Below are 288,358 nucleotides of genomic sequence, written 5' to 3'. Positions count from 1 at the left end.
GCTTTGCTTCTTTTGATATATTTCATATCGCAGCTTACTATTATTCTGGTTGAGAATGTCGAAGCCATTAAATAGTCATAGTTAAAAATAGATTGCCTCTCTAATCAGTTACTTATAGCAGGAATAGGATCCATCAGGAACGAGATAATCCAGGCCCTCTCTTGCCAATAAAATATGTTAGGAAGGTAAGCAATTTTACTGTTAAATACTAAGTTACCGGGGTTTTTATTTAAAATATTCTTGAACGTTGCTTGAAATATCTTGTTGCAACTTCATTGAATATTAGAGAGGGCGCTGTCACTAAAACAACTCAAATAATTAAAACAATATAATCATGGATTCACCGAAAAGAAACAGTCTTCATACGAAGCGCATGAGGAATCAGGATGAGCTTGATGTTAGCTGTACCAGAGACCGAAAATATGAAATGTATAAAAACAGTGAATAATTTCTTGAATATAAACGTAACATAATTTAATATAATTGTTTCAGAGGAAACCGTTAGTCTGGAAATTATTCATTAAAAGCTTCGAGACATCCAAGAAATGCAGAACATCTCTTAATTCATTGTTGGATAATATCGGATTTAAACGCTGTAAAAGATAACCTTGTGGGAGGTTTATAGAACTTCCAGATATTACGTTTAAAATAATACAATTTTTAAATTCATATAATTAAATAAAGGAAGACTTATCATTTAAATTTTTGTATACACATGAGATATGGATATTTCAGAATGGGATAATTGGTCACCATGGCAAGGTTATAATAACAACAGCTTTAAGACAATAAAAGTTGATGGAAAAGATTGAAAAGAAGAACAATTGATTAGGTTTTGATAGTTATACATTTTATTAATAATTCATTACAGATATATAGTTTCCCATGATGGAAATAGGAATGATTTCATTCCTGGGCCAGTGTTAAAGTTACCATGGAGAGATGAGCTATAACATAGTTAACTAACTAAAAGAAAATGACTACAATAGTTATTCAGGTCGAGAGGTACATCTAGGTAAGAACTGTTTGGATATGTGGAAAGAAGCATTACCCACAATAATACATTCAGTTTGAATAAATTCAATTACACACGCTGAAGTAGAAGTTGACAAATTGTGGAATTGTGTTTAATCTAGTAAATCTATTATTATTCATTTCAAATCGTATTAAGAGAAGCAAATTAAGAAGAACTAAAGATAGCACTATGATGTGCAGAGCTCGAGAAAATGGATACGTGTGCTCGTATTACGTTCTAAAATTACTGGAACCTTTTACAACGAAAACCGTTTAAGTATTTATAACACTTCTTTCTTGATGAAAAAAAGCGGTCGCTGATTAATTTCCGTATTGCTTGACTTACAAACCGTATAAAAAATGATTGGATATTAGACGGTGGCGAAAAGAAACGTAAAAACGGTTTTTAAAAACCGAAATTTACGCCCCAATGAGCGAAATTATAAAAATGTCGACGTTAAACCGTATAGATGCGGTAATTTACAATGCACCTTCAAAAGTGACGGCTCTCGATTCGTAGCGTATTTTGTAGCGATTCGAATTGGTGCACTCAAATCGAACCGATCGTATAGATTGCAACCTGATATTGCTGAATAATTTACGCCCGTTGAATTATTGTGTTGTGCATTTGTTTTAAAATATCGATATTCCGTTTTTTTGCAACTATTTCGAATACTGATTTTGTAAAGTGTCTTTTGTTCTATATTGTAGTTGTATTAGTGGTAAATATTAGGATTATAAATTAATTTTAGATGATTTACAATAGATTATGTTACAGTGTATTAAATAGTATCGAATACATTTGTAACCAACTTCATGTTGAAGCTTCACTGACATCATTGAACTCTTGACGCCTCACTGGCATCATATTTAAGTATGTGTCATTTCGTCGAAGTGTGAACAAAAAAAATCAGTGCGCTGATAACGACTTTATGCCAAGTGAATCGCATTTTCCAGAAATTTACCAGTTGCAGCGGAGACTTGCCCTGGAGTGACAAGATGAACCGGGACTGGCTCTGGGCTTACCAATACACTAAATCGAGACCGCCTCACAGTTGACCCCTGTGGATCTCTTTTGCTACTACTTTAAATTTGGGGATATGGCACCCGCAGATCGGGCAGCCGTTATTGGGCACGAGGACCCGGCGACTCTATTGATTCGCGAACTTGAGTTAACACACGACTGGATAATGTCGTATGGGGTAAAAGTTATGACTGCAGCGACGGATGATGTCGTTTCAGTCCGGAAAAGAGGGAGGAGAGCGGTGACACGGTGCTAAGCTCCCAGCATGTCGACCAGCTTGCGAACAGGTGCGTTTTCAGAAGAACTTAACCTAAGTTATGTGGAATGATTGAGATATGAAGTGCTTGATTTCTGGAGTGTCAGATTTGATGGAGATGGGAAGTCTGCTAGAAGGGCAGATCATAGAAGATAGCAGGTTTGCTATCCCCGAAACTTTCTGGATTTGGAAATGCCAACCGAGCCGTCGGTCGAAGTGGAAACCCAGGTACGTAACGTTATACAGCCATGGAATTGTTGAAGTGTCGATCTTAAGTTACGAGACGCGCAGTGCGTAACACTTCTTATGGAAAATGATGGTTTTCAAGGGGTTGATTTGCTAAAAGGTTGGTTTGAAAAGCTGGTTGACTTGAAAAAAAAATTGAAATACTTGGACTTGGTGAGAGCGGTTAGGTCTTCTGAGAGGTCCAGAAAGACTGCTCCAACCTTTTTACGTTGATCAAGAGCGTGATGGATGTGTGTTTTTTACCTCAGTGTGAAGAAAAAGGCGGTCCAATTTCATGCAATTATTTCTAAAGTTTTGGCAAACATATTCAATTAATCTTAACATGTGAGTATTGGCTTCAACGTCTAATAAGAGGTGATTATGACAATCAAAACAAAGAGCTTTCTGGAAAGCATAAAAAAGTAAGAGCGTGGATTTAAAGGTGTTACTCCATGAAAATATAGATCCCATTTCTCTTCAAATATGTTGGAAAACTTTGGATGTATTAACTGCGAAGAAAACTGATCCGAAGTTTGTAAACGTTTACAAGCACTCTGCTTCTTCTATGACAGCCTTTGAAATGTGGGCAGCTGAATTTAATAGCGGTCGCACCTTTCTCGAAGAAGATTCACGCCATTATGGCTAAAAGCCAGTGCTGCATCGAATCATCTTGGAAAAAAGTTGAATACCGATCAATAGTAATTGTGCTTATATTTATTGAAGCAACTCTGTATCGATTCAATAGGATCCATGCATACGATATGAGCTTCACAACTGCACGCCAGAAACGAAAAACCAATGATCACGAGCGTTCCAGACATTTGAACGCTGATAAATAATTTCAATTACAATTAAAATCTCAGGAAAGCTTGGAAAATGTTCTGAAAATTCTAAGAAAATGCTCCGCAAATTTTTGTTCATTGAAATATTTTTATTTGCCGAAGACGCAGTCTATATATATATATATATATATATATATATATATATATATATATATATATATATATATATATAGTATATCTATGCCTAAGGATGTTGAAAAAGTGCAAGGGGTAATTAACAAAATATACTTTTAATCGCTCCAAGTATGTACATGACAATTTTGATGATGATTTCTAATTATATCACGGGGCGGATTCCCAGTCAGAATCAGTTCTATTGGTTTATCGCTTATAACACAGTTATAAATCCTATTTGGAGCTATGGGGTTGCAATAAAGCATCCACCCGACTAGTAATCCAATGATGCCAAAACAACCATCGACTATTTACTAATGGTTTTCATAACCAACGAAGAACTACAAGATTATTTCCAAATAAATTGAGTTCACGAAATTATTCAACATTACATCTTAAAATATAGTAAATCTTACTAAAAGAGATGTAGAAGGAATATGAGATCAGACCATTGAAGCGAAACAAAACACATAAACCTTGAATGGTGTATAAGCCCCTACTCTACTTTACCTTAGGTAGTATAGTTCCAATCTAAGTTGATGCAGTACAACAGAAGAATATCAATAAATTAATTTTAAAAATTAATATAATACTAAGCATATCTAATATCAGATGTAATAAAAATAACATATTTCAACAATTTTATAGCAGACACATGTAGAATTTATCTAAAGTATCGATTTGAAAGATCTTAAACTTACAGATATCAGACTGGTCCTCTCGTCGCAGTAATAGTGCTATTTTTAAAAATTAATATTGCACGAGAAAAATGAATGTCCTCTTTTATGTATCATTATTTTAAATAAGATTTGTTGGAAAAACTTCGTACCATAGTATATATGTAAGTAACAACATTTAGGATCAAAAAAAGTCTGACGGTTTAATTAATCTTAATATAATGCCATTATTTGGAGACTACACTTTCATATTACACGATTAGTGAAAATAAAAAACAAATAATAATTTGAATGCCGGAAGTCATGGTCAATGTTGCATTGCATCCTCTTATTAATGCATTATTTTTAGGCTAATTTGATATTAAACCATCACTACTGAGTTATAATCATATTAATTATATACATTTATTATATGTTAATTTAAATCTGCTAATAGCAGTTACCGTTGCAAACAATAGCTTATGATTCTTGAGTTTAATCCTTCAGAAATTTGTTTAAAAAAAACTACAGAAAATTTTAATATTGTTCTTATATTTAGGTAAATACTAATAGATTACAGCTACTGTATTATTTAATATAAGTGTATTATTTTCTTTCTACGTAACATACATACATTCTAATAGTTTGAAGTTTTGCTTTAAAAAAAGTAGTTACGCACGTCATCAATATGTGCCTATCCTATAAAAACTTGTAAATTCGTGTTACAGTTAGACAATATCTTCCTTGTCATGTTATTCTGTTTAAAAAGACATAAAAATCTTTTTGACAATTTCGAACATGTAACCCAATGCCCGCAAGACTCGCTCGTTTGTAAAATGTCTTCAAAATTCTTCCAAATGTTATAAGTACGGGTTATAAACCAGCAAACCTTGTTTTAACGCTATAAGATTAAATTTACCAAAAAGAAACCGTCTTTATACCAAACGGATTACGAATCAAGATCAGCTTAATGTTAACTGTGTTAGAGATCAAATATAGGAAATGTATAAAAACAGTACGTTGGTTTTCTATGTAAACATAATTTAATTCAATGGTTTTGGGGAAAATTGTTAGTTTGAAGTATCCAAAAACTTTTAAAAAATAATACATTTTTTAAAAACATAACAAAATCAAGGAAGAATAATTATACCAATTTGTGTATTTAGATAAAACGTAGATATTTCAGAATAGTACATTGAGTCACTCATGGCAAAACGATAATAAATATAATGTAAAGACAACAAAAGTTGATGGAAAAGGTAAACGTTGGAATAACTATAGATTAGGTTTTATTACTCATAACTATTATTGCAGACATATAGTTTTTCATGCTGGATACAGGAATAGTTTTATTCCTGGTGCAGAATTAGTGTTTTCCTCTAAGTCCAAGTGTGACTACCATGGAGAAATGAACCATAACTTCTTTTTGCAAGTGGTTTGAACATCTGCTTTTATAGAACTTCAAGCAACCGAACTTCAAGGATACCCAAGCCAGAGCGGTCCGGATTTATGAAAGCTCGATCAGACACTTTGATGAAGAAATTGACAAATGGAGGAATATTGATTAAGTTATTTATAGATTGGAAGTAAACAGCTTAGTTATTAACTTAATTAGTTATTCTTAAAGTTGCAGTGACTGAATAAAACTTTATGAATGTTGGTTTAGGTCTCAATGCTAACAATTACCAATACAGGGTGATGAAAGGCTACTGCCTTAACTGTAGTATATTGGGTTATAAAGTGTGGAAGCTTTATGTGCATGTGTATTATTGGTCAGAATCTACATGAACGTTTGGTAAAAATATATGAGGGGAGAATGCGTTGGTTCACTGCTGTTTTGAATAGACTATACCTCCTTTTAAGTCACTCTAGATAGAAATGTTAGGTTAGTCCGCAAGCACTAATATAGCATTAATAGGTTAATATTTTTTACTCATCAATAAGAAGAAAAGGGCACAAGAAAATATCCTCCTCTTTTGAGAGGAAGTTAGGGATATTGGAGCTCCATAATTTTAAAGTAATAATGTTTTGTGAAAACGATTATTTTTAACAGAACAAATCTTAAATATTCAGTACCATGTCCGATCCATAATATTGCTGAATAAAATATAACGATTGATACATTTTATTTTGTATTTGTGGTTAACAGTGGTAGAAATGTTTTTTTTTTTCATTTATATTATCCCAACAATAGAAATTTACCACTTCCATTACGGAAACCACCATACCAAATCGCAGTTTTAAAAGAGATATCACATCTACACCAGGAGAACATCGAGGACAATTTCGGCACAGCGATCAATGCATCATTACCATCGTTGCCAAATCAAAACAAACGAAAAAACAATAGCCAAATCGGTTGCCTTAGCAACCTGACCGAATATCTCGCCCGTACTTTCACCCGACCGACTCATTATTGCCCGCTGTTTAAACGGTGGATGCCGAAAGAGTTTTTTTTCTTCGTTTTACGATAGATACAGCACGTGCCGAGAAAGGACTAGTTCATTTTTAATGGCTTCGAGTCTTGCGTAAGAGCGCTTGAAGACCGTTCTTGGCTGTGGGCACCGAAAATAATTTATGAAAATTAATGATCAATTAGTGTTCGGTTTTGGATTTAAACACCATTCAAACCCGAAAATTAATATCCCGTGGTAATTTGACTGTTTCGCTATCTTGTTCGCCAAGTGACATGCATCATTAGTGATAACAAGCAGCGATATGTACAAATTGTTGAGGTATGTGCCGTACGAAAATAATCTGCTTGAAATTATAGATATTACAAAATACCGGTCGTTATTTCAAAATGTAACTTTTGCCTATTTCCTGTAAAACCAGTTAATATATAATAAATTCATTAATTTAAATTTACGACTATTTTATCAATAAGTTTTAAAACATTTCATATGTTTTCATGCATTCAGATCGAAGATACTTATTGTTAAATATACAAACTATGAATGTCAATAACAATTAAATTTAATGTTTTTGACGTTTAGTCTACATACAAAAAGTTAAGTATATTTGGCGCTTATCATGGAACTCTCAAAACTAAACTTTCTTCATTTATTACCTATGTACATTTATAGCGGTGATAAATTGGTGATTTTGGTGTCAATGGCTTTTTTTTCTTATTCAAGAATGGCCGGTGTTTCGGGCGACAAAGACCCTAGGTCACGGGCTGAGAGTTGACGTTCCTCATAAACCATGGGGCATTGAGAAACGCGCGGACTTTTTTGGATTGGAACACTTGGAGTAGTTCAAGTTTTCTCTCAGAGACGTACCTCTACCCCGCCTGTGTTCTGTAGAGGAATGTACTAGCATTTTATATAGAATCGCTTTCTGGGGGATTGGGAGTTTATTTTTTCTGCAGAGGCGTGGGAAGGGAAGACTGTACACGCCATTGCCTTTGCAGATAGCGTGTTGGATTTGAGCTGACCATTGGAACCCTCGTTCGAACTGGAGACCGAGGTATGATACCTTCTGGAGCCAGGGAATAGGGACTTTATTGATTTGGTAGCGATAAGCGGGGAACTCCCTCTTGCAGTGGAACAACGGTTTATCTGCGGCCGCCAGAATTTTTACCACGCAATCGTCTGGTTCAGTTGGACTTGAAGTTTTTCGCGGATGACGTCGGGACTGTAATAGGTGTTAAAGAAAGTTGTAGCATCTGCATAAAATGTGTCAATTTCAATGATTGACAATGCTTCTAAGACAAAGAATTTTAAGACTCATTGGAAATTAAACTTATTGAAGACTCGGAGGAAAGCAAATCTACAATTTAAACCGCAAAAAATTATTGGTTAGTCCAGAGATCCATCCACATTCACAACAAACTGGTATATTTATGACCAAAAAGCCGTACTAAAAATGTGATGGAATCAGCAATATGTAGACTATTACAAGCAGCTGAAACCGAATAAAACTGTTAGTGCAGATGGTCACTGACGTCAAAATAGAAAACAGTCTCCAAGTAATCTTGCATGAAAATACTCAGCCATGCGTTGTAAGATTTGAGAAGGATATATTGACGTAGCTCGAATTCTAAGTGTCTTCTCAATAACTTAATATAAACAATTTGCAAAAAAAAACAGTGCTTTTCATATAGTATTGGCAATTTTTGGTTTTTTTTATTAAAAAACTACCCCATATCATCCGCGACCACCTTAGCCCTATATGTCTCTATCGGATTTCTGGCCTTTCTCTATATTAATCCCTCTGTGAACTCATGATTTGCTGTTAATTCCAAATATTTCCTTAATATTATATACCAACGTTAATATAAATGTACAACTTAATAAATATCTGAGCATAGTTAATAATTGTACAGGTGTCGCTACTACTATATCTTCTATACTTTAAATTTACACCTATTTGTTTCTAAGAGAAGTAACGATAAGCCTTCCTTCCCTGTTTCATTTAAAAATTGCTAATTATCGAAAACCTACTACTATTTATTAAAGAAAACTATAAGGTGGGACACAAGTCCCCCTACCAGTTTTCATTAGTTCAGTTTCGCTTTAACCATTGTGTGTTGTTGACTTCCAAATTTTACTATGGATAAACTAAATCTATATAACTAAACTATAGATAACTAAAATATAGGCCACAAGAACGAGCAGAAATAGAGAAAATATTTATTAAAAATAATCGTTCCATTATTGGCACTCTATACTTGCAAAAGTGTCTAACAACAGGAAGGTAGTTTATTCGGACTAATATATACTGTCTAATGGTAAACAACAACTATTATATCCTTTATAAAATTACTAAAATTAGTAAAATGTAATTTAAATATTCGCATGTGTCGCAAACGAAATCAAGCTAAACCAAGGTTAAAACATTTACTGAAGAGCCTACTTTTAGAGCTATTTCATTCTAAAAAGCTAACACACACAGCCACTGCTAGATGTTCCATCGAATTTATACTTAGGTCTCTATTCGTATAAAAGTCAACACAGTCCAGTGCCAAGGGCAAAATAATTAAGACTTAAGAAAGGGATTTTGAATAAAAAGCGCCTCAGGCTTTAACGAATAACCCTGTATATCACTATAATATTTCAGTTAGTAATCTGATCTTCATTAATCTCAATTTTATATAATATATAGCCATTATTAATCAATTTAGAAAACTGAAGGTTAAAAGGAAAGTTAAGATGGCATGGTAATTCATTGGTATTTCTGTTATTACATAGTTCTTACATTATATTATGCTATATTTATTATATATATTTCTATATTTTTTTGTATTAAAATAGTAAATCCAGTTTTTGCTTTCGTCAGGTGTCACTATATTGCTTGAAATATGGTAGATTATAGAAAACGGTAAAAAATATTTTGATTAATATAATCCTATATTGTATGAATATTTTGCAACAACAGGTCAATTGAAAAATCCTCCGCCTGACATAGAGATGGCGCTACTAGTATTAAATCTGTAGGAATATTCGTCAAGTCGGTCGGTCGAAATGTGTGGCTGTCGATGCGATTGTTTGTCTGAACACTAACTACAATTTCTGGAAGGAATTTGCACGAGAACTAAAACCACTGGTTGAAGAAATACTTGTTTATTTAAGATTGAATGATACATGTGGTCGACGAGAGAATGGATGGGATATGAGGATAAGGTAAAGGAAGTACGATAGTGCTGTGGAAGTCGTACTGTTACAAGGGGGTAGAGAAAAGAAAAGAAATGAGGTTTTTTTGTGGCCTAGAACCACATGATACCACTACACCGGCGTTGCCAACCTTTGAACTTGGTGTAGGTGAATGCGTGGTGGCCTAAAGGGTCGAAGCGGTCGCCACAAATCCACTTGTTTTTTAGTTAACCCTAACCTTCAAAAAATGCGTGTATAAAATTGATAGATGTCAGGCCATTAGTTTGTGAGTTATAGCATTTTGAGTGAAGTAACTTTTGTTGTGAAAAAAATGAATAAAAAGGATTTTTCCATGTTTATTAAAATATTGTTTTTTTAAGAGAAAAATACAGTTGAAGCTAACATTTGACTTAACAACGACGAGTTAATGATTCCTGTTTGAATATGATCAAGCGCAATAAACCCGAGTTTTTGCATCGATATGTGACAATGGATAAAACGTGGCTTCATCATTTCACTCTCCGAAAGTCCAATCCGAGTGGAATGCACACGACGAACCCGCTGCAAACCGTGGGAAAACGCAACAGTTGGCTGGCAAGGCTATGGCGTCTGTATTTTGGGATAAGCATGGAATCATTTTCATTAACTACCTTGAAAGAGGAAGCCTCATCAATAGTGACTATCACATAACGTTATTGGACCGTTTGAAAGGCGAAATTGCCGAAAAACGGTCACATTTAAAAAAAAGTGCTGCTTCACCAAGACACCGTGTCACATGTCTTGAATTGGGCTTCGAATGGCTTCCTCATCCACCGTATTCTCCAGATCTGGCCCCCCGCGACTCTTTTCTCTTCTCATATCTCAAAAGAATGCTAGCTGGGTAGAAATTTTCGTCGAATGAAGAGCTGATTGCCGAAGCTGAGGCCTGTTTTGAATCAAAGAACAAATCGTAGTATAAAAATAGCATCGAAAAGTTGGAGGGTCGCTATAATCAGTGTATCACCCTTGAAGGTAATTATGTAGAATAAAAAAAACCTAATTTTGCCAAAAAAATGTGTTTTACTATGGTAGGCCGGGGACTTTTCAATTGACTTGTTAAATACCATTTGAAAGTGAAACAAATTATCAAATACGATCCTACTCTATTTCAGCCTTATTAGCTTTCTTTCGTTTTCCCAATAAATATATATAGTGTAAAGGAAGAAGGAGATTCCGACTGGACTAAAATGAAATAAATATATAAATAATACAATACAGAATAATTTCTGAATATTAATAATATATAATCACCAATAAATGCACTAACATTTTTGTTGATTTCTCTGTAAACTTGTTGATCCATGTTAACTTTAACAATATAACAATACTTAATTCAGAATAGGAAGTCTGATATCAAAACTGAAACGAAATAAAATGACCTACTAATTAAATAACATGTCTGTCATTTCAGGCTTGCTTCCGTTGATATTGATAAAGTATTAATCTACATCGCTGTTCTAGGTCTAGTTCCATTTAAATAGTCGCCATTTAAATAAAGAATAATTTTTTAATATAACAGAAAGGCGGGTATAGGAAATATGTGCAACACATTTTTTTTATTACGTTATTTTTTACACAGATTTCATATTTTGTTTTATAGGCCAAGGTGACAATAAAAAAAGATCGAAAAACGAGAAGGGATTATTGAAAATACGCAAAATGAGCAAATTAATGATTTGGTATAGTATAAATATTATTGAGGAATCAAAAAGTATGTTTGTGAATCTCTATGTAAAAAAAAAACAAAAATTAATGTAAAATAACTGTTAATAAACTTAACCTAACTCTTAAATTTTAAGATATGAGATGCATAGTTTTTTAAATAAAATAACAGTAGTCCACCGACTTCAAAAATGGAGGAGGTTCTGTGTTCGACTGTATATTTTTTAATGTATGTTCGCCGATTTCACGGTTAGTCTTAGTTAGTTTCTCGGCACCGATTTTCAAAATTCTTTTTTTATTCGAAAGAGTACACTTCCGAGATGGTCTCATTGGGACCAAGGCAGAATCTGATGGGAGCATGGGGGAAAATCGAGGGAAAAGCTAAAATTTCAAAGGTTCGTACAAAGTTCTCACATATTTTTTTATCTAAAATAATCAGATATTTGGGTATAATGTTATTGCTGAAGTAGTATGACTGTTGTTCACTGCAAAAACCATTATTTGCTATTAACCACTAACCATGTCACATGAGTCGATACCGAGCCCAAACAATATAATTTTGTGACATATACACACAAATAAATTACGCAAAAAATTAATCTAGTTTGTCGCTAGTACCGACTTCAAAGTGATCAGTTGGTACTAGTTAAAATAATATTGTAAATAGATAAATAGGTTTAAGTAGATATTAAGCTAAATTCTGTGTATATAGTAGAATATAAGAATCGTGTAGTAGATAGGTTAGATAAGGTTATTGTTTATTTTTATTTTGTTGTTACGACGATTATAATGAGCATATTTTATTCTAAGACTTTTTGTGTTAAAAATCTGTTTGATTATTTTTTACCTTTTAGTTAGTTCCTAATTTATTTTTTGAAGTCGGTTCAATTTTTTTGTTAAATTTATATTATTGAGTTATACAGTATATACAGGCACTAAGGATGGAACGCTCAAAACTACATTTCCTATATTCATTACCTTTGTTGTTTGATTTGAAAGAATTTGTTGCCAAAATTCACCAAACACTCTTAGAGGCTTATGATGGTGCTGCTCCTTCATAACAAAATTGTGGGTATTAGTTTCAACGATTAAATGTGATGATATTGATGTAAATGACAAATAATGATCTGGAGAATAACAAAGTTCGAAAACAATACATTGTAAAACGTATTTGACGAAAACTGAGCTGAGCTTTTAGCGCACGATTATATGCAAAATTGAATTTATAGGAACTAGGAAAGGTCTTCTTGAAGAATCAGAAGAAGAAAAAACTATCACTACAGAAGGTACCGTTGTTCTACACAGTGTTATACTACATAGTGTTGTGACTGTTTTGTTTTAATAATACTAACATTGTTAGAACTCTTATGGTTTTTAAGTAGCAGACATTCTATAAAATCCTTCCTTTATGTATACAGTAGAACAAATGGTCATCTTGATTGATTTAGTGGAAATAATTATCAAATTAAACAATCATACAGATGGTGTATATCTTGCTTTTACGAAACGTTTGATCTGTTTTAATAGTATGATTAGGAAAATAGGGGAACATTTGGAGATCTGAGAATATTTAGTGATGAAGAACCGGAGGAACCACACAATTAAAACTAATTTCAAGAAACCTGCTAATGACTCATCATATTGCTGAGCAGTGGGTAGATGCTGGCTTGGTTGGCGCAGTGGCAAAGAGGACGGTCCTCCTACTGTTACAATAGTCTCGGGTTCGAATGCTGCTGGGGCATGGACGTAAATTTAGTTTTCTGATTTTTTATAATTTTATTATTGTCCAAAAGGCAAGAATCTGAAATCCAGCAAGGAAAATCAACCCAGTCATGCCAGTCATCAGACTGGGACGGTGTGTCTTCTGGGATTATCACGAATTGGTAGATTTTCATCCCACGTAAAGCAGTAGGTCCAGCCCAGATAAACTTTAGTTTGAAAAAAAGTTGGTCTACTAAAAAAGTGGGCAAATGCGTTATCAAAAACGGAATAAATTATGATGGAATAATTTAAAGACAAAAATTTTTATTATATCAACTATGATTAATTCAGTTTTTATTATTCAACGTATTATTCAAGTCTATTTAATTATTAGTGTAACTTTCATTAATACATTTAATTATATTTTTATATGGGAAATTTCATTAATTAAACAACGAACAAAAATTGATATATACAGGCAATTTCTGGTAAAAACTCCATAATGGGGGAATTTTATCGGCGAGAGGAAGCTTGATATCAAAACAAAAACGAGAGAACTGTTAATAAGAGGATGCAATGCAACATTACACACCAGCCGTTTTTTGCTGGTCGTTTAAATGAAAGTTTAGTTTCCAAATAATAGGATTTATATTGAGATTAATTGCAAGATAGAGTTTTGATTTCCTTCAAGCCCTAATTATCGTTAATTATGAAATAATAAGAGTAATTGTTCAGGTGTTCGAGCGTCTTAATGTGGATAGCAATTTGTTTGATAAATAACAAATAAAGTTTCGTATATTAATTTATTTATTTCATATTTAATTCGATACATTTAACAGTTCTATTTGTATAATGTTTAGATCAAAATTGATGAGTTGGGGCTGATCTTCTTCAGGATATGAACACATTACAAAAATAGAGCGTGTTGAGCTAATATTTGCTTTTATAAATCAGCTGCAATTCTTCGCATTATGGATTCGTAGAATGTCTGAATAGTCTTTCATGAGTTGTTGTTATTGTTGTTATTGCTGCATCTTCTAATTGCTTCAATGATGTTGTAGATATAATTCTACAATATGTTCTTCTCATCGGGGTACTCTCACCATTTCTTTCGCAGCTTAGCTTTGGCTTCCGTTATAAAAGGTTCCACAATCACAAGCCTTCCGTGTATATTAACTTTGTAGAGATCCTGCCATACAGTCTTTGTCGAGACAATATTATTCAAGTTAATGTTAGCTTCTGCTGTCACTTCTGACGTGGTAATTTTTGTTGATGGCCACAATCATTTTTAATATTCGTCGGTTTCTGCCATTTAACGTTGAATTTCGCCCACTGTTCATCTTCACGTATGACATTTTGGCATGTAAACTGTAAAGCGGTGTTATAAACATGAAACAAGATCTAATATCAGACTCGTGCTGTATCCATACATTGTATTTTAAAAGTAACCCAAAGGAATGCACTCTGATTGAAGAGAGTTTTATAAAGCAATTAATGGTTCGTAGTTAAAATCAATCAAAAATCAAATTTCAATCAATTTAATTCATTCAACCAACAATATATAGGCTGTACCTCCAAAGTTAAACAAACGGAAGGAAGATGCTCTTATTACAGAGACCATTATTTGAATGAATTCACAAGGTGTGGTAGAGAAAAAATTAAGAAAAGTACGTTAACTAGACAACAAGAAGAGCAGAGTTTTTCGGTTTCTGCCAGTTAACCTTGAATTTCGCCCACTGTTCATCTTCACGTATGATATTTTAACGCGTTTTATGTATATAATTAACAAGACTTGGCATGTAAACTGTAAAGCGGTGTTATAAACATGGAAAAAGATCTAATATGAGTTTCGTGCCACCATACACGGTATTTTAAAAGTAACCCAGAGGAATGTACTCTGATTGAAGAGAGTTTTATAAAGCAATAAATAATTCGGAGTTAAAATCAATCAAAAATCAAATTTCAATCAATTTAATTCATTCAAGCAACAATATATAGGCTGGACCTCCAATGTTAAACAAGCGGAAGAAAGATGCTCTTATTACAGAGACCATTATTTGAATGAATTCACAAGGTGTGGTAGAGAAAAAATTAAGAAAAGTACGTTAACTAGACAACAAGAAGAGCAGAGTTTTTCGGTTTCTGCCAGTTAACCTTGAATTTCGCCCACTGTTCATCTTCACGTATGATATTTTAACGCGTTTTATGTATATAATTAACAAGACTTGGCATGTAAACTGTAAAGCGGTGTTATAAACATGGAAAAAGATCTAATATGAGTTTCGTGCCACCATACACGGTATTTTAAAAGTAACCCAGAGGAATGTACTCTGATTGAAGAGAGTTTTATAAAGCAATAAATAATTCGGAGTTAAAATCAATCAAAAATCAAATTTCAATCAATTTAATTCATTCAAGCAACAATATATAGGCTGGACCTCCAATGTTAAACAAGCGGAAGAAAGATGCTCTTATTACAGAGACCATTATTTGAATGAATTCACAAGGTGTGGTAGAGAAAAAATTAAGAAAAGTACTTTAACTAGACAACAAGAAGAGCAGAGTTTGGTGTTATGGGAAAAAAGAAACACGGTTTACTCTTAGAAGATACAATTGTATGAAGGACTGAAGAGTCAATGTTTGAGGTGGAATATGACAATAAAGAGAAGGGTTGTATTTAATGTACTTATGATTTTAGAGTAAATGATGTGGCTTGGTGAATGGAAGTAAAACGAAGTGACACAGTGGTGTTTACGTTATGTGACCGTTATATATTGAAGTAATATAAAAATGTAAAAATACAAATGATAAAACGGATGGCAGCGGTATTACCTGGTGACGAGACTTGGGCAGTCGATGGTGGCACGTCTAAACCAAACGATGCAATAAATGAATGGAAATACCCTTCAATAACATCCCAAATAAACGTCTCGAATTGCCAGCTATTCGTTATCTGGTGGTAGTTGGCATGGCTGGCACCCCGCCCGTGTTCAACATCTGGGATTATATTTCTACGTATTTTGTAGACCGTTATTCCACTATGTAAAATTCGACATGCCTCAAGGTCGCTACACGACATTATGTATATAATCACTTTGGATTTGAATTTGTCTTTTTCTTCTAGAAAAGGCCATTTTGTTGAGAAATGTCTATATTTTAGCTAAATATCTAGCTAAAACTAGCCAAGAACTAATCATATAAAAATCGGTATCAAAATGAAAAAATATTTATTTTCAAATAAAATATGAACCCTCCAGATCAATCCAGGAACAAACTTGTTAGTGTTTACTTCTGCATATCTAGCGATAAAAGAGATAAAACACCAAGCAACATCTTGAGTCTTATATTTCCAGTTCCATGAAAAATTTAACATTTTAAATTTCTTTAGGTTCTATCCTATAGTTTATTAAGTAAAATCACCAAAGCATATTGACAAAATTTATGGCGTCAGCACATTGCCGTATCGAATTTGATTTTTGATTAATTTTATCTCTGAGATAATAAAATGCTAATATATATAAAATATTTATATAATATATATAAAATATATAAATATATATATAAATATATACATCTGACAACAGGGTCTATCGGTACCAATAAAAATCGAATTTTATAAACTGATTGGTTTACATATTCCGATGCAGTATTCTATTTCTTTTAACTAGGAGACATTCTGAGGAGAAAAAATCCAAAATCCCGATTTTAAACAAATTTTACAATTTCACAAACTGCATTTGGCTGTATATTCGACGTCATCTATAATGTATATTGGCTAACATGAACATTTTGAAGCCAAGTACTAGTTAATACCGCGCTAAAACATCCTACTTTGTTAAGATATGTAGACGACAGTCTTACCACTTCGACGCTTAACCAGTCCTTGCCTCCACAATATCCAAACATTCATATGTCATCATGGCAACCGAAATGACTCCAAGATTTCTTTCTTATACCTCCTGGTTCGACTAAACTCATGTCCATAAATTATTATTGACAGTTGAATATTCATGCTACAACAGTAGACCAAATGTAACATGAACAGAATATTTAACATGTAACAAATGCCTACATTCAAGAGCCTACGAAGTCAAGGGAAAAAAGAAGAAAACATTAAATTATTTCAAGACCTGTGTCTCTAATAAGAAAATATTTTGAAATAAAATCCTTATATTCAAATCACTTCATTAACAGATCATTTAAAATGGCGTTTCCCCTTTTTAACATCAATTGAGAATAATCTACCTTCATAGTCTCTTAAAACATTAAACACCAATATAACGTCCCTTGAAATCAATTTAGAAATATAGCAATTTGCTAGTGTAGAAGAAAGTAAATGTGGTGACTAATATTTAAAAACGTTATCTAAAATTGTAATAAAGCAATAAATAACCTACAACGTGGTAGCAAAGGTTCCAAATCACCAATTTTTGTTATTAAGAAATATGAACAAATTAATAATTCCACACCAACATAAATTCGAATATTTATTACTACCTTGTATCAATTTGAAATCAATTTATTAAGATTTTGCGCCATAATTTATTTACTTCTACCTATCGAAATTAAAATGTAATCTAATAATCCGAGAGACCAATTAATTCCTGAGCATTCATTGATCATTTGTAAATTAATAATACCGCTGAAATATCTAATAATTACCAAATTAAAAATGAAAAATAACCGACATTATTAACCTTATTTGTCATAGGGATCATTGGAAATTAATTTTGGAATATATCGCTACCATTAATTATTGGGATATCAGCCAGCAATCGCACTGACACACAATTAAGTATAAGGATTGGCGATTGTGATCGTTCCACACAATTTGGTAGCTGGAACTGTCGTCATGTATCTCACATTGTAAATGGTTTTGTTGTTTTAACATAGTCAAACATGTTCTGTAACTTGAATAATGTTAAAAGTTCCCGCTAACTGAATCATTGCTAGTTATCTAATTACACAGGTCTATAAAAAAGTCCTAAGAGCCATTAAGGTGGTGTGACGTAATCTCTCTGTTTTAGCTGTGCTGAAAATTAATTCCTCGTTGCTAAAGGACAACACGCTCCTTGAAAATTTCAGTAACTACGTCGAACAATTCCTTTAAAATAAAAAAAAATCACTAAAAATATATTTAATTTAGACACGAATAACGATATATATATATATATATATATATATATATATATATATATATATATATATATATATATTTTATCAGTCTAAGATACATTCACCAGCACATACCTTTTCTGTTTTCCTGTAATTGTTCTTTGTACAGCTTAAATCGTTCACTCTGCTCTTAATCATTTAACACATTTCCGCCATTTTTTTAGGAAGTATTCGAGTTATAAATGAAGAAAATGTACTTTTGCAATCTTAGAGATTACTTCATCAATCCCAACTTTATTTGCAGAAGAAATAAAAGATCTTTATAGGGAGGCACCAATGTTTCTTAAGTGACGTCCTTGTCACCAACCATACGCTCCCTTGGTGGCTCAACTCATTTTGGTGTAGTGATTTGCTCGGTCTCTGATCTGCATAATGCTGCTACTGTAAAATGAAGGGGTTGTCCGAATATCATCTTCAACCATTTCAAACTTGTTGTAGATTTCTTTTCTTAAAACTGGAATAAGCAACAGGAAAGGAACCGCAGTTTTAAAGCAAAGTTGTTCCAAGGCTACTTTTTGATGAATTTACGGAAAAACGCCATTTTTTCACATCGTACTATTTTGACGTTCTGAATTTCTTATTTATTTTAATTTACTCTTTTGGACATTTAATATACCATTGTATTGTGTTTTAGTTTTTTTTCCGAATATCGAAATACATAGAATCGGTTGCAAATACTCAAACAGATCTTTTGTTGCATTTCTGAGTTAATTTATATGATTAAAATAAAGTCTTAAGCTATATATTACTTGAGGTTAATCAAAAAAGGATATTTTTTGAAGTGATATAGTTCAGAAACGAATTTTTGTTTAAACGGTTATGTTAAGGGACTAATTTAAAAATTTTAACTTATCGGTTTATATTAAAATTTGTGGAGATTAACCCTTTAATAATAAGCCCTTATAAGGTTTTTCCAAAATTTAAATAACTTTCAGATTATCAAGATGTCACAAATTATAAATTATATAGAATAAATAGTATAAGTGCTTCAGGAATATATCAGTTTATAATCTCTCTTAAAGTTAAGTCGTTCAGTGAAAAAGCCATTCAGTTTGCTTTTTAAGCACTAACTGTAGTGTATAAGACCTCGTAGAAATATTATAGAAAACTGCTTCTATGGTGTAATGGTTAAAGCGTTTAGCTACCAAACGGTGGTAACGTGTTCGATTCCCTGCGGTTCTTGTTATTGTCTAATTAGAACATTTGTCAAATTACCTAGGCCAGGTAGCGGACCCCGGGGCGTGAAGCGCTCCTTATTTTCAATCATTGTTTCTTTATCCCTATTTTTCCTCATACGGGCTGTAGCTTTACTAGGCCTACCCATTATATCATCTATAAATTTAATCTAAATCTATAATATCTATCTATAAATATCTAATATTAAAAAGAGAAAAATAAAATATTTTTAACAAAAATCTAGTTAGAGCTATTTATCTATTTACAATATTAGGTATTAAGCTAAACTGTGTATATAGAATAGAATATAAAATACGTGTAGTAGATAGGTTAAATAAAGTTTTTGGTTATTTTTATTTAATTATTACAACGATTATTATGTACATATTTTATATTAAAAAAGTCACTTTTGTGTTAAAAATCTAAGTTTGATTCTTTTTGAATTTTAAGTGAGTTCTTTATTTGTTTCTTTAAGTCGGTTCAATTTTTTTGTTAAAAATAATTTATGCATGCAATTTTTTTTACCGATTTTTCGCAATAAATCTTTCATAAATGATTGATAAAACTTTGATATTTTAATAATCTTGCGAAATTTTAATTGAGCTGTCGATTTTATATAACCTAGTTACTATAATCCCGAAATATAAAAGACAACCCTCACCAAAAATAAATCTTTATATTAACTTCCACAGTAAATAAAATCTCAGCATGCATAATTTTGGTTTTATTCTTAAACCACCCTGTATGGCAATGTAATATATAACCGAAACCCAAATAAATGACCAGTGAAGAATTCCTCTATTGTAGTTACGCAAATTAAGTTCGTTGCGCAACCTCCGAATTTCTACCGGCTACCCAAATTCCGAGTCAGGAATCACTTTTCGTAGATCTCTCGTAACTCGAAAAAAAAACAATTTTCGGATGACCTTAGGCGTTAAGGCGTATGATACGAATTCGATTTTAGGCAAAAGAAAAAGTTGCATGTGTAATTTGTAATCGATTAGTTACGCAATTTAGTTTTGAGAGAGGAAAAAATGCTCGCTCCGGATTCCCCCTTTGGAGGTAGCTCGCTGTAGCGAAGAGGAAACGAGAACCAATGTGTATGTGGTTCGGATATTAATGTCAGATAACGATTCGGATAATAACGTTACACGAGATTTGTCACGAGCGTTTTGTACGTACGAATTTTTATATAGAAAGTTATAAAGATGTTGGGTATTGAAATTAGATTAAATTGAAAACTCTACTCGCTACTGAGGTCTTATTAGGCTTCTAATGCATTAATGTGCTTGGTATTTATTTATCACTAGCGACCCGCCCCGGCTTCGCACGGGTGCAATGCTGATACTAAATTAAATACACTACAGAAATAATATGAACGTTGTATATAAAAACATAGCGGCCCGCTCCGACTTTGCACGGGCATAAAATATATATGCCTATGTCACTCAATGAAAACATGATTAAAATCGATCCAGTATTTTTGGTTCATTCATTACTGCCCTTGGCCTGCACGCATTAAATTTGGAGTAAAACAATTCCTCTTCCCCTATACTTACTATGAAGATTTCCTGCTATCTTTGGAATATCTAAATTCATACAATTTTTATTACATTACACATTTTTAAACGCAAATTTTAAATTTGTAATATCTCCGAAAATATTTGTTTAATTTACATGCTGTAAGGAACCATATTGATCTATATTAATTGCACACTGTATTTAAGGTACTTAATTCGATAAGGATTAATGCCGTATTGCTTAAAATAGCTTCGTAAATAAGCCATTTTCTCACGTAAAAAGTAAACAATAAAAATGGTTAATGTGGGTTATCCCTAAAAGATAAACATATACCATCGCGGACTTTTTTGTAGACCTTTTTATGGTGTACAATACTGTAGTACATTAATTTGATCTAACTCGTAGGGTTAGGCAGCGTTTTTGCTAATTGCTAAATAAGCCTAAAAAAATAGGTTAATTTACGACATCACGTTAGAAACCTCTAAAATTAGCAATGTTGCCTTAGTATATTATGCATGTATTATACATATAAACCTTCCTCTTGAATCACTCTATCTATTGAAAAAAACCTCATCAAAATCCGTTGCGTAGTTTTCAAGATTTAAACGCACATAGGGATATAGGGATAGAAAAGGCGACTTTGTTTTATACTATGTAGTGATAAATAAAAATACTTTAAGCACATATGCGTTACTCCGAAACATTTTGATAAGCTTATCGATCCCGTCAGAGTATATAAAAAATTAAAAGTGAGATCAGGCGCATTTAAAACCAAACAAAACACTTGAGATAAGGAGAGTACAGACGCCAAGTGCCAAACGGTATACATTAACATTCCAACCCCTCGAAAGACTTTCGATGGTGTAAATAAGCATATATTTATCAAGAAGCGTATTGACCTAGGAAACTCTGGGGAAGGTGAATTTAAGTGAATTTATGGGAGCAAATATTTTATTGAGACAAGACTAGAGAGACAGGCAATATCGTCATTGAATAGGCCTTTCGCTCCTTAAAAACATTACTAATCAGGTTGTAAATAGCGTTGGGAACTATCAACTGAAGACAGTCGAACCAGTCGATAGTCGCAAAAGAGTCGAAACAGTCGATAGCCAAAAAACTAGCACCTGAAAATAATAATTACTATTTTCAGTCAAATGCACGGTTCGACTTTATTGTTCAATTCGTGATGTCAGACGAAGATATACGAACCTTTTCCTGTATAAATTGTGAGAGAGGAAAGGACGGAGCTAACTGCTTCGAGCAGTTAATTTTATATGTGCTTATATTTTCCAACGGTAGTATAAGCGAGACGGAGATATCCATATTCCTTCACGTACTAACTTTAAAAAAGAAAAGGAAAAAAATAATTGCTGAATACTATTAGCATGCAATTAATAATTTCATGTTCAACGAAGGAGAATTACTTTTATATTTAAATGTTCTGTGGACCTTTAAAAAGAATGGAATTTGTCTATGAAATGTAATAATACTCCACAAATATTTTATCGTATTCTAATATTTTAATTGCTATTTTCAAATAATATACTATAATAAATATAGACAATGCAATAAAACTTAAACAAAACCTAATCTAAAGATGTACAATAACCACAAATACTAAATAAAATTTAAACGTATACCTATTCATAGAAAAAATACTAATTCATGACATAAATAAAATGATCGTATAATAACTAGTAGAGCTTTTTTAAATAAATTAAATGCTTTATTTATTATTGAACGAAAATATTTTTAACAAAAATCGAGAGAGTAATCCACATATTACCTATTATTGCCATAAAATCAAAAGTATTTTACTATTTATCATTCACAATTTTAATCTTTTTACACTATTATATTAACAATCTTGAAAAATATCGTTCCAAAATGCTGCTGTATTAATATATAATATTGTTATTTACAAGCAAACTACAAAAAAACTATATATACTATATATAAATCTATGTAAGCCTAAATTGGGTACAGTTTTGTCTAGGTCGCGGCTAGGACAACATAGCCAGAACGTTAAAAATCAGTCGAATGAAACTAGTGGAACCAAAAAGGTACGATTGGAATAATCGATAGTAAATCGTAACAAAATCAGTCGGACCAAAACTACTGACTGAAAAGGGTCGACTAAAACAGTCACTGGTATAAAGTAGTAAAACCAAAAATAGCAGCTAAAACTGTCGATAGTAAAAAATAGTCAATTACTAAACAGTCGATAGTCGATTTCAGTCGATAGTTCTAACACTAGTTGTAAGGTACCTAAGGAAGGATTAATAGGGATTACAACGCGATGCATCCATCTAATTAGACACAGTCTTCACATAGTATTTACCCAAATCTTCACTAGCCTTCAAGAACATTTGAATACCTAGTCAAGAGAGCGGACTTAATATTTATATCCGTCCAATCTTTGTAATTTAAGTTTTGTTGTAAGTTGTTGTAGTTCCTCTTTTATAATCTGGAGGAAACAAATGCGCAACACTGCATATGGGAAATATTCTGTAAATTCTTTAATTTTTTCTTGTTACTTGATCACAAAATTAACCAATACTCTGATGAACAACAACACTGTGTAATATTTTGGATTCACATCTAACTTTATTCGTGTCCACAGATTTACTATATCTATGTGTATACTAATAACGTCTTTATTAAATATTATCCCTATCAATTAATTTTAACGTATTTACAATAGATGGTTATACTGCACATTAAACCTTATTATATATATTTGTAACCATCTTCATCTAAACAAACTGCATTTGAAATGTTTAAATTTCTACTCACTAAATCATATTTGCACGCAGTACTACTTTAATACAAATCATCTAATAGTGCATAAACTTTCAATGTATCTCCATCGATTTCAATGTGTCAATACAATTAAAACTGGTAATTTTGACACCGAAGTCAAAGAGCGTTCTGGACAAACAATTGGAAGATGAGGATTTGAAGGAATTACTCCTTTATGATTCATGTATAGCGAAAGATGAATATGAAGAATTGTTGGGATACCATTTCCAACGAAAGCTTATCAAGAGACTTTGAAAGTCGTTGTTACTTCAATGGCAATATCGGAAAAGTTTTTTGCATCGTATTGTTACTAGTAAAGAAAAGTGGATCCATTACAATAATCCAAAGCTAAAAAAATAATGGGCAGAGGCAGGGTAGGGCAAGCTAATGATCTGTATTTGGTAATATTACTTTTTCTGTTTTGGCATATAAATAAAAGGAAATGTATTGGAAATGTCACATAGTTTGTAAGTATATGCCAGGATCCACAGGGCCTTTCGAATATACAGTGTTGCTATGTACAACATGATATTATGTTCTTCTAACGTGTTACTTTTTTGCTGCCTATAAAATTTCTAATATATTAGTATTTGGAAAGTGTTTTAGGCGTGGTGGTAGATTTAGGTGTTATTACATGTGTTAGTCGACTTTTCATTGCTTTTAGAGTGTCTACTGACGTCAACAAAATAAATTGAAGGATACATAGTTGTAAAAGAGACCACCAACAACAAAAATCTTCAGCTGCACGTTCCAAGAGCTGTGAAGGATATAGAGTTGCAGCAATAATGGTAGATTGTGCCACACCCAGCATACTCATCAACCATAGCGCCTTCTCATTAGAACTAATTCAGATTAGAGTATCGCCAAGTTGCTAGAAATATGGAAAAAAGTTGTATTCTTGTTGTAAAAAGTGCATTTTTGAAGTAAAAAAGGTACCAAAGAAAATTCAAGCACTTGAAATTGTATTCTTTTGTTAGAGGAAACTACCCGCTGGAGTACCTATATATCCCACATGATCCGGCAACACCGGGGGTTTTCTGGGAGGATTTCTAAGTTTGCTGCTCGCCAAATGGTAGTATTAATGCCGAAAATCGTGGCTCGGAGCATAATTGGAAAAAAGGACACTCTAAAATATAACATTTAGATGGCTTGACACATAGATGGAGCTACTAAAATTATATCCATATGTTTTTTAGTTAGCCCTAGCCCTCAAAGATGCGTGTATAAATTTTACAGCAGTCGGATTATTAGTTTGTAAATTATAGCATTTTGAGTGAAGCAATTTTTGTTATTGTGAAAAAAATTGATAAAAAGGAATTTTGGGAGTTTATAAAATATTGCTTTTTAAAGGGAAAAAATACAGTTGAAGCAAAAACTTGGCTTGATGCTAAGTTTCCGGACACTGCCCCAGGAAAATCAACCATCAAAGATTGGTATGCTATGTTTAGAGGTGCTGAAATGAGCACCGAAGACGGTGAACGCAGTAGACGCCCAAAAGAGGTTATTATCGACCAAAACAATAAAAAAATCCACTAAATGATTTTGAATGGCAGTGAATTGAAACTGAATGAAATAGCAGACATTCTAAAGATACCAATTGAACGCGTACATCATATTATTCACGAATATTTGGGTATGAAAAAGCTCCGTGCAAAGTGGATGCCGCGCGAGCTCACTTTTGACCAAAAACAACGACGAGTTGATAATTCGGAGCAGTGTTTGAAGATGATCAAGCGTAATACCCGAGTTGTTGCGGCGATATTTGACAACGGATGAAACATGGCTCCTTCATTTCACTCCGAATTCCAATCGACAGTCATCCGAGTGGACTGCACGCGATGAAATCACGGTCGCTATAATCAGTGTATCACCCTTGAAGGAAATTATGTTGAATAAAAAAAATTGCCAAAAAAATGTGTTTTAAAACGGTAGGCCGGAGACTTTTCAATTGACCTGTTTTTATAAATATTAATTATTGCCCATGAACGGACTTGGTTTGATTGCGTATCGTAACTTCAGCTTAAGAACTTCTATATTTTTTTCAATAGATTATTAATATGCTACTAGAGAAACAGCAACAAATATTAGTTAGCGATGGATTCCTCAGTATTGTTATATATGTTACGTTAATATTCCACGCTGAAATGTGATTGCTTTCAATGTTATTGTTTCTAAGACATTTTGTAAAATAGACTATTTATTTTTAAAACTGCAAAAGAGAACAAGGATCTAATATATTTTCTCCGTATATTAAAATTTAATTACGATAACCATTGCTATAATTTTCTTCGTTGTTCACCGTGTCTACATTATATATTATTATAACATTTAATTCTATTTATTTGCATTACGTTGTATATTACCGTAATTAAACCTCTCCGTTTAATCCCATAATCAAATGGTAACTATTTCATTAATAATTATTAAAATGTTGTTTTATCTATAGCCTCACCTTAGTTAAATGCAGAATGCAATTATGAATAAACATATTCCAGCAGATTAACCTTAGTATAAAAGACTGATTTCACTTGCTATTATTAGACGTTTTATAGAATATCGATTAAAAAAATCAAGACAAAAATAGTAAATTTTCTTAATTGATGTGCATACATTAATGTCGACGTACTTGTCCTTCGATACAACGCTGATGACATCATTTTTTTTTGTCACATTATATAAATATTCAACGTTTTTTTGATAACTAATTATTTCTGTTTATTCTAGTTCATCTATGGGTGAGCTTGTCTGGAGCGATGTCGTTTAATTAATTGGAATTTCGAAGAAACTGTCACGATTCACGTCCTGGTAAGCGGTGGTAGACAAATGACCGGCTGAAATGATTCCGTTCGGCTTCGGGCTATCGAAATTCTTTAAAATAATTGGGCTGTAACACGAGGTTGCGAGATATTTTGATATCAGATGTCAATGTGATTTTTTAATAGCTTCTCCTTTGGCGAATATGAATTGTAGGAAGAAGGAGGCGGGGTGAAAAAATGGTTTCGCAAATTTTGCGGATTACGCTTGGTATTTTTATAACTCTTTTTTTAACGAATAATGAAAGTGTTTAGATTTATCGTATATTCCGTTCAGTAAACGCACGTTCATTTATTTTGGCTTTGACATGAGAAAATACTAATGTAAATAAAATAATTAAACAAAAATAATTATATAAAATATAATTTGTTTGATAGTTATAGTACATCTAATGAATATCTTATTAACGTAATTGAACTACAGTTAATCAAGGACTGACAATAGTTTGTAGAGTACATTTGTTTCGTTATATTTTCATTGAATCCTTTTCACACACCACCTATGAAGTACAGATCAAGACGCATTCTTTATGTAGTGGTATCCCATTGAGTTAATTAGCACTTGTATATCAAAGTAATGTATAATCTATTAAAAACGGCAGTGAGTTAAACTGCAATTAGTTATACAATTATAACAGTTTATAGTATAGGGTTGTGTTCTAATATATCTACATTAATTTTCTTCCGTACTACCTATGATCTAGAATTCCAGACGCTTCTTTAATTTAGTCGTATCCTCTTGAAGCCTAATTCACTTTCCTGACAATTATATATCAAAGTAATATGTTTAACTTTCATCAAAGAGCATATTTACCTGTTAAGCTTAGTTCTTATTTGCTTCGGTACAGTTTATCCTTGTAAAATCATTTTAATATCACTCTATTTCTCCTTGGTTTATTCTCTTAATACATGTATACATCTTTCTTGATGAGACTAGATTTAACCACTGCATTCTCATTCATCGTAGTCATCTTATGCATACAAATCTTTTACACTATAAAATACGGTTTTCTACAGTTATATTATATTAATAATATACTCATGTTTAGTTGCTTCTACTCTGATCACTCTGTGTTGATCACTTTCACTATCAGAATGACTACTGACTTTTGATGTGTCGCACGCTTTTTCACGATTCCACCATTAGTCAATTTCTTCTTCTATCTGTATAAGTGGATCTTTTTCAGGCTTGTTTTTAAAAGAATGTAAATTACATAGAAGAGAACCATTTCATTTATGCTTATAGAGCCAACACTAATTCAGCTCCAGCAATCCATACCTGTTTCCGACATGAACAATAATTTGCAATAAATCGTCAAAAATATTATGGCTAATAAAATCTAATAAAAAGTTATTCAAATTTTTAGCGTGTCTATCAACTCTTGTCCTTTTATTAAGATTTTTCCAAAAGTGACTCATTTTGAAATATATACTTCTAGTCTGGATACATAAATTGAAATAATAAATCATCCTTAATTTTATTATAAGCTTTTAATCTTTGTATTTTTTCAAAAACAGTGTTTTAAAGGGTGTTTTAATGGGTTATCATTATACCATTTAAATTCTATGTAAAGAATACTATGAATGTACTATGTACTAAGAATATATAAAGGAATGCTTTACGTTCCCAAAGTTCTCTCTCACTGTTTTTATACATTTCATAAATTTTAGCTCGAATAAAGCTAGCATCAGGAGCATTCAATCTCTTTTTAACTAGAGTAGTGCTAACTTCTAAAATAAGAAAGAAAAATCCGCTCTGAATTTTACGATTTTATTAACATTTATTTTTTAGTGGCTAAACAAATACAAAATAATTTTGTTTTAATCGGTCAAAAACGGTAATCTAGAGTAAATAGATACTATAAAGTCGTCCGGTATTCCAAGTAATGTAGAGTCTATATCTAAGGTACAGGGGATAAAAACTTAAAATATTAGCACCATCCTATACAGTATATCTGTACATGTAGGCAACACTGCTCTCGTGTAAATAATATAACGTGTGTTTATTGCTCAATTTACATGTCAAGTCTTGCAGGTTATATTTCAGTGTATTGTAAGATTTATTTTGCAACGGTTAAAACAAGCTATCAGTGAAATTTATTATGTCTCAGGTGTTTTTTCAGGTTTTACAAGCAAAAGTAATGACAACATGCTAAAACGAACCTCATTGGCGAAGAGAAATAGTTGGGAAGCCTAAAATGCCAGAAATTGACAGAACATTAAACCGAATTGTGGCCAGATAACGCAGGTTTATCCCAAAAGTGACACCAGAACTTCAAAATCTCTTGAGTAATACTATTTCGAATAAAACGGTACGGCGAGAGCTCCACAAAGCTAAAATTCAAGGAAGTGCTGCGATTTCCAAATCCTTCATAAGAGAAGGCGCGAAAGTATTGGTTCAGTAAACATAACATATCCTGGGCATTTCATGACTGAAAAAAAGCGGTATTCACTGATGAATCATCACTTACATTATTTCTATAAATGGTCGAGTTTATGTATGGAGAACCTGAAAAGAGGCCTATGATCCGGACTGCCAGCTTCTCATGCCATTCATGGATGAAGTTACGCTATAAATTGGGCGCAATATTAAGATGGTCGACAAATTCAAATCATCTGCGAATTAATATCTCGACGATATTTCATAACTAGTTCCTTTATGATGATGAAGTTCTTTCTACGACTAGTATATTGCTCCAAAGCACTATCATTTAAAATACAACAGGATGTACTCTGTTACATGGTGTTCATATTCTTTTATCTATCTACTATATAACATCTTTGGGAAATCCCGACATATTTATCCTGCACCCATCTTTCTTAATTTTAATATGTATTTTCCTTTCTTTCCATTGTGTACCTTCATTTAAATAATATTACACTAAACCAAACCCGCAGAACAAGTGTAGTCTTACAGGCCTATTTCGCTATTACTTGCGATATCAAAATGTTGTGAGAAATTGCTCTTAAAACGTATTAAAATATTTATAAAAATACCAGATTTCCAGTTTGGATTTCGAAATCACCGCTCGACAATCGACCAAGTGGACACTGTAACAGCGGCTGTTGAAAATGCATTAAAAGAAAAGGTATACTGCCCTGCAATATTTCTAGACGTCACATAAGCTTTTAACCAATTTGGTATTAATATACAAAAAGGGCAAATTGCTACCGCGGAATTACCGTCTATAGCTGGAATCATATATTTTCGAAAGAAAATTTAGAATCTCTCATAAAGGGTATTCTCAATACTTAAATCTATTTCAGCAGGAGTTCCACAGGGTAGTGTCTTGCGACCACTCCTATATCTGCTCTATACTGTTGATATCTCAATAACAAAATGAACAGTATTTGGAACATTTTCCGACGACAGAGTTATTATGGCAAAACTATCTCTGTCTAATGTTTTAGAAAAACTACAAGTGGCGGTCAACTAGATCTACAAATGGACTAGAGATTGTAAATACAGCTTAATGGCTCCACATGTGTCCATATTCATTTTGCAATGCGTCGAAATGACAAAAACCTAATTATATCACTTGGTATATATCTTGTTAGTAGGTTAACCTGGAAACATCATGTGACACAAAAAGCAGAGCAGATTAGACTCATTGTCAATCAACTGTACGCGATAGTCGAAAGATACTTTCAACTTGATCTGAAATCAGATTGGAAATATTGGTTTATTGATTAATCATAAAGCCAATTTCGACCTATGGGGTGCAAATATGGGGTTGCACTTAGGGATAATAATCAGCTAATAATCTAACGTACCCAAAACAAAGTTCTACGATTTATTACCAATGCTTATCACATCGTAGCCGGCGAAGAACTTCAAGATGACCTTAAAATCAATTGGATACACCAAGTGATCCAAGATTTTGTCTTAAAACGTGAAATAAGGTTGCAAATTCACAGAAACGTTGAAACAATACAGCCACTGGACTACAGGCAGGAAATCAGAGGTTTGAAGCAAACCATACCACACGAAGTTGTTCAGTATTTAAGTGTTTATTATTAACTTTAGCTTAAGTAGGTTAGTTTTATTTTAATTTGGTAAATATATACCGATGTACTAATCCCCTATTAGCCTTGCTTATATATTAATGCAAGTATAACAGAAGAGTAGTAATAAATTAATTTGTAAATTAAGATTATACTAACTATATCTAATGTAAGATGTAATGAATCCAATAAAGTCGATATTTCTCATCGCATGTAAATGGGGTATGTAAGAATAAAACAAACAACAAGAATAACGAAGACTCAGACTGAAATGTTAAGAATTCCATTATTACCCTCTGTCTATAGTGAATAACTCAAGATTACTAAATAGCAAACTCTTATTCTATGCAGGAAAATATTAAAACTATCGAATTTTATAGTTAGTTTAGGTTATTTCACAGTTGTTGACATTGATACATGCAACTATGCTAATATAATAACTATAAGAACTGTTTATAAGAAGTAATAATTAGTACAGCGAATAAACCAAATAATATTTACGTGAAACTTAATAAGCATATATCTGTTATGTAATATCCATTATTTTAACAACTTAACAAATTCCTTATATACATCATTAACACTAATAAGTAGTAATTTTACTATGTGCCTCATATTCTACATACGTACCTTGTCACACTACCATTCTAGTACATTTCAAATCATTTATCGGCTCGAAACTTATTCCATATCTCTTCCGAGACATTTCAATTAATTGTTAATTATTTTGTAATTCTGCAACATCGATGGTTATATACTCCTTAATGGGTGCAGCATTTTCTGCGTTCACGTCTGACCAATTCTGCTTATAAGGAACATTACTACGTCGGGTTAGTTAACACTTCATTGCTTCCAGTGTTCAATTTTAGAAGATTCTTCCGCGTTGTTACCCGGAGGACCTGTATACGGACCTGGTTGACCCCTTAAATAGGATGTGGTTGACCTTAGACCATTTCTCGAAAGCCGTAATCATATTTGATCAAACGATATATTACGTATTACAGTTACGAGTCCTGATATCAGGATCTAACAAAGACCAAGAGATAAATGGAAGATTTATTTTTGGATTTAAAATTTTTTAAAGCTGTAGCGTAAATGTGACTTGTCTTTTATATTTCGGGATTTGATGTATCGTAAAAGTATGATGTATTTAGAATATATATGTTATTTTTAACCGACTTCGAAATAGGAGGAGGCTGTATATTCGACTGTATATATTTTTTAAATGTATGTTCGCCGATTTCTCCGTCAATTATGGACCGGCATTCAAATTTTTTTTATTTCAAGCACAAGCGTATACTATGGAGTAATTTGCACTGCCGAAGTGGTCCCGTTGAAACCAAATGAGAATTTGAAAGGAGGAAAGGAGGGAAAATCGAGTGAAAACCTCAAATTTCACGTTTTTTCAAAATCTGTTAACAGTTCTTTCATTAATACTAACAATGCTTTATTCAATTATTTTTTCTTGTTCCAGAATGACCAGCTAAAACCAAACCAGCTAAAACCAAATGATCCTTTGCTGATGTCGCTTCGGGTTCGGGATAATGAAGTGTTTCGGTCGCCCTAGGTTACGACTGGGATTGGCATAGTTGATTATCTATCGATGTTTGTCGATGGGTAGGAATTTTATCAACATTTTGTCGTGTTCTGAGGTGCCTAGGAAGAACCTTGCACTGACGGGATGCCTGATTCGAGATTGGATTGGATTACAACACTTGGATTAGTGCAATTTGTCTCTTACGTACTTCTATCACAGCTGTGCTTCCGGACAGGCAGACTGGACATTGTATACAGAGTCGCCTTCTGTGAAATTGGGAGTTTACTATTTTGCAAAGTAGTAGGAAGAGTAGACACGGATAGTACACGCCATTGCCTTTGCAGATAGTGTGCTGGATTTGGGCTAACCATTGGAACCTGCGGTCTAACTGGAGATAGAGTTATGATACCTTCTGGAGCCAGAGGATAGGGACTTTATTGTTTTGCAGGTGGAACAGTATAGCCTGAGTTTTACTCGGGTTTATCTGCAGCCGCCAGAATCAATACCTACCGCACAATTCTTGGTTTAGTTGGACTTGAAGTATGTTGCGAATATCGTCGGGACTGTAACAGGAGGTAAAAAAGCCCTTTCATCTGCATAAAATGCTGTGTGAGAATGTTTGTGAAGTGGGAAATCAGCCATGTAAATGTTGAAGAAAGCAGGGGCTAGTGGAGCACCCTGCGGGAAACCTGTGGAGACCTATTTTCGAGAGAAGCGTGCGTCACCAATCCTCACTTGAAAAAATCTACCGTTCAAGTATGAATCTATCAGGGAGATTAGGTCATTCGGTAGACCAAGCTATTTCGCTTTGAATGTTAGACCGTTGTGCCACTCTTGATCGAAATCTTTGGAAACATCTAAAAAGATGGCTCCAGTTTTTCGAGTTTTTCTTAATTCTTGTATATTTTTGCTGCAACGCGAGTAGCTTGATGAAGGTTTGAGTATTTGGCATGGAAACTGAATTGTTTGTTCGGAATTACGTGGTGTGCATCTATGAAACTGTTTAGAGCGTGTAATATCGCTTTTTCAGCAAGTTTGGAAAGTGAACTAATCATGCTGATCGGCCTATAATCAGATTAATTGGACTTGGCTTTCTTTTTTGGAATAACGGCAACAAGCGCATGCTTGCAATTCCTTGGGAAATACTTTAACTTCAGGATAAAGTCGATGAGGTCCGCAAGCTCTGATAGTTGCTTACTAGTGCGGTTTTTCAGATGGCTTACTGTTATACCATCTGAGACTGGAGCTTTTTAGAAGATAGACGTTTTATCGAGAGCTGAAAGTCTCTGGGAGAGATCATGCTCTTCAAAAGATGCACTGATTGGAAGTTTTTCCTCTTCAGAGAGGGGATAGTGTCATTTATGATATACAACGTGTGTTAAGGTGGGCCAAGAGATGGATTGCATTTCATTTGATTCTCGAATATATTGGCGAGAAACTTTTTCCGGGTTTAATAAGGCGATGTCCGTGACGGAATCGTCCATTATCTTTTGCATCTGGAGGGGCAAGAGCTCTTCTTGTTAGTCGGAACTTGTACCTGTTTAGTTAGTTTATTTCTTTAGGGAGGTTAAGTTTTAGGGAGGTTTAAGGTTCAGAGCTGCTGTTTGGATATCTAGAGTGAGCTTTGAGACTTCTTCTTCTAGATCATCTGGATAATTTATACCTGGGATAGGTCGTGTTCATTGAAGCTCGCTTCTTTCTTTTTCAAATGCTGTTTTTCGTTGTTAATGCACGGTGTTTTATCGCTGAAACGCCTCCCGCGGCTTCTTGGTAGTGGTGGACAAGGCTGGTCCAAGAAACTCTGTTCTGTAGCCCGATTCTCTCAGAATATCGGAATGGGAAATATTCTTCCAGTTAGGAACTTCTCACGCCGTGCAAACACGTGCGCTTCGTACTCTCAAGGAATTTTCTAAAACTTCACGATTTCCGACGTTCTTGATATTTATGGTTATAGTTACGATACGGAGTCCTCTACCTGGTCTACCTCTGACGCGTCTCGTCTAGCACTGCTATTAAAACCCCCATGATCCGAAACACTCGACAACAAGCCGATGGATTCCTTATTGTTGGGTACGTGTGTTCTCTTTACTAAACTTAAATTTACACAAGTGCTCCAAATATAAATAATTAAAATTGCGTCGCAACAATTGCTCTGATAGCAATTATTTTACAGCGCAACCAGGTTTGGAACCGTCAATACGTCGACCAGGTCCAATGAAAATAGCGCCTAAAATATTTGTGTATACATTTTCTGTCACTTATCTGACGGCTATTCCTTATTGCTTGATATGCGCGTATTTCTGTTAATTGGAATCTATTTATTTTTAACTCATATGTCAAAAATATTCTCGGTTTAAGGTTTTTTTCTCCGTATAAGCTTTAATCGTGCCACATTCAAGCAACCAGATGCTCCCGTATTCGTCAAAGAAGGAAAATAATTTTTTTTAGCTAAATCGATTAATACGCGTGCGTAGAAATTCATACAAATTGTTCGTATTTTTATGTTCGATATCTTGGTTTAAGCATGAAGTTCCTTATAAAATGCAAGATACATAAAAGCTACCAATTGACAAGCCAATCTTTCTCTATCGTTCCGAGACTTGAAAATTGTTTCAGTCTTTGTCATCTTCAAATTGAATGCTTGATTATAATTATGAATATTTCTCTTAGTGTAAGAAATGAAGTTCTTCCTTTAAGATGGGGCAATCAGTGTAAAGTTGATAAACAAGTTCGAAGAGTGTGTGTGTGTGTGAGAGAGAGAGAGAGAGAGAGAGAGAGAGAGAGAGATAGTGAGGGAGGGAGGGGAGCGAGAGTTGAGACCGAGGTAAGAATTGTTTATAGTACCTGAGATGTCAACAACGGCGTATTGGTTGAGAACTAGATATTGTTGAATTGTCCTATAAGTCCACTAGTTGCGAATCTAGTACGTAACATGAGTTATGTCATCTAATTTCCGAAATATTTACTATCAAATATCAAATATTTAAATGTCTGACATACAACGTATCAAAACGCATCGTCCAAAAACTTCAAAAATTCACATTGTTAGACACGTTTAGAAACAGAAATTAATATCAACAAGCAACATATAGGTTAGCAAAACATCTAAACATTTATGTTTTTATTCATTAATTATCATTTGTAATTACGCCCGGCTATGATTTCGAAACGCCAGAAAACGATTTAAAAATTAATATACATAGATAATTAAATAATCTCACTCTGTATATTAATATATTCAGAGATGTCAATTCGATTTCAGTTAGTAAGATATTAGATTTTGATCGGCCGAGCTGATATACTTTTACTTTCAATATTCAATCGACATACGAATCGATTTTGCGGAATAATTAAATCTAGCCTCATTAGATAATTATGTAGGTTCGAAAATTAAAACACCGGCCAGAAGAAGCAATCCGGCGGCGCGCCATCTCGATGCCGTGTGGCAACATCACGAACATATGGCGTAAAACGCGTAGAAGGCGATGATATAATTATTCGGGTGTGGTCCCGATGAAAACAAACAATTTATTTCTACTGTCACTGCCAATATGTGCGGTGGCAGTCTATTCGTTTGATATGCAGTCTGAGACCAAGTGGACAAATTAAAATCCGTATCGATATTGCGATATTGTCGGTGTTGATTTGTAAAATTCATCTCTTCGAAATAGCAATTATTTTTTGATAACCCGATGTTGTTTCAACTAAAATTTTTAATCTAAAATAAATATTAGTACCCGTTTTAATTTGATCTGATATTAGTTGGGCGAATATAACATGGGTGGTGTAATGCGGTAAGACATTAATTATCTTTCATTTTTAAACATTAGTCCAACATAATTAATAGTGGAATTATTATTATTTGTATAATATAGGGTGTGAAAATATATTTTGTAAGATCGCTTGCTCTACCATCTTCCTTAAATCTGACCTCCACTTGGATTCATCTTCCCGTCCTATACCATCTTATTCCTAACTACTCCACTAGTACCTCTCATAAAACTGCTGATCTTTCCAGGGCTGGAATTGGCTTGTTGCATCCCCTCCTTGGCTACTATCCCAATTTTTCCCCTTGGATCTTCACTAACCCCTTCATAAACATATCTTTATGTCAATTTGTACCAAAGAGAACATTGTTCTTACCTTATTCGTTCCAAGTTATGTGAACTTCTCCATCCTTATCCTGGCCGCAAACACATATACCAATGGCTCCAAATCTCGCAGAGGGCTTGATAGTGCATTTGTGGTGGGCAACAGGACATTCTTTTTCAACCTCCCTGAACAGGGTTCGGTATTGACCTCTGAACTCCTTGCGGTATTAATAGCTTTATCCGACATCACAACACAATCATTTAAAGAATGGCTAATCCTGATCAACTCCCCAAATGCTCTCGTTGTTTCCTGAAATAGAAATTCAACCATCCCCTGGTTACTGACTCATTGTCAATCATTCGCAGCCTCTGTCTGAATGGGTTCAGGACAAATTTCCTGTGAATCCCTTCTCACCGTTCGTTTATTGTTTCATAAATAACGAGGTACAACATCGTTAGGTCCAGGAAGCCAACCACAATAGGCTCTTTGAGGTTAAAGCTGATATTTTCTTCTCTTTTCGCGTTCCTTCCCTTCTGATTGGGCCACTGCCACCATCTCAAGCCCGCCTGCTCACCGTGAATTTTGTTGACGTGTCCTTATTTTAGTCTACCACATACTAAATGACTTTTCACGGCTCATCTAGATTAGAATTAAGTACTAACAGGAGAAAATACAGACAGACTGCACGGATTTCTACGAGAAATAGATTTCCTCCATAAAATCTATGCTAAGTTTGTTGTTTCTGACCCATTAACCATTATCACTTCGGTATGGGTGCTAATGTGTGCTCTCTTGGTAGAACCTCTTCTTCGACTGTCCCAATCCTCTGTATTTTATCACCGTACTATTGTTTATTCAATTATTATTCCAATTTATTCCTTTCAAGGTGCTATGTTAGATCACTACATGGGTTCTGATATTTTGTCTCGTTAAAACATTTTGTGAGAAAAATCGATTCTATCTATATGATAATCGGTTTAGACAACATTTTGCCTCCCTTTTTGAGAAAAACGTAAGCACCGAGATACTTAAAATTAGGCACCGTTACAGCATATATGGGGGAAGAATTCTAGGCCTAAAATGTTTGTGTAATATGCCCTATATATAAGTAAATTCCATTAAAATGAAATACTCGCAAATCAAACAAGCAACCAAGAGTAGCCCTCAGATCGGTGACACATAATATATAAAGAAATATTTCAGGATCTATTTCAGAGATATTGTACTAGTTGTGGTTATTCTCATGTTGTGGAAATTATTAAAGAGTAATAGTAGTTATGATTTAACGATTAAGAAAATATGATAATACGTAATTACATTTTATATTATATATAAATTCAGCTGTAAAATAATGCAAAAATTTCGTCCTGGTCGTCTGTTCTCGGTTTACAAGGTATTCAGATTTCTGCAAGCAGCTTCTTCAGAGACATAATATAAGTATCAAGCAATCTATTTTTAATTTTTAGAATACAAATTTATTTAATATCTGATGCTAGACTCGGAATTGCAAAGAAAAATTGTTCTTTTAGAACTGGTATTCATTGATAAGGTTCTGGAGACATAGGACATTATTGTGTTAGAAGTAACTAAAAAATTTTATTGGTATTGACTTCTAATCAATTCCAAGTTTCAGTAGTAAATCCATTTCGTAACAAAGCGGTAAAAAATAATCTCAGGTAATAAATACATTTATTAATTAATTTGTGCATCAAGAGTTAAAATGAATTTTTTAATTTATCATTTATTGGTGAGCCTTTACTCCTCATATAAGACACAAGGCAAAGTAGAAAGCATTTGATTAACGAAATTCATAGGAGACAAATTCAAGATGAACTATCTGTAAAGGTAAGATTCCAGAATATTACACAAAACGATAAAATGAGTTTGAAATAAATAAAATTTTTAACAGGAAAAAATATGACAACTATGTTTTAAAGGTTGAATAGTGGTAAAAATACGTAAAGAATGATACAACTTTATCTAAAAATGTAGGTAAAGAAATAATACTTTTATCAAATAAGCCAATTTTTTTATTAATTTTTTTTCCATATACATTTTAGATAAAAAACATGTATAAAATATTAAAATTATTTTGATATATAAATAAATTAATGAAAATATGTAGTTAAAGTGAGACTATGAAACTAGATGGAATATATGGGACAAAAAGAAAAAATTATGAATTATTAAGAGTAATTTGGTAAATGTTTTAAACCGATGATATATATTAAGATGTCTAACGATTAATGCAATAAAATTGTAAAACTATATGACAGTTTATTATTTGAACATTTTATTAATTCCATTCGAAGTAATTTAATAGTTACGTTAGATAATTTGAGTTTTTTATACTGATACTTTGAATACATTCTCGTCACACGATTTATATCCTAGTCTTGCTATTTATTATTTCGGTATTATACAAATACACAGAGCCTGGCTAGTATTATTATTATCAAAACCCTAATCACAATATATATCCTCAGCTGCTATGTGTTCTAGCGCCATTAATCTGAAACATCCATGAGAGATTAATAAACAAACTTAAGTACTTATGAGTAATTAATTTAGATACTTATAATGCCAGTAGTTGCTTAACTTTTATTTTATAATTAGAAGATTAAAGAACTCATTAATTTCTAATCACTGATTAGCATATTCTAGTGCACTAATATCCTTTACCTTGTGACTTTTTACTTTTGTTTTCGGATGGAATAATGGTGCTTATTAAAATTGAAATGCTTGGAAATTCACGGTAACAATTAACATACAGAAGTTTGTTATTTGACGTTAATGACAATTTGCATGCAGTATACCCACAACTCGATAAATTTTGCAAATTAATTTGGAATTTTGATAAAACAATTGACGCAGAATCTAGTCGCTAACATACTAAAAACGTGTGTTTTCAGGGTGATTTGTATCATAGCCTATATAAGCATATCCGCCTTCGGGCATAAAATGTCTTCATCGTAGTTCCATAATCAGAAAAAACAAATTAAGACCTATTAATGGTATTTCATGTCTATGGATTCTAGTTTGATATATCTAGCAGTATAGTTTGTTAGATATATCACACCTAGTTTACTTTTCATTTCAACGCTTGTGTCCTTCCGTTTTAACAGAAGTTGTCCACAACAATGTTAATATTCGAAAACTGCCACCAATATATTTACTCAACCGATGATATATATTAACATTTCTATCAGTGTTCCAATAACTCGATTTCATTAAAAAAAGGCGTTTGTTAAAAAGGATTGGAAAAATTAGCGAACTTCAAGTATCAATTATTCTGTATCAAAGTCATAATATATTTAGTTTTATTTTACTTCTTTATTTTAAAACGTCTTATTTATAAATGATTTGGTGAGCTAGTTTCAACTACCCAAAAATTGTGGTGGAAAGATGAAAGTTTATACGAACTCTGAAATAAAGATTGAAATGGAACTAAATCATCACGACGATGAAAATATATTGAAATTCGTAAGTTGAGCTAAGCGTTAAATACAAATCTTCGCTGTAGAAGGACATAAATGTCACTGAACAAAAAGTTACGAAATACAAAACTTATTTGCACACTTTCGAGTATAAGTAAAAAAACAAAATGCCGACTAAATTATCAAATGGTCCGTGTTATATATTAGGTGCTTGCATAATATATTTTGTATAGTAATTAAATCTGAATTCTTAACTTCTGTTATCCATTAAATCCATTAAATAACTTTAGAAATGAATGGTGATGCTGCTCCGTCATATCACAATTATCGACCTTGGTTTCGAGGATTGATAAGTGCAAATTTTCATATTAATTATATTAAACGGCCATTAGGAGCGAATAAGTTTCTTTTCTAATTTATTTAACCTATCTGTTACACGTATTTTACAATCTACTATATACACACCATTTGGCTTAATACCTACCCCAATATATTTATTTATTATATTATTTTAACTACTACCAACTGATCAGTTAAATAAGTATTTTGTTTACTTTTATTTAGTTATTACAACGATTATTATATACATATTCCATTTTAAAACTTTTTTTTGTGTTAAAAATCCTAATAATTTAATTATTTTTTACATTTTAGTGAGTTCCTTATTTATTTTTTGCAGTCAGTTAAATGTTTTTGTTAAATATATATTTTACTATATTTTAATAGCATTTTTAACATAGTGTATACTAATAATATGTGTATAATACTTTAGTCATATTAGATTCCAAACCAGAAACTTCATAACGCTATGATTTATCGTTAGTTAATTTTACAATTGTTATGAAACAATACTTTACATGGGCGATGTCTTTGGCTAATTAAGAATTCTCCAAACGTTCGACCGTGCTCTTAGAAAAAAAAACATTCGAATGATATACAAAACGCAACAAGTCCCGATCGGGTCGAACCTCCACCCAATCATTACGAGATGATCGATTGGACGTAAGTTATTTGACATTTCTTGGCCAGTACGGCCAAGCGAGAGTGATTTATATGGAGCAGCAAAGGTTGCTGCAATGATTTTATTTGAATTGTGTTCTTGTGCTCAGTATATTTAGCCAGTGTATTCGATGCCACGGGCAACACTTTAAATGTGAGCTATTGCTATGATTGTTCATCGTTAAAGGGCACAAGGTTGTTTAAAAATCGCCTTTAGATCGCTTAGGTTCTCATTTCCTAACCGTTACGTAAATTGCCATCAAATAATTATTTCATATTCCTGAATATTGATATCTATCTTATTGGTTTAGAGTTACCTAGCAATTTATCGACGGAAAAAATCGGAAAATAGAAATGTACAAGGTTTAGTAACAACGAATGTCAGAATAATAACAATTTTATGTTTCGCTGAAGCTGTATTATGATATTGATAAAAAATTAAGGAATATTTCTAAAATATTTTATGTTTTCCACAGGAGATGGACAAAATCATATTAATATTTAATATATAACAAGCCAATTGAAAAGTCCCCGGCCTACCATAGTAAAACACATTTTTTTTTGGTAAAGTTAGTTTTTCGGCAATTTCGTAGCGGTAGTGAATGACGATCCAATACCGCTATGTAATAGTCGCTTTTGATGGTTCTTCCTTTTTTAAGGTAGTAAAAATTTACGATATATAACTGCTGTTAAAATGTACTAAAAACTATAGCAATGCTACTTGATAATTACTTCTTAATTACTACTCGATAATCGACCAAATGTACTGAGTAACAGAGGTTGTTATTATCAAAAGAAATACTATACAGCAATATTCCTACACGTCTCACAAGCTTTTGTTCGTGTAAGAATGATCGTGATGGCATTTAGAATTAATCTACAAAATGAGAAAATCACACCGCTGATGTCACAACAAGCAAAGAAACAGTACCTCTGCCTAAAGCTATAAAATACGTATAAGTAGTAGCCAACAAGATCTACAAATGGACTAGAGACTGAAAAATTCAGCTTACTGGTTCCAAATGTGGCCATGTTAACTTGAACTACAATCTAAAAGAGATTGATTTGTCAGTCATTCGTGAAGCCAATTTGGACCTATGGAATGCAAATATGGAGTTGCACTAATACATCAAACCAACTAATAATCCAATGCACCCAAGACAACAACAAACTGCACGATGATCTTGAAATCAAATGGATATACGAAGTGATCCAAGATTTCGCACTAAAATATGAAAGGAGGATGTTAAATCATAGTAACGTGGAAACAATATAGCTATGGAACAACACGCAGGAAATCAGAAGATCTTAACCGAACTAAGCCTCACGAATTTGTTTAGTATCGTTGTCCATCGAGTCCTTCCAAACACGCCCGTTGAAGAAAACAATATAAACAATAACCCATTGGATCATACAATATTCTTCCAATTTTCAAGTTTATTCTTTTTCCACAGCTTAGTGTTTGCTTCCCCTAAAAAGTTTTTTGCAGCCCTTCCATGAATATTAACTTTGTTGAACTCCTACCGTGTATGAGCTAAGTGAAACTTAATTTTGACAATCGAAAAATGAGGATCATAATGGTTGATCTGAACTGCGATCTTCTGAAGCTTCCAAAAGGGCTTCAGTTACAGAAATATTTAGAAATAACCCTATATATAGATCAGCGATCTTTGGTTAATGAACGATAAATAATTATTATTTACTTGCGCTGCGCGATACTTGATCTGAAGCTCTAAAACTGTAATTTTGAGCAAATCGTTATGATACCTCAAGTTTTACTTAAACAACCAACTCCAAATTTAACAGAAACTTTGTTATCTTTATATTTGTTACCTTTATATATGCTATCTTTATATATGATATTCTAATATTTATAAATGCCATCTTTATATAAATTCTTTTTATATATTGAGCACCTAAAATGTAGACATTGGGATATCAATGCCCCATTTATCCTGCTAATTCCATATTAAGATTAGACTAACATTGGATATATAGTTGGCTAACATGGCACGCGAATAAAGTGCAGTTTCAGTTGCAGGTACGAATTCCACCACGCCGTAATCGTAAATGTATGGTTCTGGTAGTTCATAAGCAATAGTAACTAGTCTGAGTTGGACCAGATGCCTTCTGACTAATGTGGTTTCTGACCAGTCAATAGGATTAACACCGAGGAATGTGATTTGGAGCCAGCGTTAAACTGTAGGTATGGTAGTCTAGATATACATTAATAGGTAAAGAGGAAACTCTAAATATTATAAAAAAGAACTATACTATAATTTATGTAATAGTATAATTATAATATGTATAATAGTTATATTATATAACTATATATCACTTTAGAGTAATTTTATCTTGTTTTAATACATACTGATACAATATGCTTGTTAATAATTCCAACAAACTAATATATATAAAAAATTAAAATAAATATATGTGAAAAAATATGTGCTGTAAAACGTAACTGTCAAAAAATAAATTAAAAAATTTCTAATCCAATAAATGACTAATTAGAACCAAAAAAGTGGATGTAAAAAATTAAATCAAAAAATCTGAAATATAAAAACGTTTAGGTAATTAATTTTCAAAAAACTGTATAGTATATCCGTTAGAAATCTTATACTATACATATGATTAAGTTTAACAAGGAAATATCATTATTGTTAAAAATAATGTAGTATTTATAATGTGGTAGTTGTTTTTTATTCTATTAATGTAGTAAATACAGTGAGACCGATTATATAGAAAGAAACTATCTAATTACTAACAATTTGTAGACGGACAATTAGAATAAATAAAAAATAAGGACATATAGGAATATATATTCAGGAAGGATATTGTCTTAGAAAATTAGTGAAAAATACAATTGAAGTGCAAGTTCAAATAGCATATGCTATAACTGCAATATTCTTAAGTAAAATGTAATACTTCTAAGTATCACACTCGTGATTTAAGATGATGATGATGAATAGAGTATTCAAATTCTCAACAAACACATACTCAAATTGTAAACAACTCTATATATTAACAATATTGAATAACTGCAAAATAAAACCAAATAAAGAGAAATGAGTGAAAAAGTTAGATCATATATTAAAAATTTATATGAAGAGCTACCGGAGAGACTAATTGAAATTGTGCAAAAAGATGAGGATGTACCCAATACTCAAATAAAAAATTTAAAATATAATAGCTCTTTCTTTACAATGTAGTAATGAAAAATGTGTAGTGTGCTAAATCGTTGTCGCGGAGTGTAAATATAAGATCTGTATTGTGGACTTTTGTTGTAATTTTGCAGCAATCTTTTCTCGAACAACTTTTTGTAACTGCAGGTTCAATTTAAGGGCGTGGATGTTTGTATTCTTTTACTTTAAGTAATAATAACGGTTGGTAGTAGAAAGGCTCACAAAATGCTAGGTCGAACTACAAATATCCAGTAAAATACTGAAAATTAACGCCTATAAAGCTATAAGATATGTTTGTATACCATTTTGGACATTTCAAAAACATTATTTTCATTAAGAGGGTTTATTTAAAAAGCTCAAATGTCTTTCGAATATTTAGTCTAATTATTAAAGCACACAAATTTAATATATTTAAGAGTCTCTTTTTTGCAAACAAGGATTTATCTGGACTGGAATTACTGTTTAACATGTACATCATGTTTAACATGTTATCATGGATCTTTAAAGTGTTTAAAGAATATAGATATTTTCTTGAGCCAATATATCAATTATTTTAAATCTTTCTTGAAGATATCGATTGTTGTTTCAAAAAATCTATATTTTTTGCTGTTTTAAAAAAATTATAAGAATTTTTATTATAAATTTTAATATATAATAAAAATTATATAATTATCCATATATCGGTATGTAAGTTCATCGCACTCGCATTCTTTTGATTTCTGCGCATGAACAATGAAAGGATAGATACAAAAAAGTTACTTGTACAAAAATTTTTATAAAATAATGTATATATTGTATTTACCGCTGGATTTCTTTGTTTAATGTTTAAAATGATGTTAATCTTCTCCTTTCAAGAATATTAATAGATATTGGAAAATATCATCACACCGATGATGATTGACTCGGATCATGCTAGTATCACTGCGTTGCAATTGCAACTACATTAACAATTACAACATTGTATCTTCCTAAGTGCTCTCCATATGATACTCTGGTTGACTTAATTAAAAACATAAGAACAAATTTGATGGTACGTCTGGCCCTGAATCTTGATGTTGATTCAAAATTATGACCATCCTCATTCTGAACTATTCCAAATGATGTTATATGGAAGCAACAACTCAATATTATTGTACACTGTACTACTGCGAATTAGCACACATTATAACATACATAAAACGACATAATTTTCAATGACATCAAATAGGTATCAACATATGCCAAAATTTAATGATTACAAGAGCAGAAAATAAAATGATTCTTGTTGTGTTTGAAGTATAGTAGCAAAAATTATAGTAACTGGTAACAATTAGACATTTTTTAAACACAATGTATTTTTATAATGACTTAAATTTAATTTTATAGGTGAGATGTAGCTAGAATTGTAGAATGATGCTATGAAATAATTAAATATGCTAACAAAAGTAGACTCTGGATGAAATACACTAAATAAAAAACTATCAAGCCTTATGATTTAATAACATGAAAAATATAATGCATTATTATATAAGAGTATATGTAAATAAATTATTGTTTTGTAAAAATAATGGTGTATTGACTAAGATTTTTCAGCTTAAAAGTAGGATAATGCATTCATTTTAGGCTAGTAAATGTACAGTATGTTAAATGCATTCAATTCCTTAATGGGGTTTGTGGATTAAGAATAGTAGCGATTATAGTTGATCACACTTGAAGATTTTTAGAAGATTTTCACTGCTTACATAAATAGTTGTGACTTTTTGGTTTGGTTTTACTTATATTGGCTGGGTTTGATCTAAATGGTTTTTGTCTTTTTTATGGTAATGGTTATTTATATGGTTCTTAGAGGTTTTATTAATTAATTTAAATATGGTGTTTTTATGAAAAAAGAAAGGCATATAGAAATTATTTTATTATTTCATGTTACTCAATAATTTTTTAAATAAAACATGTTATTTCAAAAAATGTTCAATATTTATTTGCCTCGTTATATGTAGTTTCGACATTAAATAATTTGTTTATCAAATTTTTGTATATTTATTTATAAAAAATAATGATGCGTAATATGATGTTTTAATAAAAATAAAATGGCTGGACATATATTAATCATATTTTTACTATTTCGGTTTATTCAATACTTTCTTAAATAAAATATGTTATTTCCAAAATTTTACCATTTTTATTTACCTCCTGAACCTATTCACCTGCTTATATACATATTTTCAATGTTAAATCTAATAATCACGATACAAAAAATGTAAGTAAATAAAGCTGTATGTACGCATGCGCCAAACTCGGATTATTGTCTATTTTAAAATTAATTGGAGATCAATGTGCGCATGCGCCAAATCCGGAGATGTTGTGGAGTAATTTTCTCTAATTGTGTCTATGGGCCATGCTCGAATCCACATAAATACATACACAAAAAATGTTTACCTAAATCGGTTTCGGAGTAGTTCAATTTCATTAACACGAAATTTAATACAAAGTGTGATAATGAGTGCTATAATAATGGTTCTTCGAGCAGAATTTTAGAAGACAGAAAAACGACTATACTAATGTTTAGTATAACTATGAACTTGATATAACAAATATTACAAAAAATAACCCTTTTCCATAAGCACATAACATAAATTATTCCTGTTAAAACTGATATTTAGCCATTTTCGGAACCGATCTGTGTTCCTGGTGTGCGCGATGTTCCCGTGTACCGCCCCCACGCGCGTCCCGACGACGAATCGACGCCAATGGCCCGCCGCCATGATTCGCGCCCGCCTCTAAAACAAATGAAAGTCGGCGGCCGCTATCGGCGTTTCGTTTGTTTGTGGAAGCGACGCCGTTCGCTTGTTGTTCGGACGTTTGATGGGCGAATGTTTTCATTAGATGTTCCGCTGCGCAGGAGGTGCGAGTGAAGATGGGTCTTCTTTGCCGGTCGATCGATGAAGCGCGCCGTACTTTACCGGCTAGATTGGCTCGACGGGAGGGATCAAATCGTAGAGAGAGGTGTCTCCTTAAAATGCTAATTAGCCAGCATGTAATGGCTTTTTTTTTTCATGCTTCGGACGATTCCGTTTGTTCGGCTTCCGCTCGTGTCCGATTATATTGGTCGGGTGGAGATGACTGATGTAGTAATTTTATGTAATGACAACCGACACAAGAACAATTTACTATATAGTAAACTAAATTAAAATTAGTGTTCTAAAACTTTTTTTCTTAAACTTATTTTATTCAAAGTCCATCACTAGTCGTTATTTTTTGCCTCCTTTCATCTCTAAAAAAAACTGTGTATCTTTTAAGATATTATCTATTTCCATTTTCTGTGTTACCATTTTAATATTTCCAAATATGTCTTTGCCAGTTTTGCGACATATGGTCGAGCATTGTCGTGCTGAAGAATAACATTGCTGTGTCCTTGTTTGAGTTCCGGCCGTTTATCGTGTTGAGCTCGGCACCAATTCATCAATTGTAGTCGATGGCTAGCCCCGTTGATGGCTTCATCGAGTAGTACCTACAAATCCTTATATCCAATTTTTTTGGCTCTCCAGAATGTTTTCGCCCGTAGATGAAATGGCGCATACTGAAAAGTGGTGCTTCAACATGAAGTTGATTTCAAATATACTCGATGCTATTTAAATATAATAAAGTAATATTATAAAATTATTAGATGAATTTTAAATGAGAACAAAGTAACTTTTGCTACTGTCTTAAATTAACATTATTTTACGATAATCAAAATTTTGATACTTGAGAATAATGCCGAATAACACATTAGATTTGTTTTGTTAATAATTAAATTTTTTGTATAAGTCACAAAATTATATTATTATTTTTGCATTGTTTAGGCTCGGTACCGATTTCAAATTCGTCAATTGGTAGTAGTTAAAATAATATTGTAAATGGATAAATAGGTTTAGGTAGGTATTAAGCTAAATCACTACATAGTATAAAACAAAGTCGCCTTTTCTGTCCCTATATCCCTATGTGCGCTTAAATCTTTAAAACTACGCAACGGATTTTGATGCGGTTTTTTTCAATAGATAGAGTGATTCAAGAGGAAGGTTTATATGTATAATACATGCATAATATACTAAGGCAACATTGCTAATTTTAGAGGTTTCTAACGTGATGTCGTAAATTAACCTATTTTTTTAGGCTTATTTAGCAATTAGCAAAAACGCTGCCTAACCCTACGAGTTAGATCAAATTAATGTACTACAGTATTGTACACCATAAAAAGGTCTACAAAAAAGTCCGCGATGGTATATGTTTATCTTTTAGGGATAACCCACATTAACCATTTTTATTGTTTACTTTTTACGTGAGAAAATGGCTTATTTACGAAGCCATTTTAAGCAATACGGCATTAATCCTTATCGAATTAAGTACCTTAAATACAGTGTGCAATTAATATAGATCAATATGGTTCCTTACAGCATGTAAATTAAACAAATATTTTCGGAGATATTACAAATTTAAAATTTGCGTTTAAAAATGTGTAATGTAATAAAAATTGTATGAATTTAGATATTCCAAAGATAGCAGGAAATCTTCATAGTAGTATAGGGGAAGAGGAATTGTTTTACTCCAAATTTAATGCGTGCAGGCCAAGGGCAGTAATGAATGAACCAAAAATACTGGATCGATTTTAATCATGTTTTCATTGAGTGACATAGGCATATATATTTTATGCCCGTGCAAAGTCGGAGCGGGCCGCTATGTTTTTATATACAACGTTCATATTTTTTCTGTAGTGTATTTAATTTAGTATCAGCATTGCACCCGTGCGAAGCCGGGGCGGGTCGCTAGTTATGTATATAATAGAATATAAAATACGTTAATAAATAGGTTAAATAAAGTTTTTGCTTATATTTATTTAGTTATTACAACGATTATTATGCATATATTTTAATTACATTTTTTTTGTATTAGAAATCTTAGTTTGAATATCATTAAATTTTTAGTGAGTTCCTTAATTATTTTTGAAGTCAAATATTTTGCAATGGGTAGGGCAAGTATGCACCTATTATACTGTATACAAGTATGCCCGTATGATGAAAATTAGGGATAAAGAAACAATAATTGAAAATAAGGAGCGCGTCAGACTGCTACCTAGCCTAGATGATTTGGTAAATGTTCCAACTAAACTAGGAGAATGAAAAATTATTTTCCGTGCCGGGAATCGAACTAGCGACCTCCGATTAATAGCTAAACGCTTTAACAATTACACCATAGGGGCAATTGTCTCTGACATTTCTACGATATGTTATATGATATAATTAATGCTACAAAGCAAACTGAATGGCTTTTGAAGTGAACGACTTCCAATTTTCCATCACATCAGCTCAGCAATATACCATTATACACCACTTTGTACTTTGATATATTTCCGTCGCTTTCCACTATTTCCAATAAAAAAAGAATTGAATATTTGTCCATAATTGAGAGATAAATGAGCGAACAACGCGACTTCATTAACCGAGCCATCTAATTTACCCTAATATATATATATATATATATATATATATATATATATATATATATAATATTACCCTACCTAATACAAAATACATAAAACGGATGGCAGCGGTGTTACTTGGAGGCAAGGCTTGGGCAGTCGATGGTGGCAAGTCTAAATCAAACGCCGATCGGTTACTGAATGAATCGAAATACCCTTCAATAACATTCCAGATAAACCTCTCGAGGCTGCCAGCTATTCGTTATCGGGTTCTACTTGGCGCTGCTGACACCGCGCCCGTGTTCAACATCTGGGATTATATTTCTGGGTATTTTGTAGACCGTTATTCCACTATGCAAAATTCGACATGCCACAAGGTCGCTACAATATATATATATATATATATATATATATATATATATATATATATATATATATATATATATATATATATAGATGTAGGACGTAGGTGCTTCTCCTATTTCGAAATCGGTGAAAAAAATATTAAAAGATTCAGGTTTGGCTTCTTTTTCAGAATTATAAAAGAAAATATTATATACAGATCAGAACAAATAGTCACTTGGAACAACCATTGGATATGATTGGATACCATTTCAATTTAATTTTATTTGCATACTCAAAGTTTCTTGAGAAGTACATTTAGCTAAGGATATTGTTTCTCTTTGAAAACAGCTCTTCACAATGCGATTAACTGTATCAATATTTTACGACAATTATCGAAAGTTAAAAAACTTAACTGAATATAAAATCAAACATGAATAGCTACAAAATTATTATGTTCCTCACTTTGTTAATTTACTTTGATTGTTCACTAAGTAATTTAAATAATATAAATAAAGGTGTGAACTGAAGGATGTGAAAATCAACGCTTGCTTTGGGTTTCTTTCTTTTCATACCATCTACGTGCTCTAAATCAACATCTACTAATATCTATATATTTTACATATTTTAAACATGTGCAACATAGTGAATAGTGTTAGTACCCAGTCGTTTCTTATTCCAATTAACTGTATATGCTTGCATATCATATTTTTTCACTAGGACAAATGACACTTATATTGATATATAAAGATTTAACATACCCTAGCAAATAGTGTTAGATAACTCATTATATTTTATATTCTCAGTCATTATGTGAGATATATATGAGATACAAAATATAATAGACATAGCAAATTATAAACGTAACCAGGTGCAGATTATATGATTGCTCACGCGCATAAGAGTTAGTCAATATTCATGTATATGTACTATATACATGAATATTTTACCATTCACAATTTTCTTAAAAAGTCACTAAACGAATTTTAAATACAATTGAATTAACAACTTAGACCTATTGTGAAATTAGCAGATACAATTAGTAACACTAAAATCAGGAATATTTATTTTTGCCGTATTTATTGTAATTAAATCGGTAAAAAAATAAACATAACTATTTAACAATGGTATATGAATGACAATGCAAATAAATCCAGTATACTTCCTCCTAAGTGTTTATCCCGTTTGATAACGGTTGTTGCTACAGGCGATTGCATTCACTATTTGTTAAGTTCAACGAAGCAACTATGACTAAGTTGATGGTGTTACCGTAAAAACATTCCGAGATCTGTAACATTGTTGCTTAGATGCACTCCAAATTAATAGTGGTAAGTTATTTTTTATTTGTAATAAACATATTTTATATTAAATTTATACAGTCACTATGTAAATATATAACTATCCACTCATCTATTGGCTCATATGCTAATTAGTTTTCATTCATTTCATATTTTAATAGAAAAAAAGCGAACATGTCTGTCCAATTTATTGGTTCAGAATAATTTTTTTGGTTGAGTTTTGAAATATTGATACTATTCATTCAAAATAATAATGAAAATCGCTCTAACAAGTATATGAGATATATTATAACAGGTTAATTGAAAAGTCCCCGGCCTGACACATAGATGGTGCTGTTAGAATTTCATCCATATATTTTTTAGTTTTCACTAACCATCAGTAGATGCGTGTATAAATTTGACAGCTGTCGGACCAAAAGTTTGTAAATTATAGCATTTTGAGTGAGGCAACTTTTGCTATTGTGAAAAAAATGGATAAAAAGGAATTTCGCGTGTTGATAAAATATACCTTTTGAAGGAAAAAATACGTTGAAATGAGTGGTGAAGTGAGCACCGAAGACGGTGAACGCATTGGACGCCCAAAAGAGGTTCTTACCAAACACCCACAAAATGACTTTGAATGACCGTAAATTGGAATTGAATAAAATAGCAGACACTCTAAAGATATCAATTGAACATGTACATCATATCATTGACGAATACTTGGGTATGAGAAAGCTTTGTGCAAAGTGCCGCCCGAGCTGACTTTTGATCAAAAACAACGACGAGTTGATGATTCGGAGCAGTGCTTGATGATGATCAAGCAAAATAAACTCGAGTTTTTACATCGATATGTGACAATGGATGAAACATGGCTCCATCATTTCACTCCGAAGTACAATCGACGTTATCGGATTGGACTGCACACGATGAACCCGCTCCAAAGCGTGGGTAAACGCAACAGTCGGCTGGCAAGGTTATTGCGTTTGTATTTCGGGATGCGCATGGAATAATTTTCATTGGCTACAAAAGGAAGGACCAACAACAGCGACTACTAAATAGCGTTATTGGACCGTTTAAGTGACGAAATCTCTGAAAAACAGCCGCATTTGAAGGAAAAGAAAGTGCTGCTTCAGCAAGACAATGCACTGTGTCACAAGTCAGGGAAAACGATAGCAAAAATCCATGAATTGGGCCGTAGTCTCCAGATCTGGCCCCCAGCGACTATTTCCTGTTCTCAAATCTCAAAAGAATGCTCACTGGGAAGAAATTTTCGTCGAATGAAGAGGTGATCGCCGAAATTGAGGCCTATTATGCAAGCAATGGACAAATCGTACTACTTAAATGGTATCGAAAAGTTGAAGGGTTGCTATAATCAGGCTATTACCCTTGAAGGGAATTATATTAATGAATAAAATGAATTATGATTAAAAATCTAATTTTGCCAAAAAAATATATCTATGGTAGACCGGGGACTTTTCAATTGACCGGTTATGAAGAGGTTTGAAATATTAACATTAGTGTTTATTTATCATTAACATGGTTTTTCTGGTCGCTGAGAAAGGATATACGAAAAAATTTACACCTAATATTGACATACCATATGAAACCACAAATCTTTAAATTCCAAATGCAGAGCTAAGATAAGGTGGAACTTTAAGCACAGTCGGTTTATCAATATCAATCAAGAAAAGTCAAATAGACAAAACAGAATTACATAAAGGATATAAAAATATGGAAAAATAAAAATATGGGGAGTTTTTGCAGATAATGTATATTAACAACTGATAACATCAAAAATCTAGAGGAAATTTTTAAACAAATGGAATATAATACTAAAATAATATGAAATGACAATAAATAAAATTAAAACGATAGTAATAATGATTAGAGAGCCAGAAGTAATAAATTTTAACCTTAAACGTGTAAAAATAGTAAATGTTTGAGTATAGAAATCGAAAGCAGTGGAGGCCAAAAGATGGAAATAAATATCAGAATTTCAAATACGATGGGTTTGTACTTCGCTATAAATAGCAATTTCATTAATGAAAAACTAAAATCAAACAAAACTAGAGGAAATATAAAAAGCAATTTGTAGACCAATTCTAATTTTCGCTGGTGAGTATTGCAAAGAGAATTTAAAAACTTCAAAAGATTCAGAGGACTCGCAAATATGGATTGAATGAGGAATAAAAAAATAGGAAAATACTAATAAAAAAAATATAATAAAATTAGAAAATACTAAAATATGATGCAATTGAAGGAACACTGATCAGAGATAGAAAAACATAGAAGAGAGTTGCTTGATGAGCTAGGTGTCATATAATGCAGCATTACGGCCTTGGCTATCGCGTCCATGTGAAAAGACCATCTGTCATAAGACTACGTAAATGATGGTCTTGGTCTGTTTTCTAACAGATAAAACATTCAGTGTCGTTTTGTATTGCCGTTCAACAAGCCGCCTCCTATTTCTCTGAATAAGACAATTTTTATATTAAATGAATAGTCTCATTACGTTTTGACATAATTATCAGTGATAATAGGATATGATAACAAATGTTTCACTAACAAATAAACATAAAATTTTGATAAATTGATTGGTTTTAAAATCCGATTTCTTTGAATAAGACAATTTTTATATTAAATGAATGGTCTCATTACGTTTTGACATAATTATCAGTGATAGTAGGATATGATAACAAATGTTTCACTAACAAATAAACATAAAATTTTGGTAAATTGATTAAAATGGTTTTAAAATCCTGGCTAATTGGTCAGTCTTATTATTGAAATTATAAAAATTCTAAACAATTTCCATAAGATTTTGAAATTATATTTATTAGTAAAAATACCATGCTTGTTTTTTTGTTGGTCTAATTGTCTGGTATGTAACTAATTAATCTTAAAACACTAATTTACAACCTCGACGAGAGAGTCCAATGTATCAGAGCGTTGTATAATTCCAATTAAATTTCCTTCTAATCCCATGGCAAAAAAATGTGAACTTTACGCATATGTCCGTCTATTTATATATTGGTTAAAAATGTCCAAAGGCTATACACACAACGGCGGCACACCCTGCTGGCATCTAATCAAAAACAAAACGTTTTTATTGAAATCGACGTAATTTATTCGGATGTGTTCGGGTTCGCGGCTGATCGAGACGAAATTTCCGATAGCTCAATGCCAGAACGACACCGGCCAGCCGACATCGACGCAGCAGCAGGAGGAGGAGGAGGAGGAGGAAGAAAAAAACGCGGCTTGGCCAAGATTCCGTATCTATTGCGGCGTCCGTGACAGCGGCAGCCGCCGCGGCACATGGACTTTCTATACGGGGTGATTTTTTTTCCTCTGCCCCGCGTTGCAAAACAATAGTCAGCCTTCACAGCCCGTTGAAATGGTAGCAGGCAACGCTGCAACAACTCGGCCGAATTAAAAAAAAGCGTAACTACTCGTATTATTGCGTAGGCAGCGGGCCACGCCCGATGTAGAAAGCAAAAGCAAAATCAGGGTGAACCGAGACTAGATGGTTCGATTGTCGACAGCCAGCTAAAGGCCAGCTTTTCTATTGTTGACGACTTTCCATTTAATACACAGCACTACTGTTGCATCTCTGACCGTTAAATAAGTTTTTTGTGTTACTTCTTATATTATAACAGGTCAATTGGAAAATAACCGGTCTGACACATAGATGGCGCTACTAGAATTAAATCCAAATTTTTTTTGTTAGCCCTAACCCTCAAAAGATGCGTGTATAAATTTGACAGCTGTTAGATCAAATAGTTTGGGAATTATAGCATTCTGAGTGAAGCAACTTTTCATATTGTGAAAAAAATGGATAAAAAAGAGTTTCGCGTGTTGATAAAATATTACTTTTTGAAGGGAAAAAATACAGTTGAAGCAAAAACTTGGCTTGATAGCGAGTTTTCGGACAAGGCTCCGGGACAATCAACCATCAAGGATTGGTATGCTAAGTTTGGACGTGGTGACATGAGCACCGAAGACAGTGAACGGAGTAGGCGCCCAAAAGAGGTTGTTAGTGACGAAAACATTTAAAAAATTCATAAAATAATTTTGAATGACCGTAAATTGAAATTGAATGAAATTGCAGGCACTCTAAAGATATTAACTGAACGTGTACATCATATCATTCACGAATATTAGGGTATGAGAAAGTTCTGTGCAAAGTTCACTTTTAACCAAAACAACGACGAGTTGATGATTCGGAGCAGTGTTTGAAGTAATGAACCCGAGTTTTTGCTTCGATATGTGACAATGGATGAAACATGGCTCAATAATTTCACTCCGAAATCCAATCGACAGTCATCCGAGTAGACTTCACACGATCACGCATAGGTAAACGCAACAATCGGCTGGCAAGGTTATGGCGTTTGTATTTTGGGATGCGCATGGAATAATTTTCATTAACCACCTTAGAAAAGGTAGGACCATCAACAGCGACTATTTCATAGCGTTATTGGACCATTTGAATTACAAAATCGCCGAAAAATTTGTAGTAAAACAAACAATGCACCGTGTCATCAATCCATGAATTGGGCTTCAAATTGCGTCCTCATCGACTGTATTTTCGAGATCTGGTCCCCAGCGACTATTACCTGTTCTCAGATCCCAAAAGAATGCTCGCTGGGAAGAAATTTTCGTCGAATAACCAGGTTATCGCCGAAACTGAGGCATATTTTGAAGCAAAAGTCCAATCGTACTACAAAAATGGGATCGAAAAGTTCACTATAATTAGTGTGTCGCCAATGAAGGGATATGTTGAATAAAAAAGACTAATTTTGCGAAGAAAATGTGTTTTACCGTGATAGGCCGTGGACTTTTCAATTAACCTGTTATACGCTTAGTACTACATTAATTTACAAATTAAACCATTACTACTGTTCTGTTGTACTTCCATCAACAATAGACTTGAACTAAAAATGACGATTCTAATTTCCTACACATCTCCTAGATGTTTTGCTTCCACGTTACTGTCATTTAATACACTTATTTCATGTTTTACAGCCAAATATTCAAACAATTCGTATTTCCATTTCATTTTGAGTTCATCGTGCAGTTTTTCATTGGCTACATAGAGATAATTGGAAACTTATTTGCGCCCCATAAATCCCACTAGGCTCTATAATTGATGATTGTTTAATTTATGCATAACGTGGAAAGTTTTTGTTACTTAGTTGCAACGCAAAACTTATTCGGACATATTTCAAGCTATTAAGCTGTAGTTTCCTGTCTTTGGTACACTTGTAGATGTTGTTGATTGTCACTTTTGTTTTTCTTTCACTGGAACGTCGGAAAATCTTCGTAATATTATTTCTTTCATTGTTGGGATATCAGCAGACTGGAGAAGATTTAGGGGTGATCCCAAGACACTGCGGTGAGCAACTGCTCCCTGCAAATGCTCCTACATTCGAAACTAAATGTTCTTTAAACAGCATTCGTTACCATCAATAAACATTAGTTCTTTGTTCTTCGGTAACAATTTTCTGATCTTGTTGGTTATGCTTCTAGGCCGTCATAGCAGTGAAGATTTTCTTTTTTGAAGCACCTTTTCAGCAACTGCTGTTAGTGTGTGCTGTATCTGTTTATCATTTCGTAAATAATAAAAAGCATCACGAAGATGACTAATACAGTTCTAATTATCTTTGGAAACTACAAAAGTCAGTCAACATATTTATAGATTTCTATAAACTCTACGCTTGCGATATTATAGTTCATATTTTAAAGATAAACGCAGAATTTCTGAATAAAGTTTCGTATACATACAATCCAATCCAATCTGAAATTTGAGAAGAAATAACATTTTTGGTATACCTAACGACTACTGTAAACATTATTTGCACCATAAATTGCAACAAGAGGTGTTAAGGAAACTTCCTTAAGTTCAATGGAGACAAGAAACCAAATATATTTCCTTTTATATTTTAAACATAGACATTGTCCATGAAAATTACAACCTTGTTACCTGTTTTGTGTAATTGTTATACGTATTTGCAGTTAATAAAAATGGAACATATTATTATTAAACAACGGCTATGTAAATAAATTAACATGGAATCAACGCATGTTTTAATATATTTAATATTGCGAATAGTTTGAAAAAAATATTGAAATATTAACTAATGTTCTTTTCAATTTCAATAAATTGTCTTCTGGCATATAATTGAGACAAATATATAATACTCAGTCATTCCACCTTGCCATTGGCAGCATTTGAGTTCGTATTTAGTAAAATGGCACATATTTCAAAGCTTACCAATAGTCACTGAATTCATTTAATTTATTTTGGTAAGACCAAGTAATGTATGACAACTTTTTAAAATACGATTTTTCATGTAAATGTTTCCTGGTAGGTTTTCTTGAGCTTCCTTGATTTTATGGTGGTTGGTTCTCTATCAATAAACATTTCTCTGAGTAAACATCTCAAAATAAATTACATTGGTCTCAATTTTTAACAACAATTTAATGAATCCAATTTTAGAACTGCTCTAAGCCGATCTAGAACTTCAACAATAAAATATTTATTTTGAATTCAGTTACTAAGTTATGACTGTATAATGAACTTAAGTTTTGAAAGCCCAATTTTTTATCACGAATAGATTAAATATGTAATTTAGGCAAATAATAAAAGTTGAATTTCAATACCGCTTATACCTTTTTGAAACTACCCTTATTGCTGAAACAATTTTACTTTTTTTGCAAACATTTTACAAAATGATTAATATATGTTTCTAGTAGTTGTCGACTAACCTAAAATTTATACAACTTAAATCTAGGTATATACCTAGGAGGGCCCATCGATCCTATCTTAGACTGCGGTATAATAATGTCTATGTATTAACACTGCAGTTATTGACATGAGAATGGAGTCAGAAGTCATGTCTTTTTTCAGTTATCTTGATTTTCTGAGTTACAGCGGTATATGAGGGTCTCGTTGTAAGTAATAAGTCCTTAAGACTTATAGAAGATAAGAATATCCCCATAATTGAATCCGTATATCCAAAGGTTTCAATGCTTGTTTGTATATGCAATTAATTTTGCACTGTTTACTGTGATTTTCTTTCAATTAGCCAACACATTTCTCTATAATTTATTTCAAATTCTTTCATTTCCTTTCTTTTTGCGTGTTTTTCATCAAGATTCATTCTGAGATACTAAGCGTTACTGTTATATGGAATGATAGTATTATTTATTGATATTGGTGATTCTGCAGTTTGATTTTACCTGAATTGCACATGCACAGATTTTCTTTGGTAAATTTGTATTTTCCAAGTTTGTGTCTAATTATTTATATGTTACTTACCTGATGTTACTTACCTTTTGTTGCTTCGCTCTGCTCTCCGACATCAAGAATCGCAGTGTCGTCAGAAAATGTAGATACCGTGATATTTTCCATTTGTGTTATAAAGCACATATGTAGAATAGGTAAAGAATTAGACCCGCTGCATTTCCATGTGGTATATCGCTGAAGCAATTAACCACCATAAATAGCGGCTATTGATCAGACTGGTTATCGGTTTTGCTTTTTCAGATTTTGAATTCTAGCCTGATACACAAAAATATTCAAAATAGTTCAAATTCGTGTGAAGTTTTACTTTTATATATTATTATTACTAAAGCTTTTTTCATTTAATATTAACTTAATTTATTTTAACCGTTAAATATGATTAGCTAAGACTATTATGATATAGACATTATTTTTGACCCTATTCAGAAATAATATAATGATTAATTAAAGTTTAATTTTATTAATAATTTTGTGTTATATTCTACCTACAACGTGATATATAATAGAGAGTTAACAGATGCAAAAAAATCTCTCTCTATTGTTTCGTAGGATCCGAGTCGAATTTCAACAGAAACCTTCAAATATCCGTATTGCATTAACTTACAGTTAACCGCCGGCAATAAAGAGTGGACTTTAGTGATTTGATGCTAGTCGCTGATGTAACCAGAGCAGATAGCAGGATTTTGTTACGCACAGATCTGGCGATTGTCGTTTGTTTTCATGTCGATTGTTTTACAAGAGACAGTGAGAGGGAGTCCACTCGGGTGGAATATGGACTGTGGCATGGCGAAAAAAGAACAGGCGTTTGCGAAATTATTTTTAGGCTTCGATTCAAATATGCGCGCCCAGTGGAGCGATCGATCAAAAATACAGCGAAATTAACGACAGCAAAATTTGATGTATGTGTAAGGGTTTAAAGAAAGGTTTTTTAGACTAAAAATTTGAAAAAATCGATTTTTAAAATAATTTTAGCGATCAACTTAATGAAATTTCATCAAGGATATTCAGCACTCCCGAAACTTAAAATGAAAATGAGAGCTTGGCCAGAAGTAATCAGGAGTAAGCTACATTATTTGCAACCCACCTTATCCTGCGCTACAAAAGTTCTTGGTTTTGACCTTATATCCGGGAAAATATTAAAACAATTTTCAAGAAAAGTGGCTAATATATTATGTATTGCTTATATATATATATATATATATATATATATATATATATATATATATATATATATATATATATATATATATATATATATATATATATATATATATATATATATATATTATTTGGAAAACTTCAATAGATAGCTCTATATCATGAAACAATCACTTCAACAATCACAGGAAAATTAAATTTGCTTTGTAATGTTTTTAGATGTTTGTGAATCTATCGATAAAGTTTGGCATGAGGGTTTATGAATATAAAAAGGATAATAAGGGTTTAAAGTATTGAATTTGAAATGCTTCTGCCTGTCCAATACATAGTCAGTATATATCTATATTATATATCTATATGATATATATATATATATATATATATATATATATATATATATATATATATATATATCAGTCATATATAACCCCAGCACACTCAGAATCAAACAAGAAAAAATATACTCTGTTTCGAGAAAAATACAAGCTGGTACACCAAAAGAAAAGTGTACCGGAACCATTCAATCACCATACATTCATAGAAAATTTATTGCCATATTTCATTGTGACACTGCAACCCTAGACAATGGAGATGGCAACACTGAATCAACTGAAAAATTTCAGACCGCTATTACCAATATACAATGCTGGATACAAATGGCGCCTTAAAATAAATCAGTGTATATAGTTATCAGTAATAAAGGTATCAAGCACAAGCCAGTATATATAAAGCAGCAAGTAGTCTCGTATAAAAATATAACCAAGTATCTTGAAATAACCCTTTGTGTTAAACACACCTGGAAGACAAATGAGAGAAAATGTAAAGAACTCAAGCTCAGGGAAATGTCGATAACATTATCAAGGACTATACCCAAAGACATCAACAGATGCTCTATCAGCACATCTATTTTAAGGTTCTGTAATGGTGATGGCTTAGATGATGATGATGGCTTAGTCTGAAGATTAAAGAGAGTAAAGCTATTTGATCTAGTTCAATGAAGTTATAAGTAAAAGTCAGTTTACATTAAAAGTAGTGACTTAGATGTTATCTATTATAGAATAAGTACATTGTAATTATAGTTCTGTGGCAAGTTAAGTTGCAACAGCTTTGTTAATGTTAATTTACTTGTTTGATACAATAAATAAAAAAAATAATTTTTATTTTCAAAGATTCATTAATATGACCTTAGGAATATTTTTTAAAATGTTACTATTATTATAGATTTAAATTATTTTAGATTTATTTATTTTATTGAATAATGATGATCCTTCTAGGAATAACAATTGATCCAGTGTTTCAAAGGAGGGCAAAACCATTTGTTCAATGAAAGAAATTCGAGATATTGCTTTTTCGAAGTAGAATGTATGTAGGTATAAAATAATATTCCAAGACTTATATTTCGCGTAACTTTAAACATGTTTTCCTCAAAACTACTTTATTCATCACAGTGACATAATGTGACAAGTTCTAGTAAACAGATTTACTTGATATTTGGTTTGAGTCTGTTTTGTATATTCTTCTATCGTATCAAACTAATACAATTGTTACTATTCAAAAAAATCTCTCGTTTTTGAACAGTCGTAATATCATTTCAGAACCTCTGAGAATGAGGCATTTTCTGTTTCTATTTCACATCAGTAGGTTGCAATGATGTCCCCATTTTTTTGGATTTGGCAAGTTTTTATATTATTAATTTTTAATTTAATTGTATGTAATTTAATTATATTTAATTTTAGTTTAATTTGCAATGTATTTATATTAATGAATATCTAGCAAACCTCAAAAAAATAACTAGAAATCTTGCCTCTAGACTAACATACACCCTTAATATATAGATATATCGTAAAAGAGGGCATTTTTGTAGATATATAAATACACTTCTCATTTACAATTGTAACGCCTTTTAATTAATATTGGTATTAGCATATGTATTTTTCCTTAATGTAGCCTAAGTATTATGAGTTGGTTATTTATGTCGTATAAATAAATATAAATTTTGTGTTATATAACATAAAGTCTAGTATTTTGTCATCTGTTTTTTATCATAATTAAGTAGTAATTTAATGAATATGTTTATTCAATGGCTTTTTTATTACCAGCTTGTAGGACAATAACTTTTGATATTTCCAGTTTTGTTCCATTGGGCTTTCATATCCTTTAATATCTGTCAATTTAATATTACAAGAAATAAATCGCTGAAAAGAGAAAAATGTTTTTCAAAATAAAAACAATGTGCTAAATTGCCGTTGGGACGTGAAAATTGTATTTGTTATTTGCTAAATGTCAATGCTGTTTTGATAGTTTGATATATTTATTTATCTGATTATGTATAGGAAATAGACGAAATAATATAAACACAATGCAATATAGAATATGTTGTTGCATGTTGATAATACTGTAATAAGCAGTCTTGCTTTGAGAAGCATCAGAATACCATAACATATTATCCAGCGTTACCAAATCGCCAGAGCAAAGAATGTGTGTGTGTGTTTTAGTACAAGAGCGTAAGTATTATGTATTAGTCAGGTATAAGTATTATTTTATTCATGCCCTAGTCATATAGATTAAACCTAAATTAGAACATGCTGTTTAACCATCATTCAGATAATTTTGTTAAATATATATCTAATTGGTAATGACCAGTTTCTCAGTTTATTTTATACACAGAATGTGTAGAAAGCTGATTATTAATTATCAAATATTATTATTAATAAAATGAGAATATTGTGATATAGTCATCAGTATCGATAATATCAGTTCTAGAAAATTTTGATCTAAGGAATCTCACAATCCAGCTGGTTGAAAGATAACGACTATTGCAATGGCAAAAATCTATTAATATTAGCCTGAAGCATGTATAAATTTATTAAGCCAAGTTCTTTATCACTAGAAAAGAGTTAATATATTCTTCAGTAATCAGTTCATTATAAAAACAATTTGTTTATAATCTATTTTTATTGCTTTAGTATATATTATGTCAGAATAATAATTCAAGGATACTTCAAACAATTGTTTCCCTTCAAACATATGGATAATAAAAGGAAGTAGGTAAAAAAAAGGAGAAACTTAAGTATGAACGTGGAAATTTTATTTGCTATGGAAGGCAACTCGAAGATTTAATATACTAATTGATTACTAGAGTGTTATTATACTCGACGCAACGATGAAAAAGCTGAATTATTCGTACAACATTTAGCTAACCTACTCCAGCCAAATAACATAAAATCTACGATGGATACATCATCTGTTCATCAGCCGAAAATTGCTAAAAAGCTGTTTTCTCTAATGGAAGTTGCTTAGGAAAATGACAACAGCCTCAATCTTAAAAAGGACAAGGAAAAGCTTTTAATGTTTGAAGTTGAAGCATATTCCAGGATATTTTAAGGTGGTACAAATAATTATAGTTAAACAAGCTGACCTACCAACAAAACTAGTCATATATTGCAATTATTGGACGAGCTGCTTTTAAAAGGTGTTTAAGCAATAATAAAAATTCGATAAAACGCGTAAATTAACAGCAGTTATTGGCGTTTGAAGGAAAGAAATACTGCACTATAATATTCCTAGACGTCTCACAACCCTTTGACAGGGTATGGCATTTAGAACTCCAAAAAGTAAACAAATTGTTACCAAGGTACTGTTTTCAATACTAATGAGAATAGACCCCAAATAGACTGTGAGGCTAACGGCTTATTAATAAATAAATAAATAAACTAACAAAATGTTTTCAACACTGGATTCGTATCTTTTCCATATTTTCGAAAATTGAGTGTTTGGCATAAAGGGACATTCTCTACATTTAAAACTATTTCGGCTGTAGGATGCAAATATGGTTTTGCAATAAAACATCAAATAAATTAGTAATCTAAAACGCTGCCAATCCAAATGCTGAGTAACGCTTCCAAAATAATGTTTTTCGATAAATTACCAATGCTTATCGCTGCTTAACCATCAAACAACTGCATGATTATCTGGAATTTATTTAAGAAATTATACAAGATTTCGCCTTAAAACCTAAAATAAAGTTATTAAATAACAGCAATTGCTGGACAACAAGGAGGAAGTCAGAAGATTGAAGCCGACTATTATATCAAGATATCAACTGAAGTATAACCAATGTTTGGTGATATCTTAATTGATTTAATAGAAGATAATGTGGTTGTTAGTAGATGACCATGACAAAATTGACCTAGATTACTTTAAACGATTTAAAATATAGGTAAAGCAGAACGGTAGAACTGAACAAATTTTTAGAATATCGACACAACAAAAGGCTATTGAATAACAGTAAATTATATCCCGCCCATATATTAATGCTTGCAATTGCCAACTACCACATCTTACGCAATAAATAATAAAGTACATTGTTATACTTCACGTTTTGATATCAATCCTCGGCATTTTTTCTCTCTGCTCAACAAGCTCGATGTTTTTCCTCCGACTCATATACAAATAAATCATTTCATAATGCACTGGACCGCTCCTCTGTGTCCATACGACAGGAAGTCTTCTATTGATCGATGTTTACTCTTTAGTTTGTTATACCGGGACGTATCTGTTTGTTAAATTCAAAGTGGGAGCTGAAAACATAACGAAAATTGTAATATTAAATTTCAAAAATATTTTATGGATGAGGTTATATGATTTGGTCTTTTTAAGAATAAAACAAGTCAATTGAAAAATCCCCGGCCTACCATAGTTAAACACATTTTTTTGGCAAAATTAGTTTTTCTTACTAAACATAATTCCCTTCAAAGGTGGTTCAATGATTATAACGACCCTCCAACATTTCGATATCATTTTTCTAAAAAGATTTCTCCTTTGCTTCAAAGTACGCCTCTTAATTCGACGAAAATTTCTTCCCAGCGAGCATTCTTTTGAGATCTGGAACCAGGACATAGTCGCTGAGGGCGAGATCTGGAGAATACGGTGGATGAAGAAGCAATTCGAAGCCCAATTCATTGATTTTGGCATCGTTTTTACTGACTTGTGACACGGTGCATTGTCATGGTGAAGCAGAACTTTCTTTTTCTTCAAATGCGGCCGTTTTCATCGATTTCGTCCTTCAAATAGACCAATAACGCTACGTAATAGTCGCTGTTGATGATCCTTCCTTTTTCAAGGTAGTCAATGAAAATTATTCCATGCGCATCCCAAAATACAGACCCCATCACGTTGCCAGCCGACTGTTGCGTTTTCCCACGCTTTCGAGCGGATTCATCGTATGCAGTCCAGTCGGATGATTGTCAATTCGATTTTGGAGTGAAATGATGGAGACATATTTCATCCGTCATCACGTATCGATGCAAAAACTTGGGTTTATTACGATTGATCATCTTCAAACACTGCTCTGAATCATCAACTCGTCGTTGTTTTTGGTCAAAAGTGACCTCGCTCGGCATCAACTTTGCACAGAGCTATCTCATACCCAAATATTCGTAAATGGTTCATTCAATTTCAATTTACGGTAATTCGAAATCATATAACAACCTCTTTTGGGCGTTCGCCGTCTTCGGTGCTCATTTCGCTACGTGTTAACTTAGCATACCAATCCCTGATGGTTGATTTTCCGAAACACTGTCGAAAAATCAAGCCAGGTTTATACTTCAACTGTATTTTATCGCTTTAAAAAGCAACATTTTATCAACACGCGAAATTTCTTTTTATCCGTTTCTTTCACAATAACAAAAGTTGCTTCACTCAAAATGTTATAATTGACAAACTAATGATCCGACAGCTGTCAAATTTATACACGCATCTTTTAAGGGTTAGGGCTAACTAAAAAAATATGGACATAATTCTATTAGCGCCATCTATGTGTCAGGCCGGGAAGTTTTCAATTTACTTTTTATTTAATATTTTTGTGGTATATTAATAAAGTACTATCGGAGGTTGTGAGTTGACCTTATTAGTTAACTGATATGTCATTAATTTTAACTTCGGAAATGTGCTGCCCTGCAAGCGTCTGCCCCATAAATGCAAAATGATGGTAGTCGAATAGAGCCAAGTCTGGGTAGTACTGTCGGTGCTATTAAACCTCACCTCTAAGTGATTCCAATATTCCTGCTTCTGATTTTGCCATATGAAACGGCGTGTTGTGCTGCAAAATTACCTAATGATGTCTTTCAATGTTTGGTGACAGTTTTTCGATTAACACACCGATCAAGTTAATCACTAGTTTAATATAATCTTTATCTTCATTTCTAAACAATTTTTAACAAAGGACACTAACCTTGTCCCACTAAAGACAGAGCAAGGCTACTATTAAGTAGCCCCGAATATTCGTATGACTTCTTTGGCGATTTATCGATTTCCTTATTACCTGCCATTCAGTTCATGTGGGATACATTCATTAAATATTTCCTATCGCAATTTAATACTTCACATATTGCTACTTGACTCACACTATCACTTCAATTTTCAATTCCGAAACTTCAAACGTTTTCGGACTAACAGGAGGTCCTTCGACCCGAACATTGAAATCAATTGTTATTATGGAAATCATGATTCACATATTCGTTTGGTTTAAGCATGCTTACCATAAGATTTTACCAGTAAACGATGATTTTGAGTTGATGAAACAAGAAGAGCAAAGCGTGTGTCCAGTATACGTTTTCAGGCACAAAATTTGATATGTTCAGCAATGATAGATCTATAATTCTGTTATTTTGGCGGAATGTAACTTGTGTAGTTTTGAGATTACTGTCAAAAAAATGAAATTAAATAAAATTTTATGTAATGCAATAATTGTGCACAATATAATAGTGCAATTGTCGAAATACGTAGTAAAAATATAGTAGTCATTTTGCAAAATCATAAGATCTAATAATTTCGAATCTAATTTATATTACATTGGAGAAAGGAATTTCCACATGAATTCCTTCCTCTAAGCCAAATTTTCAATAAGGATTATTATTTCAGTGTTTATTATTGAACTGATGTTGTTAATATATTCACTAGTGTTAGATCATTATTATTTCATATTTATAAAAGATATAATTTAACGATAATAATATTGACACTGCGGCAATTCTCGACATATTCATCAAAAATTTAACTCTATAGTCACTATATAGACCTGATATATTACCATCTAATTTCTCCTTATTTCTGAAAATCATTAAGTCTACTTCGAGAATACTGTTTAGAAACAATTGACGGAAATAAAATCAAATCATAGAAAATATATAATACAAATTGGACACTGCTAAACTAACCCTAAGTGCTAAAATACCTAATACCATTACTTAATCTATTATTATTAATACCATAGAGGATAAATATTGCAGTACAGTGGTTTCTCAACAATAGTTTTTATTTATTAACACTAAACATTCTTTTATTACCCTTCGTGATTCCACAATCTGCCCTATTGGCAATAAGTACTTCTTATGTCTATATTATATATACATGGCATGTAGAAAATCACTTTATTAAGCAATCTTCTTTATAAAATATTCTGTTAATTAATTAGTCTTATTCGAAAGCTTATTCTAAAGTCTACATATATCCAGTAATGAGATCAGGTGGTGTTAAACGTTTTAGTCCACGCACTTCACTATCACGTCGCATATTTAGCTGATTAGCGAATACATTGGGATGCACTAACATTCTCTCGAAGTACTTCACACAAACATCGAGTATCGAACAACAAGAATATCGAGTTGTATCACTTTATTTGAAATATAGTACGGAGCATCAATAGTGGCACGCAACACCTTATTTTTGAACCGTTGAATGATGGATATATCAGATTTGCTAGCGGTATCCCATAGTTAGAGTCCATATGCCCAAATGGGCTTGAGTATTGACTCATTTGCGCCCGATGAGCCAATACATTTAATATAATTTGAGTCCAAGTTGTTTCCGTTTAGAGAGTATGTGCTTCTTCCAACACTAAACATATGGTAGATTTTTTAAATTAATTTTGATTAACATATTTACTACTCGAACTAGATACATATATGGAATAATCCACCTGTCCTTACTTAGTCTCTATAGCAATGTTGTGTCTTTTAATTAACCCTGTTTTGTCTTTCTGTTAAATATATTTCCCTATATTAAAAGACTCGACTGTCTCTTTGCGATTCCCTTGATCTCCTGAGTGGCGGTCGGTACCTGGAGCTATTGGTTTAAGCAATAATTCCTACAGTATCTGGGTGCATCTATATAACTCTTAAAATTTTTTGCATTTTTAAGATTGCCTGTATATTATTTTTCCCCAAATTGGTTTACGTAGGTGCATATAAGTTTTAGTATTTGCTTGTAGGGCACTTAATTATAATGACGCATAACTGAGGTTTTCTTCGAATTTAATAGTAGATTTCTACTCTTAAGAAGTAAATCTTGCATTGAGAAGCAATGGTGGGAAACAATTAATAATTCAAAAATCACAATATAAGAAGGGTTAGGTATGTATATTTAGTTCAAAGTCCTTAGGTTTTGCCTTTCATAAGTTCACATGAATTATAACAAACATTTGTCTAGGCTTTGTAGATATTGAGCGATCATTTTAAGTTTCGATATATTGTATTGAAGGCGATTGAACATAAAAATATGGAATTAGTAGCTTGGATATACAAGAACTTATGAGGAAAGATATCTTTATTAAAATGAGGACCTGAAACCTCAACATTTCTCCAACACGAGCGTATCGTTTAGTTATTATTACTCGTTATACAAAGTCTACAATGACAAAGGACCAATCTGGTAATTTGGAAATTCTAGCTCACCCATGATAAACAATATTTCATGATAAATCGAGATTAGTTCCACCGTATGCACAATCTCGATGAAATCAATAGTTATACAGGAAAGAAACGCTCTGACAGTTTATTGTTTGTTTTTTGGTGCTTTTCATTTTTCAATCCTACATAATTTTTCTAGAAGAAAATTGAATTTTCCAGTCAAAATGTGTCAAGCGCAAAACGTCTTTAATAAATACTAAACATACATATTAATAACAATCAGTATTACAAATATTAGTAAACAATCAAAAAATATAATTTTTATTATCAGAATGTCCCCGTAATAAGTCAGGTTACTGTTTTTTTTCAAAGAATTTCCATGCCACTCTATTCAAACAAAGTGTCCGGGACCGCAAATAGAGTAGTGGTTCTGTCTAGGATTTAATTATCGGACACAATGATTGATTAGTTACTTAAGGATATTTGCTGCTTAGATTCCTATCAAATGTAGATAAATTGATAGGCATATTGAATAAAGGATTTCTTCATGGTTATCATTGTCTGTTTTAATTTTAATGGGTTCCAATCACAAGTAATATAATTCGATCATAAATTAACCCAATTTTTTGCAAACCAAAAAATTAGGGCGTCTACAGGGCGGATTAAATATCGTCGATATTGATTATTTGCATACCAATTATATATTAGAAATTATATAGCTTATATACCAATGAGTGATATAGGTTTAAAACCAATTTTGCAATTGGTACTATAGTTTATTTGTTATAATAAATAATATTATAGTATAAAGTTAACTAAATATAAAGAACAATTACTAAATAATTTATATAATAAAATATAAAGTCACAATTGGTATATGTCATTCACTTTTGCTAAATATCCATCCATTATCTAAAATTAATATAGCCACTCATCTTAGAACGTATCTCTAACTGAACAATTTCTTCTTCATAGAAAAGCAGTTAGATTGCATATTTAGATAACTTTATTGATTTGTATAAGACACGACATGTTGCAGTCACTCTTGGAATGTATGAACTTATAGCCATTAGTTTTAGGGTTTAGGGTTTTAGTCAATCAATTTCGCATCATTGTGATCAAATACAAAAATTTTGGATCGTTTTACATAGTACTTGCAAAATACCATCGAGTGATATAAAATATATGTTAAAACAATACCAAGAAGGTGCTTCATAATATACATTAAAATATTAAATTTTAACTATCAATTCGTTTAATATAAAAGATTCTAGATTTAAAAAAAAACTAGATATTTTGAAGTTTAACTAATAAAATCATACAAAAAAACCATCAAAAGGTTACAAATATGATTATGGTTTTAGAATATTAAAGATTTGGAATTTAGAAAGAATTTTGTAGTCCAAAGTGAGCAGCCACCAAGGGTGGATTACAATAGTACAGTTTCTCATCCGTAGACTATAGCAATTTGGAGCACCAAAAACTTGGGAAATCAGTCCATATATATTTATATATTAAAATCATTTGTTCGTATTATACTTACTGTATTATGAATTAAGTATTACCATTCAAAATCTAATTAGCGATGTTTCGTAAAAGAAAATAAACCCATAAATTATACCTAAACACTTATATCGGCTACTTTTAACGATATACTTCAAATACATGAGTTTATTACCAAATAATTCATTACGTATGCATAAAAGTCGTCCATTTCTATTTCTGTCCAGCTAATTGTATATAAGAAACACTCTCATATAATATATTGCAACACAATTAAACGGGGATAATTAAAATTGAACTAATATATAAAATAATTGATTCCTATAACTTCCTTTGTGGAAGGCGTTTTTCGATCTTCTGTTGTTCAATTCATAGGAAATCATTTAATATAATCTGATATGCTTATCACATATGTGAATAATGTTTAAAATATGTTATTTATTACCTTCCGACAGTCTATGTAATTTCGAAAAAATTAATTTCAATAGTTGATTAAAAAAATGAACCACACTTTTCTAATATTATTTAGTTGTTATGTTGTTTGTTGTGTTAAATCTGATCTTTTGAACATTTGTTTGCCATAAACCATTTTTAATGAGGAATAAAAGTATCAGTAGTAGCTAAAATTTTGTTTAGAAATAATTCAGTTAAGAAATTTCACATAATTTAAAATCGTTATCAAATTATTAAGAACCAAGGTATGTTTATGATATTATGGAACAGATTTTTACATTTTATAGTCACTTGTGATATAAACTGAATTCAAACTAAAGGGAAAGATATCATGGGAAGGGAAAATTACCTCAAGTGAAAATAGAAAAGTATTCGCTAAAATATTCAAAATATTAGTTATAATTGCTACAAGTTATAAACTGGCAAACGTTATTTAAGCGCTCTGATTATTTTAATAAATTTTAAATCGCTACGTGATTTATCACATTACTTTGTTTGAAAAGGCCGAAATAATAGATAGCCAATGTCGTATACTGATTGCGTCTTTAATAAGTAATTTTGAAAACGGACGAAATAATGGAGGAGCTCTTTTGCCCGTAAATTCCGTTGTTAAAGGTAAATATTGATGATATTAAATATTATAAGTTACTGCCATTTTATTGAAAATGTTTTTAGCGTGTTTCTACTTCGCCGAATATTAGTGTGGGTACTTTGAGTAACATCGGTTACAAAATGAAGAACAATATGTTAGATTTAAAGAAGAAAGTCCGTCTGCATACGAAGTGGGTGACGAATCTTGACCATCTTGATATTGGTTCTCTTTGAGATGAAATATACGAATTGTATAAGAAGTCTGAGTACACAAACTACTTTATCGATGTAAATATAATTAAATAAAATTATTTCAGAGGAAATTGTTAGTCTGAAAGCGCATACATAAAAGAATTGAGAGTTGTTAAAAACGTTGAGGGCCGTAAAACATCCTTTCATACACTTTTACGGGGCATAGTCTTTAAATGGTGTAAAGATAAACCTCGAAGAAAACAGAACTTCCAGAAAATCAAGGATGACAAATTACTTGACCTATTCTATCTTGATGAAACATGGATATTTCAAAATTATTCATTGGGGCACTTTTGGCAAGACAGTAACAAAAAAGTGTAAACCCAACAAAAATTTATGGAAAACGGTTGGTCATATTATTGATTAATAATTAATTGCCGATATACTGTTATTCATACAGGAAATAAGAATGGTTTTATTACTGGTGAAGAATTAGTATTTTCCTTCAAGTCCAAAGGTGACCACTATGGAGAAATGAACCATAACATGTTTTTGTTACGGTTTGAAAGTCAACTCTTAAAGAACCTGGATGAGTCATCAGTTATTATTATGGACAATGCACCATATCATAGCACACTGGTGGAAAAAATCCCAACAATCAACCAACAGCATCAACAAAGGTTGATTACAATCAAGGGATGGCTTTCAAAACATGAATTTTAGTTTTGATTATGTTAAAAACTGAATTATTTGAAATTGTTACTAGGTAAACATAAATGAAATGTTTCATTACGTTTTTTTGCAATTAAATTTTTTGTGAAATAAACCTTAAAAAATATATACAATAAATCATTTGGCTGAACAATATGGTCACATAGTATTATAACTTCCTTCATATGAGTGGTAGCAAATAATTATTATAATAGACATGCTGCTCGAGAAACATATTCCAGCAAGAACTATTCGGATATGTGGAAGGAAACATTTTCGACCATAATACATTCGGTTTGGATAAACTCGACAAGACATACAGAGGATTAAATTGATGAATGGTGGAATCGTGATCATATTTTAGACAGATTGACTTGGACAGTGACTCGGAATGTGATAGTGGCTAAAAGAAACTTTCAGGATATGTGATAGTTCTGTGCAAAGCTGTAAATTCCTGAGAGAGAATGATCAGAGTGAATAAAACTAAAGGTATGCACATAATTAATAGAATATAACTATAGAAAATGGTATTGCAAGGTGCTAAATATTTATGTGTATATGTTAGATATGATTGAAATTATTCAGAAATATACATGAGCAATTAGGTGAGAATGTATGAGGAAAGATAATTCAACTCTCGTATAGATATGAACTTGCCTGTCGATTTTATTCTTCAAGAAATTCAACTAAAGATTCAATATTAATGTCACAGTTCAGTGTGAAATACTTAAGATGTCTGGAGCTATTAACGGCATGCTATTGAATACAGTCGACAAGTGAAAATCAGTTTTAAGAATATCCATAGGAAAACATTAAAAATGAATTGTGTAAATTGTGTAAAAATTAAATATTCTTTTCTGGTAACAGAAAAATGAGGAAAACTGAAGACTAACGATATATAATGCTTTGAATTGTATATAAAGTCCCGTTATTCCACAATAAATGTCAGTTTTTTGATAAAATCCGATTATTCCTTTTAGATCTGAACTACGCCAAGTACATCGGGCAAATAAACGGTAATCCTCCTCATTAATTCAGTTCAAAAGTGTGGAAAACGTTAGCTTAAGATGCAGATCTGTCTTGCGCCCGACACCAGGGTTACTGAGGTTACTCCTCGCGCGTTTTTACTGTTAAACGAATCACGCCCATTTGGCCACGGATTCCGTGAGTTACTGCATATTACCGGCTATTTTTTACGGTGGCCGTCGAGAAAAGCGCCCGCTGAGCGAATCCGCAGCCACTCCCTACCGTTGACTGATTCCCTATACGGCGCAGGAAAGCAAAATGGCAATAGCTAACTTCGGAATCGGAAAGTGTACCAGAACGTATGCGGATTGCAATCTTGAATTAGTAATAAGTGGTAAGGCTTCGAACGGGTCGGATTCAACATGCATTTTTCTATGTCCATTTCGGGTCGGTAATCGATTGCTGAAATGAATCGATAGAATTTTCTGCAATTAATGTCAGTATGACACAATTGGGTATACGCCTTTCTTCATTTCCCTTGGGCGTTATATATATATATATATATATATATATATATATATATACATATATACATATATATATATATATACATATATACATATATATATATATATATATATATTATACCTTACATATATATACCATATATATCACTTCTCACCCAGTAAACAGCACGGAGTAGAGATGACAACGAAGATGGTTTCCCCTTTATCTCAAAGAATAAGCCTTCTCTCACTCCCTCTATAGTTTTCGGCTATTTTTAGTGTTTATACGTTGGGCGTAGTAGCTAAACATTTTTGCTATCTCAGTGTAACTCTCATATAAAATATATTCTCAAGTAACTTTATTATTTATTTATTAATAACTAATATTATTGAATATAATTTATAATTATTAAGTAATAAAATTAATAAGTTTGAGTGTAATTTACACGACCAGTTAGCTCAGTTATTTACATAACCTCTAAAATACTCAACAGGTGTCACAAGTTCCCGGAAACAGCGGCTATTGAGTTGTAAGTATAAATTATTCTTGCTTATTTATAACGAAAATATTGTTGGGAATGGTGAAAAATGAATTCGGGGAAAGTTAAATTTTTTTTGTTAGATTTGGGAATTATTTTTGTGTTTAGTTACAAGAGCTCTAACTTCTACAGAATTTTTTTTCACTACTTCTAACAATCCGTATTTTCGATATAATTAAGAAAAATTTTTTTTTTTGCTTTCGCGAAACTTTCTCATATTTACATGTATATTTAATGTAATCAAAGATAAAATAAATTATTAATAAAATAATTTTCATTATTAAATAATTCAATCAGTTCTGTTTGTGTGTTTTGTATTGCACAGTGAACAATGCCAACAAAAGAGGTTAATTTGAGCCGTGATACAAATAAATCTAGAAGCATTCGAAATGGAACAGCCCAAAGAACAAATAGAACAAATAGTGGGTTTCTTTTGCCAGAAACATGTTGATTTACTATACTGTCTTCTAATAAAACATCAGGGTGCTTTGTCTGAAAAAGAGGATACGATATTATATACAGTTTGTTCAATAAAATAGTAAAATCACATCACCTAAGTTGATGAAAACGTTAAAACGTTGCAATGTTGTCGAAATAACTCTGCGCTCTAGTCCATTTTGGCTCTGACAACAAAATTCTAATTTAAATAAAGTAATGAAACAAAACTCTTATCAAATATCATTTATTTTATACATTTAATGCATATGTTGTCGAAGGACAAAAAACTAAAATTAAATATATAGTTATATAATAATTTGTAAGTAAGGCTTACATTTTATTATATTTACATTTTAATAATTTTCACACCAGCTACGAAATAGAAGCGCCCTTTTATATAGTGATATATCCTGTAAGCTTCTATCTTATTAACAATTTTATATCCAAGTATATATTGTACTTTCATTAAAGAGTTTATTTACATTTATGATTAGTTCTGGTTTCCTTTGGTACGGTGTCTCCTTCCAAAGTCAATTTGATATCACTCCTTAATTTGTTCTGTTACTACCTGTCTACATCTGAACAATTACATTACCTATGCATACAAATATTTCACACTCTACAATTAGATTTCCTACAATAATTGAATATTAATTATATACCGGCCTTTAGTTGTTTCCACTCTCATCACCTTGTCTTCGAAATTGTCAGCAATGAACCATAAACCCATATTCAAAAAATTTTATTCAAGTGAATAACTAAGTAGTTAAGTACCAATCAATGTAATATTTGTTCACAACAACATTATTTGTCAATTTCTTCTTTAAGGTGCATGATCGAGCTCGCCTAACCCGAAGGTGCTATTAACCATTCTTATTTCCATCATAAAGAACAATATTATAAAGAATTATTAATAAATATTATATCTTCTAAAACAGACTCAACTGTTATTCCAACGCTTACTTTTCTCTATTAACTTTTATTGTAATATTATTTTTATTATCATCTTGCCATGAGTGATTCAATGTCCCATTCTGAAATAACCTTGCCTTATCTAAATACATAAATTGTAATAATAAGTCTTCCTTGATTTTATTATATGCCTTTAAAAATTATATTCTTTTAAATGTCTGGAAGTTCAATTAGATATCTCCATAAGTTACACCATTTAGATCCTATGTTACTCAACAGCTTTCATAAATTTCATATATTTGGTCTCTAATAGAGCTAACATCAAGCTGATTTGGATTCATCACATGCTTCGTATGAGGACGGATTTTTTTGGGGGAATCCAAAATCTTGGGATATTTAGTGACCGTGTCCATATTAATATTCAGTGCAGTACAGGTAAAATTACACTATCAATAAAAACCGCAACTACTTAATAGTTAACAGTAAAAATACAGTAAAATGAATCTTAAACGAATTTCCAGATGGTTTATAACAGCTCAGAGTTTCAGTCGTGAACTTTTGGAAGCTGGAGTCAACTGAATTTGGGAAACCATTCCATAAGACACTGACGTTACTTATACTGAAACTAACTAATATTATTTTTTGAGCATTTCTTAGTGTTAATTAATCCTAATGTCTCCTGAGGCATAAGACTTTTTTCATAAATTATATTTGTTTGGTCAGTATACAAGTACAAATGAGACAATACTACCTCAACATATTCCATAACTTCTAGACAATGCAGCTAATATATCATCGACATTCTAAATACTTTCTTGTTTCCTTTTTCCGAAAATAATACTGGACAAATGTGATCAACTAGTTCCTTTTAATCGTAGTATTGTTTCAATATTATATTCCTTAGAGCCAAACCTACAATAGAAGGATTCTAGAATCCATCGTTTTGAATAATAAAATACACTATCATGCTAAAAAGGTATAATAATGTCTTATAATATCGGCTTTTTGTAGTATATGCTTTCTTAAGTTAGATGTTGAATAAAATTTATCTAGAATACGACCTAGATTCCTAGAGATTCTCATCATTTCGCTCTGAACCAACCTTTTGCTGTTTTGTTTGAAACAAATATGTGAACTTCGAACAGAACTGGCGAAGAACGTAATAGAGGGGAAACCAAACAATTGAAGAATAGAATCCTAATATATGACGTACATGTTAATATGTATTCTTATATATAAAGTTAACAATATATTATTTGTACTTATCTATATGTCATTATACGTCATATCTAATACGCAGCGTACATATTTAATTGATATTCGTATGTCAAATATGATTCTGTGCTGAAGGCGTCCAATTACCATGTAGTAGACGACAAGCGGAGATGCCGGAACTAATAATAGTTGTTAAAATATGACACACGTTGTCATGAAAATAATGCATCTGTTCTGAGGTGTAATGTGCGGTTTTTCTGATTTCTCAATTACTTTGTTGCAAGTGGCTTTAATCCTGTTCATAATCTGTTTTGTTACGTAATTACGCTCTGTAGTTGAGAGAATTAACTGCGAATTAGTGCGATTTCGATAAATTAATCTTCAACAATGTTTGAATTTCTCCATAATTCTCTCTATTACCAGCTTTTACGGACAGTTTGTTCAAATAACAAGATACTGTTACCGATATATAATTATATTTACATAAGGAAATAGTTAATAATGTGTAACAATTCACTTATTTCGAAATGACCTAAAAAAAAACGGAGAATAATAAGCTGAAATGTTAAATTAAGGTTTCAAAAAGCAATCATTATTTTTAAAGCATCAACAGATATAAAAATAGTGCTTTAATATAAATTAAACTACGACAATTATAAATATAAACGTAGACTACTATGTCTAATAGATCTTAAACCAAAATTAGATATAAAATTAAAATGGAAGAAGTTAATAAACAAAGTTAAAAAAAAAGGCAGTACAATTTAAAAATGAGAAAAAACACTTCACTTTTTAGTGATGAACAAAATCCTGCAATAACAGCAATTTTAATAGTTTGGATGAATCAAGAATATATTAAGAAGATAACTTAATGTATCCAAATTCAGCTAAAGGTTACACATTTATGTGACTGTTACTATCACCAATATCAATATTAATAAAATATATGTTTGCATCAAAAATTCAAAAGCTTTATGTGAAAGAAATTCCTATTATTTCATATTCCTATAAATTTATGTTTTTTCATTTAAAAGAATTTTTTTGTCAATATGCCATTGTTTTATTTTCAGTAAATACATAAATCTAATACTATATTTTCTATTATTCTTATGGACCAATTGATAGAAAGGAGACTTCAAAGTACTTAAATATTTTCTTTAATATTTACGCGTATGAAGACAAATTATTCGAATAATTGACATTTGGAACACGAAAACAGAATGTACTAAAATAATCTTTATAATATGTTGCTATATAATTTTCAAAAAATAAAGTATCACAATATTTTCAATATATTAAATACTGAAGAATTATTATAAGAATCAGTCAGCATTTCTGATATATGCAAAAATATGTTATATTTAGCTCGGTAGCTTAGTGGTCAAGGATCTAGAATAACGTAATAAAGGAACTACGATAGTTATAACAGTTTTCTTCTTCTTTTCACGCTAATAAAATATAAGTAGTTATGAAAAGAATTTGCATCTGAAAATAATCGCATAACTCATATAGAATTATGAAGCTTTTTGGTCAATTCATACTTCTTTTCCCTTTAATTTGTATATCCTGCAATTGTTAATGGGATCTGTTCACGTTTTTGTAATCAAATATGTGATAATATAGGACACGAGAAGAATAATTATTGATACTGATCATTTTCGTGTGACTGAAACAATACATTTCCCGACAGATGTATCAAAATAGTTCAGTCAATCCCAGCGGCGCTTTCTCTTATTTGCGTAATTGATTAAGGTACCCACCGAGAAAAAAAATAGAAACTTTCATCCATCCTAATTCGAATGATTCGTACTCTATTAAAACCCGGTAGTATCTCAGTAGAATAAATTGAAATCAAATCTAATCTACGCAAAAAAAAATTCCTTCGGTTTTAATTAAACTCTAATACTCTCCTCGCTCCAATATTGTATGTAGTTATACATAACATTGATTTACTTTTCAAAATATTGAGTTTAATTCAGTATATAAAGTTGCACACAAAATATATTTAAATCTCGTCAATCTCCTTAAAAGGCTACCTGCTTATGTGGCTGTTGTTATCACTAAACTATAGTTGATATTTGACATTTTTAAGAGGTTTACGTAAAAAAAAACCCAGATGTTTTTCAAATATATATCAAAAAAATTAAAAACATATATTTTTTTTGGTAAGATCTTTATTAGATATGCTTAGTAAAACTTTATTTATAAATTAGTTTATTACTACATTTCATTTGTACTTGAACTAATTTACATGCAAGACGAATGCGAGATAAATACATCACTAACTTAAGCTATAGATTACACTAAAGACATATACACTTTATATAAGATCGTATGGTTTGGTTCGCTTCAATCTTCGGATTTCCTGCACATTGTCCAGTAGTTGTATTGCTTCCACGTTAGTATGATTTAGTAATCTTCTTTCCTATTTTAATGCGAAATCTTGGACAACTTCGCAAATCCATTTGATTTCTAGGTCATCGTGCAGTTCTTCGTTGGTTACGTAGCGATAGGCATTGGTAATTAATTGAAAAATTTTGTTTTGGCAACGTTGGATGACTAGTTGATTTGAATTTTTAAGCGAAACTCCATATTAGCACCCCATAGGTCCAGATTGGCTTTTCAGGTCGCGACTATTTCCAGTTCTCAGATTTCCAAATAATGCTCGCTGGAAAGAAATGTTCGTCGAATGAAGAGGTAATGAGACCTAATTTGAAGCGAAGCACAAATCGTACTACCAAAATGTTATCGAAAAGCTAGAGGTTCGCTATAGTCAGTGTATCACCCTTGAATGGAATTATATTGAATAAAAAAAATAATTTTGCCAAAAAAAATCGGTTTTACTATGGTAGGCCGGGATTTTCAATTGACCTGTTAATATTACGTAGTAGGATGGAATTGTTGTTAATCTATGAGTGCGGTACTAATTCCTAGACCTTACACGATAATTACGAGGATAAAAATATGTAACTTTGACTAGCCAATCACGCGATTACCCAAAAAGAAACGCGTCCTTGCTCCACATCGACGCTTTATCTAAACATGAGTGACAATCTATCTGCGATCTGAAAAAAAAATCAATCTCGGATCGGTATTAATTGACCAGTCATTTTTTTAACGGTAAAAGTGCAGGCAAAACGATCGAATTAGAATTTTAAGCGACATGGGCGATGTCATTAACTGAGCCGAGCAGAAATGCACCGTGTGCAGTTTCGTCGCACATAGTAATTAAGCGGTATTAACACGGTGATTAATTAGTTAAAATTATGGTTTCGACGCCTATTATTGGAACGATTTATTTTGCGTTTTAATTAGTTTTAATTTCTCCGGGATTAGCCCTGCGTTCGTTATATAAGAATGTTTTATTGCCTGTTGATATTTAACATTTTAATAGGAGCAAATTCATCTTACTCATTGTTTTAGGTTAATTGATATTCATTTTCCATATTCCGTATGATATATACTTTTTTATTCTTCAACTCCCCCAAGCAGAGCAAGTTAAATATCTTGGTATGCACTTAGATCGACGCCTAACCTGAAAGGAGCACATACTCTATAAACGAAAACAACTTCGAGTGAAATTATATCAAATATATTGACTCATCGGGCGCAAATCCAAGTTACATTGAGATAACAAGGAATTGCTGTACGAGTCTATACTCAAGCCTATTTGGTCATATGGACTCCAACTATGGGGTACCGCTAGCAAATCTAATATATCAATCATTCAACGGTTCCAAAATAAAGTGTTGCGTGCCAATGTTGATGCTCCGTACTATATTTCAAATAAAGCCATAAAACGCGATATTCCTTTAGAACCCATAACGAGTGTAATTCAACGTGTTTGTGTGAAGTACTTCGAAAGAGTGTCAGTGCATCCCAATGTATTCACTAATCAGCTAAATATGCGACGTGATAGTGAAGTGCGTAGACTAAAACGTTTAACACCACCTGATCTGATTACTGGACATATATAAACTTTAGAATAAGCTTAAAATAAAACCAATTAATTAAGATAATATTTTATACAGGAGATCGCTTAATGAAGTGATTTTCTGCATGTCATGTAAATATAATATAGACATAAGAAATACTTATTGCCTATAGGGCAGATTGTGGAATCACAAAGAGTAAAAAAGAATTCTTTATCTATTAAATAATGAGTGGTTTTATAGCAAGTACAAGATTTATATTTTAATTGTAGAATTACCTAAAAGGTTACTCATTTATACGTTGGTCGCTATTACCGATTTTCTTAGTATGAGTAAATTTAATATTTATAATCATAACAAAATTCTCTTGTGCATGCGGTTTTTCATATGTTTAACATGTGATATGCATATTAAGAATCGAATTTGGATTTTGTTGTACTTTCAAGGTCAAAAATAAGTTCTCTTGAACCATTGCTGTCACCAAGCTATATATTATCAGTATAATCATATTTTACCTTCAAATGTTACTATTATTAGGTGCTTCCATGTATTCTGATCAGTAATATATATTGATGAAAAAGCCACCTATCAGTTTAAATAAATTGAACTCACTTTTAAATGTGTGGTTTAAATATTTGTTCACATAAAAAAAACAGTTTTTAGTTTAGTATCATCAGTGTGTGCAGACGCCAATCATAAAATGCTCGAAATTAAATGTCTTCATTTATTACTTTGGTTGTTTGATTTTAGGACATATTGTGCGAAACTCATCAAGCACCTTAGAAACGTATGGTGGTGCTGCTCAGTTATATCATAAGGCCGGTTTTGTTTTCAATTATTCAAGTAGTTATTTTATTGTCAACGACTGGAAGGCCAAATTTCAAAAGTAATCATTTGCAATATTTATAGAATGAAAATGGAGCTCAAAGTTTGAACAGCAAAGATATTAAAAAACTAAGGGTTTTCAGATCTTTGCATACGATGGAAGATAGCTACCAAGTGAATTGATTGAAATGCTGTTTCAATATAGCGAATTCGTTGCTTGCCACTTTTTGAACTTTCTAGAAAAATAAGTTTCCTCTAGTATATTATACCTAGAGAAGGAAAATGGATATTTTATAGAAGTGGCAGCAAAAAACGTAATGGGTTAGTCCGAAACAACACCGAAGTTATCAGCTTATGGTCATTTAATTTTGCCTGGCATATGGTGGGATCAGCAACGGATAGTGTATTAGGAACTACTAAAACCGACTGAAACTGTTACAGTTCATATTTCAATAGTTTTGGTCTGTAGCGGGTTTCTCTTCCCGTTAAAATTCTTCCATGGAATTAGCTCTAAATTCGTTACTGTATAGTTTTCTGTTGACATATATTATTTTAGCGGGAGCAAATACATCTTACTCATTGTTTTAGGTTAATTGATATTATTTCCCTATATTCTATATGAAATTTCCTCTTAGTCCTTTATCTATAGGATAATTAGCGGCTTTATAGTAAGTATATGATCTATATTTTAATTTTAGGTTTACCTAAAAGGTTACTCGCTAATATGTCTCTCGCTATTATCAATTTTCTTTGCATAGCTAATTTAGAAAATCATAATAATAATAAAATGGTCTTCAAAATGCTATTATTCATATGTCTAACATATGATATGCGTATTTAGCATTGGTTTTGAGTTTTTTTGAATTTTCAAGGTCAAAAACGTGAACATGAATGAATTGGGGTGGTGCTCCATCATGTCTTATTGCTGATTTTCTTGTCAATTTTTTAAAAGTTGTGATTTTATTTTCTGTGGAAAGGAAATGGCTCGAAGGTCAAAATACAAATAATCAATTGCAATACTTATTGAATAAAAACCAAACTCAAAGTCTCAGACACAAACAGCAAAGCCTAACAAACCGACTGCAACAATTGTAAATAAAGTGAATAATTATCAAAATATAGTTTTTGGTTGTTTTAGATCATAAGATGGTAATGTATGCTAACTATATTAAATTAATTATTGTTTTCTAATACTAGCATAAAATAAATTAATGGTTTTAGTTATAATATATAATAAATTTAGTTTTAATTGTAATAGTATATTAACTAACACTATACAGGACCTAATAAATAGTAAATAATCTTACGTTGTTTTTACCTTCACCACATTTTTCCAATACTTATAGAAATTCCCGAAACCACTGCACATTAAAAGATAAACAAATAAATATATCCGGTTTTAATTACGTTTGGATTTTCCATATGCATTTGTATTTAAGATCATGTCCCCCACGTCCATCATAAATCACGTAATCGAACAGTCTGCCTCTGCTTAATTTCGTTTGCAAATATTTTCAACAGCTATTCGATATATAACGTTTCTTTAAATATAGGTAACCATGAACGTGTTTCTTGTCAAACATATATTATAAAAATGTAGATTCATCAATCATTCTATAGTTATGTTTGATATCTAAGCACTGATAATTATTTATTTATTCATTTATGGTATATAAGTGACATTTATTTATAGCGTAAATAACACACAATACATATATCTAAAATCAGTAATAAAGGATTCACAATAAAGGTTTGACGATGAATGTTAGGAATCCAGAAATATATTTCACAGTATTATATTTATAACGTATTTATTATAGTCACAATTAAGGATGATTAAAATAATGTATACAATGTTATGGTCACTAAATATATAAATGTATTGTTGACAAATAAAGCAAGTGCCTTAACATTATTGTAAAGAAAGGAATTAAATGTGAGCCGAATTAGATTTTTTAAATTAAAACTAAGTATACAATTTTTTAAAAATATATCACCATATCATACCTATCCATAGGGTTGATAAATCCCTAAGAATGCTTTACCAAATCTTGAAACCACCAACCAATCATCATTCGGATACTGCTAATGTTTCACGCTTCAGATTGTTTTCAATAATGTTAATACAACAATCTTTTTATCTTATAGAGGCCTTTAAGCCATTTCAAGCGTACAGATTGTGTGACTGCTTAAACCCACAGAGAAGCATTAGCAAAATAAAAATTAATATAAAGCAATTATTTTGGGTCTCTATATGGATGACTTCCTACTCTATAAGCATAGTTTAGAAAGGTATAAGATTGAAAAGCCAATAGAGCTTTTTATTTCAACCGTGTATTCCGCAACCTTCCTCTGCAATATTGACCTCAAGTATTTAAAGATATGTTCAAGCAATTTTTGTGTTAATATCAACAGTTTAACTCTTAGAAGTAGAATATGTAAAGAATAATAGACATAATATCAAAATGTAATGATACATTGGGTTTTGCAAAATATTCTTTAATTATCTAAATTACTTTATATAAAAATTTTATTTTGTAAGCTCATAAATAAATATAGAAAAAAGTAAAAGGATATCAGATTTTTATTACAATCATTATTACATTACCATATCATTCCTATTGCTGAGTAAAACAACTATTATTTTGTATAATATTTCTCATAATATTTATCAAAAATGCCGCAAATGAAATGAAAATAATGAAACCAAAATTTGTAGTTTGATATAGAAAAAAGGAACTAGAAATTAAAAATAAATAAAAAGAGGAAAATACAAACTGGTATTAAAAGAAAATAGTCAACAATATTTATATCTGTATTGAGAGTTTTAAATAGATTTTAGGTGACCAACAGGATTTGTTTCAAAATATTGCTAAAATAAAGAAGTGTTTTTTAATATTTGGGTACAAAAGCATTATTATTAGCTTATATAGTATCAATCTATCTTGGAATGAATTTTAAGGTGCATATCAAAAAGCAAGGAACAGAACTCCAATTAAAAAATAAAGTAAAATTATTGGTTACTTAGAGGAAAATCTAAATTTTTCGTACATTGCTAAATGGACCTAAATTATTCAGTTATGGGCATGTTAGAATTAGTTAGTGACACCACCAACAATTTTTAAATATACATAATAGAATATGTCATTAATTTTATTTTAGATTAATATTTTAAATTCATGAGTTAAAAGCTTCTTTTTATATTGTTTAGTTTATTTAGTCACGAATAATGGTATTTTAGTGATCATAAGTATACACCGATACAAGCTTGATTTTATTTTTAATCAAATTGTTCAACTTTCAACTGCATTGCCCAAAATATTGATAGGTGCATTCGAATTGAGATAAATTTTTTTTTGAAAGAGAAACAAAATACTTAGATTAATTTACTTCCCAACGAAATACTGGTATGTAAACAATAAAATTGTTAAACATGACCAGACTAAATTAAAATGTCGGTCATTTTTTAACTTTTCAATATTTTCTAAGTTGCGGTCAATTATCCATCCATATAATACACCTTCTTGTAGCCTGTACAAACTTTCATTAAATATGCTTTTAGCGCCATTAACTTAAATATAACTAGTTAGAGAAAAAAAGATTAACAATTAAGGATGAAAAATAATACATGTTCAAAAAGCAAGATTGGATACATTGAGACTATCCAGCGCTTGGACAGCTTGGATCTAGTAAGGGGAGTCAAGATGATGAAAAATAATTTTAAAAATATGTTTACATGATACAACTCGAAGTACTAAAAATATTAAATACACTCTCTTTGAGAGATCGATACTTGAGGTATGCGATAAATGATAGTGTGGTTCAAATTATCCAAAAAATTGTATACGTTATTTATTAGCATTATTTGTGAACTCAGGAGTAACCTGTCAATATGAATTTTATCGAACTATTTATGTTCATATTATTTTAGAGCAATTGCTAGTATAAATATAAAAGTTTGTTTTAGAGCTGGTAGTAAAACACAGTTACTACATTTCCTAATTTGGTATTATCACAAATATTTAGGAAATCACATTTTAGTTCTAAGAATTATTCAAGATATTTTACTACTATTACTATCCAAATTCGACAGTATCAAAGAAAAGTAAAAAAAATTTAATGAATCAAGGACAGTGTTTGTGTGATACGGAAAAAATATGTTGATTATTAACAATATCTAAATATGATATTTCTAAAAGGTAATCTTCAATTATAATGATGTCGAGGTGTCAATAACGCGATAACTATTTCCGGTTAAGCCGCATTTATCTGAATGACCAATCCGCATAACAGTTCTCTGTGATCTGAAAACTTAACTGATCATCAAGTAACACTGTCAACCTCCACCAACTACATCCAGCTTTTACATCCACGAAGAAAACAAAACACGGAGAGGTAAATAATGAAAACGTAAAATATAGCCAAACTCACCCAGCTAACCCAAACGAAATAAAATTAAAATGTAACTCATTTTATTTAAGTGCACCTAAACTTAATTAATCTTATATTATCTCACCTCTTACTTCAAAATATTATATTCTTCGCTGTAATCTCTACAAATATTTATAAAATATACTTCAATTTTACCATAAACTAAAGTCACTTCTTATGAGAGTCAACCAAGACGGCAGTCAATACAATTTCAAAATATGAACATTCTTTCTTTTACTACAAGAGTTTCGTAATATAAAAAGTTACATTTATATTTTATTGGAAGTTTATTATTAAGAAACAATAATCAGATATAACTAAAACGATAGATATTAATAATTAACGAAGATAAAAATATGTTTGTAAAAAAATAGAAATACATTAAATGATACAGCTGGAAGTACCAAAAATTGTCCAAAAAATTAATCACCTTTGACGGACCGATGATCCAAATATGGTATAAATGATAATACAGTTGATATTATCAAAATAATACAATGGTCATTTAGAGAGATTATTTGTTAACATATTATTATATATTAAACTGTATACGTCTTGGACAAATTATTAGCTAAAGCATAAAAGTTTCCTTCTTAGGTGGCAATAACGAACTTTTGCGACATTTCCTTATTTGAGATCACCACAAATGTTCGAACAAATACTTTTACAAATACTGAATAATGGATATAATGATTCATATATAAAGTTTCTGTATGAAAGAGTGAAAAAAAGCATTTGGTTATCGCTACCAAAATGTGGTAGTATTAAAAGTTACTATTCAATTCTAATAATGTAAAAATATCAATAACGGTATGACGATTTCCGGGTAAACCGATTTTACGTAGCCATCGCTCCTGTATCTTTTTCTAAATAACTGGTCCTCATAACAGTTTTGTGTGATACTGCAAACCTAACTGACCATCAAGTAACACTGTCAATCTCCACCAACTATACCCACCTAGTCGATCCTCGAAGAAAACAATTACGGTCATGTAAATAATAAAAACGTCAAATCTAACCTAACTCACCCAGTTCTCCCAAAGAAAATAAAAATGAGATGTTATTCATTTTATTTAAGTTCACCTTAAGTTAACTAGCCTGACATCACCTCACCACTTACCTGAATATCTTATACTCTTCGCCGTAATCTATATAGATATTCATAAAATGTGCTTCAATTTGAGCACAATCTGAACTCTCTGGTTAGGAGAGTCGACCAAGACATAGCAATCAATACAATTTCAAAATATGAACTTTCTTTCTTTTACTCGAAGAGTTCCATAATATAAAATGTTACATTGTATTTTATTGGAAGTTTATTATTAAGAAACGATAATCAGATATAACTAAAATGAAAGATATTAATAATTATCAAAGATAAAAATATGTCTGTAAAAAAATAGAAATACATTAAATGATACAGCTGGAAGTACCAAAAATTATCCAAAAAATTAATCGCCTTTGACGGACCGATGATCCAAATATGGTAAAAACGATAATACAGTTCAAATTATCAAAATATTACAATGGTCATTTAGAGAGATTATTTGTTAATATATTATTATATATTAAACTGTATACGTCTTGGAAAAATTATTAGCTAAAGCATAAAAGTTTCCTTCTTATGTGGCAATAACGTACTCTTGCGACATTTCCTTATTTAAGATTACCACAAATGTTCGAACAAATACTTTTAGAAATACTGAATAATGGATATAATGATTCATATAAAGTTTCTGTATGAAAGAGTGAAAAAAGTCATTTGGTTATCGCTACCAAAATGTGGTGGTATTAAAAGTTACTATTCTATTCTAATAATGTAAAAATATCAATAACGGTATGACAACTTCCGGTTAAACCGCTTTTACGTATCCATCGCTCCTGTATCTTTTTCTAAATAACTGGTCCTCATAACAGTTTTGTGTGATACTGCAAACCTAACTGACCATCAAGTAACATTGTCAATCTCCACCAACTATACCGACCTAGTCGATCCTCGAAGAAAACAATTACGGTCATGTAAATAATAAAAACGTCAAATCTAACCTAACTCACCGAGCTCTCCCAAAGAAAATAAAAATGAGATGTTATTCATTTTATTTAAGTTCACCTTAAGTTAACTAGCCTGACATCACCTCACCACTTACCTGAATATCTTATACTCTTCGCGGGAATCTATATAGATATTCATAAAATATGCTTCAATTTGAGCACAATCTAAACTCACTGGTTAGGAGAGTCGACCAAGACATGGCAATCAATCCAATTTCAAAATATGAACTTTCTTTCTTTTACTTGAAGAGTTCCATAATATAAAATGTTACATTGTATATTAGTAGGGGATTATTATCAAGAAACAATACTCGGATATAATTATAACGAAAAAAGATTCTTAATTAACGAAGATGAAAATATATTTATAAAAATATAAAATTACATTAAATGATACAGCTCCAAATACCACAAAAATGATCTACAAAATAAATCGTTTTTAACGGATCGATAATCCAAATATGGAATGAATGATAATACCGTTCAAATTATCTAAATAATGTAATGCTCATTTCCAGAGATTATTTGTTAAATATATAACAAACTGTGTATATGGATCTTATCTTGACCAACTTTTAGTTAAAGCATAAAAATGTTTTTCTTAGGTAGCAGTAAAACACTGTTGCCATTTCCCAATTTAAAATTATCACAAGTATTCAATACTTTTTAGTATCAAGAATTATTCGAAATACGTCGATACTATTACTATTTAAATTCGGCAGTACCAAATTAACACATGTAAACCGACATAAACGTTAATATAATGATTCATAAAGGGTTTTTTCATGAAGGATTAAAAAAATTCAGTTGATTATTGGTACCAAAATGAGGTAGTATTAAAGGTTGCTATTCAATTATAATGATGTCGAGATATCAATAACGCGATGACGATTTCCGGTTAAACCGCATTTACGGAGCCATCGCCGCTGTACCTTTTTCTGAATGACCGATCCGCATAACAGTTCTGTGTGATACTGCAAACCTAACTGACCATCAGGTAACACCGCCAACCTCCACCAACTACACCCAGCTGGTCCATCCACGAAGAAAACACTTTCGATCTCGCCCAGAACTAGAGCAGATCCTTTGGCGTGGTCCGGACGCGAACACAACAGCTCAGTGAACCGCCGACCATCGCCAAGTCAGCACCACGTCCGATCATCCGAGAACCGTCACACCACGTGCGCGAGGACTCGCCGACGAGACGCTGCTGCTGCTGCTGCTGCCTCCTGCTCGTCCTCCCCCTTGTTCGAGAAGAAGACGTTCCCGCGCCGACCGCGACCGGAAGTCGAGGAAATTGTGCCCGAATTTTCTTTCTTTCTTCCGCTCGATCCGCAACATGATTCGGACTTTGCAGTGTTGAGTTACGGAAATATTAGATCAGAAGGTTACCCGTCTGTGCGGCTGTTGTTATCGCCAACCCTTCCAGGATTGATATTTCTCACCGTTTTCGAAAACAAGGATATTTCCGGCAAATTAAAAGACTGTATTAATAAAAACTGAATAGTACCGTGAAATAAAACTGTTAATTGTAGTGGTTATCCGAGACAAAATGACTTTGGTGGTTTTATTTCAATTATAAATTAGTGGACGGCAGTGAATTATCAAGAGAAAAAATTAAGTTCACTCTAGACCGATATCTGGCTTCAGCGCTAGATATTTAATATCGCATAAAAAGGTACGTATATTCATGTATTAGCATATTTAAACTGATTCTGAGAACTATTGAGAACAATATAATGTCTGTGTGATAATGCGTTCCTTGAACAAATTAAGACTAAATTAAATTATGTGGAATGACAATGAGAATTTTAAATTAGATGCAAAACACTGATCTCCTCGCTGAACATCACTTTACACAAGTAGGTAATTAAGGTGATTTTTTTAAAGGTCGTGACAAGAGATCAACAAGCATGTGACTCAGCTTTATTGTTTTGTGCTGCGTTCATCTAAATAATGCGCGTACTTTTGAAATTGATATCGGTGTTTTCGAATTTTTTTTTATAGCTTTGTTTTGTTTCTGCTGACGACCGTTTTGTGGAGCTAAAAATTAGAAATTAAATAACGATGATTAAAGCAATATCATGTTGAAAATAAAGCAAAATAAAACTTGAAGGTTTTCTAGAAAAAGACAGCTTACTCACGATATTCAAGGTACTGTAACTATATCACAAGACGGTTAAAATTTATTACTTCTATCAGAAGTAATATATAAAGTAGAAAAATTTACAAATAATATCGCTAAAAATTTTTACATTTTAAATTTATAATTTATTGATAAAATTATTACACTATGTGGTAAAATATAATTCCTAATTTATGTTAAAATTATAATATTAGTTAAAGCAACAATAACTAAATAATTAAAATGAATATTTTTAATAAAATATGAACAAAAGTTAAGAGATTTTTCAAACATAATCATTTTTATACCTGAATTTATCCACAAAACACAAGATAAATCATGTAATTATAAAACACAAACCTTTTCCTACAAAATTCATTAAATTTTATCAGCAATATATTATTATATAATAAGCCTAAAAATTTTCATATATTTAGTTTTATTTGAATATAAATAATAATAAACAGTCTATTGTAAAACGTCTAAGTTTAAGCTTTCCGACGAAAAATTAGTTAAAATTATTGAATGTATAGGCAACAGATTAATCTAAAATTACTAGAAAGAACCCTATCAACAATTAATACCACGATAGGGTTACTCGTCTATGCGACTGTTGTTGTCTCCAAAGATTAATAACGGCAGTTAAATAAAATATAATTTTGCTTTTTAGTAGTAATATATTTGGTTGTTTCTTGTTTAAAGTCAGTCTACTATAATGTTTTTACATAAATACGAAAATATTTTGATAAAGAATACACTCTGTGTATTTTAATTTAAAAAAAATATGTTACAAAGACATTTTATTATAAGTCTAATAAAAATTATACGATAGTTACAAGGAAAACTGAAATCACTATCTGAAAATAAACACTTGCGCGCAAGCAAATATACTTTTTAACAAGCGAATCCTTCAAAATAACCCTGATGATACAAATTAATGAGATATTTGCATTAAATAAACGTAAAGGTGGTTATAAAATCAAACGAGCCTCATTCAACAGAAAGATTCCCCATTTTCTTTCAGTTATCGTCAACGGGATATACAATTTTTGTTATTAAAATAAATATACCCGTGTAAATTCCGATTGTTAACAACAGGAAAAAGTCATGTGCTGTATAATATTTCGGACGTATTTAATATTTGTACAAAAGAAGTTTCTCCGTATGTGGATGTCAGACATAATCTCAACACACATTAGTATTGTGTTGAGTTTTTAAAAGACAATTTTATATGTGTATATTTCGATTAACTGAGAAGTTCCTAGTCAAGTTAAAAAATATGTTAAGACTAATTTGATGATTCTAGGGATCCTCTGAATTTTTTATTGTTGATGTTATGAGAAAATTGATGTTTCCTCAATTGTTAATATTACTCTGAACAAGATCGTTCTTTCAAAAAGCAACATTATATTTAAATGTATTAATCGACGCTGATTTGTTTAAAAGTGTTATCTTGGCAAAAACCGGAGGTTATCGATGTACGAGATAATGTTTTATTTTTAATTATATTTATTTTAATTTATATTTACTTTTATCTGAATTTTATAATCTATCTATTTTTCAAACTTAATATTAGTTCAATTTCAACATTTTATACTATAAAAAGTGTCTATGCATTTAGTGAATCTTAGTGAGTTTTTATGAAGATTTACGTGATATGGTTGATGATGATGGCTTTTGAGTTTTTCTAATGAAAAATTGAATAGGTTCTGAATGATCAAAAACTTATATTTATAAGAAATTAAATAGGTTCTAGAATATATTAATAACTATTGAAAATACAGAGTTAACAATAAAAATTGTTACATAAAATTATGAAATTTGAAGTGTTGATTTTCCTTTCCAATTCGCTTCCCAGAAATGTTCTCTTGGTGGTCTGTGTAACTTAATAAACTTCTCGAAAATCAAAACATTTGTTAAGAAGTAGTTACTAAAATCTACCTATAAAATTTAATATTTTGATACTATATGCACCCAGTATATATTCAGTGAAATTAGAAGCACTAAAAATCTGTAATATATTTATTTTCTTTAAATGAATTATTATTTAGTCAACTTAAAAGTAAGGTTAATAATTTGATATAATAAAAATGTCAAATTTGTATGCATTTAGTGATTTTCAGTGGTTTTAAATGAGTTAGTGGTTAGTTATGAGTTAGGTGATAATTCAAATGGGTTTTAAATGATCAAAAAAATTATAAGAAATAAATTAGTTTCCAGAATAATTGAGAATAGAAATATACATTTAACATATAAAATATTTAAAGAAATTGATATATGAAGATGCGTGTGATTTCTGGAGATATTTCAAAGAAATATTCCTTTGGTAGTCAGGAAAACTTATATTTGACTTATCTAAAACAAAAACTAAATTAAGACTAAAAAGAAATTTAAAAACTTAAAAAAGTTATTACTATCCTAAAAAAGGTTTTTGCCAAAGTTTCATATTATGGCATTCTCTACTTTTAGTCGAAAATTTATTAAACTAATATCAATAATAAAGTAACTTTTATCCAATCGCTGGTATATTAGATTTTGAACAGTGTCATTGTGTGTGTTTATCCAAATAAAGGTATGCCATGTAAAAATGAATGCTGGTTCCTTAAGACAATGATAACAGTGTTTTGAGAAATATTTTAACATATCAATATTTTTCAGAATAGGTAAATGTTTAATTGACACAAGAAATTATTTGGTGTCGAAATTGTTAATGAACAACATTATAATTACTGCAATTTAATATCTAGGTTCAAAATGTGAATTATTTATGAAAAATCTTATAAAGAAGTAAGAAAATAGGCCGCAAAATTTTAAGAGTAATAATCAAATTTTTATTTAAGTAATTGATGAAGTTGTAGTTTGTAATTAAATGTTGTTTGTAGGTTTTTTTGACTCAGTTTTACAACAAACGTTAGCAGAAAGCTACCTGAATTTCTATTAGTTTTTCGTATTGCCTTTATTATGGTAAAAGATATGACAATAAATAGATTGATTACAAAATGTCAGGCTTGTATTCTTAAAATAATGTTGATACCATATGTTATTTCAGTTTAGAAGCAATATTGATCCTACTGCTTCATGATCTACACAATCTATCATTTTTCGCAGAAAATTGGGATGCAAATAACATTTTATATAAGCAAAATCTATACAAGAAAGTCCACTATCAGTCACAAAACTCTACATTATACCCTACATTATAAGTAATCCTTCAACATATATAGCTATTGATCAGTAAATAATTATAAAATAAAGATCCTTTATGAGATTTGGACTATTTCAGTTTAAGAGCCTAAAACGTTTAAATTCTATATGTTTAATGATTAGCAAAATATATTTTAGCATTACAAAAATACACTTAATTCAAAAAACAAATTAAAAAAAATTAAATTAATAAATTTAAATTAAAATGTTAACTAGTAGTGATTCAATAGTTATTAAATTAATTTTTGTAATACATTTTAAGTTAGCTTATTTGTAGAGTTAAAAACTTTACTTACAATACATAGGACTTTGTGAAAAGCTATTAGATACCGGCAGATAAGGGATTTCTGAAGGAAGGGGTAGGGGAATTCCAAAACACCCTCTTACATATAGTTGTGCTATAATTGACTTAAAACTAAGAAAAACTTGTTTGAAAGAGGAACATTTCATAAAAATAAACAACATAGGTATTCAGCACTAGGTTCTCCAATAGGTTGCTCTTTTATAAACAAATGTGACATGTAAATATAGTGTCCACTTATAAGGATGTGCAAGATAATTAAATATTTTTTCAATAGAGTATTATCCGGAATAAATTTTTAAGGTGCCTATTCATGTATTATAGCGATATATATTGGCAAACATTCATAATAGAAAGTATAAACAATTACACAACTAAAAAAGTTATTAGTAATCTAAAAATTTTTCAGCCAATGTTTCATATTTTGGTATTCTTTACTTTTAGCGAAAATTGACTAAATTAATGTCAGTAATAAAATCATCTTTATCCAATCGCTGGTATATCATATTTTGAACAGCATCAGTGTGTGTGTTTATACAGATAAATGTGTGTCATATAATAGTAAAAGGCTGTTTTCTTAAGCTAATGATAACAGTGTCTTGAGAAACATATTTAACAGATCAATATTAGTTCTCAGAATAGGTAAATGTTTAATTGGCACAAGAAATTAATTTGTGTCACGAAATTGTTAATAACGAATTGTAACACTATAATTATTCTAATTTAATATCTCAGTAAGTTCAAAATGTAAATGTTTTCTTAAGACAGTTTTTTTTGTAAATAGTTCCATTAATTTTCTGATAACTATAGTCGCACTAAAAAGATATTGAACAAAATGTTTGGTTCGCGGCGTTTCCCAATTCGTAACGCGGTTATTATACCCGTCTTCTCCGATCAGTTCTGGTCGATAAATGCTATTTAATTGTCATATAGAAAGCGAACATCCTTTGAATTAGTTTAAAACTGGGTCAATAATTGTCACAAATCAATGCCGATCAAGCGAAGATTTACACGGACCGCGCTCGACCGCTATCTTCATCGGAGCTAATTTAAATTTTAGGATTAAGTCACATTAGAAGATTATTGCATATCGGTTCTTAACTTTCCAAACGTGAGATGGGTGTTGAAAGAAAATCATTTTTCTTTCGATGTTTATTAAGCTTGATATATATGGGTTAACTTGGGCGTATACCATTGTTGTTCATAGTTTAAAGTTAACTCGGATCTGCTGCTTTATTATTTCTCTAGATACAAGATACAAGTTGGAAAAACACTCACAAATAATCTCAGAAAGATCGGTTTAGATTTACGACATAAAATATTAATTCCAATTGTACAAAAGTATTTGAATATAAAGTTAATAGGTTAAGTTAAAATTATTAGAAAAAATGTATATGAAGAATCTATATCACCAACAGGTTACCCGTCTACGTGGCTGTTGTTATCTCCAAGGGGTAATTGATATTTTTATACAGTTATTATTTATAATTTCCAGTCATATGATGAGCAATATAATATTATCACTGAAAATACATTTAATTTAGTATTTAATTAATTCACTGCCACAAAGCGGTATTTATTACCTTTGGTTGTTTATATTTTTAACACATTGGAGACAAACATATAATCTCTGAATTTTGTGCTGTAATTTTAACTAAAACAATGTTTTATTCACGTGTATTCTTTGAAAATATATACATTCATTTGACAACCTTCAAAATGCTTAGTTCCTTCATTTTCTTCAATTTTAAAACATTTAACCTAAAATAAAACTTCTAAATATTTAAATCCCACCGATTATCTGTATGGTTATCGATTTGATTCCATTAACATTACCTACACAACTGAATCCTGTGTTTCTTATGACGCTATGAAACATTATTTATGTTTTAAAACGTCTAAAAATTATTTTTTGAATTCGAATCTTGCGAAGGCATAGTTACAAACGTATGTTTGTGATTGTTTATAATTGTAATCGTACATATGGTAAAGTATAAAATGCGACTTATTATTTCTTACTATTTATTCTTTAAATTTAATTTACTTTCTAATTATTCTAAATACGCCAATAACTAGACTGGGCAAGACCGGATGTCTTTTGGGACTATCTCTGAGTTAGTAAACTCCTAGTTGGTAAAAAGGACTCTAAAATTCTAACAATCCAAATTGACTTGCTAATAATTTTTAATAATATTTTATTTGTTTTAACTTATGAAACATATTGAGTTACCTTATTAATCAAATTTTTTCCTCCAATTTTAGAATCATTAAAACTTTTTTTTAGCTTTTCTTTAGAAAATATGTACGTTTTATTTTCAAATATTATAAGAAAATCAATCAGGATGTTGATATTCTGGAAAAGACGGAGGCAATAGTAAAACTGTTATGTACTTCGAATATTTTTCGTTAGTTTTAACATTAATTGATTTATGTATATTAGAAGCTTATTATTAATCATATGAGATATTTCTGCTGAACAATGACATCGAAACCATCAATCAAAACCGAATCAGCATTTTCTCTTTTTTCCAACACGTCGATAAGTCGCATGGCCGTAACGATTGTAATATCTAATTAGGTGGAACTGCGAGAGAACCTCGAGCAATCTGTATCTCCAGAAATCATCGAGGTCCATTACTATCTGTAACTAACGCTAACGACTTTAGAAACTTTTCTAATTAGTTTCTGTTGGCCTCCGTGTGGACCATGTGGGTGGCGAAATCTCCAATAGAATCGATTTTTTTTCGGCCGTGAAATATTATTAGTGTTCACCTCGTTTAGAAAGATGAAGTTGGTGGACAAAAATATTCGATCAAATATTCTATAACCGAGCAAATATTTTTAACAAGATATATGGCAATATTTCTGAGAATCTAACAATAAAAATATTTGTATATGTAAATTTCTATAAATAATACCTGAGGATGCAGAATATTTTTATTTTGGGAATTATTACAAAAATATTTTGTAATAACGCTGTTGTTTACGAGATAACACCAAAAGCGTAGCCTACGCGTTTTCTCTGTCTTTACGTAGCTGATTCTATGTTGGATACTACCAACGAGCGGTTGAGTCAAAAATGGAATTAATTTACACCTCTGCATGTTTTTATTGTTGAAAAATAAACAGGTCATTGTGCGTTAGAAAATGGTATGTTGGAGATGAAACTATTATCAAGACAATGAAATGGGAACAACAGAAGAAATGTTATATTTACTTTCAAATAATGTATGTAATTTAGTACCCAGTTTTATAAAAAATAAACATGAAGTTATTTGTTATCTACATCAGGAAGTGCTTAATACATATATTTCTTATAAGCTTCTGTACTTTCGAAAACTCTAATAATCATATTATAGAGAGGGAAGGCTGCCAAATTGTAAGAGTAATAGTTTTATAGTCGTAGAGTAATAGTCATATTTTTATTACAATATTTTAATTAAGTAATTGATTAAATTGTAGCTTATAATTAAATATTGTTTGTGGGATATTTTTTGACTTAGTTTTGTTGTAAATATTAGCAGAAAGCCGCCTAAATTTCTATTATTTTATTGTATTAATGTAAAAGATATGATAATAAATAGACTGATGCCAAAATTGTAGACTTATAATCTTGAAATAATATTTGTACCATATGTAATTTCAATTTAGAAGCAGTACTGATCCTCTGCTTCAAGATATACGCTTTCCACATTTTTTTTCAGGGAAAATTGCGATCCAAATAACATTGAAGCAAAATCTATATAAGCAAGTCCACTATCGGTTACAAAACTCTTAAACAGATAATAGGTTTATTGACATAATCTCTCAACATATATAGTTATCGATCAGTAAATAAATTATAAAATAAAGGTCCTTTATGATATTTATAATCACACCCTTTGCGTGATTTGGACTAGTTCAGTTTTAGAGCCAAAAATATTTAATTTCTATACGTACACTTAATATCACACCCTTTGCGTGATTTGGACTAGTTCAGTTTTAGAGCCAAAAATATTTAATTTCTATACGTACACTTAATTAAAAACAAATTAAAATTACCTAAGTAAATTAATTTAAATTGAAATTCTTTACTACATTTAAGTTAGCTATTTTGTAGAGTTAAAAAGTTTTATTAGTATTATTTACAGCACATAGGACTTTGTCAAAAGCTCTTAGCTAACGACCAAAAGGCATTCATAGTAAACTTCTTGTGAGAAAAAGGCAAAGTGGAACTCAAAATACTCTCTTAACTATGGTTTTGCTATAATTGATTTAAAACTAAGAAAAACTTGTCTGGAGAAAGAAATTCGTATTAATATACAGTAGTTTAACGTATATACAATATCAAACGTCAAATATCGTTATTATGCTTGTCCAATAAGTTGTTCTTTTATAAACAAATGGGACATGGAAATTGTGTCCAATTATAAGGATGTGCAAGATAATAAAAATTCTTCTAGTACAGTGTTATCCGGAATAAAGTTTTAAGGTGCCTATTAACGTAATATAGCGATATCTGTTGGCAAACAATCATAATAGAAAGTATAAACAATTGCGAAATGACCTAACCTAAAAAAACTCGATGATTTTGAATTTTCTGTTCATCAAACTCGCGATTTCATAGCTTGTCAAGAAAAAAAGAAGAGTTTTCGGTAATATATTGTGACTGTAGTGTATTGTACAGCTCGAACGTTAAAAGTCTTAGTAGTCCAGAAGAACTATTCACATCGACCCTAAATCCAAATTTTCATGCTCATAAAGTCTTGCTGTAATTATGAGGGGACCATCAAGCTGTACTATATTAGGATCTTCTAAAACCGCATAAAACTTTTAGTGTTGATATCTAAGGACGTCAACTGAAAAAATTTAACAACATATTGTTGCAAACAAATCCAATAATAGCGCCCAACAGACACAAACATACTACTGCACAATAACGCACAGTTACATGTTAAAAAAGCTGAAAATTTTTTGATAAATGACATTTTAAAGTTAAAAATCGATCACAGTTTCTTATGGAAGTGACGAAGACTTTCTAAGTCCACGTTAGAACAAACCATTAGTTAATGTACACCAATTTTTGCAGAATTTTTAAGTGACTTGTAGCATTAGCAATAAAAAGAACCTCGAAACTATAATAGCACACCAACATAGCAAACAAAATCTGAAGAAACCGGATATCTGATGACCGGATTCTTTAATGTCAACCCGTATACCGACTATTACCGAGGATATCTCGATATATATTGCACAAATATTGTTAAATATCTGTTGTTCGGTAGTACGCAACGTTCGATGACAGATGAACCGACCATTTAATTAGATTGCCAAACTATCGATCGTTATATCGACGCTTATTACATAAAACGAAACATGATCGAAATATATTTTAAATTATTCGGTGAACCGCAATCATTAACCTGTATAAATCCGGCGAGACCAAACCGACTATTAATAACGTCGAGCCGATACTTTTATAAATCAATACGACTATTAGAGACCGTTCTTTTTTACCTCGGGTTAAATTTTGAGTAGCAATTTCACCGGAAACTCATGCGTCCGTTTGATTTATGGTAAAACATTTTCGATAATGGTCTTAATGTCTTCGAAAATCTGATTTTCATGGCGGCGCTGTTTTTTTCATCGCGTTATTTATTGTTTTGGATAAATGGCGAACGGGTACGGCGTGGTCCGATAAATCAGGTTCAGTTTTGAACATGTTAACGGGTTTATTTATTATTATTATTGGAGGATTAACATCATCAACGTTATATTTTATTTATTACGTTTATTATGTTTTTAGTAATTTGAAAAAATGGTGAAGGTGCCTCTATATCAGCTCAACATTCTTCAAGTAATACCAACTTCAATTACAAAATGTTACTTAAAGTTTGTTACTCAATATATACAGATGCTAATGTACAACATCTAGGTTCACCACAGTCTATATCAATCAAAAAGATTTTCAGCTACGTATATTTCAGCAGAAGCATAGCCAGAACATAATTGAACTGTTATGGAGTAGATATTTTGGTACTTATTCAGACACCCTACGAATATAATCCGCGAAGAATTACAGCTATTTTAAAAAGCAACTAGTGACTCAAAACCTTATTGTTTAATAAATATTTTGTATATGCCACCTATTCATATTGTCTTGTCCAGCCCTTGTATGTAATAATCTTGTATTGAAATACATAACATTAAAGGACATTGAAGAATAAAGTTAAGTGTTTTTTCTAGTTGGACTTGACTTAAACTTAACTGGATGGTGCTAAATAACCTAAATGGTAATTATCTGTATATATATCTCGATAAGCTATATATATATATATATATATATATATATATATATATATATATATATATATATATATATATATATATATATATATATATAGAAATAGAATAATTAGAAAGTAAATTAAATTTAAAGAATAAATAGTAAGAAATAATAAGTCGCATTTTATACTTTACCATATGAACGATTACAATTATAAACAATCACAAGCATACGTTTGTAACTATGCTTTGTCTCATATTGTCTTGTCCAGCCCTTGTATGTAACAATCTTGTATTGAAATACATAACATTAAAGTACATTGAAGAATAAAGTTAAGTATCTTTTCTAGTTGGGCTTAACTTAAACTTAACTGGATGGTGCTAAATAACCTAAATGGTAATTATTGTATATATATCTCGATAAGCTATATATATATATATATATATATATATATATATATATATATATATATATATAGAAATAGAATAATTAGAAAGTAAATTAAATTTAAAGAATAAATAGTAAGAAATAATAAGTCGCATTTTATACTTTACCATATGAACGATTACAATTATAAACAATCACAAGCATACGTTTGTAACTATGCTTTGTCTCATATTGTCTTGTCCAGCCCTTGTATGTAACAATTTTTTATTGAAATACATAACATTAAAGTACATTGAAGAATAAAGTTAAGTGTTTTTTCTAGTTGGGCTTAACTTAAACTTAACTGGATGGTGCTAAATAACCTAAATGGTAATTATCTGTATATATATCTCGATAAGCTATATATATATATATATATATATATATATATATATATATATATATATATATATATATATATATATATATATATATATATATATATATATAGAAATAGAATAATTAGAAAGTAAATTAAATTTAAAGAATAAATAGTAAGAAATAATAAGTCGCATTTTATACTTTACCATATGAACGATTACAATTATAAACAATCACAAGCATACGTTTGTAACTATGCTTTGTCTCATATTGTCTTGTCCAGCCCTTGTATGTAACAATTTTTTATTGAAATACATAACATTAAAGTACATTGAAGAATAAAGTTAAGTGTTTTTTCTAGTTGGGCTTAACTTAAACTTAACTGGATGGTGCTAAATAACCTAAATGGTAATTATCTGTATATATATCTCGATAAGCTATATATATATATATATATATATATATATATATATATATATATATATATATATATATATAGAAATAGAATAATTAGAAAGTAAATTAAATTTAAAGAATAAATAGTAAGAAATAATAAGTCGCATTTTATACTTTACCATATGAACGATTACAATTATAAACAATCACAAGCATACGTTTGTAACTATGCTTTGTCTCATATTGTCTTGTCCAGCCCTTGTATGTAATAATCTTGTATTGAAATACATAACATTAAAGTACATTGAAGAATAAAGTTAAGTGTTTTTTCTAGTTGGACTTGACTTAAACTTAACTGGATGGTGCTAAATAACCTAAATGGTAATTATCTGTATATATATCTCGATAAGCTATATATATATATATATATATATATATATATATATATATATATATATATATAGAAATAGAATAATTAGAAAGTAAATTAAATTTAAAGAATAAATAGTAAGAAATAATAAGTCGCATTTTATACTTTACCATATGAACGATTACAATTATAAACAATCACAAGCATACGTTTGTAACTATGCTTTGTCTCATATTGTCTTGTCCAGCCCTTGTATGTAACAATTTTTTATTGAAATACATAACATTAAAGTACATTGAAGAATAAAGTTAAGTGTTTTTTCTAGTTGGGCTTAACTTAAACTTAACTGGATGGTGCTAAATAACCTAAATGGTAATTATCTGTATATATATCTCGATAAGCTATATATATATATATATATATATATATATATATATATATATATATATATAGAAATAGAATAATTAGAAAGTAAATTAAATTTAAAGAATAAATAGTAAGAAATAATAAGTCGCATTTTATACTTTACCATATGAACGATTACAATTATAAACAATCACAAGCATACGTTTGTAACTATGCTTTGTCTCATATTGTCTTGTCCAGCCCTTGTATGTAACAATTTTTTATTGAAATACATAACATTAAAGTACATTGAAGAATAAAGTTAAGTGTTTTTTCTAGTTGGGCTTAACTTAAACTTAACTGGATGGTGCTAAATAACCTAAATGGTAATTATCTGTATATATATCTCGATAAGCTATATATATATATATATATATATATATATATATATATATATATATATATATATATATATATATATATATATATATATATATATATATATATAGAAATAGAATAATTAGAAAGTAAATTAAATTTAAAGAATAAATAGTAAGAAATAATAAGTCGCATTTTATACTTTACCATATGAACGATTACAATTATAAACAATCACAAGCATACGTTTGTAACTATGCTTTGTCTCATATTGTCTTGTCCAGCCCTTGTATGTAACAATTTTTTATTGAAATACATAACATTAAAGTACATTGAAGAATAAAGTTAAGTGTTTTTTCTAGTTGGGCTTAACTTAAACTTAACTGGATGGTGCTAAATAACCTAAATGGTAATTATCTGTATATATATCTCGATAAGCTATATATATATATATATATATATATATATATATATATATATATATATATATATATAGAAATAGAATAATTAGAAAGTAAATTAAATTTAAAGAATAAATAGTAAGAAATAATAAGTCGCATTTTATACTTTACCATATGAACGATTACAATTATAAACAATCACAAGCATACGTTTGTAACTATGCTTTGTCTCATATTGTCTTGTCCAGCCCTTGTATGTAACAATTTTTTATTGAAATACATAACATTAAAGTACATTGAAGAATAAAGTTAAGTGTTTTTTCTAGTTGGACTTGACTTAAACTTAACTGGATGGTGCTAAATAACCTAAATGGTAATTATCTGTATATATATCTCGATAAGCTATATATATATATATATATATATATATATATATATATATATATATATATATAGAAATAGAATAATTAGAAAGTAAATTAAATTTAAAGAATAAATAGTAAGAAATAATAAGTCGCATTTTATACTTTACCATATGAACGATTACAATTATAAACAATCACAAGCATACGTTTGTAACTATGCTTTGTCTCATATTGTCTTGTCCAGCCCTTGTATGTAACAATTTTTTATTGAAATACATAACATTAAAGTACATTGAAGAATAAAGTTAAGTGTTTTTTCTAGTTGGGCTTAACTTAAACTTAACTGGATGGTGCTAAATAACCTAAATGGTAATTATCTGTATATATATCTCGATAAGCTATATATATATATATATATATATATATATATATATATATATATATATATATATATATATATAGAAATAGAATAATTAGAAAGTAAATTAAATTTAAAGAATAAATAGTAAGAAATAATAAGTCGCATTTTATACTTTACCATATGAACGATTACAATTATAAACAATCACAAGCATACGTTTGTAACTATGCTTTGTCTCATATTGTCTTGTCCAGCCCTTGTATGTAACAATTTTTTATTGAAATACATAACATTAAAGTACATTGAAGAATAAAGTTAAGTGTTTTTTCTAGTTGGACTTGACTTAAACTTAACTGGATGGTGCTAAATAACCTAAATGGTAATTATCTGTATATATATCTCGATAAGCTATATATATATATATATATATATATATATATATATATATATAGAAATAGAATAATTAGAAAGTAAATTAAATTTAAAGAATAAATAGTAAGAAATAATAAGTCGCATTTTATACTTTACCATATGAACGATTACAATTATAAACAATCACAAGCATACGTTTGTAACTATGCTTTGTCTCATATTGTCTTGTCCAGCCCTTGTATGTAACAATTTTTTATTGAAATACATAACATTAAAGTACATTGAAGAATAAAGTTAAGTGTTTTTTCTAGTTGGACTTGACTTAAACTTAACTGGATGGTGCTAAATAACCTAAATGGTAATTATCTGTATATATATCTCGATAAGCTATATATATATATATATATATATATATATATATATATATATAGAAATAGAATAATTAGAAAGTAAATTAAATTTAAAGAATAAATAGTAAGAAATAATAAGTCGCATTTTATACTTTACCATATGAACGATTACAATTATAAACAATCACAAGCATACGTTTGTAACTATGCTTTGTCTCATATTGTCTTGTCCAGCCCTTGTATGTAACAATTTTTTATTGAAATACATAACATTAAAGTACATTGAAGAATAAAGTTAAGTGTTTTTTCTAGTTGGACTTGACTTAAACTTAACTGGATGGTGCTAAATAACCTAAATGGTAATTATCTGTATATATATCTCGATAAGCTATATATATATATATATATATATATATATATATATATATAGAAATAGAATAATTAGAAAGTAAATTAAATTTAAAGAATAAATAGTAAGAAATAATAAGTCGCATTTTATACTTTACCATATGAACGATTACAATTATAAACAATCACAAGCATACGTTTGTAACTATGCTTTGTCTCATATTGTCTTGTCCAGCCCTTGTATGTAACAATTTTTTATTGAAATACATAACATTAAAGTACATTGAAGAATAAAGTTAAGTGTTTTTTCTAGTTGGACTTGACTTAAACTTAACTGGATGGTGCTAAATAACCTAAATGGTAATTATCTGTATATATATCTCGATAAGCTATATATATATATATATATATATATATATATATATATATATATATATAGAAATAGAATAATTAGAAAGTAAATTAAATTTAAAGAATAAATAGTAAGAAATAATAAGTCGCATTTTATACTTTACCATATGAACGATTACAATTATAAACAATCACAAGCATACGTTTGTAACTATGCTTTGTCTCATATTGTCTTGTCCAGCCCTTGTATGTAACAATTTTTTATTGAAATACATAACATTAAAGTACATTGAAGAATAAAGTTAAGTGTTTTTTCTAGTTGGACTTGACTTAAACTTAACTGGATGGTGCTAAATAACCTAAATGGTAATTATCTGTATATATATCTCGATAAGCTATATATATATATATATATATATATATATATATATATATATATATATAGAAATAGAATAATTAGAAAGTAAATTAAATTTAAAGAATAAATAGTAAGAAATAATAAGTCGCATTTTATACTTTACCATATGAACGATTACAATTATAAACAATCACAAGCATACGTTTGTAACTATGCTTTGTCTCATATTGTCTTGTCCAGCCCTTGTATGTAACAATTTTTTATTGAAATACATAACATTAAAGTACATTGAAGAATAAAGTTAAGTGTTTTTTCTAGTTGGGCTTAACTTAAACTTAACTGGATGGTGCTAAATAACCTAAATGGTAATTATCTGTATATATATCTCGATAAGCTATATATATATATATATATATATATATATATATATATATATATATATATATATATATAGAAATAGAATAATTAGAAAGTAAATTAAATTTAAAGAATAAATAGTAAGAAATAATAAGTCGCATTTTATACTTTACCATATGAACGATTACAATTATAAACAATCACAAGCATACGTTTGTAACTATGCTTTGTCTCATATTGTCTTGTCCAGCCCTTGTATGTAACAATTTTTTATTGAAATACATAACATTAAAGTACATTGAAGAATAAAGTTAAGTGTTTTTTCTAGTTGGGCTTAACTTAAACTTAACTGGATGGTGCTAAATAACCTAAATGGTAATTATCTGTATATATATCTCGATAAGCTATATATATATATATATATATATATATATATATATATATATATATATATAGAAATAGAATAATTAGAAAGTAAATTAAATTTAAAGAATAAATAGTAAGAAATAATAAGTCGCATTTTATACTTTACCATATGAACGATTACAATTATAAACAATCACAAGCATACGTTTGTAACTATGCTTTGTCTCATATTGTCTTGTCCAGCCCTTGTATGTAACAATTTTTTATTGAAATACATAACATTAAAGTACATTGAAGAATAAAGTTAAGTGTTTTTTCTAGTTGGGCTTAACTTAAACTTAACTGGATGGTGCTAAATAACCTAAATGGTAATTATCTGTATATATATCTCGATAAGCTATATATATATATATATATATATATATATATATATATATAGAAATAGAATAATTAGAAAGTAAATTAAATTTAAAGAATAAATAGTAAGAAATAATAAGTCGCATTTTATACTTTACCATATGAACGATTACAATTATAAACAATCACAAGCATACGTTTGTAACTATGCTTTGTCTCATATTGTCTTGTCCAGCCCTTGTATGTAACAATTTTTTATTGAAATACATAACATTAAAGTACATTGAAGAATAAAGTTAAGTGTTTTTTCTAGTTGGGCTTAACTTAAACTTAACTGGATGGTGCTAAATAACCTAAATGGTAATTATCTGTATATATATCTCGATAAGCTATATATATATATATATATATATATATATATATATATATATATATATATATAGAAATAGAATAATTAGAAAGTAAATTAAATTTAAAGTATAAATAGTAAGAAATAATAAGTCGCATTTTATACATTACCATATGAACGATTACAATTATAAACAATCACAAGCATACGTTTGTAACTATGCTTTGTCTCATATTGTCTTGTCCAGCCCTTGTATGTAACAATTTTTTATTGAAATACATAACATTAAAGTACATTGAAGAATAAAGTTAAGTGTTTTTTCTAGTTGGGCTTAACTTAAACTTAACTGGATGGTGCTAAATAACCTAAATGGTAATTATCTGTATATATATCTCGATAAGCTATATATGTATATATATATATATATATATATATATATATATATAGAAATAGAATAATTAGAAAGTAAATTAAATTTAAAGAATAAATAGTAAGAAATAATAAGTCGCATTTTATACTTTACCATATGAACGATTACAATTATAAACAATCACAAGCATACGTTTGTAACTATGCTTTGTCTCATATTGTCTTGTCCAGCCCTTGTATGTAACAATTTTTTATTGAAATACATAACATTAAAGTACATTGAAGAATAAAGTTAAGTGTTTTTTCTAGTTGGGCTTAACTTAAACTTAACTGGATGGTGCTAAATAACCTAAATGGTAATTATCTGTATATATATCTCGATACTCTATATATATATATATATATATATATATATATATATATATATATATATATATATATATATAGAAATAGAATAATTAGAAAGTAAATTAAATTTAAAGAATAAATAGTAAGAAATAATAAGTCGCATTTTATACTTTACCATATGAACGATTACAATTATAAACAATCACAAGCATACGTTTGTAACTATGCTTTGTCTCATATTGTCTTGTCCAGCCCTTGTATGTAACAATTTTTTATTGAAATACATAACATTAAAGTACATTGAAGAATAAAGTTAAGTGTTTTTTCTAGTTGGGCTTAACTTAAACTTAACTGGATGGTGCTAAATAACCTAAATGGTAATTATCTGTATATATATCTCGATAAGCTATATATATATATATATATATATATATATATATATATATATATAGAAATAGAATAATTAGAAAGTAAATTAAATTTAAAGAATAAATAGTAAGAAATAATAAGTCGCATTTTATACTTTACCATATGAACGATTACAATTATAAACAATCACAAGCATACGTTTGTAACTATGCTTTGTCTCATATTGTCTTGTCCAGCCCTTGTATGTAACAATTTTTTATTGAAATACATAACATTAAAGTACATTGAAGAATAAAGTTAAGTGTTTTTTCTAGTTGGGCTTAACTTAAACTTAACTGGATGGTGCTAAATAACCTAAATGGTAATTATCTGTATATATATCTCGATAAGCTATATATATATATATATATATATATATATATATATAGAAATAGAATAATTAGAAAGTAAATTAAATTTAAAGAATAAATAGTAAGAAATAATAAGTCGCATTTTATACTTTACCATATGAACGATTACAATTATAAACAATCACAAGCATACGTTTGTAACTATGCTTTGTCTCATATTGTCTTGTCCAGCCCTTGTATGTAACAATTTTTTATTGAAATACATAACATTAAAGTAAATTGAAGAATAAAGTTAAGTGTTTTTTCTAGTTGGACTTGACTTAAACTTAACTGGATGGTGCTAAATAACCTAAATGGTAATTATCTGTATATATATCTCGATAAGCTATATATATATATATATATATATATATATATATATAGAAATAGAATAATTAGAAAGTAAATTAAATTTAAAGAATAAATAGTAAGAAATAATAAGTCGCATTTTATACTTTACCATATGAACGATTACAATTATAAACAATCACAAGCATACGTTTGTAACTATGCTTTGTCTCATATTGTCTTGTCCAGCCCTTGTATGTAACAATTTTTTATTGAAATACATAACATTAAAGTACATTGAAGAATAAAGTTAAGTGTTTTTTCTAGTTGGGCTTAACTTAAACTTAACTGGATGGTGCTAAATAACCTAAATGGTAATTATCTGTATATATATCTCGATAAGCTATATATATATATATATATATATATATATATATATATATATATATATAGAAATAGAATAATTAGAAAGTAAATTAAATTTAAAGAATAAATAGTAAGAAATAATAAGTCGCATTTTATACTTTACCATATGAACGATTACAATTATAAACAATCACAAGCATACGTTTGTAACTATGCTTTGTCTCATATTGTCTTGTCCAGCCCTTGTATGTAACAATTTTTTATTGAAATACATAACATTAAAGTACATTGAAGAATAAAGTTAAGTGTTTTTTCTAGTTGGGCTTAACTTAAACTTAACTGGATGGTGCTAAATAACCTAAATGGTAATTATCTGTATATATATCTCGATAAGCTATATATATATATATATATATATAGAAATAGAATAATTAGAAAGTAAATTAAATTTAAAGAATAAATAGTAAGAAATAATAAGTCGCATTTTATACTTTACCATATGAACGATTACAATTATAAACAATCACAAGCATACGTTTGTAACTATGCTTTGTCTCATATTGTCTTGTCCAGCCCTTGTATGTAACAATTTTTTATTGAAATACATAACATTAAAGTACATTGAAGAATAAAGTTAAGTGTTTTTTCTAGTTGGGCTTAACTTAAACTTAACTGGATGGTGCTAAATAACCTAAATGGTAATTATCTGTATATATATCTCGATAAGCTATATATATATATATATATATATATATATATATAGAAATAGAATAATTAGAAAGTAAATTAAATTTAAAGAATAAATAGTAAGAAATAATAAGTCGCATTTTATACTTTACCATATGAACGATTACAATTATAAACAATCACAAGCATACGTTTGTAACTATGCTTTGTCTCATATTGTCTTGTCCAGCCCTTGTATGTAACAATTTTTTATTGAAATACATAACATTAAAGTACATTGAAGAATAAAGTTAAGTGTTTTTTCTAGTTGGGCTTAACTTAAACTTAACTGGATGGTGCTAAATAACCTAAATGGTAATTATCTGTATATATATCTCGATAAGCTATATATATATATATATATATATATATATATAGAAATAGAATAATTAGAAAGTAAATTAAATTTAAAGAATAAATAGTAAGAAATAATAAGTCGCATTTTATACTTTACCATATGAACGATTACAATTATAAACAATCACAAGCATACGTTTGTAACTATGCTTTGTCTCATATTGTCTTGTCCAGCCCTTGTATGTAACAATTTTTTATTGAAATACATAACATTAAAGTACATTGAAGAATAAAGTTAAGTGTTTTTTCTAGTTGGGCTTAACTTAAACTTAACTGGATGGTGCTAAATAACCTAAATGGTAATTATCTGTATATATATCTCGATAAGCTATATATATATATATATATATATATATATATATATATAGAAATAGAATAATTAGAAAGTAAATTAAATTTAAAGAATAAATAGTAAGAAATAATAAGTCGCATTTTATACTTTACCATATGAACGATTACAATTATAAACAATCACAAGCATACGTTTGTAACTATGCTTTGTCTCATATTGTCTTGTCCAGCCCTTGCATGTAACAATCTTGTATTGAAATACATAACATTAAAGTACATTGAAGAATAAAGTTAAGTATCTTTTCTAGTTGGGCTTAACTTAAACTTAACTGGATGGTGCTAAATAACCTAAATGGTAATTATTGTATATATATCTCGATAAGCTATATATATATATATATATATATATATATATATATATATATATATATATATATATATATAGAAATAGAATAATTAGAAAGTAAATTAAATTTAAAGAATAAATAGTAAGAAATAATAAGTCGCATTTTATACTTTACCATATGAACGATTACAATTATAAACAATCACAAGCATACGTTTGTAACTATGCTTTGTCTCATATTGTCTTGTCCAGCCCTTGTATGTAACAATTTTTTATTGAAATACATAACATTAAAGTACATTGAAGAATAAAGTTAAGTAACTTAACTGGATGGTGTTAAATAACCTAAATGGTAATTATATGTATATATCTCGATAAGCTATATATATATATATATATATATATATATATATATATATATATATATATATATATATATATATATATATATATATATTGGTTAAAATGCCAATTATTTATTATTTATATTAATATAAAAAACTGTTAAATCGCCGAATATAGTTCATAGACAATTCTCTAAATAAATCAGTTAAATCAACAGTTTCTAATTTACGATTTTTGAGTAATTCAGAATATACCTGTGCTAATAAAAATAAATCTGGATTCATTACAGTACGTCTGATGGAAAAAGTTCTTCAGTTAAATGGGCAGCCGGAAAACAATGTTCAAAAGGTTCAGGTTTGCCAAGAAAAGATCGCTTTAGAAGAAAATTGATGATGTGTATATTTAGTCACCACTACCACCATGATGTGTATATTTATGATGATGATGCATTCTTGTGTTACAGTACATTGACAGTAATGATAAATTTCATAAAAAAGTTTTTTTAGCTGACCCAAATACTTAATAATAAATAATGAAACCAAAGAATAATGTAAAATAATAAATTAATAAATGTGTTACATATTAAGGGCTTGTATCAATGTAAACAACAGTTGCACAAAATAACATATCAGTTAAATTCGATGGGTTCAACGTTTCTCTAGAAAAAATATCAGTTTTTAATTTAATATTATTGTATTATTCGATTTTCGACATTCATTAGTGTTATTTGATTTGAAAAAATTGTTGCTGAAGCCCACCAACTATGCACAAAAAATTGAAAACATAATTATAGTATATATAATTATAAATTAATACCTAAAGACAAAGAAACATATGCAAATCAGAAAATAATCCAATATTGAACGTAAAAATACACATACAGTACACATTTCTATAGATAAAATAACAGTGTTTAATTTAATATAATTGAATTATTCAGTTTTCGACATTCATTACTGTTGTGTTATTCCAAGCTTCACAAATTAATACGCAAAGGTAAATATGCTATTCTGAGAATAATCCAGTATTGAACGCAACAATACACAAAAAAAATCGAAGTTGGAAATATTTTTTGGGAAACAGTTTTTTTCAGAAAAGATCACATCATTGTAGCATGACGTTTCTTCAATACAAAATTTTAACAGTCAAATTCAATCACTGATTTTATCACCATATTTATACTCTGCATTAATATTTTTCGGCGGTTTTTTCAACCGAGAATGAGAATTTCAAAAGTTTAAGTATATAACTCAGATTTTAAAATATACATTGATGGAAATTATATAATTAAGACGACTTCAAGAACTTATTGTTACAACCTATAATGATAGTAGATTGCCCCCCTCTTGTATCAATATCAACATTTCATTATACAGTACAAAATAACAAAATAAAATTTAAACGGTTCATAAAACCTATTAATTATTTTAAATAATTATCCAAAAATATTTTGAAAACAAACTTATAGTCAAACTTCAGTAGAGAGGTTGAAACTTCATAAATAAAATCCAAACACAACTAAAAATTTGCTAACTCTAGACATCCGCTGGTGGTGTGGATAAACACTAATTTGGTATAGGAAAAAAGAATGCCTTACACATATGTCACCATTAAGTAATATCCTTCTGCCTTTTTTGTAACCAGCATTTCCCCGATGATTCCAAATGGTTCTTTGTGCAATGTTTACCTGATGGGTAATAAAGGCAGTGTTTCTAAATTCAAATTTCTAACCACTGCACCAACTGTTATTAATTTGATCTTACAGTGATATAACCATAAATACTGTTCAGATTCTCAACTTCTCACCTGCTTTTTTATCCTCATCCAAGAAAAACTAGAAAATATAATGTATTTTTTCTTCATTGTGTCTGTTTTTACTTGATTTCAAGCATCACTGAATCAAACATTCAGAAAACTGTCAAATATGTTTTTATAGTACAAAATGTCAGACCTGTAATGTTATTTAGAACATAAAATCGTCTTAAAACAAAAATAAGTTTCTTGAAGGAAGCAAGGTTTTAATAAATATAAAATTCTTTCATCTAAAACTTCTGGACAAGGAGTAATAACCGTAAGAAAAATGTTTAACATTGTAAGCTAATTAAATATACGCCTGTCCTAAATCCGAAATTGTTTTTCTGAATAACGTATCTAGGTATACTAATCCTCTTAAGACACAAATGTATTTCTGGAAGGGAGAAAAATATAATAAATATAAAACTCTTTCATCTTAAACCTCCGGACAAGGAGTAATAACCTAAAGATAACTTTTTAACATTGTAATCGAAATTAATGAACCAAATAAACTCTTTATTAAATAACTACGTTTTGATATATCTCATTAAAATGTATCTCGAACCCAATCGGCACCCGTTTTTCGTTCTGTACGATGATTTATCAGCCAATTTAGTTATCTCCAACATAGATTTATTGCCCCTGTCGATCTACAAATAGGCGCATACCGAAGTTGCTTAAATTGGTATAATTATGTCCGCGTGTTGACCAAGTGTCAGGTTTTACACTATCGAATTTGAATAAAATATAGATTTATTTCGGTCTAGGTTGGGCAATAGAGAAGATTACACTATCACGGTGATTAGGACTTGAATGGGATCGTTTCACTCTCGTTTTATATTAGATTTAGTTTCTTGATAGAGGAGTTTTGAATTAATCTACGTTCTTGGTTGAATGACCAATTAGTACTGATTTTAATAAAATGGTTATAAATAAAATTCAGAAGTTTATGTTTAATGTTTATAATGTAATGGAGCAATGTAATAGAATTGTACTTTAAGTTATTGATTCATGTAAGAAATAATTTTCTTCCTTAGTAAATAAAATACAAACATTTAAGAAAACGTTATATCGGTAACTATTTTGATAATATTCAGGGTATTACAACGGTGATACAATAACATTCCTCCATAAACTACGTCATCAAGATACTCGTCGGCAGACTCTAAGAAACTATATGATTTCCAGTCAAGGCACCGGTCTGTCTATCCAAAAAGTGTGCATCTCAGCATTTTCATCGCCCTGTACCGACACCACGTCTACGTCGATTAGCGAATGAGTTATTGGGTGCCATCTACGTAATTCGTCAATAATGCTGTTCTCTATTATCTTACATTCGGCCATCCCGAACTCAGTTCTGTCCTCAGAACAGTAAAAGCATAACACAGATCAGTTTTGGACATGACAACTTAATTACGTATATTTCGTCAAAACGCTGGCTCAAAAGTCAACCATTGGAACTATTTCAAAATTGCAATAATATTCTGGACAACTACTAATACCATACCGCTGAAAGCTTGACCAAGATCTTGCCATCTTTGTCCGTTCATCCGTCCTGAACAAACAAACTGTCGCCAGTCATACTTAATTATTAAGTTTTATCAAAAACGTTTAGTATTCATTAAATAAAAGGCATTTTCAATATTTCCTTTTATAAATATCAAATATTTCATCTGTATTGACCGCAAATGCCTCCTTGACAGCTATGCCATTCAACTCATTCAATTCAATGCAAGGCATTCATCGATTCTGGACTTGATATTTATATACCCCATGTCCATCCTGACTCCGTATAGCTACTGGTATGACCTCCTTCGGTCCTGCCCAATTTCTCTTGAGTTCTTGCTCATCAATGACTACTGCTCTTATAATGGCATAATACCGATCTGGTCCTAGAGGTCGCGTACGCAATTTTCGAACCATCAATTTTTGCTCCTTAAATGACGCTAATTTCGCATTCTCTGAACAAGCACAAGCTTCACAAGTCATCAAGTCCAAATTCGCTTCTTCCTCACGAAGATCGTTTATAATCTTGATCTCTACCAATCAGGTGTCCATCATTAGCACAATCATATAACTCTGTCTGTATGAATAAACTTCAATAGATCGTGAATAATCAAATACATATCTATCAAATATCACCAAATCAAAATACTTCACATCAAACTAACATATTCTTGTCATTTAAAATTTTCTTATTGTTCTCTTTCTCCAAAGTCACCTCATACCATTGTTTATCAATTTGGTTAAAGTTTACATAATATTCAAATAATTGTTCACTCATTTTCAAAAATATCTTGACCACATCACAATGTCACACATTTCATTAACTGTGCGGTTAATTCAAAATTCTAATTGCATGAATTCTACATAATGCTGTTCTATACGATTAGCGTCAACATCACATGGTTGTTCATATTTTTCTCTTCTACAAATCCAATTTTACTGGTGAATATATGTATCCACATTATCCAAATATAGCAATACTTATTCGGGCTGGTAGGTAATTCTGCAAATAATCTTTTGCCTTCTTATATATGTGAGTGTTGGAGATACAATGAAAATTTAATATCTATAAATTCAAGCCAACTTGTTTTAATGAATTAATCTCTATCTTGCTGAAAACTTATATTTTCCATTATTTTATATAATAAATAAATTTTTTCCAGTCTAGAGCAGTTAATGAATATCAAATCTTATATAACAAGGCCCAGAGTCTTATATATTTTTGTAGGTTTATTATCTATTTTTAGCAGCAAAGGATTATTTGCAGAATTACCTACCAGCCCGAATAAGTACATAAGGCACATAATCATTGCTATATTTGGATAATGTGGATACATATATTCACCAGTAAAATTGGATTTGTAGAAGAGAAAAATATGAACAACCATGTGATGTTAACGCTATATATATATATATATATATATATATATATATATATATATATATATATATATATATATATCGTCCTAACAGTTGAACCGATTTTGATGGATTTGTGTATACCTGTTATGTGGATTTGAGAATGGTTTAGAACCACAATTATGATCGGTAGGTGGCGCTGTAATAGGGTTTCAAGATTTTAAACATTTTTCGATTATAAAAACATATTACAACAAAGCCACTAATTCGATATTATTGCGATCATCTTATATTATTTGTTTTATTGTCGAAATAAAATATGTTAATGGACTTGGACAACGTCTGTTAAGTCCGCTAATATCTCTATATTTTAACAGAATATTTCGTTACAATTTTATGTTCCTATATTTTCGTTATTTCTAGATCTTGTATTTTAACGCATTTTGTTTTATAAACATCCTCCTTCTTTTTTTATAATTGGGTGTAATTTACTATTTTTTCTTTCACATATTTTTAACAATTTCAATATTTTTGGATAATTATTTTACTATAATAATTATACAACTAATTATAATTATACAACTTCTAATTTGTTATAAAATTATGAAAAAAAAATTGAATTATGCAAAAATATACAAGAAATCCCGGTTAAGTAGGTGTTGCGGCTTATATTTTTACATTTGCTAATTTGGAACTACATTTGGGCTTATAGACTGTTTCTTTACGTAACCTCCAAGTTCAAAATCAGTTTTATTCAAAATAATGATCAGCTTTGCTATCTATATATGCCCACAGTTATCAATATTGAAGTAACATGTTTCCAATAGAGGGTTTCAATAAATTATATTTTGAGCCGTAAAGATCCACTCTGCTTACACCAGATGGCGTTAGAAAGCTGACATTTCCTACAAAAAACATCTTTGGCGGTTTTGGGAACGACTTATTCAGTTTTGCTTAAACTCACGTCAAAAATGGATAGAAATGAAGACAAAATAGGCTGTATTTTACAGCATTTCTTAGATATAGGTCAAAATACAAGTTAGGTGGCTAAAACTGTTATTAGTGTTTATTATTCTGATACTGTAACAGCCAGTCATAAGCGGTTTTTATTTTGTTGATTGCTATACGATAATTTCGATGTCAAAGTTGCACCACCGTCTGAAAGGCCAATTATTGACGATCGAGGGTTTGGACTAACACATAAGCACTGGTTCTATTCTTCAATGGCTAAACAACTCACAAAAATTCGTGTCGAGCCCTTTGGAAAATATTGGTTATAAAAACCAGTGTCACACTGGAAATAGCCTCATGGCCCGAATTTCCATTTAAATCTCAATGCAAAGTTGTGATATAAATGGCCAACTTCTGAATCTGATGGTAATTTAGTAATAAAATAAAAAACGTATCACTTATAGCAGCATCAAGCTAGAATTGATGGACAGGATGGGTTTGCTATGCCTTTGATAGCCTTGGCAAGGCAAGACTCTCAATTCTAACCTGTTATATAAACAATTAGACCGTCTGAAGGAAGAACTCGCCTAGAAGAGGTTCAAAATTAACCACTACGACAACACCAGGCTACACAAATTGAAGGTGACTAGCCAGAAGGTCCTAAGTGATTACTGCCACCTAAGCCACCCTAAGTGATTACTGCCGATGGCGAGTTTTGCTAGTGAAAAAATCATTCAAAAGAAGCTTGTGAGAGTCGGTAATACCAGTTCCATTGACCATAGAAAATGGAGCTTTTAGGAGGAGGGAATAATATAATTACATTCGAAACGGAAAATTACCGAGCAAAATTATGCATATTTGATCTAAATCAGATGATACTGTGTATACAGATACAGATAAAGTGTGTTATATTAGACTAGTAAATCACATGTATAGTCAAAAGAAGGCGATTATTCTTTTTTACTACGGCTTTAATAAACAAGCCTATTACTGAAAATATAAATGAAAATATCGAACCATATTTTATAAATTCTCCTATTTTGACAAGATTCCGTCATTCTAAAATTAATTAAGTATGGTGAATAATATCTATTACTAAACTAACCTAGATAGAATGATAATTAAAAACAAATTTAGATGAACTATATCATAGATCGACCTTCAGTAATAATGTTAACAGTTGTATATTTAAATTGATACTAAATCGAAGAAAGAGAGTGTTATTTTAACATTTTTAAAAATTATAATTTAAAAGATCTTTTTGAGGTCTCTTGTTAATTGATAATGTCAAATTTGAATTGAGAAAAAAACACTGAGTGATTATTTAAAATCGTGTTTGATATCCTTCTATGGGAATCGAGACAACAACAAAAATCTATTAATGGGTAAACGCAGATTCTGACATATTCTCACAATAATAATAAACGGCCATTGTTGAAATTTTATTTGCAATTTTCATTTTAGTACAAGTTTTCCAAGACGGATGAACTGATGTTGAACTGACATGTCAAGTATTTAGAAAGTATAACAGAATATTTGCATGTCAGCGGACCAAGAGCGTTTCGTAACATTTTTTTTTCTTTTAACGAATTAATAGCGGCATTGTGTTCCGGAACAAGTCTCATATAATTGTTAATGTCGTTTATAGTCCATGTGTGTAAACAATAAAGGATCGCTTCAGATTTTCACGAGCCCCAGATTCGGAACGACTTTATTCTATGGCCAAGGCATTTATTAATCGTATTCTATTATTTAGTATACTTTTATATAATGTGTGACACTTATCTACTAATTATAATACATCTAAGCAACAGCGCATATCACAAACATTTGATCTTGAATGAGTTCTCACTAATTTGGGAAAAGTATTACTCCTTCGATAGTTGCGGATCTAATTCTTGCTGGTTAACCAAGCTATAATGCATAAATAGAGGCAAATAATTATCGGAAGATGTAATGTCTGGTGAATCAGAATCAGATCTATCGGAAAATGATCGATCCTAGTATATATCGAGGCCACTTTCAATTTTAAAATAGTTTTTTGCTATCTGTTGAGATCTGGTCTAGTCAGAAGGCCAGTATGGCTAGGTTAGTTTAGTAGATATCAACTCACATCTATAACTGACAGCATTTTTTGATTCTAATCCACCTGGTATCCTCAACCAGATCATTTTCGCTAGTTATTCCGAGACTTCAGAATTTAGTTTTTCTATTTATGAATTTTATTTCATAAACTATTCATATTCATAGTTTTTCTCAGCAGTTTGCTAAGCTGAGTAACAATTGCTGTTCATTTAGATATCTAATAGTGTTCTGAAGAAAGTTAAAGTTATTCATTTGAAACTGTTGTACTTAATTGGAAACAGAAGGGAAAAAGCTTGTCACTAGTAAAAAGAGTAAAGAGTTCGATACAATAGACACTATTTATGCACGTATCATCAGCCGAAATGAGAAGAATGTCCGTCCACTCCGGACTCCGGAGGAAAGTTACAAACGCTGTGGAGGATATACAATCCTGGAAGTAAAATGGCACTAACAAAATAGACCGTCAAAAGAATCAAGCACAGGCCAGTATGTATGAATCAGCAATTAGTCCCGTATGGAAAAACAGCGAAATATCGTGGCATGATCCTTGATGTTAAACTCAGCTCACATGTTGAGAGAAAATGTGAAGATCTCTGCTCAAGAATGAATTCTGAGGTGAAAAAACTGTACTGGTTATAAGGTAGATATTTAGCCTTATTAATATATAATAATATTTTCCTTTGCTGACAAGTATTTAACCCAGTGTAGTCTTCTAATGTTCAACTCAACTTCAATCAGGTTGTACCGGCCCAATGAATATAAATATCAAGCAAACATTTAAAAAACAATGTATTGCGAAATATCGTTGATTCTTCATGGTGAATTCATAATGACAATCTCCATAAGGGTCTGAAGGTAGGATTTGTCAATAACGTTATCAAGGACTATGTCGAAAGACAAGAACAGAAGCTCCATTAGCATGTCAATATTGAGGATGTGGTGATCCTATATAATGACGGCTTGGTCGGAAGATTGAAGAGAGTAATCCCATTAGATCTAGTTCAGTGAAGTTATGGGTAAAATTCTGTGTACATTAAAAACAGTGACATTTATGTTAAATTCACATTGTCTGTCATAGAATAAGTAAGTTTAAAACCGGAGAAAATTAGGACAAAATAAATAGTTTATTAATGCTAATTTACTAGATTACTACAATAAATAATAAAAAACAATTCTAAAATATTGCTGCTTAGTACGGATCTGTTCGGGTGGAGCTCTTTATATAAAATACCAGCGACTGTTTTTGTTATTTTGCAATCTAAGTCGTACGCACGCGAGAAAACAGGGAAAATTACAGGTCTCGCTACATTTAACGGCATTTTTTTCTTTTCCGACAAACTTCGGGAATAGTTGTCGATCGACACAATTTAACTACCTGTTGACATTTTTCTCCAGTCGTATCCCTCCCGGTGATCGGACTTAAAATATGCATCGCTCCATTTAGATTAACCAATAAAATAAATTGTATATTTTCTCTTTGTTGCATAATACTACTAATGCCGCAAAATCGAGCGGGAATTTATCGGAAAATTAAGCAAATTACCATTTGGCATATTTTTCCATTAATAATTGTTGTTTTAAACGGCACATATATTAAGGTTATTATTACGACTTAACGATATCATCTTTTTTTTCGAAGAGGCGTTGTTAAAGAGCATAACCTACAAGCAGAAGGCCAACCAGCTCGGCTACCTAGACCGTCTGATTTCACTGTATCAATTTTTAAAGGAATTCTTAAAAGTTCACGCCACAAACCTACGCTTATGATGACAGCGAAATAACAGAAAACATAATCTAATTATATGATTGTTTAGAATAATCTTGTGAATCTCATCAGCATAAATTACGGTTCGTATCATTGGGTTGGCAAGAAGATTATTTGGGTAAGGTATTATGATCTAAATTTTTAATAATTTTCTGTATGGTAGGGGTATAGTTTTCATCTATTTTGAGTAAAAATATATTAAAATATAAAGAATTAGATATATAAATAAATGTGGAAAATGAATACATATTATTTTTTTGCAGATTATTAGAAAAATTGGCACAGTGGATTCTGTTTGGAGTATAGTCCCTAGTTGATCATAATTTCATGATATGTCGGATACAAAATTGCAACAAAACTTTAGTACACCATACATAATACATTTTTACGTATGGGTTTTACTTAATACATTCTGATACTTTACGTTTAACGAATGTCAATCTTTGCGCTGTCGGGAGATGTAAGAGGGCGGGAGGTAGTCTTTCTAGAGTCGCTAATATACAACATTCTGTATTTGTATATTATGGAGGCATAAAGTGTTTGATGTATTTTTTGAAAGTTCAAAATAGTTTAGAAAGTAACGATAAACGATAAACGAGACCCTGACTCATTTTGCCATATTGGTGGCGAATTTATTGAAATAAGAGAAAAAATTTATGATTTAAGCGCAAATTCAAAGATTTGCGAAACCTATCAAGCTTACTTCCATCTACCTGTTAAAAGTCAAGACAAAAAATGGGCTTCCCGTATGTCATGTAATTCTTGCAGATATGTTCTTGAGAGTGAGTTTGTTTACTAATTCTAACATCACATACTAATTAAATTTAAAATTATATTTCATTCATTATATTCAAAGGGTTAGTAGAATAGAACAGAGTTATTTTTATCTATATAGGCAGTTTTACAGGTAACAAATATATATAGCAAAATACAGAATTTTTTTTAAAAACTACATAATGATCAGTTTTCAAAATATTTAAAATAGGGAATATTAAAAATTAACTAATGCTGTATATTGCTACTCGAACATGACACTAAGTTCACAAGACAGGTAATTTTAAACAAAAGGTTTCAACTGTTATATTTATACAAGAATATTAAATAAATATAAGGAACTAAAACGCAGTTTAATATATTGAAAACATAAGATGTCCTAACAATTCATATCAACTCCACTGATTAATACTTGCGAAGATCTGCATTATTATAGAGGTACATACAAGTTAATGTTTTATAATGAAAACATATTGCTATAATGATTTAAACTCCACAGTCCTTTACTTCTTTAAATTGATACAGTCACACCAATAATACCACTTTTTTAAGACTGAAGCTTTTCAAATATGACGCTGCATGCAAATTCTACATGCTCCTTTCCATGATCGTATTAGAAATGAAGTCATTCACCACTGCACCTTAAGGAACAAACTCGCGGATATAGAGTACAATAATTTCGGCATATCTGGAGAATGAAATAGGACTTTCTGATGGAAAAAGCAACCAGCGGCTCTGAAAAAAACATTGTCTGAGGTCGCTCTCCAGCTGTATCGGAGTCCGATGAAAAATATTCGTCATGCAGAACTAACAGCAGCATATTGGTTGAAAATTAGCCATTATTAGCGCGGATGATGACCAAAAACTTGCTACCCAAATTTTAGAACTGGCTTTTTAAATAACTTATCTAACTTATTACATATATACAGTCACTTGATATAAGTAATTTATATCAAATTAATATCACAAAAAAAAGGAATACCGAAGTTTTTTTAACAAAGTTTGCATAATAATACATTGATATTCCTTTAGAAAAACATAATCTAAATAATGCTACCGAACAAGAAACATTTCTAATGAGAATTTAAACGGTATTTTATATTGTTGTTAAATAATCTGCTCTCTTTTGTATATCGAGGTTAATCGGCAGTCTAAACAGCATATAACGTATAATCATACACATCTCATCCATTAGTCATCCTTTGAATTCGAGAAGACGTCCGCTTATTCATCCAACAGAGGTCTTAAGTAACACGTAAGGCGTATCTTCAAGTACGAAAAGTTCCCGCAATTGTACCGCGTATATGTTTTTGCAACCTTACCATCAGTACTAAACGAAGAAATCGGCTAACAATAGCGCCCGCTACCTTTTAATTCTTCGGGAATTTTCTCTTTGTGGAGCAAGGTTAGGAAGTCAACACTGATGTGTGCTACCTGGGAACCTCGTAAAGATCATTAATCATACATAGTCGTTAACATGTATCCTAAATAGGGACGATATGAAGCACTTTCTTTTTATGTTTGTTATAATGTTTTGATATCATCAATCAGAAAAATAATTTTCTTAATTAGTTAATTAAGATATCATATTAATATGAGATCAAGGCAGATGGTGATGAAGCTTGTAATTACCTATCTTATGAGAGATATTATGATATATTTTATGTTGTATCTGGGAAAAAGGCACAGGTAACTCCTTAAAATACTTGAATATGATGATAGTAGCTTGAATAAAAGTATTTTTATATATACAATAATTACGTATAAAGCTATTTTCAATTACTGTAAGTTGTTTAAAAGGACTTGAGCAAAAATAATTCCTGGTAGTTTCTCAATATGAAACAATCAAAGCTTTTCTAGCTAATCAAGAGCTAGGTAGTCAACTATAACAATTTACAAATTAATTTTAGGAAAAAATCCAGGTACAAGAAATTTAGGCAAAATAAGTCGTAAATAAATCGAAAATAAAATGAGTTTGAAGATATTCTTTTTTATATTTTAATGTCTTCTTGTTACCAACAATGGTTTATTTGGACTGGACCTATAGTTTAACGTAAGCTCCGAACCACGGTCTTCGGCATTAAGCCTATCGATTGGCGAGTGACCAACTTAGAGAAAGCGTTTTCCTCTTGACGAAACAGGAAAAGCATATTCACGTTTTCAGCCACAAAGGTGGACAATTTCAAAAAAAAATTATACCTCTAATGTTGTTATTTTGCCGAAATTTAACTCAAATATTTTTATGCTCATTTCAGTAAAATAATCATAACATTGTCAATACATGTGGTAACTAAACATCTTGTCTCCATATTTTGTTTTAAGGCTGTCACAGTCGTTCTTACAAAAGGAGATTAAAATGAAATTACATTTAAAATAAAATTAAAATGCACCGACAACTATTCTAAACAGTTCAGCTCGACAACGGATTTTGTCATGTCGCTATTTCACTGCTGCCGGTTGATTAAAAATTACAGCAGCAAAACCAAAGATCGAGGGAATACAATTTCCTGTCCCACATAAATCGAATTTACTACCCGACAAAAAAACGCAGCAATAGTAAATCAATTTAGGTTTCTGAGAACGAAAAGAGAAAAAAACACCAGACGAAAATCGCAACCGCAGCATCGGTTTTGTCTGCTGGCATTAGTCATTTTTTCCAGCAAATGCAGTTCTGGCCTTATTCCGACATCTGGCGTAAATATCCTGACGCTCAATGCTACCGAAATCATCCCCGTTCGGGCGTTCTCGACGTCGCTATCTCGGATATTAATTAAATCAACGATGTGTCATTTTTTATCGAATTGGAATTGCTAATGTCGATTCTGATTTTAATATGGCGTAAAACTGAGACGCTCCGGATTTAATGAGTTGCGTTGTGAAGTAGAAAGTGATACAGTGGTCTAATTATAATTTTTTTAGATGGAGAAAATACCTAAAGAAAATATATATCAATTTCACAGACAAGCTTTGTAATATATACGGACATTATATTTGATTAATGATCCCTGAGCTTCAGTCAATCAAAAATTTTATATATTGTTTTGTTATGAACTAGCTTTGACATAAAATCAAAGAGATTTTGGATTTAAATGTCTACAATTTTGTTAAATATATCTGTTGACTTAAAATAAATAAAAGAAAACATATTAGCACATTTCAGTGTTTTTCTAATTTGGACACAGCACGTACACAAGATCACATAGTTTTGCCTTCTTGAATCTGTCCTAGTTCATTGTCCAAGTGTTACAGTACTTCCTTCATCTTGTCTTGTTACTAATTTTTTAATATCCTCTATGATAGTAGGGATCCAATAATCTCAATATAATTAAATGTTTCTATGGTAATATTTCTGGCAGAACATTCCATAACTGAATTTCATAAATCCATATAGGTTTTAGTATTTGCTCGCACAGAAAAATCTTATTATGTACACTTTTTATATTAATTATACTGTATATGTTGAGATTGAAAAACACAAAAAGGATTGAGACTTCATGTATGCTAAGAGAAATTCAATAGTTTCTCAATTATACGTGATGATTTTTTGATCATAATATTTACACTTACTTTTACAATATACTATTATATTTACAATATAATTTATTATTTAAACGTCTGCTGATTGGATTAAATTTAACACATAACATAAATATTAGTTCATCTTTTCATATAATAAATATACTTAATAAAACAGTTATTAAGTTGCAAAACTTTCATTAAATTAATAATCTTGTAATTGTTAAATGACTTTCTGGTTTTTTCTAAAGAAGAACTAGTAAGAGAAACTGTTTTCCTCGACCAAATATCCATCTATAAATCATTGATTTTGGTTAAATAAATGATATTTAATTTATTTTAATAATTGGTATATTCCTTATTAAGGGGACTTGTTTGATTCAGAACAATTTTTGAAAGTAATTATATCGATGACTAAACCAATAGTTTTTTGCGTATAATACTTTTCATTAATAGCATAACAAGAGACAAAACTAAAATGTAGTTCAATTAACTGTAGTCGTGCGATATCGAAGCATTGTACTTATCTCACATAGAGCTGAAACGATTTCGATACATATTTTTATACCGCTTCTAGTTTTATTGGTGACCTTGTTTAGCATAAAATAAATCATCTAGATATACAAAATATGTTGCAACTAAAACACGAGCGTATTATTACTTTTACTTGTTTCTGTATTGTAATTATCGCTTTGCTATAGGGATTATTCTTTTATAATATACACACATACACATTACCTGATTTGCAACTTTCAAAATATACAATTTCAATCAGTTCGATTAATGGATCTATCTGTATACATCGATTTACAGTACAACTATCTCTAATAACTATATAAACGTTTTGAAAAATCTAATGTTTGTCCGTAACAATGTCGGTTTTTAATTATTTTATGTGAAAAACAGTATAGTACTGTGCAAAAATTAATAAAATTCAAAAATAATAAGGATTATTATCAACAAAAATAAGTAAATATTAAGGAATATGGATAAATGAAAAGATCTAACTGATCTTTATGTATTTATATGATTTTGTATATTTATTTTACATATACAATGCAGTAAAAGAGTTCTGCTATTGTTGTGTTTCTATACTAATATTGAAATACGAATTTTCTAATGTTATTAGCTAATTAAATTTAACAACGAGTGCTATTATACATCTAGTAACAATTAGTTGAAATGTAACGTTTATAAACCAGAGCAGAGGTTAAAAGATAAGAAGTTTAAGCTTGATATTAAGTGTAGATAGAAATTTTATGAAAATGAAAATTAAATCACACAATTTTATAACATTTATAGGATTTATAAATAAATATAAGTTTGTAATAAGAAATAGGTCTATTTTAATAAATAATTTGAAAACGAAAAACCAGAAGTCCAATAAGTAAAAATTAAAAAAAAACGGTTATAGTTTACTATTTACGTTGAAAAAATAATTATTAACTCTCTAACTAACTTTTGTTCCAATAAATGTATTTGCTAATGATCATGCTCAATACATAGTTGATCAAAAATATAATTCATTGAAAAATGTATCGAATAAAGGAAGACGCTAGTAATTCAGTAATGTAAATTTGTATCTGCATCACATTTGTTATTTAGTTTCTTCTTTTAGTTTTGCATCGAATCAGCAATGCGAGTAGTAAAATTTGTTTTACTTGCATAATTAAAACAAAAATTTATATAGAACGTCGCTGTAAAAGTAAGACTATGAACTATATAAGTTACAATTTTCAAACAGAAGCACCAACTTATCACTATAAGAACCACTATATCTGATATCTGATATTGCCATATCTAAATATATCGCAAGAATGGTTATCGTTAAAAGGAAATTAAAAGAAAGAAAATATAAAAGTTTTAATACCATTCACCTATTTGAGCCCCAAAAATAAAATAATAGTTATAGTAAGACTTAATTACTAAATTTTCCAACATTTTTTACAAATTAATTCCATTTTTCTAGTAGTATGGTGTTCTGATGTCGAAAAAAGTATATTACACATATAAATCTAGTATCATCGCGAACCAAACTTACCAAACCAAGGTTCTTTACTTCACTTATTTAATGATGAAAATGCAATTCCGTTATAACAGGTCAATTGAAAAGTCCCCAGCCTTCCATAGTCAAATACATTTTTTTGGCAAAATTAGTTTTTTTTATTCAACATAATTCGCATCAAGGGTTATACACTAATTATAGCGACCCTCCAAATTTTCGATACCATTTTTGTAGTACAATTTGTATTTTGCTTCAAAATAGGTCTCAGTTTCGACAATCACCTCTTCATTCGACGAAAATTCATGGTCAGATGTGAAGAATATGCTGTATGAGGAAGCAATTCGAAGCCCAATTCATGGATTATTGCCAACGTTTTCACTGACTTGTGACACGGTGCATGTTTTCGTTGGTAGCAACCTCGGTTGCTATTTAGTGCTCATTTCACCACGTCTAAACTTAGCATACCAATTCTTGATGTTTGATTTTCCTGAGGCAGTGTCCGGAAACTCGTCATCAAGCCACGTTCTTGCTTCAACTATATTTTTTCCTTTCAAAAAGCAATATTTTATCAATACCCGAAATTACTTTTCATCTATTTTTTTCACAATAACAAAAATTGCTTCACTCAAAATGCTATAACTTTAGTAGCGCCATCTATGTGTCAGGCCGGGGATTTTTCTATTGGCATGTTATGTGAATCAAAGTCACAAAGAAACTCTTAAAATTTATTTTTATAAAGTATACATCAACAAAACGTAGACTACTTCTTTACGTCAACAATATCCAGTATTTATTGAAAAGCTGAAGATCAAAATCATCACCAAAAAAAATCTCTTCTTCAAAATAACTTGTAAACGTTCGAGTACTTGGCGAACCGTCTCCGTATACCACCGAAGAGATGCCAGCCAAAGGTTGGGCCGTGTATGGCGTGTGCCGACTGGGTTTCAAAATCACGCCGAGAACATTGTTTTATAAAATGAATGGCTTAGAGATGCATATCGCCTCGCGAGGCAATAAATAAAATATGTTAAATATGTTCATTTAAATATGGCATTTTTATATTTCGGACGAGATATTACGGCTACTTGAAATTTAGAATTCGGTCTACGTTAGATGGACTTGAACGGTCGTGGTTTCCGCGAAACGTCCACAAATTTGTTCTCCGGAGACTAATGGCCTGTCTTCGTCGTCGGATATTATTTTTTCAGGTGGTATTAAAAGCGTTTAAGAAATAGAAATAAATTAAGAGCGCTCATAAAGCGTAAATAACGTTAAAATGTCATAAAGAAGCGCACGGTAATTTCACTTTATAATTGATATGGGATCTAGAAAATGGCCTTCTTTAAAAAAGGTGAGAATTTAACATTACCAAATCTTAAAAGTCGTTTTAAAATATTAGGTAACCTTTCAGAATTTTCTTTAATTACATATTTTTGTCACACGTGATTATGTATTATAATAGTTATGTTTAAAAGTATGCTCACCATGCCCATAATACTCTGTAATTCTTCAATATATTGATTCCAATCATATATTAGATTTTCGCATGTATTTTGAATATTTTTTTACTTTAAAAATCCATTTGTTGAGAGACATTGCCATTGAGTTTTACTCGCTGGTCCTTGAATAATAACAATTTATCTCAATGTCAATGTAAATGCAATAAGTAACACATAAATAATTCCACCTGGACTAATCGATCACCTTTTCAACTAGGGCTTGTCGTAGTAACATGCCACTTATCATTGGCAGCCACAGTAGCCACACAAAACGTGATTCGAAATGGCCTCTTCAGTTAATTTGTATGGTAACATTTTCCCTTCTTTTGGATATTCCCTATTGCAAATAAACCTTTGGGAAGAGGTGATTCATCATTTACTAAACTATATGAAAGACGTTTGAAAATAAAGGGTTTTTACCCAATAATATTTGCAAGTTGTTCTTCAAACTTATGCCAGAAAATTTTTTCATATCAAAGAAAGAAAGTAGTGAGTATGTTAGGTTCAACTCAGAAAACTTAATTTTAGAAATGCTCTTTGCCTTATTGGATAATGTGCTTTAAGCTAATGTAATGTAGTAACAGTAATACATTATAATGCAAGAATGGTACATATCCATCTATATTCTCTCTTTAGTTAGTTTTAAAATTGAAATAAAACTACCTTTTCGCGATAATCCTCATTATATTTCTTCAATTTGTGGATACCATGTTCTTTAAAATATCACAGAGAAGGATAGTGTATGGGACAACAAAGGTCTTGTATTTGTATAGTGCGATAAAAATTCCAGATTGTTATTCATGAAGGTCAACTTTTGGATTCGTAATTTAATTGTAATTTTATTACAGCTTATTGTAAAAAAGGGGGAGCTTACTAAATATGTTCTTAGATTAAGTTAGTTCAAATGATATCCCCTAATAAAACTACTCTTCTTTCTTTCAAACTGCTGATATTTTGGCATTTTGTCTCTTTAAAACATCTTTATTTGATAGTTTGAAGAAGAAGAAGTTAGAAGTTTGTTGCTTCTAATACACAGTTATACAAAAAATTAAAAGCTGCTTGTGTTCTATGTCGTAATTTTTATATTTACAGGTGTGTTGAAATCAAAAACTACTTCCTTTTTGTCATAAAATTACACGTACCTTTTTTGAATTTTGAATAAATATTTTAAACGATTTTTTACGTTAAAATAAAAGAAAATGGACATGAAAATATCATTTTAGTTAAAACCATTAATGATAACTATTTTGTACCTAATATACGTTCACTGGCACACACTAAAACTTTTTCTTTTTCTCAGTGCTCTTTATACATTTTAACTTGTGAAAGGTTTCTCTGAAGCATCTGACAGTAATCTGTTATCATTAAACCACTCCATTTTTCACAGTATCTTTTCTTCATCTTTTAAGTGATCTGGTCATTCACATCTCCAAATAAAATCTGGAAAGTAGTCGCGTTGGAAATTTCATATTCATTTCCTGCTTTGTTCATACTGCTCTATGACATCCATTAAAACAATCCACCCTTGCCATGAATTGTCCCGTCGTACGCCGTCTAATGTTTAGTCAGACGAAACAAACTCTCTTCATCTTTGCTTCTGAAACTGCGTATTTGAAATAACCTCCAACTTTAGGAAGTGATTTTACAAATTCCTTCTCAAATATCAACATTATATTCAACGGTAGTAAAAGAACTTTACGTGGAGGTAGCACTATTTCTAGGAAGATGTTCTTTCGACAACTTTGGGCTCCCTTAGCATCCAACTGTTTTTGGTCCAGTGATTTCTGTATCTTATAATTCTGATTTCGGTCAGTTGTTGTCCCAACGATATGCAAAAAATTTTAATATCAACTCACATATCAACCATGCTTTTCATATTTTAATTTGCAAACAACCAATTCTAAATTCTTATAGGTTTCTTTGGGGTACACGTAATAACCCAGCACTGTTGCACTGAACGGAAGCACAAAAACCACCGTTGTAAAGCAGAAGATAGTTCTTAAGATTTCTTTTTGAGAAAGGTGCTAAAAAACTGACGTCCTGCATTTTTTCCATATTATCTCGATTTATAGCGTACCAAAATACATAGTCACTTGAGAATACTCAAGTGTTTTTTCTTGCAGACTTGGGCTATTTATGAATATTGTGTATACACATATTGTGCATAATATAACTTTACTAAATCATTAACTTCTTATTCCATTCTCTAACAAAATAACTGTATGCTTTATGAAATATATTTGAACTGATGGATAATTCGATGATTGATTTTAACCATGGTTTATATTAGATGTTTACGATTTATTGTGACCGTAAAAAAAAGAGTAGATATAGATTTACATATGCTCTCAACCTTGTCATGTTTCATATGTTAATCCTATTAGAAAAACTGACAACTTTCTCCTTCTAATAACATATACTGATATCGCGTTTTAATCTTAGGAAAATAAAGAAATACAAAACGTGCTGCTCTATCTCTCGTGTCGTGAAAAAAACTCGATCGTCTTTTGTCTGGTCTTGGATAACATTCTGCCCCAGTTTCCGATAAATGTGTGCATATTGGTTTAATTGCAATTATATGGGTCCTTGTGTCGCTCTTGTTGTTAATGTATTTGTTTAACCATATTAGGTGCTTAAAACACTTGCCAGTTCCCATGGTTTGCGAATACGCCTGTTCAGTTTGATTACCACCATTTATCTATGTTGGTTTTGCACACAATGCTAATATTTAAAACACCTGTTCCACGGTTATCTGATCTATATCCATCGATTAGATTCTTTTGATTTCTTATATCTATCTCCAATTAAGGACATTTGTTACAAGAGGATAGTGTCGTTATCCAGCAATATATACAATACACATGAATAACATGATTCTACCGAAATAATGAACATTCATAATATGAACATATTTAACATATTAATCGATGTATGATGAAAAATAATTCAACAGTTCAATGGTATCAAATTAGAGTTGGGCCTGTAAAGCACCTACTATAATATGAATTAAGTGAGCATCAGTATCTCTTTATGAATGACATAGAAAAATGATTAAGAAGAAAGCAAAAAGCCAGAAATTAATAAGATATATGTAAAGAAAATAAAAAGCACTATTTTCTGCTCTTAAGAAATTCAGGAGCTATATAGAAATTTATTAGGTGCTTGCATGTATTATGATATGTTACCTGTCAATCTAAATAATTGCTAAACAACGTACCCTAACAGTTAAATTTTATGGTTTCGGAATTTCTCTGCATAAAATAATTGTTTTATCTCCAGAATTGTTGATATATTCGGTGTCTATAGATGCTAATAAGGAATATTTAAAATTGGAATTACGTCAAGCACTTTAAGAGAAGTATGATGATGCTGCTCCATCTAGATAGACCTAGAAGTTCGCAAAGAATAAATAGCAAAACTTATTCGAGGAAAACCAAGCTCAGCCTCTCAAAAACTTTGCGGATAATTTAGTAATCCATAAATCAATTATTGAGGGGAAAAAATCACAGGGAAACTCACTATGACATTTCTATCCATTTCATCGTTGAGTCTCATTACTTGTCGGACAAAACAGGAACAGTTTTATGTGTTACGATAATTACAAGAGCAAGAAGTCATTGGTTATATCAAGGGAGTTATTCACATACACACCCAAGTAGAATTGTCCTTCATAAAGTCTTACTGTGCATATGGTCCAACTAGCAACTATTCAGAGTCTGGAGATGTCTATAAACTGTTGCAAGAAAGACGACAAGATGAAATAAAAATATGATTCATTGCTAGAGCAAATACCATATAATAACTATAAAAAAATTACAGGCAGACTAGAAATTGTCGGAAATAATTAATTAACAAATAGTTTTTTAAATATTTAAGGGATAAATGAAGCAGATAATAAATATAATGGAATTAATTTCATAGAGATCTAGAATCCCTGCATCATTTAGTATACTGAACCAATATCATCATACGAAATCACTGATATGGTAGTAATAATTACAAAAAGAAATCTGGCCATTAAACACAAGCAAAAACTTACAGAAATAATATAGGTAGTGGATAGAATAATATAGAAGATATCTTTTATCATTTACATAGTGTCTTTATATATATTTTTTAATACACTAATTTCAAATTAAAAAAAAATATACTTTAATATTTTGAAATTATTTTTGTTTGTTTTAAAGGATTAGAATTGAATATTTATCGAAATAAAAGTTAATCTCTATCACGTCTAGCTTGTTACATTCTTAACCTAATCTACAAATTATCTTTTTGTTATCGGCAACACAATTAATCCATTTTACTTACTGTAGCCTTTGGTAATAAGCAACTCTAAGAATTTATGAAAAATATCCAGTTTTAAGAAGAAAAAATATATTTTATTTCAAACTAACGTAGCGGTCCATACAGTTTCAGAAATTTAATAATAAATGGTTTCAAAAGCCAGCTTATTTTCTGTATTTCTGATCCTTATTATATCTGAAGAATTTGTTTCGAAGAAAAGTCTGACATAGAGACTTTCTTGAAGACAAAAAAATTGAAATGAATTCTAGTTTTTCAATATTTCTAATAAATTTTTCCAACTATTATTATTGATATCACTTTAATGCTATGTCTTCCAAAGTTCTAGGTAGATACCTGTTGTAACGGATATCTTTAACGTTTTTTACGTCATTCGTAAATAACGAGCCTCTCACTGATCTCGTTATTCTTCATTCGACTGTTCAATTAGCAGCACCGTACATAAAATGCCATTTTCCTGCAATCATAACGCATTTGTGTCGAAGGTGGCTTCTAATTACGGATTTCAATTAACCGCCGGCTCAGGTGCGTAACAAAACAGTTTTCTGTCGGCTTCGCAACGGCAGAGATTTACTCGCATCCTAAACAATTAAATAAAGAACCGTAAAAAGTGGTAACGACGTTAAGAGCCGCAGGGTGATAATTTAAACGGCATTATTTATTGGTATTTGGTCGCAGCGTGGACCGAATACCAACATATAAATATATTTATCATTTAAAAGTAAAACGCGCGGTCTCTTGGTCTAGTTAAGTGTATAGAAAATGGATACAGATGGCGCAAATCTAGAAAACATTTCATCTGGCATTTGCCTATCGCCGATTTCACAATTTTGTCATATATGTAATTTGGTTCGATTTGTTATTATCTTTCGTCATTAAGTTTTAACACCACCACTTGTTGATGATTAATTTCAGCATAAAAATACACTTAAAATGTAATTACTTTTAACATTAAGGCTGAAACGTTTCTTTCATTGTGAAGCGTATATTTTAATAATATTTCCCTAAAGGTGTTCAATGGGCTCAATAAACTATTTAATGTCGAAAAAGAACTAATTCCCAATCTATTCAAAGTTATTCTTAGAGATTCCTCTCGAATAAATACCAAAACCAATGGGATCCAATACTCATTTCCGTTAGTTATGAGTTAGATTTCTAGCTAAAATTCTTTATATAGTGGTATTCCCTGGAGACATAATCCAGCTAATTCACAATTGTGTATCCAAGTCTTGGAAATTGTCAGCAATGAATCATAATGAATCATAATCATTGTTATTTTAACATAATTATAATCACATAATCATCTTGCCATGAGTGACCTGTATATTGACATGTATATTGGTCATATTCTTAGATATCCATGTCTCAACTAAAAACACATAATTAACCTAATAAGTCCTCCTTGATATTATTATATGCTTTTAAAAATTGCAGTCTTTTTAAACCAATGTCTGGCAGTTCCATTAGACATCTTCGTGTGTTTTTATTACACAATTCAAATCCTATAATGCTCAACAGTGTATGAAGGGACGTTCTACAAGAGATGCATATTTTTAAGCTTGTTATGGAAACTTTCCAGACTAACAGTCTCCTCTGAATTAATTGTATTAAATTAAGTTTATATTGCAAAATCTACTCACTGTTTTTGTACATCTCATATATTTGATCTCTGATAGAGCTAACATCAAGCTTATCTTGATTCTTCACCCTCTTCGTATGAGGACGGTTACTGTTTTTTGAATCCAAGATTATATTTTTCATTTTTTGAGATAATATTGTTTAAGGAAATAACGATAATAAGGAAAATATTGTCTAATTATAAAACTAATTTACAAATTGCTGCAGGAAATACATTAAATTTCTTGATGACGTGACTTTACTGTTATTTTGAATATACTATATGTATGTATATAAATAATGAAAATTAATTGTTTGACTAAATAAAACTAAAATTTTAGTAAACGTACCGTTTAATTAAATAATAAATTAAAGATATAACCGATCGAACAAAAAAAAAAGGAATGGGGCGTTGCTACATAAAAAGTTTGCACTGATTTGCACAGAGTGACTTGGCAGCTTGGTACCAGCTTCTTTATGTTTTACTGTTGCATAACGAAAATGATTTCGAGTGGTTGAGATTTTTCTTTGTACGAAATAATTGATTTTTTATTAACCAATTTTCGGTGTTCCGACCACGCCGTTCTAATAAAAGCATCTAACACGAAATTAGAAAAAAAAGTTTCGTTCACTTTCGCATGTTCCAATCGGATTTCTGGTTGCACCATAAACCTTTGTGGACTTTCCTTTTTTTGTACGCGTACCTCCCTATCGAATTAATTGCATCACAAATTAACTAAACATTCAAATTAGTGATAATCCAATCTGCTGTGATCAAGAAATAATAAATTATAAAAAATCTATTGTTATAAATTTCTTCCGCATCGGCTTGTGTGATTTTAGTTGCAGGCCATATTTAATATCATCCATAGAACTATCATTAGGCAATCTTTATAAATCTTAAATCTCAAAAAATAGAAAAAATAAAGAAATATTTTCAAAAGACGAAGGTCATGTGTTTTGCCTTTTTTAAACGGAATTTTTCAAGTACTTTGGATATAACTGATACTAATAAAATTACTCGAAAATATCTTACTTACTACCTTATCTTACTCATTTGGTGTTTATCCAGGTTCCGCGACATATTATAATCGGAATGCTTCGTTCATTAAGTTGGTGTGTTTTATAAATGCGTCTTTTGGCTTCTAAATCGCGTTATATAACTTATGTAAATAATATGTATACTATTATTATACTAATAGAATAATAAAAAAGTGAAGAAATATATTTTTCTATCTAACCTCGTATAGCAACACGTCCGACAAAACCGTACTTCGATTGATCTCTCCTATCACATCATAAAAAGCAGTTCCACGACCATTAATGCGCAATACTGAAGACATCCAATCTCCCCGGAGAGATATCGAGAGATTCGTCTTTCCACCAGAACCACGAAAGAAGAACCATTCGTAATTTCCACCAGTGAAAAACGGACAGAATGGGAAGAGATCCTGACCAAAAACCGTAAATGTTCGTGAAACATTAGCAGTTTACAACACTAGACGCGCTACTAAAATAGGCATTAAGCAATTGGTATTGTGTTCCGAACATTATCTTAATGTTAGTGCCATCTGAGATAGACATTCGAACGCAAAGAATTCAGTTAAGTCTTTGTTTATGGGTCTATACCAACCGAGATATTTCCTCAACAAAGCGTTCAGTATTATATTTCGCGGTAGGTATTTTTCCTGTTAATTAACAGCTCGCTAAAAGGCAGTGAGTTTCTTTACTATACGGTTTATTCATAGATATTGATAATTTTTTGGTAATAAGTGATTCATATGGAGAATATTAAAAAAAAACATCTGCATGATGCCACCAGTCAATTATACTGTATGCACATGACTAATGATCCTACCTAAATGCCTCGCCCATATCGAGATGAATTACTCGAGGAAATTTTTAATGATTTCGAACGAAATAGTGTTGTAATAAATAAATATGAGAAACCAGTTCCATATCGAGTTATGCCAAATTGCGTACGTATCATCATATTTGTTTGTTGTGACCGTCTTTATAGCGAATTAAGCTGATAATTAGTTTATAAAAAGCGAGTGTACTATATATTGTTTTGTCATAACAACTGTCAATTAACAATGAGGGATGTTTTTTGTAAATTGAATATTATTGTGAAACTTGTCTATAGCATTATATTTCCGAAAGAATACTTCAATGCTTATCAGTGCATCTTTCTGGTATCATTTAACTTCGACATTTTTTCCAAAGAATCTACCCACTGTTGAATAAATTTTTAGAAATAGTTCACACCTGATATATGTAACACACAATAATTATTTATAAGAGTTGGGGTAACATTTCCTTTTAAAGAAGCTGCATTTCTTCGTGGAATAGATTCGTAGAGTCTGAATAGTTTTCAAGGGAATGTTGTCCTATTCTTGTACAAAACATAAGCAAATTGCCTCAATGATGTTGGAAATTTGCTCCTCACCCTCTTCTTTAAAATACATCGTAAAGGTTCAAAAGATAAAGGTTCACGTTTAGGTCTATCTAACAATTGTGTTAGCCAGTGAAATTGTTTGATTTTATATATATTTAATTCTGATGCCCTACAAATAAATACTGAACCTTTTTGGCTATGGCTTTTTGTGTATGGACGCATTATCATCCTGAAATATGGCAGTGTTTTGCGGCAATGTGCTAGTCATACCAAGAACTTCCGTTGAGTATATCGAGACATATTTGCAGTAGTTCAGCCTGAACACTATGATATTATCCCACAAATTAGAAACGTTTTCTTTTGCAGGTAAGCGTTGTGTTTCTTTTTAAAGTGTTTTACAAGCTAAGCAATACGTACGCGCTGCATTATATACAGAGAGGCAACTTTCTCAACATGCAACAAGGCGTACTATATAGTAATGTATTAATACTATTTTGCATGACACCTGCAGATTTACTGGCATTAATAAAAATAGGTTAGATTGTTAGATTTTGCTTTACATAACTGTTGTTATGTTGAAAAATCACACTGTTGTTTAAAATTTTCAATATTAGTCAACTCATTTCTTCTCTAGGTAGTTTTTTCGGATAACTTAAACTCTATTGAAGAAAAACGCCCGAAGAATTGTTAAAATTCATATGGATGCAACATTTTCACCTTAATTACAAACGAATTAAGAAAAAATATCGACTTATACTTGTCTATGGAACATAATTATAATTGAGAGCAGATATTTCGAAGATAACGAAGCTTACAAATATAATGAACTATTAATTATTATATTTGTTAGTAGCATAGTAGCTCATGTATTAGTTACATCATATAAAAACAAGTAATAGATAGTATTGTATCGACGACTACAATTTAGGATTTAGCATAAAGGTTTCATCATCATCAGAAACATTACAGACGTTCAATTATTCAGATCTAGGATATTTGCATATAGGACATTGTTGTTCTCTAAATACTGTGCTAAAACACATGGTTTATAATACGACATCTTTGGAGCTCTAAAAAAATGACGCTAATATAAAATATAGTGCAATTATAGGACAATATTATAATAATTATAGTATTCAATTGCGATATATCGTAACCTACGAATATATATTAGTTATATATTAAAACATATTACTCCTCTACCTCGATATTATTTTATGGTATATCGAACTATTTGTATGACAAAAGTATGCTTGATTTTTATTAAAATTCCGCGAGTTTTGATTGATAATAATTTGGTGACATGATCAAAATGTGGTCAAACTCTCTGATATAGAGAGTATGCAATATTTGCTTTTCCAAATAATCAAAATTATTTTATTATCAATATAACTTACTTGATAAGTCAGAGTTAACATCGTAAAACTAGCAAAAATATTTTATTGATAAACAATGATATTTAATGGCCTTGCATCATTAAAACTTAAACATTACTTAGAGAATAAAATAAATGTATAACCAACAAATGAATATAGATAGAACTGATTTTATACAATTAAAAGTTTGTTGCAATAAAAATATATATCATGACTATATGGTGGATGTACATTTAAAGGAGCAAATTTTACTTCTGGAGTATTTTTAACAAGCATTTCTTAAATGGTTTCTTAGATGAAGAAGTATGATTAAGCAATAGTGAATAGATCCCTAACATTATTTTCTTAATATTAACTTACTCTTACCTTTTACTGAGGTTATTGCAATGCTTTCTCACTAACTAAGTAGCAATAGTTGTAGTAAAAAGGTCTGATTTTTTATAACAATTTGATTTAAGTACTTCATATTTAAGATAATAAGATAAATGTAAAGTCATGAGTAAAGTGTACTTTATTTATGTCAAGTTTATTTACAACAATTTTTCCAATTCCAATTATTCATTTAATATTATGAAATCACATATATTATGATTTTAGTAGTTCCTAGGACAGCTTCGTGTTCAAATCATGTAGGGAACATGATGACGTCATGTGTATTCATAATTATCTTATAGGTATTTTCCTTTTGGACTGCTACAGAAGTTCCATTTGTCATCACCGATTACAAATCAAAAAAGAAAATTATATTTATATAAAAAAACGAAGAAGCTCTCAAGCAAATTTACTTAAATTATTGTGCCAAATTTGGTAATTAAGCCAAGATATAACCTTATTTACTAATGAATACAATTAGATTCCTGGCACTATTAAATAACATTTAGATAATATAATATAATAACAATAGCAGAATAACAAAAAAATCCTTTGGGAAATATAATATACTTGCACTCAGTTGTATTTATTTTTAGAGATTTAACCTGTAAGAATAATTATCTTTTCAATAGGTTGTGTGAAAGGCAAAAGATCTGTGAATATAACCACACATATTATGTATTTAATTTGAGTTATTGATGAAGACTTGATGAAAAAGAGAAAGATTATAGAATGAAATATTTACTATAGAAATTACAATTATAAATTGCATCTTGGTTAAGCAACTCCCATATGCGTTTGTCTCTCAAGTTTACCTTCAAAATCAATATCTGTACTAGATGATAATCCTTTAGAAAATAATTCACACTATTTGAACCTTCATGTCCTGGAAAACAAAACTTTTCTTCTCTTTTTTTTGCATTTAAATAAAAGTATCTTATATAAATACAACTATATAACAACAAATTTCCTTAAATTTTTACTCAAAAATCTTTAAAAAAACCTAAGTTTAATAAACTAAGCATCTCATGAAACGAACGAAAGATATACAAAGACGTCAACACTATTTCTAGTGGCAAAAAGAAAAGAAATCTGACAAAAAAAGAAGAAAATTGTCTATGTAACGAAATATGTTATTATCAGCTAATTAGCAAACGAAATGTTTTTTAAATTGCATTTAGTATGAGCCACTTAATATATGCATTACGAATTAAGTATGGGAAATAAACTGAATGGGCCGAAATTAAGTAACAACGAGACTTGGGAACTCGACTGACATCTTTCCATTGAAAAGCAACGAAATGGTTTCGCTTAAGAGCGCCGCGGTCTATTGTCCTTTTTGGGTCAATATTTATGGGTGCCGTACCATTTTCCCCCTTAATGAAAATTGCCCAATTTCACGGCAATTACGAATTTCTTTTTGTTCGAATTCGTCGTTGACGTTTCGAAATCGGAACCGCTTTACAAATCAGCGACAATTTTCGGATTTGCGACGCAACACGTCCGATAGCAGAAAAAATATGCAGCAAATCGTTGAGTGATGGCAATTAGTGCGGAAAATCAAGATATCGGGAAAAAATACTGGGCGTTACACGAAAAACTTAATTCAATTTGGACGTTGGGCTGGTTGCGTTTTTGGTCTTTAATTAACAATGTGGAAAAATAACTAGCATTATTTAGAAATAGTATTTAAAATAAAAGTTATTTCTAAAATCTAAGATGGTAGCATAAAACTTCAACCAAGATCTGAAATACTAAGGATTTTCTGCTGATATATACTTATTATATATACGTATACACTGTATGGAAATGTTTTTCAAGTTTTGGTGACTCCAAATTTTACAGAATAGAATCAGAAACTATTAACAGGTAAATTGATAAATCCCCAGCTTACCAGAGTAAAACACATTTTTTTCTCAAAATTAGTTTTTTAAATAACATAATTCCCACTGACTATAGTGGGTAATACAGTGACTATAGCGACCCTCCATCTTTTCGGTACCATTTTTGTAGTATGATTTATCTTTTGCTTCAAAATAGGCCTTAGTTTCGGCGATCGCTTCTTCATTCGATGAAAATTTCTTCTTAGCGAGCATTCTTTTGAGATCTGAGAACAGGAAATAGTCGATTGGGGATAGATCTGGAAAATACGGTGGATGAGGAAGAAATTCGAGGCCCAATTCATTTTTGCCATCGTTTTCACTGACTTGTTACACGGTGCATTGGTGAAGCAGCACTTTCTTTTTCTTCAAATGAGACCGTTCGGCGATTTCGTCCATCAAACGGTCCAATAACGCTATGGAAAAGTTGCTGTTGATGGTTCTTCCCTTTTCAAGGTAGTCAATAAAAATTATTCCATGTGCATCCTAAAATACAGACTCCATAAACTTGCAAGCCGCCTGTTGCGTTTTCCCACGCTTTGGAGCGGGTTTATCGTGTGCTGTCCACTCGGATGACTGTCGATTGGATTTCGGAGTGAAATGATGGAGCCATGTTTCATCCATTGGCATATACCGACGCAAAAACTCGGGTTTATTACGCTTGATCATCTTCAAACACTGCTCCGAATCATCAACTCGCCTGTTTTTCAACAAATATTCGTTAATGATATGATGTACAAGTTCAGTTGATATCTTTAGAGTGTCTGCTATTTCATTCAATTTCAATTTATGATCGTTCAAAATCATTTTGTGAATTTTTAAACATTTGGTCGTTAACAACCTTTTTTCGGCGTTCACTGCGTTCACCGTCTTCGATGCTCATTTCACCATGTCTAAACTTAGCATACCAATCCTTGACAGTTGATTTTCCTGGGGCAGTGTCGGGAAACTCGGCATCAACCCAAGTTTTTGTTTCAACTGTATTTTTCTCTTCAAAAAGCAGTATTTCTTCAACACGCGAAATTCCTACTTATCCATTTTACAATTTAGATTTGCAATAACAAAACTTTGTTCACGCAAGATGCTATAATTGACAAACTAATGATCCGAAAGCTGCCAAGTTCCAACACACGCATCTTTTGAGGGTTAGGGATAACTAAAAACATATGGATTTAATTCTAGTAGCGCCATCTATGTGTCAGGTCGGGGACTTTTCAATTGACCTGTTAACACTTCTTTCAACGACACTTAAGTGCCCATAATACGTTTAAAGAGAAAAACATTCCAATAATTAGGAAATTCATTTTACCGAAATGTCAAAAGGAATAATAAAGATAATTCAACCATTCCTTCAATAAAATTTCCCCATAGAAATGAATAATTAATCGATAGTTAATCAATTACTGAACATCTTACGTAACATTTCTTCAATTCGACCAGAAGATGCAAAAATGTGATTGGATGGAAAGCTAACGCGAGCTTGTTTCCAAACAGGATATGTCACAGCGTGCTCGTGGCATTTTTTAAGCCCCCATAAACCAATTAACCCATTAATTAACATTTCGTCGTTGCTAGGTTACCCAATTTCGAATTTTTTCCTTCGTCGCTGCTGCCGCTGCGCTCATAATATTTTCCGAGCGTTTAGTAATAAACTGAAAATAAGATCAATCCAATGCATTCGACCGATAATGTAATTCAATAAATCAGAGCAAAATAGATACCGTTCTCTCGACACAGTCGGCACGAAACCACAAAATCGACGCACTTTCATCTTCTCGAGATCGATCTATCTGCATTTGCGACAGCGTTTGCGGCTGGCAAACGTCAATTTTTTCTGTAATTGGATCGGCGATACGGGGCGTCAATAAAACCTACACTGACCTACAATTAATTAAGGCGATTAATGAAGGACTTCGGTTGTAACTATATTTATTATACACAACGTGTTAGACAGAAATAAAAAAAAATCAAATTTTGATCTCCACTAAAAACTAGTTGAAAAGTTAATATCAACAGATCTCTTGCCAATAATGTCGCAAGTTGGATTATTTGGGATAACATCCTTTAATAATATTACTCTGCTCCATTTTTTAAAATTATTTGTTATTTCAACCTAGTAAATTAACACTAATAAGCTATTTGTTTTTATCCTAATTTTCAACTGTTTTAAAATAGCAAAGTATTTGTTATGTATCTGTATGTTATTGCAAGATAACAGAGTTTATAAATATTCAAAAGATGAAGAAAATTATTTCCTGTTACTATGTGAAGCTGACTTTTATTTTACTTGAATACTATATATAACTATACTAGTTCCATTTTTATATTGAACATATGTACATTTATACAATCATCACATAATCACTATCATTTTTAAAATAGTGAAGCGACAATAAAATATATTTCCCTCTCTGCCTCTCTTGCTTATTTATTTGATGAAAAAACCTTCTTATTATTCTGAATTAAGAGTATATTCTACTCTGGACTGAATTTCGAGTATTTTTTCAAGTTAATTAAGAAAAACAATATTTCTGTTATTACTACTATAGTATAAAGTGAGAAAGAGTTAAATTATGACGAGAAAATGTTCCATCATTTACTTGCCGGTTCCGATTCTTTTTAAAATAGTAAAAATACTTAATTGTCTTTACATATTTTCAAAGCTTAATACTTTAAGAATATACTCTTAAGAATATTTTAAAAGTTAAATTATTTTCGAAAATGTTGCTGTCTGTCTTAATGGCACCGCCTCTAAATCGGTGCAACTAAAAGCGAACATATTTTTTTCGAAATTGTCATATCTAGTTCTAGCGACTCGGTTTATTTTAAATTTTGTGAGATCCTTCTCTATATATTCTTCTATCGTATATCCCCTTAGGATATTCAATATATTCAATAAAACAAGGCATTATTCCAAAATTATTACAATATGGCTAAGCAATAATTTCTTCACATTAATTGCTTATGAGTAATGACTAAATCAAGTACTAATTTAATAAATTTATCAAGTATTCCACGCATCCCATCTGTCTCAAAATTACCGAAAATGAATCAGCTAAATAAACAGTCTTCCCAGAATTTCAAGTCCTCTAAACCATCATCACACAATATTTTGATGAACCCTGGTAAAAATCAAAAAACCGTACAACCCGAACGGCTTTTTTTTCAATTACCGCGTCTAATTTAAAGCAGCAGTCGGCCTGCCGACCAGCAGGAGTTAGGGGACCAGACAAGAAATTATGTTACAGTTTTAATTGCTCTCCGATATTAGAAAGTGAACAGGGTAACGGAATCTGGATCGGAATTAATAAACATTCGAATCGATTTATCGGTTCGATTTTCTCATGTACGTGATGCATATTACGACAGATTTCCACGGAAATGCCGTGATGAAATTCAGTTGAGCGGTAAAAATCGCCGCCCGGTTTTCTCACTCTTAATTGCCAGTGGTGATGTGAGTGAAATCATTTTCCTTTTCGCCTACATAACGGTACCTACCACATCTATTTCATCAATTTGTTTTAGTTTAATTAATACGGAATTGTTAAAATCATATATTTCGGATAGAGCCCTCAGGATTAAGCATGAGGATGCCTATTTGGAAATTAAAGTACAGCGACCGCTACAACCCTTTGGGCAAACACAATTACACCTATATTAAGTTCAAGGTTCCCGGCTATAAAAGACCATCACGACGATGTCTCTTTTTTTATCTACCCCTTGTAACAGTACCACAACCATAGCGCTTCCGTACCTCCTTTACTTAATCTAATATCCTGTCCATCCTCCCGTCGAACATATGTAGTATTTAAACTCATGTAGAAATAAACAAGTCTTTATTCAACCGGTGTTTTCTGTTCCCGTGCGAATTCTATCCACAAAAATAGTAGTAAGTGTTCCGATATACAATCGCATCGATAGCCACACATTCCGATCGACAAGACGAACATTCCTACAAAAGACTTAATAGGATGCTACTTTCTACATCGGTGAGATTTCTGACGACAGTCATCGGTCATTAGTATTTTTTTAGGTTTCTATAATTTAGCGCTAAGACTATTCTGCGAGTCTTAGCGACTTTTTGCCAAAAGCTTAACTCATATCATTCCTTAAGCACTGATTAACTATTAACTAGTAAATTATCTGATTTAATACCTCCAGAGATCTAGTAGTCCGTGTCCTACAAAAAGAACTTGAAACATCATTCAAGTGATATAATTCAACCACTGCTTCAAAGACAAACATGAACAAATATAAATTAAAGAAGGCAAAACAGAGAAGGAAACTAACAGTTAATATAAAGTGCAATCACAGAAATTTAATACAAATAAATCTACAGGAAAAAAAAGATCCACAGAAGCGATATAGCACAAATTACGAAATCTATTAAAAATTTATTCAAATAACTTCATAATTATATAATTTCACCATTGGTTGACCTTTATTTACTTTGAGAAACTATAATGATCTGTATAAATATAAAAGTTTTTAGCTAGACCTGAAAGATATAATCATCATTGTTGATGTTTGATCTGGTTTAGTTCCAAACGCGTTCTTTTATTTGTTCTCAATAACGCCTAAAGAATATTTTATTATTAATTATTGATGTGATACAATTTAAAGAATATTACTTTTTACAATTAATCTTGTCAGAAATATGATTCGTTTTATCTAGTTGTTTTTTAAATAATTTCATTATAATTATAAAATTAACTTTATTCCAAACAAAGAACCATATATGTATGGTTTGATGTATACCAAACTATATTTTTTTAAAACAGGCATTTCCTATTGAAACAATTTAAAGTTTAGTCGTTGATCTATTTATTTTAATAGTCGGGAGAAATGATTTCTAGTCAATATGACGGGCAACAACGAACAAAAATTAGTGTTTGTAATAGGCACTTTTACTTTATATAAACTATATTCACCAACCCATTGCTAGAATGATCAAATATTAGTAATACTTGTGATTTGGTTAGTTTAGGTTTGTTTATATATAATAATATTGTACAATAATATTGTATTTTAGCTTTTTGATGATTATTTTACTTAGAGTTGGATTTTCTAATAGGACTAACTAACTTCCAAACAGATATATTTTGAAATAAAATAACTTTAGAACGAATGTAAATGCCATTAATGTGCAACTATTTGAACAGAAATAACAATTTATTTTTTTTTTATTATTACTCTTCGTGAGTCCACAATCTGCCCTATTGGCAATAAGTATTTCTTCTGTTTATATTATATATACATGGCATGTAGAAAATCACTTCATTAAGCAATCTTCTGTATAAAATATTATCTTAATTAATTAGTCTTATTCTAATGCTTATTCTAAACTCTACATATGTCCAGTAATCAGATCAGATCGTGTTAAACGTTTTAGTCTACGCACTTCACTATCACGTCGCATATTTAGCTGATTAGCGAGTACATTGGGATGCACTGACACTCTTTCGAAGTACTTCACACAAACACGTTGGATTACACTCGTTATAGGTTCTAGAGGAATATCGCGTTGTATCACTTTATTTGAAATATAGTACGGAGCATCAACAATGGCACGCAACACCTTATTTTGGAACCGTTGAATGATGGATATATTGGATTTGCTAGCGGTACCCCATAGTTGAATTCCATATGTCCAAATGGGCTTGAGTATAGACTCATACAGCAATACCTTGTTATCTAATGATAACTTGGATTTGCGCCCAATGAGCCAATACATTTGATATAATTTTAGTCCTAGTTGTTTCCGTTTAGAGAGTATGTGCTTCTTCCAGGTTAGGCGTCGATCTAAATGCATACCAAGATATTTAACATGGTCTGCTTAGGGGAGTTGGCGATGATTGATATTTACTGGTGGACATGTTCTTCTACGCAGGGTAAACGTTATATGCGTGGATTTTGATTCATTGGCTTTAATGCGCCATGTCTTCAACCATAATTGTATTTGCTCCAGGTGGGTTTGTAGGTTTATTGATGCTGTGACTGGATCTTCATGGGATGCTAAGATTGCTGTATCGTCTGCATATGTTGCCACAGTAGTTATTTTTGTGGTGGGCAGATCAGCCGTATACAGAAGATACAGTACTGGACCCAGTACACTACCTTGCGGAACTCCTGAATATATGGGATTTAATTCGGTATGTTCATCGCCTTGATTTACAATAAAATGTCTGTCAGTGAGATACGATTTTAGTAGCTGATAGTCCGGATGAGGGAGAAGTTTCTTTAGTTTAACCTGCAAGCCCGTATGCCATACTTTGTCAAAAGCCTGAGATATGTCTAGGAAAGCAGCCGAACAATATCTTTTGGCATTTAGGTCAGCGTTTATTTGGTTTACAAGTCTATGCACTTGTTCTATAGTCCCATGCTTATTGCGAAAGCCAAACTGATGTTCTGGAATAATTTTTCTTTTTTCTATTATATAGTTTAGTTTTTTTATGTATAACTTCTCGAAAACTTTCGAGATTATTGGTAATAAACTTATAGGTCGGTAGGAGGTCACATCTTCTGGTATTTTTCCTGGTTTAAGTATCATTAATATTTTAGCTACTTTCCAGATACTAGGGAAGTAATTAATTCGTAGCATAGCATTAAATATATATGTTAATAGTTTTATAGCCTTTTCTGATAGTTCTTTTAAAATTTTGCCAGTAATTAAGTCATAACCAGGAGCTTTTTTAATATTAATCTCTCTCATTATTGTATGTTTAACTTTTTTGACCGTTAATTTCTCGTGCGGTAAATCCATTTGAAATGGCGAATCTAGAAAGCTAGTAATTTTATTTTCGTCATCTTTATGTAGCTGAGACTGGAAAGGTTTAAAAACATTTTTTAAGTGTTTTGAGAAAATGTCGGCCTTCTCTTTATTGCTTCTCGCCCAATTATTTTCGCTTGTTTTAATAGGTGGGTTATGCTGCTGGGATCTCCTAAGCTTTTTTGTTGCTTTCCACAACGAATAGTCTGTAGCCTCAGTTGATGTCAAGTTTTCTAGGTATTCTTGAATGCCTTGGTTCTGTTCGATTTGGATTAGATCTCTCAGCTCTTTTATGGCCCTATTAAATTTTCTTTTATTCTCTTCAGTCCTTTGCTGTTGCCAATTTCGTCGTAACTTTCTTTTTTCTGCTATCTTTTTCTGTATTGTACATGATATATGTGTATTTTTTCTTGGAAATGTTTCAATGTTGGGAGTCGCGGAATATGCTGCCTCCTGTATATTTTTTGTAAGATTTATTGCTGCTATTTCTATATCCATTTCAGTTTGTAACGGTAAGTTTAGAGAGATATTTTGGTCTAAGTTTTCTCTAAATGAGGGCCAGTTAGTTCTATTATTGCACAGAGAAGGGGGTTTATCTTTGATGGTAATTTTTGAAGAAATTGTTACTATTATTGGTGAATGATCAGAAGACAGGTCGAAACATGATTCTGCCTGACACTTTTTTGGATCAATATTTTTTGTAATACAGAAATCTATTGTATCTGGTTTTTTATTTCTGTCTGAAGGCCAATATGTTGGTTCACCAGTAGAGATATGTTGTAAGTTATCTATCCTTATGGCTTTGAGCAGTTCTCTACCTTTTGAGGTTATTATTCTTGAACCCCACATTAAATGTTTTGCATTATAATCTCCTCCTGCTATAAATCTATTACCTAGCGTACGGAAGAATTCTTGAAATTGTTCTGCCTTGTTGTTATGTTTGGGTGGGCTATAAATCGCAGAAATTGTTAATGGTCCATGGGCTTCCTCTATGGTTATACTGGTGGCTTGCAGGTAGTCTTTGCGGAATTTTTCTTTTTCGAAATGCTTTATATCATCTCGAATTATTATGGCTGTACCTCCATGTGCTTTATCATCAGGGTGATTTGTATGATAAAGCTTATATTTAGGAACTTTCAAATAATTTTTGTCCGTAAAGTGTGTTTCGGAAACCATCATAACGTCAATATTTTGTTCAATTACGAACATTTTTAGTTCCCTGGCATGTTGTTGGAGCCCATTGGCATTCCAGACGGCGATTTTGTAGCTATTGGTTTCAGGCATTAGGCAAGTTTGCTTACGACGGTTGTGAGTAGACCAAGCATCGTACTCATTTGATCCATTAGTTTGGCCATCATATTTTCTAATCTTGAGATGTTGCTAGTTTCAGTAGGTTGAGATATTGTCTCTCGTTTTTGTGCTGAACCATTTTCAACTATTTGGGCATAAGTTATGTCTGGTTGACTTGTTCTGGTGGGTAGTGGTAGATTGGTAGTAGTGGATTGTTTTTGTTGATGCCTTTTTTCCCTTAAGGCAGGATAGAGTTTCTGCTGTAGTTGCTTGTGAACTGCGCAACCCTTGTAGTTCGCTGGATGATTTCCGTTACAGTTGACACATTTCACTTTTTCATCGCGAACTTTACGAGTACAATCTCCTGTCTTATGTTCTCCTGCACATTTTACGCATCTATATGATTTGCGACAGTAAGTCTTTGTGTGCCCGTGCGCTTGACACCTTGTGCATTGTGGTATAATTCTTTTTATATGTGGTGGTTCGCATTTAATAATATTATTTTCCAATTTGGTGATTTCATACACCGCCTTATTGTTTCCATTAGGTTTTATGTCTATATAAAACATAGGCAGAGGTTTTTTTGTCGTATGATGTCGTATATTGTGAATATTTACGACCTCGTGGCCTTTTTCAGCTAGTGCTACCTTGATGGTGTTAAAGTCCGTCCCGTGAGGTAATCCTTTTAATACGAATTTAAATGTTCTCTCGGATTTTGGCCTGAATATATGGTATTGGGTGTTTCTTTCATCTAATTCTTTTATAAGAACTTTAAAGTGATCCGCTTCGAACAATTGGATTTTAATTGTTTCATAGCTCACTGTTTTAATTGTGTAGTTCGTAGTAATGGTTTTTAATAAATCATGGATGTTTTTTATTATTCCTACCTAGACTGTTATTGGTGGTGGTTTGGGAACAACTTTTTCAGGGCTTGGTTGTATGTTCTCTTCAATTTCTTCCGACAGGTTGCTAAAACTGTTTTTTGTCTCTATCGGTTTCTGCAACCAATAGTCACTGATTCTTGTTTGTTTCCTCGCGATTTCTTCTTCTGGACTTCTCAATCGTTTTTTGTTAACGACTGTAGTCCATTCTGATGGTGGAGTTTGCGTTATTGCTGTTTGTTCTAATCTTATATCAAAGTGTGCAGGTGATTTGGTTGAATCGCTATTGTTTGCCATTTTTTAATTTTTAATATTTTATTTAATTTACTTCCAGAGGATAAAAAAAATAAAATAAATACATTGTTTATTTCACGCACTTCATTTTTCACTTACGTTATTTTAGCACTATTTTTTTACTATAAATACTATAAATGAATCTCAAAAGGACTGTTGTAAAATAAGATGAAATTATTTTAAACACTAATAAAAATGAGATGCAGTCCTTTTGTCTGGTCACGTAAACACGTATTCACTACACTTTAGGTCCACTGAGAGACGGATAGCCGCATCTGTTATGCGTTTTTAACACTCAATTAAATAACCGTAATAAAATACTGGGTTTTTTTAAAGAAAGGTATCTTTTTATAGCTTGGACCGTATTGAAAATACGTTTTCACCCTACGAAGGTTGGAACTGAACTAGAAATAACAATAAACACTAAATGAAATAAAAAAGAGAATTGAAATAGAGTAGAGTATACACATCAGTTATTGATATATTACTAATAAAAACTACCACTATTTTTGTTGCAAAATAACAATACTATAACAAAAAGTAATAAAAAACTCGTCTTATCTTAAATCAAGACCTTTAAAAATTTAAGTTACTGATTATCACACAATTTCGGTACCAATTAACCTTTCCGTCTTCACAAAAACAACTGCATCATATAAATTATTACTCTGATATCACACATTATACATTTTACTCGGACATATAAGATATAACATTATTGATGCAGCCTGAAGAAGATCAGATTTTATTTTAAAAGCACTCTGGCTTATGCATACCGAATATAATATCAGCGGCTGCAGCAAGCATGGGGCAGAAATAGTGTAGGAAACTATCGACTGAAAACGACCATCGACTGTTTAGTAATTGATTACTTTTTACTATCGACTGTTTCAGTCGCTATTTTCAGTCTGACTGATTTTGTTACTATTTACTATCGATAGACCTGTATTTTAAGCTATTGTTTTTGGTTCTACTAATTTCATTCGACTAGTTATTAACGAGCTGACCCTGTGGTCCTAACCGCGACCTTGACAAAAATGTACCCAATTTATGCTTACATATATTTTTATACAGTTTGCTTGCAAATAACAATATATTGTATATAAATATAGCAGCATTTTGTAACGATATTTTTTAAGATTGTTAATATAATAGGGTAAAAAGATAAAAATTATAAATAATAAAGAGTAACATAGTTTTGATTCTTTTTATGACAATAATAAGTAATACTTCCAATACTCTTTCCATTTTTGTTAAAAAAAATTTCCTCTCAGTAATAAACAAAGCAAATAAAGTAAATTATTTTAAAAAGCTCTAGCAGTTATTATGCGATCATTTTTAATTATGTCATGGCTTAGTTTTTTTTCTATGATTAGTTCTATGTTTAATTTTTATCTTGTATTTATGGTTATTGTACATCTTTAGTTTTTAGATTTTGTTTAAGTTCTATTGTATTGTTTATATTTATTAGAGTATTTTTTATAAATAGCAATTAGCATATTAAAATACGTCAAAACATTTGTGGGGTATTCCATTCCTTATTACAGATCCACAGAACATTCAAATATTAAAGGAATTCTACTTCTTTTAAAATGAAATTATAAATTGAATGTTAATAGTATTCAGTAATTATGTTTTTCCTTTTCTTTTTTAAAGTTAGTACGTGAAGGAATATGTAAATCTCCGTCACGCTTATACTACTGTATTAGAATATAACCACTTATAAAATTAAATGCTCCAAGCAATTATCTCCGTTCTTTCCTCTCTCACAATTTATACAGAAGAGCTTTCGTACATCTTCGTCTAACGTCACGAATTAAAAAAAGAAAAAAACAGTCGAATCGTATATTTGACTGAAAATAATAATTACTATTTTCAGTCACTAGTTTTTTGACTATCGACTGTTTCGACTGTTTTCAGTCGATAGTTCCCCTCGCTAGTCATAAAATATATCGTCGAGCATTATGGGGCATTTAAGATAACATTATCTCGGTCTGGGCCATATAAGGAGAGGCCGAGTTGATTTATGAAGTCACATTTTCCTGATTCAATTATAAATATCCGATCTGAAAATTGGAACAGTTCGATAACCTGAACGGAACGGCGCTCAGTTAGTGGCAATTACTTGATTATAATGTGACGAATTAATTAGTTGTTTGTGATCATATCAGTGTAGAAATACCCGGGCGGGATTGCAATGTTTATTGTCTTTTATATTTGATTTTTTTTATTAAGTAACTGTAGCCAATATTGACTGGTGATCATTTTTTCGTATATACAGGTATATGTATCGGTCTATTGCAGTATAGCCTAAAAGTGTTAATAATATTACACTTTTTTGATTGATTTACCCATCAAAAATTGTAAATTCTAACACAATACAAAAATTAGTTGGTACCAATTAATACCAGTACAAACTATCACCAAACTGCCAATCATAAATTATTGGTGAGAAATTTACAACACTTTGATGCACTATGTTATTACTCACTAAAACTCAGGACTATCTAATAAAGTAACACCATTTAAGCAACATTCAGGTTTATTCACGAAGATGTCTTTTTTCTAGAGGCATAATTCCATCTCAACACTGATCTATTCCGCTTAAAATTTAATATTAAAACTGAATTATTTATTGATTCATTCAAAGTAATGTCCATCAATAGCTGGTGCATCTTTTCAAATTTTAGGCAATTTACGAATTCCATCTTGAAAGAACGGTGTATCACTTGAGGCTATCTACGAATCGATAAGTTTTTTGGTATCTTCATCAATAGTGTAGCCATGCTTGGACAAGTCACGACACATATATCACAACAAGTACTAATCAGAATTGACCCTTCTGATAACTACTTGTTGCGGTCTGGTCCGGTCTGTTTCTATTTTAATAATTTGAAGTATGTTTTCACCAATTTTTGTAACATGGTCGAGAGATTTCACGGGTGATAGTGATCCCCTTTAATGTTTTTCTCGAGTAATGCCCTCATATTCTAGTATTTTTGGCTGCTCAGAATGCTCTTGGCATCGCTGTCAATATCACCACTTTTAAAGCGTCGAAACTGGTATCCAAATCCATGGAGCATAGTTGCAGTTGCATATTGTAGTCAAGGAGAGAAGCTTGTAGCAAATGCTATTTACTCGGTACAAATTGAGATATTTTCAAAGCACTGAACATGTTTTTGTTCGTATTTCAAACAAAAATTATTCATATTGGAAATTAGAGCTTCTTGAAAGGTAAATACAGAGTAAATTTGTATACCTTCTTCGTAGAATGATTTCTTTTGTTTTATATCTAAGCTTCAACTTCGGCAATAAATTCTGAAAAAAAATTAGTAGTCACTGCGGGCGAGATCTGAACTGTATGGTGATAAAATCGGGATTTGTAGCACGATTTGTTCAATTCAATCCAAAACCATCCGAGATGTATAATCTGAACTCCACATTCTCCTGAAGTTTGAATATGTTAGTATAGTTTACTATACTAGTTAGCAAGGTTATTTATTAGATGATGCCTTAATAGTACTGAGAGTTTAAGAAACTAACCTAACACCCTTCTTCGTATCTCCCTTCCACTGTACATATTCTATAAGTAGTAGAAAATAATTTCAAAAATGTACTAACAATTAGTGATGACAGAAATCGAAATATGATAAGAAATAGATTATTTTTTCATGTACCTGAAAAGAAAGCATCGCAACTTTATTTCAACCCAGCATACCATCTATTATAAATGACAGAAGTATCCCTATTGAATTTATTAATAACAAAACATCATTAACTTGGTGTTGAATTACACGTTATTGCTACTAATTGATATACAATAGTCAATATTTTTATATACAATATTGAAAGATATATAAGCTTAATCAATCACAATCATATGACATAAGATCATTAAACATTGTTTGGTTTATTTTGTTATCTAACAATAATTAATCCGTATTGCCTGAAATCTAAAATATTATTATAACATAAAAGAAAACTTATTTATTATTCGAGAATATTTATGGTTGATTAGACAATGAACAATGTATATCTTTTTATCATAATTTTATTAATATTAAATAGAATATTAAAAGGTAAAAAATATTGATGTTATGTCATTGAAATATATACTGACATTATATAGTCTCTTCAAAGTTATTTTGTATATACGTCATCTAAATTTGTGTCATCAAAACGTCGCAATGTTGCTGCATCAACTGTGTGTTTTAGTTCAATTTGGCTTTGACATACGAAAAAATTTTAATCTAAATGAAATAATTGAACAAAATTGTTATCAAATATAACTTATTTTAACATTATAGTACATCTAAAAACTACAGTTAATTATACAACCACAATAGTTTATAGATTAGAGTTATAACCTCTGTCTCTATAGCTTTTAAGAATTTTACATACCTCTGACAACCGAATAACTTTGACAGGCTCATTTGGTTACGTATTCGAACTAATCAGACAGCATTGTTTCTCTTTTTAACTGGAATAAAATGAGAAGGAAAATATTGTCTAGTCCTAAAACGAATTTACAAATTGCGGCAGGTAATACATTAAACATCTTGATGAAGTATGTACAAAAAAACTTTGAATAGACTATAAATATATTGTGTGTTTATATCTTTTCACAAAAACTGGAACTTTTGCAACTAATTTTCGAAGAAGGTGCCGGTTTTTCTCATATTGAAATAAAAACAACAAAACATCCATGATTCAGAGTGCCATGGGGAGACGTTGAAGTCAAATAAAAATAATTTCTTAGAATGAATATGTCAATGGGTGAAACATGGATGCACTACTACACACCAAGGTCAATAAAATCATCAGTTTAGTAGACGGAATATCATTTAAAGTAACTAGAAAATAATTAGCGATGCAGCGTTGGTAGAGGAGAGAGGAGGAAAAAGAAAGGAAAAATATTCCATCAGATATTTGTAACATTGTGTATTATTTTTAACCAATTTGATGTTGATAGTGAGGCCTATCAGTGAGACTTCAACATGTAGTTTGTTACAGATACACCCATATGTTTTAAATAATTTGATCATAATTTATACATCAATATATCAAGAAAAACAAAAAAGCTTTCCAAAAAAGTTCCATTTTAACACGGTTAATAAATTTAAGAAACCAACAGAGGAAATATCATCACTGATTTCCTCATACTATGAATAGTAAAATTAGCGTATTTCGTCTTGCCCATTTTGGGTAACTTGATTTCCGTAAAGTTCGTGAACTATAACCATGCCAAAACAATTATCTGTGCACCACGCTCGGGCAGATTGCACCAGTCTTCCAAAATCGAACCGTTTCCCAATAACCTGCCGATTTCAAAGAATCCTACCGCAACTTCACGAAATCCTTTGGCCATTTGTCACATGTCGTCCGAACAATGCCACTTGCTCAGCGTTCCGTGTCGTTTCGAACACTTTCGTCAATTTCTCATCGAGTCGCCTAATTCGACGTTCTAGATGTTCACGTCTCTAATCAACCATGTCTCAAACGCTCGCTGTTTGTCAATAATTGTCGACTGCGTCATCAAACATTCGTTTTTTCGCCGCGATGTACCAACCGATCGGGCTCGCTTGGATTCGCCTAGCGGTGATGTCCCGCATCTCGATGCAGATGCAGCATATAATTTTGGTTAATAACTCCTCATTTTTGTTGCCACAAACGGGATGTTATGTTTGCCGATATGGCTTGGAAAACACAGTCATCAATAATGTATTATGAAAGAATTAATATTGTTATACGTCACAATGTTGATGAAGTATTTTAACATGGTGGACTATAAGTTAAGAAAAATGGATTCAAAATGCTTATTTCTTTAAATGATTGGACTTAATTTTAAAGAGTTTGAAACGGATGGTGTTTCTATATATTAAATATCATCGGGTACATTTATAACCTAATTCATGTTGAAGGCTTCACTTTTCAGTACGTCATTGTCCAAAATGCCCGGGTAGAAGGAACTTTTATTTTTTACTTAAGTTGAAGTACAGCTTAATTTATGACAACCAAGCTCCATCGATTTTAACATGTGAATACTGGTTTCTACTTTTTAAAAGTTGCGATTTTGACACAGAAGACAAAGCAATGTGTACTGCCATTTGCAATCAACCCTCATGATCATACGTATACGAACCAAAAGCTTAGATATTTTGTGAACTAAAGCTAAGAGACAATAATAGGCGTTTGGTCATGTGTGAAATGCTGCTTCACTGCCAAAATAGGAAAAGTTTTTGGCATCGTATTATTACTGGTGATAAAAAATGGATCCATTACGATAAACCAAAGCAAATAAAATATCAGCTTGGTGTGGTAAACTATAAACTGCTAAAACCTAATGAAACTATTAGTAGGGATTGCTATCGAGTACAATTGATCCATTTCAGCCGACCAATGTGCGAAAAACAACCGGAATACGAGCAAATATATGACAATTTCATTCTTCAGCATGAAAGTGTTTGACCATATGTTGCGCAACCGGTGATAGCATTGCTAAAAAGATTAAAATGGGAAGCGCAACCCCTCACCTCATATTCTCCAGGCTTTGCTTATTCTGAATAGTACTTGTTCCCACAAGTGAGAAGTAATGTTAGTCAAAAATGGGTCGACTCTTGGATAGCTAAAAATATATCAACCTTTTGAGATTCAACACGTCAATTGCCTAAAAGATAGGAAGAAGTAGCGACAATCGATGCAATATTAATATAATAACAAAATGTACATTTTACCAATTTTTCAGAATATAGCTTCTTATTAAAATATCTATATTAATATATCTTAAAGACCTTATCCTTTTAGATTTATTCTGCGTTATTAGCTGAACATATTTACATTAATTCTTTTTTCGGCATTCTACAACTAAAACCATGAAAACGAGATTGTTTCGATATAAAAATTCATAAAATACATTTAATATATAATTTTATATAATATAACAGTATTTTATTGTAATAACATAAATCCTTTGGACTGATTTGTAAGTGAGCTGAACTTAATTTAGTTGGTACGTATAAGATTGTATATTGATTTTTGTTTCATTAACAAAATTGACCAACCTTTAGCTATAATATGTAAAAATTTGTTTTTTTCCACTGTTTTACTTTATATTATAGTATAGATAATATATAACATAGCGCTGTTGCATTGAACATTTGGTTACTTGACTAGTATAATATGTAGAAAATCTGTAACCAAGAATATATTATGTATCTATTACTCCATATTTTTAATTACATATTTGTATTATTTTATCGGTTAATGTTTTCGATGCTATAAAACATTGCCGTATTTGTAACTAGTCAGTTGATTCGTTGGGATGAAGGTGTGAAGGCAATTTATTTAAAGGAATTAGATATGAGATTTTGGGTCCAGGTCGCAATATAAGTATTACGATTAAAAAAAGTAGGGGTGAGTATTCCAATTCTTTTCTGAATATTGGATTATGATTCAGTGCTGGAAATGTCCAACACCGGGTGATGAGAGTGATAACTAAAGGTGAGATATAATTAACATAGGATAACTGTGGAAAATTTTATTATAGCATGTCAAAGATTTATGTGAACAAATATGTGTGTAATTTTTTACAATAATGTATAAGTAGAGAAATAATAGTAAATGTTTTGGAGATATAGCAAATGCATATTATATAGCAGTGTACAGGTAGTAACAGAACAAACTAAGGAGAAATACAGTGACATCAAAATAATTTTACAAGGAATAACTCTACCGAAGGAAATAAGAACAAAGCGCAAAAGCGTAAATATGCTCTCTATTGAAAGTAATACATATTACTAGGATCATATAGTTGCGAATTAAGTGTATTAGGTCTCCAGATGATACAACTACATAAAAAAACGCGCCCCGGAGCTCTAACTCATAGGTGGTATAGAAATAAAATCAATGAAAATAAAATAAAATGTCCTAAAAACTGTTATAACTGTATAATTGTAGTTTTAAGTCCTTTGATAATATGTGCGCTAGATGTACTGTAATGTTAAAATAAATTATGTTTTATAACAGTATTTTTTAATTCAATTTTATAATTTTGTATTTTTAACAGTTCAATTATTTTATTTATATTACAATTTTGTTGTATGTCAAAACCAAAATGAACTAAAACTGCGAGTTGATGCGAAAACATTGTGCCGTTCTGACGTCATCAATTCGGATGATGTGAGTTCACTGATGTTTTGAACAATACGTAAAATTGTCATAGAGTCCTTCTTTAAATAGCCTATTCTATTAACGTTTGTTTTATTGATCGTAATAACCTCAACCATCCGACATTACATATCGATCAAGCAAACGACTCTCTTAAAAACGCACGATCAATGTCATCGCAACGCCCATAAATACTTCGGGGCACCATTCCGGCTCATTTAATCTCGACGCAAATGTTAAATTTTCAAAATAAATCATCAGCGCCACCTTTACCTGTAATCAATACTATTGTTTACACCTCGATACTCGAGACTGAAAAAAGCGGTTCATTCATATCCCAGAACGCCTCCTGCAACGAGATTCAAAACACAAAGAAATCTAAGGCGGCTGACATTGAACGGCGGCCATGTTGGCACGACGAAATGTCATCTAAAAATGCTAATCTGGATCAGATCGTTGTTGCGGCAGAGCATTCGTCAAATCAGGGGCGTACCTGCCAGGCCGGTTGGTGGAATGGTCACGGAGAGGAAGTGGCGATATTAGTCGAGCTATTAATCAGTGGTGTGATTGATATCATGCAATATTCATAAACCGGGCTGCTGGTTGAAGCAGGCACATTCCAGTTCGATGCATAATTACCAAGAACTAATTAGAATTTTTCAGATTTTACGTATATGTTGTTTTTCTTTGGTTTTGACTAGTGATTGCCTAATTATTGCAACAAAACTAAGATGGGATTTGTTATTGCTTAATAATTAGAGGTTTTCCGAAGTTACAGTATTATATTTTAGAATTTTCAATATATTTCTCAATGTACAAATGATGCCGATCATTAAATTTTATGCTATGGATGCAAATAGGCTTCAGAATTTGATTTTCTCTCTGATATTATATCCATATAACAGGTCAATTGGAAAGTCCCCGGCCTAACACATAGATGGCGATACTAGAATTAAATCCATATGTTTTTTAATTAGCCCTAATCCACAAAAGCTGCGTGTATTAATTTGACAGCAGTTTACAGTATAACACAGTTAGTGACAGTTCGATTATTAGTTTCTGAATAACATTTTGAGTGGAGCAACTTTTTATTATTGAGAAAAAAATGGATAAACATAAATTTCGCGTGTTGATAAATTATTGCTTCTTGAAGGGAAAAAATACAGTTGAAGCAAAAACTTGGCTTGATGCCGAGTTTCCCGACACTGCCCTTTCCCAACAAAAACAAACATCAAGAATTGGTAAAGGCGTGGTAAAATGATCACCGAAGTCGGTGAACGCAGTGGACGCCCAAAAGAGGTTGTTATCGAGGAAAACATTGGAATGCGCATGGAATAATTTTCATTGACAACGTTGAAAAAGAAAGGACCATCAACAGCGACTATTACCTAGTGTTATTGGACTGTTTGAAGGACAAAATCGTCGAAAAACGGCCGAATTTCAAGAAAAATATAGTGCTGCTTCACCAAGACAATGCACCGTATCACAAGTTAGTGAAAGCGATGGAAAAAATCCATGAATTGGGCTTCGAGTTGCTTCCTCATCCACTGTATTCTCCAGATCTAGCCACCAGCGACGATTTCCTGCTCTCAGATGTCAAAAGAATGCTCGTTGGGAAGAATTGTTCGTGAAATGAGGAGGTGATCGTCGAAACTGAGGCCTATTTTGAAGCAAAGAACAAATCGTACTACAAATCGTACTAAAAAAAAGTAGGGAGTATATGCTCAAAAATTACTTCCAATTTGTACCGTATTTTTTGTAAAATAATTATTTTTATATTTCATTAAGAAAATATTTGTTATGTTTATACTATGTATACAAGGCATGTATAAAATTAATTCATTAAGTAATATCCTGTATAAGATACCATTTTGACTAATTAGTCTTATTGTAAAGTCTATATATGTCCAGTAATCAGATCGGATGGTGTTATACGTTTTAGTCTAAGCACTTCACTGTCACTTCGCATATTTAACTGATTGGCGGGTACATTGTAGTGCACTGACACTCTTTCAAAATACTTCACACAAACACGTTGAATTACACTCGTTATTGGTATCCTAGAAAAATATCGTCTAATAATAATAATAAAAATAATCTAATAAAAATATCTTAATTTAGAAAAATATCGCATTTTATCACTTCATTTGGAAGATAGTACGCAGCATCAAGAATGGCAACAATGACACACTTTATTTTAGAAACCGTTGTAAGATGGATATATTTAACTTGCTAGCGGTTTCCCATAGTTGGATTCCATATGACCAAATTGGCTTTAATATAGATTTATACTTGATATTTGTGCCCGATAAGCCAATACATTTGGTAGAGTTTAAGTCCAAGTTGTTTCCGTTTGGCGAGTATGTACTTTTTCGAAATTAGGCATCGATCTAGGTGCATGACAAGATATTTAGCATGACTGAAACTTACCGTATTGAAAGGTCAATGTTGGTTCAGCGGCTACTCAAAGGACACTATATCTCTTAAAGATGCTAGGTACAGCAGAACTTTTCGTTCGAGTTGCAATATCATATCCATAACAACCCTTATATCAACCTTAAGGATATTGTCATGCAACGAGATGACTGCGTTACTGCTGTTGATAGTACTTTTGCAACAATACGTAGCTCAATTTGTTTTTAACTATAGCAACAAAATTTTATGGTCATGAATATCCCCCTAAGAGTTGAGGCTTTCATGATTTCTTCTACTATGGCTTGTAGTAATTGATCCATATTTGATCTACAATATACAATAATCACAACACACTAAAAAAAGCTGTCCTTTTCGTGCCAAACAATGGTAGCGTGGTAGCCATTTTGGAACAGGAACACTTGGTAGATAGCAATAAGCAATAAGCAATAAACAAAGAAGCAATTAATAGATTCTCGTATTTTTTTCTACATTATTTATCATTGCCATCAAGCATCTATCGATGTTAATAGTTAGGTTGGTTTTGTTATTTAAAATTGCACTGGTACCAAATCCTCACATACTGATACAGCTATCGATTCCAAGAATATAAATCCTAACATCGGCTGTTCTTTTTTTTAAATTAAATTAATTAAAATACTCTTACTGCTGCAATGTGGAGAGATTAATTATATTTGAATAACTATATCTTTAACATCATCGAGTATTTCATCGATTAGCTCTACCATTCAAAACACAAACACATATCACATGAAAGCAATTATATATATATATATATATATATATATATATATATATATATATATATATATATATATATATAATAAATAAGCATCTACGCCAATGAACCATCCACAAGATGTTATATACAGCTCACACCTCAAATTGTTATTATTAAATAAGAATAATAACATATTATATGTTAATATAAGCGATGCGGCAAAACCCCCAGCCATTGAAAATGTGACATCTAAGACTTTGTTTAAATTAACATTTCGGCTTAGGCGGATCCCGTCGACCAGATCGGACGAACCGAAATCATTGTTCATATGTTAATGACATTTTACGTAATGTAAGGTGCCCAGGCACATTCGTTCTCTCGAGTCATTCAACACCAGCTTTTGGATAGCCCTCCCTAGCCCATTCCGAATAATAATTAGGCGTCGTAGTAAAAAAAACCGATAGACACACGAATTGTTTCCGATGCATTGTAGCTCTATCGATTGTTTCGCTATCGATCGTCGATATGATATAGGTCATTAATTTTCGATTGTTACGCAGGTTCCATTCCGGATATCTTTTTTTTCTATCTTAGGCTTGTCAGTATATAGATCTGATATCTTGTGTTACCTTTTGTAAAGGAATTATCAATTAAAGTTATAATAATAGAAAATAGATGACCTCTATCTTCTTTGCATTAGCAATATCTTTATAACATCACTACAGTTAACACCTTTGCTGATTATACGACAATATTAGCATTAGCAGACATTGCAGTAGCAGAGCTCAACACGAAAACTCCAATCTGATATTGATGAAGTTTCTATCTGTATTGAATTGGTAATGATGAACTAAATACTAAGTCAACCAAAATAGACACACACATAAATCCAAAATAAAAGGACCACGCCAAATCATCTGGCATCTAACGCAGAAAAATATGTGGATTTTAAGCTCAGATGGAAGGGGCATAAAAAGTTCAAGAAAATGTATTGGTTATTTGGCTGAAGCTCAAGCTTATCAAGTTACAATCTTATATTAATAAGCAAAAACTAAGATCAGTGTGGATCTCTGATAACTCATCCACTGAAAGGTCTCGATGACACGTCGACGGCGCTAGTTTTATTACTTCTGCAGTTAGTATTAATCTTCAAAAGAGAACTGTTAAAATTTCATGTTATCCTACTCATAAGTTGGTGAGTTATTAAGCTAAAAATGAAACGATTTATGTTATTTTCAAAACGTAGAATCAAAAGCTATTCCGTGTTTTAATTTTACACTGCTTCTTGATGAGAAAAAACCTTCAAGAAAAGCAATTGCTTTAAAAGTATTACAAGTACTCCGCTCCGTCAGAAACATCAACGTTGGTTTGCTGACTTCAAACGTGGTCGTAGAGATACTGATCATGTAGAACGCAGTGAGCGTCCAAATGAGGTGGTGAGGTGATCAGAAAACATCCAAAAGATTCAATATCTTTTTGAATGATCGAAAAGTGAAGTTAGTTAAAGTGTAGGTTAGCTAATATCGTAAAGATATCAAAAGGACGTGTTAGTTTTATATTGCATTAGTATTTGACTATGAGAAAACGCCCTTGCTCACTGTTGATTGAAAAAGGAAAGTGTTGAAGATTCTAAACAGTGTTTGGTCCTGTTTAAACGTAAGAAACAGGAATTTTTGCATCGATACATCACAGTGGTTGAAACACGAATCCATCACTTAGCACCGGAATCAAAATGATCATCATCTGAGTGCACAGCAATTGGAGAACCTCGTCCAAAGCGAAAGGCTAGACAATAGGCTAGAAAGATTATCGCCTCGGTACAATCGTCAAAGAAAAAAATTTGTTCCGTCGAGAAAATGCACCGTTTCACAAGTCAATCAAAACAAACAATCAAACAACATATTTGGCTCACGTCGATCACTGACTGTTCGCGGACCTCAAAAATGCTCACCGGTAAGAAAATTCGCTCGAATCAAGGGGTTATCGCTGAATCTGATGCCAATAAAAGATAAATCATTCTACAAAAGTGGTACTGAAATATTAGAGCGGCGCTTTAATTACTGTATGGCTCTTGATGAAGATTACGTTGAAAGCCAAATTTGAAAAAACAAACGCGTCTTCTTTGTTACGCCCGGGACTTTTCAGTTCATGTGTTATTAAGCTCTTTGGCTGACAGTGACTCCCATAGCTAAATATTTCAAAGGTTCCAAAAGAAAGTGCTGAAGCTTATTGTGAATGCGCTTTGGTATCTATGCGCTTGTGACCAGGAATAATGTCATTAAAACTTAAACATTAGTTATGGCCATTTTAAGTATGTTGACAGATTAAAATTATTCCATATTGGTATGAAATTTTTAATAAATAAATTTGTACAGTATTATTTTATTAAGTATGGTCCTTCACTGAACTATCTTATCCCTACGGCAAAACGACACATGTGTTATTCCTAGAAAATAATCTAATTATATTTTCTATGTTATTCTGTTTTATACTTGTATGAATCATGTGATATTTCAGAGAGCAAGTGACCAAAAATAGAGAGTCTGGTTAAATAGAGCTCTTGGAAAGCGATTTTTCATTTAAAGAATCTTCAGTAATGTTCATGAAATTTATAAAACATATATTTCAATTTTTTGTGCAGCGCAGTGGCAAAATGCCACGTTTTATTTATGCTAAAATTTTTTCATTTATTAGGTCTTCCTAGAGGATAGGACTTATTAGCAGAAAAACAATTTAATCAGTAATTACCTAAGCAGGTCTGATATTTGGTTAGCTTTGTTAGGTTTATTTTGAATCGGTAAAATAATAATTTAGATCACAGTAAAACTAAAATGGAGTAATTAATATAATTATATATAGTAAAATAATACTATATTGAGTAGTAATCGAACAAAATAATATATATTAAAATTACAGTTTTAGATTTCATTCTTATGTAAGTGCTCTTAACTATTTAATTCAATAACGATTGAATAAAAAATGTTTTTCTCTTTTTGCATTGAAAGAGAATTTGTTATTATTTTAAATGTATAGAGGCTTGAACTTTACTGAAAAAATCAAGTCAAGAATAGTGTAATTACGAGACCCGCACAGTTATTTATTTCAATTAATATTTCAATATTTTCTATAGAATATAAGAGCAATTTCTGGCAATAATGGCTATGATAATTTCACAAGTGATTAATTGAAATATTTAATATACCAAAGTGCCCAAAATCTAGGAGACAAGGTTAAGTTTTGGATTAATTAGGTTTAGTTTCATATTTATGAATTTATGAATGGAGATGAGGGTATGGTCGTAAATTTATGTTCGTGGTTATTTAACATTTGTAATTGTTCTTAGAAAAGAGTACAAAATTCGACAAGGGAAATGATCCCAGTCACGTCAGTAACCAGGCTGGGTAAAACCGGATGTCTTCTGGGATGATTTCTCAGTGGGCCACTCTCCAGTTGGTAGACTTAATGCGGATGACCGTGGATATATATATATATATATATATATATATATATATATATATATATATATATACTAAATTTCATGAAATTAATAAAACATATATTTCAATTTCTTGTGCAGTGTAGTGGTAAAATGCCACGTTTTACTTATGCTAAGATTTTTTCATTTATTAGGTCTTCCTAGAGGATAGGACTTATTAGCAGAAGAACAATTTAATATCAGTAATTACCTAAGCAGGTCTGCTATTTGGTTAGCTTTGTTAGGTTTATTTTGAATCGGTAAAATAATAATTTAGATCACAGTAAAACTAAAAGGGAGTAATTAATATAATTGTATATAGTAAAATAATACTATATTGAGTAGTAATCGAACAAAATAATATATATTAAAATTACAGTCTTAGATTTCATTCTTATGTAAGTATTCTTAACTATTTAATTCAATAACGATTGAATAAAAAATGTTTTTCTCTTTTTGCATTGAAAGAGAATTTGTTATTATTTTAAATATATAGAGGCTTGAACTTTACTGAAAAAATCAACTCAAGAACAGTGTAATTACAAGACCCACACAGTTATTTATTTCAATTAATATTTCAATATTTTCTATAGAATATAAGAGCAATTCCTGGAAATAATGGCGATGATAGTTTCACAAGTGATTAATTGAAATATTTATTACCAAAGTGTCCAAAATCTATGAGAAAAGGTTAAGTTTTGGATTAGTTAAATTTAGTTTCATATTTATGAATTTATGAATGGAAACTGTAGTATGGTCGTAAATTTATGTTTGTGGTTGTTTAGCATTTGTAATTTTTGTTAGAAAAGGGGATGATTCTTCTTCTTCTGGGATGATTTCTCAGTGGGCCACTCTCCAGTTGGTAGACTTAATGCCGATGACCGTGGATATATATATATATATATATATATATATATATATATATATATACATATATATATATATATAGTTATATGTATTGAAAACAATAATCAATAAAATAAAAGTAGGTAAAAGTAAATAATCAACCTATATAACATATGATACATATCGATGTAACATAAAATCTACTACTGCCCAGGAACATATCAAAACCCATCAATTACTACTTGTTTTCACAGTTATCTTGATCGGAAAAGACACGACGATGTCGAAAGTGCATTGTCTTACTCCCCGTATGCTCTAAAATATGTCTTTATACGTCAGATAGCGAGGCAAAACGACTACTGTGGGAAAATATCGGAATTTTATGGTAATATCCGTCCTTTGTAAGCACACTAAAAACGAAAACCGCTTACTGAAATAGTGCAAGTAATCTATTTGTTGTTTTCAAGTTCCCTTGATCGATTTGTGAGAAAAAGAAGAAAAAGCCATTAGTATACATAAAGGAATTGTATCGTAAATCGTCAAGTTTTATCTCGAACAGATAGCTCGCTTTCTTTGACGAGAGAATCCACGAAATGTTCGAAATCCACTTTCACTTCTCGAGTTCATTTTTTTCCGACCGCCGCAGATACACACAAAAAACTGATTAGTAATCAATCTGTTCGGAATTAATAACGCATTGTTAATGTTACGTATTGAGAAATGTTTCTAATTTAGATGTTTTCAGATATTAATTTGATGCTTCTTGATATTTAATACGTTTTTTTAATTAATATCTCTTGATAAATCATCGAGAAACCTTTAAATACTTTAAATAGTTTGAATTCCATATCCATATATGTAATTTTGTGCATCGAATGCATAAATTGTTGATGATGTTTCATCCATTGTCACATATCGACGTAAAAACTCGGGTTTATTACATTTGATCATCTTCAAACGCTGCTCCGAATCATCAACTCGTTGTTTTTGGTCAAAAGTAAGCTCGCGCTGCACCAACTTTGCCCAGAGCTTTCTCATACCAAAATATTCGTGAATGATATGATGTACACGTTCAGTTGAAATCTTTAAAGTGTCTGCTATTTCATTCAATCTCAATTTACGGTCAATCAAAATCATTTTGTGGATTTTTCAAATGTTTTCGTCGGTAACAACCTGTCTTGGGCGTCCACTACGTTCACCGTCTTTGGTGCTCATTTCACCACGTCTAACCTTAGCATACCAATGCTTGGTGTTTGATTTTGGTGAGGCAGTATCTGGAAATTTAGCATCAAGCCAAGTTTATGCTTCAACTGTATTTTTTCCTTTGAAAAAGCAATATTTTATCAACACGCGAAATTCATTTTTATCAATTTTTTCATGATAACAAAAGGTACTTTACTCAAAGTGATTACTACGAATGATCCGACAGCTGTCAAATTTATAAACGCATATTTTAAGGGTTAGGACTAACAAAAAACGTATGGATCTAATTCTGGTAGCGTGATCTATGTGTCAGGCCGGGGACTTTTCATTGACCTGTTATATTTAATGCTATAAAGTTGTTGTAGTTGTGAAAATAAACTCATGATACTTTTTTTAGATATAATAGAATTACATCAGTTTAAATATAGAGAGATATTGAAAATATTGCCAAAACATATTTTAGTAATATTAACATATCATTTTTACGTTATTTTCTTTAGTATATTATGACTATAGACTATAATATTGAAAGCTATATATATATATATATGACTATAAATTGTCGTCAAATTTTGACCACAGAGCGATCACTAGTCTGAATTAAAGTTCGTGTGTTGCCTAAACAATATACTTTTTCTGAAATAGTCAGTCTGAATTCATACTGCTGATCAAATACACATACCGTAACAAGGATTCGAACTTTACTCAGGTTTTTTATAATTATTAGAACAATTGAAGATATACGTCTTAATTTATTTTATTCCATTACATATATCTACATTTAACATATAACTAACAATAAACTAAATTACATTTTCATATCATGATTTAATAAAAGAATACTGGACAGTTCACCAAAAACCACATCGTTTATTTTTATTTTATTTTTATGCTGGTCATCTTCGGAATGATCTAGATATTATTTAGACGACCCGGTTTTGATATATGTCCAGTAACTCTCATATAAAATATGTGAATAAGCGATTTAAAACTCTGGGCCTAAAAAATATTACTGTAGAATTTGAATTTTGATTAAATTTTTTAGTTGAATTTATTTCGTATGACATATGGGTAACAATAACAAGAAAAATATGGTAAATAAGTAGCGTTCATATAACAAAGGATTTCTTATATTATAATGTCTATTTTTGATGCATTTTATCATTAAATTTCCAGGAAAAACCGATGATTTGACAGAACTCCAATTAAATTAAAAAAGAAACAATTCATCTCAGTAAATGGTTAGTAGGTTGGATAACAATGTTATATACGTATATAAATTTTTTGGGTAGTTATAGCGGTTTTATAAAATCCGAATTTCGAATAAGAACTAAAATATCGTTTCATATGCACTCTCCGCCCAAGAAAGGTTTATTGCACGATATAAACGTCAGTACAGTCCAAAACTAACCATTGTTGTTCGTTCGTTTAATTACATTTAGCAACTCGAATAGAAAAATGGAAACAACCATTCGAAAAAGAACGAAAAAGAGGTTTGCAATGTACTCTTAGTCGACAGCAGAGACAACCATCAAAATAAATTCAAGAAAATTGCCATACTTGTCGCACTTTAATCTGATTACAGATCAGGTCGACTGTGTAATCCAAGATCTTTCGGTCGTAAAAACAGTTGAAAACTAAATTAAACCTCCCACAAGCATCACGACCGTTTTGATGCTCCCAACGTTTACAAAATGAACCTTGATATGGGAATGGCGTCCCGTTCTTGTTTCGAGGTATCGAGAATCGAATGTAATCATGTAGATCTTGCTGTACATCGGTCAATCTCTACCCAAAACATCACACGATCAAAACAAGAAAAAAACTATTAAAACAATTGCGGAATATAGTGGGAATAATCAATCAAAACAGCGGTAATATCAAGGCAAAATTATATGTTTAAAAAAATTTCATCCAGTACATTCCAATGTTTCTTTTTTTTATTTGGTTGAATAAAATATTACTTTATATATGCCTTAATATGTCACAACAGTTGAACGTTAATGCAAAAAATAATTAAAGTAAATAAGAGCTAATTAATAAACATATTTATTTATCAAAGATTATAATGAATAAAATGTCGAGTGAAAATTTTTAATTGAAAATAGCTTTCGGATTGTATAATTTTCGTTCTTGTGGATCGCTTTATGCTAAATTTATTATAGCACGTTTAAGAACAGGTGTTTATGAAAATGAGTAACTTGTTTTTTTATAATCGTGATTCTGCAATAATGTAGTACAAATTGAAGATGTAATATGGTAGATTATTCAGTGTAAAATTAATTTTATAGTGATATGTAGATTATATACAACTATTTAAAATGTTTTTATAAAAGGAAGATAGTAATAATATTTAAAAAATAAGGACTTGTTAAGCTTTTAAACGTAAATGAATATTTCTATTTTATTAAAAATAAATTTTGACACATGTGACCGTTTCTTGACGAATGTTTTGTCTTTATTTAGCTTTTGAAATATTCTCGTTAAAAAAATCATAATAGGACAGTCTGGATTCATCTCTCTTCCTCTAAGGCTCCCATGTTGGTGCTAGACATTTGAGAAAATGTTTATTTAATAAAAAATCGTTACTAAAATTGAAATTAAAATGTAAATTGTTTTATCATCTAACTTATTTAACAGATTTGACACCTTAAACAATTTTTCGTGGATTTTCTTTATTTAAAAAAAAACAGTTCATTTTCATAAACACGCGTTTCGTAATGCTCGACGATAAATTTTACATAAACTGACTCACGTGATGAGCGAAAAATTATGCGTCTGGTCAACCGCATCGATTAAACCGTTTACACAGACCCGGCGTGTTATAGTTCTTTTCTTTTGACGCTAATACTGTCTCAACTGAGTCCATAAATGGTGGTTCGATATGAATCACGCCCAATCATTTTTGCAGCTCCGATATAACTCTATAATTCCCAGTAAAAATAACGAAGGTAAACTATTAGTTTTATTTGTTTATAAAGCAGGAGTGGATTATATATATATATCCTAGTAATATTTCTAATTACATATATTTTTAATCCTAACTATAGGATTTCTTCTGAAGGTGGAATTTCCATTGGAAAAAAGTTTCTTAAATAATATCACGAGATATCAGAAATCTGACAGATTTTTAAAGTATACCTCGAACATCGACTTACAAATGTTTCATAATATAACAGTGGAAACCAAACTTACCAATTCTCAGCACTTACATTCATCTATTGGCACTCAAGAGAGAATGTAAAAGAAATATCCACATTAATTCCTTAGTGCTTATACCAAGTGTACTGGAAAGTCATTACCGTTTTTTTTTCAGAAAAGAACTGTATAATTTTCAACAGAATGAAAACATTTATTTATTTAAAGTATTAGCCAATTGATCTTTCAGGCAATTTATGGATGCCGTCCCAAAAAAAAACTGTCTGACCATATAATGTATATATATATATATATATATATATATATATATATATATATATATATATATATATATATATATGTATATATATATATATATATATACATATATATATATATTATATATATATATATATATATATATATATATATATATATATATATATATATATATATATATATAGATATATATATATATATATATATATATATATATATATATATATATATATGTATACAGACTGATATACAAACTACTGCTGGAGTTATGCTGTAAAAAATACATAAAAAATAAAAAAACCTGTTATTTCTCGGTCAATTTGCGAGACATTTTGATTTTGATGCCACATGATTGATAAATCATCAAAACAAAAACCATTCAATTAATTTCCTAGCTTAATGGATTCGAAATGATAAAATGAATTGCCGGTTTAATTTCTGCTGAATATGATCAAGCTCGTTCGAGCATGCCATTCAATTAGAATTCGTTACTTCCTGAAAATCTTAAAACTGAACTGATCAAAAATACAGTTATAGTGATCACCTCGGTCAGCTATATTGGTCATGTCCATCTATCTAATACCAGAAATATATTCATAAAATTGATTGGTAATTAGAATCAAGAAATCTGAGGTTAAAGTTTAATATAAAAAATTCGTCATTTTTTGTGTCTTATATTTCATTAGACTCCTTCTGCGTTATAAAATTCATCTTTCCTTGAAGATTATAGATTATATCCCATAGGCTCAATTATATATCTTATTAATATTACAATGTATTTCTAGCGCCCTGATTTGGTTCATTCTTTCAGTATTCAACAAATTCAAATATATATAATTTTAAATATGAAATTATTTATTTATAAATATATATATATATATATATATATATATATATATATATATATATATATATATTATTGAGCATTGGGTGTAATTTTAATAACAAATTTAGTAACAAAATACTATCAGGTTCACACCATTTTAACATGGGGGACCCAAATACCTATGAACTATCTATACTCTATATAATAGTTATTATTTAGACAGTAATTAGTTTAGTATTTCTGAATTTATTAGTCATTCATACCGTCATATTGTATGGTTTCCATGAGCATCAATATCTACCATTTACCTAAATCTGAATAATTCTTTGTAATGCTTTCGTCTTTCAAGATGTTACATATTATATAATTTTGTATATATTAGTTTTAGATACTTTTGTTTCTTAACTATGGCATATAAATATTTATTTATTTTGTTTTGCGAAAAATTGTATTTTATAATTTTATTATATTTTGCATGTTTATTTGTATTCACCTTTGAATGTCTATAAAGCAGTTATTATTTTCGTTTGTTGTTTTCTACTGTTCTCGTACAATCCTTATTTTAGATTCGTCTTCATTTTTCATTCTTATTTGCCATTTTGCCTAATATGTAGATATACGAAATTATCAATATACAATATCTTATCGGATTATTCAAATCTTCGAAAATGGACATCATATTTCAATATTTTATTGAACTGAATGATATTTTTGGGTGCGCTTAAGAAGTTATTTGTAAAATATTGTGTTTGTCGAATTATATAATTTACTCTCTTCCATCTATTGTCTAAGACAGATAAATATCCTCTTTATAAAAGTAATTTTCTGTTTATTTGTTAGGGGACAAGATTTATTTGTTTTCATTTTACAATACTGTAAACTAGAATGTTTTCCGTTTAGTTTTGATATCTCCAGAGGGAAATGAGAAAATAATAAGGAAAATGCAACTTTAGTAACGGGAATATAAAGTACTCCTAAGTGATTAAACATTGGAAATTCTCGTAACACACAAAATTAAAGGCAGTTCCGTTAGTAAATAACAACAAAACCAACTCCAAAAATAATTTAAGCAAGTGCCCCAAGCTCTATCTCTCTGGTCTCCCAAGAAATAGTCCCCATAATACATAATTCGTAGTAAAAGATAGGTCAAAATAGAAAAAAGAAATCGAAACATTTGAATTCCATAAATAAAAGGCATCACGGACAAGAGTAGCAGTAAATTCAGCCCGAGTAAGGAGAAATAAAAAAAGAAAAACAAGACCTGAAGATGGCAGATGGAATTCCGTCGAAACGTCGTCCCAATATTATGACTTTTCCAGCAATCCAAAGCGGATGAAAACTTGAAATATAGATGCATATTGCGGAAACCTTGAGACAATATTTTGAGAAGAAAGAGTTAAAACAATTTACAAATGCGAAAAAACCAGATTATTACCAAAACCGTTCGGTTTTTTCGTTAATATTAATTTATTTTGAACAATAAAACAAACGAACACGTTAAAGGCAATATCGACGGTCCGATTCGAAAGTTTCAATAGCGAGGCAAAAACATTCTAAACGTTTTTCTGACTCCAGACCTGTCTTCGTAACATTGAATGGCATTTTCCTCATGTAAGTTCAAGAAACAACGTTGGGCGTAGCATTTATATACTGAATAACATTCTTATATTTACCATTGATCAAGGCTAGCGGCTTCATGTAGATTTTTTTCTCTCTAATTATTCGTACGGGGAGAAGAATCGTTGCAATTTCTATCGTTTAGCTCGATTTGAATAATGCTAATGGTGTCGATGTGTGACTGGGCATTTTTTGAACGCTATTGAAAAGGAAAACCGACTTACACTATTTTTTACAGTAATTTTAATTGTTAGGAATAATGGGAATATGTTACGTGCCTGATTTCTTTTATGCAAGCACCAATTTGTTTTGTGTAATGATGTTTAGTCTATCAGATATGCACATATTAATAAAGCACCAGTGAAACACACGAAAATAAAGTTAATTAGTACTAAATACTATATATTAAAATAGTATATGATAATAATATATTATCATTATTAAAAAATAATAAACAATCAATAAATAATCGAATAAAATTAAAATATACGAGGGCTAATTAATAAGTTAGTATTTTTTTAAATTTTCTTCAGAGTTGCATTAAAAGCCTTACTGCTGCCCTCAACTGCTATCTATTCAAATATTTCTGTGGAAAAATAAATTGGAAGAATGAATCCCCTCCAATTTTAACAAATATTGGAAAAATTATGTTTTACGCTGATTAAGCATTATTCTTGATGCAAAAACTAAAAAATCATCTCTGAAACGAAGATAAATACAAGGAGGACCGTGCAACATCAAATTTTTGTTGTCCTGGTACCACCACAAGTGACCCTGAAAGTTCAGGTCGCCCAAAAAAGGTCGTAATGTTTTAAATCCTCGAGAGAATCCATTGAATGATATTGGAGTATCGAGATATAGGAGATCGCTGCGGCTATTAACATGTCAACTGGACAGTAGCTCACGTTTTGAATTACCGTGACCTCTTCAAATGAATACTTGGCTACATTCCGTTGTAATTTCATAACTTGTATGTATCATAAAACACCAGAGACCGAAGAACAGTAAAAATAGTAAGTTTCTCTGCGTGAACCTGAATCAAGTTGTATGTTTGTTGGTCGAAATGAGAAACACGACTACCAGCAATCATTATTCACATCTTTTGGGTAAGTTTGATATTGATTTCAAGCAAGAATTGCAGCATTTCGCGAAGAAAAAAGTGTGGTTTCATCAAAAAAATTTACAGTTGAGTACATGTGTGGTCATAGTGGCAAAAATTAATAAACTGGGCTATGAACTGCTATCACATCTATGAACACCATCCAGCATATTAACCAGATTTAAGCCCCTTCGACTGTTTCCTGTTTCTAAACCTGAAGAAGTGACCAGCGGGTAAGGAATTTGGATCCAATCAAAGTATCATCTTGATTATTATGATATAATTCTGAAGTCCGTGATGAAAGCAAGACTTGTTGTTAAAAAAAATGTTTCATTCAAAAAGCTACTCGCTTATCAAACTGCAATTGTATATTAAAACTTAATAAATAATTGATTATTAATCTTTTTGCATTCGTAGATAAAATGTTATTCTGAGAGTCTAGTAAATTCGTAAAAAATTAGTTTTTTTTATTCAACATAATTCCCTTCAAGGGTGGTACACTGATTATAGCATCCATCCAACTTTTCGATACCATTCTTGTAGTACGATTTGTCCCTTGCTTCAAAATAGGCCTTAGTTTTGGTGATCACCTCTTCATTCGACGAAAATTTCTTCCCATCGAGCATTCTTTTGAGATCTGAGAACAGGAAATAGTGGCTGGGGCCAGATCCGGAGAATACGGTGGATGAGGAAGAAATTCGAAGCCCAATTTATGGTTTTTTTTTAACCGTTTTCACTGACTTGTGACACGGAGTATTGTCTTGGTGAAGCAGCACTTTCTTTTTCTTCAATTACGACTGTTTTTCGGCGATTTCGTCATTCAAAGCTGCCCAATAACGCTATGTAAAAGTCGTTGTTGATGGTCCTTCCTTTTTCATGGTAGCCAATGAAAATTATTCCATGTGTATCCCGTAATACAGACACCATAACCTTGCCAACCGCCTGTTGCGTTTTCCCACGCTTTGGAGCAGGTTCATCGTGCGTAGTCCACTCGGAGAACTCGATTGGACTTAGGAGTGAAACGATGGAGCCATGTTTCATGCATTGTCACATATCGATGCAAAAACTCGGGTTTAATGAGCTTGATCATCTCCAAACACTGCTCCGAATCATCGGCTACTCATTGTTTTTGGTCAAAAGTGAACTCGCGCGGCACTCATGTTGCACAGAGCTTTCTCATACCCAAATATTTGTAAATGATATGATGTACACGTTCAGTTTGTATCTTTAGAGTGTCTGCTATTTCATTCAGTTTCAATTTACGGTAATTTAAAATTATTTTGTGGATTTTTGAAATGTTTTCGTCGGTAACAACCTTTTTTGGGCATCCACCGCATTGACACCGTCTTCGGTGCTCATTTCACCACTTCTAAACTTAGCATACTAATCCTTGATGGTTGACTCTCCTAGGGCAGTATCCGGAAACTCGGCATCAAGCCTAGTTTTTGCTTCAACGGTATTTTTTCCTTCAAAAAACAATATTTTATCAGCACGGGAAATTCCTTTTTATCCATTTTTTCATAATAACAAAAGTTACTTCACTCAAAACTTTATAATTCATAAACCACTGATCTGACAGGTTAGGGCTAACTAAAAAACATATGGATTTAATTCTAATAGCGCCATCTATCTGTCAGGCCGGGGACTTTTCAATTGACCTATTATACAGAATATATGATATGAATGTACATATGAAATATATAATGAATTGGAGCAGATTCACTGGGATATTCTATCTAACCTGTCGTAATCAACTATTTCTAATTATCAACAATCAACAACTCCTTCTAATTATATTACGTTGCTTTTCAGTTCTGTAAAAAAGTTTAAAATTGAATAAATATCTGAATGAAACAAATTTGAGATTCTCATTATTAACAATACCTCTGTTAAAAGAAGATCCTTCAAAATTAAATACTCTATGCACATAAATGTCGAAATGCAGCAAAAGATTAATTATATTTACGTACCAACATTTCGAGTAAAAATAGTTAAACAGAAAGGTGTTGATGTCGAAATAATAAAAAATTACCCGACGATAAAACGGCAATTTGTTCCAAGTTTATTGCACGAAAGAAACAACTTAACACTATAAAGACGTCACGTCAAATAATTAATGTTGTATTTATTTATATATTCGGAGCCTCCTGCATTTCAATGAACTGTGAAATTATGCGGCCGGTCTAAAACAATATAAAATTATATAATGACAATATAATGGAGTGAATTTTTACGAAAGCCAAACAATAATACACAGAAAGATGAATTGTTTTTGATGTGCTGGTGTACTATTAGCCATCAATTTTAAACAATCAGGAAACGTTCGCGTGCGCTCGGAGAACCCGTTTGGGTTCTCATTGTTCTGGGCAGAGCGTCTTCGATTATCAGGTTATATTCGTAAAAATGCGTCCTATTCTCTTTGGTCGCACCAGTGTGATGATATTGATGTGACTTGAAATGATACTTGTTAAAATTGGTCTGCTCATTAATATTAACTCCCTAGATATTTTATAACATAGTGTTATCACAATTATTCACTGGCTAGGTGTCATCAGAAATAATATGATGATAAAATAAATATTTCTTTTTTAATTTGGTATTTTTTTGTTAATTCTTTGTTGTTTATCATATGGTATAATTTGATCATGTTACAAGTTGCAAAAAATTATCATCATCTCATCATTAGAAGTGAAGCACTACTTAGACAGCTTACGACTCATATATTCGAACAATTAGTAGCCAGAAGCAGCAAGGTCTAAGGAATACAACGGGTCGGCTAGCCTTCCCCTTTTACTGTTTCCAAGTATATTTCCACTGGCAACTTGTGGTCGAAGGTTGTAATGCTAAAGAATGTTTTTATTGTATCTTTGCTCGTATTACGATCATCTTTGAGGAAGTGATCAGCATCTGACTTGTAGTCGATAGCTATCTCCACTGATCGTTTCATCGAGTAATGTCGAGCATCGAACATGATTGTCATAAACTTCGCACATCTTTCGATGACTTCTAGCCACCAACTTTTTGTTAAAATTGTAACCGAAATAAAAAAAAATCAAGGGGGCCAAATACTATTAGACGTTAAACACTACTTTATATTTGTCCTGTCAGAATATGAAATAGGAGAATTTTTTCAATAAGACCGTAAATATGCATACTTTTATCATTTTTTTAAAAGTAGTGTCATAAAAGTAGCTGTATCATACTGAGTGGAAGCCAGCTTGCTGGTTCCTATACTATACATATGTTGGCCATTCGCCAGTCATTATAATTTACGATTTTTAAAATAAAGCTATTATTTGTGGACAAGTTCCCAGGTTCAAACCCACATTAAGCAGTTTAATGACCCAAAAGTGATTAAAATCCGTGTACATAAATATATTAGGGGCACAAATTGAAATCCGCCGTTTTACAAAATATAGCAGCAGCGAAAAGAAAAAGGTTTTCAATTTACACTTCTAATAACAAATATTTAATCAATTTTTTAACTTTTGATACGCATTATTCCGGACGTTTTTTGAACAAATGTACTATTGAGACAGTAAAAAAAATTAATACTTGATAGTATCGATACAGTGACAAATATTTATCCTTGGATAAGGATACTTTTACATTTAAGCGTCTTGTTGATTGTTAAATAAATATGAGGAAGTTATATCGAATATAATCGAAAAAAAATTGTTCTAGGATATTATATACAATGTGCTTTCAATAAATTGACATTTAAATTGAGATATTAATACACCTGAACGAACATAAATGATTTACGACATCTTTTTTTGTTTCAGGTATGTTCCATCCCTGTGAAGTGTCGATGGATAAGTATCTTGATGTGTATATCTATATAGTAAGCGATATCATTAATTTTACTGATTTTTTTATTGCTGTTTTAACATGAAAATAATTAAAAAATAAATGACTTAAACACTCCAGTGTCAACTAATATACAGAAACTAATTAATTTAATTTTTCTTTCATTATCTCCCTCTATTTAAGAACTATATTAAAATTCTCTGAACGTCTGAGTAATGATACCCTTTCTAGAGACATCAATATTTTTATACGGCGTTTGAAACTGTATTTTATAATAGATATTAGCCGCTGTTTGAAGTAATTATTATGTATGTAAGTAATTATGTATATTTCATGGGAAAATATATCACGTTACCCGTAAAATAGTGGAAATGTTTTAAATATCATCAAAAATTCGATATTCTCGTCTCACTTGACGCTGTGGTCAAATAAACCAACTTACTATCGAAAATAACAGTATCAAAATTGTTTACAGTGTCTAGAAGCGTAATTTTACTTGGTATTTAGATGGTTTAAATAGTTTTAGTGAAAATATGAAAGTTGATTTACGACTGTTTACTTCTTATCGAATTTAATCTATATTTTCAATTTCCCTCAAATTTTTAGGTTTTTTTTCTTGGAATTATTATAACCCATCGCAAATGATACGATAAAACTAAAATAATTTTTTTGGTATTATTAGAGCTGATTAGAACGTTGTAGTATATTAATAGTAAAGGTATATAAAAAAAATCTAGGGCTGCTTAGGTTGCTCATATTTATTTTCTTGGGTATGCTAAATCCGAAAATTGCTTCTTTTTTGTCGCATGAGAATAATTTTCTTTAAAATTTGGGTAACTATATTAAACGAGCTATGAAAATGAACTAAAAGGAACAAACCACTAACGATTTATTTTTTTAATCTAATTATTCTTTTAACATTCGTTGAACGATCTATTTACAGTTAAAGTCTGTATGATTGCTTAAACATTAAAATTCTTTAAAAGCTATTCTCCCTTCCTTTTGAGGATCCGTCGTGGTTTTTGTGAATTGTGGATGAGTCGTAAGCCGTCAAATATCTGGTCCGAAAAAGCATCTTTTCTTCTGAGAGGCCTGCAAAGCCTGAAACTATATATTTAAAGCAATATTCATCTTTGGGAAGTCGTTTTACCAATTGCTTCATCAATCATAACTTTATATCCAACGGTGCTAAGAGAAATGTATGTGGAGGTACCAGTATTTCTTGGAGGACATTCTTTTTATCATCCTTAAGCCCACCCTCGTTTTGAGGCTTTTTAAAATTAATATAAAAAAGAAAAACCATCCCCTGATGAAAAATTTCCTACCCACTGACGTCCTAGAATTATTTCCAGATTATTTTCGTATTCAGCATATCAAAATACATGGAAATTAGATGAAAATGATCGAACAGCTTTTTTCAGGCGAAAGCCAAAGAATTACTGTCGATTACTGGAGTCATAACTTTTTGAAAGAAAATAAAGTCCGGGATGAAGGCGCATTCTCAACACTTACTAAACTATTTCAGATGGAGTTCCCTAGGATTCTGTCATGTGACCACTGCTGTATCTGTATGAAATAATGTTGCTAAATCACAGCAACGTGATAGCAATACAGTTAATGGATAACACGCAGGAAATCAGAAGATTGAAGCGAAACAAACCACACAAACTTTTTTAGTGTCTAAGTGTATTCTTAACTTTAGCTTAAGTAGATATATACTGATGTGTAAATCCCGTACACACTTTGCTTTTGTATTGGCGCAAGTGCAACAGAATAGTAGTAATCAATTAATTTATAAATTAATATTATACTAAGCATATCTAGTGCAAAATGTATCTCATTGTTTAAAAAATACCTCCATGGTAGCCGTAATAGTTAGGACAAGTTTTTTTATTCAACATAATCCCCTTCAAGGGTGATGCACCGACTATAGCGACCCTCCAACTTTTAGATACCATTTTGTAGTACGATGTGTCCTTTGCTTCAAAATAGGCCTCAGTTTTGGCGATCAGCTCTTCATTCGCCGAAAATTTCTTTCCAGCGAGCTTTCTTTTGAGATATGAGAACAAGAAATAGTACCTGGGGGCCAGTTCTGGAGAATATAATGTACGGATGGAATTTTTGCCATCGTTTTCACTGACGTATGATACGGTGCCATGTCTTGGTCAAGCAGGACTTCCTTTTTCTTCAAATGCTACCATTTTTCGGCGATTTAGTCCTTCAATAGGTTCAGTAACGCTAAGTAATAGTCGCTGTTGATGGTCTTTCTTTTTCTAAGGTAGTCAATAAAAATTATTCCATGCGCATCCCAATTCCATACACATTCAATTGATATCTTTAGAGTGTCTGCTATTTCAGTCAATTACAATTAACGGCTATACAAAATCATTTTGTGGATTTTTTAATGTTTTCGTCGGTAACAACTTCTTCTGGGCGTCTACTGCGTTCACCGCCTTCAAATTTAGCATACCAATCCTTGATGGTTGACTTTCCTGGGGCAGTGTCCGGAAACTCGGCATTAAACAAAATTTTTCTTCAACTGTATTTTTTACCTTCAAAAAGTAATATTTTATGAACACACGAATTAACTTTTTATAATTTTTTTCCACAAAAACAAGAGTTACTTCACTCAAAATGCTATAATTCACAAACTAATGATTCGCCAGCTGTCAAATTTATACACGCATCTTTTGAGGGTTAGGAATGACTAAAAAACATATGGATTTAATTCTAATAGTGCCATCTATATGTGAGGCAGGGGACTTTTCAATTGATATGTTAATTCTTTAGAGATCGTAAAAACGTGAAAATGATTTTTATTCAGGTTAACAGCATGTTTGAGATTGAAAACGGTATTACCTCGTCATGTTAGGTCGGATGTAAACGGCAACGACAAGAGAAATGAACTAATTTATAAGTTTGCTTCAAGGCACTCGGCGCGGGATCAATGACGCGACAAAATAAAGTAGCCATTGTGACGTATTTGGTCCGCCGTTACAATGGAGCGCCCCGTAGGAAGTAAAGCAGGAACAATGTGACAGGCGAGCGACCACAACAAACAATTCCACTCAACCGATCCCGGGTGGACAATAAAAAAATTAACCGTAAGGTCGTTATCTGCCTCGTGGTCCATTATTTGCCGATTCCGCTCGCGAGCGTCGGTTGCTACGATTGTTGCTATCGTCGAGAACGTGCCTCTTCGCAACAAATAACTCGAGACAGGTGTACGCGGGTCGAAAGGTTACTGGATCTAAGATGCGATCCGAACGTCGACCACGAACGAGCAGGAATTCTCGACTTCTTTTTCCTGCGGTCATCGTCTGCGTGTGGTGAATTAATCTCGGAATGGAGGCTCTTTAAGTGGAGGTTCATCGAACGACATCAGTACGAAGAGATCTAGTTTTTTTTTACGATTTCTAGTGCAGGAACGCTCATCATTTTATATAGAAATCGTAGAGAATCATACAAGTTGCTAGTCATTTCCACTATTCTCTTTAACCAGATCTGTCCAACGAATATGTATACAGTAAAATAATTTGTTCATCCGTTAACTTTTTGGAATTAGTACACTTTTATTAAATTAACAATTTAGTTTATAAGAAATAGCGACGGTAGCATATAACAATGAAACACAGAAGGCCACCTCCCATATAAAACTATTTTTAATAAAAAATTGAATAGACTTCAAAAAATAAATAAGAAACTCATTAAAAATTGAAATATAATCAAGCTTAAATTTTAAACAAAAAAAAAGCGTTTTAAAATAAAATATGAACATAACAATCGTTGTAGTAACTAAATATAAATAGACGAAAACTTCGTTTAAGCTGTCTACTACACGTATTTTATATTCCACTATTTACACACAATTTAGCTTAATACCCACCTAAACCTATTTATCTATTTACAATATTATTTTAACTACTATCAACTGGGAACTTTGAAGTCGGTGCCGAACCCTATTTTATTATTCCTTTTTAGTGTTGTATATTTACTCAAAAAATTACGCAGCTATTTTATGAAGTATTACAATGAATAACGAATGAATAAGAAACGATGATTAAAATTAAGGAATGCTTCAGGACCCGGGGTCCGCTGTCTAGTCTAGGTGATCCGACAAATTTTCCAACCAAAATGGAACAAAAAAAGTTGCTACCCCCGCTGAGAATCGAAGCTGCGACCTCCGTGTGCCTAACGCTCTAATCTCATACCAAACACACAGTTTCTTAATATGTTTCTGCGGCGCCTCATATCGTTGGGTTTACGCTTAAAAAGCATACTGAATGGTTTTTAAACTAAATTACTTCCGATTTTTCATCACATCAGCTCAGCTATAACATTATAAACAAATTTAAGATTATTTTAGATACAAAATATGTGATATCTTTGTATATGCCTTTAAAATTTGAGCATTTACCTCAATCCCCCCCCTTCCACCAAACTGATTCTGATTTGATTACAATGGGATCACCTTGGAAGGGCACTCTTTCGAATAAAACAAGGATTTTGAAAATCGGCCTACAATTGACGGAGAAATCAGCGAGGAGCATACATTAAAAATATATATATATATATATAGAGCCGAACATAGAACCTCCACCTTTTTCGAAGTCGGTTAAATAGGTAAAAATCATCCGGGTGTCTATATTGAAATATCTCACTCGTAACACCATTCAAAACAGATGGAAACTGCTTAAAAATGCAGTATTAGTTGTATTATATAACAATACAACTTGCGCAAGTCTTGATGGTGAATGAATTTTAGTACAAATAAAAAGTAGTAATAAATAAATTTATAATTAAGAGTATTTTAATACCATCCAATAAAGCATTTTATGCAAAAAAAAAATATTAACTTACTCTTTTCTCATCTAGGATTCTTATTGTGACTACCGCCTAATTTATACGAGTACTCCTAACTTTACTGATGATTTCGAGGATAACAATTTAGTCAGTTCTTCCACGTTTTCCAGAGGCATGTTAATTCGACTTTATTTTACGGCAATCCGTTCGGGAACAACGATGACAAAAACCGCGTCAATTAGGTAAATAAGCAATAAAAGTCCCATAATGGTTTGGTGTCGTTGAAAAAAAAAAACGCGCCCATATAGACTGTTTTCCTAGGCGCACTTCCTTATGCAGTGCTTAATTGGCCGTTTTAAAATCTCTGGAGTAAATCCAAATACGGGTTTCTATCGATCCACTTTCATACGCAAAAGAATCTCGAGGTATTTGAAAGAGAAAATTTAAAACTACCTATGGCTACGACGTCCGATAATAAGTCGATAGCCCTCGGTAATCTTCGCATGCTAATCTAATTTCGGGCCTACTATGTCGGAGATTTTATCTCGATTGAACTCGTTTTAAACGAGAGCATCCGTCCGTCTTAACCGCTTTGATCCTAATAAAAAAAACTCTTACTTTTCACTGTACTAATTTTTAATTCGGATCAACTTTAAAGCACTGTGATATTAGTGAATAATTATATATATCGTGATATCGGCTGGGACCGGTTGAGGTCGACTGTAATCGGCATATAGAAACGTAGTGGTTGTTTAGTTGAGTACAAATTTGGCTGTGAATAAGATTTTCGCGCAAATCTACTTGTTTAAAATTTAGAACAAACGAAAAAGGATGAGCATTGGATTAAAATTTTATTGATTCATTCCATTTATTTTCGTTCTAGTTAACGATTTTTATTTTAACTGACTAAATATGAATGAATTTAACATTTTTATTTTTTATTTTCTTCTCTTCCATGCTGATATCTTATCCTTTGTAACTATTTATACACTATTCTTCCAATGCTGTTAATATAAACTATTTATTATTTTGCTTTATTCATTTTTTAGGTTTCCTGCTAACATTTTTAGTATTGACCTTTGACGCTCTATGCACTTACTTTTCATTGTATTTCTACTTAGGTCTCATTATTTTATTTTCTTTTGTTTCGTATCCTTTTTATAAGTATTTCATTATTCCTTCCCTATATTTTCTCTTTCCTCTTCCTTGGATTATCTATTCATGTCTTTAATTTCTCGCCTTACTCCCTCTCACTGCAGTTTTTCCAGTTTTACTCCTTCTTCATTACATATCAATTTAATATCCGCAATTATTGCTTATTTTTTTACCTTCATGCCTCTGTTACATATGATTTTAATAGGTTCATTCAAATTAAACCTACTAAATTACGAGGTATTTTTTTCTTTTTTTATCTTTAGTTCTTGTATCCTCTATCCTTGTCATGTGTGACTAAGATTTTTAATTATTTTTTCTAATAAGGGCTACCTACCTGACCAAGAGATCGTTTTTAAATAAAAATGATGGTTCAAAGGAACTGGAAAAATGATGAAAATTGTGAGTAATGTTAAAAATGTTTTAAAAAGAACGTAAAATGTTAAATCCAAGGCAAGATATAAATGCAAACAAAGCTAAGTTAAAATATAGGATTCATATTGGTATATACAGTTGATTCCTCTAATGAAATACACCATTTTGAATGTATTGTCTATATAGTTTAAGTAATAGCTAGATCATTGGTGTTTAAATTCTGTTCACAGTAAGTGTACTTCTAGGAAATCGGATACCGGCCAAAAATATAATTTTACTAGTATAGTCAGCTACAAAAAAAGTTTCCTAATCTGTTTTTTGAAAGTGGAAGTTTGTGTTTTCCATATATTTTCATTGTCTGGTAAAAATTAAGCAAAGATCTTTTTTTAGTGCATGATAATCTCTTGGTCTTTTTATTATTTGGTCATTTCATCTGCCTTTCTACAGGATCAAACAGGATTTTGATCAAGAAAGCCAAAAGTACTTCTTTTGCGAAGAATATTATTATAGAAGAATATAGAACTCTGAATGCTAACGTCATTTATGTATTTAAAAATAAGTAGTCGAGAACAATTACGATATAAATAGTAAAAGCAACAATTCTGTTTTCCCATGCAAAATGTCACTGTTACTGTCATCAATATTTTCACTAGCACAAAGGATTCTGATTAAAATTACCAGCCACTGTTATGAAAACCCGATTACCGATGTTGTACTCGACCGATGTTGGAGTCAAGATTATATACATTTGGGTCAGTGTAGTCTATATATTCCTTTAAGCGCACAGTATTAGGAAGCGTGCTAGTTTTTCCGAACAGTATATATTTACGGCTGCTTTATACCATAGTAGGCCTTAGAGATACTGCTACACATTTTCTATCTTCCGATCGCCTATTACGCATCGAATGGCAATGAAAAAGTACGAGAGCGTTTCAGAGCTTCCTAACGGTATATTCGAACACACAGTTTTCACATACCACCATCCAACAGGACCACTCAATCGAATTCAGATCGCGCCTTTGTTTCGACTGGGTTATCGTTATTGTCGTCGTCGTTTCTTTTTTCCTTCTGCATTCTCGTTTACGCAAAACGTTTTTACGTTAGACATAAATTATGGCGCGCTGAAACATGACATTTGTCGACTCTCTCGAATATGGTCGGATAATTAAAGCGTAAAATTGCGGACCAGTTTTCTTGCATCGCCAATGTAATGTCTTTTTAATATTCCAGACATTATTCAATCGAAACCGAATTACTTCACGAAATTGATTGTCGGTTACTATGTGGCTAAAATCCATTAACGTTGCGACATCGACGGCATCCACGCAAAAACTCCGTCCTGTCGTCGGGTCTCGTTTGCGTGAGATGGACGGAGACACTCGAGTGAAAGCTCCCTGCCTGATTGATACCGTGAAGAAAAAACTCGAGCATAGGAAACGATTTGCATAGAAATGGACCGAGGAAAATCGATTCGATCGGACGCGGTTCTAGACGAGACGAAATGTCGAAAGAATCAGTCGATGCGTCCGTACAGGGAAATTTCTTCTCCTCGTTTTTTTAATCGTCCTTAACCGTGTCGAAACTTTAACATAACAATATCGACTAGCTATATGTAGAAGGCTATTTAATAAATTCTAGGATATAGGTCCAAAGTGATCGCCCAGTGGTCGAAATTTCATCACACTTTAATTACTTTTAAATCGTCTTCAAAAAAGGAGGAGGTTCTATGTTCGGCCGATTTTCAAAATTCTTTTTTTATTTGAAAGAGTGCTCTTCCAAGGCAGTTTAATTGGAACCAAGTTATGATTAGATGGGGGAAAGGGAAATCGAGGGAAAAGCTCAAATTTCAAAGGCACGTACAATGTTTTCACATATTTTTATTTTAAATAATCAAATATTTGGGTATAATATATTGCAAAGAAATATTTCAGTGTCAGTGTTTCAAAGTCAGTTAGCTTGCTTCTTAAGCACTAACCATATCATATGAGAAGTAGTAGAAACACGGTAGGAAACTGGTTCTATGGTGTAATAGTTAAAACGTTAAGTTCACTCGCGGAGATTGCGGGTTTGATTCCAAACAGAGCAGAAACTTTCTTTTTTCCAGTTTGGTTGTTTAACATTTGTCACATACCTAGACTAGGTAGCGGGCTCTAGCGCCTGGAATATTCCTTATTTTCAATCACTGTTTCTTTATTCCCATTATTCCTCATACATATTTACTTTTACTTGGGCCATCCATTGTAATATTTAATAAAATAGCTGCGTAATTTATTGACTAAATATCTAAAACTAAAAAGAGAGGAATAGAGACTTCAAAAAACAAATAAGGAAATCACTAAAAAGTAAAAAATAATCAAACTTAAACTTTTAACATAAAAAACCGTTTTAAAATAAAATACGTATATGTATATGTATATATCTTCAAAAAGTATATGTTCTCTTTTTGCAATTAATTATTGACAATTTTGGATATAAAACATATTTAAACATTTTTTTCCTGTACATAGCGCTTTACTTAATCTTTAAACAAAAATAAAATTATCTATTCCTGTCCTACATAAAATTATATTCATTTAATTTAAGCTCATAGCAATCAGCAGATAATGAAAGGATCATTTCTACATTCAAAATGATAACGGAAATGATAAAGACAAAATATTTTTGTTGACAATTAAGGTCACCGTTTCAACCTAGTGTCATAATATCAATTTGATGTTAAAGTAAATTTTAGACAAGTGACTTTTTAAGCCAACAATAATATCATTTTAATGATTTTTTTTTCATCATATTTAGCATCTAGTGACCGCTTTTTATTATTCATAAAAAACAAATTGTTGGAACAACATTACTTAGTTATCAGGCCTACTGTATATCCTAATATTCTTGAAATTAAGAAATCAGTACGCAGAAGAATGACTAAACGAATTCATGCATGATTTTGTTTCAAAAATATGAAAAAGTGCAACCCCCAGTAATTAAATGTATGAATGTTTGATAAGGAGAAAACGCAGAAAAATATTATAACTCTTAAAGTATTATAAATTAATAAAATAACATAAACTCTTACGGACTGTTTCCCGAATATGAAAAACGTTATAACCTGTATTTTGTGTATTACTACTTTTAAGTAGCAAGATAAAGTCCTTTAACTCTCGATCGAAATACAGTAAGATATCTAGCTTAAATTTTATACCAAAAATTATATTTCTCTCTTCTTTTACTAGCTATATTTCAACTAATTGACGACCAATGATTAATTTATAATGTATTGTAGTGTTTTATGTTGTTATAAAGTACATATTGATTGAGTAAAATATTTGAATACTGGGCCAATAAAGGCGCTAAGTTTTGGTTTGCCCAAGATCCAGAGGGAACCATAATGGGCCACTCAAGTAATTTAATTGGTCAATTTAAATCTCCATTATAGGCACCTGTAAAAAAAATATTTTATTGTGAAGATATTTCATTGGCCCATTAGTAATATTTGGCACGTGACAGCCTTGACGTCATGTTTAATTGACCAATGAAATTTAATTAAAAACAATTTTTTTCTGAAGTACATTTATTATACAAAATTCAATTAAATATACATATAAATATAATATTTAAAAATAAATAAATATAAATATAATCTATAACAATAAATATAAATTTATACTGTAAATTTATCTACAAAATATAAATATAATAAATAAATATATAAATAAATATATGTATAAAATATAAATATTATATATATTATTATAAAACCATAAGCAAAAAACTTTGGTGCATTGCAAATCAAAATTATCTCTTCCGTCTCTTTTTTTTAAACTTTTTTTTAAATATTTGACAAAAATTTTGTTATATTATCGACGTGGCAAAATCGCTTAATAAAATAAGATATAACTCAAAGATCTACTGACAGTGTTATAAAGCAATTTTGTTAGAGTCTAGGGCACGAGATATTATCTTGCCTCTATAAAATCAGTCTCAATTTGTGGGTCTACAGATTTATTCATAATTGTATGTAAAGAAAAGTCACACTTAACTTCTTTTTTAAAAAGTTTTACCAAATAACCTGAGATGTATACTGGGGTACAACGTAAAGCTTTGTTTGATCTTGTAGAAACATCTGGACTGAAGTTATAGAGTCAAATAATTAACAGTAAGAATGAGCAGAAAGCGGGATACTAGCTGAATGAATACAAACTTTACCATTATCTTCAGGAGTTTGTTCAAATGTCGATGATACTTGCTTGGAACACCCTGGTTGTGGGCCTGGAACTTCTTCAATTCTATATAATTTTGATTTTGATCCACTTCCATTTGTACATATTCTGGGCTCGTGGTATTATTTTCACCATCACTAAATTGTTGATAAGTACTTAGAGGAAAGATCGTTTTTTTAACGGAAAACGATGATGTATTTCCTCACTATCTGTGTATTCGGGTACACAACACTTCCTAGAACGGGAATGCATTTCGACTACGGACTTGTGTATAGTAGTAAAATAAAATAATAATTTAATGTTAAAATTTATAAAAAGCTAACCACACTGTTCTCTATATAGGGTACATTTAAAATGGCGCGCAAAATAAACAAACCATAGAACGAAATGAACCAATTAGATTCCGTCGCGGCTTTTAGCATAGCGAATAAAACAAGTAATATGTTAAAGGTAGCGACATCTACATGTTGGACGTAAAATGTTGTTTCGCTAAATCCTCTATTAGATATGCTGAAATTAATTTGGATATGCTAATTGATTATTATGGCTCGATTTCGATTGTTTCCTTTTTTGGTCGGCTTCCTCCTCATTTTTTTTTTCGGACTTCTAAATTTAATTTTATCCGACTGACCGAAAACCGCGAAGGACGAAGCCATAAACTACCGTAAAACGTTAAACATTCTTTATTCCCGCCTAAATCCCGCTCGATAAGCGTTTGGAAACCATCTTTACACCATACTTAGTACCGCGCCGCCTTTCATCCTAACCCCGCCGCTATCAGACGACATGATTTCGGCAACAATCAAAGGAAACGGATCAGCAGAGACATCTTTGAAGCTTAGGCATTTGGGTCTCGTCGCAGTAGGCGTTTATCTAATTGCCGATTTCAGCAGTCGGTTGTCTTCACAGCCGGCTGCTTTTTCGGCATGTCGTCGCTGGGCGATGAAGGCGCGCGATAGTGGCGCTGGGTACCGGAATGTTCCCGATGAACTTTATGTAATGCGGGATTTCGTATGCGTCTCGCGACGACGTGTACGGAGATCTTTATTGGCGTCAAGGAACAACACGTGAAATCACTTTATAGCTTTTAAGATTTTAATTTTAACGGGGGCAGTTGAGTGTTAGGGGTCAGCGCGCACTACCAGGAAACTCGCGCAAAATTATGTTGTGTAAGTTACGTCCGTATGCATCGAGATGCTTGCGATTACAGTTATGTCTCGGTTAGCATGAAGTCACTATCTATTGAATATTTTGATTATTGGGTACTCAGATGTATTTTGGATATTTTCTCCGTATAATAGACATTATCTCCCGCAACTTTTTTCTATATTTCTTCGGCAGAAATTCCCGTTTAGTATAACTTTATTTCCTATCTATTTTCCAACAATACGTCATTCAATTTGCTCAATTAACGCCGGTAGATTCATTTGGTTATAGCAGCACGTAATACCCTACATGTTACTGATCCTACCTTATGTACACTTTATGGTTATGAATATTACGCATCAGTGTGAATGTTATGCTTCGGTTATGCATTTCTATCGCTTCCTTTCGTCGCCAGCCAGAATACGCCACTAAAAAAAACTCTGACCAGCAATGAAACAGCAATGCTGAACTAAAACATTTTCAGCCAATGCGCATAGTGGCAATTTTCCCTCCTATTGAATATTTTTGATTGTATAAAAACATCTAAAAGCAGTTTTCTTTCAGAGTCAGTTCGAATTCGGTCCTTTCACCCACTTTTTAGTTCATTGTCATTGATATCAAAATTGTTAGCCACTTTTAAACACTAAAACCAACAGTTGCAATATCAGTGAAAGCATAGTTGAACACATTAAAATGAAAAGTGCTACCCCATCTGCCGTGTTTTCTACACCTTGCTTCTTCTGATTACCACTTGTTTTGATATATGAGTCGTGACTTCTCTGAGTAGCTCTTCACATCTTTTGAAGATGCCGAAAAATGGGTAGATTGGTGAATAGCCTTAAAATATACACGGTTCATTCAAGATGGAGTCCGTAAGTTGCCTGAAAAACTTTTTACAAAACAGCTTCGAGGCAAAAAAATCCTTTGAATTGTTCACATTTAAAATTTTTTTAACAACAGATATCTCTTATATATTTCTTTTTACATGTGCATTAGGTATAAGAGAAATAACGACAGTCTTGATATTTTTATCGACTATTTAAGATTGACTCTGGAAAATTGTATTAAATTATAAAAAATACTTCTTCTTTTGAAAGTTTATTTTAGTTAGGAGAAATGTTATTTAACTTTTTATGTTTTTCAAATATATTCATATTCATGTATTAATATTCATATAGATTTTAAACAGTATAGATGTTAAGATGCGACGTTTTAACTTACGAATTTTTGACACTTTCCTGGTAAAATCATAATTGCCATTGCTACCTTTATAAATCATTAAGGAAGTTTTGTACACACCAAGTCAAAGTCATGGCGGATGCTTTCATCGTGGTGAAGGACAATGGGTTCCATATTGATCATGATTCATCTCCAACATCGACAATTCTGGATCGAAAAGGAGCAAACCATCACCATAAAACCACATATTGTTTAATGAGATTGTGCTGATTTTTTTTTATAAAAAGATGTATCCTCTTTTGGTGTTAACCAAGAGTTGTAAAACATCCATGTGGACTTGATTGTGTGTGACAGGTATTTGAAGGTCTCGGAATAAGTTATCGGTCCTGTAGTGTCTGAGTGTATCTGAAATACTTCTCAGGATAAAGTTCTGGTATACTATTATATAGTCTATTCGAAGTTATTTTGTATATATGTCATGTAATTTTTGACGTCAAAATGTCGTAATGTAGCCGCATCAACTCCGAGTTTTAGTTCAGTTTAGCTTTGACATACAACAAAATTCTAATCTAAATGAAATAATTGAACAAAACTACAGTTAATTATACAGCCACAATAGTTCATAGGTTAGAGTTATAACCTCTTATCCCTATTGCTTTCAAGAATTTTGCACATGTCTGAAAACCGGACGATTCGAATTAATCAAACAGCTTTGCGTCTATTTTTAACTAGAATAAAATGAGAAAGAAAATATTGTCTGATTCTAAAACAGGAATTTACATATTGCAGTAGACTATAGGTTTCAATACTGTCACGAATAGGACGAATAGTACTAGTTTAGACTTAAAATATTCAAACGCGATATGATTTATCTTGGTTGGACTAATTATTTCAATAAAAAGTATACGTCTATTAGTATATCTGTTAGGAGAAAACGAATACATATTTTTTTAAAATACCAATTCACTCTGTACAATTATATTGAAGTAATGAACTTATAAATTTTCTGTGAAATAGTGGAAAGTAAAAAATATCTCATTGGAATTGTAAAGCGTGTGTACACAGTGACTTTCAAATAAAATATTTACGCCGTTGTCTTTGAAATTTATTTCGATCAGTTAGACCAATTTTAACTTTCCATTTTACAGTTGTCCGTATCAATAAATTAAAAATAATTGCGCCAAGAAAAACGAGATTTTTCCAGGACCATCGCGAACCGGACTCCGGTTTTGCTCGTTTGTCATCTCACGCCAGTTACGCGAAACTGGATGGCATCAAAAGTTAATGCTCTAGTTGACACCTTTTAGTGGCCATTCATAAATCTAAACTTTCGTTGTACGTCGTTATTAATGACGAAGCACCGTTTATGTGGATCGAAATGGCTTGATAAATGAAATTTAATTTTTTATATGTGAAATAATCGTATGTTTGTAAAAAAAATATGCGACCATCTCAAACAGGTTTGGCGCGATAAATAAAATCGGTTTCAGGGAAGCTACTTTTAAATATTCAAAATGTCGAGTTTTGACACATACGGACAAGAAAACATATAATTTATTAGGACGATGTTTTTTTACCATAAATTTTCACTATTTCTTTATATTTCTATCGTTTATTGCTCTATTAAAAAAATAAATTTGTGCTTATGTATATTGCAAGGAAGTAACAACCAGTATATTTTTGAAGATTTATTGTCTAGCATTACAGGCTCGGAAACTATAGTCTCTTGAGCAAAGGTTTTGAAATTTATTATCTGTCATTTTATGGACCAGAGTTTCAAGCTTTACAACCATTGAATTTCCACAATAAACAAGTTGAGCAAGACGTCTTCCGAGGATCTTAATTAATACTCTATAAGGTGTTAATTAGTTGCAACCAAACTAGTGCTTCTTATATATACAACTTCTATATACAAAACATGCTGGTTACTGTAGTGGAAATGCTTTGAGAGTTTCAAACGCCGTGAGGTAAACAAAAATCAGAAAAGTAGTTAATGGCATTAGAGCTCAAGGCTTTTATAACTTAAATCCTTAAATATTAGGAATAACAGTGGATATATGAACATAAAGTAGCTTTCATCAATAACATCAACTTTAATTCTCAACAATTATAAACAAAATATTTTTAACAAAAAAGTTAACCCGACATCAAGAAACAAATAAGGAACACAATAAAAAGTAAAAAAAAAACATAATAAAATATGTTAACATCTTTTTTTATATTCTACTATATACATACAATTCAGCTTAATACCTACATAAACCTATTTATCTATTTACAATACTATTTTAGCTACTATCAACTGACCACTTTGAAGTCCTGCCCAGCAACAAAATAGATTTGATTTCTTCAGAATTTAATTTTGTGTATATGTCACAAATTATATTATTTTTTTATAATGTTTAAGCTGGGCACCGATTTCAAACTGATGAGTTCGTAGTAGTTAAAATAATATTGTAAAAATATAAATATGACTGACTTTTACGCTAAACTACTTCCGATTTTTCATCTTATCAGTCCCGCAATAACATTGAACCTCAATATTTGGATATTTTAGATAAAAAATTTGTGAAAACCTTTTACATGCTTTTGAAATCTGCGGTTTTCTCTCGACATTCCCCCATCCTCCAACAGATCCGATGGGACCACCACGGAATATAGAACCTCCTCCATGAATTGTCATGTAAATATGAGAAGGTGTAAAATTCTACAGGACATATAAGTATTATTTCAATATATTTTTTTATTTTATGTTGAATATTTTAATAATAGTTATTAATTTTATATTATTATTCTTATTATTATTTTATTGATTAATTAGTTAATATGTTATAAATTAAAGTGTTTAATAAGAAATTGCAAAATAAATAAATGCAAACATTAAACATTTAACTGTCCGAGAATGTTCAACTTTTCTTTAATTATTTCGTTATCACCTAACGAATATATAATAGCCACCAATTCGTGTCGCCTTTTTCATCAAGCGTTCACCCGGTCCTGTTAGACGATTATTAGCGAGCGTCCGTAGCTCCGCCGAACGGCCATAATCCTTTTAATTCGACTTCCGGGGCCTGCCGATTGACCCGACCTGGGCCTGCTGCACCACATAGCAGCACATAAATCACATCAAACGGCAGCACGCGCGGCAAGCCCAGAGGACTCTGAGTCCGCCCAGCATGACCGAAGAGCAAAATGCACGGATGGCTAGTTGCGACGTTGCCGATGTCACGCCGATTTTCCTTGTTTGTTCGGATTAAACAAATTCATACATTCGATCATTTTTATTTTAAATGAATTGTACATTTTTGTTGTACTCTATTTTGTTTCGTAAATTTATATTTAGCGCCTAGAGTACCGTTTTTTGGACATTTTATTACCGAATTTTTACCCGCATCCTAGCTATTTTTGTGTATTTACTGAGAACATTTGTAAGTCGGTTGATAGCGTAAGGTTCTTGGAAAATATAATATTCCCTCAAGGTGGGATTGCATACCCGCCACTTCAGGATGCAGCTAAGGAGCATTTTAATCACGTATAAATGGTCGAATTGAAAAGCCCTAGACAAACTATAGCCTTGATTCTCATCAATTCTTTCAATTGAAAAGTCCCCGGCCTACTATAGTAAAACACATTATTTTTGGAGAAACTAGTTTTTTTTTTCAACATAATTCCCCTCAAAGATGATACACTGATTATAGCGACCCTCCAACATCTCGATACCATCTTTCTAGTGCGATTTGTCCTTTGCTTCAAAATGGGCTTCACTTCCGGCGATCACATCTTCATACGACGAAAATTTCTTCCCAGCGAGCATTCCTTTGAGATCTGAGAACAGGAAATAGTCGCTGGGGGTTAAATCTGGAGAATACGGTGGTTGAGGAAGCAATTCGAAGCCCAATTCATGGATTTTTGCCACCGTTTCACTGACTTGTGACACGGTGCATTGTCTTGGTTAAGTGGCACTTTCTTCTTCTTCAAATGCGGCCGTTTTTCGGCGATTTCGTCATTCAAACAGTAAAATGACTTTATGTAATAGTCGCTATTAATGATCCTTCCTTTACATTGAAAATGTCAATGAAAATTATTCCATGCGCGTCCCAAAATACAGACGTCATAACCTAGCCAGACGACTGTTGCTTTTTCCCACGCTTTGGAGCGCATTCATCGTGTGCAGTCCCCTCGGAACAATATAACCAAATAAAATGCAACAACAGCTAGTTTGTTACTAGAGCTATCAATGATGTTTTCCAACGCGACAACGGGAGATATAATTTTTTATTAACAAATTATATCTCACAATATAAGATACCTTTCTTCTGACATGGTTCTCAATTTTCCCTATTATTTTACTAGCCGTTTTTATCTCTTTGCCTAACCATGTCATTTTAAAGCTTTGAACATTTCAAAATTGTAAAAAATAAATAACCTAAATGTTTTTCGTAATGTTTTGTTACATGCTAAGGACAAATATCTATTTCAAAATTGTTTTATTAATATATTTTCTATGATAATATAAAAGAAAGATCCTGTATACGTATATTTGTTGCTGTGGGCTTGCTACATTTCTGAAAACAATCTTACTCGTGATAGTCATAAAATTGATTGTGATAATTGTGAAATTATATTTAATTAAATTTCATTTAAAAAATGTTAGTGACTGTTTGATATCGAGATAGTTTGCATATCAAATGTATCAAATGCATTTCTGATCTCATATTGAAAATACTGTAAAAACAAGTTTTAGTAACATATGATTTTTAAATTAGTCCTTTTACTCTATTGTCATCGGACTAAGTAATTTAATACTATTCAGAATTCGACCGAAATAAAGTCGTTAATCTGCTAAATCTGACAACATCGCGTAGATTCAAAGCCGCCAAAGGAAGATAGAAAGATGCCGGACCGACCCGGCCCGCAATGCAGTGCAAATTCCTCGGGCGCACTCGACCAAATAGCGCTCGAGAGTGCAAACCGCTGCTCCGCGACTCTTCCTGCTATCGTCGATCAGTTCTCGGCCCGCGTCCTGCTGGGCCGTGTTCTAAGACGGCGCTACACGCGTGGACAACGGTCCGTTAGGTGGACTTTTATAAAACGGAATTGAAATAAACGACGTTCATACACCTGGTGTACATTTCCTGGACGACACCGCTGGAACGACAAGCTGAAAAAATTCGTTTCTCCATGTCGAATCTGAGTAATTGATTTTACTGCCGCATACATAATCTCCCTTTATCTTTAAGTGATCAATTTTATTTTAAAAAGGCACATACTGAGAGAGATTGGTACAACATATATTAATCGAAATTTTTCTAATCATTGTGGCAACACAGTGATAGTTTGTCGAAAGAATGATATTGTTTTGGCAGCGATATAATCATGGATGTTCTATGTTCGGCTGTATATATACATTTTTTTTAATATATGTTCGCTGATTTGTCCGTTAATTATGGGCCGATTTTCAAAATTATTTTCTTCCTCGAAAGGGTGCCCTTCCTAGGTGGTCCCATTGGAATCAAATCACGATATGCTGGGGGAAAGGGGGGAAATCGTAGGAGATGCTCAAACTTCAAAGGCACGTAGAATGTTTTCACATATTTTTTATCTATAAGCTCAAAATATGGCATATATAACGTCGTAGAAATGTTGTACAGTACTGCTACTCTGGAGTAATGTTTAAAACGTTTAGCTTCATAATGGAAACTCGGGGTTCGATTCCCGGCGGGGACAATAACTTTTTGTTGTTTAGTTAACATTTGTCAAATCACCTAGATCTAGAATAGGTGGCGGACCCCGGGGGCCTGAAGAGCTCCTTAATTTCAATCATTTTTTCTTTACTCCTATTTTTCCTCATAAGGGCTGCACCTTTACTTGGCCTACCCATTGCAATATTAAATAAAATAACTACATAATTTATTGAGTAAATATCTAAGACTAAAAAGAGTAAAACTAAAATATTTTAAACTAATTATATTAAATGCCAAAATAGTTATATTAAACTATATTTATTTTGTTCATTTTTAATTTAGTGTTTGACATAAAATTATATTATATTTGTGTTGCTTGAGGGCTCGGTACTGACTTCAAACTGATTTTTATTTAGTTATTACAACGACTATTAGGTACACATTTTAATATAAAAAGTTTTTTTTATGTTAAAAGTTTAATTATTTTTTACATTTTTTGTTAGTTCCTTATATATATTTTGAAGTTAGTTAATTTTTTCGGTTAAAAAATATTTTTATTTTATATGCCTCGAGTTTTGAATTGCGTGAAAATTATTTGATAGGGCATTTCACTATGCTACTTTAATATGAGAAACATCAGAGACAAATTGGACAGTTTCAACCTCCTATCAAATCAAACATTTCCTGAAATTAATCCTAGATATAACTGATTTAATAAACTCAAACTGTATTTCTATAAATTCCCCGTTTCAGCAGTAGATTATAGTTTCTCTAGAATTATCTCTTCATTATAAACATGAAAAAAATTATTAAAACAAAGCTAAAAGTATTATTCATAAATAAGTAAAAGAAGAAAACCATCAAGATCATCATTTAGTTGAGATTCAAACAGTGAAGAAGTTGAAATGAACCAGAGGTAAATAATATAACCGACTGGATAAAGATGACATAAAAAATACTCAGTAACGCACGAAAAAGCTCTATAATTTTGTCAAATTTAGTTCAGGAAATGGATACTTTTTAGAGTCGTTAGAGAACAATTTTATTTAAATATAGATTTACAATTGTTTCAATAAACCCCAAACAGAAAGTATTTCCGTTCCACCTTTGGAATTTTAACTCTATTAAAGCAGTATATTTACGGACACTTCAGAATAAATGATAAATAACGTGTAATAATTAAGTACAATTAATGCCTGTATTCCTTATTCTACTGTAAACTTGCTTTAAGTCGCTTTTGTTTCTCATTTATATCAGTTGGGTTTTAATAGGACCAATTAATACTAAGGGATATGTAACAAATGATTGAACTGAAAAGTTATTTTGCATCAGTCATAATTAATTCTAAAGAACTTGTTGAAGACACTCTTATTACTTACAAGCAATAAGGTTGATACAATCAAAAAAGTATTAAGCGAATGAGGAATTTGCAAAATAAATTAAATTTAAAAATAAGAATATACTACTATCGATCTGTTGAATCAATTCAAATAAAGGTAAAAATTTAAGTTGAAGACATCAATCGCAACACTTATTTAGGTTTGGAGACTTTTAGTGAAGCTTTGGAATTTTGATGGGACGATAATAATTGAAATAAGTTTGCTAAATAGTGTAAAAATACAACAATTATAGTAGCATATGCATCAATATAGTACTATTCATCTGCAAATATCCTTTCCACGACCTGACTAAGCAGCAAATTTATCATAATCAAAATTCTCATAATTCATGACATTTAGCTTCTATAAGATAAAGTGAAAATTGTTTTATCCTCATTTTTAGAATACACAATTCTTGGGTTTTTCATTCAAAATTATTCATAATTTATATACTAAGTGTGCCAGTAGTTATTTCCCGGGTTTTCTAACAGATTTGACTAGCCATAAGGATTCATTATAATGATTTAATACATATCTTTTTATTCGGGTGACATAGTTACTTTCCGACAAAATAACAGAGTCACCGTTTTATAATTTCTTGAAAATATTGAGTTTTTTGCCTGAAAACGTGAAATTTCCTTTCTATTCAAAAGAAGAAATCCGTCGAAAGTCATTGTTGGTAGATACTTACTGCTTGTTCTTTTGGTGACCTTGTCCCAACCATAAGGATATGGTTAATTTGGTGATTTCACCGCAAGAAAGAACTCCCTGGTGGACCGAAATAAAGCACTATGTGAGACGTGTCACAATTTGTGAAAGATTACAGGCGACGGTTACGATCCAAAAGATGAGAAGGTACGTGCCACATGGATTGAACGAAAATCAATTAGAAATTAGAAAAACCGTGCTGCGTCATAGGTATAAACGGAATCCACTTTATCATTGAATAGTAAAGGGTGATGAAGAATAGGTGAAAAGAATCATGGTTAACTCCTGGAGAAGCACATTGACTATAGTACCAAATCGCTTTAGTCGTAGGATCATGCTCTTTCTCTGGCGGGGCCAGGTTGACAATGTACATCTCAAACGGTAAAACTAGTCAAAGAAGGGCTAGATGGAAACTTTTATCTCACTAGCCATAGTTTCCAGACATCGATACCCGCTTTCAAGTCAGAACTTATCACCGATTTCGAAGAAGTTACAAAATAGCTCGATGAATGGTTTAGCCCGAAGGAGAAATTGTTCTTCCGATATTCACACACTGCCTGAGATATGAGAAAAGTATAAATGCAAATGGCCAATACTTTGAAAAAATAAATTTTAATTATCCAATGTAAATAACGTATTTTCATTAGATAAGAAACCGGAAAAGAAATACCGACACATTGTCATTTCTCCGCCTATGCACGATTTTAAATATGACATTAACCGTCTTAATCCCATTAACCCACATTAAAGTTAATAATGCCCGTTTAAACATAAGGTTTTAATTGACGATAGTGCTTCGGTTTTTCTTTTAACAATTTTCTAGGAAGCCGCTCTTTTGCCTTACCTACCTCGCCCACCGATCCTAACCCACAATTAGGTAAGCGTACGCGCGGGATTTATACTTCACATCGCTCCAATTAGGTCGATTGGAATGGCCGTTGCTTGTGTGTGTTTCTCTCTTTTTTTTAACGCAAATCAATCACTATTAAATATGGCATTTAAAAATTATAATTAGTTGGAATGGCCGGCCTCTCTATGTGAAGAATACCGGTAAAAGGTTAGGGACAAATATGGTAGCAAAAGCTGGAAAATTACCGAGCGATCATCTAATACGCGATTATTATGATTTGATTTATCGGGCCTCAAGTATAAGGCGGCTTGAGAGTTTCTTCCATCGTTATATTTTCATTGAACCATCAAATGAGTGTTTAACGAATATCTTTCATGCATGATTTAGATTTATTTATTGTATTCGGGTCATTTAAACACTAATAATACCCCTAATCTTATTATTTACGAATATTGCATGTTTACAATATAGTAACTTAAATTGAGTGACTAAGACAAACCTCTAATAATCTAATAAATTACCCCTACTAAGAATTATGTAGCGATGTCACCAAGTTAGGGGTGTTGGCCGTCGAGAAACATATCGATATTTCAAAAAATATCTTTCGAAATTTTTTAAAAAATATCGATATTTTTTTGCAGAGGTCAGAAAAAATATGAATACTTCTAGAAAATATCCGTATTCTTTAAAGAAACGATATTTTTCAAACAAAATCGGAAAATTACGATAAGGAGGGTTAAAAAATATGGATCTTTTTTAAGAAATACATACTAATTTAATATACTTAATGTTAAAGGTTCATTTAAATTGGCCATTATTGCAAAAACATCACTAATATATGATAGTTTTCATTAGATAATTTATTACATATATATTATACTCATCCTGTATTTCCCGCCTTATACAAATATTGGTCATTAAGAAGGTGTAAGGTTATACTAATTTAATCCAAATATAAAAAATTATATATATATACACTTAGAAGCTTAATTGTAAGGATCACATAAAGTCATTAAATATTGGAGAAGGATTACAATTAAAAGGACAATTAAAAATGTTGAACACTGCCCCAGGAAAATCAACCATCAAGGATTAGTATGCTAAGGTTAGACGTGGTGAAATGAGACCGAAGACGGTGAACGTAGTGGACGCCCAAAAGAGGTTGTTACTGACGAAAACATTTAAAAAATCCACAAAATAATTTTGAATTACCGTAAATTAAATTTGAACGAAATAGCAGACACTCTAAAGGTATCAACTGAACCTGTACGTTATATCATTAACGAATATTTTGATATGAGAAAGCTCTGGGCAAAGTGGGTGCCGCGCGAGCTCACTTTTGACCAAAAACAATGACGAATTGATGATTCGGAGCAGTGTTTGAAGATGATCAAGCGTAATGAACTCGAGTTTTTGCGTCAATATGTGACGTTAGATGAAACGTGGCTCCATCATTTCAGTCCGAAGTCCAATCGACAGTCATCCGAGTGGACTGCAGACGGTGAATCCGCCCCAAAGCGTGGGAAAAAGCAACAGTCGACTGACAAGGTTATGGCGTCCGTATTTCGGGATGCGCATGGAATAGCTTTCATTAACTACCTTGAAAAAGAAATGACCATCAACAGCGACTATTACATAGAGTTATTGGACCGTTTAAAGGAAAAAATCGCCGAAAAACAGCCACATTAAAAAAAAAAAGGAAGTGCTGCTTCACCAAGACAGTTGATATTCACAAGTTAGTGAAAACGATGGCAAAAATCCATCTACCCACCGTATTCTCCAGATCTGGCCCCCAGCGACTATTTCCTGTTCGCAGATCTCAAAAGAATGCTCACTGGGAAGACATTTTCGTCGAATGAAGAGGTGATCGCCGAAACTGAGACCTATTTTGAAGCAAAGGACAAGTCATACTACAAAAATGGCATCGAAAAGTTGGAGGGTCGCTATAATCAGTGTATCACCCTTGAAGGGAATTATGTTGAATAAAAAAAATAGTTTTGCAGAAAAGTGTGTTTTACTATTTTATGCCGGGGATTTTTCAATTGACTTTTTTGTATACAACGCTATATTTTATATAAAACGTCACAATAATACATAAACAAAAAATATAATACAAAATACAATAAAAATAGTAAAAGAACTGAAAAAAATACAAAAACAAAGCTATATAAACAACGAATGCAGGAAACAATATCTTTTAAGTGACCCAGTACTTTTCAGCCAAGGATAGAAGAAACCTCTTAATATATTCTGCCACATTAGGTACATCTGTTATTAGGTACAATTACGTCTGTATTACGTCTGTTATTAGATTCAGTGATGTTTACAGCATATGTCACCCTCTCCGAAGAAACAGAGGATGCCGCAGGAATTAAATATTTCTCATCCAATCCGAAAGTACTGGCGCATATTTATTGCAACCATATCAGAACATTAGCGGGCCGTCTACCCTTGATATCATTACTTACTCCAAGTACTGCTTCTACTCAGTAGACAAGTTACTAGAAAATGAAGATGTGGCGGTTGCAGAATAGGAAATTGTTGTATCTATAATAATGTTTTCAAGATTACACCAGAATGAATTGCTGGAATGTGATGCTGTAGAAGTTGATGAACCTTCATGCAAAGATTGGCCTTTGCGTGTATTTATTTTGATAGTTCAGCTAATGCAGTTGAAACCGCTGACGCAGAGATAAAATATGCCGCTAACCTGAGTGATTATCATTAATCATATTAGATTCATAATCATTTTTAAAAATACCTTCATAGCTTGAATTTCTCTCGATTACATCCATTAAGGTAATTTGTTTCCTGTTGGTACTTTCTCTGGAGAATTCGGTCTGAAAAGCAAATCATTGAAGATCTAATATTTATTTCACTATATTTATAACTAGTCTTCAAAATTAGGTATAGGTAAAATCAAGAAAATTTAAGTATTACCCCTGGTTTTGTAAACCTGTCCACACATATTTCAACAAACTGTTTTCAGATAAAATTTCCATTCAACACTAGAAGACATTATAGTTAGTTAATGTGCCAGTTAGGCGTCTCAAACGAAAAAATGAAACAAAAGAAAGAATCCATCGTTTTTCACTTAAATGGCTCTTCAGTATTGGAAGTATAATTGTCAGACCCAACTGTCAATGTAAAAAAACTGTCGCTGGTTTCGTCAACAATAATACAAGGGCACTAGTCACTGAAAAGACAAGCAGGGATACAGGAAATTTGGAAATATTTGAGCGTGCGCAATGAGTACGGAAGGATTTAATCAGAAACTGTCTATTGTGTATCTGTGACGTAAGATTGAATATGATTGTCAAGAATGAATAAATGATAGAATAATTGAATGACCACGGGACGATTCCATACCAACCAAAATGAGGGGTAATGTAACTGAATTTCGACGTAAGCTCTCTATAGACAATATTTTACGAGAACCCGCAGCATGGATGGCCGCAAGGTGGAAATGACAATAAAGAAGAAAATCAGACTCGTTACCAGATTGTTTTCGGATAAGGCAGTACAATATTTGTGGTTGAAGGGTGCGGTCGAACGAGACGACATATCCTGTTAAACGAAACAGATTAGAAGCGTACACATGTTATAACAGTTTCAGTTCAATTACAGATCGAAGGATATAGATAGCGACGCCTCTATTTCATCCGTCAGATTATGATCATCTAATCAAAGACGGCGCGGACCGAGAGAGGCCACGCTCAAACTGATATTTCCATCCGGCCTATCTCTGACATTAAATCGGCTGCCGCGATTCATTACTTCCTCCGGTCTCCTCCCCGTTTGTTCATAAGCTACGAAGGAGCGCGCGACCGCTAGGGATGTCGGCCGCAGAGAAAAATATCGATATCTCGATATGTCAATATACCGGATCGATATTTCGTCTTAAATATATTCATATTTTTTGCAAAAACCACGAATCCAAACTGATATTTAAAAAATAACGGAAAACAAAAAAATAAATATCGATTTAAAAATATTTTATTTTATTATATAATTATATTTTTAAAAAGTTAAATAAAACGGAAAATGTCGAAAAAATTATTCTACATAATTCCAACTTCTTGATACCACTTTTGTAGTACGATTTGTTCCTTGCTTCTAAACAGCCCCCATTTTCGGCAATCACCTCTTCATTCGACGAAAATTTCTTCCCAGCGAGCATTCTTTTGAGATCTGAGAATAGGAATAGTCGAAATAGAAATAGTGGGGGCCAGATCTGGAGAATACGGGGGACGAGGAAGCAATTCGAAGCCTAATTCATGGATTTTTGCCATCGTTTTCACTGACTTACGACTCGGTGCATTGTCTTGGTAAAACAGCAATTTCTTTTCCTTCAAATGCTGTCGTTTTACGGGATCTCGCCCTCAAACGGTCCAATAACGTTATGTAATAGTCACTGTTGATGTTTATATGTTATATATATATATATATATATATATATATATATATATATATATATATATATATATATATATATATATATATAACAATCTATTCAGCCTCTATCTTTGATTAGTGTATTTTCTGCAATCAGTTAAATATATCGTATCAACAAATCCAAACGTAGCTGGTCGAGCCTATTGTATGTTTCCAACGTATGAACCTTTAGGTATTTATACCAAAATAAAGACTTTACCATTAGTGATTCTTCTATACTTCGTGCAAGTTAGTCAGTAGGCGCATTAACCTCTACACCCATATGAGATGGCAGCCACTAGATCGAAACGTATTCCTGATTTAGTTTTATTAATAATGGTGTCGGCCAGAAGGTATTTGGGTTTTCTGGAACCAAGATTCTTGAGGTAGGTCATAAAATCTGTGGCACTTACATACATTTTGTAGTTTTAATGTATTGCTCCAGCATAGGGGTGGTGGCCCCCGAAAAAAATGTCGATATGTGGATATATCGATATTTAAAATGATTGATATGAAATTGATATGCCGTTTTCGCTATGAAAGTGACTGTGATTGGATAAAACTTTATGAATGTTGATTTATGATTTAATGCTGACGATTACCAAGACAGGGTGATGAAAGAGGAAACCACTAAAGGTCAGTATAAAATTAATATACTTTAATTGTAGGGAATTGTATTATGGAGTGTGAAAGCTTTATGAGCATGTGTGTTATTATTCAGAATATACATGAACGTTTGGTTAACATGTGTAAGTTGAGAAATAACACTAACTGTTTTGCAGATATGGCAAATGCATTAACGAGAATACTGTGATTAAATCTAGTTTTATCAAGAAAGATGTATACAGATAGTAACACGATAAACTAAAGAGAAATATAGTAATATCATAATGACTTTACAAGGACACATTGCCAGATATGGCAAATGCATTAAGGAGAATGCTGTGATTAAATGTAATTTTATCAAGAAAGATGTATACAGATAGTAACAGGACAAACTAAAGAGAAATATACTAATATCATAATGACTTTACAAGGATACATTGCATCGAAAAAAACAAGAATTAACCGTAAAACATAAATATGCTCTCTAATGAAAGTAAAGTACATTACTCAGATATACAACTGTTAATTAAGAGCATAAGGCCTTCGGGGGATACCACTACATACACATACGTGTCTAGAACCCTACCGATACTAGTGTGGAAAAAAGCTCAATGTATATATAATAAAAGAACTCTAACCTATAAATTATTGTGGCTGTAAAATTAATTGTAGTTTAAATTTTTTCGATAATAAATGCATTTGATGTACTATAATGTTAAAATAAATTATATTTAATAGAACTGACTGCTATTTTGAATTGACTATATATAATATACGCATTTTATGTAATTTGGTTTCGTGTAGTAAATATTCATGTTTAAAAATAACAAATAATCGATATATCGATATTTTTCCAGCATCCCCAGCGAGCACATATTTCGTTTTTCGATTCTTTCCGTTTCGCCGGTTCGACCGACTCCATGTATCATTTAAAAATTATAATTACACGTCCGATACGGTCCAACACAGGAAAGTTAAAGGTTAGGAAGGAATGGTAGCAGCTGTGGAAATACTAGAATAGCCCAACGGGTAATTATTGACAATGAATAATTAACGGAAATAAGAATTTTAACCTTTCCTTTCGCGGCTCGTTGATTTTTCACGATAAAAATGAACTGGTTTGCATTTTACTGATCGTTTTTCTCGCATTTGGTATTCTGAGTATTGTTTTGCTCTAGCTACAATTCTCAAAGTAAAAAAAGTGTTAGAATGGTGACATAATATTAACTAATTAATAAGAAGTTTCATAAAAAATATATGAAAATCTCAGGAAGCTCAGATGGAAGGAGTAATATTTGAAATACCATATATATATATATATACATATATATATATATGTATATATATATATATATATATATATATATATATATATATATATATATATAATTATAATTAATAAGAAAGGATAACATTTGAAGTACTATTGTAATATATATGTAAAAGTCTTGATGAAATTGGTAGTATCAGAAGGATACTTGCATAGACAAAAAATTACCAAGTATTTTTTAAATTTATTTATTACATTGTTACTAGTCGTTACATTAACTTAAATCTATGTATATATCTAGGAGGATCCTTTGGCTCTATCTTAGTTTCTGGTGTAATAATGTTTAAGTATTAACACTGCTATTTTTCTATTAAATTCACCTCACTACACTACACTACACAAGATCAAATTGATTGATTATTTGAAGTCTATTTCCTATTATGGTGTTATCCGAGTATTGTGATACTTCGATAATGACATGATTGATAGTCTGTCCACATATCTTCTAGAAATTTTCTTGATTTCCTGAGTGACAGTCGGTATCTGAAGGTCTGGGTGTAAGTAACGGTCCTGTAGTATCTTGGTGCACCTACAATATTTCCCAGGTACTAATAATTGTGATTTTCTCCTACTAACCAATACGTCTCCCTACATTTTAACTCCAGTTCCTCACTTTTCTTTTTTACATGTTCTTTTTCATAGAAATTTTGCATCAAGCTTCATTCCGAGATACTTAGCGTTGCTGCTATATGGAACGATATAATTATTTATTACTATTGGTGCTTGTGCTGTCTAATTGTTAATAATTCCTTGTTTTTGTTAATACTACCCACAAATGCTTACGGATTTCTAATAATTTGGTCTTTGCTGCTGTGAGTATATTCTTTTCAGTGCTCCTCTAAAGTTTAGGAAACTCTCATCATACTTGACTATGGTGTTTGGAAATTCCTAAAACATCTTTTGGGGTGCTTAAATACTTCTGCACATAATTCCACATGTTCTACTAATTCCACCATTGTTTTTTTATCTTTCTTTCTTGTCTTTCTTTCTTTTCCCATCGCTATTTTATCCTATCTTTATTCCACTTCCACAAAACTTTGACCTAACTTAATATCCTGTTCGTCCTCCTGTCGAGCACATGTAAAGTTTAACAACTTAAATAAAGAATTGTATATCACTCATAGTTTTACATTCCCCTGCAAATTTTTTCCATGAACTAGTAGTGAAGTTTCGAGAAAACGAACAAAGTCAACACAACAAACGAACATTTCTACACATGTATTTTAATCAGCGATATCTGTTGTTAAAAATATGATGTAACAATGTAGACAATTGTTCTTTATAAGATAATAGTTTCCTTTTTATTCTTATTGAGATTTTCTCTCTACAGACGCTAACCTCTAAAGGCTTTAATCAGCCCAATATATGATGCAGATTTAATCCCTTCTAATATTTTCCCTTTATTTCATTGAAATATTTATTCGACGACTTCCTGAAAATGAGAAATAGTTTCAACTTCCAAACTCATTAGAAAATGTCGTTATTGAACTAAAACCATATTTTCAATAAGGAATCATTGTGTAAACTTTTGCTTACATTCAATATATTGTGAGCAAACTTCAATTAGCAACAAAGATTTAGAAATATAAAAACTAATGCCGCAACATCTGAGCCTTTCGACTTGGATCCTGTCTTCAATAAATCGACCCAGGTCAGATTTATTGGGACTGGTTTGGCTTTGGGTTATAGCATAGTGTTTTGCAAGCTCTTGAAATAAAACGACAGCGATCGTGCGCCTGTTCTAACCAACCATTTAACAGTTTTTTCTTAATTAAGCATTACCTCTTACTATTTAATTTAATTTAAGAAGGTAATTCGATACGATTCAGTCCAGGCAAAATGCCGCTGTTATAGATCTTATATATATATTGTTTTAGAATTATAGTAGTTAATTATTTTTGCGCAAAAATATTTACTACACAAAACTGAATGAAATGAAATGAAATTTGTACATGATGCGTGTTATCTAGCTCTATTGCTCTCGCGTTGCTGTGATTTAAGAACCTTATTTTGATATTTTAAGGCGAAATCTTGGAACACTTTGTATATTCACTAAATTTCAATGTCATCGTGTAGCTCTTCGTTGATTACGTAGCTATAAGCATTGGTAATTAATCGTAGAATTTTTTTTCTTCAGTTATCGGCTATTATATAAACTATCAAAATATATGACTGATTACGATCTTATCGTGGCTGTAAATTTTAACTGTAACATCCAAAAAAAATTCTCTCACACTGTATTTACAAATTGTTTTTGTCTCCTTTCTGTATTTTTGTGCAGCATCAACCCGCACACCTATTATATGTGACTTATATCAGTAATGATAAATATTAACGATTATTTACAAAAATCAAAGCTTTGGTTATAAATGATTCAGTAATATTTAAGATTATAAGATGTTTTGATCCTACAAAGTCCATGTGGCAAATAGTAGAAACCTATTTTTTTTAATACTTCTTGTGAAACATCTTCAGTGGTCTATTATTTAGAGTTTTTTAAACGAGATTTAAAATTGTTCTCATTGATTAAAGTACTCATGGTCGATATATTTTGGGAATTATTTTCGAAACGAACGAAACTGATACGAATTTGTCTAACATGAGAATGAAAATTGACTTCGAACCTAATTTATAACATATTTATATGATTGTAGCTTCAACACATAAACATCAAAAGAATGAACATATATAGTATGCACTCGACTAGCTCTAATTAGCTGTATACGGTCTGACGGTGTACAGTACATATAATTCGCGCAAGATGTCACTGCTTAATGAGACGACTTTTTAGGAAACTGAGAGGTCGCAAAAAGGAACATGTCCGGTGAACGAGACAATATATTCGTTAAGCCATAATAGCTACGTCAGCGCGAAACTGTCGCTTCTACACAGACCAGAACGCTAGAACAGCGTCCTAAATTCTTATTCTTGGAGCGCTGGAAAGGTAGTCCGCCTCACGCCCCATTAACTAACAAGCCGAAGTCGTGACGCGGCCATATGTGCGGCAATTTGCGGACCAATGGCGGACGCTATTTTTTACGTGGATCGCGCGTACGTACCAGCGAAAGTCCGAACATCACTTATATCGATCGTTTATCAATTGAGTTCTCCATGTGCCAATCAAGCTCGTAAATACGCTGACACGAGCGCTGAAAGACAGGTTCACTATTCACCACAAACTTATTATAAAGCTGGTAGGCATCGGTGCCTTTATATATGTATATGAGCATCCATCCTGTATCAGAACAAATAGCGGTAACGACTATCTGAATTGGTCTTTGCTAATAGAACGGTATTCCTCAGAAGACAAGAGGTTTTTACAGAATTATGGAGTTCTCAACACTAAAAGAGAAAATACCCAGGTCCTGTCCTCAATCAAAGACCCAAGGATGGAGCTCAACCTATAATAATCCCGACGCAGATACTCGACGGCATCGATAGATCGATAGATGTTTTTTTTAATACTTACGGTTTTTTCTATTCAACAAACGAAACTTGTGTGTATTGTATGAACAAACTTCTCAAATGATTGTCTATCTTCAGGTAATGATAATAAGTCACTGTTCTTGATGTCTCTTTTCTAACATTGCTTTCGGAATTAAATGTTGGACAACTGGTTGGAATTTGTTGAAATGTATAGGGTCTTATTTCATCAACTTGTTCTATTAATCTTTATTTGTATCTTTTAATCATTAGCTGATTAATGCTTCAGTCTTGTATCTTCATTTTTTTTTCTTAATTTTCGATGCTTAACATACACACACGAACTAACGAGATTGTTGACAGTATCTGTATTGGGGTTTTTGTAGGTCTAGCTCCATCGTTGGTTCCTTTATTGAGGGCGTTACTTGGGTGTTTTCCCTTTTAGTGTTGGAAATTCTATAATTCTCTAAAAACCTTTTGTGTACAGGGAAATATCATTCTATTTGCAAAAGCTAATTCAGATTGTTGTTATCGCTATTGGTTCTGATACAGGATGGATGCTCACATATATAATACTCTAAAGATCTTTGTTTTTATGATACTTTTTTGCAATTCGGGTCAACTTTGGATACCAGCAGATAAGAACGATTCTTAAAGTCTCTTGATACCCTGAACTCAGATAATCAACAGGTGTGTCAAGATTGGCTCTACTTTTCGAGCTCGAGCATGGTGAGACCACTGCGCTCTTATAACGGCTGTCAGCTGACGACGTTGCTATAAACATCATTTGGGCATCGAGTCAATCATCAGAGGTCACTTGTTGAAAATATAATATTTTAATTTTCTGTGCCAACGTCATAGAGAGAACATAAAAATCCCGTAGATGGTTGCTGATTTTACCCGATGAATGTCGTCGGTATAAATGCAAGAACAATAGCACAGTAAAAATATACTGACGTATCTTCAGCGTTGTCGAAGCCAGTTCTACGCATGGACAGTGATTTATTGCCAATTTTTCCAGGTACAAGTGCAAAAAATGCCAAAAAAACTCCGTCCCGAGCTGTCATATGCAAAAATCAGAGAAACATATTTATCTGGCCTGATGTTCGAAAAATAAATTGGTCAGTCACATCGAAAACCTAGATTAATTAGTATAATTAGTTTCTTCAATATGCTCGGAAAGCTTTATTGGTAAACCCATTTACAATCATAGGTTGCAAAACTATACAAAGTGATATTATTAGAATTATTCCATCATTACAATAATGTGAGTTTTTCAGTTAACTGGAATTATGAGAATTTAGCTGGATTTGGATTCTACTAAACTTGATGTCTTATATGATAATGTTTTTTCTTTAAAAATATCTGTTATAAATATGTAGACATAATGGAAAATTTTACATGTTGGGCCCAAATTTAAAGTTGTCTCCATGTTCTTTAGCCAACAGAATTCATTTTCAAAGTTTAAGTACTTTATATATAATTATGATAGCAGAGTTACCAATGAATATTTCATCAAAAATTCAATATTTAATAAATATTCGTTGCACCAAAGAACATCAATTGGGATCAACTCTTGTATATTTGAATATTGGCCAAGAAGTGTTTAAAATAAATTACAGAAATGTTACTTTTCCACTGACATAATATTTAAAAAATATATAGATTCATATTTTAATACTAAAATTATTCATTTTCAATGGCTTACAATATTGACAACCGATTGCCATTTTTCCCATTGTAATTAATTTGTTGACTCTATAATCCATTCCAGGATCACACGGAAATATAATTTTTTCCTGAATATTGGAATACAAGTCAGGTCATCTTCTCCTTGGCGTTGTTAATAACAAAGGCAAAGAAAGTTCTCGCTAAAATTTATGACTAATAATAAATGTGAAATACATTTACAAAGTATACTTTACCATAATAATACAAATCGAAATTACCGTTACATACACATAGTTAAATAATATTTGATATATCTGTCATTATTTTTCAGTTAATTTTTACGTTATGGAGTCGATGTACCAGAAAACATCTTTATGAAATATAAATCGTGGTAAAGTATTAAACAGTTAGTGCCAATAAATTATTCTCTATGTATAACCTTTTACATAATCCAATGACACCTTTCCTTTGATTGATGTTTAATTTTATTGGCCTGCAGATTTTGTCAGTATTCAAGATTTTTACCAACAAACCAACGAACCATAATATCGATCGTTTGTGAAAGTGAAACTATTGATGACAGTGATAGTAACACTCTGTATGACAAAAACAAAATTATTGTTTTTACAATTGTCTTCAGAAATATTATATATTCCACATTTACTGCCTAGTTAAATTTTCCCTAGACTTCTGCAAATATTCCAAAACCAAAATTACACAGATAAGTCCAGCGAATCTTCAGTTTTGTCGAAGCTAATGAACAGCAATTCGATTATATGTACATATATAGTTCACATAATTTATATCAGCTCCCTAAAATATATAATATATTGTAGAACAGTTTAAAAAGTTTTAGAATCATCTTTTTGTTGGCCTGTGTTATTTTTCGGAAATATTACTATAGGTTCTGCTATGAAATAGGAAATAAATAATTAATTAACATTTGAAAACCCGTTGTGACGCGACAACACTTAATCAGTCGAATGGTAGCTCGAAAATGAATGATAAAAAATTAACATACATAAATTATTAGTGTATATTATGATTCATTAACATTCCTGTAACAAGTTGACCTTATATTTCTCGATTGGAACAGACCAATATATCGGCAAATAGTGGTAGAAATGCAAGATATTTCCTTGAATTTGAATGATTAACATGTTATGTCCAATGCCGTTTCTATCTAAAAGCGATTTTTAAAAGAAATTGCTTTATAATTAATGTTACCTAAGACAATATTAGAAACATTAATAATCGTATTATGTACGAAAGAAAACATTCTGTTTCGACAGCTTGTTTTTTACGAATACGTCTTGGCTGATTCCAGCTAGATTAATGATGATCTTTTGGGATCCTAACAAAGCTGACAATTGGTAATTAATAAGGCTTGTTGGCGTTTGAAGTACGATTATAAGTCACCAATATTCGGTTGATATATTTGAGATACCTCTTTTGAATTAAACGGTTTCATTAATTATATCATTGGAGTTTGATGAATGGTTTAGAATGTTGTTTAAAAATAACTGTGATTTACTATTTAATTTAGTGTGCTTTCATTGTGGTAGCCACGGGGATATTGGTGAGAATCAAGTCAATCCACGTTATTTTTTTATCTTGAATGATTAGACTATGTCATGTATCACTTGTTACTTTATAGACGTCTTGAGGGATGTGGTGTTAGCTGATGTTTGCTGAAGATCACTTAAATCGACAACTTCCCGCTCTTGTGGATATTCTTTGCTAAATATGTTTTTAGCAAACTAAAATACTTGAGATTCGTATTACAGGAGAAGAAAGTGACATCTACTGCTGAACAAATAGTTCGAATCTGATTTTATGTAGCAATTTTTAATATCTATTAATATGTTATTACCAATCGTTGCTGACTAACTCCCAATTTTTTTTTACAGTAACTTAAAACTAGGTACTTATCTAGGAAGATCCACTGGTCATTATTTAGTATCTAATAAAATAAAGTACATGCACTTTTAAATGTTTTTTTTTTGTCATATATGATTTGAACTGAGTCTTAGTTGAGTGTTACAAGAGTTGCAGCACTTAATATCCTCTACAAGACTTGGAATCCGAACGCCTAGGTGCAGCCGCAATTATTCCGAAATGCTTGAGTAATGTTGATAATGCTTCTCACAAAACATTCCCATAGCTGCATGCCTTAGTTCCAAATGGCTTAACAGCAATTTATAATAAACTGATAATCTAGATCCTTTTCTATATAACTAATATAATTTGTTGAATTTCAATTCCAGTTCTTTTCTTTTCTTTTTGATATGCTTCTTATTCTCTAAGATGATGTCTGTTCAAGAAAGGAAACATTAGAGTCAGGACCAAGATCTTGCTATAGAACGATTATCTTTCCCATCTTTCTGTTTGACGAAAACCCAAGAATTATCAGTCTGCAATTCTTGACATTTTGAATACATTCAAGCAATATTCTTAGTAGCCACTTTGATTGATAGTAATTAATTTATAATCATAAATATTGCATTATTTATGCCTTACCTCAGTAACTTCAATATATTATTTTTGCATTTATTGAAGATAATTACAAATTTCCGCAAACATTTCAAACTTTGTACCACACACACGCATTATCAGTAACTTTCTTTCCTAATTTATCGCTATACTTAAACTACACACGGCAAAAATGTTGTTGTTATTAGCGAAACCCATCTAATTATCATATAAATTAAAATGATCGTTTAAGAACCTAACTCAACCACTGACGTATCTCTGCCATCACTAATTGGTGCTAATCTATACGTTAATCCTTTATTTATAAGTCTTACTCAAGTTGGATAAACGCCTAGATGTCTCTAAACCAGTTCGGTGAAATTTTAATTCGGTTTCCCGATAAGAATGAAAGTGAAAAATGTCGTCTGCGACTCGGATAAACGGTTGTAAAGGTGTGTCGATTGCACCTCATAACATATCAGGACAATTAGTCTAGAGACATATAATTTCAATTAAGCGCCTATATGGTATATATAAAATATGCTAAACTAGTACATATACAAGTCTTAATATGTCTAGACACAGAAATATACTTTTCTTTAATTGAAAAATTGCCTACAAGTCTTATTGCACCGATTATGCTACAGTCGATACAGCTGATCCAGTCGTATCCTAACAGAAACAAACGCTCATAAGTGAACACTTGTCATCACCTCTAGAACAAAGACCCTCAACATACAGATTCCTTTAAACTATGATGATGTAGCAAGAGTGCATATACCTGCTAAAAAAACGATTAAAAGATCATCTCTGACCGCAATGTAGGATGTGCAGCTTTTCCTTGTTATTATTTAACATTATGTTGATATTCTTTGACTTTTTTTATATAGTCTAGAACCAAACTATCGAATTTACACTGAAATATAGCTAATTATGTGGATAAGATTACACCAACATTATGACTCGAAATACCATTAAGAAATATTTAAATGTATTTTTTAAACGCCTAAAGAAAAATGGAACAAAAGAGATGACCCGATGGAAAGAATACTGCATAATACTCTCAAGAATTGGAATAACTTCACAACGGCATAATTTCTACACACACTGCCAGACAAATAGAGACACGAACGGATAGTTTCAGATACATGGCAGCATCTTCTAGTAATTTCTAATATTCTGGGATGAAAAACACTTTTTACATAATATGTTATTGTATTTAATTTGTCAAGCTAATCAAAGTTAATTTTGTTCTTATGTACAGGTTAATATTTCGAAACATTTTCGGGTGGATTTCTTCCAAATTTTAAGTGAAATTTGATAAATATAACTGAAACTAATATTGCAGATCGGTTTTCTATTTAAAATTAAATCAATCAATAAGCATTTTTAAATTACGATGGAAATAATTTTTTTGATCCATACGTTGTTACTAGTCGTCGCTGACTAAATTACAATTGTTTTTTGAAAACTAGGTATATATCTAGGAGAACCCATCGATTAAACTTAGTAATGCCCATGCATTAACACTGCTATTTTGTAACTTTGTATCTTACTGGAGTGATATCCAAAAGTTGCAATACTTCAGTGTTAAAATGAAAGTACAGTCTTAACTCTTAGTGATTTTCTTGATATCCTCAGAAACGGTAAGTCCATCAGTATATAAAATCACATGCATAGTATCTGTATGCATCTAAAACACATCTTTAGGTAACTTTTCCGAAACATATCCACACTGGAGACCATATTTTTTAGAATTTACTTATAAAACAGCAACTTATTTTATACCACTCCTTTCCGTTCCTTTTATTTTTTATTTAATGTACTCGACAGTAGAAATACCATGACCATAAGAAGGTTAAAAATAGGAAAATATAATACCAAATCCTATATCCTCTTCAAAACTTATGACCACGTGATTTTATGACTTTTTGGTTAGGCGAGAAAAAAAAGAATTATCGAAATTAGACCAGGAACAGTCATGAAGATGTTTGCAAGATGTGCTCTTCCATTTATTTCTTTATTCCTTCAAAGATTAAGAATCTCCAATATAGTTAGGGAATTTATTGTTTTGAAAATATTGTTTTTTAAGAACATAAAATAAAAAGACAGAAATGCGATCTTCCTTGTATAAAGTTGTAACCAATAACCAAGTTGCAATCAACATTTAAATAAGGATTGTATAAAATATACAAACTACAAATGAAAATTTTGCAATTTAGTATTAAATAAAAACAGTTGTTAAATAACATTTGGTTAGCAAAATATAATACAATAGCAGTATATTAAAAAGATATGTCACATTTCTTGTTTGTTATATTACCACATATATATGTGTTCTTAGTCTTTTCAGTGTTACAGTGTTTATTTTGGCGAAGAAACAGATGTTATAATTTTCAGCTTTCAAACCTATCAATTTGCTTCCTTTTTTTTGTGTTTTATGTGTTAAGACAAAGAAATAAACCTATTATGTACAAACCGATGTAGAATTTAATTAACACTTACAATTTAAAATACAATTAAGTACTACATTTTGGTTAAGGAATGCTCTTTCGTATTTGAGTCCACAATAATCTGGTCTGACATAAATATGACAAAACTTGATCACCAAACCAATTAAGTTTGATGTACTATTTTCAATAAACCATATCTGTCTTGGAAGTGAGTCTTTTGGAAAATAATTCATTGTCTCTGAATCCTCACATCTTAGAAAACAGCACTCATATTCTAAAAATGACGTAGTGGCAACAACTTTTCTTAAAATTTTACATAAATATATCAATAAAACAAATATGAACTGATAAATCCCGCAAATATTTAGAGCCCTCCGATGTCTTAAATACATAGTGACAACATTGTGTACTTATAATTTATATGCTTCCAATTATAAAAAAAAATAAAACTCTTTTATATAAAATAATAGCTCATTTGAAAAGTCCCCGGGCTACCATAGTAAAACACCATTTATTGGAAAAATTAGTTTTCTTATTCAATAAGATTTCCTTCAAGGGTCATACACTGATTATAGTGACCATCCAACTTTTCGATGCCATTTTTATAGTACGATTTGTCCTTTGCTTCAAAACAGGCCTCAGTTTCGGCGATCACCTCTTCATATGACGAAAATCTCTTCCCAGCGATTATTCGTTTGAGATCTGAGAACACGAAATAGTCTCTGGGGGCCAGATCTGGAGAATAGGGTGGATGAGGAAACAATTCAAATCCCAGTTCTTGGATTTTTGCCATCGTTTTCAGTGACTGGTGATGCGGTGCGTTGTCTTGGTGAAGCAGAACTTTCTTTTCTGTCAAATGCGGCCGTTTTTCGGCGACTTTGTCCTTCAAACGGTCCAATAACACTATGTAATAGCCGCTGATGATGGTCCTTCCCTTTCCAAGATTGTCAATGAAAATTATTCCATGTGCATCCCAAAATAAAGACGCCAAAACCTTGCCAGCCGACTGTTGCGTTTTCCCACGCTTTGGAGCGGGTTCATTATGTGCAGCCACTCAGTCGACTGGACTTGGGGAAGAAATGATGCAGCCATGTTTCATTTTCACTTCACTCAAAATGCCGTAATTCACAAACTAATGATCCGATAGCGCTCAAATTTATACAGGCGTCTTTTGAGAGTTAGGGCTAACTAAAAACATGTGGATTTAATTCTAGTAGCGCCATCTATCTGTCAGGCCGGGGACTTCTCGATTAACATGTTAAAAGAATTATATAAACATTATATTAATTTTAATTTAATTATCTATTACATGAAAAAATAAAGACCGAAACTGACAAAATAAATCAACGAATATATTGAAAAGGAATGTTAAACAATTAAGTTAATAAGAACACAAGGATAAGTTATGACGGTATTAAAACGAGATAAGCACGACCAATTACAAAGAAACTATATTTACATCTATATTAAGCTTTTCTATTATCACCTCGGTATAATGTTGGCAGGTTGTTATAACAGCCCAACTATATGCAACTTAATCTCGCCAATTCCCTGTACGTTATTTTATTATCGGCTTCGATACCATTATCTGTCACGGATTCAAGCCGTAATGCTTATTAACTTTCATGGTAATGAAAATTTTTACTATCGCCATCGGTATGATTTCGAAATATCAATGCACAACCATATTTCATATCTGGATGGCGTTTATACAGCGAATAAATTCTCTGAATTGCATGACATTTTTTACGCGTGTCACCTTAGTTTATTTATTAGTTTCCGAATGGTTATATAAACAGTGCAAGCTGCATTTTATTGCATCAATGAATATTTTTGTATAATTATTGATATATTTGTTATATGGGGCGATTAATAAGGCCCTGTTTGATCTAATTCTTGGAAGATCATCAAGCTTTTCTATTTTGACTTCAGTCAGTTTACCATATTCTATCAAGAAAGGTAATTAAAAAACTCATAAATTTGATTAATGCGTTATTCCATTTAAAATCATATGTTTGGAAAATGACTGAAGTTATTGTGATTCCAAAACCGAAAAACACTAAACGTACTTATCGTCCAATTTTACTGTAATATACAAATTATTCAAAAAACTCATGCTAACAATATTAAAACCACTAATAGATAGAAAATTTTAATGTTGGAACGATCCACTCTTTAGTAACTGACTACTTTTTACTACCGACTGTTTCAGTCGCTATTTTTGATTCGACTGGTTTTACTACTTTTTACCAGTGACTGTTTTAGTCGACTGTTTTCAGTTGCTATTTTCGGTCCGACTGTTTTTGTCATTATTTACTGTCGACTGTTTCAGTCGTACTTTTAGTTACTATTTTTAATCCTACTTGTTTCATTCGACTGATTCTTAATATTCTGCCTCTATCGTAGTATATGTAATTTTATGATTATTTTGGTAGTTTGTTTGTAAACATACATTGTAACAATATATTATAACATTTTAGTACGATATTTTTGAAGTTTGTTGATGTAACAGGGTAAAAAGATTAAAATTGGGAATAATAAATAGAAAATTTTCGATTATTCTCTCGATTTCTGTTAAGAAATATTTCCGTTTAATAATAAATAAAGCATTTATAATATTTCATTGAGATCATTTTTAATTATGTCATAGAAAAGTTGCTGCTGTACAAGCAAATAGTAAAAATCACATTAATCTACGGAATTGAGTTATAGGAATGTCCTGCGATCAGTAATATCACATAATACAAGTATTTTAGTAATTAATTATACCGAGACCTTCGGATACCAACTGACAAAAGAAGAAATTAAGAGGTGAAAAACCGGAATGGCGGAACTCTTGGAGACACTCAACCAGGACGCAAACTCAGGAGAACCAATCTCTGTGTTGATGAGTAGTTGTTAACAAAGAAGGACTTAAGTTCCTCAAGATTCCTTAGCTACGAGCTACTAGAATTAGAAAAGATCCATGCTTTCAAAAACAATACTAGTTCGTAGATTCCTATCATGAACCTCGCAATTCACAGGGCTGGGCAGGTTAGAGCTGGAGAATCCACTAGAATTAAAGAAGATTATATGGATATTGATTATTATATCGATATATTATATAGATGGTTCATGGTATGCAGCCACCAAAAGCGGATTGCAAGAACTGGACCGATAGTATAGGTCGTATAGTGGTTTCAATAAGTATGTTTAAACTCTACACCTTCCACGTAAAGGTTTTCTTAGCTTGCTTTAACATTTTTTAGGCGGTACATTTCCATAATTAGCAATATTAGTTTTTAGAAAACTTTATGACTTTATAGTTTGGGTCCATATATTTTCTGTGAGTAAAAATAGCCGAATTGCGACTGAGAAAAATCTTCTAAAATTTAAAATGCATAATTGAAAATACACTATGTAATATAGTTCATATGCCAAAAGCCCTTATTAAGTCTACGAAAAGGAACTAAGAATTAAGTGACGTCGGATTACTGTATTAATAACTAAGCGGATAACTTCTAAACCTAATAACAATAGTTTTCCATTCCTAGTTATTTCCCTGCTTAGACATTTTATATAAAAAGAAATCCCACGTAATATTACATTGAATATGATTGTTATTAATTTTACCCCCTTTTCTGATGGTTCCTCTAAAATTGTCCCATTTATTAGATCATATCCAGGAGCTATTTCAAATTACTCTTTCTGATTATTATTTATAGCCCAAACTATCTTATTGCCTCCAATAATGAGTAATATGTATTCTAGATTGGTGTCCAATTTTAGATCCATGACTCAACGAAAAAAATTTCGTTCTTTGTCTTAAAGTTTATTTTATGACTTTCCGCTTAATTATGAACAAAAACGAAAAGAAAATATTTTTTTTTTGTATAAAGTTTGCTTTTGTAATAGTTATAGTAATAATGCTCATATTTGAATTTTTTATTAGTTTTAATTATTTTTAATACATTTAAAAATATCACGCGATCAGAGTGGGGTTTAAATATTTACACGGCGCTGATAGATGGCACTAGAGTCATAAACAATGATCAGATGTTTTGTACAAGTCTAGAATACCTTAAAATGTCGTGGCAAAAGTTTAAATATGATGCTGATGCATTTTGTTATATATGTGAGCAATTTATTAAAGTTCGAGGCGTAAAATATGAATTAAATACATCTCATGGTCTCTGTGAAGCCTATGAAGCATATTTTAACTGTCCTCTTCTGAATCAAGACAAGACATGAATACCACATGTTGCTTGTAATAATTGTAAAATATTATAATAGACATATTTTAGGTTGGTATGAAATTCGCAACACTTATCAGCAGCAAAGGTTAAGGCTGGGATTTATGTTCGTCCGCAAATCAGACAGATTTTGGCCGATGAAAAATTTCCAGCGCTGCTGAATCGTACTAAAAAAGCGAGTTGGAACAGTTTCAAATCAGTCTTTTCTGGATTTTTAGGAAATAATAAAGCTGTAAACTACAAAACGCTAGCTGAAAATATGTTAAAAAATTTTAAGGCCATGGGCTTCAAGATGTCATTAAAAGTTCATATGTTGCATGCTCATTTAGAAAAACAACATGGAAGCGTATTCAGAAGAGTAAGGAGAACGTTTTAACCAGGACATTATGAGCTTCGAACAACGTTATCAAGGCCAATACCATGAAAACATGATGGGAGACTATATTTGGGGTTTATTAAGAGATAGTACCTATGAACATAAAAGAAAAGGTAAAGGCGTGCACTTTTAAATAATTTTCTACTATTTTGTAAGTTATTTTGATAGTAAAACTTAATAAAAATAATTAAAATGTGCGTTTGAATGGTTTCATTTTCAATTAAATATTAACATCACAGATTTTGAAAAATATCGTTCAAGCTTTTTACTGCCATATATATTCTTTTCGTATGATTACGGCCTAAAGCATTGGAATTTAATGTTTTAAAGTCAAAGCCAAATTTTGTGTTGATCCGTTATTTTTGTAAAATAAAATCGTTTTAAAGCAAATAAACGCTTCCTTTGTAAATCCTATATATCTCCTAATACTCGTGTACATATAAGCACAAGAAAACACAGACAACAATTTAACATGTATAGTTCCGAGGTAACCGTGACTCATTATTGAAAGAACATCAAATTATTGGCAATAAAACTATTCACCTGCGTCAGATACTTCGACGAGCGCGCAATAAAATTAGTCGGTAAATAAGGCAGCGTAGATTGTTATATTTTAAAGGAAAAAATCACTTTACACCGCATTTAGATGCCATACTTATCATAATGACACTCGTGAATCGTTTATGGCACATCTCTGCGACGACAAGCGATGAAACGGTTGTTTCAAAGAAGATAGGTGGTTTACCGGCCATTAGATAAGATAACAAGACACTTGCATATAACTTTAGAGCCCGTTCCGTCGTTCTTTTGTTCGTTCGTTAGCCGTTCACTTGTTCCATGATACGTTTTGTTTCGTTAGCGCTGGCGCTGTGCTGTTTTTAATTGATGCATTTTTAAACTGTAGGTGAAAGCTTTTTTATATAAACGATCCGCTATTAAACGATTATTAAATCTACCTAACGTTTTGTAGGAAGGAAATTAAATAATAATTTGAAGTAACAAAATTATAATTGATTTCCGGCGGTAGTCCTAACCTAGAGCGTCGAAAGCGCTTTATTTGGTGAACGGTCATATAAATGGCATAACAATAATGCTGCATTATAGCTTATGTAATTAAATATTAAATTACTAACAGAATTTGAGTACTTTGTAAAGCTAGGCGTTATTATCGTAAATTATTAGTAAACTCTGGGGAATTATGGATAAATCTGGATATCACAAGAACAACTGATGAACCTTCGAAATGCAGCTATCGTGGAGGAAATTAAGAGATTCGCACCACAGAAGAGATGATGAAAGATTCCCGCCAATATAAACACCCAAATCCTGAAAATATTGGAGAACAAAGCACTAGGTCGCATCAAACCATGTGATCTTGTATAGTTATACAGTCAAGTGCACTAAACTGTAAAAACACTGAAAAGTTTTACGAGTTTTTATTTTATCAGAGAGTAAGTAAGGGCCAATGGTTATTTTCAGGTAAGTATCTAGTTTTAAGTCATTGCTGAAAAAATATGCTGAAAAAATATTTTAATAAATTTAAAAAACCTACCAAGTTTGTGTTCCCACTAAGAAAGTGTCTTCACAGATTCATGTGGTGATTAGATTTGAAAAAAGAAAGCCACGAAAGAATTTACAAAAATTGATATCTGAAGAAAACAAACAAAATTCAATAGAGCAATGAAAGAGTTGAACTAACTCAGAACTCTAAAAGCAATAAAGTGAACGCTGGAATAGTTAAATTATATAAAAAATTTACATATAAGCTATCCAGATGACAAAAATTAAATTCCTCATTTCAAATGTTAAGTTAAACAAATGGTAATGAGAAATATTAATTTTAAGAAAGATATGGGTTATTATCAGGTTTATAAATACATTATAGAAGATTATGTTTTTACTTTGTGTTACTGTGTAATAAATCGCATTGGGTGCGTTTGTACTCATGATGAAGCCTCTCTTACAGACTTTAATTTTTAGCATATGCCATTTCATCGGTATCGCTATTATTACCAGCAACAACAGGTCGCTTTCCTTGTTCAATTGATATTTGGTGACGGTTTCACTCGGTTTTTTATTAGTAATAAGCTAAACCTTACTGACGCCACAATATTCACAAAAAAACCTTATGGACATTGTCTTGGCATTATCGTAGTGGATCCAGTAGAAATTAGTCACCGCTAGTCACATTACTTTACAGAAAACTTTTATTGTTTTGCCTATCAAGTGATAGAAACGGGATGTTGAAACTAAATTGTCTTAAGTTACTTTAACTTTTTCAGATGGATTTTCAGAAATAAGTCTTGCAGTTTATTGTTTTTAAACCCTTTTGATTCCCCAAACTGACTGCTATTTGCCACTTGCAGAAAAACTGTTATTTTAATCCGTTGAAATTCGGATAGCGTTATCATACATTTTTTGGGGTAAAATTTTATATGGCTCAAGGAACGGAGGTAAAATGAAAGGAAACCGTGGTGTTTACATTATGTGACCATTTTTTATTGGCTATATAAAAAATGTGAAAAATACAAATGATAAAATGGATGACAGCGGTATTACCAGTGTTCAGCTTGGGCAGTCGATGGTGGCACGTCTAAACCAAACGATGGTTGAGCACAGAATGATCGGAAATACCCTTCAATAACACCCCAGATAAACGTCTTGGGGTTACCAGTTATTCGTTATCGGGTTCTAGTTGGCGCTGCTGGCACCGCGCCCATATTCAACATCTGGGATTATATTTCAGTGTATTTTGTAGACCGTTATTCCACGATGTAAAATTCGACATGCCTCAAGGTCGCTACAATTTCTATAAGTGTTTGATGGGCTTTGATAAATCAAAAATAGTTACCTTATGTAGAACAATCTCAAGATCATAGATTGTAACAATTAGGTTAGCTTTTTACGTTCATTTTTGATATGGTTCAAAACAACAGCTAATACATTAATACATAGACATATATTTATTTATTACAGTCCCAATAGTATGATACGTGTACGTATTAACAGATTTAAGTATAATAAGCTATCCAAACCATTCAGCTAATATCATTTTTATCAATAGTATCAAAAATATTGAAGATATATCATTTTACAAAAAGTTTAACCCGATATTTAGGAAAAAAAGCGGCTACTCAATAAACAATGTCAAAATAAGGAAATGTATACACATACTAATACACTGATATATAACTGATAAAAGCGACAGTGAAATTTAATAAAATATTCAGCAAATATTAATAGCAAATATAATAATTAATAATTAATATTAACTATAATACACACCTAATACAACTAAGTTGAATAATAATTTCCAAAGAAGTTAATATTACCTGCATGAAAGTAAAGAATCTTAAATCTTAATACAAAAAAAACCGTCTAGATACCTTCGAATTTTGATAAAATAATAATCTTCAGTCCGTTTTAACTTTCACGCAGCCGTGCACATTTCAAATCCAAACTTCCCGATGATGGACATTTTTGGTTTTGTTTGTTACTAATCATCCCATCAAGATTATTCGTGTGAAATTGGATGTCAAGCAAACGTATCATTACCAATCAAATTAGTAAAATGTGCTCAAAAAGTAGTTCGTAATTGTATTGTGAGGATTCCACGAATTTAATAAAGGAAAAAAAAACGCTACGTCAGTTAAACAAGGAAAGACCAATTATTAAATATATAATAAATTATTTGATGGCCTGATTCTACTTCTGGTGTACTAAGAGTGCGGTTTCCTATGTGAGAAATATTGTTTCATCCACCAATTCTGTAATTTCTTGAAGACTAACTATTCAGCGATATCTATTGTGAAGAAATGCGAAGTATTATTATAACTAATTGTTAAAGAGCCTAACCTAATTATTAAACTCTAGGGTTTTAGCATTTATCAACCAAAAATACCGGTTTTCCATTTACTATTATTGAGTTATTCAGTATATAGAGGCTCTAATCATGGATTGCTCAAAATAACATTTTCAACATACTATATCTGAAAAATCGATTGAATTTTATTGGTGTATTTGCTCTTAATGAAAAGTTAATAGAAATTATATGGGATATTTCATGTGTGTAGAGCAATGAAAAAAAGTTCTGAAATTTATTCATATTGGGCTTACTTGTATTTCTAACAAATGTGAAAGCGTTCATATAACAATTTTGTTAGTTAAGATTTTAATTCTATGAATGAACTTGATTAACAGAAGTTCATTTCATTTCATTCATCGAAAAATTATTTTCAATTTTATAATTATAAGTAATTTATAATAAATTAATATATGAAATGTTGTGATTAGAAAATGGAGTCTCCTTTTTGATTTTTGATCCATGTGACATGCGATGTAGTCCATTGTGATAACTCAAAAGAGAGCTGTAAAATAGTTTAAGGAGTAAATTGTTCAGAGCATATAAGGGTGCACCAAGATCCTCAGCAAGGATAGATTCCATAAATACTATCGATTATAAATTTAATGTTCTACTGTAAATAAAGGAATGACTGTATCTACTAACACCATATCATTCCAAAATTACTATACAGCTAAACAGTGTAGCTATTACTTACAATTATACAGTAAGTAAAGAGACACTCCATAATCAGTTCATTAGGTTTCCCTTCTTCCATTTTGTGATATGGTTTAATAAATTATCTCTTCTTACCTTTATATTTCTGTGATAGGCCTTCCCTGCCCTACTACCACAAACCGAAAAGATCGTTGCAAAATTCTACCTTTTAGATATTTCGAAACAACCATTTTTTACCTAAATTTAGTTCTTTTGTCAACTGAATTGATTTTCAATTACTGTCAAGATTCAGATGATTAAGATGAATTTGTGAATAGTACATAGAAAATGATCTGAAAGCAGTCCCTGATTTATAAGCAGATAATTGAAAGTTTCAGGGTAAGGTTCAAAAACTTCACTAACACTATAACACATTTATTCGTTCTTTAAAACACCCTCGATATAATTTTATCATTTATATAGTATATAAATCAATAACCTTCCTATGTAGTTCATAATGAGTTTGACAACATTTTCTAACCACATCTGTGTGTACTTCATGATGACTCTTTTAGCAGTTTGTTAGTGTGACTCTGAAAATATTTGAAATTGGCTTCTTTAAATAAGTTATTCCTAATGGAACTAATTACATTTCTTCTATATTTCTTACCACATGTTCTCAATGTTTTGTCAGCTGTCTTCTGTGTCACTCTTTTCGTAATATGAAATCTATATGTTCAAAAAAAGATTTTCTTAATTTAAAGAAGTGATATCCTTACAAAATAATTTCATAGGGTCTGTGCTGAGAGTATTCCTTGTGTTCATTTCTATGTTTAAAGGTTTCCTCATATTAAAAGTTACTGTAAGTGTCGCTTATTCCTTCCAACAATCTAGAGAAAATAAGTAATATTTCAAGCTTATGATGTTATATAATATCATAATATTTTTATCCTTGCTTAACTATCAGCAATTACAGAAAAAGCTATTCAAAGGAGGTTTTCAGTCAACAGTTAATATTTAAACGAAGACATATTAATAAAAATCAATACATTAGGTGAAGCAAAAATACCAGCGACATTTTTAGGTAGAAAGTAAAGATTGAAATAAAGACTGACAATAAAGGCGAAAAAATTAATTCCATCAATCAGTCTAACGCACGTACATATAAATTACGGCGCAAAGAAACGCCAACCAATACGAAAAATCGCCAATCTGTCAATATTTTGCCAACTATCGAATGTATCGATTTCTTCACATTTCTAGACATATATGTAGGAAACTCTTCCATAAGATATTGTAGTCCAAACCCTGTCCTCACATTAATGTATATAAGAAAACACTTTTATCCAACTCAGTACAGTTTCAGTACACGAAAGAAGAGTTGACTAAATTTTTAGAATTTTAATGTTATATGAGATGCTAACCATGAATATATTGTCCAACGCCATGATACAATATCACTTCATAGTGTTCGTCCTGGTAAATAATGTTGTTCACTGTTTAAATTCAATTTTTTCATTTTAAAAAAACTTACTGTTAAGTGTCGCTTACTCCGTTCAACAATCTAAAGAAAATAAGTAATATTTCAAGCTTACGATGTTATATACTATCAACACATTTTTATCCTTGCTTAACTATCAGCAATTACAGAACAAACTATTCAAAAGAGGTTTTCAGTCAACTCTTAATATTTAAATGAAGATATATTAATAAAAATCGATACATCAGGTGAAGCAAAAATACCAGCGACATTTTTCAGGTGGAAAGTAAAGATTGAAATAAACACTGACAATAAAAGCGAAAAAATTAATTCCATTAATCAGTCTAACGCACGTACATATAAATTACGCTGCAAAGAAACGCCAACCAATATATATAATCGCCAATCTGTCAATATTTTGCCAACTGTCGAATGTATCGATTTCTTCACATTTCTAGATATATATATGGGAAACTCTTCCATAAGATTTTTTGGTTCAAACTCTGTCCTCACATTAATGCCCATAAGAAAACAATTTTATCCAACTCAGTACAGTTTCAATAAACGTCAGAAGAGTTATATGTGATGCTAACAATGAATATATTGTCCAACGCCATAATACAATATCACTTCATAGTGTTCGTCTTGATAAATAATGTTGTTCACTGCTTAAATTCAATTTTTTCATTTTAAATAAACTTACTATAAGTGTTGCTTACTCCGTTCAACAATCTAAAGAAAATAAGTAATATTTCAAGCTTATGATCTTATATACTATCAAAACATTTTTATCCTTGCTTAACTATTAGCAATTACAGAACAAGCTATTCAAAAGAGGTTTTCAGACAACAGTTAATATTTAAATGAAGATATATTAATTTAAATCGATACATCAAGTGAAGCAAAAATACCAGCGACATTTTCAGGTGGAAAGTAAAGATTGAAATAAATACTTACAATAAAAGCGAAAAAATTAATTCCATCATTCAGTCTAACGGACGTACATATAAATTACGCTACAAAGAAACGCCAACCAATATATTAAATCGCCAATCTGTCAATATTTTGCCAACTGTCGAATGTATCGATTTCTTTACACTTCTAGATATATATGCAGGAAACTCTTTCATAAAATTTTTTGGTGCAAACCCTGTCCCCACATTAATGCACACAAGAAAACAATTTTGTGCATCTCACTACAGTTTCAGTAAGCCTCAGAAGAGTTATATGAGATATAACCATGAATTTATTTTCCAACGCCATGATACAATATCACTTCATAGTGTTCGTTCTGATAAAAAATGTTGTTCACTGTTTAAATTCAATTCTTTCAAATAAATTTATTGTAAATATCGCTTACTCCGTTCAGCTATCTAAAGAAAATAAGTTATATTTTAAACTTATGATGCTATATACGATTAAAATATTTTTATTATTACTTAACTATCAGCGATTACAGAACAAGCTGCCCTAAGGCGATTTTCCGTCAACGGCTAATATCTAAATGAAGATACATTAGCAAAAATCGATACACTAGGTGAAACAAAAATACCAGCGAAATTCCTCAGGTGGAAAGTAAAGCTTGGATTAAACACTGACCGCAAAAAGCGAAAAAATTAATAAAATCAATCAATCTAACGCATGTACATATAAATTACGGCGCAAAGAAACGCCAACCGATCTAAAAAATCGAATTGCGATATCACCTCCAATAAATAATCTTTTAATTATAATGCATGAAACGAAATTGCGATAAAAACTGTTCGGAATTAATTTTCCCGCTAGGATATGAATTTTTGATCATCTGCTCGATAATTTCCCGGCAGAGCCATTCGTCAAAGCCTTCAATTAGATAGTAGGCCATGCAGGAAACCGCGGTACTACACGTCCTGATCTATAACGTACGATGCGACTCTTGATGTGAATAGAGGCACTTTCTCTATATTTTATGCGTCCGCAACGGCAAAGACGATGACCATTAGTTGGCTTTGACCGTCTGATTTACTACGTTCAGATGTCCGCGGTGACGGTGGAGATATGTTCGGATTTCATCTTGTTACTCGCGGAACAACTGTTCGATTTTTATTGCGCTGAATCCAAATATAATATCGGAGTGTTATTTTATAGGTTTTAAAATTGATATGCCTGGCTCGACTATATTACATTCACTAATAATACTTTACATATAAAAATTTAATAGCAAAATTGTTTTTATTTGAAGGCACACGAAGAAGTTTGTTTCACAAAACGTCGCAATGTTTCCTTATCAACACTGAGTATTAGTTCAGTTCGGCTGTGACATACAACAACATTATAATCCAAATAAAATAATTAAACAAAGATACTGTTATTAAATATAATTTATTTTAACATTATCGTAGATCTAATGCACATATTATCGAGGGATTTCAGACTTCAATTAACTACACAGTTATAATAGTTTGTAGGTTAGGGTTGTACTTGATTATATTTACATTGACCTCTTTTCCATAGTTTCCCGCCTATGAGACCTTAGACGCGTTAGGTATTGTAGTTGTTTTTTAGTAGTTGTATCCCCTGAAGGCCTAATCCACCTAATTAACAATTATATATCCAAGTAACATATTTTACTTTCATTAGAGAGCATATTTACCTTTTAGTTTGTTCTGTTAATACCTATATACATCTTTCTTGGTAAAACTAGATTTAATCACTGTATTCTCTTTAAAGCATTTGTCATATCTGGAACAGTTATTACTATTTCTCTCCTGACACATTTTAAACAAATGCTCATATATATTCGGAACAATTACACACATATTTGTGAAAAAAATATTTTACACTCTACAATAATATTTTCTGCAGTTGCCATATTTTAATTATATACTGCGCTTTAGTTGTTTCCTCTCTCATCATAATGTCTTAGAAATTAGCAGCATTGAATAACATCAAATTCAGAAAGTTTCAATGCATTGCTAATAAATCTTAAGACTAATAAAAGCCAAAACAATTGTTATTCGAATGTTTACCTTTTTCTATCAACTCTTGTTGTCATAATGCTATTTTTAATATAATCTTGCCATGAGTGACCATTGGTATATTGGTCTTATTTTGATATATCCGTGTCAAAATATTGAATTTTTGAAATATTCAATCAGAATAATAACATACAGCGATTTGAAGTTTATCGAAATAAGCAAAGCAACATTAAAATAACGTTTACAACCTTAAAATAACGTTTACAACCTCTTATTAGTATTATTTTGACATCCGGGCGACATGGGGAGGCTAGTTCGGTTTCACGTTCGAACTTATCAGACAGCATTGTGTCTCTTTTTTACTAGAATAAAATGAGAAGGACAATATTATCTGATTCTAAAAGAAATTTGCAAATTTTGACAGGCACTACATTAACTATCTTGATGACAATAATCCAACTTCTTTGGATAGACTATAGTAAGTTTTCCACAGATCACTAATTATCATTTGATTGGTTTGATTGAGCTTTAAAGCACGGCACACTTTTAACAAATTATTATATTATTTTAAAGGGTTTTTCGTCTCTTTAACCTATGGATAAATCCACTGTCATCGAGAAGTTGTAGTACTTCGAAGTTTTGCATCTTTCATTGATCACGTAATCTTTCTAGATGCTATTTCGCAAACTTTTTGTTCTTCAGGATCCTTGGAGATGTCCTAATTTCTAACGTGTAATTGGTAGTTACCGATGCCTCGGAAAACTTTGTTTGGTTGTAATGCTAATATTGAGTTTCTTCGTACAGCTCTATAATTACATACCATGGGTGAACACTGGCTTCAAAATTTAATTATATAATAAAAACTTATATTGGAGTGTTAATTGGGGTTGCCAGGCAAGTAACTAATATATAACTTAGAGCCTTATAATAGGGTTGTGCTCGTATATTTTTAACATCATTTTTCTGCTTTCCCATGTATATAGTTGCGCAAGGCAACTTTTAGTATTTTAAAACAAAATCGAGGCATTTATGTTGAAGGATCAGAATGGTCGGAAATAACAGGTCCTATTTTATTCATAGAGTAACGTAACGTAAGACTGGACCTATTGCCAGTTGACCAACTTAGAGCTAATCCCAAAGGGCTAGTCTAATCCCTTTATCGAATCAAATTTGTAAAAGATCACAAACATAAATTTACAACGATGCTCCAGAAGTAGAGCTCCATTTGAAGCACCATCCCGTTTCTTTGACCACTACATCAACCAAGCTCGCCTTACAGAAATTATGTTCTTAAACATTGTAAAGAAACTACACTGAAATTTCACGTCCTATTTATTTATACGTTTAAAAGCTAACTTAATTAAATTTGTCATACTTAAGACAGTAATTTTCATCACACCTAAATAAATCTAAAATGAAGCAAAGTTTAAAACCACAACAAACTACGAGACATAGATGATTAAATGAATGCACAAAAAAAAACCTAATTTTTTATGAGTTAATTACATCATGTATATTAAAACATTACTTAAAAGTCTAGTTATGTATTCTTTGTTAATTTCTTTATTATTATTACTGAAGTTTCAAATTATTTCACAGTATATTACATTTAGTCTTACACAATACTATATTAATTAAAATTTTAATTAATTTTAAACATTTTATCATGTTACATAATCATGTATCATCACATACGAGATGTTTGCAATTTGGTGTCCCTATATTTCATTCAAATAAAGGTTAAGCTTATCTATGACCAATGGATAGCACGGAATGTTCAGGAAATATTCGACCAGTGTCATGGATCTCCTGGGGATTTACTAGAAAATCTAGTTCGTTGGCAAAAATATATTTTTCTATTTATACATCTATTAGATGAAGATATAACAACCTTTCTTATAATATTGATTGAATTAGTGATCTTCCACTACGGCAAGTTCAAGTTCAAATTCTTCTATGAACAATCTATAAACCATGGCTCTTTACAATATGGGATTATATATTCTTGTTAAAACATCATCACAATCAAATATTTACTGAAACGTAAATTTTGGTACATATAGATTACCTAAACTGTCACAAAATGGTAATTCTTTATGTTGAATAGAAAATGTCTTCGCTTATGATCAACTTGATGTTGATGGGAGAAAACTTGGTTAAAATTAACGCCAAATTTATCATAGCAAATAAAATAGACAGCGTTTAAATTACTCTAAATCTCTTGGTTGTCTAATAAGTCATAAATTGACCTCTTGTATAAACAGGCAATGTCATCATGATATGAACTATATAGAGATACAGGATGATGGAATACTAATACGATGGCTGATTATAGTTAATCGTAGAGAGAATAATAAAATATATCATATTGCAAAAAAAGCTGTTGCAAGCAAATTTGTTAAGAAAAAGAGAGGAAATATAGATATTCAACATTTGCATTTTACTAATTTTAGAAATAATTGTAATTCAGCAAGAAAAATGTTGTTATTTTAGAATTTTTTTCTATTTTTTGAGATATATAATTTGATATCAGATACTATATAAGGTAATAGATAAGATTTAGGCAAATTGGATTAAAACTTTTTTACGAATATCTATTTGTTAGTGCGCGTACCTGTTTGTCTTTTAAAATAAATTAAATAAATGTTGGTTAATATTTGATATAATATATAATTAATAGCTCTTTAAAAGCCTCTATTAATGAACTGTTGTGGCTAGTCGGAAGGTACTCACTCTTAACTTAACCTAAGATTAGATTGGTTTTAAAGTCCATTTACGACTTACGACTAGTAATTTAACGATGCCAAAACAAATTTCTTTGATTAATTACTAATATTTTTCTACTTACAAATATTCTAGTTATACAAGAGTTCGCCCTAGGTCGTGAAATAAGGTTATTTAATCATAGCAACGTGGAAGATACTTGCAAATCACAAGATTGCTGCGAACCAAACCACATGAACTTGTACAGTACATACAAGTGTTGCTCTTAATTTTAGCTTAAGTAGCCTAATTTGATTTTAATTTAGGAACTCGTCTTGCTTGTGTGAATTGATGCAAGTACAACGGAACAGTACTACTAAATAAATTTGTACATTAAGTTTATACAAAAAAACATTAAATAAAGGCTTAAAAATCTCTCATTTTGAACAAAAACCATTAGGTAACAAAAACGAAACCCCTGAATTTGACGACATTACCAATTCAACTGTCGTGCGGGTTTCTTTCATCATCCATCGTCTTGAAAGCACCAATACGGATGGTGGTAACGACGATTCTATGCAGATTTTATGAGAACTTTCGGTACGTACGGGCACCGCAGATCCGAGAACTAGTTAATTGACATTCGGGAATCCGCCGGCAATAAGGCACTGCTTTCGGGGAAACCTCGCTGTTAGCCACGGTCGAAAAAGTGGACGCGGCGCAAAGAACATGCCGAAACGATCATCGGCGACCGGCGCTGGAATGATTTTATAGTCGTCGTCTTCAATCGTCTGGAATATTGATGGGAAATTGACTGGTATAGCACTGTACCGATGGGAACTGTTCCTTTCGTCGGTCGTGCCTAATTGAGACGAGAGGGTAAGGAACGTCGAAAAGATAACGTTGTATGGTGGGGTTTTTTGGCGGTACCGCCAGCGCATAAAAATACCGACGTAGACTTTTTAAATCACAGGGGTACTACGGCCGGTATTTAAGGCTGATGAGGTCGCCAATCACGAAGGAGGAAAAAAATGTTTGGCGGTTTATGGTTTCGATTTTGGTACCGGAATCGTACATAATCGCTTGTGAGGCATTTATATAGCTGTTATCACTGACCCTATTAGGAAATAAAGTACCTTGTTTAACAACAATTGGTTCAATATTGGGACTTCAGTTCGTTTCTAATTTGCCAGAGATATATAGATATTTTTTATATAAATGATAATAATATAACATAAAAAATAGTTTAACATATATTAATCAACGTATTTTTCATCATTTTAGTCAAGTAATAATACCGTGGTGTACAATGTTGGTTAGGCAGCGATTCAAACCTAGATGCATTTTCGCGAGTCCTTCAGCTTTTCAAAACTCTGTACCAGCCAAGTCATGCGTACATTGATCTGAACAGGTGGTATCCAGAAGGTATTGTGTCTGCTAAGTGTTCTGGGTGCAGCAGAACTTTGAATAAACCCATTCCCCACCAATGACACGCGTCTCCTAGCGTTGTCATGCAAGAGGATGACTTTGGGTCAGTTACCCTGTATTGCTGGTCTTTTTTTCAATAACAAATGACACGTCCACAGACACTTTTGCTGATTCCTCTATATATAGAGCAAGTGTATTAGTACAATTTGGATTTTATGATCATTAATATTCCATAGCATAAGTGCTGATATCGATGGTTGTGTTGATGTATCCCATAATTTTTTGGTCTTGGAATTGTCTTAGTAGATCCGCTTTCCATCACCAACCATCACATCCGACAAGCAATGAAATCACTAATACACTAAATTGAATCTAACAATTAAAGTTAAGAATTTCCAGCTCTGTCAATTCTGCTCCAGAATGAAAGATACGAGATTCATATGCCAGTTCTCAGCTCATTCCAGTCAAAGAAAATTTAACACATTTTTCCGACATTTCCATTTGATGATCATGTCATTTGATTTCTGCAACAATGCGTTTAAAAGTAAAATGTTAATTACTTTATTTGAAACATGTTATTTTCAGGGGATGGTTTAAAATGTCTCTTAATTAAATTACTTTAATAATTAATAGTCATACGTTTTATATAAAATATATAATTATTATATTAATTTATTATTATTAATTATATTAATAATATAACATTTTATATAAAAAAAGGAAAAATGATCCTTTTGTGACTTGTGACAGATCAACACTAAAATAGACGAAGGAAAATATATTTATATCTAGTTGTTGTTGATACAAATGATATATAATCATGACGATGATTTCATATTTTTATAAACCTATATGAAAAAATAAAATATATTTAATAAAAAAATTGAACCGACTTCAAAAAATAAATAAGGAACACTGCACCAACATCAAACTGATTATTTGATAGTAGTTAAAATAATATTGTAAATAGATAAATAGGCTTAGGTTGGTATTAAGCTAAATTGTGTCTATATAGTAGAATATAAAATACGAGTAGTAGATAGGTTAAATATTTTTTTTGTTTATTTTTATTTAGTTATTTTAACGATTATTAGTACATTTTTTTTATGTTACAAATCTAATTTTGTTAATTTTTTAGTTTTTAGTAAGTTCCTTATTTATTTTTTGAAGCCCGTTCTATTTTTTTGTTAAAATATTTTATTTTTCCCTTTTTACGGTTAGATATTTACTCAATAAATTACGCAGTTACTTTATTAAGTATTACAATGGATCGCTCAATTAAAGGTGCAACCTTTATGAGGAAAAATAGCAATAAAGGATGATTAAAAATAAGAAATGCCTCAGAACCCAGTGTCCGCTACCTAATTTAGGTGATATGACAAATTTTCCAACCAAACCCGAACAAAAAAGTTTCTGTCCATGTTGGGACTCGAAGCCGTGACTTCAGTATGTGAACATAACGTTCTAATAGTTACACCACACAAACAGTTGCCCTCTTTGTTTCTACAACATCTCATATCACAAGCTTAGTGCTTAATAAGCAAACTGAATGCTTTTTACACTAAATTATTTCTGATTTTTTGTCACATCAGCTTAGCAATAACATTATAAACAAATATTTGATTATTTTAGATAAAATATATATGATCTATAACTTTGTGCGTGCCTTTGAAACATCAGCGTTTTTCCTCGATTTCGCTCCTTCCCACCAACAGATCCTGATATTGTGGCAATAGAATCACCTTGGCAGTGTACTCTTTCGAATAAAAAAAAAGAACTTTGGAAATCGGTCCATAATTGATGGAAAAATCGGCGAACATACATACATCTTGGAACACTTCTAAAGATTCTTCACATATTTTTTATTTTATTGCCATTGGACATACATTTTTGGGGTAAATGATGTGGCTCGGTGAATAGAGGTAAAACGAAATGAAACAATGGTGTTTACATGATGTGACCGTTATTTATTGACAATATAAAAAAAATATGAAGAATACAAATAAATAAAACGGATGGCAGCGGAGTTACCTGTTGACAAGGCTTGGGCAGTCGATGGTGGCACGTCTAAACCAAACGAGGGTTGAGCACTGAATGACCGAAATACCCTTCACTAACATCCCAGATAAACGTCTCGGGGTTGCCGCCAGCTATTCGTTGTCGGGTTCCAGTTGGCACCCCGCCCGTGTTCAACATCTGGGATTATATTTCTGGGTATTTTGTAGACCGTTATTCCACGATATAAAATTCGACATGCGTCAAGTCGCTACACATTTAATAAATCAAATCTGTATAAAGTTAATTTAATAACTCATATTGTTTTAGCATTTTGTTAAAAAATGCATTACTAAGACAAAATAGGCGGCATCGTGCGGAGTAAGGAATAATCTGAAATAGTACCTGGTGAATCTAAGCTTTACAACTAAGTAACACATTTTAAGGTATTATATTTCGACAATTAAACGTCTAATTAATAGAAAGCTTTCATTTAAAATGATACTATCAATCATTAATAACATGAAAGGATTTTTTTTTCAGTATGTCCAAGAATTGAACCAGAAGAAATCTAATATTTCCAATTTAGAATATCGAGAAGAACAAAAACGAACCTTTAGAACATAATCAAAAGTTTACTTTTACCTTATACCGTGAAAAAATGAGAATCGATACTGAAAGTATTCAGCTAAATAAATTAGTTAATTTCCGTTGGAAATTGTACATAATTAAAACGATCATTAAAAATATAAGCAAAGCATAATAGAAGCGGACGGGCCTAACCGTTTCTTTCTCTTTCGCGAGTTTTAGGTTTATTTTCGACGCGATATTATTATGTTGGTGTCCGTAAATCCATCAATTTAATTGAAAGATTAAGTTTTGAAAAAAATCGCGTTTAGTATTTACATAAATAAGGCTTTACTTTTACAAAATGTTTTAAAAGTTTCCGCTTTTTAAAATTGGGATAACATGGTAAATATTTATTGTTTTTAAAACAAATTTGTCGTTGAAAGTTAACGAGGAGGGTACTATTTACGTATATGGAGTCATAAAGAGACTTTTTGTATTCTGGATATTAACATATTTCCTAATTATAGATCCTGACTTGATTGGGATTGATTTTTATTATTTTCTTCCATTAATCCTGGTAGTGGTCATTGTAATTAAGTGAACAGTTCATTTAGCTCATTAATACCAAAATTTTAAATGACAATAATGGTATTATATTAAAATAACACAAAGAACGGAATATAATATTGAAAAACATGAAAAATATTAGTTTCTGTTAAAACTTCTTTTACCTACTGCTGATTAATTCTATGTACTCGTAGATCTTACTAAGTTCTTCAGGGTTATTAAATAATCTGAAGCCTTATATAAGATGTTCACAAATTTCACAGTAGTTAAGTTTTTATGTTGAAAATATAGTCATTTGAAAACCATATTTTCTTATTATATATTTATACATCTTGTTGGGATTTTATTTACCTTTATTTGCAGTAAACTAATAATATGCTATGTATATATAAAGCTATTTTGAAAGATAATATAATTTAAATTTTTACAGTTTATTTATATATTATTTAATTTAGCGTTACTTATTACTGCCCTACTAACATAACATGTTTAAAATCACATAGAGCCAAACACAGCACTTCCTCTACTCGGCTTTAACACAATTAATTGTATTAAAAAATAGCATTTGCTGAAAGAAAATGTGATTGAGCTTTTAGTTAAATTAGAAGTTTACTAATAAAATAATACCTTTCACTAACGAATTGAAATATCTATAGTATAATAATAAAGACATAAATATCATTATGATAATTAAAAACTATTCAATGTGTAAATATATTTACCAATATTTACTAGGCACATAAGAAATACTAGTTATACTATTACTTTACTTTACTAGTTATACTTTACTGTGGAGATTGTAATGTGAACCAACAGAATATTCCTGTTGACTGCGATATTATATCTTGTGGTCATATTTTCATATTGATAGTTTACAATAATGAAAGGCTTACAGTTTAAAATATAATTACGAATTGCATCCTCCCATTTGGGTCTATAATCATCGATTTTGCAATACAAATAACCTCCTGTATCATAAGATACTCCTTTAAGTTTATCATTGTTTGTTTTTACAAACCATTTCAAGGATAAAGCGGGATCCTCTGAACCTTTGAAAATCTATATGAGTATCTCAAACTTCACATCCTTCAACAATACTGAATACAAAACCACAAAGGTTGTTAAAATTACGAAAAAGAAAAAAAAATGTCGTAAAATTATATAGAAAAATGTAAAGTGAAAAATTTCAGAGAGTCATCGGACCCTTAAAATCTGTTCTTACATGTACTATTTATATTTTAAGAATCTCTTTATGGGCCTTTACAAATCATCAATTTCCGATAATGTTTGACAGTATCTGTAACTTTTTAGGAAATATAGCTATAAAAATCTAATTTTAATAATAAAATAATAAAAAATAAATAATTTAAACCTGTATTTAGAAAAAACCACATCATTATATCTTACGATTTGCATATATTAGCATATTTTCATAATTTCTGCTAATTGATATGGCGGTTTTAGGGTAATAAATATGACTGGACTATATATATAGTAATAAATGAATGTTTTGTACTTGTTCGTGTTCTGATAAACTAGAACTTTCTTCAGAAGTGTATTAGCCATAATATAATCTAACTGATGAACAATAATTTTGTTTTCGCTGCTTGTACGCCACTGTCCACGAATACTCTAACTCTTTTAATCAGTCCAGTTGTTTTATAAAGCTTCCAGCGCTCGGCCTCAAGCAAAGAAAGTGTGTAATTATAAGATATACATAAACAGTTTTATCGTTAGCCATAATAACAACGACACTAGAGCGCGGATTTTACAGATCGCGTGTTTAACTTCGCGTTACATAGGATATTCTAAAAGTTTCCTGCTTTCCTGCGGTCCATTTGTCAATTGTTTCACGCTTACTTCCCTGACGGTTCGTCCGGGAACCCTTCAAGCGACGACTCTAACAATGACGAATTGTTTAAGAACCATATTCGCGCCGAACGTTCCTGTCAATAATGAAAGTAAATTGTACAACAGTCAATACAAGTTAATTGTCTCATTAGATAACGCCATTAAATTAGCCACTTACATAATGGAAAATGTTAAATACTTCAGTTTTTGTCGAATATATTTAATTTGCAGCTAAATAACAAGTGGCCGCGTAAGAGAGTGCTTCAGCGAATATATATGTTACTATTACTTCTTGTTTACTTTAACTAAAGAATTATTGATCTCAACACTATCGATTTCACGGTTTTTTCTAACTTGTTTATTGTTAGGATCAGGAGCTAATTATTATATTTGTTTGGTGACTTTTTTGTGGAATATAACGAAACAGTGTTGATAGGACTATTTTTAGGAGGTTTTTTTACATTAAAATATATTTATTAAGAAATTATTATAGAATATATATAAATTAGAGCAATTTCCATCATTTTCTACCTCTTTTACCAATCTTTCTAGTAATATACAGACACAGGTATTAAAAGAACATGTGGATGGCCTTTTCGGCATAACCCATGACTTTTTGTGTTGAATATTGTCGCAGTAGATCCAATTTCCATCGTCAATCACAATACGTTTCCGGAACCTCTTCTTTTCTATTCAATTTAAACATGCATTCGACAATGAATTTTCAATCAATTCGTTATGTGGCTATTTTCACTCCTTTTTAATGTTACCCATCGCACCTATACATCTAGGTGTTTTTGTTTCTTTGAGTGAAAAATGAGTCTTACTTTGTTAAAAGCAGTATCACTATAATTGACGTATGTCTAGAGTAAATAACTCAATAATTATAAAGGAAATCCCATTTTTTTTATAGAGAAATATTAAAAACCTCAAAATTACAATTAGGTTAGGTCTTTTACGGTTCGATTCCCTTTACAATAACTTTTTGTTGTTGTTTAGTTAGTATATTTGACAAATAACCTAGGCTAGGTAGCGGATCACGGTGCCTAAAACGCTTCATATTTTTTATAATTTTTTCTTTATTCCTATTTTTCCTCATACGCCCTGCATATTTACTTGGCCTACCCATTCGTAAGTATTAAGCTAAATTGTGTGTATATAGTAGAATATAAAATACGTGTAGTATATAAGTTAAAAAAGGTTTTTATTTATATTTAATTACTTATTACGTTTGATTATTTTTAATTTTTAGTCAGTTTCTTATTTATTTTTTGGAGTCGGTTAATTTTTTACAATATTTCAACTATAAGAATTTCAACAGGTTATTCCGACTATACGACTTATTAAATTATATTTATTAAACTAATAGCGGTTTTATTTCAACATTTAACTATATGTTTTTTGTTTCAGGTAATATAAACAAGAACACAACAAAGGAGAGGCTGCTCCACGTGAGTGTTAAAGACACACTTAATTGCTTTAAACTAAACTGATTATGAACGCTGATAAAAACGAACGAAAATGTCGCTTTATATTTATATTATGAGATCTTAACTTGATTAATCACTATGATTTAGTATTCAAATTAACCTTTTACGTGTTTGACACGGTGGATTAGTCCGTGATTGATATGTTTAGAGATCAAGAATTAGACTAGTGTCCAATCATGACAATTTGCCTCTTATATTGTTGCTATGATATAAGCAAGGTCTTCATTTTCTACAGGACGACAATTTTTATAAATGATCAACTTTCCTGGTTATTATAATTTATGAGCTTTCTCTGTTGATATAATAAATTTTGAGATACTAGTGTTTTTCTGTTTGGAACTAATTCAATCTGAGCTTTCTAATTTCCATTTCATGTGGCTTTATTTTGAAGTGAATAGAAAATATCAACTGCCTTATCATCGTAGTATTTTATCATTATTTTTTTAATAGGTACTAGTGTTATAATAATTAATATTGGTTTATAAATAAATTATCATGAAAGCATAATATTTTGGTTAGGAAACCAAGTTTTCATAGATATCGACATGTTTTGGTATTTGTTTGTCAATTTTCTAATGCTTAAAAGTGAATTTATTGTAAACTAGATCAAAAGTTCATCAAATTATAATCAAATAAGGACTGCTGCTAGACCGATTTTCCGTACCTCTATCAATGATAAATAATTATGATAATGATATGTAATTTGAATTATATGCGATTTCTGAGGGTTTGAAGAGCTAAAAGTCGATTCGTATAACAAGAATTATAAGTAATGATGAATTATAACGGTCGATTCCAAATTAAAATAGTTCAATCAGCAAGTTCGGTTTTGAGACGCCGACTGAGTTAAGTGGAAAGAGGTATTTTTATGGTTTTTGAGTTTGTGGAAGAAGAAAGCAACATTTCTGAGATCTAACCTGAGGTGAAAACGTAACAAATTGGCGTATAAAAGAAAATGTTTCATGAATATTACACATGAGTCCTTACATTGAAATTTCGATTGTTAAAGTCGTACCCCCAGTGCAATTGTGTCCAATTATAAGCGAGTACTGTACCTATTGTGCTTGAAATGTTTTATTAGATGCCTGCATGTATTTTAAAAAAAATTTCCTCTAGAAAAGCATTTATTGAGTAATATATACAATCTATATACTATCAGCTATATATATAAGCTATATAATTAGCTTGGCGAAAATGTTGCCTCACTTTTTGAGGGAAAAGGGAGTACCGAAAGGTTTGAAATTTGACACGATTAAAGCTTATACGAAAAGAGAATCATTAGGCCTAACATGTTTGTGTAATATGCCTACAAATAAGTAAATTCCAATGATACGCTCAAATCAAGCAACTACGAATAGTCGTCTTCGGTAACAATTAATATTTAAACAAATAATTTAGACACTATTTTCATCGGACCTGGCAAACTCGCTGACTTAATGGGAATTATGTTTGATTAAATGCCATTTAAAAAAGGGTAGTGAGTGTTAATTCTTGGGATAATTTGTATGCATTTTAATATACAGATATTAAATACTAGAATTAATCTTACACATCAGTTATATCTCTGATGTTATATTGAATAAATTGTCAACTAATTTTATCAATATTAACCAAATACATTTTAAGTTATTTTATTTACTATTACTATGATGACAGCAACAGAATCATCAACCAGAGTGTGATCACTAGTAAATATTAATCAAAAGTTTTTCAACTACTTTCTATATCATTTCCCGTCTTTAGATTGGCAGCGAGGCAATCAACGATTAATTTTCGCAATTGTTCAGCATTTGGTAAACGTGTCCTATCCAAGCCATTCTTCATTAATCTAAACAAGTAACGATCAGAATATGCTACAACTAATAAAAGTATTAGGTTCGGAAGAACTAGACATTTTAGCAACAACAGCGACAATTCTTACTGCGTGTTACAGAGTGAGGTTCCCAGAGGATAGCTTTTTTCTAGTTTTTGCCATAACAGTTTATTCATTTTATATCCATCATTTGCACAGTAAGAATTTATACCCATAAATATTCCACTTTTGCGCCGATATGGACAGATCTCATGGACCTATACGAGGCCTTTAGCAGTTAGAGATGTAATGGATCCACTTTTCATCATCAGTCACAGTATAATACAGAAAACTCTTCTTCTTGACTTAGAAAGCAATAAAATTTTCATGTTTCCATTCGCGTGGTAGCCATTTCGTATCCTTCTGGATATTCCCCATAGTATTTAAGTTAATTTATAATTGTTATTTGTTGAAGTGCTGTTGCTGCTGCTTTTTCAGTCCTCGAGGCCATAAATCTCAAAACTCAATGCAGCATATCGATAAGTTGGTAAAAGTGTTGGGCAACAACATCAGATATCCTCAAATCAAACAACAAAAGTAACGAATGTCAAAAATGAAATTTTCGTCATTTTATGATTGGCAAGTGTAACAGATCAATTGAAAAGTCCCCGGAATAGCATACTAAAACACATTGTTTTGACAAAATTAGTTTTTTTTATTTAACATAATGCCTTTCAACGGTGATACACTGATTATAGCAACACTTCAACTTTTCGATTCTATTTTTCTAGTACTATTTGTCCTTTGCTTCAAAACAAGCCTCAGTTTCTGCGATCAACTCTTCATTCGAAGAAAATTTCTTCTCAGTGAGCATTCCTTTGAGATTTGAGAACAGGAAATAGTCGCTGGGGGCCATATCTAGAGAGTACGGTGGGTGAGGAGGCAATTCGAAGCCCAATTTATGGATTCTTGCCATCGTTTTCACTGACTTGTGACACGGTGCATTGTCTTGGTGAAGCAGCACTTTTTTTTCTTCAAATGCGGCTGTTTTTTGGCGATTTCGTCCTGCAAACAGTCCAATAACGCTGTATAATAGTAGCTGTTAATGGTCCCTTCTTTTTCAAGGTAGTCAATAAAAAATATTCCATGCGCATCCCAAAATACAGACGCCATAAACTTGCCAGTCGACTGTTACGTTTTCCCACGTTTTGGAGCGGGTTCATTGTGTGCAGTCGATTTGGATGACGGTCGATTGGACTTCGGAGTAAAATGATGGTGCCATGTTCAATCCATTGTCACATATCGACAACCTCTTTTGGGCGTCAACTTCGATCATCGTCTTCGGTGCTCATTTCACCACGTCTAAACTTAGCATACCAATATCTGATGGTTGATTTTCCTGGGGCAGTGTCCTCAAACTCGGCATCAATCCTAGTTTTTGCTTCAGCTGTTTTTTTCCCTTCAAAAAGCAATATTTTATCAACATGCCAAATTCCTTTTTATCGATTTTTTTCACAATAACAAAATTTGCTTCATTCAACATACTGTAATTCGCAAACTAATAATACGAGAGCTTTCAAATTTTTACACGCATCTTTTGAGAGTTAGGGCTGACTAAAAAACTTATGGATTAAGTTTTAGTAGCGCCATCTATGTGTTCACATTATCACCAAGATATATCGGTGATATCGATGGAATTAAACATAATCATGTAATTTTGGTTACAGTTCAATGAAAAATTAAGTACTAAGATGGAATCAAGGTTTTAATTACACTGTTGACGAACCGCTTGCGCTTACATACTTTATTGAAGAACCTAGCATGTCTGTAGTATAAGTTACGCCATATATTCTAGAATCCTCAAAATTAACTCACAATTCAAGTATATTAAGTTATGTTAAAACAGTATATTGCTAAGTAGTGTTATCAAATCGGTTTTATTGCTTGTTCTCAGCTCTATACTGCTTAAACTATGTACGGGTTCCGTATAATACTGAACAAGGCGCGTTTTTTTTTTCGTAAAATTGGAGTCGCGTGAGATCCATTGGAGCCATTAATTCCATTCACTTACATAAAGTGCCCGGCGCGCGTGCTCGAAGTATTTGATTACCGTTCGAGTTAGATCTCTTTTTTAACGTCGTCTTATTTTCAGCCGGCACATAAGGAAGTAGATATTTACTTAGAATTTAATTCAGTAGACACGAATAGCATGTCTACAATCCAGTTTTACCTCTTCGCCGACCATTTTACACCAAAGATACAAATCTTCGCGGCGGAATAAATAATTACCTGCGGTCGCATTGTTGACAGTCGTATACACTCCTCAACTATTTCTGGTCTTGCCTCGGCCATTTTTACCCGTATCGGATTTCCTCGTTCGCAGATCTATTGGGAAATTATGGTCGGCATCTCTAAATATAGATTTTTTTTCTACGTAGGTGTTGACAGGATTGGTTCGTCTTTACGTTTCGTTTTACTTTCTCCTTTGGCGACATAACTTAACTGGAGCGGTGAATGTGATTATATTAACGAAGCAATAAATATCAACAGCAACGATCTCGTGTATGTTCCGATACGCAGTGTTCGAAATAGAAGGAATTTGATTTGATTTATTCGATTGGGTACCAGAATTGGAAACACTGTCCTTTTAAGTTTTGTAGTTTTCTTTTTAAATTAATATCATAAATCTTTTTCTTTCCTTCGAGTGAAGTTACTTAGTGAACTAAGTAGCTGCGAATAAAATTCAATGCTACGGAGTCTAGACATGTGTATTTTATAAAAAAATAATAAACTTACCTGCCAATAAAAATTGATCTAGAATAATTTCATACGTGAAATCCAAGAAAATGTGATAGCTTCAAGAAAATGTGATGATTGGTTAGACGTCAATCTGAGTTAACAATTTAAAATAAATGTCCTTTCAACATATTTAGCTTGGTATATTAGAAATGAGGATATTTAAAAGATCTAAAGGTACCAACACTAGCAACGATGTTGTGTGTTCAAGTGGGAATACGTCTGTCCAGTATTAATTAAGTTTATCAGATCCGGGCTTTAAGCGCAATTTGAAGAAAAAAACATTTTCAATAGAATAAATACATTCTAACTTTTTTCCTAGAAATTATCTTGATCCAATAACTTCTAGCCCATGTATTTTACTTTAGTTGATGGCCAGTAATCTTATAAGATATACTACATTTATATTTGACAGTTAACAGATACTGAGACTAGCCTATATAGGTGCTTCCTGGTATTGTTAATTACCAATCGACACATGTTAAAATATCACTTTCGTAATAAATATTAGATAACTTTTGTTAGTTTAGAAACAGTGGAAAATGTATTTACAATCCTGACCTCTAGTGACTATCTAGTGATCTGACCGCTAGTGGCTAACACAATAACATAATTCCTCTTGTTTCAGAATTTGAAGAATTAAAAACATTGTATTTTTGTGCCAATTGTAGTATATTCTAAATATGAAATAAAATATAAAGTTTAAAAGTTTCGATATTTATTGAAATATATATATATATATATATATATATATATATATATATATATATAAATTACTCCAGTTTCTAAATTATATATTTTTGTAATCGCCGTAATTTTAAATACTAATTGTATTGCTTCAGTTTGAACATAACTGAAGCCATATATTCACCATATTCAATGACTAAAAACTTTAGTAACCATAATATAAGTACAAATTCGAAGAATTATTATTTGCTATTAATCAGCAGCATTATTCTTCATTAATATTAAAACTTTGACCTTATAGTATTATCAATAATATATACGTATTTGTTAGCGCATTAAAATCCCAAAATATTAGATATGGTCGCTTTTTGTGGCTTCCTAACGTTGTTCATTTTAAATTCCTGCTACTGTGGCAGAAATTGTAAACAAAGACTAATATTCGAATGTATTGCGTTAGTTCTTATATTGCTTGAGTCTTCGTTAATATTTTAAAAACTTTAGGAAGATATTTTATAAACTAAATAACCTCCTTTATGGAACTGGAATGAATTAAGAGAGTTTATTAGGTCATTGTGGCAATAGAATCTCTCTAGTGCTTAAAAGAGTCACAAGATCATTTAGATATATGTGCATAAATCATGCATTGTATTCCAACAATTTTATTTCATATACGACAAATCGATATAACTTCTACTATTATCAGTGTTCATGATGTTAATAAATCACTCGTATTTCTCGACTCAACCAAAATACAAAACAAGTCACACAAACATCAACCATAAATAATAATAAAAACAATAAAAACTCGAAATAATGATAACATTAAATGCACATATGTTCGAGACAAACCACTGTTAAAAAAACACATTATATTTTATCCGCGTATAGTTTTATTTCTGAGAAAAATCTTGTGAAAGATGAACCTTTATCTTGATTTAAATTCACTCCACATAAATGAATCCGTCTATACGTACGCATACATATATATAAATATGAACGGTTGAACTAGTTTGGTGAACCTCATTCATCTCGTTTTAATCTAGATGTGCGTTATATCAAAGGTCAAGAGAAATAACTAAATTTGAAGAATATGTTCCTATTCGCTGGAGCTGAACCGGACTGACGTACAACTGTAAAGAAACCTGTTTTATTCATTTTTTAGGTTCATTAATCATGGCTGTTGACTATAGAATGAAATAGTTACATGTTTATATGTGATAATAAGAAAAAAGGTGGTCTACTTTTTTATGTGGACTGGTGCTTCGAAGACGAATACATAATTCAAGACTTTGTTCAAATTCGGAATTGATTAAAAATACGAGATCGATGTTGACAACTGGGGACTGTGTATTAGAAAACATCTGATGGAGGAGAGATATTTTTATTTAATATACATTCATACCTTCACGATTTCTCTCACACTTGTTGATTAGACTGTACTGAGCTAATGCTCACATGTTCAGTGTTTTATTAACCAATTTTGAAAGTTACCTTTATAAAATAATTTTAAGGATTAATTTATGTTTAAAATTCCTTATGTTAGACCTAAGCTTTATAGAATCAAAACAGATTTTGAAAAAGAAGAAGTAGTAGCTGATTGTCTAGTTCTGACTGATATTTAAGATTTTCTGTGGAATAGTTATATAAGTTTTGGCAAAATCCAAACATATCTTTTAAAGCCGTTGATAACATTTTAATTAAAAATAATGCTCAACAAAAACGAATGTTTTCTTCACTTCATCTTCTATTTTTCATCGCTAGTCAGAACGCGTGGCAGAAAATTCTTTTTTGTCCTTCAATAAATAAAACCGTAATGTTGAAAGTGTTTGTAATGGTAATTACAGTTAATTCGTCAGATAACCATTTTCCATCCTTTTGGATCTTTTCTATTTGATCTTATTATTTTCACCAATAGATATAACTTATCAACATACGCAATGAGCTAGTAATTATATATACTTAAAAAGTACGGATACAGTGATTGGATCTAATTAATTACTAATAATCAATTGATAACTCTTAAAATCGCTGTCTTTTGTCTTTTGGCCTATGAAGGGTCACTACACTTTTATTTTGCTGTGGCATTTCTCCATACTGGACAAAATTGAGACAAAGGAAAAAGACTGTGGACTTTTCAGGATATATAGAATATCTGATGATAATTGTTATAATATGTAAATTCATGTACAACTCATTGGACAACTATCAAAACTTTCTTTTTTTTTTCGTTTGAACAGTTTAAGCAGTATCATATAAATTATTTCTAGCTTTCAACCAAGTGTCTTATTTATATTTTGACCATGAAAAACGTATTTCCCGCAATTTAGAAATAATGAATATACTGAAATTGTATAGGGATTCATTGCTATACGAATGTTTCCAAAAAATACAATGTTCTCAATACTCAATAAATGAAATATGTTCACCTGTGTTGGCCATATATAAATAATAAATATCCTGAAATGGTATAGGGATTCATTGCTATATGAATGGTTCCAAAAAATACAATGTTCTCAATACTCAATAAATGAAATATGTTCACCTGTGTTGGCCTTTTATTTTGCAGAAATTAAAATTACCTGAAAGGAAAAATCCAATTTTCTTAGTGCAAAGAAAAAATAACTATATTATTTTAAAAAAGATTATGACTTAACTTATAACATCTGCAAAGTGGTGATAAGGGTATACGTAAAGAAATACTAATAAAAAGTAAGAAACAATAGAATATTGACGATATGATAATAAACTGACGAACACTGACTGAACTGACACTGACGATGTGATAATAGAAAACAGTCACAGAATTCATGTGAAAAAATTAGTGACTTATTACTATTAATAGTGCTATGAGGGATTAAGGCAATTCGGACAAACCAAACTGAGGATAAGCAAATGAAAAGTTAACGGAAGAGCATGGGAAAATAGTTCAAGAAGAAAGTAGATCTAATTGAAAATCAATCATAGATAAAAAGACTGAAAATATGAGCTCTCAGCTGAGAAAATAAAATAATGAAATTTACAGGAAAGAAAAGGAAAGAAGAAAGCATTGAACAAAAGATAGAAACAAAAAGAAAAACTAAACAAAGATCGTAAACATTAATAACATTAATGACTAAGAAACAAAATCATGAATATTATAAAACTATGAGGTGACATTACAAAGAACAAAATAGATATGGTAAAAGAATGGAAGGGTCCATAAAAATATCGATTCAGTAATATATAATCTACAAAAATAAATTAAAATAGGTTAATAATGATGGAAAATATGATATCAATCTACATTTCAATACTAACTCTATGTTATCAGTAATAGTATCAATATTTTTAATCACGTTCATGCTAAAATCACTTAATGAGTTCAGAATATTAATCTAGCTTCTCGTGGGACCCTGCCATATAAATTTATTTCGATCACAGTCGCACCATTTCCATAAACCACGTTTAATAGCGCTTGCGGTAGGTCATTCCGAGTTTTTGTAGCTAATTTGCATCTCTCGCGCATCACAGAAGCCACATTTCTTAATTTATCTTAATTCCGCCGAATCGATTACCATATTCATAACTCCCGCTTCCGTGGTCGTTTATTTTATGAAATCGTTTTGCCGTAGTTCACAGCAATGCGTTGCTTGTTTGTTTCGTAACGGTTACGAATGTTAATATGTGAATCAACTGTCAGGAATCGTTACTGGATTGATGTAATTGGAATTCATATCGTTTATTATCACTAATAACTAATAACAGAGACATCATAATTTAATTTTATGTTATTTATATTTCAATTAGGAACTCTAAAGAACTGACACAAGTAATTTTTATTTATGGTAAAGATATAGAGGATAATACAGTTTTTAGATTTGCTTTAAGAAATATTAGGCATTTACATTAATTTTAAAGCATTTATTAAAGTTTAGTTAAAGTTTTTGGCAAAATTCGGTGCAATATATTTTGTTCAAAATATTGTCCGTCAAGAGCCGCTACATTTCCTCATTTTTTAGGCAATGTACGGCAGGTCAGGTCACGATTCATATATCGGGACAAGTAGTAATCATAAGGAGCAATATCTGGAGAATACGGCTGGTGAGGTAAAACACCTCATTTTTTGTTTGCAAGTGTGTATTCAGCGGTTTTTCGCACAGTGTTCTACTCAAACGCATCAGTTGTTGTCGACAGCGACTCCTAATGATGGTGTCACCGAGTAATACTTTCAGAACTGTTCAAAATACTGTTTGTCTTCGTTGTGAAAACGATTTTTCAAACGTCCAAACCAGTATACGTTGGAATGGATGGAGTATGATAGACCTATACCTCACGCCGCATTCAATTACGTTCACTCGCCTTTTCCTTCAAAATGAAAATAGAAAGTTGAACTTCCCGGAAATGCGATTTATTCGGTACAGATTCGGATATTTTCAACGCACTGAAAAAATATCTTGACACTTAGATGAAATGACAGATACTGAAGAAGTGAGGCAAAGCAATGCAATACTCGACTACTTTCGGTATTTTAAAGTCAATGTTTAACTCAATTATAAGGAAGAATTTTTGAAGTATATGTTTTATAATTACTTTTGTTATATCTATAACATTTTGAAATTTGAATTTTTCCATTAGTAATACGTTATACAATAAGCTGGTAATCCCCTACTTTCTACCAAATTGTGGCTGGACAGAACACCATCAATTTTAGAGATTAAAAATTATATTAAGTTCAGGTCATTCACGCGCACCAAAAAATGGAGATAGGATATATATAAATAATTGACTAAATCTTTAGGCACAAAATAGTAAAGCTCAAAACCAGTGGTGATAACAATTTTGTGGAGACTTGTTCCTTGAAAACAGACTCTTTAAGTGTATGTTTGTACTCAATATAAAAAAAACTCCATAACGAGGGTCTCTATAAAGACTACAAATAGTGAAATAATTTCCTCTAACAAAATTATGTCAAATCTATCTCCACGACTTTACAATTGGTTATTCCTCGTTATCCGTCTATCCTCAGTATCGCTGGTAAAAGTACTCATATGCAGATATTATACATTAGGTCATTTTTGTACATTTATCTCTTTAAAATAATTCGGACATTGCTTGCATAAAAAATGTTTTACTTTTCCATATAATAGAAAATTAAGATAAACAAACTACAACAATTTACTTAAAAAAAAACAAAAACATTAATAAATACATATAATAAATTATAAACTGTAGATATCACAATTTGTCATCATATATATATATATATATATATATATATATATATATATATGTATATATATAATATTTAATATTAGAACTGCCAATTGGTCATAAATTATTCCTCATTATTAGTAATTATATAATGGTAAGAAATAAATTAACTTATGAAAAACTTCTTGTTTTAAGTAAACGAAGACCATTATGGCATTGATAATAACATTAAACATAATAATTGATACATCATGACTGCATGTTCATGTACTCCCACCTATTTCAACTTGTGTAATTGGCAATGAAAAACATTTATCAAGCAATCATCTCGAGTGTAACCAAATAAAGAAAAACAATATCCGAATACAAGCCATGTAGATGTTTATGAAAATGCCTAAATTACAACAAAAGATCATAGCTATTATGGAAGCTTAATGAAAACCCACGCTGTGTGTAGTTTCTCAACCACGATATTAGATAATGGAGATCGTAGATAATAAATTACGTATAGTTATGGGAGGAGAATTATAGTTATCAGTTTTATTTTGTTGTTGGTAACGTTAACAAAAAATGCATAATGTTTCTCCTTTTTTTAGTTAGTAATATTTATCAAAAATCAATTCAGATAAATATGGTTTTGTCTGAATTTAAAATGTAGAAATAAGGAATAGTGTTGAACACATTATAATTTGTTTGGATGGCCATGATGGCATGAAGTTTAATAAGAATTTTGTTTTAAATGTTGTTAAAATGTCGGTTCAACTAACCAAAAAAAATAATTGCTTCTTCAGTTTTGAGTACCTTGATTCATAACACCAAATTAACTTTTCTATCTCGAATTGTTATACATTATGAAGGAACCTGTTGATTTTGATAAATCTAGAAAATCTGGCCAAAGAACAATACCTAAAATGATCTAAAAATCGTTGTAAGGAATAGACGAGAGGGATACCAGTGTAATCTTGTTCAATCAAGACATTTTTTCCATGTTTAGTTTGAATAATGTAATATCAGTATGTTCGAACGCTAATTTAATTAAACAATAGTTTGTGAGCTGAAATAGCATGATTGGTACCACCCAAAAGGAAGAAAACAAAAGAAAATGTCCGGCAACTGTGAATTTAAAGTAGTATGCTTTGATGATTTTATTTTAACAATTGGTATGTTCTATTTCAATAGAATAGTTGCTAAGATACTGATGAAAACTGTTAAAGTCCTCAAGGAATACTAGTCTAAATTCAGCAGATTTCATTTCATCGCGACACCTTAAAGGAAATTATAGTCATGTAAGATTATTTTGAAATATTTTTAAGCATGTAGATTAGTGGGTAATTAGAGATTCTTTGAGCTACTCTTACTTTGGAAAATATTATATATAGTCAATTCAAAATAGCAGTGGTCCAGGAAACGTCACAATGTTGCGGCATCTATTCTGAGTTTTAGTACATTTAGGCTGACATATAACAAAATTTTAATATAAATAAAATAACTGAACAAATATTCTATTAAATGTAATTTATTTTAAATTATAGTACATGAAATGCATTTATTATCGAAGAACTTAAAACTACATTTAATTTTACAGCCACAATAATTTATAGGTTAGAGTTGTTTTATTATATATACATTAAGCTTTTTTCCACACTAGTATCGGTAGGGTTCTAGATGCGTTTTTGTATGTAGTGGTAACCCCGAAGGCCTTATGCCCTTAATTAACAATTTTATATCTAAGTAATGTACTTTACTTTCATTAGAGAGCATATTTATGTTTTACGCTTAGTTCTTGTTTCTTTATGCAATGTATCGTTGTAAAGTCATTATGATATTACTATATTTCTCTTTAGTTTGTCCTGTTACTATATGTATACATCCTTCTTGATAAAACTACATTTAACCACAGCATTCTCCTTAAGGCATTTGTCATAACTGCAAAACAGTTAGTGTTATTTCTCTAGTTATTTTAGTGGTTTCTTCTTTCAACACCCTGTAATTAAGTACTCACTTAGTAATCGTGAGCATTGAATCAAAAACCAACATTCATAAAATTTTATTCAATCACAGTCACTTGCAGAAATACTAGTAAAGTTAATAACCAAGCCGTGTATTTCCAATCTATTAAAAACTTGCTCAAAATTTTACCATTTGACAATTTCTTCAATGTGTCTTATCGAGCTCATACAAATCGAAGATGTTATTTTCGACAATGCCTCTTCCCATAAATCCAACGTCTATCTTTTTTCATGAACCTTGTAGTCTTTACACTATATTTATTATCATCTTGCCATGAGCAACCCAATGTATCATTCTGAAATATTCATGTCTCTTTTAAATATATAAATTGATATAATTCTTCCTTGATTTTGTATATGTTTTTACAAATTTTATTATTTTAAAAGCAATCTCTGGTAGATCTATTAAACCCCTTCGTGCGTTATCTTTACACCACTTAAATCCTATATTATCCAACAATGTATGAAAGGATGTTCTATATCTCTCAAATAGCTGTATATCTTTTGGATCTTTGTGGTTACTACCGAGAATAATAATTTTCTCTGAAATAATTGTATTAAATTATGTTTCGATTGAAAAAACTACTTACTGTTTTGTACATTTCGTATATTTAATCTCTGAAATACCAATATTGAGCTTGATTCGTCACCTCTTTCGCATAAAAAAGGTTTCTTTTTGGCGAATTTAAGGTTATACTAATGTCCGTATGACTATGTCTGTACTAATATACAGTGCAGCTGCAAGGCGCAAAAATATTTTCAATAAAGACCGCGGCGATTTCAAATTTGTTAAAACAAAGAACAACGTTTATCAATTTATAACCCGTAATTTTGAAGAATTTTCAGACGTTTGGCAAACGTATGACTTTTTCAGGCTCATTCCGTTACATGTTCGAGCTTCTCTAATAGTATTCTATCTTTTTTTAAATAGAATAAAATGACAATGATAATATTGTCTGACTGTAAAAGTAGTTTACAACTTTAGACAGACATATATTGACACTCGTGTCACTGCTATTTTGAATTCACTATATGTGCAAATATCCAAAGCACATTAGGTGGAACAACATGAAACACACGTGATTCAAAATTATTTTATTCAAATACTGTATATGATAGGGAGTTTTCACAAGAAGAGTCAGACAAAACATGTCGCAAATTCAACTTCATCAAGAAATTACGATGAAGTTGAAGATTCTGGAAATGTATAGGTGCCCTTCATACTAAAATAAGACACTCACAGTTGGATAGTATCCTTTCATAGAAAACAAGTGAATAGTGCAGTAAAGGGTATATCAATAAAATCTTTTCAATGATAACTAACAGCCTAAAAAGTCGCAGAGTCTTCAATTAGATCTAATATTAATCAAGCAGGTTATCAGGATCGTTCATTGTCATCGAGAAAACTATCGATCATACGCAATCAAATAAATAATCAAGCTCAGAATAGTAGATTCTCGTTAAAAGGAGACAACATATAGTTTTATCATTTGTAGTAATTGTTATGGAGTTATTATGTCCGTGGAAAAATATATATTATAAATCAGTTTATTCAAAATAGCAAGAAATTAACATTTGAAGATAAACGCCTATGGACACATTTTATAAATCAATGACCTATTGAATCATCACTGTTCGCTTATCTGATTTTGAAAAACATTATTGTATCTTATTAATTTTTATATAGACTTAGATCAGACTACCCAACCATGGTCTCATAAGTCTATCTTGACTTTGAGCTGGATTTTCGTTCTCATCGAAGTCATTGTCTCCTAATATGTCTGATCATCCAGATTGTAGTGTGTCAATGAGATTAAAATCATCACTTTTAAAAACTTGAAAACGAATGCTCTGTGTATAGTGAATGCTTAAATAATTTTATATGCTAAACCATTCTAGAAATGACTATATATAGAGAAATGTCAAAAACACTGGATCTAATAGTTAGGTTAGGTTGTTTAACAGTTGTTTACATTATTAAGCCTTTTCATCGGTGGGTATTAATTATCAAGTTACATGTAACCGTTTGACAGAAATCAGAGCAGATCAGCTGAAAAACAAAATATGCTAAACCATTCTAGAAATGACTATATATAGAGAAATGTCAAAAGCACTGGATCTAATAGTTAGGTTAGGTTGTTTAACAGTTGTTTACAGTATTAGGCCTTTTCATCGGTGGGTATTAATTATCAAGTTACATGTAACCGTTTGACAGAAATCAGAGCAGATCAGCTGAAAAACAAAATATGCTAAACCATTCTAGAAATGACTATATATAGAGAAATGTCAAAAGCACAGGATCTAATAGTTAGGTTAGGTTGTTTAACAGTTGTTTACAGTATTAGGCCTTTTCATCGGTGGGTATTAATTATCAAGTTACATGTAACCGTTTGACAGATATCAGAGCAGATCAGCTGAAAACAAAATATGCTAAACCTTCTAGAAATGACTATATATAGAGAAATGTCAAAAACACTGGATCTAATAGTTAGGTTAGGTTGTTTAACAGTTGTTTACATTATTAGGCCTTTTCATCGGTGGGTATTAATTATCAAGTTACATGTAACCGTTTGACAGAAATCAGAGCAGATCAGCTGAAAAACAAAATATGCTAAACCATTCTAGAAATGACTATATATAGAGAAATGTTAAAAGCACTGGATCTAATAGTTAGGTTAGGTTGTTTAACAGTTGTTTGCAGTATTAGGCCTTTTCATCGGTGGGTATTAATTATCAAGTTACATGTAACCGTTTGACAGAAATCAGAGCAGATCAGCTGAAAACAAAATATGCTAAACCTTCTAGAAATGACTATATATAGAGAAATGTCAAAAACACTGGATCTAATAGTTAGGTTAGGTTGTTTAACAGTTGTTTACATTATTAGGCCTTTTCATCGGTGGGTATTAATTATCAAGTTACATGTAACCGTTTGACAGAAATCAGAGCAGATCAGCTGAAAAACAAAATATGCTAACCATTCTAGAAATGACTATATATAGAGAAATGTTAAAAACACTGGATCTAATAGTTAGGTTAGGTTGTTTAACAGTTGTTTATATTATTAGGCCTTTTCATCGGTGGGTATTAATTATCAAGTTATATGTAACCGTTTGACAGAAATCAGAGCAGATCAGCTGAAAAACAAAAAAAAACAGTTCTAGTTAGTTGGAAGGTTAAATAAAGTTGGAAGTAGTCACTGTATTATCCCTAATGCATTTGCCATATCTGCAAAACTGTTCAGGTATTCATTCTCTCGTCCTACATTCTAACCTACATACAGAAAGTTTTATTCACTTACTCTCACATTATGAGCCACTATTCAAGTTAATAACTAATTAGAGCATTATAGTAGACAATCCATATATTCAAATGGTTCTCGCCTGCATAACTTTCTCCACCCGCATATCTAATGTAGTAATTCTTTGACACATCCCATAACAATGCGATTTCATTGAATATCCAGTGATAGGGGAAAGACGTTACACTCTGTGTTACGTCTTTTGAGGATTAGGGCTAACTAAAAAATACATGGATTTAATTCTAGTAGCTCCATCTATGTGTCAGGCGGGGGACTTTTCAATTGAGCTGTTAGTAGTATAAATTCTCAAATTTCTAACGCATGTTTCTGGTAAGAACGTGTCCCTTCCTGTTCGAAGTTATTGACTAGAGACCTTATCCGTTTCTGAGTGAATAAATGTGAAGTTTCTGAATAAATAAATTTTATGAATCAAGATTCTAATAAACATATTTAGTGTACGACGTAATAAAACTCATTTTAAGTGAAAATTATTATATTTTTTATATACTTAACAGCCGTTAAAATCTAACCGATAAAGGCAATAAACAGTAGGCGCTCAAATAAAACGAAAAAAAAAACTTTCGTGTCACCGTTGGCGTAAGCTGATACAAATCACGGAACACAGTCGCTCCCAAAACAAAGCTTTGTTCCGGTAGCAGCCGCGTCTAAGACGCTATTTAGTATAAAATTGATGTAGTGGAGCATTACGCCGATAAAAATCTGACTGTGCCGGGATTATGCTAATGAAAAGAGATTTAAAGCGAACGTTTTTCCATCGTCAACACCTCGTCGAGGCCTTTATCTGCCGTCGCGGCAGGTACACGGGACCGACATAAAGAAAACGGGCGGACATATCTCCGACGAACGTGACGTTTCCAGTTCGTAATGCGCCCGATAAGAACGGGAGGTGTCGTCCGGCCAAACGGCTGGAAACGGAGCTTTTACGTGACAGCGGAATGTTTTAGCTCGTCGGCGCATCAAGATTACAAAGGCCGGACACAAACGGTGTCCGACGACACAGCGCGGGGACGTGTCCGATGCGGAATAGCAAATGAAGCCTAATTGAAGGGAACGAGTCTCCGGAGGGAAGACTTTTTCTTCTAATTTAATTTGTCCGTTGCGGTTTTTGCTCTTGCGGAGAATCTTTCAACGTTTTCGATCAAGTCTGGGATGTACGCTGATGGATTCGATGGATCGTTTGGATGCACGAGGGTGTCTCATGGGTCAGATGGTTATCATTCCTTTGAGTATTCTCTTTATCAACCTTTGTATAACGGCTCATCACGATTTTTAAGATGTATGTAATTCGGTATATTGGAAAGGGCCATATGATTTATTTACTGAGTATTGTCTCATTAGTTTTTAGAAATACGGATTGATACCGAATCGTTTATTGATCGAAAGAAAAGAGGGCTGTTAAGTGTTTTAACCATAACGTTCCTCTGGCCCTTCTTCGTTCTTCTGGTCATTCATAGTATTTTAATCTGTAAAGAATGTTTTGGTACAACCGCCGCGCGGTTTTTTTAATGTAACTTATCATATTTCTAAATATATCAGTTGTTATTGTTACTAGTTGTTTGGTACCTTTCCAAATCTATCGCCTACAATATAGTTTTTCTTTATTTCAATAGCACATAGTTTGAGAACATCCATTATGCTTAATCATGGTATATTCGATTCGGCTACTATGGACATTATACTTTACTGATCGGAAAAGAATTCCTTTCTGCTAAATATCCAAAAAAAATATATCATCACATATACTTTTTTATCAATATTGATTTATAAATAGGAAATATTTTTCTAATATAATCTAATATAACCATCTGACATTTAAATATTTTGTTATTAATATACGAATAAAATCTGCAATATCAATCCTATTTCAAATAATGTGCTTATAATGTAGTTTAAAAACCCTTACGGGTCGAATAATTTAGATGATATATGGCGCTATCCCATATATTGATATCCAACTGTATTACACATTTTCCGAATTTTTTTGAGGTATGTAAATCGTATGAGTCAATCCATTTTTGACATGAAGCATTGGTGTTGTTGTCATGCTGAAGAATAACATTGTTGTAGCTTTACTTATATTTCGGCCATATCCGTTAACCAGACATCAGTGTTTATCTCATCCTCAAAATTCCTTCCGCGGAGTAATTTTTCAGATTTAAAGATAATCGCTAGTTGCTAAATATGTCGAATATGGTAGATATTGAAAAAACTCATATCATAACTTTGTGGTTTATTCATAATAACGATATAAGTTGTATACTGACACAATTTTAATGATCCAACAGGAAGAAATATTGATTAAAGAGGTAAAGTATTTTAAAAATGATAAAGTTTATATAGACTCGAATCTTACCTTGGTTAATTATTTCATCATAGAATTTCCGAACATAAGTATAGAAATTTCAGAATACGCCTGAATTAACTCTGCTTTTCGTGATTAACAGCAGTTCAGCGATTAACAATAGATGTATTGGTATTGTAAATCTGATTTCGTTTTTCTAAATGAATATAATTAAAAACTAGACTTTTGGATCTAAGTAATGTTGATCTGTTCTGGTCTGTTCTCTTATTGGATTTCACAACGATCTTCCATTAGTAAAGGATAAGTCCTTAAGAAGTACTTCTAAGTAGAAATCCTGTGATATTGCCAAATCCTTGATCAAATACTCCAGTTTGTGCTTTTAAGACAAATTAAAAATAATAAATATGCCTCAACAATTAAAACTTCAAAAAATTAAAATTTAGAAACATCTGGCTGTAATGTCCTGCACTTTTAGATTAACCGTTATATTTTCTCTGCAGGTTGGTCCTCGTCAGTCTACGGACTATGTGTTATCCTCCAAATAGCTGAAGAGCTTCCGGGTTTTCATAGAGGCAGTTAGTTTGGCTTCCTATTTCTGCCAAAGTTTTTGTTTTCTTCCTTTACTGTAGGAAGCTTTAGATCTCCGTACAAGTTAGCTTTGTATATATAAGACTGATGTACCAATTTTTTTTCTTATATTTAAAGTTTCCTTTTTATCAAGTAGAGTTTATCTGGACTGGACCTACTGCTTAACGTGGGTTTCGAACCACGGTCCTCAGCTTTAACCCTACCGGCTGGCGAGTGACGAACTGAGAAATTATCCAAGAAGATATCCGGTCTTACCCAGCTTAGTTAGTGGCGCCACTGCGATCACTTTCCTTGTCGGAATTTATAATCTTGCCTTTTGGACAGCCACATTTATAAAAAATCATAACACTATGATTGAATAAAACTCAATAAAATGTATGGTTGTTGGACGTTCGTTACATCCCCAGCGGCTTGAAGTTTGTTTATAGGTATTCCTTGGTTTGAAGTTTGGATTTTGCTCTCTGTCTGCGTTTGAAAATGTTATAACATGTTTAAATGTTATTGTAATTCCTTCTAATTTATATATATATATATATATATATATATATATATATATATATATATATATATATATATATATATATATATATATATATATATATATCCGCACTACATATAGCAAGACCACTAACACATTTGTTTATCAGCTGGTCGAGAATTTGTCGTACATCCAGAAAAACTGCAAATCATATATAATTTCCTTCTGGTCTCATGTCAACACAAATTCAGAATTAATCTGCTTCTATAGCCTGTCGAATAAAACAACTGTTTAATTCATAGACGACGTCGAATATATTGCCAACTGTTTTTTTGTTTTGTTTGTAAAAATCTAATATTCGTTTAAAACTTTCCCTCTCATTTTATCCTAGTTAAAAAGATATGTCTGATGAGTCGGAACATGTAATCAAATTTGCCTTTAATATTTTATTTGGGTTGATACTGGTGTGCGATGATGCCAAATGTTCGCAAAATTATTCAAAAGTTTAGGTTATAAACCGGCAAACGTTATTTTGGCTCTATGCTTGTCTCTATTGTATCTATTTGGGACCATTACGACTTGGTTTGATGATATATTTTGAGTCAGCTGCTTTATTGGGTATACATATTTTATAAGAACATTGGTTTTTTATCTACAGACTCTATCTAGAGTATACAGAAAAAAATTATCTAAATAGTAAGAAATAATAACTTTCACAACGTAAATACGTAAACAAGTGTTCTTAAGAAAGATTAATGAAAGATAAAAGTTTTTTGATAGAAATAAGTTCAGGTGTCTCAAAAAATTGTTAATTTTTAATGCGTATTATAAATTGTTATTATAATTGTTGAAAATAAATCTGAAATCTCTTCTCGTTGAAATATGATTCCAATCTAAATGGATAGATAGATGTTTATCAGCTGGTCGAGAATTTGTCGTACATCCAGGAAAACTGCAAATCATATATAATTTCATTCTAGTCTCATGTCAAGTTCTGAATGTGTGTCTGAATTGGCTTGAGTCTATTAGTTTCATATTAAACAGTTTAAATAAATCCTAAACAATGAAAAATAACAATTATATGTCTATGTAGACAATTAGATGTAGATTTTTAATAGGAATTTGGGTTTATAGATACTTTTCAACCGACGTATACATCTATCAGTTTTATCATTTTAATTCATCTCGATATGCACGGTCCCGACCATATAAAACGCGTATTATTAAATATAATTACGAAATCAATAAATCTCGATGTACGCGCATTCGTTCACAAAGCCATAATTTCGATCGCAATCTTAGCGAGGTTCGCCTAAAAGTTCTTGATGCCTCCATACGATCTTATCTACAATGCCGGCCATACTTTTACCAAATATAGAGGCAGCGCTCCTGCGCTATCTCCCGCGATGAATGAAAAATCTCGCGTCGTTCAATTAAAATTCTCATCTTTCTAAACATTGCCTGGTTTTTTTTCCTGCACGCCTGCTATTATTGACATCCATAACAATATCGTAAAGAACACGCTAAACAGCACTTTGGAGTCAGATTGCGCACGCGGATAATGCAAACCGATCGGCCGTTTGAAGTTCCCCATATCGATCGTTGTATCGGATTTGTGAAAAACACCTGTAGATTACCGGATGATGTTTCCCACTGAAAATGTCAGGTTTTTGTCGTAATAATTCGTCAGCTTTGACGCTAGCGACAATAACATTTGTCGTACAACGAAATAGACAACAATATCATCTTTATTTGATGCTACAACATTCCTCAACATTCCTAATATGTACTGAATTTGATTATTGAATGGATCCATGTTCTGGAATTGCGCTTTTTATGACAATAATAGACATACTATATTCAGAAAAAAGACCGAGGTTCTGCGACTGGTAACTGTTGCCACTAAGCAGAGCATATTTGTTAGTTGTCAATAAATATCAATTTAGAACTATTTGTATCTAATATATAATTTAATATAAGTATAATTCAATTCCTTTTTTTTTCGCTAAATAGAATGCATTACTTACAAGTTATTACATTAACTTAGTTGCTCGACAAGCGCGTATTCCATCGATGTGAAGAGGTGGTAGTCAGAAGTCTCCGGAGAGTCCGGCGGGTACCATAAACTGGATCGGACTTTCCATATAAGTGACTTGGACTCTTTGGACTGGTTTTGCTGTATGAGACAGCGTGTTGTCGTGGTGCAAAATGACCTTATCATGTATTTGAATTTTTACTTGACCATTTGTTGTCGGTTGCGATAATTAACTACTCTTTTAGGTGTTAACATATTTAATGCAGAAACAACTTCCTTACATACCTTTGAAACATCTTTTCTCTAAAGATTTTTCGATTTTCCAATTGCCTGTCATTGAATTCATATAGATCTCTTAGATATAGAATAATACAGATACTGTTTGTGAATTTTAGTTCCTTCTCCGTCATAAATATGAACATCTCTCAATTCACATAAAAGGTATGTCAACGTTTTGGTAGCTCTGCAAGTTTTATATATATCAAGGTGCGTATACGTATGTTATATAATACGTTGTTCTGAAAGGTACTTTGTTTAGTAGAGTAGTACCTCTTTTTTTTACCGATGGCTTTCACCTTCTGCTGGTAAAGTTACTAGAAACTGCAGTAGTTAGAGTCACTAGTTAGAGTATCTTGAAAAAATGGATTCTTCTTGATTTTGACTTATTTTGCTCTTAAATCTACAAATATTGCCTCTGTAATTATTTTGTCCTAAATATAATTAAGTAATGTAATAATGCAATCCTAAGTATAAATTTGTAAACAATATATAGGTCGAATTTTGAGTAAAAACTATTATTAAGAAGCTCATCTCGTCGTGTTATATCCCCGAATTTTCAATATAGTTCATTTTATATACTCATGGTTTATCATCTAGTGAAAATCATCCTTAATATGTGTCAGATCAAATCTAGGTTTCTGATAGGTAAGGTTCACAAGAAAGAAAATTTTGAATAAGATAAAACAAGTTTATATTATGTTATATGCAATTTAGTCAACACAATGATAGAACAATGCTTTAATTGAAAGAAAAATGTTTGAAACTAATAAATCCGATTAAACATTTCAATTTTATTAAGGCTTAGGGATAGATGAAGATTATTGGATGCAACTAATCATACTCTTTAACATCACGAAATGTTGACTCAAAATAGTTGTTTTAAAGAAAACTAAAATGTTTTTATTATATCATGTAGAACCTACATCATGTTCTATCTATAGATGTGTTGTTTATTGTCTATTTTTTCTTCCTTTCTATACAAATTCCATCCTTCTCTGAATGCTCCTGCCTCTGAAAGGATTTTTTCTCAAATTCTGTAATATCTGATAATACGTCGTCTATCTAAAACTATTTTATTTTACGGAGAGAAGAGACGGCTCGTTGAACAGCGATAGTAAGCGATACTAAGGGTTCTTATCTACTAGAACGCAGATCAACCCGTTTCACTTTATCACCATTCATGTAGTTTTGAACCAGATAGTCCTGTTATTAGTTCATCCATTAATTTTATAAACAGGTTTGGGATAAAACGTCAGTCTTTTCTAAGTCTTGCTTGGGTTTTGGAACTGTTTGATTTAGCATTATTTGCGCTTTATGTGTTATTTATGCAATTGTATTTCATACTCCTCTTTGTATTAATATAACCCAAAGTATGTCTTCTAACGCTGTAAATTAATGAGTTACAATATCTGTATTTTTGCTGTATTTTATAGATTATTTATCTTATGTTAAAAATATGGTCTTAAATGTATCTTTGCCTTATTTTATTTTATCTTTTATAGTTAAATTAATAAAAATGGGATTGCTTTGTACACACCCGACATTTTCTTCCAATCTTTACCCAATTACATTCCATCAAGTGGCCCTACTACCGCGTGGGTGGTATACCAATGGTACAATAGTGAAAATGGTCGTGTTTCTAAAACCAGATGCAAATTACGAGAAAAGCGACCGGACAGAAAAACTGTTCGAGACGCGGTGGTCTTTCTTGGCCTGCGCTCGACCAGCGCTGATTTCGGTGAGGACGCAAGCGCACGGTGCCGACATATTAGGAATAATTGCTTCATTAAATGAGGTCTGATGTCGTAACCTGGCTGCATCTATCGGGCCGATCCATTGTCCTGTCAATATTTGCGGAAAGGCTCGATGTGTGAAGTACATGTAGGTAACGCCGATAAATACTGCAAATTGATTTATCAAGACCGGTTGTAATGACGTTTGTACAGCTGGATGTATTTATGTTAATGGTACATGTCGTTTCTTAAGTAGCTGAATTATTTGTTAAAAAAAGAACGTTCAATCAAAACAAGAATTGGGTCATCTATCGGTCTTTATGTATCAGGCTAACGTGCAATACTGAAACTTTTGCAATAATATATTTAATATTACTGACTGATTATTATGGAGCTTCCATCGTATTGAATCTGATACATCTCATGGGCTTAATGCTTTTTTGATCAAAAACTATTTTTTCATTATTAAAGAAAATTCCTCATGAAGTTCAATGATATACTCATACTTTACTACACCAAAAATCTGCGGCTAACATCTCCTTAGCCTATTTCGAGATTCTGAGTGGCTTTAGATCGAGAGTAATAATAATATCATTCCTTAACCTTTTATACAAGATCAGTCAATATAAGATCAGTTTAGAAGATCCTGGTTTACCTTATTAATTATCTAAAACTTCTTAGAATTTTGTTAAAATGTATGTATACAAAATCACTTATTAGGTGCTTAGTTTTCTGAAACCAGGTTGACAAATACTCAATTTGAAGACAAATAACAAATATATCATATATTGAGGGTAGAAATAAAGAAAAGGTACAAATTCAGAATTAATAGCCTGCTTCTATAGCCTGTCCAATAAAACAACTGTTTAAATTCATAGACGACGTCGAATATATTGCCAACTGTTTTTTGTTTTGTTTGTAAAAATCTAATATTCGTTTAAAACTTTCCCTCTCGTTTTATCCTAGTTAAAAAGATATGTCTGATGAGTCGAGACATGTAATCAAATTTGCCTTTAATATTTTATTTGGGTTGATACTGGTGACATATTTTGAGTCAGCTGCTTTATTGGGTATACATATTTGGTTTTTTACCTACGGATTCTATTTAGAGTATACAAAAAAAAAATTGTATAAATAATAAGAAATAATAACTTTCACAACGTAAATAAATAAACAAGTCTTCTTAGGAAAGATTAATGATAGATAAGATTTTGTGAAAAATAAGTTTAAGGTGTCTCACAAAATTCTTAATTTTTAATGCGTATTATAAATTGTTAGAAAAACTATTCATGGATATATTTCAAGTTTCAAGCAATAATGTTCTATAGGAAACTAAAGTTCAAGTAATACTATGATTTTAATTTTTATTTCTGATGATAAATAAAAATTATTTTAAATGAAGACAGATTTTTTGGTTCTTACGCACCTCTAGGAAATAATAATTTATATTTGTTTGTAGAATGTTGAAGTTTAAAAGAAAATAAATCTGAAATCTCTTCTCGTTGAAATATGATTCCAATCTAAATGGATAGATAGTACTTACAATTTCTCAATCAGACTAACCAAGCTTATGAAACATTTTAACACATATCGATATCACATATGATATTAGATTTAAGACAGAGTCAGACAATTCGACAAGAAGTACTACTCTACGTAAACTATTTTCTCTTCTTATCAAGTTTGGCCTTCTCGGCTGATTACTTCAGTAATAGGTACTTTCACCTCCTCTATTACTGATTCCAAGTACTTGAACAAATTAGGCAACCCGATAGCTATCAATACTTTGGCCTGTTGATCATTAGTTCTCAAGCCATATTGCTCTGTAAATCAAACTATAGCATGAAGAAAGCTACAGGGCTCAACATCTCTATCAGCGAATATCGCATTATTTTGAGTGAACCTCAGATCGGTCAAGGAATTTTTAGCATCGTATTGAACGCCATGTTGAATTTTAAATCATTCTCAGTTAATTGATTCCTCTACCATTATCAAGAGCAGTGCAGAACTGAAGAAATTAATTTAATACATCATTTTGCACCCAAAATATCTAACGGAACCATCCGAAGTTGACTAAGAAGTTTAACCATGTTTAATTATTTTTATGTTCTTATCTTTAAGCATGTTCACCATCCAAAACTGCTTAATGAGCATGCACAAATGAGCCAATATTATTTAAACCACGCCACTATAATAACAATTATAGAATGCATGGTCATATTTACACTAATTCCGTTACGCGCTAATATATTCCAAATTCAAATAAACGTTTTAAATCATGCCGTTAGAAAGAAAATCAGACTCATATATTAAGTTAATGAAACCGTTAATACTGGCAACTATAAAACAATAATATGCAATTTATATCCGACATTTTCCAATTGTGTATAGCAAAAACATAAAATATCGATCATTTGTTAGGTTTCTTAAAAGCCGTTCATAATTAATTAGTATACCCAATCGATATTTCAAGCTATTCAACGTTGAAAGTTAATGATAACCGTTCGAGAAGGTAAATACTTAACGGCATCAAGTAATAAATGTGTCGGGAATTCGTCCAATAAGGAATAATAATTAGTATCATTACCTGGAGGTAGAATACCGTTAATAATATAGGACTCGATCCACAATTTGATGAAAAACATCTTTATTAGACCACCGTGAGAATTAACACAACAGAAATGCGGTGTACGACAAATTATCCATATTTTTCCCAACCTTCTTAACACCTAATGACCAACTCGGTCGCAAAGACAAGAAATATAATAAGAACAGGCAAAAAATATTTGGTTAATGATGTGACTTCATTAACAAGTCGGTTTATGAATAAACAACCTTCGTACCCACGCCGGTACCACCGGCGAATTTCGACTCGACGCTCAAAAAACTAGACGCTCTTCAAAATTCCATTAGCGCTATCCATTGAAATTTCCTTGAGATGTATTCGTATGGGTTTTTAGCTCGTTATATTTGTCGCCGCTATTAGCCGACATTCGATTCAAGGAATTTCCATATAAAAAACCAACGTCGAGATTTTATCTAAGACAAATTAATAAAACCGCTTCAGTCTGTAAAACAGGACTTATTGATATCAAATGCTCTTTTTTTTGTTGTTGTACTCACGATAATTTAGTTATTAATATACTTCTGTTTTGACTTTCCCACATATCGAAGCCGGTAGATTTATTGGTAATATAGAAAGTTAATGAAGATTAAGAGTAAAAAAGGGACATACACAAATATACAGGGTATTAAATTAATTTTCTTGGATTTTTTATATATCATGTCCAGCTACATTTTAACGCAACATTTTTTCATTTGTCTTTGGCAGCATTCGAAATTGGTACCGCAAATACTCATGATTCATACTCAACTAAAAACTAGAACGATATAATGCCAGGTGTTTGCAGGTATTTTGATCAACAATCTCTACTGGAAGCAAATGCTAAATAAGCTAAGTGATAAACTCCATGGTTTTTATATGTATTAGCATTATTCATAAAGTATTATTGAGATATACCGTATATACAGATACTACTGAGAAAACGCTAAAAATCACATTTTCGACATTCATAACTATTTATGTTTGATATAAAGAGCTGCCGCCGAAGTTATAGTGCATAGCAGTAGCACTAGTTTAATTAGCAGTAATTAGTATTTGGCTATCACTTTTATTTCTATTATTTATTGAAAAATATATATTCTTTCTTTCAGCTTTTGCTAATAAAACAACAAAGCTCCTTGATTTCATATTATTTATAATATATTTTAAGACTGTTTTGAAATTTTGTCACGGATGTTCATCAAATAATACATGTATTTCTTTGCAACTATTCCTTCGGATTGTCATAATACTCTTTAGGTCCTCCACTAGGATTTTTCTTTATGAAAAATTAGTTTATCCGCTATTTATGGCTTGGTTAACATCTTTGGTAGAGCGCTAGAAACTAAACAATATTTTTGCGCAGCCTTTCTTGATATTAGTCCTCAACAAATTAAAGAATAACGTTCACACACACTCTTTTTTCTTTCCATTATCAAAATCTTATATTGAAAAAAGATACTACGAAGTAAAATATCTTATTCGAATGAATGAATGTCAAATGAACTAAATTAAGTCAGTAATACTACCAGACAGCATACTGGTTCCACTTCCCTATCAATATTCAAACAACCAATATTTCTTCTACTACTATAGCGACTAGATGAGACCGGAATAATCCTTTCAATACATGATAGTCACGTCTCTACCTCTGAAGGGCTTCAACTACACCTGACTCTGACCAAAGTATGTCTCAGGTAGTAGTTTTTTAAAGCCGATATAGATAAGTTGTTTCAAGTAAAATTCAATCTCACAAGAAAAACCTGTCCACCTTTAAACTTTGGAATACAGAGTTTTCACAATCACATGACGCCAAATACTTAGGTATGCATCTTGACCAACACAAACATATATGGACCAAAAGGAAACAACAGGACTGCAAGCTACGGAAGATTGATTCATCGGACAAAACTCGCAGTGTCAGACACCAGCAAAATAGTCACCTGCAAATCTATAATGCAGCCTGTATGAATGTATAGCATACAGATATGAGGCATGACCAGTCATAGAGAGGTTTCAAAGTAAAACGATAATAATTATGTTCAGTATTACACCGTACTTAAACAATGAATATGTGTACCTAGGTACGAATCTGCGAATAGTGAAGGAAGAAACTGAGTCGTACTACAAGAGTCATAGAACTATCAAACTAGACTAGACCAACACATTAAACATTTAGCTGCTGAACTTCAAAGAATGTGCAGTCTAAGACAGTCTCGCCCCTGGCTAAATAGTACACCAGATATAGCATAAAGATTTCCAGACAGAAAATGAAGATATACAACTCAGCTATAACATATTTTCCTATGAAAATATGACAAAATATTGAATTATCGTTTCGAGCAAACGTATTGCTAAGTAGTAGGATATATATATAAAAAATGGAGCTAGTTAGTTAGTAGGTATTATAAGCATTTAGTGTTTAAGTTATTTTTCTTGAGACATTCACATCATATGAGGCCATTACTAGCTTCGTATAGACATACCATGTCTTTTTATTTACGTTGTCCCATAGCCACTATTTGAAGACTTAGACTTCGGACAAATTACCTTGCAATAGAATGACGCCGTGTGTCATAGCCGAGAAAATATCTACCCTTTCTTGAATCTTCATTGAATTCGTTAACAATATTTTGGACATGTTCTTTAGTGAAAATATAGTCCTATATTGACACAGTGATACCGTTTTCTAATTTATAACTTAAAGATATTTAAATATTTAAAAATACTAGTGCTAGTTAAATAACTACTGAAATATTAACTCACATCGCCGTAACTTGATTGGGCTTAAACTTCCCTGGTCTTATTCGTGCTTGCGCTTGGAAAGTTTTTGTTTTTCTATTGTTTGCAATGACCGCATTAGAATTTCTTCAGTCATTTGTAATCTTTTATGAAACTATCATGGCTTTTTCATAATATAATTGATAGTGTTTCGCATCTTACTATGTCTATCATAGATTATAATAGTCCAGATTTTTAAAAAATTCTTTCCATAATTATTTTTAAAGAAACTTTCTAACCCCATCAGCTGTACATGTGTTATATATTTCATAATATAATTATAATCGTGGTGATAATATACAATACTTACTTTCTTTATTCAGTTAAAGAACGATTGGAACGATGATCCAAAAATACACACTCATAATTAATTTTGTTTCAGGTCCGGCACCAAACGGCCGGTCCACCGATGTCCACGGCGGACGCGGCCTTCAGCCCCTTGCCCCCAGCTTGGCTACCTCGTTGTCGATCTTTTCCACTCTCTTCGCCCCCCAACATAATGCGTGAAAAAGACTCGTCGCCTCGTAAGATGCTGGTCGCCCAGAGCGGCCATTCTTCGCCGAAACAGGCGGCAGTGTATCCGCTATCGGTCAGAGTTCCCGTCCACGAGGAAGCCCCCTTCGACCTGAGCCGGAATACCAGCAGATCTTCGCCGGGGCCTCACATGAGTCCGGCGGGACGACCTCAAGAGCACCAAAGCGACGAACAACCACTGGACCTGAGAGTTGAACACAAGAAACTTAGTTTAATTATCATGAGGCGACAGGTAGGATATCTACGTTTCCTTTTATATTGGCCTATAAGTTAATTTTAAAGGAAAAATCGTGTTACTTGGTATTAAATCGTATTTGTAGCCAACTTCGCGTTGAAGCCCTCCTTACAGGCTTCAGCTTACGCTATGTATCATTTCGTCGAAGTGCGAACAAGAAAAGTATTTCAATACCTAGGAAATTTCTGAACGTATACCGAATAAATCGCATTTGGGGAAAGTTTTACGTATGTACTGAAACTTGAAGAAATAGGCGATTGTAGATCATCTAATGCTGTTTGAAGCTTATAGCAAATATGCTCCATCGTTTACAAAATGTGAATACTGGTTTCTACGTTTTTTAAGTGGTGATTTTGACACCCAATACAAAGATCGTTGTGAACATCCGAAAAGATTTGAAGAAGAGGATTTGGAGGCATTACTCGATGAAACCATCAATGGGGAACGATTTGTAATGCAATTGATGCGTTTGGGCCAAGCACTGCACGAAAAATGACCGGAATATGAGTAAATACACAACCATGCTATTCTTGAGCATGAAAATGCTCGATCCCATATGGAAAAGCCGATGAAAACACGCTTAAAAATCTTAACATTTGATTATTACTGGTTCCAATATATGATTCTGGACCTGTTTGAGCAGAGCTTTCACTGCCTATGAAGATGTAAAAAAGTGGACGATTTGTGAATAACCTCAAAACATCCTTCTCTCTAGATAAAATCCGTAAATAGCCCGAAAGATGGCGCGGAAAGAAGAAGTGGCTAAGTGGATTTTACCGATTTTTCGTAAAACTTCGAGTTTAAGAAAAATCCTTCAAATCTAATTTATAGGCCGTATAATTTAATTTGTCTGATTTTTTAAAAGTATTTGCCAACATATTCAATATTGCATTTAAATAAATCAATCTCATTTAAATAATCAGCCACTCAATTTTCGATCTGTTTTTGAAATTGTAGTTCTGATTTCATCATCTTTAAATCGATGGTATCTACAAATCCGTGTTCAGTTATTAGTTTATTTAACAGGCACACATATTACAACTAGTTATTATCTACATAGTACCTATTTAGTAATTTTTCCCTCACATAGTTGTTTAACTCTAAATTTAAAATTTCACATCCAAAATCAATTAGCGTTTTATAGATTCACTCGCACTAGTGCACCTGACATCAATTTGCCATAAAATATAGTTTTTTTCTCTTCTACCTCCGGATTCACCATTCTTGAATGCTTGTAGTATTTCGACATTTTTATGTTCTTTCAGAACTCTTATTATGCAAGTATTTGTGGATTTCCTCAATTCTAATATATCATGGCCAGTTAACAAAGCTGCGAAGAACTTTGATATTAATTTGATATTTCTTTATACACTCTCATAGTTGCACAACGAAAATTCAAACAGGCTTCAGGATATTTTTTGTGCTGTGCAGTAATTACTTGGATTGTCCTCTGCAGTAATTACTTGGATCTTCTTTTTTGATTCAGTGTCATGTTTCCAACTAAATTCTATTTTAAACTCGGAAAATTAATAAATAAATTCGGGTCGATATGGTGAATTAAAATCTTAGTACCTTTCCAGATACCTAGTGTGCTGTATTAAATTTTCGTTTCATCAATACTTTTCAATCAATAATATAAGTCATTTTAATTCCATTTTCATGTTGTCGCTTTTGATTCATTTGTGAGACATCATTACTTTCTCATTTGACCAAGCGTTTATATATATCTTGATATACTATTATATCTTGATAACGAAGACACAATATCCAGCGCCTTCTTCGAGATTCGATCCATACATCAGATATAACTCACATGACACAATTTCTTTCCAGAATCGTGCTATCTGGTTTTATTTTAATATTTTTCATGCAATAAACAAGACTAGTAATACCGTGGTAGCAACGAATGTTCAAAAATGGGTCATATATATAAGAACAGCAATTTATAGTTTACAAAACTGTGTAACACAAAATCATCCCTCATACCGGTTTTGAATTGTTTTTTCTTTTCTGTTGTGCTGTGTTCAATGTATCGTCGAAAGCCTGAATAAGTCTATTTAACTGAGATGCTGCAGCAATATACCCAAGAAACTTATCACAAATTTCGCTACTGTTTATTACTCAAATAACAATAAGCAATGTAATCAATAAAACTTGCACGATTTTGCTTGAAACAACCACCTAAAATATTTACTGGAACAATTTTATTTGAACAAAGGTAAATATAAAAATATACTTTATTGTTGTTGTATATTTCTGGAGTATATTCATCATATTCCTAAATTGGCAGCAACATTACAAAGCAGCATTTAGGGGAAGTAAAATGTTATTTAAACGCCCCTTAGCTTCATTTCATCGGACGGCCAACAGCTCATAAGCCATTTAAATGGGTTTTTAACGTTTTAGCAGGACTATCCATTTCCACATATTAAATTATTTGGCATTTTTCTTGTGGTTGGCGCGTTTAGTGATATTGCAATTTAGAGCATTGACAAAAAGGTCCACAAGTGTTTCGAACCATACATTCTAAAGCATACATACGACGATATTATGAAACAAAGAGCAGTGATAAATATCTGTTAATATGAACAATTTAGTTCAAGTGCAACCACCTGTTCTCAAACATAATCGATAGCGTTAAAATAAAAATAAATGAAAACTAATGTTTTATTTTTTATTCTAGATTGAGGATGAGAACCGCAATATCATATCACCGACACCGAGCACGTCGAGCGAAAAAGAAGAAGTCATAGTGGAAGAGCGATCATCCCCACCGACCCCAAACAACATCCCCAAACCACCATTCTCCCCCCAGCTGCCAGCCTATCCAGGCATGCTGTTCCCCCCACAACCCATCCACCCGATGATGCTGGACGCTATATACCGAGTGCAAGGCGGTGACAAAGTACCTAGACTTCCATTACCTTACCCGCCGTCACCGGGTTACCCTCAGAGATACCCGTTCTTGAATCCCAACATGCTTAGTCCACCTGTGAATAACGTTCCGTTCGATATGTTGAGGAACACGCCGTCCACTCCCACCACTCCCAAGGTCTTCGATCCGGCGAGTGGGAAGGCCAAGGACAGGTACGCTTGTAAATTCTGCGGCAAAGTGTTCCCCCGTAGTGCAAACCTAACCCGTCATCTGAGAACACACACTGGAGAACAACCCTATAAATGTCGATATTGTGAGCGGAGCTTTAGTATATCGAGTAATCTGCAGAGACACGTGAGGAATATCCACAACAAGGAGAAACCCTTCAAGTGTCCCTTGTGCGAGCGATGTTTCGGTCAACAGACCAACCTGGACAGACACCTGAAGAAACACGAAGCGGACGGACCCACTATATTGGACGAGAGGAACCTCCAACGAAGAAATTTGGGTCGAAATCTCAGCGAGGAGTCTTATTTCGAGGAGATCCGATCGTTTATGGGGAAGGTCACGGACGGGCGATTGTTACAGCACCTAAAACCCGGCGCCAACTTACCGAATTTCCCCCTCTCGTTGCCAACGAAGTTGTTCGACGCGAACAAGGCGCCGGAAATGGAGAAACCCACCACCCCCAGTGAGGAAATGAAACGGGACTCCTCCTACTTCTCCGATAAAGATAACTACTCATCGAGATCCTCGACAAGTTCGGAGACATCGCACAAGGACGACGACATCACCATGAAATGCGAGGACGCGACCGAGAAGAAGCAGAAGGAAGAAGATAGTAATAATAACAGCACAAATACTAGTGGTAATACATGATAAACTGTGATAACAGATAGAACTTTATGAATTGTTGATGAGCGGATAACCAAGAGCTTTTAAAATGTTGTTCCTGTTCCGAATTACGGTAACTTATTTATTTGTTTTTGTGTTTGTGGATTATTTTAACGACAAAAGGTACAAATTAGGTACTCTTGGTTATTTCTTCTTCGTATTCTTTCTAATTTCCGCGACCGTAGCTGAACATGCTTAAATTTCGTTAAATTACGTCGAGATTGATTCGACGCCAATTAAGCTTAATACGTTACCGTGTCTTTGCCAAATCGAGAACCGGGTAATTTTTGTGACATTTTACCGACCTTGACAGCGCCGGCAACTAATACCGTCTTTTAAGGTAAATGTTACACCTACTACCTCTGACATGACTGCAGAATGGTCGATGTTATGTAAGATACCGTACCACATGCAATAAAATGTTAATTGTTATTAATGGACATGCTTTTAACTATGAATGAGAGTCTAACACTGAGGTTTTTTGCGAGTAGAGATTGACATTCAAAAATTCGGCAATATCTCGCCATGAGGAGTGAATTTTTATGGTTACATTTGATATATATTTAACAGAATCTTTCTTTAACAAAGTTTTTTAGAGCAACAGAACTTTTAATTTAAATTCTTTTCAAATAAATGGAGCAATACATAATACAATGAGTTTTGCAGGATTCTGTGAAGTCTGGTAAACTTTACTCCCTGCAAATTCAACATTTTTGATTTTCATATTACTGTCTGTCAAAAATAAACCCCAAAGTATCGTATTTCTGACTCATAAAGCATGTAAATCAAAAAAATGTTATTTCAATAAAACTATTCGTTAATGAAAATTAAATATCTTAATTTAAGCAACCTTTTGAGAATGTTTTCAGCTAAACTTTGAGATAGACATCTATTTTAAATAAAAATTTAAGAACAAGAATAGTTTTTAATATATACTAAAAAGCAAATACACCCAAAAAATGGTTTACGTATTTGATGAACTTTGATTTTGAAAATAAGTGCTTAGTAAGCAAAAATATTAAAATTAGATGGCTTTCACTATCTACCGAATGATAGTTAATCTTATTGAAAGTTATATCACTGAATGGAAGCAATTTGTAGGATTACAATTATTCGAAAATATGCTAAATAATAGTCAATATAATTATTAGATTTTTGTGATAATATTTCCAATTACTGAATAAATGTTAACGTGTACATTCATTACCCCAAGTAATTTTAGTGTTAATTGATATTTTAATTAATATGATTTTATATGTTTTATTATCAGCATAAACTAAATTATCAATTCTTTCTTTCTACAATTTCATCACTGCTTAATTTATAATTCAAGATTTTAAACCTGTCGAGAATTCTGGAATACATATTTTATTATGACGAGCTGTAGGTGCATTGTTATAATTCTATTTCATCAATGAAAAAAATGTTCACAGCCTTGCAGCCAAATATAGGCAAACTTCTTAGAGTTTTGGGTTGTTCAAGATTTTCTCAGAAAAATATTGTTTCATCATTTATAATTAAGAATAACATTTTTCAATCATATTTTTTTCATATTTTTATGATTTTTTTTTAATTGAATTGGAAGTTATATATTTTCGTAGATAACATTAGCTGTGCATTCTCTATTATTTATATATTTTCATGACCAAATCTTAACTATTCGTTATAGTAAAAACGTGTTCAATGGAGTCAAAAACTATTTAACCACGATATAATGTGAGGAGATATAACTCTGATTGATAAATAAGCTAAATTTATAGAGAATCTACAGGGGATTTTTTATAGGAAAGTTTTAGCTGAACAAAAAGTTAAATCTGAATTAACAAGGAATCATATTTATAAGTCTTAACTACTGGTTATAGTGAAAATAATTTCAAAGATTCAATTAAATCCAGGTTAGCCATAACAGAACGTGAGAAGTAATGATACTGATTCAAACATAAGTTGAATATACAGGGAACAAAATTTTGTCTTAACTGTTGATTTTAATTTAAAAAAAAAATGTTCACAGCTTCAATTAAATCAAAGTTTATCATGACAGAATGTGGGAAGGAATGATTCTCATTCAAACATAAGCTGAATTTACAGGGAATCATCTTCTGTTATGGAACTTAGTCTCAACGGTTAACTTTCATGATAAATCTATGCTCATAGCTTCAATTAAATTAAGATTTTACCATGAGAAAATGTGTTGTAAAATAAATCTATCGGTTACAATGAAAAAAATATTCACATTTTCCGTAACAACAAGGTTTTACCACGAGAGAACGATTCTGATTGAAATATAAGCCGAATTTAGAGGAAATCGGATTTTTGAATGTCACTCTGTAGAATTATTCGATGAAAGTATCCCAGCCTGGCTGAGTCTGTTGCACCATCGATTTTATTGAGGCTGACCGTAACGATATAATAAAAATAAACTAGATTTAGTAAATGTCATTGCGTTTCAGGTGCTTTCTAAAGCCACCGCCCCATCGAACTTTGTTCGAAATCGTCGAAAGACGTGACACGTTCGTTTTGATGAACGACCGGGGTACAGGGCGTCAATTCCCACAAGATCCGAGCGATAAACTGAAAATTAAGCATGTTCCCGGTCGGCAAACGACCAATTAAGACGCGAATATCCTTTAGCGCTACGACCAAAGCACTGGTTGAAGAATCTGTTCTCTCTTACACGAAATGCAACGTCGATCCATACCATCTCCTTCCCGCTAATGTTCTCGGCGTTATCTATGACAAGATTCTGGTTGCCATTCATTGAGAAATTTTACTGGGTGCTCGCAGCCAGGTGAGCATTTTAAAAGGTTAAGCCGCGGTATTAATGAATGAATGGAAGGAATATGGCGCAATAGCGGCCGATGTGAATTAAAATAGTAAACTTGATATTTTGAGGCGATTTTTATTTAATGGAATTGTTTCGATATAATAAGCCGCAATTTTGCAATTTCCTTCGATTTTATTTATCTAATTGACGCTGTTTATGCGAGACTAATTTATTGAGCAATACGGGAATAAAGCTGCAAAAATCACACAAATTGAAAAGTGCAATCGCCTAGTCCATGATTATGTAGTCGCGGTTAATTTGAAATAACTACCTGTGTTTCTATAATCGATACGTGCAGGTCTATACATATTTTCTCAGATATTTTTACAAAATAATTAAATATTTTAAACAGGTGAAACAAGATATATATCATACTAGAAAACGATTACATTTATTTCTGTATTCTAATAAGTATTTCTGCAGTCAACATATACCAATTCAAAAATATTCCTAATTAAACCTATTTTCATGTTTTCTTTTTAATTTCTTTTTATTTCCACATAAAGTAAAAGAACTTTTATGCAATACACATGATGTTAGCATACTAAACATATATTTTTTACAGTGTATGTGTTATACTCCTGGAAAGAAATTTTATATCATGCAGCAATAGGAGCAGTGTGTTTTGAAAAGTACTGTTATCATAGAGAAACATTATCTAGCAACTATTATGATAAATATGTGAAACAATTGGTAAATAAAAGACAAAATGTACTCATCTGTATTTAAAATTTGTAACAAGAAGAATTCTATATACTAAAATCTTGTTTTAATGAAGAACTATATTTATAGCTCATACCATAATAAACATATGCATATATTCATTAGACATTAAATAGAAAACAAAACTGTAAGAAAGATGTGAGGTTTTTCAAACTTTAAACGCTATTAAAACTGCTCAATGATAATTTATATTAACATAATAATTTATGTTATTTCTATAATTGATTGGTATAACTTAATAGAAGATTAATAATAATAAAATTAAGACAAAGATTGAAATTTCAAATATATACTTTTACGTTATTATCTTATAATTCTTATATAATAGATATTTTTTCATGTATTATATTCTTTCTATTTTAAATAAATGTGAAATGATTGAAACCATCTAGCTTCAATCGATATGTTTCTGATACAGAAACGATTAAATAATTTTGATTTTATCTATTATGATCGAATGTTACATATTGTAACCACTTTATATTGCATGATATTATATATATTGCACTAGTGGAGATATAGTAACAGTTCATTCATAATATACAGAGTGCAATATCTTACGAAAAATTAAAGTATTTATATTTTCCTTGCAAGAATCTTGTTAAAACTGCTTAATAATAATTTATATTAACATGATAATTTATGTTATTTCTATAATTGTTTGATACAACTTAATGGAAGTTTAATAATTAAATTAAAACAAAGATTGAAATTTCAAATATATACTTTTACGTTATTATCTTATAATTATTATATAATAAATATTTCTTCCTGTATTATATTCTTTCTATTTTAAATAGATATGCATAAACTCAGATATTCGATGCAATATACTTTTTAAATAAAACTTGAAGAACGCGAACGTTTTTTAATGCTTACTATGTCCAAGAATGATATAAAAACTATAAATATATATATATATATATATCATCTAATTCTGAAATATATGAATTGACTTCGGATATAGCATCCACTAGATACATTGACAAGAATTGTAAACTAACAAAAATAAGTAATAAACTTATTGCATATTGAGAATAAAGTGATTCCAAATTAAACACCAACTAATTACATCCGATAATACAAGAAACCTTTTCTTTAACGACTAATTGAAATATATTAAATGTTCACATTCACCTCTAATGACTTCATATTCTGCAGCAATTATCTTTAATATTATTAAATATTCTTAATGTGGCCAGTTAAAACGTTAAATGACGTACAAAACTCAGGATGTAAAGTGTTATTTTGCCTGTGATCGGATAATTACATCAACTTATACTGTTTAAAAACAAAATGTCACAATATCCTACTGAACGTTGTATAATAATTTCTTTCTTAAAAATAGTTCTTCGATTAATGAAAATAGTGCATGTATATTTGGACATAAGCCATTGTTTTTAACACTTCCAAATTCTTTTGCAACCATCTAGCTTCAATCGATATGTTTCTGATACAGAAACGATTAAATAATTTAGATTTTATCTATTATGACCGGATGTTACATATTGTAACCACTTTATATTGCATGATATTATATATATATTGCATTAGTGGAGATATAGTAACAGTTCATTCATAATATACAGAGTGCAATATCTTACGAAAAATTAAAGTATTTATATTTTCCTTGCAAGAATCTTGTAATGAAATCTGATATAATGTTTAACTTAACTAACTAAAATAATGTCTCAAAAATATGAGTTACGTTTATCTTATCTTTCATTGCATTCAATTCTCCGTAGCACAAAACTTGTTAAATAATATGGAGAAAACTATTTCACAACTGGTAAGGGAAAAGGTGTTTAATAATAATATCGTATATAATAATTATTACTAACATAAACATTCAGTTTGCCAAGAGTTATTGGAACTTTATTACTCAATACATTATTGTTCGTAACATATATAAAATTCGTGAAAATACTAGAAATAGCAACTAGAGAAGGATTGATAAAATATAATAGTGTTATATTACTACTAATTTTATTTAAGTCATAATAACACTTCGACATAAAAAATTAACCGCGTATTAACCGCACTATACTCAACAATTCCTATTATAGATTCTTTCCAAAAATAAGCAATATTTTTGACCTAAAATATAAAATAAACCCCATTAAATAGAGGAATTATAGAAAAGAGTTACTTAGCTATGTTATTCTTTAGACAGCACTTATGAAATCAGGTGTAACTCATTTTTCGTCTGTCGTGTTAGCAAGTTTCTAATAAACTTATAATTAGAGAATTAGAATTATAATTAGAGAAGATACTAGCAAAATATCTTCTTATCAGAACTATGGCTCTTGCATCCAAATAATTTTATACTGGTCAGTTTTTATTTTTTCATGCTACTAGTCATTTCGTCTAAAATAATTTAAACACAGTTAACAAATATTTCACCTTCAAAATATTAATTAAATTTGTAGAATATAATCATACACCATGCAGTAAATACAAATTCATACCTGTTTATATAATGACTTATACATTTTGTGTTTTTATTCCATGGCAAATATTCAGACACTGTATTCAATTGTATCGAAAAACCGAATCTATAAAACTTAATAATTGAAATTATTTTTTTTATTCACATAATATATATGCAGACTGTTTCTCCAATATTATTTTAATAAATTTAAATAATACGTAGATCAATGATTCATAAAATTTCTTGAACATATTCTCTAATAAAATTCAACATTTTGTGCTAAAATTAATTACCTTATTATTTTAATAGTTATCGAAATATGTCTACTAAAAGACTTAGATATTAATAAACACGTCTGCTGGCTTCACCCTGTAACGGTAGGACAACGCCCAAACAAAATACCGATATTAAAAACACTTACATGACAGGAAACATATAAAAACATGACTATTAAAAAAGTAAATAAATAGCACAAGCCACCAGAAAAATGAATCACTTTTAAATAGATATTGCGTGTTCGAACGTTACGTTGGGCAAGCGTGTGCCAAAACTATTACTTAGTGAGATTCAGTGTTATTTGAAGTGTTACAGTTTTGCAACAACTATGCAATTAATGCTACATTGTGTAGGTTACAAATTACGTTACCTTCGCCAGGTATCAGCCTACTTAGTTGATTTCAACGTTCGGTTTTTTATATCAGCGCCGCAGCTCGATTACGTTTCCTGCTGTATCAGGTCGATTCGTTATTGCTCGTCGCCATAAAACATCAAAAGAAGCTATTGAACCTGAAACAAATCTGTTAATTAAGTCATAAGAGGGCGTTAAATAGCATCATCAACTCGCGTATTAACCATAAAATTATTGTTTCCACGCTCTGTCTAAACCAGCCTGCTAGATAATGAATAATGCAACGATGTGTTCAGTAATTTGAAGGTAAATTTACGTTATTGTGTTTACTAAACAAATGACTGGTAAACAAAAGCTATTTTGGATTAGAAATATTATTAGAGATATATTAATCACGTTGCTTCTTTATTGTTCTATATTAATATAATGCACTTATATTTTGCATTTTATATTTTGCCCGTTTCAAAAGATACATAAATATTTGCAAAACAAAACTTATTTCTAATTTGATTAAATATTTTACAATAAAAACTTTATGAACAAGTTTACGTTTTTCTAAAAATTAATTAGTTTTCTGGATCTATTATTCAATTCTCGATAACATAATACCATAAAGAAGAAATATATCAATATTGTGAATCCACAGATGATTCGAACATTGTTAATGTCTCTTTTCTTTCCTTAAACCATACCCATAATTACCGATTATTTTCTTATTATTATCTTTTTCTATAATTATCTTATTCTATTTATTATAAATAATGCTTTTAGAAACTATTTCTCATATTTTAAATGGTAATACCAGGCACTTCAATACGATAATTGAGATATAACTATAATGAAAGAACTATTCGGCCCTATTAAGTCCACCACTAAAAAAGGAATATTTCTCTCCATAAAATTTATGCTATTGTATATATTAAACTAATAAAATAAAGTTAACAAAGCCTATTTTGGATTAGAAATAAATTAATCATGCTACTTCTTAATTTTTATTTTTACATTATTATTATCTACCTCCTTTATCTATCTTGTTTCTTACTTATGATAAATAAATTTACTGCTGAACTGAACATCATTTTGATTTAAAACATTTAAAATATGATTTCGAAATCTATTAACTTTTTGGAATGATTAACTATCTTGCGTCTGTATAATATAAAAGTGAAGAAATATAAGAAACATTTATCAATTCAATTAAAACACAACAGATGAACTGACAGATAAACGTATTCATAAATTCAATTAAAACACTGTTAAAATAATTTTTTCTTTGCTAGAATGATATTTAAAGACATACTTTGTATTATTTTCTTAATTTATAGAAGAAGAAATTTCCTAAATATTATTTTTTCTTATAAATCACAAATTACACCTCCTCTGCATTTTCCAATTTAACAGAAACAAATAATCATGACAATATCAATCACAATTTCATCACTGCTCAATTTATAATTCAAGATTTTAAACCTGTCGAGAATTCTGGAATACATATTTTATTATGACGAGCTGTAGGTGCATTATTATAATTCTATTTGTTTCATCTGCCTTATTATCTGACTGATTAAATACATTGCTCAAAAAATGATTCTTTATCAATGAAAAAAATGTTCATAGCTTCAATATAGCCAAACTTCTTAGAGCTTTGGGTTGTTCAAGATTTTCTCAGAAAAAATATTGTTTCATAATTTTTAATTAAGAATAACATATCTTGAATCATATTTTCTTCATATATTTATGAATTTTTTTTAATTGAATTGGAAGTTATATATTTTCGTAGATAACATTAGCTGTGCATTCTCTATTATTTATATATATTCATGACCAAGTCTTAATATTTGTTATAGTGAAAACGTGTTCATAGCTTGAATTGAATCAAAGACTATTTAACCACGACATAATGTGAGGAGATATAACTCTGATTGATAAATAAGCTATATTTATAGGGAATCTACAGGGGATTTTTTACAGGAAAGTTTTAGCTGAACAAAAAGTTAAATCTGAATTAACAAGGAATCATATTAAAACAAAATAATTCAATTAAAACACTGTTAAAATATTTTTTCTTTGCTAGAATGATATTTAATCACATACTTTATTATTTATTATATATTTATCACATATTTTATTGTATTATTTTCTTAATTTGTAGATAAGAAAATTCGGAAATATTATTTTTTCTTATAAATCACAAATTACACATCTTCTGCATTTTCCAATTTAACAGAAACAAATAATCATGATAATATCAAGCAATGCATTATAATTTTTGAGCTATAATAGAAAACCGAAAAATTATTCTTAAATGTTTTGGCCATTTGTATGAATGATCTTCTGTTGTCTATAAAATGAATGAAATAGTGAACAATATACTTTAACTTATTCCATATCACATTAGTTCAACTTATTTATAATTGTAGAATTATTAAACATTTAAAATATTTAAAATATTAAATATAAATATAAATAAGAGTACAGAATAAAAGACAATTATTTCCTTCTATATAATAGGCTGTTCTAAAACTAACAGCTATCAAATTACTGCAAAATAATGAAGAAAAGGAAAATAATATTTCCCTCTATTACATCTAATAAATCAATAATATAAAGTGATAGTAAACTAAACGTGTATCATGTTAGAAAAATGATTTATATTTGTTTAACGACAAACTCTGATGAACAAAATTTGTCGAAAATGTTTTTGCCCTTTTAATACAGAATATAACTTTATCAAAACTTCTTTTTTTTGCGCATCTGAATTTCCATTAGTTTGTATGAGTTGTATTAACTTGATCCACTTCATTTAAAAGTTCTCTCTATTTTGGTTCAAAATTAAAATTGTTTTTTAGGAAACAAATAACTTAATTCTTGTTAAATAAATATTATTTTTTAAAATAAACTTTGTCGAAAATATTTTTTCCTTTCTAACACATAACATAAATTTATCAAAACTTCTTTCTTTTGTACATCTGAAATTACAAATTTTTTTACAAACAAAATCACTTCTTATGATCGTCAACTTTCTCTTTTCTTTACATGTCATCATTTAACACCGAAGAACAAGAATGGAAATAATACAAAAACATTTTATCGGGTTTTAAACCGTAATAAAAGACGGAAAAAGCCTTTTTAAAAGCGTTAACGAATAAAGAAGAATTAGTGGTCCTGCAAAAGGAACAGCGGGCCGATGAAAGTGCTCCAATCAACCGTAAAATAAGTGAAAAGTGATTCTTATAAGTTTAGTAGACAAAACTATCGGAAAAAACCGTCGGTTTTGTTTGTTCAAAGACCCGAGTTGTAAAATAGCGAGGCGATAGACGATTTAGTTAATATTTGCATTCGATCGGTCTAAAAAACGTCGATTTCCGTTTTTCGTATGGCATATTCTGTCTGAAATTTAGAACATGACTTTGTTTCGTTTTGCGATTTCTCCCTCGGCTTTTCTTTTTTCCGTCGGCTTTGGCTAACTCTCTAATTTACACTTTCTATGTTTCCTGTGGTAATCTCAGCTCTTCTTACGACGATCAAATAATAACCAGTTTACCAGCCTTTTTAACTTTGGCGCATCTCCGTTTTCATCCGAATAGAACACTTGTCAGTTCAGTTTCTTTTTTAAGATGATGAGATCCGTAATTCCCACAGTGTTATACATAAAAACGCCAGCATGACATTCTCGTTATTATAATTTAAAGTATAACGATTCGAATTAGAGTTATTTATTGATACGGACTGCTCTCTTTGGGATTATCAAGTTTTTCTATTGTTTCGGCTATCACCGGTCTTATTAAAAGAACATTAATAACATTATAAAACAGTTAAATAACGATTACTTATTATACAACCATTATATAACTGAAATTTATCCCAATTATTCTGCTAATTTATATTCTAATTTACAATCATTATTGTTCTCTTTTTTTTTTCTTGCTTAATATTTGTTTTTGTGTTAGTTGTTTTACTGTAATGCCTAATATATATAGACACGTTTATGTAATACAAATATATTTTGTTCCCAGCTTCGTAATAGACCAAATTTCATTCTCACTAAACTTTCCTTCCCACATAAATTTTACTCTACATATATTTTATATTTTCATTGAAAATGCCTCTTGTATTCTTGCTAATCTCTGTATTTCACAAACCTTGCTATTTTTTAACTTTCCTTTCTTATAATGTAGAATTTTTTTCTATTTTACTTCTTCTATTCTAACTAATTATCTATTTTGTAACAGTAATTCTAAAAGTACTTTCAAAAACTATTTCTTTCCCTTATTACTTTTTATTTTGATATTGATAATTTTAAATTAGTTTCTTAACTATTTCAGATATCAACTTAATTCGTCCTATGTCTTTCCTTAATCTCTATATTTATCTATAACTCCTGCTGTCTGTTTCATAAACTTTATTAAAAAAAAACGCAAAGCTTCAAAAGCTTTTTCTTCCTATTACTGCCTTTCTCTTTACTTTGCTCCCATTCTGTTAAAATTAACTTCCTCACATTTCTTATATTTTCTTTTTTATATTTTAACTATTTTCACTTTTCTGTTTGTTTCGATTTCATAAATTATATGTAGAAATTGTAAAAATCGTATTTTCACTGCTTCTTCTTTTAAAAATTCTTTCTTCCTATTATTGCATTTTTTTAATTTCACTTTTTCTAATTAAATATGCACTCTTTCCTTTCTTACACTTTACCTTTCCTTATATTTTAGCTTTGTTACTACTATCCAGATAATCCTTTCCGCTTTATCACTTCCACAATTCTTCATTTTATCACTACACTTCTCATATGCTTAGCTTTGTTACTATTCCTTATATAATCAGCAAACTATCTTCTTCTCATCTTCGTGTTTTATTTCTTTAACTATATAGAGAATATGTACACAGTATTTCTACTGTTTCTTCTTCCTATTTATATCTATTTGTCTTTTTATATATAAATTTCCTGATAATACTTTTTTGATTTTCCTTCTACATATGCTCAGCTTTGTTACTATATTCTTATTTATCTATTTTGTTTGTAGTATCTAATTTGCAAACTTGAACAAACTCTTCTTTGATCTTCTTTATTTTTTTCTTTATATTTTCTACTTTATTTTTCTTATTTCAGTAACATCTAGCTCCTGTGTTTCTTTTCCCTTTATTTCTAATGGTATTTTCCCTAATACTTCACTTTCCTTATTCACTTTTCTATTTCACATTTCACTTTTTATCTTTTTAACTATTACTTATACACTGCAATAATTTTTCTTGTGAAATTTTAATTTCTCATTCTATGTAGTATTTTTAGCTTTTTCCTCCTTTTTAATTTCCTTCCCAACTCTTAATATCTTTAAGAATTAGTTATCTGATACATTTATTTGTATTACACTAATTTTAATTATTGTATATTTCTATTCTGTTTATACTTCTATTCAAAATTTTATAGATATTCAGTCTTCCTAACTACTTTTGATTCAACTGCTTTGCTTCTGCTATTTCTCTTATTCTATGAGCATAATTAAGACTTTATTTATAATAGGCCTAATTATCCTGCTTATTTTATTTTTGCTTTATGTTTCTTTCCTTTTACTCTTTTATTTATAGCTTTTTTTCTGCTGTCCGTAAAATTTCTTCTTGTATTTTATCTTAGCTATAGAATATTTCTTCCTAATGTTTCTTTTTCCAATTTCTATTGTTATAGTTTTCTTTCTTTTTTCTATTCAATCTTCCAATTTTCATATTTTTTCTGCCTTTACCTTATTTTCTACACTCTCATTTATATTAGTTTTATATTAGTTTTCACCTTTTTTATTTTATAATGATTATTATTCTTTCCTTCTTACCAAACTGCTCTGTTAATCTGCTCTTATTCCTCCTTTAGTAACTACTGTTTTAATGAAACCCAAAATTACTTATCTTTATATGAAGTCATGTTCTGTCTCATCCAACTAAATGAATGCTGCGTGAATCTTTACAATGTATTTGTTTTAATTGTAAATTAATTTGATATTATTTAAAAGTAAAAACGGTAGGGATGCCGGCATCTTTCTGTTCATCATTAGAAAGCTACCGACGACAAATTTATGGTGTACCCGATCGATAGATATGCGATACAAATTATCCATGCGTACCATTCCCGACCACACTCTCATCAAATCACTTAAGGACATCAATTAGATTCTGATTAAGCGTTCCACATGTTTAAGCCCGTCTAAAGGCAGCACTCTTAATTAACTAAATCGATCAGGGCGACGCTGTTTGTTAGACCAAAAAAGGTATCGGCAAAGGACTTCCTCGAGTCGATCGGTTGGGTAATACATTCTTTTTTTATGAAGAATTTTCGAATTTTTACCCACGGGGCCTACGGTATTTTTAAGACCATTTCATTGATGTCCGCTTCTCGTTTAGAATTTCAATGATATCGAACTAAAACATACAAATTAGCACGTTAATTTACAATGAATCGGACGGATTTTTCTATTCTGCTCTTTTCTGTTCTATTTATCTATGTTCTAACAGTAAATAATAATAGTACTTCCTAAAACTCTTTCTTTCCCTTATTACTTTATCTTTTGATATTGATAATTTTAAATAAGTTTCTTAACTATTTCATATAGGAACTTCATTCGTCCTATGTGTTTCCTTAATATCTACCTCTATCTTTATCTAAAGCTCCTGCTTTCTGTTTCATAAACTTTATGAAAGAGAAAACGCAAAGCTTCAAAAGCTCTTTCTTCTTATTACTGCCTTTCTCTTTACATGCTTTCATTCTATTAAAATTTACTTCTTCACATTCTTACCTTTTCTTTTTTATATTTTAACTATTTTTACTTTTCTGTCTGCTTCGGTTGCATAAATTATTTCTAGAATTTGTATAAATCGTTTTTCTACTGTTTCTTCTTTTAAATACACTTTCTTGTTATTATTGCGTTTTTCTCTATTTGTACAATCATAAAATATACAGAAAATATGTAAAAAGTTTCTTTTTGCAATATCGCTTCCTTCCTATATATTTTTATTTATCTTCAATCCAGTCTTTTCCATTTCTTATATTTTAACTTTGTTGCTACTTTCTTATATATCTATCGAATTTCTAGTCTATCTAGATAATCTATTCTGCCTTATCACTTCTCCTATTCTTAACTTTTATTTTTCTATGTCCCTCATAACTTACCTAGAGTACATGTAGGTATAATATTTCTACTATTTCTTCTATTAATGGTTCTTTTATCCAATTTTCCTTTTTCTCTGTATATACATTCCTAAACTATTTCGAGAATACATAGAAATAGCATTACCACCGATTCGTCTTTCAAAATATCTCTTTATAGTACTCCTATACTCCTCCTCCGTCTTTTGCTATATTTGCCTTTTGTCTTCTTCTTATATATTTAGCTTATTATTGTTACTATTCCCTATCTAATCAGCAAACTATCTTCTTCACATTTTCCTGTTTTATTTCCTTAACAATATAGGGAATATATAGAAATAGAAATACTACCCTTTCTTCTTTCCGAAGCTCTTTATGCGAATAATTTTCGGATTTTTACCCACAGGACCTAAGAGATTTTATCGACCATTTCTTTGATATCCGCTGCTCGTTCAGAATTTTAACGATATCGAACAGAAACATTCAAATTAGCACGTTAATTTACATTGAATCGGACGAGACATTAAAATAAGAAACGTACGACTTCTATACTTAACGAGATGTTACTATCTGCGAACGTCCCAATCTTAATTTATGAATACACCGCGCTTAACAATTTCGAGAACTTAATAACGTCTTATTTAGGACCTATGAACGTTTCACGTACTAATGAGCGTATTACATCGAAGGAACACCCAACTGGTAGATTAATGGGTGGCTATATATCCAATAATACCTGAAAAGGTATCAAAATGTATTCAGTTAATTGTTGCTCATCATCATTTTCGACTTCACGTCTCTATATCATCAACGTACTGTAATTAGTCAACAATTTATGAATTATATGCTCCAAAAATAAAGCGATTGTTAGAATTTGGGTCATCATATCGACAGTCATTAATCACGACCGAGGAGTTTTACCATAAACAACGTTAACGCGACAAATCACTGAAAGGGCGAAAATAATGGCGAAGAATATCGAACTTTAAAATATCTCTTTGCCGATTAAAGAAGCTCCCAGGCCTAACAGCACTGTACAAAATTGCGAGTAGCCGTCTGGTGAGGTATCTTCCTTGAAAATCTATCATTTCGTACCCATTTATTTGCTAGAAGTTTGTTTAAAGTGACCTTAAGGCATAAATAAAATTCATCTCTCTACACTGTGAACATGACACTATAAACTGCACTCTTTCAATAGTTATATATATATATATATATATATATATATATATATATATATATATATATATATATATATATATATATATATATATATATAGATATTTACCTTATCAGTTTCCTTTACCAATTTTGTTTGATATTTTTTCTATTTTCTCATTTTCCTGATACTATTTTTATTCCCTTCTTGATTGTAGCCTTTCGAATCATATGTAATGTTTTCTTTCTTTCTATTATTTTAAATTGATCTTTAGTTTATCTAATATTTCTCCCTTATGTATTTTATTTAGTATTTTTCTTCCAACTCTCTACTATTCTTATACTCTTCTTGCTCTCCTTGTCTATTGCTCTAATTCCATACTTTCAATTTCTATTATTCATCGTTTTTAATATCTTATTCTTTTCCTATCTTTATCCTCTTAACGTTCTTATTTTCTGCCTCTTCTAGAATTTTGTTCCTCTTTTTACTTATTTATTCTTATTTCATTTTCCTTTCTCATTTTTTCATTACATATTTGATCTACATTTACATATATCCCTTGATTTATTTTTAGACCTTCTGATTTCCATATAGCTTTATTGATACTGCTTGTTGATTATCTTTGGCTTAATATTTTTTTCCTTTTCTACCTTTTTTATGTTCTGTTTTAATATCCTTTTTTTATTTGTATTTTCATATACTTCTTTCTGCCTACTGATTACTGGGTCTCTTCTTCCGTTCTAATATTTCTATTAATGATTTTATTTACTGTCTTAATTATCTATATAATTTTTTTCTTTTTACTCTTATTTCCATTTACGCTCTAGTTATTATATTACCTACTAAAATTGTTTCTCTCTTTTCTTGTTTTTGTTTTCATTTTTATCCTGATATCCTAAACCTTTTCTTTTTTTCTTATTTATTTTTAAAAATCCTACTTTTTCTATTTATTCATACTTTTCTTCGTCTCTTGTTTTCGTTTCCCTACTTAACGCTTATTATTTCTTTAGTTCCTTCTTATTTCCTTACTCTTATTTTTATTTTTCCTTCTATTTTATTTCTCTATGAAACATAACTTTATATTTTGTAGCATTTTTTTTTTCTTCGGTTTTCTATTTTTGCTTTACTTACTCTATGTATGACTATATTTAATATTATTCTATTTATATCCTATTTAAGTATTAACTAAACTTTTCGTTCTCTTTATAATACTATTTCATCCCAGTATCGGAGGCTATTTATTAAAAAACATATTTCAAAGTAATTAAATAGATAATTTTATTTTCTGTAACTTTTCTTGTTTCTCTAATTGTATCTTCGTATTTAAAAATCTATACTTTTAGTATAAATATTCATTTTATGGCTTATTCAGTTTTAACTTCATTCCAACAACAGCATTATTGGCCCTTATTTTTAATAATCTAAACTTAGATATCAGTTTACTACATATTTTTCGGCCATTTTAAAATTATATTTTTTTAATTGTGATTGGGTACGAATGTTTTGAATATATTTAGGTGACACCATCACTAAAATATTGTTTGTTGAGTGCTAATCCATATCAAACAACAACCCATTGTTGGAAGAAAAAGCAGTAAAATATATTTGATGTGAAATTGTGTAGTAACGGTTTTAATTGAGACACCTTGTACGAGCGCAATAGTTGCACTTCTGAGCACATAGATCAGCGACTGCCTCGAGCTAGAACGCAGTTACTCCGCGGTACCACCCACTTCCTGGCCGTCGGTGGACCAGATCGGGTTCTGCGGGCACCCAGCACCGGGTTGCAGCTTGACGTATGACCTCTGGTTGCCGCTCGTCGAGGTACGCCTTTTCTTTAACACAACTGATGATGCTATTAGCCATAGGCTGTAATCAGAATAACAATACTCGCATACCATCACAATCCCGATGGGATACCGTACGAATAGAGATAGAATATTTATCACGTATTTTCTATAAATGTGCTTCAAGATTTACTAATGGACATAATGAACAGTATGTTGCTAAAAGCATAAACAATATGACATGGCTTTAGTTTACGCCCTCGTCAAACATTTGCAATTTTAAAATAACATTTTCCTATTAATTTCCTATAAAAAATATAAATATTAAAAATACCATTTTCAACAATTCTTGCAAAAATATCTTTGATTTGATTTTTGATATTTGATGTTACAAATTCTACAACAATTCTTGCAAAAATATCTTTGATTTGACTTTTGATATTTGATGTTACAAATCAAAGAATGTTCAAA

At 31.2% G+C, this 288,358-nt stretch overlaps 1 protein-coding gene across 1 annotated transcript; it reads left to right on the top strand.

Moving 5' to 3' along the window:
- Positions 1 to 88,319: 88,319 nt before the first annotated feature.
- Positions 88,320 to 271,885, top strand: LOC143203131 (uncharacterized). Its single transcript, XM_076415275.1, has 3 exons — positions 88,320 to 89,017; positions 267,048 to 267,431; positions 270,118 to 271,885. The coding sequence occupies exons 2-3, from the start codon at positions 267,075 to 267,077 to the stop codon at positions 271,186 to 271,188; spliced, it is 1,428 nt and encodes a 475-aa protein (XP_076271390.1). The 5' UTR covers positions 88,320 to 89,017; positions 267,048 to 267,074; the 3' UTR covers positions 271,189 to 271,885.
- The last annotated feature ends 16,473 nt before the right edge of the window (positions 271,886 to 288,358 follow it).

Source organism: Rhynchophorus ferrugineus, unplaced genomic scaffold, assembly GCF_030347505.1.
Source record: "Rhynchophorus ferrugineus isolate W39M unplaced genomic scaffold, kcgeb_rfMv2 rfM1, whole genome shotgun sequence".
Classification (NCBI taxonomy): Eukaryota; Metazoa; Arthropoda; class Insecta; order Coleoptera; family Curculionidae; genus Rhynchophorus; species Rhynchophorus ferrugineus.
This window is presented reverse-complemented; position numbering and strand designations above follow the sequence as displayed.

What these genes read in the sequence shown, in the direction of transcription:
- LOC143203131 (XM_076415275.1), top strand. Translation starts at nt 267,075, where the DNA reads ATGTCCACGGCGGACGCGGCCTTCAGCCCCTTGCCCCCAGCTTGGCTA. An exon ending in TAATTATCATGAGGCGACAG is followed by an intron (nt 267,432 to 270,117) that starts GTAGGATATCTA and finishes TTTTTATTCTAG; the next exon opens with ATTGAGGATGAGAACCGCAA.